General features: G+C 46.3%; 2 protein-coding genes across 4 annotated transcripts in view; both read right to left on the bottom strand.

Annotated features, from left to right (window-relative positions):
- Positions 1–108,850: 108,850 nt before the first annotated feature.
- On the bottom strand, positions 108,851–262,567 carry LOC141054166 (coiled-coil domain-containing protein 17-like). Of its 2 annotated transcripts, XM_073551361.1 has the most exons (13): positions 262,246–262,566; positions 224,446–224,571; positions 217,825–217,957; positions 213,375–213,528; positions 209,362–209,487; positions 208,078–208,217; positions 197,149–197,289; positions 163,094–163,275; positions 162,903–162,988; positions 123,470–123,679; positions 115,972–116,194; positions 115,675–115,785; positions 108,851–109,069 (listed from the first exon to the last, which is right to left on the bottom strand). In XM_073551361.1, exons 1-13 carry the CDS (start codon positions 262,378–262,380, stop codon positions 108,929–108,931), a joined length of 1,908 nt encoding a protein of 635 aa, XP_073407462.1. In that variant the 5' UTR covers positions 262,381–262,566; the 3' UTR covers positions 108,851–108,928. The 2 variants fall into 2 exon arrangements, with proteins under 2 accessions (XP_073407462.1, XP_073407463.1); XM_073551362.1 differs by lacking the exon at positions 197,149–197,289 and having other exon boundaries at positions 262,246–262,567.
- A 21,352-nt stretch (positions 262,568–283,919) lies between these two features.
- The window catches only part of THAP1 (THAP domain containing 1), a 20,097-nt gene continuing 15,658 nt past the window's right edge, over positions 283,920–288,358 (bottom strand). For both annotated transcript variants that reach the window (XM_073551359.1, XM_073551360.1), the window contains exon 4: positions 283,920–285,876. In XM_073551359.1, the coding sequence (XP_073407460.1) occupies positions 285,433–285,876 (444 nt within the window). In that variant the 3' untranslated portion in view covers positions 283,920–285,432. The remainder of the gene's footprint in view (positions 285,877–288,358) is intronic.

The following is a 288,358-nucleotide window of genomic DNA, read 5'->3' as shown; positions in this document are numbered from 1 at the left end:
GTGGCCCAACCCATGAATAATGTCTCTCTGTGTCGCCCCCATACATTCATAATATCCTCTAATGTGGCTTGGTCCTTATACATTAATATTATATTAATCATAGATAGATTGATGGAGCTGCTCCATGTTGAGTAGTTGCAGTTATCTGACCCATTGTGACATCACTGTGTTCTGCTCCTCGTGATGTCACAATGAGATCTCCATTGTGACATCACGGAATGTGTGGTTATACGGAGTGACGCTGCAGGAAGAGGCTTTGTCTGAAAAGACTCACTGAGTGTTACACATTCAGCGATATTTCTCCAAGCTAAAATGCTCTTTCGATTTCTTCTAATCGTGATTTTGCTATTAGCATCTGTGGAAGGCGCGCCTATCAACATCCAGCGCCATAATTCAGGGCCCAAGCATACGATCCGAGCCGGTAAGTACTTTTCCAAATATTCACATATTATGGGGTAACCCTCATTAGGCTGGGTGAAGGCTTACTTTTTGCTCCCTGAGTTGATATTCTTACTGATACCATTTTGGGGTAGATACTATGTTTTTTTTGATCGCCTCTTATTGCAATGTTGCGGCTGCCAAAAAATTTTATTCTGGCGATTTCGATTTTTTTTTCTCGTTATGCTGTTTACTGATCAGATAAATTTAGTTTAGATTTTGATAGATCGAACTTTTACAAATGCAGTGATTAGAAAGGTGTATTTTGAATTTTTTTTAAGTGTTTAATTTTTAATTTACTTTTTACACTTTTTACTGTATTTTTGCTGTACTCAATAGTCCTCTTTAGGGAGTTGAAGCTGCAATTATCTGGTTGATTGTGCTATACATAGCAGTGGATAAACTCAACGTTGAGTGGATAGGCTCAACGTGCGAATGGCATTAAAGACAAGGACACGACCTTTGACTTACATGTACGTCAAAGGTCATGAAGGATCTAATGCTAAATACACGGCCAGGGACTGATACAAGCATTTAGTCAATTAATATATAGATAAGATATAGAGGTGTAATACTGCGGGCTGGATACAACAACTTGTACATGTAACAGAAGGGAGGTAAAGGAAATATATGTCACCTCTCATTTTGTCAACAGAGATCATCTTTAATGTCTACTTTTATTTTCTAGGCAACACTGATCACCTGATCTTTGGTCCGTGCTCCAAAACATGCGGTAAGTAACTCACAATTAAGATATAACCTTCACATACAACATTTCACATCTGGCACCAGAACCTACTGACAATCACTAATAGGACCCAGCATAATATGATGGGTGTCAGACTCCGCTTCATTAGAGACACCGAATATTCGCACTTATATAGCTTTTATTGAGTGGCTGAGATTGTTAATAGGTCGCATGATACATTTCATGGAGGAGTCTTCATGAGTTACCCTCTCCCATCCTGTATTCCCTATTCTAGGCTCTCGCACTAATTGTAAGAGTAAATATAGATCTTCCTGTAAGGAATAATGGAGTCACTTGTGTCTGTGATCTTCAGTCGTGTGATTCCATCATTACCACTGGGGAAATTATACAGTTTTCTAACTAACGGGGACTAATTTGTACAACATGCTGGGCTTTCCTATAATTGTGATCTGTGCTGTCCTAGAGTTACTCATAAAAAATGGTCCTAGGTCTGGATAAGTAAATTAGGTGCAGTGAATAATGTACCGTATTTTTTGGACTATAAGACGCACCGGACCATAAGACGCACCCCAAATTTTGGGGTGGATAATAGGGGAAAATAATAATGTGTCAAATGGGGGACCGTCTTACAGTCTGAATTCAGTGGGGTGGCTGTGCTCTGTGTGGTGGCTGTGTCCGTGGGGTGGCTGTGTTCTGTGGGGTGGCTGTGTTCTGTGGGGTGGCTGTGTTCTGTGGGGTGGCTGTGTTCTGTGGGGTGGCTGTTTCCATGGGGTGGCTGTGTTCTGTGGGGTGGCTGTGTCTGTGGGGTGGCTGTGTTCTGTGGGGTGGCTGTGTCCATGGGGTGGCTGTGTTCTGTGGGGTGGCTGTGCTCTGGTTACAATATACTTACAAATCTTGTTGCGGCGGTCCCATGGCGGTGGTCCCAATGCAGCCTCCCTGAGCTCTGTGGTGCGGTGGTGCCAGGGCTCTGTAATGTGGCTGAGGCGGGGCTCTGTGCTGCGTGGGGGGCTCCGCCTGCATTTCGTTAAAGCCCGAAAGCCCACCGCAGCTCCGTTGCTGTGATGCGGAGGCCTTCGGACAGATGGCCGCCAGGGGCCTCTGGAAAGATGGCCGCTTCTCAGTTTCAGATCTCCGCAACGAGATCTTGTCCCGAGATCTCGGGAGACGAGATCTTGGGACGAGATCTCGTTGCTTTGATTTGAATTTGAGTATACGCCGCTCCCGGCAGCCATCTTCCTGGAGGCCACCGCGCTGCAGCAACGGAGTTGCGGGGGCTTTCGGACTTTAACAAAATGCCGGCGGAGCCCCCCACGCAGCACAGAGCCCCGCTGCAGCCACATTACAGAGCCCCGACCCCACCGCACCTCAGAGCACAGGGAGGCTGCATTGGGACCGCAGGTAAGGAACTGCAGCAACAGGATTTGTAAGTATATTGCGACCATAAGACGCATCCCCATTTTCCCCAAAAATTTTGGGGGAAAAAAGTGCGTCTTATGGTCCGAAAAAAACGATATATGTTAGTAGCTGTAGACATCTGATGTTCTCCTCCACTAGAAGACTACCGAGAATTACACTGATACATTGAGAAAAGTTCCTACAGTGTTTTCCTACAACTAATTGATGTCTCATTTTTTCAGGCATTGGTACCAGGGTGGTCTATAGCACCAGAGGCTGCCTAAACGGACAGGACAAATGTCTTCTCCGCACGGAACAGTGCGAAGGACCTAAGGATTGTGGATGTAAGTCACATAGTTACGTGGATAGGTTATCTGTTAGTATTAATCTGAAGTAAACCCTATATTCTGCAGCCAATGTTCCTTCCTAATAAATCCTGCAGTTAGAGTACACTCCCGGATCAATCCCTGTTCTCCAGTAATCTAGCGCAGAGATCTAGTAATATCATCTATTTATGGAAAAGCTTCCAGATGTCTTTTAAACTTTCTTCCTCTAGACACATAGGCCCTATTGATATATTTATGTGCCTGGATATAGAAGGATAGATGCAGGGGCACAACGATCGAGGTCACAGTGAGTGAGACCAGGCCCGGGTGGGACCTCCAGACACAAATATCCGCCGAGTGGGGCATGGGAGTGACGTCATGCGCTTCCCGTCGCTTACATGCTGCAGTCAACTGCCGGCTTCTGCTCCGGCTATGGAAGAAGATGTTGCAAGTAGTGGGAGTGGGGGAGTGTGAACAGAATCATTTCATTTTTTTTTTACTTATGTTAGAGAAGAACAGCAGAGCGGGGATATTATTACTAGAAAAATATACCGGGATGGGGGACATATATTACTGGAAGGAGCCCAGAATGGGAGGCATTATACCAGGATGGAGGACATATATTACTGCAAGTGGACCAGGATGGGGGACATTATACCAGGAAAGGGCCCAGGATGGAGGACATTATACCAGGAAGAGGCAAAGGATGGAGGACATTATATCAGGAAAGGGAGACATTATACCAGGAAAGGGCCCAGGATGGAGGACATTATATCTGTAAGAGGTCCAGGATGGAGGACATTATACCAGGAAAGGGCCCAAGATGGAGATGGAGGGCATTATACCTGGAAGAGGCAAAGGATGGAGGACATTATACCAGGAAAAGGAGATATTATACCAGGAAAGGGCCCAGGATGGAGGACATTATATCTGTAAGAGGTCCAGGATGGAGGACATTATACCAGGAAAGGGCCCAGGATGGAGATGGAGGGCATTATATCAGGAAGAGGCCCAGGATGGAGGACATTATACCAGGAAAAGGAGACATTATACCAGGAAAGGGACCAGGATGGAGGACATTATACCAGGAAGAGGTTCAGGATGGAGGTCATTATAACAGGAAAGATAAACATTATACCAGAAAGGGGTAAAGGATAAAGACTTTATATCAAGATGGTGGATATTTTTACTGAATTTTTTTACAGGAATGGGTTAGGATGGGGGACATTATTACAGGAAGGGGCCAGGACGGGTGATATTATTACATGAAGGGTCAGAAATGGGGACTTTATTACAGGATGGGGACATTTTACATGAGAGGGCAAACAAGTATGTCATCATAGGATCTGGAATGCTACAAAGGACCATACATTTGAAAAATATGCAGGTGGGGGCCCAGGTCAAAAATTTTTACCATAACACATCAGCCTCTACCTAAGCCACTACATAGATCTCTATATTGTCCATTATATCCATCATATATTAATATGACATCATCCCTGAGACATTATTTAGCAAAACTAAAGTCCCATATTTTTAATCGTCTTGTCGGGTTCTACAGTCCAATAGACTATAGAATAGTCACAGTTTTCTCTGCTACAGATTGAGCAGAGCTCAGTTTTTGAGCTGTGTATAACCCCGCCACAGCTTTGTGTTTACATTGCATATTGCTGGAGACCTGGCTGGACTAGGGGGCACAAGACCAGTTGTCCTGAAGTGATAATCAATTGCTGGTAAAACAGTGATTCTATTGAAACAGTCCAGTAATTGACACATCGCTATAGTAAAGGTCTATGCTTCTACATTATGGTTCTCTCCGATAAGATGGCAAAAGCCTGATGACAGATTCCCTTTATGGGACTGCTTCGATAATAATGGCATAGTGAATTACAGCCAAGTTATTGGATGTATACAGTATATAATATATATATATTATTTCTTCTTTTTCAGTTTTTTAGAAGATGGTATTGATACTTCAAAGATCCCTTCGAATAAAGTCATCATATGTTTTGTAGTTTTCACCATCACCATATTCCTCTTTGGAACATTCATTGGTGTCTTCTGTAACACCATACGTAGGTACGTATTGTAAAGGATGATTTATATTGTGCATGGGAGTCTGTAAAAAAAGACATCTTTATTACAGATGAGAGGCTCTGACAAAATTCTGCCAAATCATGCAGACTTTGCTTAGAGAGATTTAATTCACAGCAAAATTATTCTTCACATATTGATTGCTTCCTATTATGCTCTGGGGTCTCCCCAGTCCCAGATCACAATAACTGGAGGATGTAAGAAGAAAATAAAGTTCATATATCACCAAGCCCCTTTCCGGAAGCCCCCACTGATCTCTGCCCACAACTCTGGCCCAGTGTTGACTCTTGGTCGGGACTTGCATGGGCAGAGACCTTTCGGGGACTGCTTGTAGCCAAAGTTTCAGCCCAAAGGGAACACTTGGCCAGAGGTGCGGCATGATGGTAGTGTGGAAAACTGGCCATCGAGAATAAAGCAGCAGAAGTCGGTCAGAGAAGTGAGCTCAACTTTCTACCAGCCCTCTACTCTTCCGCAAGCTGGCGGCTGCAGCTAGCTTCCACTTTGCTTTATTCGCGTGGAGTGAATTACAAAAAAATCTTTGCTCTCCAACATTCTGAGTTTTGTATGAGCAGAATTCAATTCCACTCAAATAAATCCACTCCTGTCTGATCTTCATGTTACCTTACAATCCAGTACGATCCACACATATTGAAATTTCATGTACATGAAAAATTGTTGATAAATACCAAAATTTTACTTATTGCCAATGTTTCTACAAAATGTAAAAGACAAAATGAATGAAGAAACATATGAGTCTATATTTCATTCTGCAGAATAAAGATATGTTACTTTGTAATTCACAATATACCTTATATTTTACTATTTTAAAGACATCTGAAAAAGGATAAACGCAGGAGAAATTTTGAATCTCAACAATCTACTGATGGAGTTAGAGAGACTCGTGCTAAACTTTTTGGTGGTAAGTACAGCCAAACCAATCTGACACTAAAGCAGTTCTCCAGGATAAGAGAAACAGGGCTGCCATCTTCTTAAAAAAAAAATCTGTGCCATCAAAATCTTCAGCTTGTTCATGGTATTGCAGCTCTATACCATTCCCTTCACTGGAGCTGATCTGCAATTACAGGCACAACCTGTAGACAGGGGTGGTCTTGTTTTTCAAACAAACCAGTTACATTTTTCTAACCCTGGACAAGCCTATAAAATCTATATGCAAATACCGCATTTTTTGGATTATAAGACGCTCCGGATTATAAGACGCACCCCAAATTTTGAGCAGAAAAATAGGAAAAATTTTTTTTAATAAAATGGTGGTGCTTCTTATAATCCATGTGTCTTATTCCTTACTGGGAGTGGTGGCTGCGGTGAAGCGGGGTCCCAGGATCGCTGCAGGAGGAGACAGGAGTGGGGTGATGCTGCAGGCCACAGGATGGGATGAGGCGGGGATTCCGTGCTGCAGACGCTGTGGGGTGCTACATGCTGTGGGGGACAGCGTGCTGCGGGGTGCTCTGTGCTGTGGGGTGCTCCGTGCTGTGTGGGCCTCTGCCGACATTTTGTGAAAGGCCAGAGCCCCTGGCAGTTACATGGTTTCCTGTGTGGTGGACTCCAGGAAGATGGTTGACGATATCAGCACCAAGATCTCTGAAGATGAGATTTCAGGGCTGAGATCTCATCTCCCGAGATCTTTGTGCCGAGATCTCCATCTGCGCATGTGCCACCCACCCGGCAGCCATTTTCCCGGAGTACACCGCACAGGAAGCCATGGAATTGCCGGGGAATCTGGCCTTTTACAAAATGTCAGCAGAGGCCCCCGTAGCAACAGAGACCCTAGCAGCGGAATGGGAAATCCCTGCGCAGCACCGTCAGGCACCCGCAGCACTGCTGGGCACCTGCTCATGCCAGCCTGTGGCCAGCAGCGGTACCGGTAAGGTATATACGCATTATAAGACGCACCCCCATTTTCCCCCAAAATTTGGGGGAAAAAAGTGTATCTTATAATCCGTAAAATATGGTAGTTATATTTTTGCTTTTTTATAACTTGGTAATAGACTTACTCTGGGGATATTTGGTGTGTAAATACCATACATGAGTATAAGCCGACCCAAGTATAAGCCAAGGCACCTACATTTGCCATGGAAAACTGGGTAAGCTGCACCCCTCAAAGTGCTCAAAACCAAATTCAAAACGTTTATCAACCCTTCAGGTGCTTCATGGGAATGATAACACCTGTCAGAGCTATCGCTCTGCACTGGAATCGCAGTGCTTGCAGGACTCTGGGGGTCGTGAGCGCTGCAAGATCACCAACCATGTCATGACAAACGTCGGCGCTGCATAGAGCCCAGCAAGCGCCAACGTTTATCTACAGTGGGCAGTTACAAAGTAAAGGAGCAGTAGATGTAATAATCCATAAGAAATATGGAGAATATTTTATTTTAAAAAATTATGATTTCTTTGATCTCTTTAACAGGAAAAAATGAGGATGGACCAATGGTCAAAAAGACAGATGACCTTGAGAACACCAACATTTCTTCTCCAGGTGCAGATTATGTCGTCATCGATATTGAAACAGATAAGGATGTGGCCATCTCCTCTAATAGTAAGCCTGAGATGCTGCCACCAGCCAAGAGAGTGGCTACAGAAAACGTTACTGATCTACTTAGAGAAGTAACCCCAGAGATAGCGACCCCACAAGTGGAGATGCCCAATATCGGGAACCAAGGGAACAAACTGCCTCCAGAGATCTTAGCCATCCTTCAGAGCAAAGGGGAGGAAGGCTACCTGGTTGACGAGATCATCATCATGGCCCAGGACCTGCTGCAGAGTCAGTTTAAGGGTTTTGATGGCCTGCAGCCCCCCTGCGCTCTTATGGAACCAGGGTACAGCGTACTGAAGAATGCTGTACAAATCCACTATGATGCGGACAGGGAGCACTGGCTGACAACCTGCTATAAAAATGGCCAAATCTTTGTAGCCGACAGCGTCAGAGAAAAGAATCCGTCTCCATCCATCAGTCAGCAGATTGCCAACATGTACAGTGAAGTGGTCGACAATCCCCTGAAATATCTGAGGTTTATCGATGTGGATCAGCAGAACAACGACTATGACTGTGGCTTATATGCTATAGCGTTTGCCTACGAGCTTATGGCAGATGACGGTGAACCTACAGCTAATTTCCAGCATCAGAAGATGAGGACTCATCTAATATCCTGCCTGCAGAACAACAGAGTCAGCGGATTTCCCAAAAAGGTCAGGAAGTGACTCCATGTCTATAAACGGCATGTAGAGTCTATGACGGTCCAAGAGATCGCTCCGACCTTCAACCTGACACGACCCGGGGCCACAGACCAGTTTACACCAGTAAGTAACCATGGACTTTCCATAATATCCTCAATATAGTGAATGTGTAAATATGATGGGGGGGTGCTGCTGCTGGCTCAGGACTCGGCACCTAAGATATTCACCTGTCCCCGTTCCCAGGCTGCTCGCCGCTGTCCGCCATGTCATCTGTCAGTGACGTTCAGGCAGCAGAGGGCATGAAGCACATTAACTGCGTCACCCCGCCCTCTGCTGCCTGAACGACACTGACAGAGGACGCCGCAGGCAGCGGCGAGCAGCATGGGAACGGGGACAGGTGAATATTGCATATACTTACCCCTTCTGGCGCGGTCTCTGCAGCCCCGTTCATGTGCATATTCATGTCTTTAATGAACGGTACCACATGACCGCTAAAGGCAGGCGTCTGAGACCGTGGGACAAGCAGGGGGCTGCAGAGACTCGCCAAGGGGAGTCAGTATGATGTGACACACCCGCTCCCTCTCCCCCACCGACTTCCTGGCATATATGACTCGCGTATAAGCCGAAAGGGGGACTTTCAGCCCCAAGAAATGGGCTGAAAATCTCGGCTTATATGTGAGTATATACGGTATTTGATACAATGCCAATTTTGCAACTTTTACCACCTTCAAAGAATGGAGAGCGCTGTAATTTTTATTGTAGGTACACTTCACCTTACACTGTGGTTTTCTGGATTTATTTTATGATTTTAACATAAATGATTTGCATTTTATTGCATGAAATAAGTGGTTGATCACCTACTAACCAGAAAGAATTCTGGCTCTCGCAGACCTGTTAGCTTTTCTTTAAGAAGCCCTCCTACTCTACGCTCATTACTTGTGCTAACTGCTCCTGTTTGAACTCGTTACCTGTATAAAAGACACCTATCCACACACTCAATCAGTCACACTCCAACCTCTCCACCATGGCCAAGACCAAAATGAAGTCTAAAGGACATCAGGGACAAAATTGTAGACCTGTACAAGGCTGGGATGGGCTACAGCACAATAGGCAATTGGTGAGAAGGCAACAGCTGTTGGCACAATTATTAGAAAATGGAGGATTAGGCTAGTTTCACACTTGCTTTTTTTTGCAGCGCGTTTTTCCCGCAAAAAAACGCATTGAAAAAACGCATACATAAGCATACAACTGCTGCGTTTTTTTCAAGCATTTTTATGAGCATGCATGAAAAAAACGCAGCGTTTTTATGCGTTTGTATGCGTTTTTAGCGCGTTTTTACCGCGTTTGCGTTTTTTTCCAACATTTTTAGGTGGCCCCTCACACTACCCAAACCATGACTTTACTAACCCTAACCCTGACCCTAACCCTAACCCTAACCCTGACCCTAACCCTTAACCAAATCATACTTAACCCTAACCCAAACCCTAAACCCTAACTAACCCTAACCCTAACCCTGACCCTAACCCTAACCCTGACCCTAACCCTGACCCTAACCCTAACCCTAACCCTAACCCTGACCCTAACCCTAACCCTAACCCTGACCCTAACCCTTAACAAAACCATACTTAACCCTAACCCTGACCCTGACCCTAACCCTAACCCTAACCCTAACCCTAACCCTAACCCTGACCCTAACCCTAACCCTAACCCTAACCCTAACCCTGACCCTAACCCTTAACAAAACCATACTTAACCCTAATCCTGACCCTAACCCTGACCCTAATCCTTAACAAAACCATACTTAACCCTAACCCTGACCCTAACCCTAACCCTGACCCTAACCCTAACCCTAACCCTGACCCTAACCCTAACCCTAACCCTAACCCTGACCCTAACCCTTAACAAAACCATACTTAACCCTAATCCTGACCCTAACCCTGACCCTAATCCTTAACAAAACCATACTTAACCCTAACCCTGACCCTAACCCTAACCCTGACCCTAACCCTAACCCTAACCCTGACCCTAACCCTAACCCTAACCCTAACCCTGACCCTAACCCTTAACAAAACCATACTTAACCCTAATCCTGACCCTAACCCTGACCCTAACCCTTAACCAAACCATACTAAACCCTAACCCTGACCCAAAACCCAACCCTAACCCTAAACCCCCTTAACTAACCCTAACTCTAACTCAAACCCCTAAATTCCATGGTTAAAAAAAAAAAACGCATATGCAAAAAAACGCTTACATGAGCATGCCAGTGCGCACATATGCGCATCCATAGGCTATAATGGCCCTTTTTAGCGCAAAACGTGCGCATATGTGCGCATGCGCTTTTTTGCAGGGCCAAAAAATGCAACATGATGCGTCTGGAAAATCCAATCGCACACCCCAAAAAAACGCAGCGCATGAAAATCGCATACATGCGCTTACAAGCGCGCAAGTATGCGCACCCATGTTAAAGATAGGGGAAAAAACGCATGCGCAGGTTAGCGTTTTTTTCCAGCGCTAAAAAACGCAAATGTGAAACCAGCCTAAGCAAGATGACTGTCATCTTCCTCGGTCTGGGGCTCTGTACGTGATCTTGCCTCATGTGGTAAGGATGATTCTGAGAAAGTTCAGGAATCAGCTCACATATGAAGACCCCATTATATAAAATAGAAACCTTTATTAACCATTTATAAAAGGACTAACAACATACAAGACACACGCTTAAAATGCTGAAATGCGACAAATTGAAGAGATAAATAGATAATCCTGGATAGCCCCTGTTTAATACCCTTTCCTGTATACCTGCCTAACAGCGGAGCTTGGCAGCCTTGTGATACGACAATAGCTGAAACTCAATGTTGCACAGCGACAGCCCCGAAAACTGACAGATCTGTATGGAGGAGGGAGAAACAATCCTTGCTGCGGTGTGTAGAAACTTGGGAAAGAACTACTACATATGACCTCTGTAATTGCAAACAAAGTTTTCTGTACCAAATATTAAGTTCTGTTTTTCAATTGTATCAAATACTTATTTCATGCAAAAAAATGCAAATTAGTTATGTAAAAATCATACAATATGATTTTCTGGATTTTTTTTAAGATTCTGTCTTTCATAGTTGAAGTGTGCCTACATTAAAAATTACAGACCTCTCCATTCTTTGTAGGTGGGTAAACTTGCAAAATTGGCAGTGTCAAATCCTTATTTTCCCCACTGTATGTAGCACCATAAATTCCACAACTTTACTTCCATTGATATCACTGTCCCCATTGGGGCTTACAATCAAAATTCCCCATCAGTATGTCTTTGGAGTGTGGGAGGAATCCGTAGGTAACCCACACAAACTCCTTGCAAATGTCTTTGGTGGGATTTTAGCCTAATTTCAATATTCTACATTACAGGAAAGCATGAGGACAAAACTGTGACTGATGTCACTCCGTCCTCACGCACCCATGGTGGAAAAGAGAGATATCCTCAAAAGCACCATGATCCCTATACCTGATGCTGGTGATGAAGTAATCAATTTGGGCCCAGATGAGGACGCAGTAACTGTGTGTACAAAGAAGTCTTTTATTAAGATTTTTAACAATTGTAAAAGCCCAAAACTTTTGCACACAAAAGCGGGACTAACTCCTAGCCGCGGTCTACGGACCAAACATTGGGCATGGGCAGGGCCTTGGGGGCAGTTCCCAAGTGCGCTCAACCATGTAAAATAGCTTACGCTCAGGAACATTGGGGGATAACGCTATCGGATAGCTCTACCTGATCATTTCCTTTAGGAATAGTTCTATGGGATAGCTCTACCCGTGCATTTTCTTCATGGATAGCGCTATAGAATAGCTCTACCCAAACAATATTAACAGAGCTTTTTCATACACAAGGTAGGAGTGGCAAGAGAGGTACACCAGGTATTTATGTTTGCTGTTAGTCTGCACATACGCCAGTCTGGTGTGTGGTTACACCCCATTGCGAGGTCAGTCTGTTGCATGGTTACATGGTTAGATGGTTGCATGGTTACATCCCATTGCGTGGTTCGTAATCCCAGTGCGCGGCCGAAGGGCTCGCAATCACTCGTGTTCACAAAATACTAGAACTGACCTGCTGTTATGACTCTACAGCTCATTACGAGTTCTCATACACCAAACATGTCTAGGTTCTTTTTTTATTTATGGTATGGTGTAGTGACGACTGTGTCTGCTAGGGGGGGCTGTGTGGGTGTCCCAGGATGGACGATAGCCATGTCCAGAGTGGTAACAGGAGCAGGGTGCTAAAGGATTGTTATGTATCCCAAGGTGGGTGGCCTTGGGATGAAGGCTTGATTATGTGCTGATCAGCAGAGCTGATCTTTCGTGCCAGTGTATTAGGGAGAAGCCTTCAGGTGATTGGTGAGACGAGTGGGATCCAGAGGTCGCGCTACATATTTTTCAGAGGAGTAAAAATACTCCTCCCAATATTTTTGAGGAGTATTTTTCACCACGGAGGAGTACGCAATTTGTATGAATTAAAATTGGCCATACAGGGGTATACATTGCCGTGCTATTAAAAAAAACATTAGGAAACGTTATTAGAACGTATACTGCACCCCCATCTCCATAATAGTGCTGACCACTGTACGAGTGACGCCCACGTCACATGCCGCCAATAACGCACAGCCAGCAAGCCCTGCCCCCGGCTGCCATTGGCCGCGGAGAGGCCGACTGATGCTACACACGCTGAGATCAGGGTCGGACTGGGGTGTCTAGGGCCCACCAAGGGAATTAATTTTAGGGGCCCACCTACAGTAATGTACAACTCAACATTTAGGCTTTGAGACCGCGGAATTACACCATGGGTTCTTTTGCCATATATCCCACGCCAAATCTGCATCATTTCAGCATCCTAATTCTACTAAAAGCTGCACCGTTGTTCATATGCTGCAGATCTTTCCGCACTACGATTCATTTAATCCATTAGGGCCGCAGGCCTGTTTTCACCTTAATGCCCAGGCCATTTTTTGCAAATCTGACCTGTGTTACTTTGAAGTTAAAAAGTGACCCCATTTTGGAATCTACACCCCCAAGGATTGACGTAGGGGGTATAGTGATCACTTTGTCCCAACAAGCGTTCCATGGTAGATGCTACACAGCCCAGCCAATTGAAGCGTTCATATCTGCAGGGGGGGGCTAAAATTTGCCCGGACCAGCCAGGCAGCGTTGCTGCCTGCCGGTCTTAGCGGCGAAAGCCTCCCGATACCCGTGTGATTAGCTGCAGGGACCGACGGAACCCCTCGCCGTACATTAGTACAATAGTGGACATTTTAATTTAGAGACTTGGAGAAAAGATGTCTGAACACAAGGATGTCAGCGCCATCACCGCACATACAAGAACCAAACAGAAGAATCCAGAAGAGGGATCATTAATGGCAATGGCAGGCCTGGCATAGCATACAGTACACCACATATCCCTACATACAGTATTATGGGCACCACATAGTCCTCCATACAGAATTATGGGCACCGCATAGTCCTTCATACAGAATAATGGGGCACCATGTAGTCCTCCATACAGAATTATGGGCACCGCATAGTCCTCCATACAGTATTACGGGTACCACATAGTCTTCCATACAGTATTATAGGCACCACATAGGCCTCCATACAGAATTATAACATTTCATTACTGAAACTGAGCTACCTGCTGTATTACATTCCAGAGCTGTAGTTCACATCCGTCTCTCCCTTGTGGGATGATAGAATGTACAGCTGCAGGAGCAGTGCTCCCGGTGACATAGGAGTATTACAGCTGTGTAACCTGTGCATTCACCCTCCCACCCCCTGTAATTACTCAGCGCTCCCTCCTGTGCTCCTCCGGTTGGTGCGCGGCTTGTAGGAATGATTGTATAATCCTGGGACCTTATAAGATGAGAATTTCACAACCCGACTAGCGCTCAGAAAACGCCCAGCGGAGATTCAGGCAGCGAAACCTTCATGCAGGATTATCCAGCCAACCAGACATGGATTTGCAGTCAGTTCACCAGCCTCATCAGGTCCGCTAATGCAGGCAGATTGGAATGTGAATTCTGCAGATAGATTTCCTTGAAGTTATACTGACACTGACGGCCATTTCTTGTGTACAGCGCAAAACATATTGTGGCCTGTACAAAACTCAGGTGCATGCAGAGCGTAGCGGCACAGAGAAGAGAGCGTTGGCACAGGCACAGAAAGAGAAGAGAGCATTGGCACAGGCAGAGAAAGAGAAGAGAGCAGCGGCACAGGCAGAGGAAGGGTATGAGCACACGTTGCAGATTTGGCTGCGAATCTGCAGCAGTTTTCCATGCGGTGTACAGTACCATGTTATCCCATGGAAAACCAAATCAGCTGTGCACATGCTACGGAAAATTCTACGCAGATTTGCTGCAGTTTATTTTCTGCAGCATGTCACTTCTTTGTACGGAATCCGCAGCGTTTTTACACCCATTCCATTATAGGAATACGCAGGTGTAAAAACGCAGGCGAAATCCGCACAAAATCTGCACAAAATCTGCAGGTAAAGCACAGGTCATTTTACCTGCGGATTCAGCCAAATCCGCAGCACAATCCACAACGTGTGCACATACCCAAAGAGAAGAGAGCAGCGGCAGGGAAAGGGCATAGCGCAGCTGAGGGGACAGGGCAGAGCGCAGGGACAGGGCAGAGCGCAGTGATAGGGCAGAGCGCAGCTGAGGGGACAGGGCAGAGCGCAGTGACAGGGCAGAGCGCAGCTGAGGGGTCAGGGCATAGTGCAGGGACAGGGCAGAGCGCAGTGACAGGGCAGAGTGCAGCTGAGGGGACAGGGCAGAGCGCAGGGACAGGGCAGAGCGCAGCTGAGGGGACAGGGCAGAGCGCAGGGACAGGGCGCAGCTGAGGGGACAGGGCAGAGCGCAGTGACAGGGCAGAGTGCAGCTGAGGGGACATGGCAGAGCACAGGGACAGGGCAGAGCGCAGCTGAGGGGACAGGGCAGAGCGCAGGGACAGGGCAGAGCGCAGCTGAGGGGACAGGGCAGAGCGCAGTGATAGAGCAGAGCGCAGCTGAGGGGACAGGGCAGAGCGCAGTGACAGGGCAGAGCGCAGCTGAGGGGACAGGGCAGAGTGCAGGGACAGGGCAGAGCGCAGTGACAGGGCAGAGTGCAGCTGAGGGGACAGGGCAGAGCACAGGGACAGGGCAGAGCGCAGCTGAGGGAACAGGGCAGAGCGCAGGGACAGGGCAGAGCGCAGGGACAGGGCAGAGTGCAAGGACAGGGCAGAGTGCAGGGACAGGGCAGAGTGCAGCTGAGGGGACAGGGCAGAGTGCAGCTGAGGGGACAGGGCAGAGCGCAGGGACAGGACAGGGCAGAGCGCAGGGACAGGACAGAGGCACTCACCACCTGTCCTAGCATGTCTCTTGCAGCCCCAGGCCCCAGGGCGGGTAGGCATAAGGCTGGTGCCCCAGGGCAGGCTAGGCATAAGACTGGTGCCCCAGGGCGGGCTAGGCATAAGGCTGGTGCCCCAGGGCGGGCTAGGCATAAGGCTGGTGCCCCAGGGCGGGCTAGGCATAAGGCTGGTGCCCCAGGGCGGGCTAGGCATATGGCTGGTGCCCCAGGGCGGGCTAGGCATAAGGCTGGTGCCCCAGGGCGGGCTAGGCATAAGGCTGGTGCCCCAGGGCGGGCTAGGCATAAGGCTGGTGCCCCAGGGCGGGCTAGGCATAAGGCTGGTGCCCCAGGGCGGGCTAGGCATAAGGCTGGTGCCCCAGGGCGGGCTAGGCATAAGGCTGGTGCCCCAGGGCGGGCTAGGCATAAGGCTGGTGCCCCAGGGCGGGCTAGGCATAAGGCTGGTGCCCCAGGGCGGGCTAGGCATAAGGCTGGTGCCCCAGGGTTGGCTAGGCATAAGGCTGGTGCCCCAGGGTGGGCTAGGCATAAGGCTGGTGCCCCAGGGCGGACTAGCCCTCGGAGCAGCACTAATGCAAAAAAGGACAATGTATGAGGCAGTGACGCATGCTGAGCGGACTACAACCGGAGGTGGCTGCAGAACACACTACAGCGTGAGCTGCACTCACACACAGAGACCTCGCAGACAGCCGTGAACAGTGCTGCAAGGCTGCAGAAAAGCTCCTCTATCTACTCCTATATAGTGTTTTCAAGCAATCTAGCTGGATACGGATGGAACCACACTAATAGGAGAAATCTGGAAAAATGAGCAGCACTAATGCAAAAAAGGACAATGTATGAGGCAGTGACGCACGCTGAGCGGACTACAACCGGAGGTGGTGCAGAACACACTACAGCGTGAGCTGCACTCACACACAGAGACCTCGCAGACAGCCGTGAACAGCGCTGCAAGGCAAAAGAAAGCTTCTCACACAGCGGTTGCTAAAGTAGCCTGGATAAAGCACAATAAAGCAAATCGCTAGCTCAAACTGTCCCTCAGAGTCAGAACAGCAGCGTCCTGTCCCTAAGTAAATTCACAGCAAAGTGAACCCAAAATGGCGGCGGCGGCTTTTATAGTGCATCATGATATCATTTCAGCAGCCAATCACAGCCATGCCATTAGTTAACATGCCTAGCATGCATAACAGGATGTGCCCACACTTCTTAGGATTCCTCATTGGCTGAATAAAATCAAATTGGCTCATTGCATTATGGGAACTTCCGATTCCGGTATTCGATATTCTAAAAGTATTGGAACTCAGTATCGGAACTCCGATACCGCGAATATCGGCCGATACCCGATATTGCAGTATCGGAATGCTCAACACTAGTGAGGAAACTGCAGGCACGTAGGTTGCAGTAACGGACTGTACACAGACAAAGGATGAAAGGGGTTTATTATACAGTAGAAACTCCACGCAAGAAGAAAATGGAGCAATAATATTCCCTAATACAGCAAAAGGCTAATGGGGATAACTTAAGGAACAGGGACAAGTAAAGCCAACAATACAATAATATATAACTTATCACTCAGGCGCCAGTCACGGTTGAACTTCTGTCTGTGACTGGTGCTGCCTAGATTGCGTCGAAGTGGGGGTCTGTCAAAATCCTGAGGTAAATGATGTAGTACCTCTTGACATTGGTAGTGTCCTCCCGTGGTCCTGACGAAGGCTGCGAATCCTTGGGATACTGATGCGGGTCTTGGGTTCAGCGGATGAGGTGATGAAGAAGGATACATCCTTATCCTCAGCAGTGAGTGTCTCAACACTGCAGAGATTTGCAGCACTGCCCAAACACAGTTTACAATGGGCAGCCCGGTTTGCTGTGCCGAATCGACAGTCCCATTCACAGACCTTATCTCTCACTGTCAGTACTGTCAGCGGGGACGGCTGTGGCAGCTGTTATGATTGAGTCACCGAGGAGGAAAAACAAAAACAAGCTAAGCCACAGAAAACCAGAGAGGTTGGTAACTAAGCGGATTGCAGACCCCTGATCCTATCCACACAACTAGCAGTAGCCGTGGAGCGTACCTACGATGATCCTAGATGCCTCGTCACAGCCGGAGAACTAAATAAGCCTAAAGCAAGAAAAGGGGAAATCTAAACTGCCCCAGAGCAGACCCCAAAGCAATAGACAGCCCCCAAACAAGTATTGTCGGTGAGACAAGATGAAAACACAAACACAGATAGAAAAATAGGCTGAGAAAACGATGGGGCCCACACTAACTAAAAAGGACAGGAAAGGAAAGATGCTGTCTGCAATCACGCACAAAACCCTGCCAAAAAAAGTCCAACACTTTCTGATAACAAAAACCCTGAAGTCGCTAGACTTCAATTCCCTATATCAGCACTCTGGTATATTCTGAAGACAGAGCAAAAAGAGACCAATCTGATCTGGGACAAAAAGCAAACTGGCATAAACAGAGACATAAAAATGGAAATTCAGCACAGCCCCAGCAGGGGCTGGCTGACCACAAAAACTGAGTAAACCAGACCAAATCTCATGTGAAAAAATAGCAGAGCACACTTAGCTTGAGAAGGCAGGAACAGAACTGGAAACCAGAATCTCAGGGCAGGAAAAAATCACCAGCACAAAATTAGGGAGTCGGCTGACTTAAATCCAGTCAGAGACTCCTGATGTCAACTCACAGTCCTCCTCCTCAGGTGGCAGGTCTCTGCCATTTAGATCAGCTTCATTACCTACTGTCACCACTAGAGGGAGCCCAGATGGAGAACTCACGACTCCTCTGTCAACACAGCCAGCTGTCAAAGCGCTCTGCCATCCCAGGCTCTGCTCTGATATTCCCAGATGTGTTATGATTAGGTAACCGAGGAGGATAGCAGGGGAATAGACTAGGCAACCAGATGACCAGAGAGGTTGGTAACTTGCTATTGCTATTGATAGGATTGTGCCTCCAGTAAGAGGGAGGGACTGGAATAAGATGATCCTTCAGAAAGAAAGTAAATGGATCTTCCAATTGAGAACAATGCATCCACATGGCTTAAATGAACAACTGTCCTATTGTTGTTTTTTACAAGGACACCCATGTTGTTCGTGGTGTTATTCCTTGATCGACAAGGAATTGTGATCAACAATTTTTGGAGCCGCTCTCTTTGATCTTGCCATGCGATTAGGTTTTTCTGGGCTTGCCCCCAACACTCCCTGTATAGGGGGTGGTCATCACGTGGTTAGCTCGCCCAATCTTTCCATCCCACGGCTCTAGAGATCCACTCCTTACATCACATGAATTTCCCCCCTACAACTGCTATTTTTTTTTTTTTTTTTATATTTTATTTTTATCTATTTTTATTCTTATTTTTGTATTTTCCTCTACCTCAGTTACCTTTTCCAAAAAAATCTTGTTTTATTTTGGGCACAGATTGCCTTAGGTCGAATTTCAGACTTACCACACTCTTGGACTTTGTTCACATGGTTGTTGTCATACTGTGTGGTGAGGTATTTTGTATCATGCCGTTTGGGATTTTCTTGTTCCCCAGTACCTAGCAAAAGTGCATATTGGGTTTTGTGAACATATAAGCTTAGTTTGAATACAGTTTATTATGTTATTATCATTGTAGTCTAATTGGTCCTTTGTGGCGATTTTTAAGAACAAAAGGGTTAATTAAGATGGACGGTGCAATGTTAATGGTTGCGATAATACAATGGGCTTTACTGAGGGAGGTTTTTTCTTCAGCTCCAGACATTACTATAGTAATAGAAGCGCTCCACAGCCCTTGCTGCTGTGATGTCAGTCACAGCGCCGTCCCATTTGCAGTGCGTCACACGCCGGGGGCATGGCTTACAAAGGACGCGGCCTCCAGCTCAAACTATATGAAACACAAAAGTGGGGGATGATGGTAAGGCAGCGGTATTTTTTGCTATAACTCCCCTGATGAGTGTACTGTAACGAAACGCGTCGGGAGACGCAATCCTCTAGGCAGGCAGTGCCTGGTATCGCCCGTCATGGTTCTACGGTCATTCTAAAGGGTATTGGAAGGAATGGACTCCTCATTTTTTGGGTGAGATCTCACAATATTAAAGCCGCAGTAATATGTGATAAATGCGGCATTGCTGTGTTCGAACTTTCATGGTCACCTTGAATGCACACTGATTCAGTGAGGTGTTATGGTTCTTTTAGTGTGACCAGTTTCAAACTCTCTTCCTTCATTCCTGCCTTTATATTTTATGCTGCATATATATTGGCCTCATGTCATTTATGGAATGTCTATGGTATATTTTGAGGAATTGTGACTATATGCAATTATATGCCCATGTGTTACGGATATTGGTATAAAGGGGACTATCGTTCGTTGCTTTATATAAAACATTTATGGATAAGTTCCCTATTATATTTCCTTAATTGCAGTGGCTAATAATTGTGATGATGGAAATGTGATTATTTGACCACAGTGCAAGTACATTATATTGAATACTGTGGTTCCTCTAGACAACTACACTAAGAATATTCACTAATTACTAGAGGCCTCATACTCATTTGTAGGCAGATAAATATCTGCGATTATTTTTATCTGTATCTTCGTGTCTTTTGTGGTTTTTTTGCTTTGAGTTTTTTTCACAAGGGTGCTGTTTGTCATATTTTAATTAGACCCTGATTAAAAGTTAAATTTTATCCATTGCTATTCACAATCAGTTTTTTGGATATACAATCCCGCTAATATTATAGGTTGGTAACTTAGCGGATTGCAGACCCCTAAACAGACGACACAACTAGAATTAGCCGTGTGATGTACCTACGATGCCCTAGACGCCTCGGCACAGCCAAAGAATTAACTAAGCCTAAAGAGAGAAAAGGGAAAGCTAAACTGCCCCGGTGTAGAACCTGTTGTGAAATCTCTTGCTCGGAGTTCTGAGCCGAAGCTCCCTCTGGTGGTTGCTGAGAGTAGTGGAGCTGGCCAGGTGGATGAAAGTTCCCCATCTGATGATGATAATTGGAAACCTGGGATTACTGGCTGGGAGCATATAATTGAGCTGACTGCTCTGGGAGGTTGCTGGTGATTTCCTCAGTGTGCATTTGGAGCTCTTTCGTCCCCTGCCTGATCTGCATGGTTCAGCTAAGTGATTCTTTTGCTAATCCTTTGCATCTAATCTGGTTGTGTCTTTTTTTTGCTTTCTGTTTTGCTGCTAGGGTTCAGCGTACTCCCTGCTGGGGGCAGTGCTGGGCCCTGCTTCATATGTTGCAGCTTGTTCAGTCCCCTGTTATGTTAGTATCTTTTTGCTTTGCTGCCAGTTTATACCAGAGTGCTGATTTAGCGGGGGTGAGATCGTGTGAGCTCAGGATTTTTGTATATCAGTAGTGTTGGACTTTTTCAGGGTTTTGTGTCTGATTGCAGACAGTATCATTTCTGTCCTGTCCTGTCTAGACAGCTTGGGCCCCACTGTTTGCTCACTCTGTTCTCTGCCTGTGTTTGTGTCGCATCATCTTGTCTCACCGACAATATGTTTGGGGGCTGTCTATTCCTTTGGGGATCTGCTCCGGGGCAGTTTAGATTTCATCTTTCTGTCTTTAGGCTTAGTTAGTTCTCCGGCTGTGACGAAGCGTCTAGGGCAGTGTTTCTCAACTCCAGTCCTCAAGACCCACCAACAGGTCATGTTTTCAGGATTTCCTTAGTACTGCACAGGTGATGGAATTAATGCTTGAGCAGGTGTTGAAATCACCTGTGCAATGCTAAGGATATCCTGAAAACTTGACCTGTTGGTGGGTTTTGAGGACTGGAGTTGAGAAACACTGGTCTAGGGCATCGTAGGAACGATCCACGGCTACTGCTAGTTGTGTGGATAGGATCAGGGGTCTGCAATCCGCTTAGTTACCATCCTCTCTGGTCTTCTGGTGGCTTAGCTTGTTCCTGCCATCCTCCTCCGTGACCCATTCCTAACACGAACCCCAAAGAAATATATAGCCCCACATATATTGCCGGTGAGACAAGATGAGGCACAAAACACAGGCAGAAAATAGAGTAAGCAAATGATGGGGCCCAAACTGTCTATATAGAACAGGACAGGAAAGGATACTGTCTGCAATCACGCAAAAAACCCTTAGAAAAAATCCAACACGTCTGATATGCAAAAATGCTTAGGCCACACGACCTCTCCCCCATTAAATCAGAACTCTGGTGTGAACTGACACTGATATAACAGGGGATTAGAAATACTGAAAAGACTGACATGAGCTGTGGCATATGGAACAGAGTCCAGCACAGGTCCCAGCAGGAGACCAGGCTGAACTCACACCACCAAAGCAGAAATCAGAGGAAAGCAAAAAATGGATCAAATGGAAAAAGATTCAAGCAGACAAATAACTTATCTGAAAGATTCAGGACAAAGCAGGAGGTAAGCAGACTTCCAGAACACTCAGGAAGAAAACCAAATCACCGTCAACAACTGAGGGAAGGTTGCTCACTTAAATCTCTCCAGTTTGTAACACCTGACCTCCAATCATCCTCCTCAGGTGACTAACTTCTGTCAGCCTGGCCAGCTCCATTACCAGCAGCAACCACCAGAGGGAGCCCAAACTCAGAAGCCAGGTCAAAAGTGTTCACAACACAGATGCCTCAGCTGATTTTACATCACAGGAGTCCCGTGCGCTCGAAGTTCCCGACCAAACTGTCTGGTCACTCGTGTGCTGCAGCTCTGTCAACTCAGCCACGTCCCCTTTTCTCAAACACAGAGTTCGGTCTGGAGTCTCAAGCTTTCTACCCTGCAATATAAGTGACAGCCCCCATGGTTCCGGACCCTTCACGGAGGAGACATGCCTAGTTAGTTCCTTTCCCTTACATTTACAAGGTCACAGATACCAAACAAATATAGATTCTTTTTTAAGTGGAAAAAACCCCAAAGTTTATAAAAAAAATGGTGCCATTTTCTGGGATCTGGGGCTGTGAGAGGGTTTTAGCTTTTGCATGCAGAGATCATGTTTTTTTTTTATACTATTTTGGGGTAGATATGATGCCTTGATCGCTTGTTATTGCATTATATTGCAATGTTGTGACGACCAAAAACATGTAATTCTGGGGTTTTGATTTTTTGTCATTATGCCATTTACCAATTGCATTAATTCTTTTTATATCTTGATAGATCGGGCTCTTCTGAACACGGCGGCACCAAATATGTGTATTTTTTTAATTGTTTTATTTCGAATGTGTCTACAATTTGAGTGATTTGAGCTTTTATATTTTTAACATTTTTTCAAAATATTTTTTAAAACCTTTTTTTGCACTTTTTATTTGCTTCAGTAGTCTCCTTAGTAGACCTGAAGCTGCGATTTTCTGGTCGCTTGTGCTACATGTGGTCTCTATGTAGGCTTCTTGCACAGCCTGTGGAGTGTCCAAGGAACTCATTGAAGATGGATATAAGCAGAGACGGAATGTCAGGTGCAGAAACAGATTCTGGGAGCCTTTAAACTTGGAGATTGTTGCACCTGTTCCTATTCTCCAGTTCATCAATATTTTGTTGGAGAGAGAATAGTTGAACTGAATGTGTCCGCACAATGTCTGGCAATTAGTGTTGAGCTTTCCGATACCGCAAGTATCGGGTATCGGCCGATATTAGCTGTATCGGAATTCCGATACTGACTTCCGATACTTTTTTCATATCGGATACCGGAATCGGAAGTTCCCATAATGCTATCAGCCCGCTCGCTTTGATTCAGCCAATGGGAATCTTCAGAAGTGTGGGCACATCCTGTTAGGCATGTAGGCATGTTAACTATTGGCATGGCTGTGATTGGCTGCTGAAATGAGGTCGTGATGCACTATAAAAGCCACCGCCGCCGCCATTTCTGGTCACTCTGCTGTGAATTCAGTTAGGGACAGGCTGCTGTTGAAAACTGTGAGGGACAGTTAGAAATAGCGATTCTCAAAACAATATTGTGCTTTACCCAGGCTACATAAACCACCACTGTAGCTTTCTTTTCCCTAGCAGCAGTGTTCACAGCAGTCTGCAAGGGCTGTGTGAGTCCAGCTCACGCTGTGGAGTGGGTCCTTCAGCCACGTCTGGTTGTAGGCTGCCCAGCGTGCCTCACTGCTGCCTCATACATATTTTTCTTTTTGAGCTGCTTATTTTTCAAAATTTATATCTAGTGTGCTTCCATCCATATACGTTGGTTGCAAGCACTAGTAATAGACAGCGGAGCCTTTCTGCAGCCTTTCAGTGCTAGTGCCCACTTAGCTGCACTGTTCACGGCTGTCTGAGAGGTCTCTAACTGTGTGTGAGTGCAGCTCACGCTGAGTAGTGTGTCCTGCAGCTACGTCTGGTTGTAGGCCGCTCAGCGTGTCATTGCCTCACACATTTTTCTTTTATTGCAGCTCATTTTTTCTCCTATTAGTGTGCATCCATCCGTATCCATATACGGTGGTTGCAAACACTCTAGGAGTACACAGCGGAACCTTTCTGCAGCCTGTCAGTGCTAGTGCCCACTTTGCTGCACTGTTCACGGCTGTCTGAGAGGTCTCTGACTGTGTGTGAGTGCAGCTCACGCTGAGTAGTGTGTCCTGCAGCTACGTCTGGTTGTAGGCCGCTCAGCGTGCGTCACTGCCTCACACATATTTTTCTTTAATTGCAGCTAATTTTTTCTTCTCATATTAGTGTGCATCCATCCATATCCATCTACATTGGTTGGTTGCAAACACTATATAGGAGTAAATAGAGGAGCCTATTTTCTGGCTTGTGCCCTTCAGCTGCAGCCAGATTAGTATTACCCAATTTTTTTGAAGCCTCATCTTCTGCATTGTAGGTTACCTGCCTGCATTGTAATAGCTCCAGAAAGTTGGTGATACTCTGACTTTCAAATCTTTGGTCACATCCTTTTAGTTTTTTTTCCCCCCAAAAAAAACAACAAAGTTCACCAAACACTACATTTGAAAGTTGTGTAGGCCACATTAGCTCCCATTAAAGTGTAGTCGACACACACACTTCATAAAATTAGTGTTTCTTATACCTGTAACCAGCTGTTCAGGAATAAGCACACTAAGGCCCCCCTTTGTGCTTTTCTGCCTATCTTTCTCAGTCTAGAAAGATGAAGAAGGCAGGGAGTAAGGCACGTGGCTGTGGGCGAGGAGTTTCAGCAGGGAGAGGATGTGGGGATTCTGCAGGGAGAGGACGTGGGGATTCTGTGCCTGCTGTTGGCACCAGTGAGTCAGCATCCCCCAGTTTTAGCAGGCAACAGTCCTTTATGCGCAGCTTTGTAGGACCTCACCGTACCCCACTGCTGCGGGAGGAACAAATTGAAGCCGTTGTCGGATGGATGGCAGCTAACGCATTGACTTCAATGACTTCCACGACCTCTCAGGGCCAGAGCACTGAAGAGCAACCATCTGTCTCTTCACCACCTGCCAAAGTGCCCAGACAGTCAGAGAGCCCTGGACAGGAGCCATCACAGTCTCTACTTCTGTTCTCGGAATCTGTTGGTTTGGAAAGAGAGGGCCAGCCAAGCAGCATTCCAGAATGTGAAGAAGAGGGAGTATGCAGTGATGCGTAACTTCTTTGTCCCTCTGAATCTGAAGAGGCGGGTGGGCCAGTGCCTATGGTCAGCACACCTCAGTACGCATCAGATGATGACGAGACTCAGTTACCACTTTCTGGTGCGTACTGTGCTGGCGAGACAACCAAGGAGAAGCAGGTGTTTGTAGATGATGAGGTCCTTGACCCATCATGGCGTGAGGAACAGGAAAGTGGTGGGAGCAGCTCTGAGGAAGAGATTCCCCGAACGGCCAAAACCGGAGGGAGAGGGAGGGGGCAGACTTGGTTGCCTGTAGCCTCCACTTCGGCACCCGTTAGGAGCATTCCACTTTCAAAAGGCAAAATGGGCGCTCCCAAGACTTGCAGTGCGTGGTCCTTTTTTGACACAGTTGCAGATGACATTTGCTTTGTCAAATGCAAGCTGTGTCATCAGAGAGTAAAAAGAGGGAAAAATGTCAGCAACCTCAATACCACTAATATGTGGAAACATGTGCGGACCAAGCACGAGGTGGAGTTACACAGACACACTGAAGACGTAGGCCAACGTACAGCACCACCTACCACCTCTTCAGCTCGTGTTTGGGGCCTCTTCCTCCAGCTCACACACAGCTGGTTCGGCTTCCTCACAGGATCGCCAAGGGAGAACCTCAGGCACTGTTGTCCGGAGACCCTGTGACATTCCACCCACAGCACCACGTTCCAAATCATCCTCACACTCCCAGGTCATTCGGCAGCCATCGGTAGCACAGGCATGGGGGAAAAGGCAGTCATACTCGGCAAACCATCCCCGAGCACAGGCTCTGAATGCTGGCATTGCCAAACTACTGGCCCTTGAAATGCTGTCATTCAGGCTGGTGGAGACTGACACCTTCCGGGACTTCATGGCATTGGCAGTCCCACAATACACCGTGCCCAGCCGCTTTTATTTCAGCAGGAGAGTCGTCCCTGCCCCGCAGAAACATGCGGAGGCAAACATAAAACATGCGCTACTAAACGCCGTCAGTAGCAAGGTCCACCTGACCACTGATGCGTGGACCAGTAACCATGGACAGGGACGATACCTTTCCCTCACTGCCCATTGGGTCAATGTTGTGGAGCCGGGTACAGATCTGGAGAGTGGCACTCTACATGTTCTGCCAACTCCACGGATTGCAGGAATCCAGTCTGTACATATTGACTCCTCCTCCTACTCAAGTTCCTCTGAAACAGCGCAGCAGGAGCCTGTTACGATCGATATGAGCACAGCCGTGGCCAAACGTCAACAGGCCGTACTGAAATTAATTTCATTGGGGAATCGAAGCCACACAGCGCAGGAGCTCTGGAATGCCATCAAGCAGGAGAGCGACGTGTGGTTTGTGCCAGCGAATCTCCAGCCGGGCTTGGTAGTGTGTGACAATGGCCGAAATCTGGTGGCAGCTCTTGGCCTAGGCAACCTCACTCACATCCCATGTCTGGCACATGTGCTCAACTTGATCGTGCAGAGCTTTCTGAGGGACTATCCGGATCTTGATGCACTGCTGCACAAGGTCCGCATAGAGTGCGCTCACTTGCGCCGTTCCAGCACGGCAAGATCGCGCCTTGCTGCTCTGCAGCGCCGATTACGCCTTCCGGAACATCGCATCATATGTGACTTACCCACCAGGTGAAATTCAACGTTACATATGTTAGAGCGGTTGTGTGAGCAGCAGGCAGCGGTCATGGAGTACCAGCTGCATCAGGCGCAAACAAGTCACAATGTGCACCGGTCACACTTCAGCACCACTGAGTGGGCCTCTAAGAAGGACATCTGCTTTGTTTTGCGTGCCTTCGATGATTCCACGCGGATGGCGGGTGCAGATGATGCACTTGTCAGCATGACTGTCCCCCTTATCTGCATGCTTCAAAAAACACTGCAAGCACTAAAGGGCATGTCACACTAAGAGATATCGCTAGCAATATCGCTATAACTAGTGACGTTATAGCGATATTGCTAGCGATATCGCTGTGTCTGATACTTACCTCCGACCGCTCCCCCGCTGGTTATCGCTGATCGTGCGAGAACGTTCAGGACTGTTTCTCGTCGTCAGCTTCCTGCGGCGCTTCCTGCTGTGAGGACGAGCGACGCGTGGAGCCAGGCGGGAGGATGCAGGATCGCCTGGTGTGACAGGTAAGTAGCGACCCCCGTCCCCAGCGATGTCGCTGGTGAGATCTGCCTATGTGGCAGCTCACTAGCGACCACTTAGCGATGTACCAGCGATCCTGACCGCGTCATATCGCTGGTCGGGATCGCTGGTACATCGCTAAGTGTGACAGTACCTTAAGGGATGAGGTTTTGGAAGAGGTGGAGGATGAGGAGTCCCAAATGCCATCTGCTTCTGGACAGTCTGCGCTACGTGCTTCCTCACAAAGGCCTAGACAGGGGACACTTTGTGAGGAGGATGAGGAGGAGTCGATGGAGGAGGAAGACATCTCTCCACAGGAGGGAGGTACACAAAGCTCTAGTCAGTTTGTACAGCGAGGGTGGGGTGATGCAGAGCAGGCAGAGATCACGCCTCAAGCAGGGGACAGTGGTTCTTTGGCAGTTGGGAGTCTGCAGCACATGGTTGACTTCATGCTGCAGTGCCTGAGAAACGACCGCCGCATCGCCCACATTCTCTACACAGCTGATTATTGGGTGTACACCCTCCTAGATCCTCGCTACCGGGACAACTTGCAAACCCTCATACCAACGTTGAACCGGGAGCGTAAACTGCGGGAGTACCAAGACACACTGGTGCAGTCCATCATGTTTTCCATTCCACCCGACAGCAGTGGTGCTAGTGCTTTACAAAGCACCTCTGTGCGTTGAGCCAGTGGAGGAAACTCGGCACAAAGAGGGAGCAGAGGCAGCGCCTCAGCACAAGGCAAGACCACTATGGCCCAAATGTGGCAAAGTTTTGTGTGTCCGCCACAATTATCTACACCATCACTGATGGCTCCAGTCAGCAGGAGGCAACGTTTCCGTCAGATGGTGACAGACTACATGTCTTGCCCTGTGAGTGTACTCCCAGATGGCTTTTCCCCCTTCAAGTTTTTGGTCTCTAAGCTGGATACATGGCCAGAGCTTAGCCAGTATGCATTGGAGGTGCTGGCTTGCCCTGCTGCCAGTGTATTATCGGAACGCGTCTTTAGTGCTGCAGGTGGTGTACTAACAGACCGTCTCAATACTAGAGACAGTGGAGCCGGAGGCCATAGTGGAGAACGGTTACAATCAGTTGTAGCCTACTACCTCTATAAAACGTGCTGCAAGTTGGCCTCAGCCAGCTCCATGCCTCATCCTGGGCTCCAACAACGTCAGTTGGTGTTCAGAAATGCCGTCTTCGCAGAGAAACACACACTAGCTACTGTGTTAGTGGGGTTCAGTTTTGCCAGCTGTTTCCCTGCTGTGTAGACAGCAAAGTCTAGTGCTGCCTCCACATGCCAACACCATCAGGCCTCAGCCTGCTCTATGCCTCATCCTGGGCTCCAACAACGCCAGTTGGTGTTCAGAAGTGCCGTCTTCACAGAGAACACTCGCTACTGTGTCTGTGGGGTTCAGTAATGTCAGCTGTTCCCCTGCTGTGTAGACGGCAATGTCTCCTGCTCCATCCACATGCAAACTACTACAGATTTGTAACTTTGCTCAACTTAGGCCTCTGGCTCCACTGTCTCTAGTATTTCCCCTGGCCAACAACCCCGCCAGTTACAGCTCTGAAGTGGCATCTGCACAATCCACACTTTTTCCTGAGTTACTGTGGCTCAGTCCCATCAGTTGATCCCTTGATGTGTGTCCGGCAATGTCTCCTGCTCTGTCCACATTCACATTACTAGTAGTGTGAATGAGGACTGAGCAGGAGAGCTTGCCAGACACACATCAGGGGATCAACAGATGGGACTGAGCCACAGTTACACAGGAACAAGTGTGGATTGTGCAGACGCCACTTCAGAGCTGTAACTGGCGGGGTTGTTGGCCAGGGGAAATACTAGAGACAGTGGAGCCGGAGGCCATAGTGGAGCACGGTGACAATCAGTAGTAGTCTACAACCTCTATAAAACCAGCTGCAAGTTGTCCTCCGCCTGCTGCATGCTTCATCCTGGGCTACAACACAGCCAGTTGTAGCCTGGAAGTGCCGTCCGCACAGATATAAACACTCGCTCCTGTGTTAGTGGGGTTCAGTAACGCCAGCTGTTCCCCTGCTGTGTGGATGGCAAAGTTTCCTGCTGCCTCCAAACTCACACTACAATGCTTTTTCTCCTCGCTCCAAGTAGGCCTCAGCCTGCTCAGAGCATTGATCCTGAGCTACAACACAGCCAGTTGTAGCCTGGAAGTGCCGTCCGCACAGATTGAAACACTCGCTCCTGTGTTAGTGGGGTTCAGTAACGCCAGCTGTTCCTCTGCTGTATGGATGGCAAAGTGTCCTGCTGCCTCCAAACACACTACAACGCTTTTTCTCCTCGCTCCAAGTAGGCCTCAGCCTGCTCGGAGCATTGATCCTGGGCTACAACACAGCCAGTTGTAGTCTGGAAGTGCTGTCCGCACAGATTGAAACATTCGCTCCTGTGTTAGTGGGGTTCAGAAACGCCAGCTGTTCCCCTGCTGTGTGGACGGCAAAGTCTCCTACTGCCTCCAAACTCACACTACAACGCTTTTTCTCCTCGCTCCAAGTAGGCCTCAGCCTGCTCGGAGCATTGATCCTGGGCTACAACACAGCCAGTTGTAGCCTGGAAGTGCCGTCCGCACAGACTGAAACACTCGCTCCTGTGTTAGTGGGGTTCAGTAATGCCAGCTGCTCCCCTGCTTTGTGGACGGCAAAGTCTCCTGCTCCATCCACATTCAAACTACTACTGATTTTTAACCCTGCTCCACTTAGGCCTCTGGCTCCACTGTCTCTAGTATTTCCCCTGGCCTCCAACCCCGCCAGTGACAGCTCTGAAGTGGCGTCTGCACAATCCACACTTGTTCCAGTGTTACTTGGCATCAGTCACGTCAGTTGATCCCCTGATGTGTGTCCGTCAAGGTCTCCTGCTCTGTCAACATTCCCACATTCCCATTACTAGTAGTGTGAATGAGGACAGAGCAGGAGAGCTTGCCGGACACACATCAGGGGATCAACTGACGGGACTGAGGCCAAGTAACACAGGAACAAGTGTGGATTGTGCTGACGCCACTTCAGAGCTTTCACTGGCGGGGTTGGAGGGCAGGGGAAATACTAGAGACAGTGGAGCCAGAGGCCTAAGTGGAGCACGGTTACAATCAGTAGTAGTCTACAACCTCTATAAAAGGTGCTGCAAGTTGGCCTCAGCCAACTCCATGCCTCATCCTGGGCTCCAACAACGCCAGTTGGTGTTCAGAAGTGCCGTCTTCACAGAGAAAAACACACTAGCTCCTGTGTCAGTGGGGTTCAGTAATTCCAGCTGTTCCCCTGCTGTGTAGATGGCAAAGTCTCCTGCTGCCTCCACATGCCAACCCTGTCAGGCCTCAGCATGCTCCATGCCTCATCCTGGGCTCCAACAATGCCAGTTGGTGTTCAGAAGTGCCGTCTTCACAGAGAAACACACACTAGCTCCTGTGTTAGTGGGGTTCAGTAATGCCAGCTGTTCCCCTGCTGTGCGGATGGCAAAATCTCCTGCTGCCTCCAACATCACACTACATGTTATTTTCCACTTGCTCCAAGTAGGCCTCAGCCTGCTCAGAGCATTGATCCTGGGCTTCAACACAGCCAGTTGTAGCTTGGAAGTGCCGTCCGCACAGATAGAATCATTCGCTCCTGTGTTAGTGGGATTCAGTAACGCCAGCTGTTCCCCTGCTGTGCGGATGGCAAAGTCTACAGCTACCTCCAACATCACACTGCTACTGACTTTTAACCGTGGTCCACTTAGGCCTCTGGCTGTACTGTCTCTAGTATTTCCCCTGGCCTCCAACCCCGCCAGTCGCTGCTCTGATGTGCCGTCTGCACAATCCACACTTGTTCCTGTGTTACTGGGGCTCAGTCACGTCAGTTGATCCCCTGATGTGTGTCCAGCAATGTCTCCTGCTCTGTCCCCATTCCCATTAATAGTTGTGGGAATGTGGACAGAGCAGGACACCTTGCCGGACACACATCAGGGGATCAACTGACGTGTCTGAGCCCCAGTAACTCAGGAACAAGTGTGGATTGTGCAGACAACTCTGCAGAGCAGCAACTGGCGTGGTTGGAGGCCAGGGGAAATACTAGAGACAGTAGAGCCAGAGGCCAAAGTGGAGCACGGTTACAATCAGTAGTTGTGTACAAACAATATAAAACTCGCTCCAAGTTGGCATCAGACTGCAGCATGATTGACCCCTGGGCTTCAACATCACATGTTGCTGCTCAGAAGTGTGTTTGCCACGGGTACTCCCTCCTGCCCAGCCGGGTTCCAGCACCGTCAGCTGTTTCTCGGCAGAGCCTTTGGCCTAGGTGCCTCCTTCTTGGTATCCGAGTTCCAGCAACGTCTGCTGGTCCTTGGTAGTGCTTTTTAGCACAGGTAACTCCTGCTTAGAAACCGTGTTCCAGCACCGTCAGCTGGTCCACGGTTGTGCCATTGGCTCTTGTTCCTTTTGCTGCCCCTCCGGGTTCCAGCACCGTCAGCTGGTTCTCGGCAGTGTCTTTGGCACGGGTACTCCCTCCTGCCCAGCCTGGTTACAGCACACCTGCTGTTTCTGGGTAGTGTCAACGTCACTTTGCCACTGATACGTTGTCCTGTCGTGTTGCGGTCGGGTTAGCCGAGTCTATGGTGCCTGCAGTTTCAGTGCTTCCTATGTAGGCTGCGGGTTCTGGTAACAAAGGCTGGTTCCATAGTGCCAATAGGAAAAGCACCCCCTGTAGGACTGTGGGTTTCGGTAACTGTGGCCGGCTCGCGGCCTAGCAACTTTGCTTTTCATGGGTACCTTCTGCTACCCATCCGGGTTCCAGCACCGTCAGCTGGTTCTCGGCAGTGCCTTTGGCTGAGATGCCTCCTTGTTGGTATTCGAGTTCAAGCAACGTCTGCTGTTCCTTGGTAGTGCTTTTTAGCACAGGTAACTCCTGCTTAGAAACCGTTTTCCAGCACCGTCAACTGGTCCACAGTTGTGCCATTGGCTCTTGTTCCTTCTGCTGCCACTCTGGGTTCCACCACCGTCAGCTGGTTCTCGGCAGTGTCTTTGGCACAGGTACTCCCTCCTGCCCAGCCTGGTTACAGCACGCCTGCTGTTTCCGGGTAGTGTCAACATCACTTTGCCACTGATACGTTGCCCTGTCCTGTTGCGGTCGGGTTAGCAGAGTCTATGGTGCCTGCAGTTTCAGTGCTTCCTATGTGGACTGCGGGTTCTGGTAACAAAGGCTGGTTCCATAGTGCCAATAGGAAAAGCACCCGCTGTAGGACTGTGGGTTTCGGTAACTGCGGCCTGCTCGCGGACGCGACACTTTGTTAATCATGGGTACCTTCTGCTACCCATCCGGGTTCCAGCAACATCAGCTGGTTCCCGGCAGAGCCTTTGGCCTAGGTGCCTCCTTGTCAGTATCCGAGTTCCACCAACGTCTACTGGTCCTTGGTAGTGCTTTGGAGCACAGGTACCTCCTGCTTAGTAACCGTGTTCCAGCACCGTCAGCTGGTCCACGGTTGTGCCATTGGCTCTTGTTCATTCTGCTGCCACTCCAGGTTCCATTACCATCAGCTGGTTCTCATCAGTTCCTCAGCCTTCTTGTAACTTCTGCTACTTTTCAAAGTTCAAGCTTGTGGAAATGGTTTTTGATTCTCACTCTGGATCTCCCTGACAATGACCCTGAAGACGATGACACTGAAGACCACACAGAAGAATACCTAAAAGATGACCCTGAAGAAGATGACCAAGAGGACAAAGAACAGGAAGACAACCACCAAGATGCAGAACAACAAGAGACAGAAGACCAAGAAGCATAAAAACCAAAAGCAGAAGAACATTAAGCATAAGACTAAAAATCTGAGCAAATTAGATTATCAAATTTATAAGCAGAAGAAGACTAAGCAGTGTATGATGGTGAGTCTGTTCCTCCTCGTGGTGCCCCTGGAAAAGGCCTGCTGCTGCAGGCCAAACTGAACGCGGACAAATCCTGTTGTAAATCTTTTGTGACAGGCTGAACGGAAGGTGTAATCTTCAAACTTTTATAGATAACAACAACAGGAATGCCTGACACAAATAAGAATATGATGAAGAAGAATAGGAAGAAGATGAAGAAGTAGAATATGAAGAAGAATAAAAGAAGAAGAATAAAAGAAGAAGAATAAAAGAAGAAGAAGAAGAAGAAGAAGAAGAAGAAGATACTGCTGCTGCTGCTGAAGATGATGAAGGAGAAAGTGTGGGAGAAGTAAAAAAGAAGGTGAAGAGTATGGAAGTAGTGAAACATACATATCTGAGAAAAAATTAAAGACTTTAACATAGTCAATATCTTTGTAACTACGAACATCTTTAAAAAAAAAAAATCCTGCTATGCCATTTGATTGGGCTAAAACTCTATGGCTTTAATATCTCCTACACCACCCACAATACATTCTACCTTATTATTAGAGTTGAGCGACTTTTGGTTTTTTAGGGTCGCGTTTCGTTTCGCGAAACCCGACTTTTCCAAAAGTCGGGTCGAACAAGATCGTCCGATTATAGGGAAAAGTCGGGGTCGTCCCGAAACACGAAACCCAATGTAAGTCAATGGGGAGTAAAAGTCGGCAGTGAGAGGAGGACAGGAAACACACCAACAGTGCCCATTTGAATGCCAAAAGCATCAATTCTTCTTACTTAAGCTTGTCAACCTTAATTAACTTCATAATACAAGTTACGCACTGAAAAATGGGGGTTATTTGGCTACAGTTGTGGGGGGGAGGGCTGGCTCCAGGTTTTTATGTGCCCTGGGCGAAAGAGCGCCCCTTTAACACATACCACAACTCATCATGCTCCGATACGGCAGAGAAATAGCGGTATAGTACAATGAAAAATACTTCACTTTTTACAGCTCATGACAAGGCCCATCTTTTTCTCCATACAGAATCATTGGTCCCATATAATGTTTGAAACAGTATATGATGAGCTCCACATAATGCTACAGTATATGTTGGTCCCCATGGATGAAGCTCCACTGTCTTATGGGCCCAAATAATGCTCCAAACATAATGGGCCCCATTTCTAATGCTCTAGTGTATAATGGGCCCTGTAAATGCTGCTCCAGTGTCTGATGTCCACCTTTGGAATGTTCCAGTGTATGGTGGGCCCCATCTATCATTCTCCAGAGTATAGTGCTCCCCAAAAATTGCTGTCCCAACATTGAAAACAATCAAATAAGTCTCCTCGCTAGGGAATCCCTGTACTAGTCTGGACTCCTCGTCATTCCCATCTTCCATCTCACTGCACAGTATTTCAACCTTGCAAGTGCTGTGATCCTGAGCAAGCAGGGGGGGCCCACTCATTGGCGACGGCACTGGCACAGGGCCCCTGATAGTACGGTGGTGTGTCTGATGGCGGGTGGGCCGAACCTGCACTTTCATCTGCAGCTTCCTCTTTGTCACCGTGTAAGATGGAACTGTATATGGGAAGGGTAACCTGAGTTTCATCAGGGTCAGATTCAGGCCGTGTAGCGTGCGAGGGGAATGTAGTGGTCTGGGTCAATGTACCAGCAGATTCATCGACCAGTGGCTGGGCATCAGTGCACTTGTGTCGCCCCCAGGAGTACGGTCGCCACAGTGGCATTACCTTCCTCCTAGGGAGTGTGATGTCATGCTTGGGAGCAACGAAGGATCTCTCTAGCAGGTTAACTGATTGGGCGGCGTTATTCCCATGAGTCATGACCCTCCAAACAGCATTCATGAAGGAAAAGTGTTTGTTTTACGTGGGCAGTATGGTTGCAAAGCTGAACCTTAAAGGAATGTCCAGAAGGGCACCACCAGGAGTGGAGCCTACGGTTTAATTCGACTCCACCTGGGAAACCTCAACCATGCAAGCTACAGAACAGATGCACACATTGCAAGCTTAATTCCGTTAATGAACGAGACTCCGTCATGCCCCACGGTCCGAGTCCGGCTTACTAGAGGGACACGTGAGGCTCTGGCACATGAGATTGGCCAATAACTGGTGTGTCATGCCCTTACATGTCCGTGGCTGCATGTGCGCTACACTGAAAAGGCCAGCGTTTGTCGCTTACAGGTGCAGATAACCCGCTGAACAACGTTAGTGATGGGGATCTGTGATTAAAATTATTACCCGCGAACGATGATTTCCCAGTAAGTGCAGGTGAACCGCAGTTCCGGAATTAGGCCTAACAGTCATTCCTGAAAAAATGAAAAACTTACGTGTGCAAACCACAGGTGCTGTAGCTTGCTTAACAGCTCGCCAGCCGTTCTCAGGCCCAGTGTGGATTACACGTGATTGCACAAAGGTGAGAAAGGGTACCGTATCCCCAGATAACATGTATGGATAGCGTACACATTCAAAATATATGTCTATACATCAGGAGGCAGGCTCAGACGGTGTTAGGCCCAGTATGGATTGCACGTGATTGCACAAAGGTGAGAAAGGGTTCCGTATCCCCAGATAACATGTATGGATAGCGTACACATTCAAAATATATGTCTATACATCAGGAGGCAGGCTCAGACGGTGTTAGGCCCAGTATGGATTGCACGTGATTGCACAAAGGTGAGAAAGGGTTCCGTATCCCCAGATAACATGTATGGATAGCGTACACATTCAAAATATATGTCTATACATCAGGAGGCAGGCTCAGATGGTGTTAGGCCCAGTATGGATTGCACGTGATTGCACAAAGGTGAGAAAGGGTTCCGTATCCCCAGATTACATGTATGGATAGCGTACACATTCAAAATATATGTCTATACATCAGGAGGCAGGCTCAGACGGTGTCAGGCCCAGTATGGATTGCACGTGATTGCACAAAGGTGAGAAAGGGTTCCGTATCCCCAGATAACATGTATGGATAGCGTACACATTCAAAATATATGTCTATACATCAGGAGGCAGGCTCAGACGGTGTTAGGCCCAGTATGGATTGCACGTGATTGCACAAAGGTGAGAAAGGGTACCGTATCCCCAGATAACATGTATGGATAGCGTACACATTCAAAATATATGTCTATACATCAGGAGGCAGGCTCAGACAGTGTTAGGCCCAGTATGGATTGCACGTGATTGCACAAAGGTGAGAAAGGGTACCGTATCCCCAGATAACATGTATGGATAGCGTACACATTCAAAATATATGTCTATACATCAGGAGGCAGGCTCAGACGGTGTTAGGCCCAGTATGGATTGCACGTGATTGCACAAAGGTGAGAAAGGGTACCGTATCCCCAGATAACATGTATGGATAGCGTACACATTCAAAATATATGTCTATACATCAGGAGGCAGGCTCAGACAGTATTAGGCCCAGTATGGATTGCACGTGATTGCACAAAGGTGAGAAAGGGTACCGTATCCCCAGATAACATGTATGGATAGCGTACACATTCAAAATATATGTCTATACATCAGGAGGCAGGCTCAGACGGTGTTAGGCCCAGTATGGATTGCACGTGATTGCGCAAAGGTGAGAAAGGGTACCGTATCCCCAGATAACATGTATGGATAGCGTACACATTCAAAATATATGTCTATACATCAGGAGGCAGGCTCAGACGGTGTTAGGCCCAGTATGGATTTGACGGCCCAGACTACACAGCGGAGGAGCATGGAGAGGTAAAGATTGCAAATGCTGGGGCCCTGCCCAAGCAAGAAGGGCCCACTCGTGGGCGTCGGTACTGGCACTGGGCCCCTCATAGTACGGCGGTGTGTCTGACGGCGGGTGTGCACCACCACCGTCAGAGACACTTGATTGCACTATGAGGGACCCTGTGCCAGTGCCCCCCCCCAAGAGTCGGCCTACCCACCTGTCCAGGGCAACGGCACTCGCACGGTGTCGTGCTCTAGGTGGTGACCCCGGCCATGGGGGGGAGGCAGCACAGTTAGGGAGTTTTAGAAAGTGGCATATGTTGATGTTGGACATTCAGCTGATGCAAAAGGTGAAATAGGTCAAGTCCCAGGAAGAGGTGGACCAAAGCAAGCCATTTTTCTGTCACCCTATGTGTCATCAGGGGAAGGTGGGACAAAATCCTTGGAAACCCATGCGTGGTTCATTTTAATGAAGGTTAGATCATCCACATTTTGGGTTGTGTGAGCGGTACTTGAAAAATCAGTCCACAACATTGTCATGAAACCCCTGTCTCCAACGCCACTTCTGCTGTGTGCACCACGAACACCTCTGCCAAGCTGACCCCGGCCCGTACGGCTCGTGTGAGAACCATCACTGCTGCTGTGTGCTGGGAATGCCTCAAGCAACCGATTTACCAGAGTTGCTTGTTTATTAGCCAATATTAGGTCAAGGTCTCCTGTGGCATGATGTTTTGTAATTTGCCTTTATAGCGTGGATCCAGGATGCTGGCCAACCAGTAGTCGTCATCGTTCATCATTTTGGCAATGCGGGGGTCCCTTTTAGGATCTGCAAGGCATAATCTGACATGTGGGCCAATGTTCCCGGTGTCAATGATGCACTGCGAGTGCTGGATGGAGGAGCACTTTCTGGCAAATCCACATCCCTCCAGTCACGCACAAACCCTGTACCAGACCTTGCCACGCCAACATTTTCACTTGCCCCATGAGATGCATCCTCCTCCCCTAAGTAATCATCCCCATCCTCCTCCTCCTCCTCCTCTTCTTCCTCCACCTCGTCCAGGAGAGGTCCCTGAGCAGACAATGGCTGAATGTCATCAAGGATTCCCTCCTCCTCTTCCTCCTCATCAACATTGGCTGCAGAAGCCTGCTCCTTAAGGTGCGTCAAAGTTGCATGAGCAGACGCATAAGTGGGATGCTCATGCTTAGGATGGCGTCGTCTGCACTTACCAGCCGTGTGCATTCCTCAAAACACTGAAGGACGTTACAGAGGTCTTTCAGCTTCGACCACTGCACACCGGTCAACTCCATGTCTGCTCTCAAAGTGCCTGGCCGTGTATCCTCCCACAAATGCATTATGGCCTGCCTCTGCTCGCACAGCCGCTCCACCATGTGCAGGGTGGAGTTCCACCTTGTTGCAATGTCAATAATGAGGCGGTGGTTGGGAAGGTGGAGCAATCGCTGCAGCTTCTGCATACGAACAGAGTGTACAGGCGACCGGCGGATGTGCGCGCACAGTCTTCGCACCTTCTGGAGCAGGGCTGTTAACTCCGGATAATTTTTGAGGAAGCACTGCACCACCAGGTTCAAGGTGTGAGCCAAGCAAGGTATGTGGCTGAGTTTTGAAAGGGCTATGGCTGCCACAAAATTACGCCCGTTATCACTAACTACCTTGCCTGCCTCAAGATGTACACTGCCCAGCCATGACTCAGTTTGTCGCTGAAAGTACTCGGCCAGCACCTCGGCGGTGTGTCTGTCGCCCAAACACATCATCTGCAACACAGCCTGCTGACGCTTTCCACTAGCTGCTCGATAGGGGGACACCTCGTGTGCAACAGTGGCAGCTGCAGATGGAGTGCTCGTACGACTGCGCTCTGTGGACGAGCTTTCGCTTCTGGAGGAGGAGGAGGCGTCGAACGCCTACAGCCAACTGTTTCCTATACCGTGGGCTAGGCAGCACTGTCCCACCACCGCTGTCCCCTGTGGACCCTGCATCCACCACATTAACCCAGTGCGCAGTGATGGACACGTAACGGCCCTGGCCATGCCGACTGGACCATGCATCAGTTGTGAGGTGCACCTTTCCGCTCACTGACTGCTTGAGTGCATGGACTATGCGGTCTTTCACATGATGGTGGAGGGCTGGGATGGCTTTGCGAGAGAAGAAGTGGCGACTGGGTAGGTCATAGCGTGGTACTGCATAGGCCATGAGTTCGCGGAAAGCTGCGCTTTCCACCAACCGAAAGGGCATCATCTCAAACGAGATTAGTTTGGCAATGTGGGCGTTCAAACCCAGTGTACGCGTATGAGAGACTGAGTACTTTCTTGACCTACTCATAGTGTCTGGGAGGGTAAGCTGGACTTGAAAGCTGCATATGGTGGAAGTAGCGGTGGACAGGGCGGACTGAGAGAGGGTTGATGATGGTGATGGAGTTGGTGTTCTTTCTGATGGCCTAGAATCAGTCTTTCGTTGATATAACAGTGGGATTCCCTGACTGCTGTGGCCTTGCAACGACACCTCAACATTTGCTGCTGTGCTAACCGGTGGGCTTACAGTAGGGGAAACAATGTAGCGTTGCTGACTACCTTCGTTGTGATCAGTTGCACATGAGGTTTGGTGTTGTGTCCACGCTTGCAAGTGCATGGTGGTTAAATGTCTAAGCATGCAACTGGTATTCAAATTTTTCAGATTTTTCCCTCGGCTAAAGGTCTTTGCGCACTTCTTACAGATAACCTTGGCCTGATCATGAGGATTTTGTTCAAAAAAGTGCCACACTGCACTCTTCCTACTTTGGCAGACATTTTGCGGCCTAGCACGCTGTGATCTTTTGACCCTCTGGACAAGCTGTCCAGCAACTCTTTTGATTTTTGGAACCTGTCTTTGGAGTGCTCCAGGCCTGCCAGATAACAGCTGTTGCGATGTCGATGTCTGCTGTGGATGCTCCTCATCTGAGCTATTGTAAGCAGCACCCTCTTCCCCCAATGGATGCCAATCTGGGTCAACAACTGTGTCATCCATCACCTCCTCTTCAATGTCATGTGCACCTTCCTCTGTGTTACCGTGTATGGTGGTATAGTGTGCGGGAAGGGGCACCTGAGTCTCATCAGGGTCAGAATCTGGCTCTGTACACTGCGAGGACAATGTAGTGCTCTGAGTGAATGTACCAGCAGAATCATCCATCAGCGGCTGTGCATCAGTGCACTCCATGTCAGAATCATCTTGGCCTGGGTAATTCACCATTTCACTTGATAATCCAGGCATGGTATGTGAAAACAGCTCCATGGAGTAATCAGTAGTATGGCCTGCGTCATCCTTCAATCTTGGTTGGGGTGAAGGACACAAGGAAAGGTGTGGTTCATGAACATGAGCCTCCAATGACGACTCAGTGATTTTACTTTTTACAACTGAAGAAGAGGAGGCGATAGAGCTGGAGGCTGAGTCAGCAATGTAAGACAAAACTTTTTCCTGATGCTCTGGCTTTAAAAGCGGTTTGCCAACTCCTAGAAAACTAAGCCTTCGAAGCCTTATGGAGCCAGACGATGACGCAGGCTCAACACCTCCTGCATTCGGTCCTATTTTGCTCTTGCCACTACCATCAGATCCACCACCAACACCATCATTACCAGCTGCCAACCCCCGCCCAATTCCACGGCCTCTTCCACCAGACTTCCTCATTTTTTGTAGAAATGTAGACAAAATCCAACAAACTATATAGTAATGTAAAACAAGGTACAAGGTGTATATAGGACAGGGGAGATTTTGAATTTCTGCTCACACTAGTGGACACTGGACACTTTTGGATTGTGTGAGGCCCAATGAATATCTGAGCGCTATGTCACAGGCTCGATGGCACAGCTGTGACCAAAGTGACTAGAGGATAAGTGAGATTTTGAATTTCAGCAGACACTTGTGGACACTGGACACTTTTGGATTGTGTGAGGCCCAATGAATATCTGAGCGCTATGTCACAGGCTCGATGGCACAGCTGTGACCAAAGTGACTAGAGGATAAGTGAGATTTTGAATTTCAGCAGACACTTGTGGACACTGGACACTTTTGGATTGTGTGAGGCCCAATGAATATCTGAGCGCTATGTCACAGGCTTGATGGCACAGCTGTGACAAAAGTGACGAGAGGATAAGTGAGATTTTGAATTTCAGCAGACACTTGTGGACACTGGACACTTTTGGATTGTGTGAGGCCCAATGAATATCTGAGCGCTATGTCACAGGCTCGATGGCACAGCTGTGACCAAAGTGACTAGAGGATAAGTGAGATTTTGAATTTCAGCAGACACTTGTGGACACTGGACACTTTTGGATTGTGTGAGGCCCAATGAATATCTGAGCGCTATGTCACAGGCTCGATGGCACAGCTGTGACCAAAGTGACTAGAGGATAAGTGAGATTTTGAATTTCAGCAGACACTTGTGGACACTGGACACTTTTGGATTGTGTGAGGCCCAATGAATATCTGAGCGCTATGTGACAGGCTCGATGGCACAGCTGTGACCAAAGTGACTAGAGGATAAGTGAGATTTTGAATTTCAGCAGACACTTGTGGACACTGGACACTTTTGGATTGTGTGAGGCCCACTGATATCTGAGCGCTATGTGACAGGCTCGATGGCACAGCTGTGACCAAAGTGACTAGAGGATAAGTGAGATTTTGAATTTCAGCAGACACTTGTGGACACTGGACACTTTTGGATTGTGTGAGGCCCAATGAATATCTGAGCGCTATGTGACAGGCTCGATGGCACAGCTGTGACCAAAGTGACTAGAGGATAAGTGAGATTTTGAATTTCAGCAGACACTTGTGGACACTGGACACTTTTGGATTGTGTGAGGCCCAATGAATATCTGAGCGCTATGTCACAGGCTTGATGGCACAGCTGTGACAAAAGTGACGAGAGGATAAGTGAGATTTTGAATTTCAGCAGACACTTGTGGACACTGGACACTTTTGGATTGTGTGAGGCCCAATGAATATCTGAGCGCTATGTGACAGGCTCGATGGCACAGCTGTGACCAAAGTGACTAGAGGATAAGTGAGATTTTGAATTTCAGCAGACACTTGTGGACACTGGACACTTTTGGATTGTGTGAGGCCCAATGAATATCTGAGCGCTATGTCACAGGCTCGATGGCACAGCTGTGACCAAAGTGACTAGAGGCTAAGTGAGATTTTGAATTTCAGCAGACACTTGTGGACACTGGACACTTTTGGATTGTGTGAGGCCCAATGAATATCTGAGCGCTATGTGACAGGCTCGATGGCACAGCTGTGACCAAAGTGACTAGAGGATAAGTGAGATTTTGAATTTCAGCAGACACTTGTGGACACTGGACACTTTTGGATTGTGTGAGGCCCAATGAATATCTGAGCGCTATTGTCACGGCACCGCCAGACTCAGGGCCTGCTGTCCCGGCCTCGGCCAGTAGGAGGCGCCGGACTATCACATCACCGTCAGACTCAGGGCCTGCTGTCCCAGCCTCGGCCAGTAGGAGGCGCCGGACTATCACATCACTGTCAGACTCAGAGCCTGCTGTCCCAGCCTCGACCACTAGGAGGCCCCGGACTGTCCTATCACCGTCTGACCCGTGGCCTGCAGTCTCGGCCTTGGTCTCTGGGAGGCATTGTGCTTCAACCCCGAGTGATGGCAGCGATAGTCATGAGGCTCCTGCGCAGGCGTCCGCTGAACGCAGGCTTCGCTCCTCGGTCAGTCACGAAGGGGCTGGTGCATCACCATCCAGCCTGGTCCTGGGGGCGGTCCGGATGACATCATCAGTCCAGCAGCCTGTGAGGGCTGATCTGATCCCTCAAATACCTTGGGACTGCTCTTGCAGGCCGCTGGATATATTCTTGGTTCCCCTGCGTGTTACTGTGTGAATTGCTGTTTGACTGACTCTGACTTTTGCCTGGACTTCTGACTCTGCTTCTGCCTAACGATTCTGTACCTCTGCTACCCTCCTGGTTTATGACTCTTACTTTGGCCTGGATTCTGACTCTGCTTCTGCCTAATGATTCTGTACCTCTGCTGCCCTCCTGGTTTATGACTCTTACTTTGGCCTGGATTCTGACTCTGCTTCTGCCTAACGACTTTGTACCTCTGCTGCCCTCCTGGTTTATGACTCTGGCTTCGGCCTGGAAATCTGACTCTGCTACTGTCTACTGTTTTTTACCATTTCTGCCTGACTGGTTTAGTCTCGGATATCATTGCCTCTGTGTCCTGTATTGGAACACCTTTCTGGCGACCGTCCTGCTCTGGTCATTGCTCCTATTCAGACAGCGCCTCCTGGGCTCTGCTATAAATCCAGATCCCTGTATAGGGGTAAAGGGTATCAGTGTTTCTCGGGGTGCTGTCTGGCTGCAGTCCAGACTGCAGGCAGACGTCACAGCTATGTGACAGGTTCGATGGCACAGCTGTGACCAAAGTGACTAGAGGATAAGTGAGATTTTGAATTTCAGCAGACACTTGTGGACACTGGACACTTTTGGATTGTGTGAGGCCCAATGAATATCTGAGCGCTATGTCACAGGCTCGATGGCACAGCTGTGACCAAAGTGACTAGAGGATAAGTGAGATTTTGAATTTCAGCAGACACTTGTGGACACTGGACACTTTTGGATTGTGTGAGGCCCAATGAATATCTGAGCGCTATGTCACAGGCTCGATGGCACAGCTGTGACCAAAGTGACTAGAGGATAAGTGAGATTTTGAATTTCAGCAGACACTTGTGGACACTGGACACTTTTGGATTGTGTGAGGCCCAATGAATATCTGAGCGCTATGTCACAGGCTCGATGGCACAGCTGTGACCAAAGTGACTAGAGGATAAGTGAGATTTTGAATTTCAGCAGACACTTGTGGACACTGGACACTTTTGGATTGTGTGAGGCCCAATGAATATCTGAGCGCTATGTCACAGGCTCGATGGCACAGCTGTGACCAAAGTGACTAGAGGATAAGTGAGATTTTGAATTTCAGCAGACACTTGTGGACACTGGACACTTTTGGATTGTGTGAGGCCCAATGAATATCTGAGCACTATGTGACAGGCTCGAGGGCACAGCTGTGACCAAAGTGACTAGAGGATAAGTGAGATTTTGAATTTCAGCAGACACTTGTGGACACTGGACACTTTTGGATTGTGTGAGGCCCACTGATATCTGAGCGCTATGTCACAGGCTCGATGGCACAGCTGTGACCAAAGTGACTAGAGGATAAGTGAGATTTTGAATTTCAGCAGACACTTGTGGACACTGGACACTTTTGGATTGTGTGAGGCCCAATGAATATCTGAGCGCTATGTCACAGGCTCGATGGCACAGCTGTGACCAAAGTGACTAGAGGATAAGTGAGATTTTGAATTTCAGCAGACACTTGTGGACACTGGACACTTTTGGATTGTGTGAGGCCCAATGAATATCTGAGCGCTATGTCACAGGCTCGATGGCACAGCTGTGACCAAAGTGACTAGAGGATAAGTGAGATTTTGAATTTCAGCAGACACTTGTGGACACTGGACACTTTTGGATTGTGTGAGGCCCAATGAATATCTGAGCGCTATGTCACAGGCTCGATGGCACAGCTGTGACCAAAGTGACTAGAGGATAAGTGAGATTTTGAATTTCAGCAGACACTTGTGGACACTGGACACTTTTGGATTGTGTGAGGCCCAATGAATATCTGAGCGCTATGTCACAGGCTCGATGGCACAGCTGTGACCAAAGTGACTAGAGGATAAGTTAGATTTTGAATTTCAGCAGACACTTGTGGACACTGGACACTTTTGGATTGTGTGAGGCCCAATGAATATCTGAGCGCTATGTCACAGGCTCGATGGCACAGCTGTGACCAAAGTGACTAGAGGATAAGTGAGATTTTGAATTTCAGCAGACACTTGTGGACACTGGACACTTTTGGATTGTGTGAGGCCCACTGATATCTGAGCGCTATGTCACAGGCTCGATGGCACAGCTGTGACCAAAGTGACTAGAGGATAAGTGAGATTTTGAATTTCAGCAGACACTTGTGGACACTGGACACTTTTGGATTGTGTGAGGCCCAATGAATATCTGTCATGGAATGCCTAGGTTACCCCGGGACCCCTGTGATGTCCCTCAGAGTAGGGGAACCCTGTCTGTCCCTCTACCCAGGGTTTACACTGAAGGTGTGCCTGCCTGAGCCTCCACCCTGTCCCTGTCTCCTGTCCAGCCCTAAGCTGAACCCACCTCCCTCCACCCAGTGAGGGGACCAGACACCAGACCCCACAAATACGTATGGACAGGGGTAAAAGAAAACACCACACAGTAAATACACAAGGGAATACAATAATGTGCAAGGGCAACCAAATATATATATAACAGATTGGAGAAAGAACCACTGAGGGATATACTGCACCAGATATCAGACGCTCCAACACCACCACTGCTGACCGGTGTTGCTAGCACTAGGCTAAAGCTATAGTCGGCGACGCCCATAGTCAGGACGAACTATTTAAAGACCTAGGGCGTGGCCCAGCCCTCAGCCAGCATGACAACCTGGTTAACCCTATCCCGACTGGAACGGAATACCCAACAGGGTATTACCGCTGTCTGCCGGACACCCTGGTGTGAACAGTGTCCAACATGACAGTACCCCGCCTTCTACGAGGGACCTCCGGAACCTCACCATGTCGAGGACCTGGCTTGTCCGGATGGCGACGATGGAACATAGTAACCAGTCGATCAGCATGAATGTCAGAGGCCGGCACCCATGTCCTCTCCTCAGGACCATAGCCACGCCAGTGGACCAGGTACTGTAGAGTGCGACGCACAACCCTACAGTCCACCACTTTGGACACCTCAAATTCCAACGCGCCATCCACCAAGACGGGAGGTGGTGGCCCGGGGGAACCATCCACCAAACCCACGACCTTCTTTAGCAATGCTTTGTGAAATACATTATGAATCTTATACACAGCCGGCAACTCCAAACGAAATGCCACGGGGTTGATCACTGCGGAGATTCTAAATGGGCCAATGAACCTGGGACCCAACTTAAGTGACGGTATCTTGAGCTTAATGTTCCTAGTAGATAACCACACCCAATCACCCACACACAGGTCCGGACCTGGCACACGTCTGCAGTCAGCCACTCGTTTGTACCTGGAACCCACCTTCAACAAGCGCTGCTTGACTCTCCTCCAAACAGACGACAATTGAGCTCCCAACTGGTCCTCATCAGGGACGCCAACTGAGCACCCCTGACGCAAGGTGCAAAATTGAGGATGTTGACCATACACACAAAAAAAGGAGATTCTCCAGACAATTCCTGGCAATGGTTGTTTATTGCGAATTCTGCCAGAGGAAGAAACGCTGACCACTCTTCCTGATTGTCGGAAATAAAGCAGCGCAAGTATTGCTCCAGGTTTTGGTTCATCCGCTCAGTCTGTCCATTTGACTGAGGGTGGAAAGCCGATGAATGAGATAATTTGATTCCAAGGCGAGAACAAAAAGCTCTCCAAAACTTTGCCACAAACTGCGTACCTCGTTCAGACACAATGTCAGACGGGACACCATGAAGTCTGACCACCTCGCGAATAAATATCTGAGCAAGAGTCTTAGCATTGGGCAAAGACGGTAAAGCAACGAAATGTGACATTTTGGAGAACCTATCAACAATTACCAAAATGACCGAGTTCCCTGCCGAGGCGGGCAAGTCAGTAATAAAATCCATGGAAATCTCAGTCCATGGCTTACTGGGCACCCCGAGAGGCTGCAAGCTACCAGCGGGACGGGAACGAGGAGTCTTGGCCCGTGCGCACGTGTTACAGGCAGCCACATATGAGGCCACATCCTGCCGGATTTTAGGCCACCAAAAACGACGCGATACCAGTTCCAGAGTGCTCTTAACCCCTGGATGACCTGCCAGTACCGTGTCGTGATGTTCGCCCAACACTCTAGAGCGTAGATGTAGCGGCACAAAAGATTTATTAGCAGGCAACCCCGGCGGTACCACCTCCTGAGCCTCCGCAATCTCTGCCTCAATCTCTGTCGTGATGGCAGATACCACCACACCCTTTTGGAGAATAGGCACCGGCTCTTCACATAACTCTCCACCAGGAAAACACCTGGATAAAGCGTCTGCCTTAACATTCTTCGACCCAGGGCGATAGGTAACAATGAAGTTGAACCGGGTGAAGAATAATGCCCAGCGAGCCTGTCTGGAGGACAGGTGCTTAGCAGATTCTAAATAAAGCAAATTCTTATGGTCGGTTATCACAGTAATCTGATGAACAGCCCCCTCCAAGAAGTGTCGCCACTCCTCAAATGCCAATTTGATGGCCAATAGTTCCCTGTTGCCAATATCATAATTACGCTCCGCAGGCGACAGCTTCTTGGAGAAGAAGGCACACGGATGCAACTTGGCCCAAGAAGGGCCCTGAGACAGTACAGCCCCCACTCCAACCTCCGACGCATCCACCTCCACGACAAACGGTAAGGAGACATCGGGCTGCACCAGAATGGGCACTGAGGCAAAACTATTCTTGAGGAATTCAAACGCCTGTACCGCAGGCTCAGACCAGTCAGAAAAGTCGGTACCCTTCTTAGTCATGTCAGTCAGTGGTTTGGCAATCATAGAGAAGTTCTTAATAAATTTCCTATAGTAATTGGAGAAGCCAAGAAATCGCTGAAGCGCCTTAAGATTATCAGGCTGATCCCAATGTAGTACCGCCTGCACCTTTGCGGTGTCCATCTTAAAACCTGAGGCGGAGATTATATAACCCAAGAACGGTAGCTCCTGTACGAAAAACACACATTTTTCAAGCTTGACATAGAGCCTGTTCTCTCTGAGCAACTGCAGAACCTGTCTAACATGCTCTATATGTGTATCATGGTCGCGAGAGAAAATGAGGATGTCGTCAAGATAAATTATAACGAACCTCCCCAACAACTGAGAGAAGACATCATTAATGAAGTGTTGAAAGACCGCCGGTGCCATAGTCAACCCAAACGGCATTACCAAACTCTCAAAGTGACCCTCAGGGGTATTGAACGCTGTCTTCCACTCATCCCCCTGACGGACTCTTATAAGATTGTACGCCCCCCTGAGGTCCAGTTTGGAGAACCACCTGGCACTAACCACTTGGTTGAATAAATCGGGTATAAGTGGCATAGGGTAAGGATCACGGACCGTAATCTGGTTGAGTTCTCTGAAATCCAGACACGGGCGTAAACCGCCATCCTTCTTTTTAACAAAGAAGAAGCCAGCAGCCAGAGGAGAAGAGGAAGGTCTAATATGACCCTTGCTCAGGCTATCCGCAATGTATTCCTTGAGAGCTAGCCTCTCGGGACCTGAGATATTAACCCCTTCCTGACATGAGACGTACTATCCCGTCCACGGTACCCGGGCCCGTATGACCGGGGACGGGATAGTCCGTCTACCGCGATCAGCGGCGCCCACGTGGTGAGCGCCGCTGATCGCGGCCGGGTGTCAGCTGATTATCACAGCTGACACCCGGCACTACGTGTCAGGGGCGGTCACGGACCGCCCCCGACACGTTAACCCCTTGCACACCGCGATCAAACATGATCGCGGTGTACCGGGGGTTAAAGGGAAGCATCGGCAGGGAGGGGGCTCCCTCCGTGCTTCCCTGAGCCCCCCACGGCAGCGCAATGTGCAGTGCTGCTGCGGGGGGCTCCTTTACTCCAGGCCCCCGAATCCAAGATGGCGACGGGGGCCTTCGGGGGCCTGGGGAAGCTGGCTTCCTCAGTGCCTGCAAAGCGCAGGCATGAGGAAGCCTTGTGCACTGCCTGTGACAGATTGCTGATCTGTCACAGTGATCTGTGATGTGACAGATCAGCGATCTGTCACAGGACAGTGATGTCCCACCTGGGACTATGTAATAAAGTAAAAAAAAAATTAAAAAAAAGTGTAAAAATAAATTTAAAAAAATCGCCAAATAAATTAGTAAAAAAAAAAAAAAATAGTCCCCAATAAATTCATTTTTTGAAAATAATAAAAAAAAAAAACAATAAAAGTACACATATTAGGTATCGCCGCGTCCGTAACGACCTGCCCTATAAAACTGTCCCATTAGTTAACCCCTTTAGCGAACCCCTTAAAAAATAAAAATAAAAAACGAAGCAAAAAATAATGATTTATTATCATACCGCCAAACAAAAAGTGCAATAACGCGCGATCAAAAAGACGCATATAAATATCCATGGTACCGCTGAAAACGTCATCTTGTCCCGCAAAAAACAAGCCACCACACAGCATCATCAGCGAAAAAATAAAAAAGTTATAACTCGCAGAATAAAGCGATGCAAAAATAATTATTTTTTATATAAAATAGTTTTCATTGCATAAAACCGACAAAAACATAAAAAAACGACCTAAATGAGGTATCGCTGTAACCGTACTGACCCGAAGAATAAAACCGCTTTATCAATTTTACCGCACACGGAACGGTGTAAACGCACCCCCCCCAAAAGAAATTCATGAAACGCTGGTTTTTGTTCATTCTGCGTCCCAAAAATCGGAATAAAAAGCGATCAAAAAATTTCACGTGCCCGAAAATGGTACCAATAAAAACGTCAACTCGTCCCGCAAAAAATAAGACCTCACATGACTCGGTGGGTCAAAATAAGGAAAAATTATAGCTCTCAATATGTGGTGATGCAAAAACTATTTTTACAATAAAAAGCGTCTTTTAGCGTGCGACAGCCGCCAAACATAAAAACCGCCATAAATAGTAAATCAAACCCCCCGTTATCACCCCCTTAGTTAGGGAAAAATAATAAAATAAAAAAAATTTATTTATTTCCATTTTTCCATTAGGGTTAGGGCTAGGGTTAGGGCTAGGGGTGTGTTGGGGTAGGGTTGGGGTAGGGTTAGGGCTAGGGTTAGGGCTAGGGTTAGGGCTAGGGTTAGGGCTAGGGTTAGGGGCGTGTTGGGGTTCGGGTTGGAGTTAGAATTGGGGGTTTCCACTGTTTGGGCACATCAGGGGCTCTCCAAATGCAACATGGCGTCTGATCTCAATTCCAGCCAATTCTGAGTTGAAAAAGTCAAATGGTGCTCCTTCCCTTCCAAGCTCTGCTATGCGCCCAAACAGTGTTTTACCCCCACATGTAGGGTAGCAGCCTACTCAGGACAAATTGCAAAACAATTTTTGGGGTCCAATTTCTCCTGTTACCTTTAGGAAAATAAAAAATTGGGGGCAAAAATATCATTTTTGTGGAAAAAAATGATTTTTTTATTTTCACATCCGAGTGTTATAAACTTCTGTGAAGCACTTGGGGGTTCAAAGTGCTCACCACACATCTAGATAAGTTCCGTGGGGGGTCTAGTGTCCAAAATGGGGTCACTTGTGGGGAGTTTCAATAGTTTAGGTACATCAGGGGCTCTCCAAACGCACATGACACCCGCAGACCATTCCATCAAAGTCTGCATTCCAAAACGTCACTGCTTCCCTTCCGAGCCCCGACGTGTGTCCATACAGTAGTTTTCTCCCACATATGGGGTGTCAGCGTACTCAGGACAAATTGGACAACAACTTTTGGGGTCCAATTTCTCCTGGTACCCTTGGGAAAATAAAAAAATGGTGACTAAAAGATCATGTTTGTGGAAAAAATACGAATTTTTTATTTTCACGCCCGGGCGTTGTAAACTTCTGTGAAGCACTGGGGGGGTCAAAGTGCTCACCACACATCTAGATAAGTTCCTTGGGGGGTCTAGTTTACAAAATGGTGTCATTTGTGGGGGGTTTCCACTGTTTAGGTACATTAGGGGCTCTCCAAAGGCAACATGACACCCGCAGACCATTCCATCAAAGTCTGCATTCCAAAACGTCACTACTTCCCTTCCGAGCCCCGACGTGTGCCCATACAGTAGTTTTCTCCCACATATGGGGTAGCAGCGTACTCAGGACAAATTGGACAACAACTTTTGGGGTCCAATTTCTCCTGGTACCCTTGGGAAAATAAAAAAATGGTGACTAAAAGATCATGTTTGTGGAAAAAATACGAATTTTTTATTTTCACGCCCGGGCGTTGTAAACTTCTGTGAAGCACTGGGGGGTCAAAGTGCTCACCACACATCTAGATAAGTTCCTTGGGGGGTCTAGTTTACAAAATGGTGTCATTTGTGGGGGGTTTCCACTGTTTAGGTACATTAGGGGCTCTCCAAAGGCAACATGACACCCGCAGACCATTCCATCAAAGTCTGCATTCCAAAACGTCACTGCTTCCCTTCCGAGCCCCGACGTGTGCCCATACAGTAGTTTTCTCCCACATATGGGGTAGCAGCGTACTCAGGACAAATTGGACAACAACTTTTGGGGTCCAATTTCTCCTGGTACCCTTGGGAAAATAAAAAAATGGTGACTAAAAGATCATGTTTGTGGAAAAAATACGAATTTTTTATTTTCACGCCCGGGCGTTGTAAACTTCTGTGAAGCACTGGGGGGGTCAAAGTGCTCACCACACATCTAGATAAGTTCCTTGGGGGGTCTAGTTTACAAAATGGTGTCATTTGTGGGGGGTTTCCACTGTTTAGGTACATTAGGGGCTCTCCAAAGGCAACATGACACCCGCAGACCATTCCATCAAAGTCTGCATTCCAAAACGTCACTACTTCCCTTCCGAGCCCCGACGTGTGCCCATACAGTAGTTTTCTCCCACATATGGGGTATCAGCATACTCAGGACAAATTGGACAACAACTTTTGGGGTCCAATTTCTCCTGGTACCCTTGGGAAAATAAAAAAATGGTGACTAAAAGATCATATTTGTGGAAAAAATACGAATTTTTTATTTTCACGCCCGGGCGTTGTAAACTTCTGTGAAGCACTGGGGGGGTCAAAGTGCTCACCACACATCTAGATAAGTTCCTTAGGGGGTCTAGTTTCCAAAATGGTGTCATTTGTGGGGGGGTTCCACTGTTTTGGTACATCAGGAGTTTTCCAAACGCGACATGGTGTCCGATCTCAATTCCAGCCAAAAACGTCAAATGTCGCTGCTTCCCTTCCGAGCTCTGCCATGCGCCCAAATAGTGGTTTACCCCCACATGTGGGGTATCAGCGTACTCAGGACAAATTGCATAATAACTTTTAGGGTCCTGTTACCCTTGGAAAAATAAGAATTGAGGGTGAAAAGATCATTTTTGTGGAAAAAATATGATTTTTTAATTGTATGGCTTTATGTTATAAACTTCTGTGAAGCCCATGGGGGTTCAAAGTTCTCACCACACATCTAGATAAGTTCCTTAGGGGGTCTAGTTTCCAAAATGGTGTCATTTGTGGGGGGTTTCCACTGTTTTGGTACATCAGGGGTTTTCCAAACGCGACATGGTGTCCGATCTCAATTCCAGCCAAAAACGTCAAATGGCGCTGCTTCCCTTCCGAGCTCTGCCATGCGCCCAAATAGTGGTTTACCCCCACATGTGGGGTATCAGCGTACTCAGGACAAATTGCACAATAACTTTTAGGGTCCTGTTACCCTTGGAAAAATAAGAATTGAGGGTGAAAAGATCATTTTTGTTGAAAAAATATGATTTTTTAATTGTATGGCTTTATGTTATAAACTTCTGTGAAGCCCATGGGGGTTCAAAGTTCTCACCACACATCTAGATGAGTTCCTTAGGGGGTCTATTTTCCAAAATGGTGTCATTTGTGGGGGGTTTCCACTGTTTTGGTACATCAGGGGTTTTCCAAACGCGACATGGTGTCCGATCTCAATTCCAGCCAAAAACGTCAAATGGCGCTGCTTCCCTTCCGAGCTCTGCCATGCGCCCAAATAGTGGTTTACCCCCACATGTGGGGTATCAGCGTACTCAGGACAAATTGCACAATAACTTTTAGGGTCCTGCTACCCTTGGGAAAATAAAAATTGGGGTGAAAAGATCATTTTTGTGGAAAAAATATGATTTTTTAATTGTACCGCTGTACGTTATAAACTTCTGTAAAGCCCTTGTGGGTTCAAAGTTCTCACCACATATCTAGATAAGTTCCTTGGGGGGTCTAGTTTCCAAAATGGGGTCACTTGTAGGGGGTTTCCACTGTTTAGGTACATCAGGGACTCTCCAAACGTGACATGGTGTCCAATCTGAATTCCAGCCAATTTTGCATTGAAAAAGTCAAACGGCGCTCCTTCCATTCTGAGCTCTGCCATGCGCCGAAACAGTCGTTCCCCCCCACATATCAGGTATCTGCGTACTCAGGACAAATTGCACAATAACTTTTGCAGTTCAATTTCTCCTGTTACCCTTGGTAAAATAAAAAAAATTGAACCTGAAGTATTTTTTTTATGAAAAAAAGTTAGATGTTCATTTTTTTTTAAATATTCAAAAAAATTCCTGTGACGCACCTAAAGGGTTAATAAACTTCTTGAATGTGGTTTTGAGCACCTTAAGGGGTGCAGTTTTTAGAATGGTGTCACTTTTGGGTATTTTCTATCATATAGACCCCTCAAAGTGGCTTCAAATGTGATGTGGTCCTAAAAATAAAATGGTGTTGTAAAAATGAGAAATCGCTGGTCAACTTTTAACCCTTATAACTTCCTAACAAAAAAAAATTTTGGTTCCAAAATTGTGCTGATGTAAAGTAAACATGTGGGAAATGTTAGTTATCAAGTTTTTTGTGTGCCGTATCTCTGTGATTTAAGGGCATAAAAATTCAAAGTTGGAAAATTGCGAAATTTTCAAAATTTTCGCCAAATTTCCGTTTTTCTCACAAATAAACGCAAGTTATTTGAACGAAATGTTACCACAAACATGAAGTACAATATGTCATGAGAAAACAATGTCAGAATCCCCGGTATCCATGGAAGCGTTCGAGAGTTATGACCTCATAAAGGTACAGTGGTCAGAATTGTAAAAATTGGCCCGGTCATGAACGTGCAAACCACCCTTGGGGGTGAAGGGGTTAAACATTCTAGCTTTAGGTAACTTGGCCCCTGGTTTCAACCTAATAGCTCAGTCATAGGGGTGATGCGGTGGTAGTTCCGAACAACCCTTCTCAGAAAATACATCCGCATAATCCAGCAACGGCTCCGGGATACTGGGGGTCAAAGCGGAAATACATGTAGCCAGGCACCTCTCCTGACACTCCCTGCTCCACTGAATTATGTCCTGGGTCTTCCAATCAATAACAGGATTATGCATTGACAACCATGGAAAGCCCAGAACCATCTGAGCCGGTAAGTTACTAAGCACCTTACAAGTTACCCGCTCTGAGTGTAATACTCCGATGTGGAGTCGTATATCCAACACACACTCTGTGATCTCCCCTTGAGACAACGGGGAAGCATTGATGGTAACCACCCGGATGGGGTTCGGCAATTTCTCCACCGGAAATCCCGCTGTATGCGCGAACCTCTCATCAATGAGATTGGCAGCTGAGCCACTATCAATAAATACTGTAATAGAGAGCATTTGCCCCCCAAGTACCACCCTAGCAGGGAGCATACACTGGGAAACCATGACGGAGGATACACAAAGGCTCAGACTAGACTCCTCCAAACCCTCTGAGCCTATCAGTTTTCCGCCGGCGCGCCCTTCTTAGGTACCAGGGGGCAAGCGTTAATAAAATGTCCTCCTTTGCCACAAAAAAAACAGAGCCCCTGCCTTCTGTGCCAAGGACGTTTAGGCTTGTTACTCGGTGACTGTGCTATACCAGCGATCTGCATGGGTTCCACGGATTCACCCGCGGCAACCTCACCGACCACTCCCCCACCTCCCGGAGGCAACGAAACCAGCGCCCCCTGACGGAGACGTCGGTCTATGCGTACTACAAGTGCCATCGCAGCCTCCAGAGAGGCGGGAGTCTCGTACATTAGGAGAGTCTGTTTAACCCTTCCAGAAACCCCATGCAAAAATTGACTTCTAAGCGCAGGGTCATTCCACTGCGTGTCCACCGCCCAGCGCCGGAATTCCGTGCAGTAATCCTCAGCTGGTCGATCACCCTATAGCAGTGAGCGTATCTTAGACTCTGCTAAGTTTAATCTATCTGGATCGTCATAGATCAAACCCAGAGCAGAGAAAAAAAAATCTACAGATTCAAATGCCGGTGAGTCTGAAGGGAGTGAAAAGGCCCAGGCCTGTGGGTCACCACTCAGCAAAGAAATCACCAAGCCCACGCGTTGAGCATCATTACCTGAGGAATGTGGACGCATACGGAAATACAATTTGCATGATTCACGAAACACCGTGAACTTACCACGATCACCAGCAAATCGTTCAGGAAGGGGAAACTTGGGCTCAGCTGCCCTGGCTGCAGCCTCAGCAGGTACTGCAGGAGCTGACAGGCCTTGTTGCTGGACCGCCCCCCTGAGTTCAGTGACCTGTATGGATAGAGCCTCCAGCTGCTTGGTTAGGGAAAGTATAGGATCCATAGTAAGTAACCCCTATATTCCTTTTTTTTTTTTTTTTCTTTCACTTTATTATTTGGGCCGACTATAATGTCATGGAATGCCTAGGTTACTTTAGGCAAAAACCCCGGGACCCCTGTGATGTCCCTCAGAGTAGGGGAACCCTGTCTGTCCCTCTACCCAGGGTTTACACTGAAGGTGTGCCTGCCTGAGCCTCCACCCTGTCCCTGTCTCCTGTCCAGCCCTAAGCTGAACCCACCTCCCTCCACCCAGTGAGGGGACCAGACACCAGACCCCACAGATACATATGGACAGGGGTAAAAGAAAACACCACACAGTAAATACACAAGGGAATACAATAATGTGCAAGGGCAACCAAATATATATATAACAGATTGGAGAAAGAACCACTGAGGGATATATTGCACCAGATATCAGACGCTCCAACACCACCACTGCTGACCGGTATTGCTAGCACTAGGCTAAAGCTAAAGTCGGCGACGCCCATAGTCAGGAGGAACTATTTAAAGACCTAGGGCGTGGCCCAGCCCTCAGCCAGCATGACAACCTGGTTAACCCTATCCCGACTGGAACAGAATACCCAACAGGGTATTACCGCTGTCTGCCGGACACCCTGGTGTGAACAGTGTCCAACATGACAATATCTGAGCGCTATGTCACAGGCTCGATGGCACAGCTGTGACCAAAGTGACTAGAGGATAAGTGAGATTTTGAATTTCAGCAGACACTTGTGGACACTGGACACTTTTGGATTGTGTGAGGCCCAATGAATATCTGAGCGCTATGTCACAGGCTCGATGGCACAGCTGTGACCAAAGTGACTAGAGGATAAGTGAGATTTTGAATTTCAGCAGACACTTGTGGACACTGGACACTTTTGGATTGTGTGAGGCCCAATGAATATCTGAGCGCTATGTCACAGGCTCGATGGCACAGCTGTGACCAAAGTGACTAGAGGATAAGTGAGATTTTGAATTTCAGCAGACACTTGTGGACACTGGACACTTTTGGATTGTGTGAGGCCCAATGAATATCTGAGCGCTATGTGACAGGCTCGATGGCACAGCTGTGACCAAAGTGACTAGAGGATAAGTGAGATTTTGAATTTCAGCAGACACTTGTGGACACTGGACACTTTTGGATTGTGTGAGGCCCAATGAATATCTGAGCGCTATGTCACAGGCTCGATGGCACAGCTGTGACCAAAGTGACTAGAGGATAAGTGAGATTTTGAATTTCAGCAGACACTTGTGGACACTGGACACTTTTGGATTGTGTGAGGCCCAATGAATATCTGAGCGCTATGTCACAGGCTCGATGGCACAGCTGTGACCAAAGTGACTAGAGGATAAGTGAGATTTTGAATTTCAGCAGACACTTGTGGACACTGGACACTTTTGGATTGTGTGAGGCCCAATGAATATCTGAGCGCTATGTGACAGGCTCGATGGCACAGCTGTGACCAAAGTGACTAGAGGATAAGTGAGATTTTGAATTTCAGCAGACACTTGTGGACACTGGACACTTTTGGATTGTGTGAGGCCCAATGAATATCTGAGCACTATGTGACAGGCTCGAGGGCACAGCTGTGACCAAAGTGACTAGAGGATAAGTGAGATTTTGAATTTCAGCAGACACTTGTGGACACTGGACACTTTTGGATTGTGTGAGGTCCACTGATATCTGAGCGCTATGTCACAGGCTCGATGGCACAGCTGTGACCAAAGTGACTAGAGGATAAGTGAGATTTTGAATTTCAGCAGACACTTGTGGACACTGGACACTTTTGGATTGTGTGAGGCCCAATGAATATCTGAGCGCTATGTCACAGGCTCGATGGCACAGCTGTGACCAAAGTGACTAGAGGATAAGTGAGATTTTGAATTTCAGCAGACACTTGTGGACACTGGACACTTTTGGATTGTGTGAGGCCCAATGAATATCTGAGCGCTATGTGACAGGCTCGATGGCACAGCTGTGACCAAAGTGACTAGAGGATAAGTGAGATTTTGAATTTCAGCAGACACTTGTGGACACTGGACACTTTTGGATTGTGTGAGGCCCAATGAATATCTGAGCGCTATGTGACAGGCTCGATGGCACAGCTGTGACCAAAGTGACTAGAGGATAAGTGAGATTTTGAATTTCTGCAGACACTTGTGGACACTGGACACTTTTGGATTGTGTGAGGCCCACTGATATCTGAGCGCTATGTCACAGGCTCGATGGCACAGCTGTGACAAAAGTGACGAGAGGATAAGGGAGATTTTGAATTTCTGCAGACACTTGTGGACACTGGACACTTTTGGATTGTGTGAGGCCCACTGATATCTGAGCGCTATGTCACAGGCTCGATGGCACAGCTGTGACAAAAGTGACTAGAGGATAAGGGAGAATGGATTGCTTTTAAAAAAGCAGTTTGCAGAGCAGTGGGTAAACAGCAATGCCAGCCTGTCAGGAAGCCTTAAAAGGCAGCCCAACAACCAACACCACTGATACACCACAATATAGCCTCCCCTTGCACTGCACAAACAGTGACTGTTGTGTTGTGCAGGCCAAATCGCTAGCAGCAGAAGCAGTTTTTTTGTCTTCTTCCCTGCCTAACGCTCTCCCTACAGAATCAGCAGCAACCTCTCCCTATACTGAGATCGGCAGAAGTAAGATGGCGGTCAGCGTGCACGCCCTTTTATACCCCCTGTGACGCCCACCAAAGCAAGCCAATCACTTGCATGCCCTTCTGAAAGATGGTGGTGACCCGTGCCTATGTCATCACGTTGCCCACAGTGTCCGTGGATCCTGATTGGCTGAAAGAGCGCAAAACAAACTTTTGAAACGCGACTTTGGCGCGTAAGTCGCCGACCTCGTGGCCGACCTCATCCTAGGGTCGGGTTTCGTTTCATGAAACCCGACTTTGCCAAAAGTCGGCGACTTTTGAAATTTTTCGACCCGTTTCGCTCATCCCTAATTATTATTAGTTGTTTTTCTCCATGTAGAATTAACCGACAGGGAAAGAAAGGGTTTTTTTTAATTCCGATATTTCTGTTCCATTGACTTGAATGGGACTTCCAGGATCGGAATCGTCGATACCAGATACTTTTTTTTAGATCGGCCTATCCATTCCGATACGATATTTTTCAGTATCGGGTGGTATCGCTCAACACTACTTGCAATGCATGTATGGCAGAGGAGTCTGCACTTTGGACCTGGGATAGGGTATCAATCCTGGCAGTGATTGAAAAAAAGTTCGGCATGAACTCCTGTCTGCATTCAGCGACCACTTGATTTGAGAGTGCAGAAACATCACTACTTTTAGGTATGGATTGGAGGAGCAAACAAATATCAGCCAGTGATGCTGGTCTATTATTGTTAGGCTGTGTGCACACGCTGCGGAAAAGGTGCGGATTCATCCGCGCGGATTTTGTACAATCCGCAGGTGAAACCGCAGGTCAAAAGACCTGCGGTTTTACCTGCGGATTGCTCTGCGGTTTTGCCCTGCGGTTTTTCATCTCCTCAATGGAGGAGATGGCAAACCGCAGGAGAATCCGCAGAAAGAATTGACATGTCAATTCTTTCTGCGGATTGAAAACCGCAGATAATCCGCGCGGAAAATTCCGCACCGTCTGCACTGCGGTTTTTGATTCCCATAGGGAATCATTGTACTGTACACCGCAGCAAAAACTGCTGCGGGTCCGCAGCGGCCAAAACCGCTGCGGAACCGCAGCGTGTGCACACAGCCTTAAGCGTCAGATTTTTGTAACTGCACAGCAAGAATCCCAAGCCTTACTTCCAGTGGTCTCCCATTCCTCTCCAGCCGCAGAGGAGGTTGCTCAGCAAACTCATCGTTCCAGGCACTGTGCCCAGACCAGCTCCGTTGGTTTGCTTGCTGCTGCCACCTCTGGCACAGCTATGACAATACATGCTGCTCAGCAGCGAGATTTTCCAGGGACTAAGTCCCCATATTGGGCCACTGAGCATGCCCGTGGAGTGAACTCCCATTGGAGATCGAAGGTCACGTGCTCAGGTCCTGCTCCTGTTTGGATTGGCCCATCCGAGAAGCCAGGCAGGTCTCGGATGCTCGCGGCTATAAAAGGTTCGCATGGCCGCTCAGCCATGCGCTAGGATAAGACTGTATTTACAGACTATGTGGAGTGAGTGATGTATGCACATATGATTGTCTCTGGTGAATGACTCATTAAGAAACCCCTACCCTTGGTACGCATGTGTTGTGCAGTCTAGCCTGCTAGCGCCCATTCTTAGGCGTAGGTAGGCAAGAGGTTGAGTCAGGCATCTGTCCTCACCAGGGACTCAGCACGCCTCAGTGCACGTGCTCCATAGCCAGCGTCTATAGCGGCGTTCACGGCAGCGATGCCGCGCGCTCAGTGGGCCTAGAAGGACCCTAACCTCGTGTCCTTGGGGTAGAGTTCTGTGGCCTTACACTGTGCGCTCTTTTGGCCGGGCTCTGTGAGCTTAACAGGCTCCGGCATCTACGTTCAGCGGTTGTGCGGCTCTGTGCATTAACAGAATTCGCCCCTTTTCACATTGGGTGACATAACCCACATGTGACTGGTTTCAGACTGCTAGATTCTCCCGCCATTATTTAGCAGCAGTGTACCACCTCTGCATGGTGGACCCCGGGGTGCGAACGCACCTACTATGATTTTATAATCTGGTGCGTTCCGCCAGCCCTAACAATTATCATCAATAAAGGTTGACTGTCCTGGGGCATTAGGGTATGTGCACACGCTGCGGATTCTGCTGCGTTTCCGCAGTGTTTTTGGCTCTGCAGAAACGCAGCAGATTTTGCTGCGTTGTACAGTACCTTTATTTCCTATGGAAATAAAAAAAAGCTGTGCACATGCTGCGTTTTTTTCCGCGCGGTTTTGCTGCGGTTTACAATCCGCAGCATGTCAATTGTTTGGTGCAGAAACGCTGCGGTTTTACACCTCATCCATTATGAGGTGTAAAACCGCAGGGCAAAACCGCAGAAAAAACGCAGATAATCCGCAGAAAAACCGCAGCACTTTGTCCTGCGGATTTCCTGCGGTTTTCTCTACAAAATCCGCAGAGACTAAAAACTACGTGGGAACATACCCTCAGGGATTGAGCTTGCGAGTAGCTGTTGATTTTGATAGGAAGTGCCATGTAATATTTGATGTCTGCACATTAATGTGTTACCATTGCCACCACCAATGGGTACAATAAGATCCAGGTTGGAAGTATCCATGGGACCGGGCTTGGATGTGTTTTTCAAATTCCCATTAATAACCGGTATTAGGGGGTCAGGCATCAGGGAACTCCCTGAGTATGTGCAAGTGGGGGGAGACACACCAGGAGGAGTAAGTGGACCAGTGGACCATTCTGTGGATGCAGAAACTGGTGCAGGGGAGACCTGAGGCAGATGGGTATGAGAAACTGTACATGATAAACCCACAGGATTAGCAAAGTGGAGGTACCCCTCTGATGGAGTTGGGGATCCTGAGGGGTAGCAAAGCTGGGGTCCCAGCAGTATCCCATGGATTTGTGTCTATCAGTGCTGGCAACAAGAGGTACATTATCTTGGCTTCCCTTAACCGACAGGGGGACTGAGTCCTGGACAACATAGAAGTCCTTTTGGGGAGAGCGATCCAAGCCTGGGCCAGGCAAATGGAGTAGAGAAAACCATGAAGAAACTGCTCCTACTTCATCCAGCAGTGGAGTAAGGCTGGAGGACCCATCGGGGTCTGGAGGGAGAGGAATCAGATGCAATTTGGAAGTGATGCTACTGCAGCTGTGTTTGATCTGAATTGAGGCGGCAGCCATCTTTTGACCATTGCCATGCTCTGAAACATAGTTTCTCCTAGATCTGGCAGTTCCTTGAGGAGATCAGGGTAAGAGTGAGTGACCTCCACCTAAGGGTTTGTCGTAAGGGACTGCAAGGAAACTCGAGTGCAGTGGCACCACAGATATTCTGGATGGTGAGTTACCGCTGTACTGAGGATTCCTGACCCAGGAAAGCTTTGATGTCCCCATGGCGAGATGTGGACTTCACAGAGGAACAGGCTCTTGTACTTTTGGTGATTTTGCCCATGATAGGGAAGAGAAAGCCAATGTTAGGCCTCTTTCACACATCAGGTTTTCGCCGTCAGGCGCGATCCGGCGCTTTTGACAGAAACCGGATCCGGCGAAATGCAATGCCGGATCCGGTTTCCCCCCCATTGACTTGCATTTGCGCCGGATCGCGCCGGATGGCCATGCGTTTCATCCGGTTTTCGCCGGATCCGGCAATGTGTCGCGATCCGGCGTCTGTAAAAAACGTCTACTGTAACGTTTTTTGTCTCCGGCGAAAAAGCCGGACACGCCGGATCCGGCGCGTCCGGCTTTTTCACACAATGAAAGCCTATGAGCGCCGCAATGCGCCGGATCCGGTTTTTTTGTCTGAGCATGCTCAGTAGCTCTGCCCACAGGAGATATATAAAAGCAAGACAATGGGACCCTCAGCCACACCCAACATGCCACCCAAGCCAAGAACCAGGAGCAGGAGAAGGCAGCAGACATCTGCAGCAGCAGCACCATCAGCACCACCCCAAATGGAGCAGCAAATGGAACATGCTGAGGAGGGGAGTCCAGCAGCAGATGAGAGACGGTAATTATCAAATCCCCCATTCCTCCAAACTAGGGCCATGGAATATCAAGATATTCATTGGCCCTTTGTTTCTCTTTATTCAACAGCCGCCAAAGAGATGCAGCAGCAGCAGAAATGGCATCACTGGCAGCAGCAACAGCAGCAGCAATACCCACAGCCATGGAGTCTGGCCATCAACAGGACAGCACATCTTCTTCTGGGAGCCCTCCCTCGCATCGTCAGCGTTTGACGGTAAGTTTTTATTTCCAAAATCCATCATCTCTGTAATATATGTCTATTCATTGCCTTTTATTTCAAAACAGGAATCACAAGATGAAGAGGAGCTCCCAGAAGAAGAAGGAAGGGGTGGACAGACACCTGGAGTGGGCTCACAATTGGTAAGTTTTTTGCATCAAACGCAGAAACACAACATCACACTACACACAACACATAGAAAACAATGTTCTGCAGACCACACACAGCAAACAAATGCCTACATCCAAAGACATAACATTTTTTGTTTTCTTCTCTAGTCTTCCCAATCTGGTGCTCGGCCAAGAGGTCCTCGCAGTGCCTCCCAGGGTCGTCGGCGACAGCAACGCGGCGGTCACCAGCGTGTAAGTATAAATATTTTTGCTTTGTTTTTTTGCACTTTTTATTTCATTTCTTTTTTGGAGGCTAATTATGTTATTTTTGTCTTTTTCTTTAACAGCCTTCACAGCGTGCTCCCGACTCTGACGGTGAGGATGGAGGGATTGATGTGGACCGCCTCATCGATCTCGTCAGAGAAAGGGAGCCGCTCTGGAATATGGCTGACCGCCGCCACGCTGACCTGATCGTTACCCGACGACTCTGGGAGGAAATCTGTTCTCTCCTTGTGGGCCGCTGGGAGGACCTCGAAACTCGGGCCCAGATTAAAGAGCGTAAGTATATACAGTACCGGTTGCTTGATGTAAACCAGTGTTTCCCGAACTCCAGTCCTCGTGGTCCCCACGGATCATGTGTTCAGGATTTCTATTTACTATGGAAATCCTGAAAACATGACCCCTGGGGACCATGAGGACTGGAGTTTGTGAAACACTGATGTTGTATACTAACCACTCCTTTCTCGTTTCAGGGAACAGAATTGTGAATCGGTGGCGGTCTGTGAGGGATCGTTTCAAGAAGGAGTTCAATAAAGAGATGCGGGCCCCGAGTGGATCTGGAGGACGCAGGAGCAAGTACAAGTACGCACAAGCCCTGTCGTTCCTCCGGGAAACAATGCTCACCAGAAGGTAAATATTACACACCACATGTGAAAAAAATGTTAGATGTAACTTTTTTTTTTCAGCCAGGGCCATACCATGTCAGTATTTTAATTGTTTTTTTTTCTCTTTATTACACAGCACGGTGAGCAGCACTCGGGAGCCTGCACGATTGGACCCTTCTGAGGCGATCCCTGAGGAGACCGGCACCGAGGGACACTTCGACCGCCCCGGTACATCTGCACCTTCCCAGCCTTCCCACACATTCGACCCATCTGTCCCATCCACCAGCACAGGAGCATCGTGGCCGCCTACATTACATGAAGCTGCTAGTGAGGAGATCGCTTTCCCTTTACCCCACCCTTCTGCCCCTGCCACCTCTAGTACACCTGCGGGTACTGGGCGGCAGCGGCAGAGGGGTCAGGAAAAGAGTTATGCGCAAGAGTTCTTGCATCTGAATGCATCTTTCCAGAACTGTCTCAAAGTCTTGTCAGAGCAAATCTCCGCAGGCTTTCAGCAGATCAACTCCAGCATTCTGGAGGTGAAGACACTTCTGCAAACCATGCATTCAGAAGCAAGATCTTCGCCAAACCACACCTTTTTCAGGTCTGTTGTGGAGCGCATGGCAACACTATCTCCTACCCAGCAGATGCATGTAATGCATTCGTGCCACGGTGCTCTACAGCAGGTTACCTCCCAACCTCCACCTCCCACCACTGTAGTTCCTCCACCTGCACCCCCTCCAGCCACTTTCCATCCTCCCCCTCCTATTACATCTGCACCCCCTCCAGCCACTTTCCATCCTCCCCCTCCTATTACATCTGCACCCCCTCCAGCCACTTTCCATCCTCCCCCTCCTATTACATACCAGCAACCTCACCAGTACCAGCAACCTCCCCAGTACCAGACATCTCCCCACTTCCAGCAACCTGCCCCGTACCAAACTCCTTCCCCGTACCAAACTCCTTCCCCGTACCAAACTCCTTCCCCATACAACTTTCCATCAACATCATCTGCTCCTACAGTCCCTGCCCAACCCTCCACTCCACCGCCCACCACCTCTTCTGCCTCCCACATGTCCACCCATTCTGTAGCTTTTTCCACACCTTCACCTCTAACTGTTCCTTCCCCACCACGATCCCAGTCCTCTCTCCACACACCCAGTGTCGAAGTGTCCCGCAGCCCCTCCAGCAGTATTTCCACCCCACAGTACACAGATTTGTAATGTGTGTTTTTTGTAATAAAAATGCCCATTGGGTTTAAAACCTTTATTAAAAAAGTTTTTTGCACTTTAAAAACATTTTACAAAAAAAAAAAAAAAATTTAAATAAAAGTTAAATTATCGTTTCACAATGGTTGTCTGTCATTTCTTTCTGCGGCGAACTATGTTTTAAAAAAAGGTTAAATACAGGGTATTTCAAAGGTAAAAAGGTATTCAAAACCAGGTATATAACTGTGGGTAAATTTTAGCTTTTTGCCACAGTTGTGTTCCTGGTTGTGTTTGAAGCAAAGTATTTCACCTAAAAAGTTGTGTTTATTGTTGGTGATTTCCTACCAATGTACACAACTTTTGTTAAAAGGTGAAATACTTTGCATAAAACACAACCAGGTACACACCTGTGGCCTAAAGGTAAAAATAGTAAGACCATGACAAGATAGCCAACTTTGGTTGGCAAAGGTATATACTGTTGGTCCAGAAGGTACACAAGTTTAGGGCACAAATCTTTCACACTCTGTCATCCCAGTGTACTCTGCCTTGAGGTGACATAAAGTATAGTGGAAAATTGTCCCTGAAACCGTCACAGAACTTCTAGTGGTAATATTTCCAATGACAACATCCATCTTCGCCAGTAACTTGCTCTTCTCTCCAACCTGCACTTTCTTCTCTACAACCTGTCAAAGAAGGGCTGTAGGAACACGCTATATCTAGTTTTCCAGTAGCCAATCCCGTTCGGAAGGCCACAAGGGTCAATTTTAAAAACCGGATCCGGCGTAATCCGTCGAAAAACGGATAGAAAAACGGATGAACCGGATGAGACGGATCCGGTTTTGTCTGTCAAGAACAAGACGGATCCGGCAGAAAACCGGATCCGGCACTTCAGGTTTTACAAAACATTTGCCGGATCCGGCATTCCGGCACGATGCCGGATCGCGCCTGACGCCGAAAACCTGATGTGTGAAAGTAGCCTTAGTCTTTGTAACAACAAAGGAGTTCAGGATCGTGTTTCTTTACTCCAGCATGGCTATCCATGCCCCTCTGGTTGTTTATTTTTTCACTCCATTGAATTATGAAGAAACTGCAAGCGTTTTTTTAAGGGTTTTTAAACTGAAACAAAGCAAACTATTCCAAAATACATTGCAGCATCTTCCAGGTGTCTTTTGAGATTCCCCATTGACTTGCATTGCAAAGTACATAACTGCTTCCAAAAAGAAAAGAAGAACGCCAGTAGAATGGATGTGTTATTTATTTTAACTGCTTGGCTTTATTAGAAACCTGATGTTAAAAGACATTTAAAAGACTGAACATACGAATATCAAGTCATTTTTACATAGAATTGCCTATGTTCACTCTTTTGATCGTTTTCCACCTAAAAAAAGCCATTGAGTGTACATACCTTAAGGTTGAATTCAGATGTGTGTGAAATATAGTCCATGTATGGACTGGCTGTGGGTCTCTCAAGCTGAATTAAAACATTTCATATATGTCTATGTAAGGAGGTGGCAGGGAACCTCAAGTACTTCGTCTCTTCTGGGCGCTGTTCACACATTGCTCTGTGCCACCTCATGGCTTATTAATATATGTGTGGTTCACTAATGTTATTAATGCAATATTTAATGTTTACGTATTGTAATGTAATGTACTGTTTATAGGCTTAGGGATAGAATAGGATCTTTTATAGTATAGAACCATAGTGGGGTAGAATAGGGGGGCATTATAGAGTCAAGGACTAGAGATAGAGAGTATCATAGAATAGGTTAGGAAATAGGCAGCAAAGGGGTTAACTAGATGGGAGGGCAGCACAGAGCAGGGGAGTTTAGTGAGGATACTTCCTGGTTGTGTGAGATGCCTGGGCAGCCTGCCCAAAGGTAGGACGTGTGAGTAGTTAGAGAGCAGAGGACTATAGGCCGTGGGGATTAAACTGTTGTAGCAGTAAGGGCAGCCAGGCTAAGAATAGTGTCGATGAGCACCAGCTGGACAAGATCATCCCTAAGTCTAAGACCAGGGCAGGAGTAGCTGAGATGGCGTTCTTGGCACCTTTCCCAGATGGAACCGGACATGGGGCTGACAAGGAGCTGGTGACAGGAAAGAACAGGAGGGACATGGACTGTCCAAAAGATATGGCTGAGATTGCCAGGCAGAGGAAACTGCTAGAAAGAACAGGGTATGTCCGGATGAAAGAGAAAGAAAGGAAGAAGACTGTGTATGTGATGTGTGCTGTCAGAGGAAAGACTGCTTTATTGTTAAGTAAAGTTAGACTGTTGAGCAATAACATGGAGTACAGAGTGATTTATGGGACTCATTCATCAGAGACTGAAGAAACAGGGATCACAGAGACTCCAGCAGCTAAAGTGAGTACAGTATGGCGTGCAGAGCTGACAGGACTTGTTGTTTCATCTGTGAGGCACCAAGGTATGGGAGCAGTACAGCCAGTTTCCACGACTACCACCCTGGCTGCCTTACACCTATGATACTGTCGAGTTCAGGAGACCAGCATCTAGTCCAGAGGTCTCAAATTGCATTCCTCAAGGGCTGCAAACAGGTCATGTTTTCAGGATTTCCTTGTCTTGCACCAGGTGCTGGATTCATTATCTGTGCAGGTGATGAAATTATCACCTGTGCAATACAAGGAAATCCTGAAAACATGATCTGTTTGCGGCCCTTGAGGAAAGTAATTTGAGACCTCTGATCTAGTCTATGTTTCATGATGTCTAAATTCAGCCTAAATCTAAGGATATAAAACTGTATTTTATTGCTGCCTATTATTTGTGCTATAGAGGATCATAGAGGCTTTTTATCTCCTACTATCATCATTAATTAGATAGAACAAGAAACATTTCTAATATGTACTGCATAAACCCATTGTATTTATGTTTTATATTTGCATCTATGCATGCAAGACATGTCAGGGCTCATATTGTATTCTTAACCCCTTTCTGACATTTGACGTACTATCCCATTCAGGTGACCCAGGCCCATAGGACTGTGGACAGGATAGTACGTCAACGCGATCAGCTGTGCTCACGGGAGCAGCACAGCTAATCAAGGACGGGTGTCAGCTGATTATCACAGCTGACACCTGGCACTATGTTCCAGGAGCGGTCACGGACCGCTCCCTGCCCTTTAACCCCCGGCACAATGTGATCAAACATGATCGCAGTGTGCCAGTGGCATAGGGAAGCATCAGGCAGGGAGGGGGCTCCCTGCGTGCTTCCCTGAGACCCTCAGAACAGTGCGATGTGATTGCGTTGTTCCGAGGGCCTCCTTCCTGCGGGACCCTGGATCCAAGATGGCCGCGGGGTCTTTCCGGGTCCTGCAGGGAGATGGCTTCTCAGTGCCTGCTGAGAGCAGGCGCTGAGAAGGCTCCTGCACTGCCTGTCAGATCGCTGATCTGACGGAGTGCACTGCAAAGTGTCAGATCAGCGATCTGACACTATATAGTGATGTCCCACCCTGGGACAGTGTAAAAAAGTGAAAAATAAAAAAGTGTAAAAGTATTTTTTTTTAAATCCTAAATAAAAAAAAATATTCACCAATAAATACATTTCTTTATGAAAAAAAACAATAAAAGTGCACATATTTAGTATCGCTGAATCTGTAATGACCCGCCCTATAAAACTGCCCCACTAATTAAACCCTTTAGTGAACTCCTTAAAAAAAGGCAAAAAAACAATGCTTTATCATCATACTGCCAAACAAAAAGTGGAATAAAGCTACTTTCACACATCAAGTTTTTTCTGACAGGCTGGATTTGGCGTCATTCGGTGGGTTTTTTGGAAAACCAGATGAAACGGATCCGGTTTTTTCGCCGGATCGGGTAGACTGATCCAGCGAAAAAACGGATCCGTTTAATCCGGTTTTCCATCAGTTTCTTCCATTTTTTTTTATCCGTTTTATGACAGATACGATTTTTAAAAAAGCCCATGGGAGGCTCCCAAATGTGATTGGCTACTGAAAACCTATATACACAGTGCTCCGACAGACCATATTTGACAGGTTGGAGAGGAGCAAGTGCATGTTGGAGAGGAGAGCAAGTATCTGGAGAAGATGGAAGCCGTGATAGTAAACATTCTGAAGATTAACGTCGATTTTACTGTTGAGGCGAATCGTTTGAAAGTGATTGTTCTGGAGAAGGAGCAAGAGAGACAGCAGTGCCTCAAGCATCTGCGGCAACGACGTTTGTGGATCCACCCCATCACAGCCAAGAGAATGACACGTGGGCTGAATTCTACACCATACATGGACCTTCGAGGAAATCCGGAGAAATTTTTTCATATGTTCGTATGCAAATGGAGAACTTTGATTTTTTTGATGGAACGAATTGGACACCTCATCAAAAGAAGTGACACATACTGCCGCTTCTCAATTTCACCACCGGAGCGTCTGATGGTGACACTTCAGTAAGGCATTTTTATTGTATCTCCTCCTTGTAAAGCACACTTATACTGTAATCTTGCTGCTGTTATTTTTGAAGAATTGTTTTTATTGTTTCTCCATCCGTTAAGCTGACTTATAATTGTAATGTTATTTTTTATTATGTACTAATTTTTCCCTTTTTTGTCACAGATTCCTTGCAACTGGTGAATCCCTTTCATCACTCCATTTCCAGTTCAGACTTGGGATTTCCACCATCTCCCGAATTGTGAAGCACACATGACGTGCATTGTGGGATTCTTTACATGACGAGTTTATACCACATCCCACATTAGAGAGTTGGCTTGAAATTGCAGATAAATTCCAACAAATCTGTCAGTTTCCCAATTGCTTGGGTGCAGTGGATGGGAAATATATCCACATTGTCAAACCTGCTGGATCTGGATTCAAATATTTTAACTATAAAAATATTTCTCCATTGTGCTCATGGCCATCACTGATGCGGAATACAAGTTTATAGTGGTTGATATTGGGGCCTATTGCCACTCCAATGATTTCCAAGTTTCCAAATTTTCTGCAATGGGGCGTCATCTCTATGGAAACACCTTCCCATTTCCACCCCCAAGACCGCTGCCTGAAACAACTGGCCCACCAATGCCATTTGTTTGTGTTGGGGATGAAGCCTTCCAACTATTGGAACACCTGCTGAAACCATACTCCAGTAGTGGATTGACGCGAACTAAAAGAATTTTTAATTACAGCCTCACACGAGCATGAAAAATGGTGGAGTGCACTTTTGGGATTCTGACAGCCAAATGTCGAGTTCTATTGACCACTATCAACCTGAAGACTGAAACTGTGGGCGAGGTGGTGAAAGCTTGTGTGGTTCTGCACAATTTTGTTATGTGCAAGGAACATATTTCCATTGATGACCACACTGAAGAAACCACCTTGCATGATCATTACAACATTACGTACAGACGTTCTGTATCAGTTTCAAGAATAAGGGACAAATTTGCTGAATACTTTATTTCACCTCAAGGAAGAGTAGACTGGCAGGATGAGAGAGTTTAAAATAATTCTCTTGTACCTTGTAACCAAAAGTCATTTATCTTCTTTTCCCAAGTTGTGTACCTTGTTGTGCTTTAACCAAAGTATTTTACCTTCTTTACCCAAGTTGTGTACCTGGTTGTGTTTTACCCAAAGTATTTTACCTTCTTTACCCAAGTTGTCTACCTGGTTGTGCTTTAACCAATTTATTTTAACTTCTTTAACCACAGTATTTAACCTTGCTTTAAAAACCTTTTTTTAACCTTATAACGAAATAAAAGGCCAAATTTTGAAACAAAATGTTTTTTTATTAAGAAATTATTAAATAGAAAACATTACAAATCTACATAATGGGGGTTGGAAATAATGCTTGAGGGGCTGTCAGATTGGGACACTTCGACATTGGGAGTGTGGAGAGGAAAGTGATGCTGGTGGTGAAGGATCAATAGGAACAGGTGGAGAAAGAAATGGAACGGGTAAACATAAAACTGGGAGTTGTATTGGGAATTTGGAATGTTTGAAGGGTGGAGTCGAAGGATTGGGAGACAGAAGAGGTGGAGGGTGGAGAGGAGGGTTGTGTTTGGGGCATGATGGATGTTGAAGTAGAATGGTAGTAGTGGGCAGGGAGTGGAGGCGCTGGTGATATGTTTGGTAAATGGTACAGGGCGGTATGTTAGTACGGGGCAGGCTGCTTGTACGGGGGAAGACTGCTGGTACGGGGCAGGCTGCTGGTACCGCGAAGGCTGCTGGTATGGCGAAGGCTGCTGGTATTGCATAGGAGGGGGAGGAGGGACAGTGGCTGGAGGGAGGGCATGTGTGGCAGGATGTACCAGGGTGGGTGGGGGGGAGCTAACTTGTGCTAGAGCAGACTGGCACGATTGCATTACATGCATCTGCTGGTCAGGAGATAGCTTATCCATGCGCTCAAGCACCGACTGGAAAAATGTGTGGTTCGGAGCTTTACTTGCATCTGACTGCATCCTAACCAGAAGTGTGCACAACTCAAGAATACTGTTGTTGAGCAAATTAAATCCTGCTGTCATTTGCTCAGACAACAGTTTCAGACAGTTCTGGAAGGATGCATTCAGATGTAAGAACTCTGGGGCATAGCTCTTTTCCTGACCCCTCTGGCGCTGCCACCCAGAACCCACAGGTGTACTAGAGGTGGCATCAGCAGAGAGGTGGGTTAAAGGAAAAGCTATATCCTCACCAGCAGATTCATGCAATGCAGATGGCCACGATGCTCCAGTGCAAGGGGGTGTTACCGTAGGATCGGATGTGAGGGAAGGCTGGGAAGGTGCAGATGGTCCAGGACTGTCGAAGTGTCCCTCGGTGGCGGACTCTTCAGGGATCGCCCTAGAAGTGAAGGCTCCCGAGTGCTGCAGATGGGGCTGTGGAATAAAGAGAAAAAAAGATAATTAATATATTGATATTGCATGGCCCTGGCTGAAAGCAAAAAAAAATTAAATGGGGTGGGCAATATTTACCTTCTGCTCACTATCGTCTCCCGGAGGAATGACAGGGCTCTTGAGTATTTGTATTTGCTCCTGCATCCTCCAGAGCCACTCAGGGCCCGCATCTCGTTGTTTAACTCCTTCTTGAAGCGATCCCTGATTGACCGCCACCACTTGACAATTCTCTCGCCTGAAAAGTGAAAGCACAAATTGGTTAGTATACAACAAGTTACTGACAGACTTGCTCCCAGAGCCGACGGGTCACTAGGAGATCGGCATGGCTGCGGTCCCCCATACTCCACAGTGGCTCCCTTTCTCGGATCAGATCGATGAGGAGGTCAATATCTAGGCCCGCCTCTGAGTCAGGAGCCGACTGTGAAGCCTGTGAAAAAAGACCAAAAAGAAATAGATTAGACTCCAAACAACATAATTAGGTAAAAAAAAAAAATTTGAAAAAAAACAAAGGTGCTTACCCCATGTTGACCGCCCGTCCGCTCACGCCGACTCTGGGAGCCGCTTCGAGGACCTCTTGATCGGACACCAGAAACTGAAGACTGTAACATAAAAACAAAGAAAAATTATGTGCTTGGATGTAGGCTTGTGCTGTGTGTAGTGTGATGCCTGTACTAATCAATTTTTTATGTGTTTTATGTAGTGTGATGATGTTTTTCTGCGATGCATGCAAGAAGCTTACCGATTGCGTGCCCACTCCAGGTATTTCTCCAACCCTTCGGTCTTCTTCTGGAAGCACCTCTTCAGCTGCTGCAGCTTCCTGTTATACAAAAATGATCGATTAATATATTTAGAAATATATATCTATATAAACATACATAAACAGTGGGGCATTTAAGCTTTATTGCTATAAGAGCACTTCTGTGACCATCAAAAGAATAAACAGGGCATCATTACTTTCTAGGGGTAAAATGTGGTCACCCTTTTTTCTATGGAACTTACACAGGGCATTATCATTTTCTAGGGTGCAATTTTAACATCTAGAGGGCACAAATATGGGGGACAAAAAATTGATCACTGGTATTGTGCTAAACAGCGGGTGCAGTAAAAGGGACGATGTGCTCTGAGATGGCATATCAGAGCTGGAGTGTGATATACATAAAGGCAGAAATAAAAACAAAACCCAAGGACTCACAGAAAAAGACAACATATCTGACTGGCTGGCATGGCTCTGTGGCTGCTGGCTGCTCTGCGGCTGGTGGCTGGCCTGGCTCTGCGGCTGCTGGCTACTCTGTGCCTGCTGGCTGGCCTGGCTCTGTGGCGGCTGGTTGGCCTGGCTCTGCTTCTGCTGGATGGCCTGGCTCTGCGGCTGCTGGCTGGCATGGCTCTGCGGCTGCTGGACATGCTCTGTTGCTGGCCCTGCTCTGTGGCTGGCTTCTCTGTGGCCGGCTCCTCTGGCTGGCTGCATGGTAATGGATGGATGAGTGCCTCACTGGCATTGTTTATATATGTTATCTGGGGGCTGGGCAATGGGATCTGAGCATGCTCAGACGTAAAAACCGGATTCGGTGGCCGGATCCGGCTTTTTCCAGATCCAGCTTTTTCCAGCGCCCATAGACCACCATTGTAACAATAAGCAGGAAGCGACGGATCCGACGCTTCTGGCTTTCTCGCCACAGACAAAAAATGTTGCAAGAAACGGTTTTTCCAGATGCCGGAATGAAACATTTAGCCGGATCTGGCGAAAACCAGAAGAACTGGAAGGCCATGCGGCGCAATCCTGCGCTAATACAATTCAATGAGACAAAAAGAACTGGATCCAGCCTGTCAGAAAAAGCCTGATGTGTGAAAGTAGCCTAACACGCGATCAAAAAGACGGATATAAATAAACATAGTGCCGCTGAAAACGTTATCTTGTCCTGCAAAAAATGAGCCGTGATACAGCAGCATGAGTGAAAAATTTTATATAAAATTGTTTTTATTGCATAAAAGCGCCAAAACATAAAAAAAATATAAATAAGGTATCGCTGTAATCATACTGACCCAAAGAATAAAACTGCCTTATCTATTTTACCACACGCGTAACGGTATAAACCCCCCCCGTAAAAGAAATTCATGAACTGCTTGTTTTTGTTCATTCTGCCTCCCAAAAATTGTGATAAAAAGTGATCAAAAAATGTAACTTGCCTGAAAATGGTACCAATAAAAATTTCAACTCATCCTGCAAATAATAAGACCTGACATGACTGTTTTTTAGCGTGTGACAGCTGCCAAACATAAAAACCAGCTATAAATAATAAATCAAACCCCCCTTTATCACTCCCTTAGTTAGGGAAAAATAAAAAAAAAAATAAAAATGTATTTATTTCCATTTTCCCATTAGGGTTAGGGCTAAGGTTAGGGTTGGGATTAGAATGCTGTCACTCTGGGGTATTTTCTAAAAAAAAATGGTGTCGTAAAAATGAGAAATCGATGGTCAACTTTTACCTTTATAACTTCCTAACAAAAAAATTTGGTTCCAAAATTGTGCAGATGTAAAGTAAACATGTGGGAAATATTACTTATTAAGTATTTTGTGTGACATATCACAATTTTCGCCAAATTTCCATTTTTTTCACAAATAAACGCAAGTTATATCAAAGAAATTTTACCCCTATCATGAATTAAGTACAATATGTCACGAGAAAACAATGTCAGAATCACCGGGATCCATGAAAGCGTTCCAGAGTTATTACCTCATAAAGGAACAGTGGTCAGAATTGTAAAAATTGGCCCAGTCATTAACATGCAAACCACCCTTTGGGTAAAGAGGTTAATCAATGGTTCTGTATCTAATGTCCTATTATAAATATTATTTCTGCACATCCAATTTATTTGAGGAAACTTCACGCATGAGTCTTAATATAGTGTGATATACTGTTAGGGTATGTGCACACGCTGCGGATTCCGCAGCGTTTCTGCAGCGGTTTTGGCCGCTGCGGACTCGCAGCAGTTTTAGCTGCGGTGTACAGTACCATTCAAATGAATGGTAAAAAAAGCGCTGTGTAGACGTTGCGGAAAAATCCGCGCGGATTTGCTGCGGTTTTGAAACCGCAGAAAGAAGTGACATGTCAATTCTTTCTGCGGAATCCGCAGCGGGTTCCTATCTCCACCATTGTGGAGATGGTGAATCCGCAGGACCAAACCGCAGGCAAAACCGCAGATAATCCGCAGGTCTTTTGACCTGCGGTTTATCTGCGGTTTTTGCAAAATCCGTGCGGATTAATCTGCAGCGGATTCCGCAGCGTCTGCACACACCCTTAGGCTGGCTTTAGATAGCGTGTGACCGGTTTCACACTTTTAAATGACTTTAACTGACATTTCTTTAATAGCCAAGGGTCTCTAAGCTTCATAAGCACACATGACTTCAGATCAGCAGACTTGCAGCCGGTCTGCACATCTCAGTGCATACTCAGACAGTGAATATTAGAAGTCTTCTTCAGGCCGCTTGCACACGAGTATTTGGTGAGTTTTTTACCTCAGTGTTTGTAAGCTAAAACCAGGAGTGTAACAATCAGAGGAAAAGTATAAGGCTGGAGTCACACTAACCTGCGCAAAATACGGTCAGTATTTTACATGCGTAATACGGATGACAGACCCCTAAATAGTGCTCCGTATGTCATCCGTAATCAAGGTGTGGTCGCGTATTTTGCGCATGTAAGCATCCGTATGGCATCCGTATGGCGAGATTTTCTTGCAGGCTTGCAAAATGGACATATAATGGAGCCCTATGACAGTTTTAATTAAGAAATGAAAGAATAGATATAGACACGTAGAATGCATATATATATACACTCACTGGCCACTTTATTAGGTACACCATGCTAGTAATGGGTTGGACCCCCTTTTGCCTTCAGAACTGCCTCAATTCTTCGTGGCAGAGATTCAACAAGGTGCTGGAAGCATTCCTCAGAGATTTTGGACCATATTGACATGATGGCATCACACAGTTGGCGCAGATTTGTCGGCTGCACATCCCTGATGCGAATCTCCCGTTCCACCACATCCCAAAGATGCTCTATTGGATTGAGATCTGGTGACTGAGGAGGCCATTTGAGTACAGTAAACTCATTGTCATGTTCAAGAAACCAATCTGAGATGATTCGAGCTTTATGACATGGCGCATTATCCTGCTGAAAGTAGCCATCAGATGTTGGGTACATTGTGGTCATAAAGGGTTGGACATGGTCAGCAACAATACTCAGGTAGGCTGTGGCGTTGCAACGATGCTCAATTGGTACCAAGGGGCCCAAAGAGTGCCCAGAAAAAATTCCCCACACCATGACACCACCACCACCAGCCTGAACCGTTGATACAAGGCAGGATGGATCCATGCTTTCATGTTGTTTACGCCAAATTCTGACCCTACCATCCGAATGTCGCAGCAGAAATCGAGACTCATCCGACCAGGCAACGTTTTTCAAATCTTCTACTGTCCAATTTCGATGAGCTTGTGCAAATTGTAGCCTCAGTTTCCTGTTCTTAGCTGAGAGGAGTGGTACCCAGTGTGGTCTTCTGCTGCTGTAGCCCATCTGCCTCAAAGTTCGACGCACTGTGCGTTCAGAGATGCTCTTCTGCCTACCTTGGTTGTAACGGGTGGCAATTTGAGTCACTGTTGCCTTTCTATCAGCTCGAACCAGTCTGCCCATTCTCCTCTGACCTCTGGCATCAACATGGCATTTCCGGCCACAGAACTGCCGCTCACTGGATTTTTTTTCTTTTTCGGACCATTCTCTGTAAACCCTAGAGATGGTTGTGCGTGAAAATCCCAGTAGATCAGCAGTTTCTGAAATACTCAGACCAGCCCTTCTGGCACCAACAATCATGCCACGTTCAAAGGCACTCAAATCACCTTTCTTCCCCATACTGATGCTCGGTTTGAACTGCAGGAGATTGTCTTGACCATGTCTACATGCCTAAATGCACTGAGTTGCCGCCATGTGATTGGCTGATTAGAAATTAAGTCTTAACACACAGTTGGACAGGTGTACCTAATAAAGTGGCCAGTGAGTGTGTATATATATATATGTATTCTATGTGTCTATATCTATTCTTTCATTTCTTTATTAAACCTGTCAGTGTGAGTTTACTGTATAGCGCGCTGAATTGCCGGCTTTGCTAAAAGACACCTGGTGCGTATTTCTCGCAAGTCACACGTGTGGTCCGTGTGTAATCCGTATTTTTTGCGCACCCATAGACTTGCATTGGTGTACTACGGGCGTAGTACGCTGACAATCGCAGCATGCTGCTATTGGCACGGACCGTAGAATACGGATGAGAAATATACGCCTGGTGCGAGGGACCCCATAGAAAATCATTGGTCCGTGTCTAATGCGTGCTTTTTGCGCCTCTCACTCTCCCGTATTCCTCGCCAGTGTGACCCCGGCCTAACAGAAACACTTCACCATTTCTGTATTTATCACCCAATCCTGGTTTTGGCTTACCAATACTGAGGTAAAAAACTCAACAAAAACTCAGCGTGTGCACGTGACCTAATAAGTGTTCTTTCTAATTCTGAAAAGTTACTTGAAAGTATGTTTACCCTGTGACAGGGTCACTCTCACCGTATGTGAGGGGAGATATGTGTCGCGAAGGTTGTTATCCTATGTGATGTGAAACCCATAAGTTTCCCTCCACCATGATGTGTGTTGAGAGTAAACATAGTAACATAGTATCATAGTAACATAGTTTGCAAGGCTGAAAAAAGACACTTGTCCATCCAGTTCAGCCTATATTCTGTCAGAATAAATTCCCAAATCTACATCATTCTATAGAACTTAATAACTGTAAGATACAATATTGTTACACTCCAGGAAGACATCCAGGCCTCTCTTGAACCCCTCGACTGAGTTGACCACCACCTCCTCAGGCAGGGAATTCCAGATTCTCACTGCCCTAACAGTAAAGAATCGTCTTCTATGTTGGTGGAAAACCTTTGCTCCTCCAGACGCAGAGAATGCCCCCTCGTGACTTGGTATAAATAGATCGTCGGAGTTATATTGGTATTGTCCCCTTATATACTTATACATGATTATTTGATCGCCCCTCAGTCATCTTTTTTCTAGACAAAATAATCCTAATTTTGCTAATCTCTCTAGGTATTGTAGTTCCCCCATCCCCTTTATTAATTTTGTCTCCCTCCTTTGTACTCGCTCTAGTTCCATTATATCCTTCCTGAGCACCATTGCCCAAAACTGTACACAGTACTCCATGTGCGGTCTAACCAGAGATTTGTACAGAGGCAGTATAATGCTCTCATCGTGTGTATCCAGACCTCTTTTAATGCACCCCATGATCCTGTTTGCCTTGGCAGCTGCTGCCTGGCACTGGCTGCTCCAGGTAAATTTATCATTAAAAAAAAAAATGGTGGGATGGCTTTCATGCTACTTTTGATCAAAAACAGTATTACTAAAAACTCTGTATTATTTAGATGCACTTTTGCTTTTACTTATTTAGTTACAGCAGGGTTTTTGCTCACTTTGTCTTTTGCAGGTTTTATGTTTTATGGCCAATGTCAACATGCATTTATACGCTGCATGTGTATCATCTCAAACCAAGCTCAATTTTTGTGTTTTTTCTTTGTATTTTTTGCATTCTGTGCAAGCTGGGGTGTGGCCTCCCTCTTCTGGGCTGGAAATTGTATAGGCTTCCCCAGACTGGTGTCTACTGTTTGGGACCCAGTCCTTTTGTCTGCCCTTGTTCACACATTGAGGTCAACGTTGACACAAAGCAAGGTTTTTAATATTAGACAGTGTAGGACTATCCCGAACAGAGTTACCTTGTCGTGGTGGGATGGCTTTCATGCTACTTTTGATCAAAAACAGTATTACTAAAAACTCTGTATTATTTAGATGCACTTTTGCTTTTACTTATTTAGTTACAGCAGGGTTTTTGCTCACTTTGTCTTTTGCAGGTTTTAAAATTTATCATTAACTAGGATCCCCAAGTCCTTCTCCATGTCAGATTTACCCAGTGGTTTCCCATTCAGTGTGTCATGGTGATATTGATTCCTTCTTCCCATGTGTATAACCTTACTTTTATCATTGTTAAACTGCATCTGCCACCTTTCGGCCCAAGTTCCCAACTTATCCAGATCCATCTGTAGCAGAATACTATCTTCTCTTGTATTGACTGCTTTACATAGTTTTGTATCATCTGCAAATATCGATATTTTACTGTGCAAACCTTCTACCAGATCGTTAATAAATATCTTGAAGAGAATAGGTCCCAACACCGACCCCTGCGGTACCCCACTGGTCACAGCGACCCAGTTAGAGAATATACCATTTATAACCACCCTCTGCTTTCTATCACTAAGCCAATTACTTACCCTTTTACACGCATTTTTCCCCTGACCCAGCATTCTCATTTTGTGTACCAACCTCTTGTGTGGCACGGTATCAAACACTTTGGAAAAATCAAGATATACCACATCAATGACTCACCTTGGTCCAGTCTATAGCTTATCTCTTCATAAAACTGATTAGATTGGTTTGACAGGAGCGATTCCTCATAAACCCATGCTGATATGAAGTTAAACAGTTATTCTCATTGAGATAATCCAGAAAAACATCCCTCAGAAACCCTTCAAATATTTTACCAACAATAGAGGTTAGTCTTACAGGTCTATAATTTCCAGGTTCACTTTTAGAGCCTTTTATGAATATTGGTACTACATTTGCTATGCGCCAGTCCTGTGGAACAGACGCCCTCGCTATAGAGTCTCTAAATATAAGAAATAATGGTTTGTCTATTACATTACTTATTTCTCTTAGTACTCATGGGTGTATGCCATCCGGACCCGGAGATTTATCTATTTTAATCTTATTTAGTAGGTTTTGCACCTCTTCTTGGGTTCGATTGGTGACCCTTATGTAGAGGAACACACTCGGACCTGTTCCTCCCACGTCACCACCGTGACGTAAGTACACAGGCACAGCTCTCCGGCTCCCCCTTTGTCTCTCAGGTCAGTAAGGGAACTGCACCTAGAGCAAATGGTCGCCGGGGAGGAGGTCCTGTTACCCGCTGGGAGTTCTAAGATTCGTGATCAGAGTAAAAGCATCAGCCCAAGATTAAGTTTATAGTTTAATTGCCTTAAGGGCGCACTAGATAATTACAGAAATATACAGTAAATTTGCAGTCAGAGAAAAGATATAACAATAAGGGTACAAGACTTAAGATATTAAGCTGGAGGTCAATTTACCAGATTGTAGGGTCATGTGGGTGCTGGGGAGCTCTGCAGTCCACAGGTACAAGAATCTTAGTTGCCGGACCAACCCCCAAAGCATGGGCCGCTGCTCCCCTCGGCAGGTCTGTCCCCAGGTCCTTCTTAGATCGTCATCGTCTGGATCTTCTGTGTGAAAGACTGAATATCTGCCAGGGGCTGCTAGTCCTTAAACACGCTAGGTTCCTCCCCCTGTGTCAGAGGGCGGGCTAATAATCCATGCTCCTAGGATGGAGCCAAAGTGTCTGGGACACACAAAGGACGTATATTCCTGCATCTGCTAGCAGGTACATTCTAATTGAAGCCCTAGGCTTTTTTCCGGCCCCCTGCTGGCACGGCTTCGTACCTGAGCTTTGAAGCTCTGTTTTGGGCCTATCCTCATTATCACACCAATGGCCCTGGCTATTTAGCATTGGAACACTAAATCCTGCTTGTATTTACTAAGTACACAGCACCTGGGGGTATAGAAGCCGTTAGCTGCCTGTAATTCCTGAACTTAGACCAAAATGGATGCCAAGCTCCGACATGTGGCCCCATATCTAAGATGGCGGCTGCTCCTTCATCACACCTCCCTGTTTTAGAGGGCGCTAGGGGGTATCACATTCCTGTGATCCCCCATGCGCCCTTCCACACCCTCTCCTTGCCGGGACAGCCCATCAGCGTTACCATGGTCCCTGCCTCTTTTGTGGCGAATGGTGAAGTGATACTGTTGGAGAGAGAGGCTCCAGCGTAGCAACCTCCCATTCGTCCCAGAGACCGTGTGTAACCAGCTGAGGGGGTTGTGGTCTGTTTCCACGGTGAATTGGCATCCGTACAAGTATGGCTGCAGACGCTGCAGGGCCCACACAATTGCCAGACATTCCTTCTCCTTCGTAGAATAGGCCACTTCCCGCGGCAGGAGCTTCCGGTTCAGGTACAGAACGGGGTGTTCATGGCCCGTAGTGTTGACCTGGCTGAGCACAGCACCGAGGCCGAAGTCGCTGGCGTCGGTCTGCACTACGAACAGCCGCGTGAAGTCAGCTGCCTGTAGTACAGGAGAACTAGAAAGGGCGGTCTTGAGCACCTGGAAAGCTGTCTCGCAGGCGACAGTCCAGTCGACTTCGACGGGCAGCCTCTTCTTGGTGAGGTCCATCAGGGGCTTGGCCAGGGCACTATAGTGTGGAACAAACCTCCTATAATACCCGGCTGTCCCCCAGAAGGACATCACCTGCTTCTTGGTCCTGGGGGTTGGCCAGGATGCGATGGCATTCACCTTCCCGGGCTCTGGCTTCAGAGCTCCCCCACCTACCCAGTGCCCCAGGTAGTGGACCTCACTCATACCCAGCTGGCACTTTTCGGGCTTAATGGTCAAGCCTGCTCGCTGGATCCGCCCGAGCACCTGCGCCAGGTGCTCTAGGTGATCTTCCCAGGTGGGACTGAAGATGGTGATGTCGTCTAGGTACGCGGTCGCATACCCTTCCAGTCCCTCGAGCAGCGTGTTGACCATCCTCTGAAAAGTGGCAGGGGCATTCTTCATGCCGAATGGCATCACCGTGGACTCGTACAGTCCGAATGGGGTGATAAAGGCAGAGCGTTCCCGTGCCCCAGGGGTCAGGGGAATCTGCCAATACCCCCTGCTCAGATCCATGATGGTCAGGAACTTGGCCCCGGCCAGCCGATCGAGCAGGTTATCGATGCGCGGCATTGGGTACGCATCGGTGACCGTCACAGCGTTGAGCCCACGGTAGTCCACGCAGAACCGCATAGTTCGGTCCTTTTTAGGGACGAGGACTACAGGCGAAGCCCACGCACTATTGGACACTTGGATCACCCCCAGCTTCAGCATCTCGTCTATCTCTTGGCGCATGTGCTGCTGCACCTCAAGAGAGACCCCATATGCTGAATGCCGGATCGGGGGGGTGATTGCCGGTGTCCACATCATGGACGGCTGTCTCAGTCCTTCTGGGCAGGCTGCTGAACAGCTCCCTAAAGGGGTGTAGGGTGACCCTCAGCTGGGAACGTTGTTCCTCCGAGAGTTGGTGGCCAACCCCCACATCCTCAATGCATCCACCCGCCTTGGCTTGGGTGAGCAGATCCAGGAGGGTTTTTACCTCTCCTTCCTCGGGAAGGTTGCACACTGGATGGAAACAAGCCTCCCGCTCATGATGGGCCTTCATCATGTTCACGTGGAAGGCCTTCCTCCTTCCACGGGCGTAGTCCAGGGTGACCAGATAGGTGACAGCGTTGAGCCGCTGGTGCACGAGGTATGGACCCTCCCAGGCCGCCTGAAGCTTGTTTTGAGGTACCAGTACCCACACCTTTTGACCCATCTCGTAGGTCCGCTCACAAGCATTCTGGTCGTACCACCGCTTCTGGTCAGCCTGGGCTTGGGCCATATTGTCATGCACCAGCCGTGTCAAGGCCGTCATTCTGTCCCAGAAGCGCATGACATACTCAATGACCGACACTCCAGGGGTAGCCAAATCCCCTTCCCATGCTTCCTTCACCAGAGCAAGGGGCCCCCGTACACGTCGCCCGTACAGGAGCTCAAAGGGGGAGAACCCTGTTGAGGCCTGTGGGACCTCTCGGTAGGCAAACAGCAGGTGTGGGAGATACTGCTCCCAGTCTCTCCCATGGGAGTCGACCAACATCTTCAGCATCTGCTTTAAGGTGCCATTGAACCGCTCACACAGGCCATTGGTCTGTGGGTGGTACGGGCTGGCTACCAGATGTTGCACCTGTACCTGCTTACAGAGAGACTCCATCAGCTGCGACATGAACTGTGTCCCTCGGTCGGTGAGCATTTCCTGGGGAAACCCCACTCTGGAGAAAATCTCCAGTAAGGCAGTGGCCACTTTGTTGGCCCGAATGGACGACAAAGCTACCGCCTCCGGGTACCGGGTGGCATAGTCCACTACCGTTAGTATGAAGCATTTCCCGGAGCGGCTGGGAGTGGACAGAGGTCCAATGAGATCCACAGCCACCCTCGAGAAAGGCACTTTGATGATGGGCAGAGTTATCAGTGGGGCTTTGGGGTGCTGCCCCGCCTTCCCCACCCTCTGACAGGTGTCACACGAATGGCAGTAGGCAATCACCTCGGTCCTCATTCCTGGCCAGTAGAAATGCTGAGCTAGCCTGGCCCTGGTTTTAGCGATCCCTAGGTGTCCGGCCATTGGAATCTCGTGTGCGATCCGCAACAATTCTGCCCTGAACGGATAGGGTACCACTAACTGTCGGTCCCTGGGCCACGCCTCCGGTGAACCCTGCTGGACCGTTTCCCAGTACAGCCGTCCCTGGTCCCAGACCACTCGCTCGCGGTCGGACTCCAGGGGAGGCTGTGCCGCCTGCTCCTTGAGAGCTTTCAGGCTAGCGTCAGCTTCCAACGCTGCCTGAAATCCCTGACTCGATGTGGCAAGAATTGACGAAACTGCCACCTCCTCTGTCAGTTCCCTGGGATCTATCTCCTGGCCGCTGTCTGACTCGGCAGCCACCTGGTCGGAGAGAGGGGAACCGTCGGACCTCCGCGAGGCTCCTTGGGCTCCGGCGCTCCTACTCCTGGTAACAGCGGCCACGACCGCTGAGACCACAGGTAGCGCCTGCTTTCCCTTGGCCCCCGACCAAGTCGCCGGGTCAGGCAGACTTCCCTGGCCTCCTGACATCCTGGATGTGGGGAACTCCTGCCCTGGGGTCTTACCTGGTGGCTCCTCTCCCGGGACGCCCCCTCCCCCCATGGCCTGTTCCTCTTTCTGCAGAGGCCCTCGACTCAGCAGACTGGATTCACTAAGGGGCCCTACACTGCCCATAGCAGCCCCTCCCTCCACCTCTGAGCTCTCCCCAGCAGGCTTCTCACCTGTCCTCACTGTGAGCCCTGTGTGTGTAGTGTCAGTGCATGGCTTACCATCAGGTTTCACTCCCTCCTCCACTGTTGGAGGCACATTCAACACATTAACATTAGCATTTACAGTAGAGTCATGACATTCTTGGGGAGCCGGACTTGGGGGTTCAGTGGTCACCCACTGAGTCACTAGCCGCCTCAAATCGGTCCCAAGCAAAACATTGGCAGGAAAATTTGGCATTACTCCCACCTCCATTGTTGGAGGCACATTCAATACATTAGCATTGGCAGTCACAGTAGGGTCATGACATTCTTGGGGAGCCGGACTTGGGGGTTCAGTGGCCACATACTGAGACACTAGCCACCCCAAATCGGTCCCAAGCAACACATTGGCAGGAATATTTGGCGTTACTCCCATCTCCCGCATTCCCCTCCTGGCGCCCCTTGTTATGAATGAGTCACCGTAGGAGGCAAAAACAGAAATACTAGCTAAGTCCAGAAAACCAGAGAAATTGGCAGCTATCGGATTGCAGACTCCTGAACCTATCAACAACAACTAGCAGTAGCCGTGGGGGGTTCCTACGGTGCCCTAGACCCCTCGAGCACAGCCGGTGAACTAAATAGCCTAAAGACAGAAAGGGAAATCTAAACTGCCCCAGAGCAGACCCCAAAGCAATAGGCAGCTCCCAACATATAATGACGATGAAGCAAGATGAAAAAACACTCACACAGATAGAAAGATACGCTGAGCAAATGATGGGGCCCAAGCTAACTAAATAGGACAGGATAGAAAAGCTGCTGTCTGCAATCCGCCAAAACAAGAGCCAACAGGCTGATAGGCAAAAAAGCCCTGAAGACGCTAGGCTTCAAAAAGACTATATCAGTACTCAGGTATTTTCTGAAGATAGAGCAAAAAGGAATTCAGCTCACCCCAGCAGGGAATGGCAGAAATCCAGAAAAACAAGGCAAAACAAAACCAAAACACAAATGCAAAAAGCAGAGCAGAAAAGTTAGCTTTTGAGGAGCAGGAATCAGACTGGTCTCCTAGAATCCCTCAGAGAGATCACCAGCAAGGCAGAAGGGCGTAGGCTGCCTTATATCCAGTCAGCAATTCCCGTCACCCAGTCATCATCATCCAGCTCAGGTGCTTGGTAATCAGCCTCACTACCTTCCTTCATCAGAAGAGGGAGTTCATCAGACCTCAATGGTGAAGGGGAAAATGAACTCACAACAGCCCCTGTCCAAAAACACCTTGGCGACGGGCAGCGCCGGTTCAACACCTCCAATTCCGGAGATGGAAAGGGTTTTCCCAGGCACCAAGTCTTGAGGGGACACCACCTCAGGATGTACCAGGGTTCATTCAGCGCCTGTGTCCCGTGCCATGACCGCTGAGCGGCCGATGGTGACGGGTTGGTAATTGTCCAGGGACCTCCCACCACCCCCTCCCACACACAAAACAGTGGACGGTTTCTGGGACAGGGATGGGGCCTTATGGCGCTGGGGACACGCAGCCTTAAAGTGTCCCGGCTGGTTGCAATGATGACAACATCTGGGTTCTGCTCCTGGCCTGGAGAGGGCAGCAGGGGGGTACACCCCTTGCTGTTATGATTGAGTCACCATAGGAGGCAAAAACAGAAAACTTAGCTTTAGGAGAGCAGGAATCAGACTGGTGTCCACGAGTCCACAGAGAAATCACCCGCAGGGCAGAAAGGGCGTAGGCTGCCTTAAATCCAGTCAGTGACTCCACTCAGCCAATCGTCTTCATTAGTCCCAGGTGTCTGATAATCAGGCTCACTACCTTCCTTCACTAGAATAGGGAGTTCACCAGGCCTCAGTGACGGAGGGGAAAATGAACTCACAACACCTTGCACTCTGGGGGCTGGGGGGACAGGGGCAGGACTGGGCTTACCCCCTCAACAGGTGCTGCTGGCAGGCTTCTTCGGCTCAGAGGCCCTGTTGATGGCATACTCGTCTGCCTGGGCGGCTGTAGCAGAAGCCCCCTTTGGTTTCCGGTCACGGAGGAACTGCTGGAGGTCCTCTGGGCAGTTCCACAAGAACTGCTTCGTGACAAACAGTTCTGGACCTCCTGGCGGGTGGGTGAGCTCTAGACCCGAGGTCCAGTGCTCCGCAGCTCTCAGCAGTGCCCGCATGTGGTCGGTCCAGGTGTCCTTTGAGCCCCGCTGCAGGCTCCGAAACTTCCCGCAGTACGACTCCGGGGTGAGGTTGTAGTGCTGGATCAGGGCCCACGTGATGCTGTTGTAGTCCTGCTCCTCCCCGGCAGGTAAGTCCCCCAAAACTTCCAGGGACTTACCCCTCAAACGGGGGGTCAGGTACCTTGCCCACTGATCCAGGGCCAGATGATGTTGGAGGCAGGTTCTTTCAAAAGGCCAGCAGAAAGGAATTCAGGTCTCCATCCTTTTCAAGCAGGGGGAAGTCCTCCGCCCGGATCTTGGAAGCCTTGGTCCCTGGTGGGGCTGGAGCATCCAGCGGGAGCCCGTGCTGAGCCATCTCCAGTCGGTGCCGGCGCTCCGCAGCTTCACGGCGTTCAGTATGCTCACACTCCGCTGCTCTCTCGGCCTCCGCTTGCTCACGCTCCGCTGCTTTCTCTGCTGCCGCTAGGAGTCTGTCATGGGCGGCATCGTTACCAGCCTCGAGTTGTGCCATAGCCGCTTGGAAAAGGGCCTCCGATCTGGACAGGCTGGGGTGGGCAGGTGGTGGGCAGTCCACTGCGGGACTGAGCACGGGGGTCCGGCTCCTTGGGGAGCCCTGGCTGAGCTCCCCCTCGCCTTCATTGGTATTGTCCTCCACCACCTCCTCATAGACCATAGCATTGGCCTCCCCTTTGTCCTATTCCTGGTGCCTTCCGCCATCTTGGGAACCTCTGGTTACTGACACAGCTGCAACCCTGGCCTCGCACACAACTTATTATAGTGGTTTGAAAAAACCACTATATTGTAATACGAACGCTGCTAACTTATTCTTCTTCTTATTATAGTGGTTTGAAAAAACCACTATATTGTAATCCGAACGCTGCTAACTTATTATAGTGGTTTGAAAAAACCACTATATTGTAATCCGAACGCTGCTAACTTATTCTTCTTCTTCTTATTATTATTATTATTAAGTTGATTTCCGCAATTAATACAGCCCGAACCGCTACACGCACAGACTCCGTTGAGGTGTCGTTTCGAAGCCAGCGTCCATGAGAGGTGTGCTAAGTATTTTTCGTGTCGATCGGATTTGTAGTTTTTGCGCAATTTGCGTTTGAAAATTTTTTTTCCCGTCATTGGAATGCACTGTCTCAATGCATTTGAATGGGGAAATGTTGCTATAGACAAAACATGCCCTGAGGCGATTGAAATGGCAGTTGAGCTCATTGATATGCGCAGGCAGACCCAGTTACTATGCCAACGCCTACGAACGTCACATGACCTCTCCAAGACAGAGCTTCTGCCATATAATATCAGCTCTTAAAGCAAAACCCACAGAACAAATGCAAATCTAGCTTCATCACATGATGTATGCCCCTGAGAGAGAATGTGCGCCAAAGTGTATTTAGAAGCCCAGTGAGTCACCCTGGCTCTTAAAAGGCCGACGCGCCAAAGTGATTCTTAAAGAGCCGGCGCACTAAAATGAGTCTTAAAGGGCCGGCGCGCCAAATCGAAAGCTGAGTGACCCGAGGCTCCAAATCGGAGGCTGATAGACCCTGGCCTACAAAAAGGAGGCTGAGCCACCCTGGCATCCAAATTGGACCCAGGGTGGCCCCGCCCACCAAATAGGACCCAGAGTGGCCCAGCCCACCAAATCAGACCCAGAGTGGCCCCACCCACCAAATTGGACCCTGAGGGGCCGCACCCACAAAATCGGACCCTGAGGGGCCCCGGCCACAAAATCGGACCCTGAGGGGCCCCACCCACAAAATCGGACCCTGAGGGGATCCGGCCACAAAATCAGACCCTGAGGGGCCCCGGCCACAACATCGGACCCTGAGGGGCCCCACCCACAAAATCGGACCCTGAGGGGCCCCGCCCACCAAATTAGACCCTGAGGGGCCCCACCCTCAAAATCAGACCCTGAGGGGCCACAGCCACAAAATCAGACCCTGAGGGTCCCCAGCCACAAAATCGGACCCTGAGGGGCCCCACCCACAAAATCGGACCCTAAGGGGCCCCACCCACAAATCCAGACCCTGAGGGGCCCCAGCCACAAAATCGGACACTGAGAGACCCCGGCCACAAAATCGGACCCTGAGGGGCCCCAACCACAAAATCGAACCCTGAGGGGCCCCACCCACAAAATCAGACCCTGAGGGACCCCAGCCACAAAATCAGACCCTGAGGGGCCCCAGCCACAAAATCGGACCCTGAGGGGCCCCACCCACAAAATCGGACCCTGAGGGGCCCCGCCCACCAAATTAGACCCTGAGGGGCCCCGCCCTCAAAATCGGTCCCTGAGGGGCCCCGGCCACAAAATCGGACCCTGAGGGGCCCCGGCCAAAAAATCGGACCCTGAGGGGCCCCAACCACAAAATCGGACCCTGAGGGGCCCCAACCACAAAATCGGACCCTGAGAGACCCCGGCCACAAAATCGAACCCAGAAGGGCCCCACCCACAAAATTGGACCCTGAGGGGCCCCGCCCACAAAATCGGACCCTGAGGGGCCCCGCCCACAAAATCGGACCCTGAGGGGCCCCGCCCACAAAATCGGACCCTGAGAGGCCCCGCCCACCAAATCGGACCCTCAGGGGCCCCGCCCTCAAAATCGGACCCTGAGGGGCCCCGCCCTCAAAATCGGACCCTGAGGGGCCCCGCCTACCAAATCGGACCCTGAGGGGCCCCGCCAACCAAATCGGACTCTGAGGGGCCCCACCCACAAAATCGGACCCTGAGGGGCCCCACCCTCAAAATCGGACCCTGAGGTGCCCCGCCCTCAAAATCGGACCCTGAGGGGCCCCGCCTACCAAATCGGACCCTGAGGGGCCCCGCCAACCAAATCGGACTCTGAGGGGCCCCACCCACAAAATCGGACCCTGAGGGGCCCCACCCTCAAAATCGGACCCTGAGGTGCCCCGCCCTCAAAATCGGACCCTGAGGGGCCCCGCCTACCAAATCGGACCCTGAGGGGCCCCGCCAACCAAATCGGACTCTGAGGGGCCCCACCCTCAAAATCGGACCCTAAGGGGCCCAACCAACAAAATCGGACCCTGAGCGGCCCCAGCCACAAAATCGGGCCCTGAGGGGCCCCGGCCACAAAATCGGACCCTGAGGGGCCCCGGCCAAAAAATCGGACCCTGAGGGGCCCCAACCACAAAATCGGACCCTGAGGGGCCCCAACCACAAAATCGGACCCTGAGAGACCCCGGCCACAAAATCGAACCCAGAAGGGCCCCACCCACAAAATTGGACCCTGAGGGGCCCCGCCCACAAAATCGGACCCTGAGGGGCCCCGCCCACAAAATCGGACCCTGAGGGGCCCCGCCCACAAAATCGGACCCTGAGAGGCCCCGCCCACCAAATCGGACCCTCAGGGGCCCCGCCCTCAAAATCGGACCCTGAGGGGCCCCGCCCTCAAAATCGGACCCTGAGGGGCCCCGCCTACCAAATCGGACCCTGAGGGGCCCCGCCAACCAAATCGGACTCTGAGGGGCCCCACCCACAAAATCGGACCCTGAGGGGCCCCACCCTCAAAATCGGACCCTGAGGTGCCCCGCCCTCAAAATCGGACCCTGAGGGGCCCCGCCTACCAAATCGGACCCTGAGGGGCCCCGCCAACCAAATCGGACTCTGAGGGGCCCCACCCACAAAATCGGACCCTGAGGGGCCCCACCCTCAAAATCGGACCCTGAGGTGCCCCGCCCTCAAAATCGGACCCTGAGGGGCCCCGCCTACCAAATCGGACCCTGAGGGGCCCCGCCAACCAAATCGGACTCTGAGGGGCCCCACCCTCAAAATCGGACCCTAAGGGGCCCAACCAACAAAATCGGACCCTGAGCGGCCCCAGCCACAAAATCGGGCCCTGAGGGGCCCCGGCCACAAAATCGGACCCTGATGGGCCCCGGCCACAAAATCGGACCCAGAGGGGCCCAGACCACAAAATCGGACCCTTAGGGGTCCCGGCCACAAAATCGGACCCTGAGGGGTGCCACCCACAAAATCAGACCCTGAGGGGCCCCGGCCATAAAATCAGACCCTGAGGGGCCCCGGCCATAAAATTGGACCCTGAGGGGCCCCACCCACAAAATCGTACCCTGAGGGGCCCCACCCACAAAATCAGCCATGAGGGGCCCCACCCACAAAATCTGACCCTGAGGAGCCCCACCCACAAAATCGGACCCTGAGGGGACCCACCCACAAAATCGGACCCTGAGGCGCCCCACCCACAAAATTGGACCCTGAGGAATCCCGGCCACTAATTCAAATCCTTATTAGCCCAGGCCACCGAATCGGATCCTGAGGGGCCCCACCCACCAAATCAGACCCTGAGGCCAAAGTGGCCCCTGAGAGGCACCCACATTTAAAACAGATCCTGAGTTGAAAGTCTTGCAGGGGCAGCAGGCAAGTCTCTCTTAAAGGGGCAGCCCAGGCACCATTTCAAACCACTATCTGTACTTCCTTCAGGAAATACACATCTAGTTCTTCTTCTTATTATTATTATTATTAAGTTGATTTCCGCAATTAATACAGCCCGAACCGCTACACGCACAGACTCCGTTGAGGTGTCGTTTCGAAGCCAGCGTCCATGAGAGGTGTGCTAAGTATTTTTCGTGTCGATCGGATTTGTAGTTTTTGCGCAATTTGCGTTTGAAAATTTTTTTTCCCGTCATTGGAATGCACTGTCTCAATGCATTTGAATGGGGAAATGTTGCTATAGACAAAACATGCCCTGAGGCGATTGAAATGGCAGTTGAGCTCATTGATATGCGCAGGCAGACCCAGTTACTATGCCAACGCCTACGAACGTCACATGACCTCTCCAAGACAGAGCTTCTGCCATATAATATCAGCTCTTAAAGCAAAACCCACAGAACAAATGCAAATCTAGCTTCATCACATGACGTATGCCCCTGAGAGAGAATGTGCGCCAAAGTGTATTTAGAAGCCCAGTGAGTCACCCTGGCTCTTAAAAGGCCGACGCGCCAAAGTGATTCTTAAAGAGCCGGCGCACTAAAATGAGTCTTAAAGGGCCGGCGCGCCAAATCGAAAGCTGAGTGACCCAAGGCTCCAAATCGGAGGCTGATAGACCCTGGCCTACAAAAAGGAGGCTGAGCCACCCTGGCATCCAAATTGGACCCAGGGTGGCCCCGCCCACCAAATCGGACCCAGAGTGGCCCAGCCCACCAAATCAGACCCAGAGTGGCCCCACCCACCAAATTGGACCCTGAGGGGCCGCACCCACAAAATCGGACCCTGAGGGGCCCCGGCCACAAAATTGGACCCTGAGGGGCCCCACCCACAAAATCGGACCCTGAGGGGATCCGGCCACAAAATCAGACCCTGAGGGGCCCCGGCCACAACATCGGACCCTGAGGGGCCCCACTCACAAAATCGGACCCTGAGGGGCCCCACCCACAAAATCGGACCCTGAGGGGCCCCGCCCACCAAATTAGACCCTGAGGGGCCCCACCCTCAAAATCAGACCCTGAGGGGCCACAGCCACAAAATCAGACCCTGAGGGTCCCCAGCCACAAAATCGGACCCTGAGGGGCCCCACCCACAAATCCAGACCCTGAGGGGCCCCAGCCACAAAATCGGACACTGAGAGACCCCGGCCACAAAATCGGACCCTGAGGGGCCCCAACCACAAAATCGAACCCTGAGGGGCCCCACCCACAAAATCAGACCCTGAGGGACCCCAGCCACAAAATCAGACCCTGAGGGGCCCCAGCCACAAAATCGGACCCTGAGGGGCCCCACCCACAAAATCGGACCCTGAGGGGCCCCGCCCACCAAATTAGACCCTGAGGGGCCCCACCCTCAAAATCGGTCCCTGAGGGGCCCCGGCCACAAAATCGGACCCTGAGGGGCCCCGGCCAAAAAATCGGACCCTGAGGGGCCCCAACCACAAAATCGGACCCTGAGGGGCCCCAACCACAAAATCGGACCCTGAGAGACCCCGGCCACAAAATCGAACCCAGAAGGGCCCCACCCACAAAATTGGACCCTGAGGGGCCCCGCCCACAAAATCGGACCCTGAGGGGCCCCGCCCACAAAATCGGACCCTGAGGGGCCCCGCCCTCAAAATCGGACCCTGAGAGGCCCCGCCAACCAAATCGGACTTGGAGGGGCCCCACCCACAAAATTGGACCCTGAGGGCCCCCAACCACAAAATCGGACCCTAAGAGGCCCCGGCCACAAAATCGGACCCTGAGAGACCCCGGCCACAAAATCGAACCCAGAGGGGCCCCACCCACAAAATCGGACCCTCAGGGGCCCCGCCCTCAAAATCGGACCCTGAGGGGCCCCGCCCTCAAAATCGGACCCTGAGGGGCCCCGCCTACCAAATCGGACCCTGAGGGGCCCGCCAACCAAATCGGACCCTGAGGGGCCCCACCCACAAAATCGGACCCTGAGGGGCCCCACCCTCAAAATCGGACCCTGAGGTGCCCCGCCCTCAAAATCGGACCCTGAGGGGCCCCGCCTACCAAATCGGACCCTGAGGGGCCCCGCCAACCAAATCGGACTCTGAGGGGCCCCACCCTCAAAATCGGACCCTGAGGGGCCCAACCAACAAAATCGGACCCTGAGCGGCCCCAGCCACAAAATCGGGCCCTGAGGGGCCCCGGCCACAAAATCGGACCCTGAGGGCCCCGGCCACAAAATCGGACCCTGAGGGGCCCCACCCACAAAATCGGACCCTGAGGGGCCCCACCCACAAAATCGGACCCTGAGGGGCCCCACCCACCAAATTAGACCCTGAGGGGCCCCACCCTCAAAATCGGTCCCTGAGGGGCCCCGGCCTCAAAATCGGTCCCTGAGGGGCCCCGGCCACAAAATCAGACCCTGAGGGGCCCCGGCCACAAAATCGGACCCTGAGGGGCTCCGGCCACAAAATCGGACCCTGAGGGGCCCCACCCGCAAAATCGGACCTGAGGGGCCCCACCCGCAAAATCGGACCCTGAGGGGCCCCACCCGCAAAATCGGACCCTGAGGGGCCCCGGCCGCAAAATCGGACCCTGAGGGGCCCCGGCCGCAAAATCGGACCCTGAGGGGCCCCGGCCACAAAATCGGACCCTGAGGGGCCCCGGTCACAAAATCGGACCCTGAGGGGCCCCGGCCACAAAATCGGACCATAAGGGGCCCCACCCACAAAATCGGACCCTGAGGGGCCCCACCCACAAAATCAGACCATGAGGGGCCCCACCCACAAAACTGGACCCTGAGGCATCCCGGCTACCAATACAAGCCCTGAGGAGCCCAGGCCACCAAATCAGACCCTGAGGCCAAAGTGGCCCCTGAGAGGCACCCACACTTAAAACGGATCCTGAGTTGAAAGTCTTGCAGGGGCAGCAGGCAAGTCTCTCTTAAAGGGGCAGCCCGGGCACCATTTCAAACCACTAACTGTACTTCCTTCAGGAAATACACATCTAGTATTATTATTACTATTCAGTTGATTTCCGCAATTAATGCGGCCCGATCCGCTACACGCACAGACTCCGTTGAGGTGTCGTTTCGAAGCCAGCGTCCACGAGAGGTGTGCTAAGTATTTTTCGTGTCGATCGGATTTGTAGTTTTTGCGCAATTTGCGTTTGAAAAAACATTTTCTTGTCATTGGAATGCATTGTCTCATTGCATTTTAATGGGAAAATGTTGCCATAGGGAAAACATGGGGCAGTCGTGAGGTGACGGTTATGCTCATTGATATGCGTAGGCCAGGGCCGGCGTCAGCACCCGGGCAAGTGCCGGGGCCCTGGCGAGATGGGAGGACCCACTCACGCTGTCTGGGATACCCGCCGGCCGCCGCCACGCCCCCCATGTACTGACCCCATCCTGCGCCCTCCACGAGGGACCCACGCAGTGACGCAGCCCCTTAGGCTGAGTGCACACGACTTTTTAGCCCTGCGGATTTTTCCACTCAGAATGGAAGAAATCCGCAGGTTAAATGACCTGCATTTTTCCTGCGGATTTCTTCCATTTTTCCTGCGGTTTTCTGTGGTTTTCCTCCTGCGGATTTGGTGACAGGGGAGATGGAAAACCGCACAAAAGTAGTAACATGCTGCGGATTTTGTACCGCAGGAAAACTGCGCAGAAAAATCCGCAGCGTCTGCTGTACTTTTTTTTTTTCATTGATGTTAAGGCTACTGTACATCACAATGCGGATATGCAATGTTTCTGCGCGGTAAAATCCGCTGCGGATCCACTGGATATCCGCATCGTGTGCACACAGCCTTACTGCCAGCAATGGTCCTCGCTTCCTTCGGCTGTAATCTTGTGTGCGGTGTTGTCACAGGACCTGTGATGAGGTCACAGGAGGGGAGGAGTCAGGGGTCACATGATCAGGGTGGCTGCAGGACTCTGCTGTGCTGGTCGCTTGTCATTACGGTGCTGGTCTGGATGGATGAGGTAACGTTTATGTGTGGGACAGTGGGGTCAGGGAGGTGTTTTACAAGGTGGATGTAGCAGAGCCGTGTGTGTACTTGTGTGGGGTCAGGAGGTGTTTTACAAGGTGGATGTAGCAGGGTCGTGTGTGTACTTGTGTGGGGTCAGGAGGGGTTTACAAGGTGGATGTAGCAGAGCCGTGTGTGTACTTGTGTGGGGTCAGGAGGAGGGGTTTACAAGGTGGATGTAGCAGAGCCGTGTGTGTACTTGTGTGGGGTCAGGAGGGGTTTTACAAGGTGGATGTAGCAGAGCCGTGTGTGTACTTGTGTGGGGTCAGGAGGGGTTTTTCAAGGTGGATGTAGCAGAGCCGTGTGTGTACTTGTGTGGGGTCTGGAGGGGTTTTACATGGTGGATGTAGCAGAGCCATGTGTGTACTTGTGTGGGTCAGGAGGTGTTTTACAAGGTGGATGTAGCAGAGCTGTGTGTGTACTTGTGTGGGTCAGGAGGTGTTTTACAAGGTGGATGTAGCAGAGCCGTGTGTGTACTTGTGTGGGGTCAGGAGGGATTTTACAAGGTGGATGTAGCAGAGCCGTGTGTGTACTTGTGTGGGGTCAGGAGGTGTTTTACAAGGTGGATGTAGCAGAGCCGTGTGTGTACTTGTGTGGGGTCAGGGAGGTGTTTTACAAGGTGGATGTAGCAGAGCCGTGTGTGTACTTGTGTGGGGTCAGGAGGGTTTTACAAGGTGGATGTAGCAGGGCCGCGTGTGTACTTGTGTGGGGTCAGGAGGGGTTTTACAAGGTGGATGTAGCAAAGCTGTGTGTGTACTTGTGTGGGGTCAGGAGGGATTTTACAAGGTGGATGTAGCAGAGCCGTGTGTGTACTTGTGTGGGGTCAGGAGGTGTTTTACAAGGTGGATGTAGCAGAGCCGTGTGTGTACTTGTGTGGGGTCAGGAGGGTTTTACAAGGTGGATGTAGCAGGGCCGCGTGTGTACTTGTGTGGGGTCAGGAGGGGTTTTACAAGGTGTATGTAGCAGAGCCGCGTGTGTACTTGTGTGGGGTCAGGAGGGGTTTACAAGGTGGATGTAGCAGAGCCGTGTGTGTACTTGTGTGGGGTCAGGAGGGGTTTACAAGGTGGATGTAGTAGAGCCGTGTGTGTACTTGTGTGGGGTCAGGAGGGGTTTTACAAGGTGTATGGAGCAGAGCCGTGTGTCTACGAGGTGTACGGAGCAGAGCCGTGTGTGTACGAGGTGTACGGAGCGGAGCCGTGTGTGTACGAGGTGTACGGAGCAGAGCCGTGTGTGTACGAGGGGTACGGAGGGGAGCTGAGTGTTTATGAAGCAGAGCCGTGTGTTTATGGAGCGGAGCAGAGCCGGGGGTGTACGAGGTGTATGGTGGGGAGCATTTATACCTCCCAACTGTCCTGGATCCAGCGAGACAGTCCCGATTTTGAGAGAGAGACTGCCCCAGCCGGGAGCATACTTTCCCCGCGAGACACAGGAGTACACAGCGGAGCCCCAAGGAGCAATTTAAAACTTGCACGTAACTTTCTACCGGAAGTGACGTGCTGGAAGCTGACCAGAAATGAGGTAATTTCGGGAGGAGATTGTGACGGAACCATGGAGGCACTTCAGGGAATGCTTCAGATCCATTACCGTGTCCTCCTCTGATAGCGCGGACAGTGGATCGCCTTGGAATCGGGGATGTCGGCCATGTGAGCGGATCATGATATGTCCTGCACCAGGAGGCTCAGGTAGGCATTACAATGGGAGCTGGGCTGCTATAGTATCTTTATAGAATTTTTCTTTCTCTGTTTCTCTCTCTCTGTTCTCTTTCTTTCTTTCTCTCTCTGGCCCCGCCCACCAAATCAGCCCCCGAGTGGCCCCCACAGTTAAAAGGGATCCTGAGTTGAAAGTCTTGCAGGAGCAGCAGGCAAGTTTCTATTAAAGGGGCAGCCCAGGCACCATTTCAAACCACTATCTGTACTTCCTTCAGGAAATACACATCTAGTATTACAATTATAATGCGCCAATCACAAGTTATTCAGTTGATTTCCGCAATTAATACAGCCCGAACCGCTACACGCACAGACTCCGTTGAGGTGTCGTTTCGAAGCCAGCGTCCACGAGAGTATTTTTCGTGTCGATCGGATTTGTAGTTTCTGTGCAATTTGCGTTTGAATGGCCTCCATCCACCAAATTGGACCCTGAGGGGCCCCGCCCACCAAATCAGACCCTGAGGGGGCCCGGCCACCAAATCGGACCCTGAGGGGCCCCACCCACAAAATCGGACCCTGAGGGGACCCGCCACAAAATCGGACCCTGAGGGGCCCCACCCACCAAATCGGACCCTGAGGGGTCCCGGCCACAAAATTGGACCCTGAGGGGCCCCACCCACAAAATCGGACCCTGAGGGTTCCGCCCACAAAATCGGACCCTGAGGGGCCCCAACCACCAAATCGGACCCTGAGGGGCCCCGGTCACAAAATCGGACCCTAAGGGGTCCCGACCACCAAATCGGACCCTGAGGGGCTCCGGCCACCAAATCGGACCCTGAGGGGCCCCACCCACCAAATCAAACCCTGAGGGGCCCCACCCACCAAATCAGACCGTGAGGGGCCCCAGCCACCAAATCAGACCCTGAGGGGCCACACCCAGAAAATCGGACCCTGAGGGGCCCGACCCACAAAATCGGACCCTGAGGGGCCCCGGCCACAAGATTGGACCCTGAGGGGCCCCGGCCACAAGATTGGACCCTGAGGGGCCCCAACCACCAAATCAGACCCTGAGGGGCCCCGGCCACAAAAATGGACCCAGGGGGCTCCACCCACAAAATCAGACCCTAAGGGGCCCCACCCACAAAATCGGACCCTGAGGGGCCCCACCCACAAAATCGGACCCTGAGGGGCCCCGGCCACAAGATTGGACCCTGAGGGGCCCCACCCACAAAATTGGACCCTGAGGGGCCCCGGCCACAAGATTGGACCCTGAGGGGCCCCGGCCACAAGATTGGACCCTGAGGGGCCCCAACCACCAAATCAGACCATGAGGGGCCCCGGCCACAAAATCAGACCCTGAGGGGCCCCACCCACAAAATCGGGCCCTGAGGCCAAAGTGGCCCCTGAGAGGCACCCACAGTTAAAACGGATCCTGAGTTGAAAGTCTTGCAGGTGCAGCAGGCAAGTCTCTCTTTAAGGGGCAGCCCGGGCAGCATTTCAAACCACTATCTGTACTTCCTTCAGGAAATACACATCTAGTTATTATTATTATTAAGTTGATTTCCGCAATTAATACAGCCCGAACCGCTACACGCGCAGACTCCGTTGAGGTGTCGTTTCGAAGCCAGCGCCCATGAGAGGTGTGCTAAGTATTTTTCGTGTCGATCAGATTTGTAGTTTTTGCGCAATTTGCGTTCGAAAATTTTTTTTCCCGTCATTGGAATGCACTGTCTCCAATGCATTTGAATGGGGAAATGGCAATACGTGCCCTGAGGCGATTGAAATGGCAGTTGAGCTCATTGATATGCGCAGGCAGAACCAGTTACTATGCCAACGCCTACGAACGTCACATGACATCTCCAGAACAGAGCTTCTGCCACATAATATCAGCTCTTAAAGCGAAACCCACAGCACAAATGCAAATCTATCTTCAACACATGACGCATGCCCCTGAGAGAGAATGTGCGCCAAAGTGTATTTAGAAGCCCAGTGAGCCAAACTGGCTCTTAAAGGGCCGAAGTGCAAAAGTGACTGTTAAAGGGCCGGCGCACCGAAATGAGTCTTAAAGGGCCAACACGCCAAATCGAAAGCTGAGTGACCACAGGCTCCAAATGGGAGGCTGATCGACGCCCCGGCCTCCAAATCGGAGGCTGAGCCACCCCGGCCTCCAAATCGGAGGGTGATTGACCCCGGCCTTCAAATCGGAGGCTGAGCCACCCCGGCCTCCAAATCGGAGGCTGAGCCACCCCGGCCTTCAAATCGGATGCTGAGCGACCCCGGCCTCCAAATCGGAGGCTGAGCCACCCCGGCCTCCAAATGGGAGGCTGAGCCACCCCGGCCTCCAAATGGGAGGCTGAGCCACCCCGGCCTCCAAATGGGAGGCTGAGCCACCCCGGCCTCCAAATCGGAGGCTGATCGACGCCGGCCTCCAAATCGGAGGCTGATCGACCCCGGCCTCCAAATCGGAGGCTGATCGACCCCGGACTCCAAATCGGAGGCTGAGCCACCCCGGCCTCCAAATCGGAGGCTGAGCCACCCCGGCCTCCAAATCGGAGGCTGAGCCACCCCGGCCTTCAAATCGGATGCTGAGCGACCCCGGCCTCCAAATCGGAGGCTGATCCACCCCGGCCTCCAAATCGGAGGCTGATCCACCCCGGCCTCCAAATCGGAGGCTGAGCCACCCCGGCCTCCAAATGGGAGGCTGAGCCACCCCGGCCTCCAAATGGGAGGCTGATCGACCCCGGCCTCCAAATGGGAGGCTGATCGACCCCGGCCTCCAAATGGAAGGCTGATCGACCCCGGCCTCCAAATGGGAGGCTGATCGACCCCGGCCTCCAAATGGGAGGCTGATCCACCCCGGCCTCCAAATGGGAGGCTGAGCCACCCCGGCCTCCAAATGGGAGGCTGAGCCACCCCGGCCTCCAAATGGGAGGCTGAGCCACCCCGGCCTCCAAATGGGAGGCTGAGCCACCCCGGCCTCCAAATGGGAGGCTGAGCCACCCCGGCCTCCAAATGGGAGGCTGAGCCACCCCGGCCTCCAAATGGGAGGCTGAGCCACCCCGGCCTCCAAATGGGAGGCTGAGCCACCCCGGCCTCCAAATCGGAGGCTGAGCCACCCCGGCCTCCAAATCGGAGGCTGAGCCACCCCGGCCTCCAAATCGGAGGCTGAGCCACCCCGGCCTCCAAATCGGAGGCTCTTTGACCTCGGCCTCCAAATCGGAAGCTCATCGACCCCGGCCTCCAAATCTTACCCAGAGTGGCCCCGCCCACCAAATCTTACCGAGTGGCCCCGCCCACCAAATCGGACCCAGAGAGGCCCCGCCCACCAAACCGGACCCTGAGGGGCCCCGCCCACCAAATCGGACCCTGTGGGGCCCCGCCCACTAAATCGGACCCAGAGTGGTCCCGCCAACCAAATCGGCCCCAGAGTGGCCCCGCCGACCAAATCGGACCCAGAGGGTCTCCGCCCACAAAATCAGACCCTAAGGGGCCCAACCCACCAAATCTGACCCTGAGGGGCCCCAACCACAAAATCGGACCCTGATTGGTCCCAACCACAAAATCAGACCCTGAGGGGCCCCGGCCACAAAATCGGACCCTGAGGGGCCCCGGCCACAAAATCGGACCCTGAGGGGCCCTGGCCACAAAATCGGACCCTGAGGGGCCCAACCCACATAATCGGACCCTGAGGGGCCACGGCCAGAAAATCGGACCCTGAGGGGATCCGGCCACAAAATCAGACCCTGAGGGGCCCCGGCCACAAAATCGGACCCTGAGGGGCCCCACTCACAAAATCGGAACCTGAGGGGCCCCACCCACAAAATCGGACCCTGAGGGGCCACACCCACAAAATTGGAGCCTGAGAGATCCCCGCCAACTATTCAAGCCCTGAGGAGCCCAGGCCAAGGAATCGGATCCTGAGGGGCCCCACCCACCAAATCAGACCCTGAGGCCAAAGTGGCCTCTGAGAGGCACTCACAGTTAAAACGGATCCTGAGTTGAAAGTCTTGCAGGGGCAGCAGGCAAGTCTCTCTTAAAGGGGCAGCCCGGGCACCATTTCAAACCACTATCTGTACTTCCTTCAGGAAATACACATCTAGTATTACAATTATAATGGGCCAATCACAAGTTATTCAGTTGATTTTCGCAATTAATACGGCCCGAACCGCTGCACGCACAGACTCAGTTGAGGTGTCGTTTCGAAGCCAGCGTCCACGAGAGGTGTGCTAAGTATTTTTCATGTCGATCGGATTTGTAGTTTCTGTGCAATTTGCGTTTGAAAATTTTTTTCCCCGTCATTGGAATGCACTGTCTCAATGCTTTTCAATGGGGAACTTAAAACGTGCCCTGAGGTGATTGAAATGGCAGTAAAGCTCATTGATATGCGCAGGAACACCCTGTTACTATGCCAACGCCTACGAACGTCACATGACTCCCCCAGGACAGAGCTTCTGCCACATAATATCAGCTCTTAAAGTGAAACCCACAGCACAAATGAAAATCTAGCTTCATCACATGAAGCATGCCCCTGAGAGAGAATATGCGCCAAAGTGCGCCCCCGCCCACCAAATCGTACCCTGAGGGGCCCCGCCCACCAAATCGGACCCTGAGGGGCCCCGCCCACCAAATCGGACCCTGAGGGGCCCCACCCACCAAGTCGGACTCTGAGGGACCCCGCCCACCAAATCGGACCCTGAAGGGCCCCGCCCACCAAATTGGACCCTGATGGGCCCCGCCCACCAAATTGGACCTTGAGGGGCCCCACCCGCCAAATCGGACCCTTAGGGGCCCCGCCCACCAAATTGGACCCTGAGGGGTCCCCGCTCACTAAATCGAATCCTGAGGGGCGCCACTCACCAATTCGGACACTGAGGGGCCCTTCCCACCAAATCGGACCCTGACGGGCCCCGCCTACCAAATCGGACCCAGAATGGCCCCTGCCCACCAAATCGGACCCTGAAGGGCCCCACCCACCAAATCAGACCCTGAGGAGCCCCGCCCACCAAATCGGACCCTGAGGGGCCCCACTGACCAAATCGGACCCTGAGGGCCCCGCTCACCAAATTGAACTCTGAGGGGGCCCCGCCCACCAAATCGGATTCTGAGTGGCCCCGCCCACCAAATCGGACCCTGAGTGGCCCTGCCCACCAAATCGGACCATGAGGGGCCCCACTGACCAAATCGGACCCTGAGGGCCCCGCTCACCAAATTGAACTCTGAGGGGGCCCCGCCCACCAAATCGGATTCTGAGTGGCCCCGCCCACCAAATCGGACCCTGAGTGGCCCTGCCCACCAAATCGGACCCTGAGGGGCCCCGCCCACCAAATCGGATTCTGAAGGGCCCCAACCGGACCCAGAGGGGCCCCGGACACAAAATCGGACCCTGAGGGGCCCCACCCACAAAATCAGACCCTGAGGGGCCCCAACCACAAAGTCGGACCCTGAGGAGCCCCACCCACCAAATCGGACCCTGAGGGGCCCCGGCCACAAAATCAGACCCTGAGGGGCCCCGGCCACAAAATCGGACCCTGTGGGGCCCCACCCTCAAAATCGGACCCTGAGGGGCCCCAATCACCACATCAGACCCTGAGGGGCCCCAATCACCAAATCGGACCCTGAGGGGCCCCGGCCACAAAATCGGACCCTGAGGGGCCCCACCCACCAAATCAAACCCTGAGGGGCCCCACCCACAAAATCGTACACTGAGGCCAAAGTGGCCCCTGAGAGGCACCCACAGTTAAAACGGATCCTAAGTTGAAAGTCTTGCAGGGGCAGCAGGCAAGCCTCTTTTAAAGGGGCAGCCCGGGCACCATTTCAAACCACTATCTGTACTTCCTTCAGGAAATACATATCTAGTTTATTTTGTTTTTATTGTTTTTAACTCTTCACCTCTTTAATTTTTGTGTGATTATAGGATCCTTCCCTTCCTTTTTGAGATATATTCAGAATTCTCATACTTGAAATGGCTGCAGAAATTTGGAAAAATACCAAACTGATGGACATACTGTGATGATTTCTTCCCTATTTGCTCTGCAGCTTGACTTATTCATCTATATATTTCTTGTATTGAATCTTATATCACTTTGTACTATATGCTCATTGTTATAGTGGTTTGAAAAAACCACTATATTGTAATCCGAACGCTGCTAACTTATTATAGTGGTTTGAAAAAACCACTATATTGTAATCCGAACGCTGCTAACTTATTCTTCTTATTATTATTATTATTCAGTTGATTTCCGCAATTAATACAGCCCGAACCGCTACACGCACAGACTCCGTTGAGGTGTCGTTTCGAAGCCAACGTCAACGAGAGGTGTGCTAAGTATTTTTCGTGTCGATCGGATTTGTAGTTTTTGCGCAATTTGCATTTGAAAATTTTTTTTCCCGTCATTGGAATTCACTGTCTCCAATGCTTTTCAATGGGAAATGGCAAAAGGTGCCCTGAGGCGATTGAAATGGCAGTTGAGCTCATTGATATGCGCAGGCAGAACCAGTTACTATGCCAACGCCTACGAACGTCACATGACGCCCCCAAGACAGAGCTTCTGCCACATAATATCAGCTCTTGAAGCGAAACCTACAGCACAAATGCAAATCTAGCTTCATCACATGACACATGCCCCTGAGAGAGAATGTCTGCCAAAGTGGATTTAGAAGAAGCCCAGTGAGCCAAACTAGCTCTTAAAGTGCTGACGCGCCAAAGTGATTGTTAAAGTGCCGGCGCACCGAAATGAGGCTTAAAGGGCCGACACGCCAAATCGAAAGCTGAGTGATCCCAGGCTCCAAATAGGGGGGTGAGTCACCCTGGGCTCCAAATCGGACGATGAGCCACCCCGGGCTCCAAATCGGACGATGAGCCGCCCCGGGCTCCAAATCGGAGGCTGAGCCGCCCCGGGCTCCAAATCGGAGGCTGAGCCGCCCCGGGCTCCAAATCGGAGGCTGAGCCGCCCCGGGCTCCAAATCGGAGGCTGAGCCGCCCCGGCCTCCAAATCGGAGGCTGAGCCGCCCCGGCCTCCAAATCGGAGGCTGAGCCGCCCCGGCCTCCAAATCGGAGGCTGAGCCGCCCCGGCCTCCAAATCGGAGGCGGAGCCGCCCCGGCCTCCAAATCGGAGGCTGAGCCGCCCCGGCCTCCAAATCGGAGGCTGAGCCTCCCCGGCCACCAAATCGGACCCTGAGGGGCCCCGACCACCAAATCGGACCCTGAGGGGCCCCGACCACCAAATCGGACCCTGAGGGGCCCCGACCACAAAATCGGACCCTGAGGGGCCCCGACCACAAAATCGGACCCTGAGGGACCCCGAACAAAAAATCGGACCCTGAGGGGCCCCACCCACAAAATCGGACCCTGAGGGGCCCCAACCAAAAATTCGGACCCTGAGGAGCCCCACCCACCAAATCGGACCCTGAGGGGCCCCAGCCACCAAATCGGACCCTGAGGGGCCCCAGCCACCAAATTGGACCCTGAGGGGCCCCACCCACCAAATCGGACCCTGAGGGGCCCCGGCCACAAAATCGGACCCTGAGGCCAAAGTGGCCCCTGAGAGGCACCCACAGTTAAAACGATCCTGAGTTGTAAGTCTTGCAGGGGCAGCAGGCAAGTCTCTCTTAAAGGGGCAGCCCGGGCACCATTTCAAACCACTATCTGTACTTCCTTCAGGAAATACACATCTAGTTATATTTGCACTCTGACCGTCTAGTGCTGGGCTGACCTTAAGACCCCAGCAGTGAAAGTTACCACTGGTTGTCTCTAGTGTCTGGGAGTAGGGGTCCCACGCACACTATTACTCTGATCCCACCGCTTGCCACCAAGTGTGGAGGAACACACTCGGACCCGTTCCTCCCGCGTCACCACCGTGACGTAACTACACAGGCACAACTCTCCGGCGCCCCCTTTGTCTCTCAGGTCAGTAAGGGAACTGCACCTAGAGCAAATGGTCGCCGGAGAGGAGGTCCTGTTACCCGCTAGGGGTTCTAAGATTCGTGATCAGAGTAAAAGCATCAGTCCAAGATTAAGTTTATAGTTTAATTGCCTTACGGGCGCACTAGATAATTACAGAAATATACAGTAAATTTGCAGTCAGAGAAAAGATATAACAATAAGGGTACAAGACTTAAGATATTAAGCTGGAGGTCAATTTACCAGATTGTAGGGTCATGTGGGTGCTGGGGAGCTCTGCAGTCCATAGGTACAAGAATCTTAGTTGCCGGACCGACCCCCAAAGCATGGGCCGCTGCTCCCCTCGGCAGGTCTGTCCCCAGGTCCTTCTTAGATCGCCATCGTCTGGATCTTCTGTGTGAAAGACTGAATATCTGCCAGGGGCTGCTAGTCCTTAAACAAGCTAGGTTCCTCCCCCTGTTTCAGAGGGTGAGCTAATAATCTATGCTCCTAGGATGGAGCCAAAGTGTCTGGGACACACAAAGGACGTATATTCCTGCGTCTGGTAGCAGGTACATTCTAATTGAAGCCCTAGGCTTTTTTCCGGCCCCCTGCTGGCACGGCTCCGTACCTGAGCTTTGAAGCTCTGTTTTGGGCCTATCCTCATTATCACACCAATGGCCCTGGCTATTTAGCATTGGAACACTAAATCCTGCTTGTATTTACTAAGTACACAGCACCTGGGGGTATAGAAGCCGTTAGCTGCCTGTAATTCCTGAACTTAGACCAAAATGGATGCCAAGCTCAGACATGTGGCCCCATATATAAGATGGCGCCTGCTCCTTCATCACACCTTAATATAGGGTTTTCTTTGTCTCTCCGCATTTCACCTAGTATTTCATTTTCCACAGTGAATACCGTGGAGAAGGTGTTTAATATATTAGCTTTTTCCTCGGAATCTACAACCATTCATTCCTCACAATTTTTTAAGGGGCCTACTCTTTCACTAATGATTCTTTTACTATCGATATAGTTGAAGAACAGTTTGGGACTAGTTTTACTCTCCTTAGCAATTAGCTTCTCTGTTTCCTTTTTGGCAGCTTTAATTAGTTTTTTTAGATAGTGTTTTTCGCCCTACAGTTTTTTTAAGAACTTCAATGGTGCCATCTTGCTTTAGTAGTTTAAATGCTTTCTTTTTACTGTTAATTGCACCTCTTAGGCTAGTTTCACACTAGTGTATAGCAGAGCTGTGGAGGGATGCAGACTTCCTCTGTGAAACTGCGCCCACTGCCGCGCCTCCTCCATTCAGCTCCGCCTACATCGGCATGTGACCTGCGTACCCTATCTTTAGCATTGGGTACACAGGCCATGCTGATGCATGCGGATGCCTCCGCATGCGTCATTTTGACGATGCGGTGACTGCAACAAAATCCAACACGTTGTGTTTGGAGCAGGTCGCCGCACCAGCAAAACGACACATGCAGAAGCATCCTATCAGGATCCTGACAGCGCCGGCGTACAGTCTCCACTGAGCAGGGACTCATCCGCACTGTAGGGACCCCTGGGGACCAGAATAGCAAGAAAGTATAGGTGCACAGGACCTTAGTGATTTAGTTTATCAAGCCGGCACGGGACCTACGGTCATGTGACTGCAAGGGGCGGGGCTTAGCATCCTGCTTTCACAGAAGACAGCAAACTCAGAGTCAGGCAAAACGGAGGTCATTCACAGTACGGACAGGGAGGTACAGACGGGGTAAACAGACGGGAGGTCAGACAAAGCCAAAGGTCATACACAAGAGGGCGACGCGGTACCAAGGGGACGAGCAGAGAGAAGTCCGGTCACAAGCAGAGAGTCATACACGAGAGGTAGCGCAGTACAAGAGGGACAGGCAGAACTCGTAAGAGGGACAGAGCCGAATCAAAACCAAACAAGCAAGCAAGATATCAGGCACAAGGCACACTAACTCAGCCGAGGGCAGGAGTATAACTGACACCGGATCTAGGTCCAGTGAGCATTAAATAGCCGCCCTCTGCCAGGGAGAGGTGGAATAATTAACCCCCAATCAGACCAGGACGGGCCAAAGCAAAACCCCGTCCTGGATCATGACACATCCGCATACATCGGCATGGCCTGCGTACCCAATGCTAAACATAGGGTACGCAGGCCACATGCCGACGTAGGAGGAGCTGAACGGAGGTAACACGTCAGTGGGCGGAGTTTCACGGAGGAAGTCTGCATCCCTCCGCAGCTCTGCCATACGCTAGTGTGAAACTAGCCTTACTTACTTGCTTAGCCACATTGGATTTTTCCTATTTCTTGTCCTTTTTTTCCCAGAAGGTATAAACCACTTACAGTGCCTATTTAGGATGTTCTTAAACATTTCCCATTTATTTTCTGTATTCTTATTTCTGAGGGCATTGTCCCAGTCAACTAGATTAAGGGCATCTCTAAGCTGGTCAAACTTTGCCTTCCTAAAGTTCAGTATTTTTGTGACTCCATGACATGTCCCCCTATCGAAAGACAAGTGAAACTGTACAATATTGTGGTCGCTGTTTCCTAGATGCCCGACGACCAGCAGATTTGTTATTCTGTCAGGTCTATTAGATAGTATTAGGTCTAAAAGTGCTGCTCTTCTGGTTGGATTCTGCACCAATTGTGAAGGATAATTTTTCTTGGCTATTAGCAGAAACCTGTTGCCTTTATGGGTTTCGCAGGTCTCTATTTCCCAGTTAATATCAGGGTAGTTAGTCCCCCATAACAAGGACCTCATTAAGAGTTGGAGCTTCATCTATCTACCTTAGTAGTAGACTTTCCATGATTTCTGTTATATTTGGGGCAATGAGAATTTTGTTACTATTTTTCCCTCCATGTATTCCGTCCCATATGGACTCAACATCCTCATTCCCTTCACTAATATCCTCTCTTAAAGTGGACTTTAGACAAGACTTTACATATAGACAAACCCCTCCTCCTCTCCGATTTTTACAATCCTTTCTAAACAGACTGTAAGTTAACTGCCCAGTTATAGCTTTCATCTAACCATGTCTCGGTTATTCCCACTATGTCATAGTTACCTGTAGATATTTCTGCTTCTAGTTCTTCCATCTTGTTTGTCACCCTTCTGGCATTTGCGAGCATGCAGTTTAGAGGATTTTGTTTTGTTCCAATCTCCCCCTGTGGATTGTTTTAGAAATTTTCTTACCTCCCTTCTGAGTATGTTGCATCGGGTTTTCTATGCCGCACCTCATATCCTGCATCAGTATATTTTCTGGCTTCATGTTCAAGTCTAATGTCTTTCTTCCCGTCCCTTCTTGTTCTAGTTTAATGCCCTCCTGATGAGTATAGCGAGTCTTCTAGCAAATGTGTGTTTCCCAGGTTTGTTGAGGTGTAGTCCGTCTCTGGCGAGGAGTCCATCCTACAGGTAATTCACACCTTGGTCCAGGAATCCGAATCCTTGTTGACTGCACCATCGTCTTAGCCAGTTGTTCGCATCAAAGATCCTGTTCCATCTCCTGATGCCATGCCTGTCTACTGGAAGGATAGAAGAAAAAACTACCTGTGCATCTAGTTCCTTTACTTTCTTCCCCAACTCTTCAAACTCCTTGCAGATGGTCGGTAGGTCCTTCCTTGCCGTGTCATTGGTGCCAACATGTATCAGAAGAAATGTGTGGACATCTTTGGAACTGATGAGCTTGGGTATCTTATCGGTCACATCCTTGATCTTCACACATGGGAGGCAGCATACTTCGCTTGCGGTTATGTCTGGTCTGCAGATGGCTGCTTCTGGGCCTCTCAGCGGTGAGTATCCCACCACTACCATTCTTCTTCGCTTCTTGGCTGTACTTTTTGTTGTCACTTCTGGGTGCTGCTTTGTGCCCTTTTTTCTTTGCTTGCTGGTAGTGTCTTATCCTTAGCTGTGCCATCTTCGTCCTCCACAAGGCATTGGTATCGGTTTCTCAGTTGTGTGGTGGGTAATGTCTCCATGGTCTTCTTGCTTTTTTTGGTCACATGCTTCCAATCGTCTGCTTTTGGAGGTTCTCTGACACTTTCTTCACATTATGTGACTGTGACCAGTAGAGATGCTTCTGTCCTGTCTAGGAAATTCATTTTCTTTGAGTTTCAAAGTTGCAATATTTTCTTACAGACCCTGCACCTTTTCTTCTAAAAGGGCCAGTAGTCTACACTTCTGGCAGTTAACGTTGGGTTTTTCTTCTGGTCAATCTGTGAACATGTAGCACATGTTGCAGCTCACCATGTAGGTTGTCACATCTGCCATGTTGCTCCTAGATCCTGCTGACTTGCTGTGTGTCTTCCTTCTTGTGTAATCTGCTGTGTGTTTTCCTTCTTGTGTAATCTACTCAATCAGCCAAGCTTTCTTGCAATAATGTCCTAGAGGCAAAAATATGCAAATTGTCTTCTTTAAGCTTCAATCCCTGGCTTGACGATGCTTTCCAAGCAGCTGGTCCTGGCTGTACCCAACGATCTTTTTACTGAGGGAGACTCTTTGCTTTTCCCAGAAGGCACCTGGAATATGCAAATTGTCTTCTTCAAACCAGTCATTACCAGGATCCTAGTTTCATTGTGAGTAGGAGTAAGGCCCCTTTCTCACGTCCATGTCTCCAGTATGTGTGGTGACAGTTTTCACACGTACCAGAGACACGTACACACGTAGACTCATTCAAATGAATAGGTCTATGCACATGTCAGTGTGTTTCCACGGACCGTGTGTCCTTGGGCAAAACACGCTGACATTTCCGTTTTTTGCCGTCATCACAGACTGCAAAATGTCCTGCACACATGCACACAGAGAACACACACTGATGTCCTCCGTATGACACAGACAGCCACCGGGGAAGAAGTGCTACCAACGGCGGCTGGTGCTGAAGCTGTCATGTTGCGTTCCCGTGGGGGCAGCTGACACCTAAAAATGCTGCATACGGACGCATCCGCGTGTCCCTGCATATCCAATGTTAATGATAGGTACGCAGGACAATGCAGGATGCATGCGGAAGTAGGCGGAGCATAGGCGGAGCGCAGGCAGAGCTTAAGGGAGGACGTACGCAGCCATCCGCAGACCTGCCATACCCAAGTGGGAACTTAGCCATAGTGTGCCATTTTACTGTCTTTTTTCATCAGTAGACCTCACTTTACCAAAATCTGTCAGTGTCTGTTACAATATTTATAAGCTCTTTTTGGATATTAAGAAAGAAAATGCATGGAGTCATTACAACTCAAAGCATAAAGCTGTTATATGCATTTTCCTCAGACTATATTCACATGTTAAGGATTTACCTATATCATTCAATGAGACTTAGCTCTTTCTTTTCCATGCAGAATCATGACAAATTAGGAATATGCTGTTAATTTTGAGACATTTTTCCTGCTGTTTAACAATGGCGTATAAAATACCCATTTACATGCATCAGCTGCAGAATATTGGTGTATTATCTTTTGGAATTCATATTGTTAAAAAATTCTGAATCTGTGAACATGGCTTTAAAGTTGTGGCGCTGAAGCCAAAGTCATACAGTTAGTGCTAAAGGAGTTTGGAGCAGTACTTCATTGCTCATTGCAGTAAGAAAATTGCAGCAAATCATAAGGAGAGCAAAAATGTCAACTTGATCGATGTGACTCTTCACATAATATAAAAAAGATACATTTTATTATGAATTAAATCATTCTCAGAAGTTATTGATTATCATAAATTTAGATTTCAGCATCAGTCACTGTGTCATTAGATCTTGTCTTGAAGGTGGAGAATCCATATTTTCTCCATATATAGGCTGCACATTTGGGAAGAGGTACGAGGGTGAATAGTAGGGGGATGGAAGGACAAGCTCCTCTGGATGGATATATGCTGCTGTCTGTGGAATAAAAAGACATTCATGAAGTCAACATTAAAAACCATAATTTTTCTGCATATCAAAGCGGTGTCAAAGGAATTAAAACTATAAATACCTAAAGAAAATATCATGAATTCCTAAATACTTTAATTAGCAAATCAATATTATTTTCTCTAGGGAAATAATCACTACAATATATCTACCATATGCATATAGCTCTTTTCAGGGCTGGCGTCAGCACGCGGCAGACGTGGACAAGTGCTGGGGCCCTGAGCAGGCGGGGGGTCCAGTCATCGTCGGGGACAGCGGCGCACTATGGGGGCACGGTGCCTGTTCCAGTGCTCACAAATGGGCCCCCCCACCTGCTAGGAGCCCCATCACTTGCAATACTTACCTCTCCCTGCTCCAATGCAACAGCGTCCTCTGATGGTGACATTCCAGTCAGAGGACGCAATGATGTCAGGTCTGTGCGCCCTCTGCCTGAACAGTCACAGTGCAGAGAGCTGGAAGATGGTGACACTGAGGAGTCCAGAGCTGAGCAGTAGCCAGCGAGTAGGGGTGAGTATTTCATTTTTTTAATGATTGGAGCATCTTATGGAGCCAATTACATATGGAGCAGTATATGGGGCTCATTAAATATGGAGCATCTTATGGCGGCAATTAAGTATGGAGCATCTTATGGGACCAATTACATATGGAGTATCTTATGGGACCAATTATCTGTGGGGCCAATAACATATGGAACTTCTTATGAGGCCACTTATATATGGAGCATCTTATGGGGCCAATTGCATATGGAGCATCTTATGGTGCCAATTACTTATGGAGCATCTTATGGGGCCAATTATATATGGAGCATCTCATGAGGCAATTACATATGGCGCATCTTTTGTGGCCCATTACATATGGCACATCTTATGGGGCCAATTACATATGGAGCAGTATATGGGGCTCATTTTATATGAAGCATCTTATGGGGCCAATTTTACATGGAGCATTATATAGGACCCATTCTGTTTGGAGCAATATATGGGGCCCATCATACAGTGGGGAAAAAAAGTATTTAGTCAGTCAGCAATAGTGCAAGTTCCACCACTTAAAAAGATGAGAGGCGTCTGTAATTTACATCATAGGTAGACCTCAACTATGGGAGACAAACTGAGAAAAAAAAATCCAGAAAATCACATTGTCTGTTTTTTTTTCATTTTATTTGCATATTATGGTGGAAAATAAGTATTTGGTCAGAAACAAGCAATCAAGATTTCTGGCTCTCACAGACCTGTAACTTCTTCTTTAAGAGTCTCCTCTTTCCTCCACTCATTACCTGTAGTAATTTTTTCCCCACTGTATACTGGAGCATTATGTGGTGCCGATCATTATATGGGGCTCATTATACTATATGGATCAATATATGAGGCTCATTATTTTGTATGGAGCATTATACAGGGTCCATTATTCTGTATGGATCACTATATGGGGCTCATTATACTGTATGGAGCTATATATAGGGCTCATTATTCTGTATGGAGCACTATGTGGTGCCCATTCTGTATGGAGCATTATATGGGTCTCATTATACTGTATGGAGCAATATATACGATACACTTTACACTTTATTGATCCTGAGGGAAATTATGGTATTACATCAGCGTTACAAACAGCATTCCAAACATTACAACATTGCAAACAGCATTACATAAAGTAATTCCTAGACACAGATCTTTCACATGACTAACCACATTATGTAACAAACAAATTTGGGTAAGCGCAGGTACTTAAATCTTAAATCTATGATCATTGCTATTAGTGCACCAGCCATAGGTCATTGTCATCTTTCACCCGTAGGAAGTTGTTATATATCCCCATAGGAGTAGGCACATATTTCCTGAATTTCTCTTTCTTGCACTTAAGTAGGATTAGACGGTTAGAATGTGCTCTTCTGCTTCAAGAACAGCTCGTATAGTGGGTGTGTATTATTGTTCATTATAGCCCTACACTTCTTCTGAATCCTATCTTCCACTACCTACTCAAAAGAGTCAAGATGGAGACCAACAGCCACGCTTGCCTTCTTGATAAGTTTGTTGAGCTTATTAGTGTCAGCTACACGCACACTACTGCCCCAGCAAATGATAGAAAAATAGATGGTGCTTGCCACAACAGACTGGTAAAACATTTTGAGCATTTTACTACACACATTGAAAGACCTGAGCTTCCATAGAAAGTACAATCTACTCATTCCCTTTTTGTAAACCTTCTCCGTATGACACCTCCAATTGAGTTTACTGTCAAGGTGGACCTCCAAATATTTGTAGCTCTCAACCATCTCCACCTTCTGGCCAGCAATAGTGATCAGTATCCTTCTATAACTCACCACCATCTCCTTGGTTTTCTTCACATTTAGTTCTAGACAGTCTGACACCAATCCACAAAATCAGAAACCACCCTTCTATATTCCTGTTTCCCCCGGTCCCCCACAATGCCCCCTACAATCACTGAGTCATCTGAGAATTTTTGGAGGTGACAGAGATCTGATTTATACTGAAAGTCAGCTGTATACAATGTGAAGAGGAAGGGTGACAGCACTGTGCCCTGAAGGGCTCCAACATTGCTCCGTACACTGCCAGATACCACTTCCCCCACCCTTACAAACTGCGGCCTGTCCGTCAGGTAGTCGCTTATCCAGTTCACCATCTCCTCATCTACCGCCATATCAGTCAACTTATTTCGTAGGTTGGGCGGCTGTAAGGTATTGAAAGCATTTGAAAAGTCAAAGAACATGGCGCGCACTATAGTTCCCTCATTATCCAAGAATGACTGTACTGAATATAGCAGAGACACTACCGCATCATCCACCCCCAATCTCTGCTGGTACACAAACTGTAGGGGGTCAGTGTAGGCCCTCACCTCGGGCACAAGTAGGCAAATACTATTCTTTCCAACAACTTCATTGCATGCGATGTTAAGGCCACTGGATGATAGTCATGTATGGAAGTCGGAAAAGTGATCTTGGGAACCGGTACCAGGCAGGTGGTCTTCCATAGCATTGGTACTCTCTGTAACTGTAAGCTCCTGTTAAACAGGAGTTGGAAGACAGCACACAGTTGGTTTCGCATGCTCTGAGGACACGTGGACTGAGGCCATCAGGCCCAGCTGCTTTGCCAATGACTAGTTTACTAAACTGTTTCCTCACATCGCTTGGGGAGACCGAGAAAGCAAACAGTTTATCTCCCAATATCAGTGCTGCCGATCGTTCCCCTGCTCCATCCCCCATTCCTGATGACGCTGCGCATGTGTCGGTGAATCTGTTGAAAAACTCGTTCATTTCATTAGCCATGGACAGATCCACTTCTCCACGCTCCGGCTTTGCCGTAAACCCAGTTAACTGCTTCATGCCCGACCACGCTTCCATGGAATTGTTGTGTGGCAATTTATTTTCTAGTTTAATTCGGAATTCCTCACGGGCATTCTTAATTTTCCCTTTTAAGTCCCTGTGTATCAATTTCAGTTTCTTTGTATCTTTCATTTTAAATGCCGTTTTTTCTCTTCTTTTGAAAGTACTTCAATTCTTTTGTAATCTAAGGCTTGTTATTTGCATAACATCGAATCCTTTTAACTGGTACTACAGTGTCAGTACAAAAATTTATATAATCAGCTACTCTCCTGACAATATCATTTACATCATCATGCTCTCCCCTGTCACATATCATCTCCCAGTCTGTGAGGTCAAAGCAGCCTTGCAGGGCCTCCTCAGCTGCTGGGGACCACCTCCTGATTAGTTTTATAGTCGCTGGTTGTTCGCTGACAACTATTTGATAAGATGGAGACAATAGTATGAGGTTGTGGTCAGATTTCCGCAGGGGGGGTAGTGCAGATGATGAATAGGCATCTTTAACATTTGCATAGAGGAGATCCAATATACTGTTGTCCCTTGTTGCACATTTAACTTATTGATAGAACTTTGGAAGGGCTCATTATTCTGTTTGGAGCATTATAATGGGTCCATTGTTTTGTATGGAGCATTATATGGGGCTCATTATTCTCTATGGAGCACTATGTGGTGCCCAATCTATATGGAGCAATATATGGGGTCCATGATATACTGTATGGAGCATTATATGGGGCTCATTATACTGCATGGGGTCTATTATTCTATATGGAGCAATATATGAAGCTCATTATTCTGTATGGATGTCATACACAGTGTAGGACAGACGAAGTGCAACACAAAGAGATAAGGGAAGGGGGACCCAACACTCGGAAGTGGGGAGCGGAGACCCCTAGACAAATCTAACGTCTCCCTGTCTGTCCTATCATCCCTATATAGGTTCTGCACCTATTGCCAAGCAGGATACCTAATTCCTGCCTGACACTGGTGTTAAGCCCTGCAGCAGGGAGGAGAGAATGAGCGCTCAACAATCCTCACTACCACTAAAGACAACTGGGATAGACAAATTACACAAGGGAACACTTAGCTTGAGAAGACTCAGAGAGAAACACCAATGTCCTCCAAGCTCCAAAAAGGACGATAGCCGACTGCTACTGCTCCAGGCCTCAACAGGGAAATGCAAATAGAAAATATCACCCACACTTGCCAGCAGCAAGCAGGAAGTATATCAACACACATGTCCAGTTGTGACCATTAGCAAAGCCACTCATCTGCAAAGCAAACTACTGAGACCTTCTGCAGACAGATGCAGTGCGATGGTCTGCAATTTCTGACACATCCGTGACAATGGAGCACTATTTGGTGCCCATAATACTGTAAGGAGGACTACAATTTCCAGTTTCTGAGCTAGTGTAGAAGTTACAATAGATATGTGATGTAAGAAGTAAGTCAGTAGTGGAACTTTCAGAGAAAAATATAATAGAAAGATGTGCACCGCTTCTGTATTTTTCATCCACCCCTGGTTTTGGCTTACAAAAACTGATGTAATATTCTGACCAAGTACTGAACGTGTGAACATGACCTGATAGAAACCTCACTGATAGAACACTGATAGAAACCTCTCCTAGAAAATTAGGACAGGTGCCTATGATCATGTGCAGTAAAAGCATCTCCCTCTTCATGTTTAGGAATATGTGCTACCATTGGATATTCTAATGTGATACTTGAGACCCCGGGAGTGCTGAGGTAAGAAGAGGCTACTCAAACTGCTGTCCGCCTTGTCTATCTTATTTAGTACTGGAGATACTAAGGGTGCTGAGCTAAGAAGAGGTTGTTCACACTGCTGTCCACCACATCATTCTGATGTGATATTGGAGATACCAGGGGTTCTGAGGTAACAAGAGGCTCCTCACACTGCTGTCTGTCACATCTTTCTGATGTTATACTGGAGATACAAGGGGTGCTGAGGTAAGAAGAGACTGCTCACACTGCTGTCCACGCTGTCTGTCTGATCTAATAATGGAGATACCAGGAGTGCTAAGATAAGAAGAGGCTGCTCTCATTTCTGTCCAACCTGTCTATCTGATCTAATATTGGAGATACCAGAAGTGTTAATGTAAGAAAAAGCTGCTCAAACTGCAGTCCACTATGTCAATATGATCTAATACTGGAGATAACAGGTGAAATGAGATAAGGAGATTCTGCTCAGACTACTGTCCACTCTATCTATATATGTAAAGCTGAGTCTATGTATGCGTGTAAGTATCAAGCCACACCCACTCCACATAGCCCTGCCCACTGGTGGTTGGAGAGTGGGGTTGCAGAGGGAAAATGCGGGATGCAGGTGGAGAGCAAAGCTGCGAGGGAGAGTGCAGGACAAAGATGGAGAGGGGGACTGTGGAGGGATAGAGTGGGATGGCACATGGAGAGCGGGTCTGTGGAGGGAGAGAGTGGGGCTGTGGAGGGAGAGAGTGGGGCTGTGGAGGGAGAGAGCGGAGCTGTGGAGGGAGAGCGAGACACAAATGGAGAGGGGGCTGCGGAGAGATAGAGCGGGACGGCGCAAAGACAGCGAGGCTGTGGAGGGAGAGAACAGGGCTGTGGAGGGAAAGCTGGACACGGAAGGAGAGCAGGGCTGCGGAGGGATAGAACAAGACAGTGCATGGAGAGCAGGGTTTCAGAGGGAGAGAGCGGGACGGTGGGTGGAGAGCAGGGCTGTTAAGGAGGAGAGCAGGACCCACAGTTAGTTACTATGCCCGTGCAACACCACGATCTTCAGCTAGTTTGATCTAATACTGGAAATACCATAAGCTCTAAGACAAGAGGCCGCTCACAGTGCAGCCCATCCTGTCTTCCTGATCTAACACTGGAAATAGCACGAATGTTGATATGAGAAAAAGTTGTTCACACTCCAATCCACTATGTCAATTTGATATAATACTGGAGCTACCAGGGGTCCTGAGCTAAGAAGAAGCTACTCATACTGCTGCCTACCCTGACTTTCTGATTTGATACTGGGGCTATGAGGTGTGCAAGTACATACATACAGTAGCTACTGTGAGTATGTTTTTATTATTTAAATATATATCTCATCTGTATGGCTATAAATGAGGTAACAAGTGTCTCAATTTAAAAGACTTCAATAAAAAAGTAATACTAAAGAAAAGCTTTTAGAGAATTTCTCCATTAGATACAAAATAAAGCAGAATACAATATGCAAACAACCCAAGTATATAGGACTTACCAAAGGAGGATATTTATAGTATATTGAGTTACTGATATTAATGGGGTAGGTGCTCTGAATATCTGCATCCCTCGCATTCACAAGTCGAATGAACAGTTCTGCATTTTCTAACTAGACAAGAAAATGAAAATAATCAATTAATGAATTTGCAATAATTCACTGTCTTTCATTTGTAGATATAATCTATATTATCAATATAGTATCTGTAGTCTTATGTCCCAGCTATATTTCAGATTATTTTACACAATGACAATATATACATTATAGTTGTATAATATCTTGGACACATGGTTGTACCTGTGGCACTCCATTTAAAGCTCCTGTTGTCAGTGACGGCTTAACAGGAAGAATTCGAACTGGTATTTTCCACTGTCCACTTATGACTCGGTTCTGATAATCAAAAATGTCCACCTTCACCCATCCTCGAGGAATCAAGCGACTGACTTCCTGCCCATAAGGATCATATCCACCAGATGCTTGAAATTGAATTATTAGAGATATGTTAGGAGAAGGTCGTACCCTTAAAAAAAAAAAAAAAAAAAAAACTTAATTTGATTTACCATTATTTATGCTGGATCTATATTCTGAAAGTTTTAAATATTTTTACAACAGAGTACAATAACTGAAAAGTGAGTTGGTCAAGGTTTGCCATGTTCTGGCGATTATTACTGTATGTTATCTGAAACAACACTTTCATGACATTAATTCTATTATTAAACAAAGTCCATCTTGTATAAGATCCCATAGATGTCTCAGAGGAAGCTATGACATTTATAGAATTTTGCAGTTAAACAGGCAAGAAGCATCCTGTGAACATGGCACTTGTGTCCTTAAGGTCGAGTTCAGATGAGTATATGAAAAATTGCCCTATTTTCAGCTGTCACTTTTATCCATTTTGTCATCCACGTGTCTGAATTTTACGTCCACGTGACATCGTTGTTGCATCCATTTTTACAGAGCCACTGAGGAGCCAAAGCAAAAATTGGCCACAAATTACTCCATTTTGGAAACTACCCAACTCAAGGAGTTTATCTAGGGGTGTGGTATACTTTTTAAACCCACTTGTGCTTCACTGGAATCTCTATATATAACACTGTACTGTATGTATGTGTGTGTGTGGGTATCATCAACCAATCACAAAGCATCTTTCATTTCACCAGAGCTGGTTAAAAGAAGCTGAGCTGTGATTGGTTGCTATGAGCAAGTTTTACCACTTGACAACACCTCAGCAGACACTGACATGGTGGGAGAAATCCAGCATCCCTGGGAACATAAGCTCCCAGCCATTGTCTGCCCCCCCAGACAGGAGCAGAGAGCACATGACAGAAATGAACCCCCCCCTTCCCATGCCCATATATACATCCTCCATCCCATAGGCACATCTTCCCTCTTAAAGGGATCTCCGGTATGGAAGTCAGAGCGAATCCATCCAGCGCATTGGTTTCGACCTCAGGCCTCTCTTAAAGGGATCCCTGGTATGGAAGTTAGGACCATTCCACTCAGCTCTGTGGTTCTGACCCCAGGGTCTCTTAAAGGGATCGTTGGTATGCAAGTTAGGGCAAATCCACTCAGTGTTTTGGTACTGACCCCAGGCCTTTCTTAAAGGGATCTCTGGTATGGAAGGCAGGGCAAAACCATCCAGTGCTTTGGTTCTGACCCCATGCCTCTCTTAAAGGGATCCTTGGTATGGAAGTCAGGGCAATTGCCTTCAAATGCTCTGCTACTGACCCCAGGCTCTCTTAACGGGATCTCCTGTACTGAAGTTAGGGCAAATCCCTCAGTGCTGATCCTGACCCCAGGCTTCTATTAAAGGGATCTTTGGTATGATAGTCAGGGCAAATCCACTCAGCTCTCTGGTTCTGATCCGAGGCTTTCTTAAAGGGATCTCCGATATGGAAATTAGGGTAAATCCCTCAGCGCTCTGATTCTCACCCCAGGCTTCTATTAAAGGGATCATTGGTATGGAAGTCAGGACAAATCCACTCAGCGCTCTGGTTCTGACAACAGGCCTCTCTTAAAGGGATCCCCGGTATGGCAGTTAGGACCATTTCACTCAGTGCTCTGGTTTTGACCCAAGGCCCCTCTTAAAGGGATCCCCGGTATGGAAGTGAGGGCAAATCCACTCTGCACTTTGGTACTGACCTCATGCCTCTCTTAAAGGGATCCTCGGTATGGAAGTCAGGGCAATTGCCTTCAAATGCTCTGGTACTGACCCCAGGCTCTCTTAAAGGGATCGATGCGGCAGCTCTGGTTCTGACCCCAGGCTGATGGGATGATGTGGGATATTAGGGGCAGTAGTCCGGTGTCTCTGGCAGATGGGATGATGTGCGATTATTAGGGGTAGTAGTCCGGTGGCTCTGGCTGACGGGATGATGTGGGGTATTAGGGGTAGTAGTCAGGTGGCTTTTACGGGATGATGTGAGATATTATGGGTAGTAGTCCGGTGGCTCTGGGTGATGGGACGATGTGGGATATTAGGAGAAATAGAGGAAAAAATATTCAGCCTACCGTACATCAGTGTCCATATAGTCCATAAGCGGTCTGATGCCAGGAGATGTCCAGTGCAGTTCAACTGGCGCTATAAATCCAATTCCAAAGAAAAAAAGAGGGGGTCTCCAGCACCAAAATTAGTGAAAAAAGATAAAACTCACATTTATTAGGAAGGTTTTAAAATCATATTAATAAGCCACCATGACAGGCAAGGCTACCTTACGCATTTCAGACAGATATTACATGTCCTTAGTCATAGGTATATCTTATCAAAACTAGGAAGCTTAAATAAATGAATACATGAGGAGACTGCAAAGTGAACACCCAGTTTCAGGTAATTAATTAGCTCCACCCTATTCAGACCAAAGCAAGTAATGTTACTAAACAAAGCTAACATATAAATAAGAAATATATGTTTGCAGACATACAGTAAATGAATACATGCAAAAACAGCAATAAACCATAAATCACAATAGATGAGTATTAAAAAAAAACCAAAAAAACATATTACATTATATATTGCAAATCTGATCTATAATTTAAACCTTTCGGTGCACGAGCATCAAGAAGCAGGATCCATTTAGCCTCAGCTGATAATAGTGCAGCAAACCAATCACCACCTCGCTCTGCTCTGTTAATTCTCTCTATGCCCCTCACGGACAACGTAGATAAATCACCTCCATGCACTTCTGAGAAGTGTTTTGATAAACCAGAGCTAGGTCTTTTATTGCTATAGCGATCCGTAGTCTCCACAGGGGAAGAAGCAGAAATATGTTCAGCTAATCGTTTCTTTAATTTACGTGATGTACAACCCAACATAATATTTGCTGCATGCTTCACAGCTAGCTAAATACACTACATAAGTTGTTGAACAGTTTATAAATGTTTTTATCTTATACATTTTACCATTATTAGCTGAAAACTCTTTACAATTAGCCATATATCTGCACAGATTATATCTGGAGGTACCACACCTAAATGAACCCACTGTGCTGAGCCACATATTACTGCTTCTAGGGGTAATATACAGACTTGGTGATAGCAAATTGCCCAAATTTGTGGATTTTCTAGCTACAACGTTCACACCATTTGACAGAATTTCCTTCAGAATTGGATCCTGTTCCAACATATGTATATATTTAAGAAGAGCTTTTTTATGTTAATAAAATCCAGACTATATGGGGTAGAAAATGTAAGCTGATTTTTATAATCTGATCCTGGTTCCTTATCTATCAACAAATCTGATCTTGATTTTTTAGTAGCAATAAATAAAGCCCCCTTAAGAGATTTATTAGAGTACCCTCTCTGTTTCAATCTATCAAATATAACTCCACATTCTGAATGGAAGGAAATTTCAGTCGAACACAATCTACGTGCCCTCACAAATTCTCCAATAGGTAAATTGCGGATGGTATTAGCCGTGTGTGAACTAGTAGCATGTAATGTAGAATTAACGCTTGTAGGTGTTCTATATAAAGCAGTGGTGATCAAACCGGTCTTATCTCCATGTAGAAAAACATCCAAAAAAGGAGCAGAATTTTTATGAATATCCACCTTGAATTTCAAATTTAGGGGTTATCATTCAGATATCTTTGAAAATCCACACAAGACATCTGTACATCATGTTGTGTGCTAGTACGCCAGATAATCACCAAATCATCTAAAATTCTGCTCCTTTTTTCGATGTTTTTCTACATGGAGATGATAAGACCGGTTTGATCACCACTGCTTTATATAGAAAACCTACAAGCGGTAATTCTACATTACATGCTACTAGTTCACACACGGCTAATACCATCCGCAATTTACCTATTGGAGAATTTGTGAGGGCACGTAGATTGTGTTCGACTGAAATTTCCTTTCATTCAGAATGTGGAGTTATATTTGATAGATTGAAACAGAGAGGCTACTCTAATAAATTTCTTAAGGGGGCTTTATTTATTGCTACTAAAAAATCAAGATCAGATTTGTTGAGGGATAATGAACCAGGATCAGATGATAAAAATCAGCTTACATTTTCTACCCCATATAGTCTGGATTTTATTAACATAAAAAGGCTTTTCTTAAATATATACCTATGTTGGAACAGGATCCAATTCTGAAGGAAATTCTGTCAAATGGTGTTAACGTTGTAGCTAGAAAATCCACAAATTTGGGCAATTTGCTATCACCAAGTCTGTATATTACCCCTAGAAGCAGTAATATGTGGCTCAGCACAGTGGGTTCATTTAGGTGTGGTACCTCCAGATGTAATCTGTGCAGATATATGGCTAATTGTAAAGAGTTTTCAGCTAATAATGGTAAAATTTATAAGATAAAAACATTTATAAACTGTTCAACAACTTATGTAGTGTATTTAGCTAGCTGTGAAGCATGCAGCAAATATTATGTTGGTTGTACATCACGTAAGTTAAAGAAACGATTAGCTGAACATATTTCTGCTTCTGCCCCTGTGGAGACTACTGATCGCTATAGCAATAAAAGACCTAGCTCTGGTTTATCAAAACACTTCTCAGAAGTGCATGGAGGTGATTTATCTACGTTGTCCGTGAGGGGCATAGAGAGAATTAACAGAGCAGAGCAAGGTGGTGATTGGTTTGCTGCACTATTATCAACTGAGGCTAAATGGATCCTGCTTCTTGATGCTCGTGCACCGAAAGGTTTAAATTATAGATCAGATTTGCAATATATAATGTAATAAGGTTTTTTGTTTTTTTTTGCAATACTCATCTATTGTGATTTATGGTTTATTGCTGTTTTTGCATGTATTCATTTATGTCTGCAAACATATATTTCTTATTTATATGTTAGCTTTGTTTAGTAACATTACTTGCTTTGGTCTGAATAGGGTGGAGCTAATTAATTACCTGAAACTGGGTGTTCACTCTGCAGTCTCCTCATGTATTCATTTATTTAAGCTTCCTAGTTTTGATAAGATATACCTATGACTAAGGACATGTAATATCTGGCTGAAATGCGTAAGGTAGCCTTGCCTGTCATGGTGGCTAATTAATATGATTTTAAAACCTTCCTAATAAATGTGAGTTTTATCTTTTTTCACTAATTTTGGTGCTGGAGACCCCCTCTTTTTTTCTTTGGAGTGGGATATTAGGGGTTGTTGTCCGGTAGCTCTGGCTGACGGGATGATGTGGGATATTATAGTGAAGGTGACTATGCGGTGTGGGCGGGGCTCTACACTCAGCTTTATATTTATATAGATATAATCATTATAATTTGTTATAACTAACCGTAGTTAGTTACTGTGCCCGGGCAGTGCCGAGCTCTTCAGCTAGTTTATAATATTGGGCCCTGAAAATGAAATATTATATTTTTATTCCTCAAAAATGTTGATTTACCCCCAAATTTCTCATTTTCAGAAGGTTAACAGGAGAAATTGTACTAGAAATTGTTTGGTCTAATTTCTCCTGATTAAATAGATACCCCACTTGGGGTTTAATAGGAGAAAATAGATCACATAATTTGTTTTTCCATTTCTCCTGAGTTCGCACCATTTTTGAGTGCAGATTTTGATAGAATGGTTAGCAAGCACCATGTCACTTTGGCAGAGCCCCTGAGATGCCAGAACAGCAGAACATCCCATAAGTGACCCCATTTTACAAATTGCAACCCTCAATCAATTCATACAGTGATGCAGTGGTCATATTATCACAACAGAAGTGTCATAGAATTTTAAACCTTTGGGCGGTGAATAAAAATTGATCAAATTTTTACCATTAAATTGTTGCTTACAATTTTACATTTCCACAAGTGGGAATAAGTGAATGTCACAAAGTGTCTTCTGAACATAGCAGTTCCCCATATGTGGCTCTACAATATTGCTTGGCCACATGGCAGGGCTTAGGAGATAAGAATCACTTTTTGACTTGGAGAGCAGATTTTCCCAGCATAGATTTCTAACTCCATTTGTAGATCCTATAAGTTCCAGAATAGCAGAAATCCATTCATATGACCCTATTTTAGAAACTGCACCCCTCTGGGAATTCATCTGTAGGTGCAGTGACTATTTTGAACCCATCGGTGTTTTCCAAAATCAAGCACAGTGGATGTTTGAAAGTGAAAATTGCAAATATGCCATAGTTGTAGCCAATACATTTTGTCCAGCTTGTGATTTGCTACAGTAATGCCAAAATGTGGACACTAACTGTAATCTACTCACATTCTGGGGCTTAGAAGGGAGGGAGGCATTTGGATTTGAAAATGCACATTTTGCTGAATTTCTTTTTTGGGGAGCCATGTCTCTCTTCCAGAGTTGGGGACGGAACTGAGTGGGAGCTTGTTTTTGTGGGTTGAGGTGGTATTTTGGAGTACATAACATTTTGGCTCACTTTTAAGACTCGGTTCACCTTTATCCTGTGGTCTACGCTGAGTAATTACATTGTAAATCTCCAAAATACGTGATTCAGAAAGAACCTCCAATGGATCCATTTACTATACTGAGGCAGGCACAGTTACTCTAGACTCATTCTGGTCTACATTCAGCGATGTCCATCTTTTCAGTGGTCAACTGATTTTTTTTTTTTGTGCACGCCTAAAATGATGGACACTAACTGATCATAGGCCAGAAAGAGTGCAAAGCGCCTCCAGCTGCCTCATTAAAGTGAATCTTCCGTTGGAGCTTTCATCTGAATCATGTAGTTGACTTTTTTTGTTTTACAGTGTTCACTGTTTTTCTTGGATGCTAAGTGCTCTTTTCCAACTACTATATTATACAGCACACTGACTAATGTTACTCAAAAGGATTGCTCAGATGATAGTTTTTTCAAGCGTGCCAAAAAAATTGCAACATGCACTATTTTCTGTATATCGAATGATTGTCGCCCATTTAGGTATGTAGATGTATGTTGCATCCAATTATTACATTGCCATTATCAACCTAGGAAACTGTATTTAATCATGAATGGTTTAAAATATTGATGTATAAAATCCAATGGCACATGGATATCAAATGGGCGTAAAATATTGTCACACGCATGATAATATGGACAAAAAACATCAAAGTTTTCTGTTTTAAAATCAAATAATTTTCATACAGTTGTTTAACCCCCAATCTAACACTCAAATGAATGTAGTGTAAAGGAATATCAGCCACGACCAAGTAACTCACATGCAGTGCATCCAAAAGGAGGTTCAGGGAGCTCCTTAGCAGTTCCAATAGCACCCACTGAGACACTTTATTACATAAAATTCTTTACCTTTACATAGCGCTGAGTACTGTACATGAAAATAATATATAACTGCATAATGGTGACTAAAAAAAGTACTGTAATTATAACAAGTAAAGTACCTGGGCACAGCCTGCTTCGTAGACAGAATTGCTATATTCTGTTTCTTGCTTTCGTACAACTTGGATAGTGAAGCATCACAATACACAGGTGGAAGAGTAGAAGGATTTCCCATTTCCTGCCCTCCACTACACAAACTAACCACTAGTCTGCATACTCGATAAGATGGGTCAAGTCCAAGAAGATAGTCATAAAATACTACAAAGCCAGAACTGCAAGTCAAAAGCAAAAAAGTTAGCACAAAAAAATGAATCCAACAAGTAAAAAACAAAAAAAAAAATTTAGTAGAAGATTTCCATATTTGTTTTTCTAGCAGATTCTGTATTTGGTAATATACATCGAAAAATATTTATCAAAGCAATCTAGAAATCTATACATAAATGAATAAATAGCATAGCTGTCGACTTAGGCTGAGTGCAGACGGAGTTTTGAGCCCTGCGGATTTTTCCGTGCAGAATGTAAGAAAACCGCAGGTCAAATGACCTGCATTTTTCCTGCGGATTTCTTCCATTTTTCACGCGGTTTTCATGCGGTTTTCCATCGCGGTTTTCCCCCTGTGGATTTGGTAACAGGGGAGATAGAAAACCGCACAAAAGAAGTAACATGCTGCGGATTTTGTACCGCAGGAAAACCGCGCGGAAAAATCCGCAGCGTCTGCACAGCGTTTTTTTTTTTTCATTCATTTTAAAGGTACTGTACATCACAATGCGGATATGCAACGTTTCTGCGCGGTAAAATCCGCTGCGGAAACGCTGCAAATCAGCATCATGTGCACATGGCCTCAATCATCCACAACTGAGGCTCCTGTTTGCAAAAAAAAATATGTTGAAAACCTAGAGAAGATTTGTATAGTTATTTACTATATTGGTGAAAAAAATATATAAAAGCCCTCTAAGACTGAAAATTAACCCGTGGGGTAAGATTTATCATTTGCATTATTTTTTTTATCAAAATCTCATACAGTAATTGATAAAGTTGTTGGATCTTTAACTAGTGAGAAAGTGAAAAACATTTCAAATAAGTCGTATAAATATGTCTAAATTCTGACCAAGCAGCAAGCCGTGCCTGCTCTACATTCATGTTTGGTGCAAATGGTTAGGCAACTTTTTTGTCTAAATAATATCAAGTTTATTAATATAAACAAGAAGAATCTACAAAATAAGATCCAATTATAGAATAAAGAGATAAAATGGTAATATATCAGTCGTAAGCTAGTTTCACATGTCCGTGAAATACTAACACTGAGATCGCAATAGCTAGTATCCTGAACTGAAATAACTGCTTCACAGACATATGGCTGGGTGTTGCGAGATTATGGACAGGTATTGAAGGAAATAACCATATGGCACAGTTACATCTTACAAGAAAATAAAGGATTTAATTAAATGTCAGCATTATAAATTCTACAAAGAGTGGTATGAGAAATTGCATTTAACGACTTCATGACATGCGGCGTACTTGTACAGCTCAAATCAGAAGTGGGTGTATGGAGCAGGCTCATGGGGTGAGCCCGCCTCATACCCGCCTCTCAGATTTGCAGGTGGAACAGAGTTGACAGTGGCATTTAACATATGCTGACATAGGGGTGCGTCATTCCATGCGCCTATCGGTGCACCTCTGACTGCAGAAGACCCACGTGCTAGTCAATACGGAGCTCCTTTGCAACCCTACCTGTGGCAAGGCTTCAAAAGGAGACCATGATTTTTGCTATATACAGAAATGCTGTGGCATCGCTGTATATAGCACAAGCAATCAGATGATTGCAGCTTCAAGTCACCTAAGTAGACTACTGTATTAGGAACAGTTAAAAGCAAAAAAAATAACAAAAATAAAAAAACATAAAAGTTCAAATCACCCCTTTTATCCCATTAAAAATAAAGATATTAAAGAAAATGAAAAAATGCACATTTGTGGTACCGTCGGGTTCAGAAAAGTCTGATAAATCAAAATATTAAAAAAATTAACCAGATGTGTTAATTAATGTATTTTTCTACTATGAATTATCTCACTGATTTTTCAGGTATTACATTGGCTACCATTTTTTCCTTAAACTGTCACAAAACGAAAGACATATATTTCTCATCTACACACGTGGTCAAAATTGTTGGTACCCCTCATTTAATGACAGAAAAATCCAAAATGGTCACAGAAATAACTTGAATCTGACAAAAGTAATAATAAATCAAAAATCTATGAAAATAAACAAATGAAAGTCAGACATTGCTTTTCAACCATGTTTCCACAGAATAAGAAAAAAATAAAACTCATGAAATAGGCCTGGACAGAAATGATGGTACCCCGGAAAATAATGTGACAAAAGGGACATGTTAAATCAAGGTGTGTCCACTAATCAGCATCACAGGTGTCTACAATCTTGGAATCAGTGAGTGGGCCTGTATAGAGGGCTACAGATACTCACTGTGCTGTTTGGTGACATGGTGTGTTTCACACCCAATATGGGCCAGAGGAAGCGAAGGAAAGAGTTGTCTCAGCAGATTAGAAAGAAAATTATAGACAAACATGTTAAAGGTAAAGGTTATAAGACCATCTCCAAGCAGCTTGATGTTCCTGTAACTACAGTTGCACAAATTATTCAGAAATTTAAGCTCCATGGGACTGTAGCCAACCTCTTTAGACGTGGCCACGGGAGGAAAATTGATGACAAATCAAAGAGACGGATAATACGAATGGTAACAAAAGAGCCCAGAAAAACTTCTAAACAGATTAAAGGTGAACTTCAAGCTAACGGAACTCCAGTGTCAGATTGCACCCTCCGTCATTGTATGAGCCAAAGTGGACTTCAAGGAGGATATCATTGTTGAAAAAAAAAACATAAAAAAGCCTGACTGGAATTTGTCAAACTACATGTTGTCAAGCCACAAAGCTTCTTGGAGAATGTCCTATCAGCAGCTCATCAGCTCTATGTTCACAGATGGAAAAATGAAGCATATCAAGAAAAAAACACTATCCCTACTGTGAAACATGGAGGAGGCTCTGTTATGATCGGGCAGTCAAAGGAGCGCTAGGAGATATCGCAGAAAATATTTCTTTATTCCACAATGTGTTTCGACGGCCAAATGCCGTTTTTAGCAGGTTTCACCTGATGAAGACGGTGTTTGGCCGTTGATACGCGTTGTGGAATAAAGAAATATTTTCTGCAATATCTCCTAGCGCTCCTGTGACCACATTCGTTTGCACCCTGTAAGTTCCATCCCTCTTTGAGGGCCCACGGCTGGAGCTGCCATGGACAGATTGCTTCTTCAATCAACTCACCCCCTGTGGCTCTGTTCTCAGTGCTCCCCAGAGACCGCTTACTTCATTCTTCCTGTTATGCTCGGGGGCTGCTTTGCTGCATCTGGCACAAAGTGTCTAGAATCTGTGCAGGGTACAATGAAATCACAAGACTATGAAGGGATTCTAGAGAGAAATGTATTGCCCAGTGTCAGAAAGCTTGGTCTCAGTCGCAGGTCATGGGTCTTGCAACAGGATAATGACCCAAAACATACAGCTAAAAACACCCAAGTATGGCCAGGAGGAAAACATTAGACTATTCTGAAGTGGCCTTCTATGCATCCTGACTAGAGTTGAGCGATACCGTCCGATACTTCAAAGTATCAGATCGGAATGGATCGGCCGATCTTAAAAAAAAGTATCGGTATCGCCGATTCCGATACCGGAAGTCCCATTCAAGTCAATGGGACTTCCGGTATCGGAATAAGAAAAACCCTGTTTTTGCCTTGTACAGCCTCTCTGGGGTCTGTACGGGCCTTTCGGGGGGCTGTGCCGGCCTGCCAGGGGGTCTGTGCAGGCTCCGGTGGTCTGTGCCGGCCTGCCGGGGGGCTGTGCCGGCCTGCCGGTGGTCTGTGCAGGCTCCGGTGGGCTGTGCCGGCCTGCCGGGGGGCTGTGCAGGCTCCGGGGGGGCTGTGCCGGCCTGCCGGTGGTCTGTGCAGGCTCCGGGGGGCTGTGCCGGCCTGCCGGTGGTCTGTGCAGGCTTCGGGGGTCTGTGCAGGCATCGTCCGATGGGACTACAAGTCCCATCGGGCGATGTCTGCTACCATGACAGTGATTGACACATTAGCCAATGATGGGACAGTAGTAGTCCCATCATCCGGCTAATGTGTTGAATGTAAAAAAAAAAAAAAAAATTACATGCTACATACATACAACATGCATACTACATATAACATACATACTACATATATAACATGCAACATGCATACTACATACATGCTACATTCATACTACATATATACTACATGCAACATACATACTACATATATACTACATGCATGCAACATGCATACTACATATATACTACATGCTACATACATACTACATATATACTACATGCATGCTACATACATACTACATATATACTACATGCATGCTACATAAATACTACATATATACTACATGCATGCTACATACATACTGCATGCTACATACATACTACATGCTACATACATACCACATATATACTACATACATACTACATGCATGCTACATGCTACATACATACCACATACATACTACATACATACTACATGCATGCTACATGCATGCTACATGCTACATACATAACACATATATACTACATGCATGCTACATACATACATGCTACATACATACCACATATATACTACATACATACTACATACATACTACATGCATGCTACATACATACTACATGCTACATACATACCACATATATACTACATGCATGCTACATACATACTACATGCTACATACATACTACATATATACTACATGCATGCTACATACATAATACATGCTACATACATACTACATATATACTACATGCATGCTACATACATACTGCATGCTACATACATACTACATGCTACATACATACCACATATATACTACATACATACTACATGCATGCTACATGCTACATACATACCACATACATACTACATGCATGCTACATGCTACATACATAACACATATATACTACATGCATGCTACATACATACTACATGCTACATACATACCACATACATACTACATACATACTACATGCATGCTACATACATGCTACATACATACTACATATATACTACATGCATGCTACATACATACTGCATGCTACATACATACTACATACATACTGCATGCTACATACATACTACATACATACTACATACATACTACATACATACTACATGCTACATACATACTACATATATACTACATGCATGCTACATACATACTGCATGCTACATGCATGCTACATACATACTACATACATACTACATGCTACATACATACCACATATATACTACATACATACTACATACATGCTACATACAATACATTCATACAATACATACATAGACATACAGTACATATAACATAGAGTAACATACTTACCAATACTTGTCACATTGTTCCCCGAAGCCATTGTCTTTTACGGAATAAATATTAACATAACAAACCACAAAAATACTCACCCACGATCCGAAGCAGTCCACGAGTGTGTCCCACGACGATCTTGGGTAGAGAACTGCAGCATCAGCTGATGCTGCCGTTCTCTACGGGCTGCAGGAATCCAATGACGGAAGGTAGGTATCCTTCCGCACTGTATTCCTCTGCCATTTAAAAAAAAAAAAGTCCCTAGTCTCACTTTATGCCATTGCTGTGTGGGAATTTCCCACGCAGCAATGGCATAAAGTGAGACTAGGGACTTTTTTTTTTAAGTGGCGGAGTAATACAGTGCGGAAGGATACCTACCTTCCGTCATTGGATTCCTGCAGCCCGTAGAGAACGGCAGCATCAGCTGATGCTGCAGTTCTCTACCCAAGATCGTCGTGGGACACACTCGTGGACTGCTTCGGATCGTGGGTGAGTATTTTTGTGGTTTGTTATGTTAATATTTATTCCGTAAAAGACAATGGCTTCGGGGAACAATGTGACAAGTATTGGTAAGTATGTTACTCTATGTTATATGTACTGTATGTCTATGTATGTATTGTATGAATGTATTGTATGTAGCATGTATGTAGTATGTATGTAGTATATATGTGGTATGTATGTAGCATGTAGTATGTATGTAGTATGTATGTAGCATGCATGTAGCATGCAGTATGTATGTAGCATGCATGTAGTATATATGTAGTATGTATGTAGCATGTAGTATGTAGTATGTATGTAGTATGTATGTAGCATGTAGTATGTATGTAGTATGTATGTAGTATGTATGTAGCATGCAGTATGTATGTAGCATGCATGTAGTATATATGTAGTATGTATGTAGCATGTAGTATGTATGTAGCATGCATGTAGTATGTATGTAGTATGTATGTAGCATGTAGTATGTATGTAGCATGCATGTAGTATATGTGTTATGTATGTAGCATGTAGCATGCATGTAGTATGTATGTAGTATGTATGTGGTATGTATGTGGTATGTATGTAGCATGTAGCATGCATGTAGTATGTATGTAGTATATATGTGGTATGTATGTAGCATGTAGTATGTATGTAGCATGCAGTATGTATGTAGCATGCATGTAGTATATATGTAGTATGTATGTAGCATGTAGTATGTATGTAGCATGCATGTAGTATATATGTAGTATGTATGTAGCATGTAGTATGTATGTAGCATGCATGTAGTATATATGTGGTATGTATGTAGCATGTAGTATGTATGTAGCATGCATGTAGTATGTATGTAGTATGTATGTAGTATTATTTTTTATTTTTTTTTTTTTAACATTTAACACATTAGCCGGATGATGGGACTACTACTGTCCCATCATTGGCTAATGTGTCAATCACTGTCATGGTAGCAGGCATCGCCAGATGGGACTTTTAGTCCCATCGGACGATGCTTGCACAGACCCCCGGACATCAGCACAGCCCCCCGGCAGGCCGGCACAGCCCCCCGGCAGGCCGGTACAGACCCCCACAGGGTGCACAGACCACCGGCAGACCGGCACAGCCCCCCGGCAGGCCGGTACAGACCCCCACAGGGTGCACAGACCACCGGCAGGCCGGCACAGCCCCCCGGCAGGCCGGTACAGACCCCGGGCAGTCCACACAGCCCCCCGCCAGGCCGGCACAGCCCCCCGGCAGGCCGGTACAGACCCCGGGCAGTCCACACAGCCCCCCGGCAGGCCGGCAGAGACCCCCGGAAGGCCCAAAATGACGGCGCATCATGATGCGCACACACTGCGCATCATGATGACGTCATTTCGGCTGTCAATCAACTTTGAACTTCCGATTCCGATGCCGACTTCCAATATTGAAAAAATATCGGAAGTCGGTATCGGAATTCCGATACAGCAAGTATCGGCCGATACCCGATACTTGCGGTATCGGAATGCTCAACACTAATCCTGACCTAAATCCTATTGAGCATCTTTGGAAAGAGCTAAAGCATGCCATCTGTGAAAGACAATTTTCAAATACGAGACAACTGGAGCAGTTTGCTCTTGAGGAGTGGGCCAAAATACCTGTTGAGAGGTGCAGAAGTCTCATTGACAGTTACAGGAATCGTTTGATTGCAGTGATTGCCTCAAAAGGTTGTGCAACAAAATATTAAGTTAAGGGTACCATCATTTCTGTCCAGGCCCATTTCATGAGTTTTAGTTTTTAATTCTGAGGAAGCATGGTTGAAAAACGACGTCTGACTTTCATTTGTTCATTTTCATAGATTTTTTATTTATTATTTTTTATAGTTTTTCTGTCCTTAAACGAGGGGTACCAACAATTTTGACCACGTGTGTATGTAATTGAATTTTCTATCATGCGTTTTCATTGTTTTTCCATGTCGTTAATACTCCCCATTTATTTGTTGTTTTTTTTTCAGTTATTCAACAATGATTATTCATGTTTATACATTTTCTTTAAGAGTCATTTTTCATTATTGGATTAGTTCTATATATGACTACCTATTACTCTTAATGCCTATTTGGCGTTCTATACCAAAATGGAATCAATGTAAACTTTGTCTCACCTCACAAAAAATAAATCATCACACAGTTCCATTGACAGAAAATGGGTCTAGCAAAATGATGACAAAACCCCCACAAAAAAAATTTCACCAGTAAAATAATAAACAAAATCTTGACATGTCTTGGTATTGCTGTAATTGTACTGATGAGCAGAATCATATTGTAAGGTCATTTCTACCACAAACCGTACAACTTAAAAACAATTCCCAAAAAACATCAAAATCGCTTGTCTTTCACAATTTCTCCCCATTTGGAGTTTTTTTTTCCATTTTCCAGTACTCTATGTGGTAAAATGAATGATGTCATTCAAAAGTACAACTCGCAAAAAAACAAGCCTTCATATGTGGATGAAAAAATAAAACTTATGACTCTGGGAACAAGGGGAGGAAAAAATGAAATGAAATTGGCCATGTCGTGAAGGGGTTCATACTCTTATTCAAAGATCAAGAAATCTTGGCCAAAGAGAAATGTAATACAATATATCATGGCAACTGGATGATATTCATGGAAAACATGATTTATTAAAAATTAAACAATCCTTGAATAATAGGGATTGTAAAGACTGTCAAAATATAATTATAGTGTTGTACAAAAATGCATAGTAAAAATGGCAGTGGCAATGGATAGTATGTGTAAAATTAAAAAAAACCTGATACCAAGGTTAAGAATGTGGGAGCCACTAGCAATAGCAGAAACACCACTACCACCATAGTCACCTGCCATCTGGGCACTAGTACTACCAAACGCTGCTCACAATTGGCCTCCTTTACCTGTGCAAAGCATATTGGTGGGCATGGAATGAGGGTGTTATAAAATATATGACACATCACATGTCTCAGTCACAGGATGAGAGTACCTCTGACAGTGACACTGTCAGTTTGAGTCCGTGTTCTGAGCAGAACGTTCTTCCTGATCACAAATTATAAAGAGGAATCATTTTGGACCATTTTTTTATTTAAACAACAAACAAATTTGAATAGTCTGTGAAGCTATGTTCACAAGTAGCATTTTTTTGCATTTTTGCAGCGTTTTTTTACACGCGAAAGCGCAAAAAAATGCATCCCATGCAATCCTATGGGATTCCGCAATGCTGTGCTAATGCTGAGGATTTTTCCACTGCGGAATCGCAAAGGATTGCATTGAAACACTCATTTTTCGCATGTGGCTATGCCCACCATGCGTGAAGTGAGCGCTTCATGTGTGGATGGTACCCAGGGTCTGGAGGAGAGGAGACTCTCCTTCAGGCCCTAGGTACCATAATCCTGTAAAAAATAGAATCAAAATAAAAAATATTGTTATTCTCACCTTCCGACGGCCACCAGATTCCTTCCCACCTCTCACCACGCTCCCGGCATCTTCTCGCGAGCGTGACGTCATCGCTGGTCCTTCGCACAAAGCATTACTGGGACCAGAAGATGCCGGGAGCGCCGCAGAGTGGATCGGGGGCCGTGGGAAGGTGAGAATAACATTATTTTTTTTTTTAATTATTTTTAACATCCTATCTTTTACTATTGATGCTGCATAGGCAGCATCAATAGTAAAAAGTTGGTCACACTTGTCAAGCACTATGCTTGACAAGTGTGACCAACCTGTCAATCAGTTTTCCAAGCGATACTAGAGATCGTTTGGAAAACGCCAGCAATCTGCAAGCTAATTACGCTTGCAAAATGCTAGTTTTACGTGGGAATTCCACATGCCAATTTCCTGTGGCAGGGAGTTGCAGAATTGCCGTGGAAATTTCCGTGGCAATTCCGCAAGTGTGCACATAGCCCAAGTGCCTTGTGTTATTAAATAAGCTATTGGTTACTACTGGGGTAAGCATACATTTTATGGCAAGGTCACTTTGACATTGCTAAAGCTGTGTTTGTATTAAAAAGCTTTAAAGGGCTTGTATATAGTCACAGGATATCTCAGAGTGTTACATGTCTTTTCAGAGTAATTGGAGGCTTTGCTGTATTGTGATTTGCTGTAAATCAAATTTTTGGGAAAAATTTGTTGAACCTAGTGAATTTGAATTTAAAAAGATTCAATCATCTCTAGTATGTTTGGATATGCAGGGTCGCCATCAGAGCATTATTGCCCTGACTGACGTATGGGGCCCGATGATCATAGGGGGCCCGCATTTGCCCCTGTCTCTTCTGGTCATCGGGCCTCAGTGGCAGGCTTCTGCCAATGCAAAATCTTAACCTGCATCCGAGTCGCAGGTTCAGTTAAACGCTATTGCTGTGTGAGCCCGCATGGCAATAGTTAAAAGCCGCCAGCCAATCAGAGGCTGGCAGCTGACCTCAGCATGCGCGTCGCTGGCGTATGACGTTATTGTCATTCGCCGGCGAGTCCGCACTGAAATGTCTGGGGTGGACGTCGGCGCTGGACCACGACCAGGTAAGGAGAAAGTGTAAGTGGTAAGCCCGAGGCAGAAGGAAACACGAGGGTCAGGATGGGAGACACAGGTGCAGGATGGGAGACACGGGGGCAGGATGTAAACATATGGGGCAGAATGGAGACATGGGGAAGAATGGAGACATGGGGGCAGGATGGGAGACACAGAGGTAGGATGGGAGACACGGAGGCAGGATGTAAACACATGGGCAGAATGGAGACATGGGGCTGAATAGAGACGTGGGGGCCATACGGGAGCCACGGGGAAGGATGGGAGACATGTGGGCAGGATGGCAGACACGGGGGCAGGATGTAAACACATGGGGCAGAATGGAGACCTGGGGCAGAATGGAGACATGGGGCAGAATGGAGACATGGGGGCAGGATGGGAGACACAGAGACAGGATGTAAACACATGGGCAGAATGGAGACATGGGGCAGAATAAGACATGGGGCAGAATGGAGACACATGGTAGGATGGGAGAAAAGGGCGCAGAATTTAAACACATGGGACAGAATGGAGACATGGGACAGAATGGAGACATGGGGGCAGGATAGGAGACATGGGGGCAGGATGGGAGACACATGGGGCAGAATGGAGACATGGGGCAGAATGGAGACATGGAGCCAGATGGGACACACGGGGCAGGATGGGAGACACGCGGCAAGATGGGAGACACGAGGGCAGGATGGGAGACATGGGGGCAGGATGTAAACACATGGTGCAGAAAGCAGACACAGGGGCAGGATGGGACACACGGGGCCAGAATGTAAACACATGGTGCAGAATGCAGACACGAGGCAGGATGGGACACACGGGGGCAGGATGGAGACACGGGGCAGGATGGGAGACATGGGGGCAGGATGTAAACACATGGTGGAGTATGGAGACACGGGGGCAGGATGAGAGACACAGGGCAGGATGGGAGACATGGGGTCAGGATGGAGACACAGGGAGAATGTAGATAAGGGGGCAGGATGTAAACACATGGGCAGAATGGAGACATGGGGCTGAGTAGAGACGTGGGGGCCATACGGGAGCCACGGGGAAGGATGGGAGACACGGGGACAGGATGGCACACATGGGGGCAGGATGTAAACACATGGGGCAGAATGGAGACCTGTGGCAGAATGGAGACATGGGGGCAGGATGGGATATACAGAGACAGGATGTAAACACATGGGCAGAATGGAGACATGGGGCAGAATGAGACATGGGGCAGAATGGAGACACATGGTAGGATGGGAGAAAAAGGGGCATAATTTAAACACATGGGGCAGAATGGAGACATGGGGGCAGAATGGAGACATGGGGGCAGGATGGGAGACACAGGGGCAGGATGTAAACACATGGGGCAGAATGGAGACATGGTGCAGAATGGAGACATGGAGCCAGATGGGACACACGGGGCAGGATGGGAGACACGTGGCAAGATGGGAGACACGAGGGCAGGATGGGAGACATGGGGGCAGGATGTAAGCACATGGTGCAGAAAGCAGACACAGGGGCAGGATGGGACACATGGGGCCAGGAGGTAAACACATGGTGCAGAATGCAGACACAGGGCAGGATGGAACACACATGGGGGCAGGATGTGAGACATGAGGGCAGGATGTAAACACTTGGTAGAGTATGGAGACACGGGGGCAGGATGAGAGACACAGCGCAGGATGGGAGACACGGGGGCAGAATGGAGATATGGGCAGAATGGAGACACTGGGGCAGGATGGAGACACGCGGGCAGAATGGAGACAAATAGGGCAGGAATATGGGGCAGGATGGAGACAGATGGGGCAGGGTTATGGGGCAGGATGGAGACAGATGGCGCAGGATCATGGTGCAGGATGGAGACACATGGTGCAGGATCATGGGGCAGGATGGATACGATGGAGACAGGTGGGTCACGATCATGGGACAGATGGGGCAGGATGAGGAGATCATATGGGGGCAGAATGGATACTCATGAGGGCAGGATGGGAGAACATATGGCTGGAGCCAGGAATGAGATACACGGGGCCAGGTTGGGGGATATTATTACCATAGGGGCTAATTAAGGGATATCATTACAGCACTGATGTATTTCTTTTATTTTTTTGAGGATACTGTTTTAAATGGGGGCATTCCTGTTACTGTGCAGAGCAATACTATGTCACCTTTTTTTTTCTTCATCTGGTGTAGTGTAGAACAGGGTTACCCAACTCCAGTCCTCAAGGCCCACTAACAGATCATGTTTTCAGGATTTCCTTTGTATTGCACAGGTGAAGCAATTATCACCTGAGCAATACTAAGGAAATCCTGAAAACATGATCTGTTGGTGGGCCTTGAGGACTGGAGTTGGGGAACCCTGGTGTAGAACATAGTAACATAGTTATTAAGGTAGAAGGAAGACTTTAAGTCCATCTAGTTCAACCCATATCCTACATGCCCTAACATGTTGATCCAGAGGAAGGCAAAAAAACATGTGGCAAACAGTATATGCTCCACATTGGGGGAAAAATATTCCTTCCCGACTCCACATACGGCAATTAGACTAGTTCCCTGGATCAATGCAAAATCAAGGAAAATATTATTATTATACATTTACACTCACTGGCCACTTTATTAGGTACACCATGCTAGTAAGGGGTTGGACCCCCTTTTGCCTTCAGAACTGCCTCAATTCTTCGTGGCAGAGATTCAACAAGGTGCTGGAAGCATTCCTCAGAGATTTTGGACCATATTGACATGATGGCATCACACAGTTGGCGCAGATTTGTCGGCTGCACATCCCTGATGCGAATCTCCCGTTCCACCACATCCCAAAGATGCTCTATTGGATTGAGATCTGGTGACTGAGGAGGCCATTTGAGTACAGTAAACTCATTGTCATGTTCAAGAAACCAATCTGAGATGATTCGAGCTTTATGACATGGCGCATTATCCTGCTGAAAGTAGCCATCAGATGTTGGGTACATTGTGGTCATAAAGGGATGGACATGGTCAGCAACAATACTCAGGTAGGCTGTGGCGTTGCAACGATGCTCAATTGGTACCAAGGGGCCCAAAGAGTGCCCAGAAAAAATTCCCCACACCATGACACCACCACCACCAGCCTGAACCGTTGATACAAGGCAGGATGGATCCATGCTTTCATGTTGTTTACGCCAAATTCTGACCCTACCATCCGAATGTCGCAGCAGAAATCGAGACTCATCAGACCAGGCAACGTTTTTCCAATCTTCTACTGTCCAATTTCGATGAGCTTGTGCAAATTGTAGCCTCAGTTTCCTGTTCTTAGCTGAGAGGAGTGGTACCCAGTGTGGTCTTCTGCTGCTGTAGCCCATCTGCCTCAAAGTTCGACGCACTGTGCGTTCAGAGATGCTCTTCTGCCTACCTTGGTTGTAACGGGTGGCAATTTGAGTCACTGTTGCCTTTCTATCAGCTCGAACCAGTCTGCCCATTCTCCTCTGACCTCTGGCATCAACATGGCATTTCCGGCCACAGAACTGCCGCTCACTGGATTTTTTTTCTTTTTCGGACCATTCTCTGTAAACCCTAGAGATGGTTGTGCGTGAAAATCCCAGTAGATCAGCAGTTTCTGAAATTCTCAGACCAGCCCTTCTGGCACCAACAATCATGCCACGTTCAAAGGCACTCAAATCACCTTTCTTCCCCATACTGATGCTCGGTTTGAACTGCAGGAGATTGTCTTGACCATGTCTACATGCCTAAATGCACTGAGTTGCCGCCATGTGATTGGCTGATTAGAAATTAAGTCTTAACACACAGTTGGACAGGTGTACCTAATAAAGTGGCCAGTGAGTGTATATAGCGCCATTTATTCCATGGCGCTTTACATGGGAAAAGGGGAAATACAGACAAGTATAATAAACATGTGCAAGACAAGGGACACATTGTATATAACCTGTAACATATTTTTCAAGAAAGGCTTCCAGTCCCCTCTTAAATTTTTGTAGGGAATCAATCATTACAACATCATACGGCAGAAAGTTCCATAGTCTCACTGTTCTTACAGTAAAGAATCCGCGTCTGTGATTATGCTTAAACCTTCTTTCCTCCAGACGGAGAGGATGCCTCCTTGACCCTGTCTCAGGTCTATGAGTAAAAAGGTCATTAGAAAGGTCTTTGTACTGTCCCCTCATATATTTATACTTGTACATTAAAATAAGATCACCCCTAAGCCTTTATTTTTCCAAACTAAATAACCCCAAGTGTAATAACCTGTCTTGGTATTGCAGACCCCCAAGTTCCCTAATAACCTTGGTCGCTCTTCTCTGCACCCGCTCCAGTTCAGCTATGTCTTTCTTATACATCGGAGAACAGAACTGTACACAGTATTCTAAGTGTGGTCGCACTAGTGACGTGTATAGAGGTAAAATTATGTTCTCCTCATGAGCATCTATGCCTCTTTGAATGCATCCCATTATTTTATTTGCCTTTGTAGCAGCTGCCTGACACTGGCCACTAAATGTGAGTTTGTCGTCCACCCATACACCCAGGTCTTTTTCATTGACTGTGTTTTACAAATAAGCACATAATTATACATCTTGTTTGTTCTACCCAAGTGCAAGACCTTACATTAATCCCCATTAAAGCTCATTTGCATTTATCAGCCCAAGCTTCTAGTTTACATAAATCCTCCTGTAATATAAAATTGTCCTCCTCTGTATTGATTACCCTGCAGAGTTTAGTGTCATCTGCAAATATTGAAATTCTACTCTCTATGCCCCCTACAAGGTCATTAATAAATATGTTAAAAAGAAATGGGCTCAATACTGACCCCTGTGGTACCCCACTGCTAGCTGTGACCCAGTCTGAGTGTGCTCCATTAATAACCACCCTTTGTTTCCTATCCCTGAGCCAGCGCTTAACCCACTTACACAGTAATTTACTATTTTTCCCCCTCCCCTTATCTCCATCCACAGGGACTCTACATTTTCATTAGAATCACATATATTATCACACAGGATGGGTTTTAAGGATGATTTTACATATAAACACACGCCTCCCCTTCGCTTATTTGTACGGTCATTTCTGAACAGACTATAGCCCTGTAAATTAACCGCCACAGTCATGGCTCTCGTCCAGCCATGTCTCAAGATATCCCCACCATGTCATAATTATATTCCAACAAAATTATTTCTAATTCCTCCATTTTGTTGACAAGGCTTCTGGCATTAGTATACATGCACTTTATGTATCTCTCTGTACCTATATTCTTTCTGAAATTATTAACTATTCTAACCTCACCCCCATGGCACCCCCACCCCCAATTTCATTATTTCTGCCCAGGTCTCTATCTGCACTATCTTTCCCTCCTATAAAATGAATACCTTCCCCCCAATCCCTAGTTTAAACACTCCTCCAACCTTCTAGCCATTGTCTCCCCCAGCACAGCTGCACCTTCCCCATTGGGAAGTTTGGAAAAAATTAAATAATGTGTTCTACAAGCAGAACTCTAGATAACTGTGTTATTTACTGCAGAGAAGAGCCCAGGCTGGAAGACGTGATGGCGGTCTGTGCTGGATGAAGATGAAAAGCGAAGATGAAAGATTTCACCTAGTGACGTCACCAATGAGTCAGTGTGTTACCTGTACACTGACACTATATGCTATATACAGAGTTCCTGTGTACAATGTCACCAGTGATCACTGTATTACCTGTACACTGGCACTATTTACAGAGGTCCTGTGTATAATGTCACCGGTGATCACTGTATTACCTGTACACAGACACTGCATGCTAAGTACAGATCTCCTGTGTATAATGGCACGTATGGTGATAGTATTGTGTTTTTTTTTTTTATTAATGATCAGTATTGTAGTATTTAGTCACCATGTCATGGTAATATGTGGTCTGGTCATGGTGTGGTAGTATTTGTCCCTTGTATATGATATTATTTGGAGACTATGATGGTAATATGTGGTCTGGACATGGTGTGGCTGTATTTGTTCCTTGTATGTGGTATTATAGGTCATTATGTGGTGCTAATATTGTGTCTGGTCATGGTGCGGTGGTATTTGTCCCTTTGGATGTGGTATTTTTGGTCATTTTAAAAATTGAAAAAAAAATATATATGTATACCTAAATTGTATTGGATATTTTAACAATTTTTAATAGGTTAGAGTAGAGTAGGGCTCAGCCAGAGGAGTCTACTTTGTCGTGGTGGCAGATTAAAAAATCTTTTGGCCAAAACAAGAGCTGTTGGCTATATGTGTGATCTGGTGATGGGAGCTGTTAATCTATGATTAGTGACAAGTTGAGTTTTTCCAAGAGAGAGCGGTAGGACTGTGGACGGTTCGAGGGGTGGCGGTGGGACTGGGGTGGAGCCTGGGCAGAGTCTCAAGGAGGCCCCCCAAATTTTGCCAGTATGGGGCCCCGAAATTCCAAGTGGCAGCCCTGTGGGTATGTAACAAGTCATTTTGGAATTGACAGAATTGCTTAGAATTCAACCAAATTTTCTCTTTCCTTCAAAGGTGTTCAGAACTGGAAAATGAAAGTTGAAATACAAATGAGCTTCCTATTAACTGAACAATTTTAAGGGGATTGTCAAGGTTTGGCGTGAAAATCTGCAGTCACTGTATGTGACTGCAGACTTGTTGAGTCTCACATCATGCATAGCATGTGCTGTCAGGATTCTTTGGTGCTGGCAGCGAGACTGGGCCATTGTATGACCACAAGAAAGCGATTTGCATACTTCTGCCCACATTTCGACTAGATGTGCTCTGGTGCGCTCAATTCACATGTATTGAGCAAGAACGCACACATCTAGTCAGAATGTGGACAGAAGTATTCAAATCGCACAGTTGCGGTCATATGACTGCCCACATGACTGCCCATTTTGGCCATGGAGAATCCCGGCAGCGCATTCTATGTGCAATGTGAGGTTTTACAAGTTTGCAGTGACAGAGTGACAAACCTGGGCAACCCATTTAATGCTTTAAATACTATTTTCTTACCACAAGGCAAAAGCTCTTACCAAAACTCCTGGACAAAACGAGATTAGAAATTACTTTGAAGTAAAAGATGCCAAAAAAAGGTGCAATACATTGATAAATGTTGCCTAAGATACCTAATATTGCAATTATATTTTATTTTCTAATGTAATCTGCTACTCTACCAGCTTCGTCATATTAGAACATATTGATAGTAGTGTGGCGCCCCTGAGGGTTCAGTCGCCACAGAGATACTGCACCTCCTCCTGAGGTGTGGTATCCCACCATCCAGGTAAGGTGGAGACACCTGACCACACTCCAACACCTGCACCCCACACCACAAAGTAGTGTAGCAAAGCACCTTCGGCGGCTCCCTGCTTGGAGTGTAGCATAGCACCCCTTGGTGGCTCCCTGTTTGGAACATGAAACGTACTGGGAGGTGGGTGGTTTAGTTTACACAAAAGAGCGGGAAGAGTTGAGTCAGTCTTTCATTCAGTCAATGAGTGAGGATGTTGAAGGACAGAGTGTGAGAGAGAGAAGATCCCCGGGAGAGGGATGGAAGAAGGAAGTGCTGCAGCAGGCCACAGTGATCTGGATCTGCTGGCACAGGAGACAGAGAAAGGAAGCTTGATTCTCCATTGGGAAGAAGGATTAGCATGGAACGTGAGGAGAATAAGAACAAGGACCAGGGTTAGAGGAGAACCCTTTTCAAGTTCTAAGCGCAAGGCCAGAGTTCAGTCCCCGAGGTTGTATGGATACTAAGGGTCCTGCAGCAGACACCGGAGGAATAGAAGTAGTGACCACTTTATTCCGACACAAGACTTGGGGGCACAACAGCAACATATTAGTGAGCTGGGACTTGGAAGCAAGGAGCCCCCGAAGCAGGCTACAGCTGTCTGCCGTACAAGTCCAGTTCATAGGAACATCTGACAGGAGGAACTCCAGTGTAACTCAGTACTAGGAGTACTTCATTCAAAGGCGCTATAAGAGGAGACGTTCAGAAAAGGCACATACAGTGGGGAAAAAAAGTATTTAGTCAGTCAGCAATAGTGCAAGTTCCACCACTTAAAAAGATGAGAGGCGTCTGTAATTTACATCATAGGTAGACCTCAACTATGGGAGACAAACTGAGAAAAAAAAAATCCAGAAAATCACATTGTCTGTTTTTTTTTTTCATTTTATTTGCATATTATGGTGGAAAATAAGTATTTGGTAGTAATGGCACCTGTTTAAACTTGTTATCAGTATAAAAAGACACCTGTGCACACCCTCAAACAGTCTGACTCCAAACTCCACTATGGTGAAGACCAAAGAGCTGTCAAAGGACACCAGAAACAAAATTGTAGCCCTGCACCAGGCTGGGAAGACTGAATCTGCAATAGCCAACCAGCTTGGAGTGAAGAAATCAACTGTGGGAGCAATAATTAGAAAATGGAAGACATACAAGACCACTGATAATCTCCCTCGATCTGGTGCTCCACGCAAAATCCCACCCCGTGGGGTCAGAATGATCACAAGAACGGTGAGCAAAAATCCCAGAACCACGCGGGGGGACCTAGTGAATGAACTGCAGAGAGCTGGGACCAATGTAACAAGGCCTACCATAAGTAACACACTACGCCACCATGGACTCAGATCCTGCAGTGCCAGACGTGTCCCACTGCTTAAGCCTGTACATGTCCGGGCCCGTCTGAAGTTTGCTAGAGAGCATTTGGATGATCCAGAGGAGTTTTGGGAGAATGTCCTAAGGTCTGATGAAACCAAACTGGAACTGTTTGGTAGAAACACAACTTGTCGTGTTTGGAGGAAAAAGAATACTGAGTTGCATCCATCAAACACCATACCTACTGTAAAGCATGGTGGTGAAAACATCATGCTTTGGGGCTGTTTCTCTGCAAAGGGGCCAGGACGACTGATCCGGGTACATGAAAGAATGAATGGGGCCATGTATCGTGAGATTTTGAGTGCAAACCTCCTTCCATCAGCAAGGGCATTGAAGATGAAACGTGGCTGGGTCTTTCAACATGACAATGATCCAAAGCACACCGCCAGGGCAACGAAGGAGTGGCTTCGTAAGAAGCATTTCAAGGTCCTGGAGTGGCCTAGCCAGTCTCCAGATCTCAACCCTATAGAAAACCTTTGGAGGGAGTTGAAAGTCTGTGTTGCCAAGCGAAAAGCCAAAAACATCACTGCTCTAGAGGAGATCTGCATGGAGGAATGGGCCAACATACCAACAACAGTGTGTGGCAACCTTGTGAAGACTTACAGAAAACGTTTGACCTCTGTCATTGCCAACAAAGGATATATCACAAAGTATTGAGATGAAATTTTGTTTCTGACCAAATACTTATTTTCCACCATAATATGCAAATATAATGAAAAAAAAACAGACAATGTGATTTTCTGGATTTTTTTTTCTCAGTTTGTCGCCCATAGTTGAGGTCTACCTATGATGTAAATTACAGACGCCTCTCATCTTTTTAAGTGGTGGAACTTGCACTATTGCTGACTGACTAAATACTTTTTTTCCCCACTGTATGTTGGCGGAGTGTTGGAAAGGAGTACTTCATCTTGCCTGGAAGTTGGCTGAGCTCCAGACCCGGAGGACACGGCACGGATGCGGGCACCTGTACCTGCAACAGAGTGTGAGTAAAGCTTTGGAACTACATGCCCTGGTGTCCTCCACTTATTCCTGCGCCAATCTGCCCAGCACTGCTACATCCCTTGCGCCTGACACTACACCATCTATGTGTCACTTCACCTACACTGCCCTGGGACTACAGCCCTCCCTGTGGAGGGCTATAACATCACTGCTGCACCACACCATCTGTCACAGAGGATCTGCCTGCAGCGTCGGCTTACATCTTCATTGCCGAACACCACAGGTGGAGTCACAAATCACTTATAAACGTTGACCACCATAAGCACACTGAAACAACCCCTTTTATAATGGAGCCCCAGGGCCACGGACCGGATCACTGCTGCCGTGACAACCCCCGTTGAGAAGATCAACCGGCCCGGTACCGAGTACCCCACGGCCCTGGCGAGTGAGGGAACTCCAACTTGGCGTCACGAACAAGATGACGAAACCCGGTGCCACCGGGTTCTGTGTGCCTACGATTTGTTGGACTTAAAAGTTTGTGGAAATGTGCAAAAGACCCAATTTGATAGACTGTAAAATGAATGCTAAAAATGGCCACCAGCGAGGTGAAGAAGGGCGTGATAATATGGGTGGTCCTAAGAAAAGAGCGCGAACTGTCCTGGGCCTCCCCTGTCTGAACTTCTATGCGACAGCAACATGGCCCACCCCCCGAGGGGTTCGTATACTGGCCTGGTATGGAGAAGTAGGAAGAAGACGCCACCTCCAGAAGGAGGAGCGGGGGCGAGTGGCGGGAAAAGAGTCGCGACAGGAAGAAGAAGGAGAAGACACCATGATGGAAGGAGAGAGGAGGCCTGAAGAGCGAGGGGAGGTTAAGCTGAATCTCCCCGGCGCAATGACTGAAGGCTCCGATCTGGCTTCCGGCATGAACCGCCAGCAGCTGGAGGAGGAAATAGCCCAGCTGACTACCCGTCTGCGACTGAGGCAGGAGGCGTTGTGCAGGTTGGGCTGGCAGCACGCCCCGGAGGGGCCTACGCCATCGGCACCTCTAGTCCTGGTACCTTCCCCCGTGGTACCTGCTGCCACCGCTGCTGTACTGGTGTCTTCACCGGCGGTACCCACCACCGCCGCAACGGACTTCTCTCAGGCAGCGCCCGTTTACATCTCCACGCTGTCCGTACAGTTGGTCGCGACCTGTCCGGAAGAGCCACCGGAGGGCCTGGGAGCTGAGGCAGTGCTCCCGCCTGGACCTGACGTGGCCGCACAGGTCCCACCGAAGACTCCTGCTGACCCGGAGCCGCCATCTGCTCCACCACCGCTGACATCAGGACAGACTGCCCCTGTGGACATCCCTGCAGCTGCCCACCGCCTCAAGCCTGCACCGGAGCTGGAACACTGCCAGGAGGCCCCAGGTATGTCTGCTGTCCCTGCACCTGGGAAGGCCCTGGGGTGTACGCCCGTGGCGGCGTCAGGACAGGTCGTGCTGGACCTTGTCTGGGACCAGGACTCTGATCCCTGGGGGGAATGCCTGAACCCCTAGCGGTGGTACCCTTATCCATAGTGGGTAAAAGCAGGCCCCGGGAAGAGGAAGATGAGACATGGGCTCGTTGCCAGGAAACCATCTGCAAGATGGCAGCGGAACAGAGGGAGAGAGAACAGAGGACACTGGCTGTGCTATGCTCTGATCTGGACCGGAAGGAGAACGTCCGTGCTGGTCACTACGGTCCCCGGGACTCAGCTGGATGGGGACAGGTCCTCAATGTAAATCAGGAGAGAGGATTCGGGTTCATTGCAAACCCCAAGAGGATCAGTGACTTGTTCTTCAACAGGAGGGATGTCGAGTCACACCTGAGGAAGGGACATCCTGCTAGAGATCTGCAACCGGGGGAGTATGTGACCTTCGCCTGGCATGAGGGGTTAAGAGTAGAGTTGAGCGACTTTTGGTTTTTTAGGGTCGCGTTTCGTTTCGTGAAACCCGACTTTTCCAAAAGTCGGGTCGAGCAAGATCGTCCGATTATATGGAAAAGTTGGGGTCGTCCCGAAACACGAAACCCAATGTAAGTCAATGGGGAATAAAAGTCGGCAGTGAGAGGAGGACAGGAAACACACCTACAGTGCCCATTTGAATGCCAAAAGCATCAATTCTTCTTTCTTAAGCTTGTCAACCTTAATTAACTTCATATTACAAGTTACGCAGTGAAAAATGGGGGTTATTTGGCTACAAACTGTGGGGGGGGAGGGCTGGCTCCAGGTTTTCATGTGCCCTGGGCGAAAGAGCGCCCCTTTAACACATACCACAACTCATCATGCTCCGATACGGCAGAGAAATAGCGGTATAGTACAATGAAAAATACCTCACTTTTTACATCTCATGACGAGGCCCATCTATTTCTCCATACAGAATCATTGGTCCCATATAATGTTTGAAACAGTATATGATGAGCTCCACATAATGCTACAGTATATGTTGGTCCCCATGGATGAAGCCCCACTGTCTTATGGGCCCAAATAATGCTCCAAACATAATGGGCCCCATTTCTAATGCTCTAGTGTATAATGGGCCCTGTAAATGCTGCTCCAGTGTCTGATGTCCACCTTTGGAATGTTCCAGTGTATGGTGGGCCCCATCTATCATTCTCCAGAGTATAGTGCTCCCCAAAAATTGCTGTCCCAACATTGAAAACAATCAAATAAGTCTCCTCACTAGGGAATCCCTGTACTTGTCTGGACAGGTGCTGTAGCTTGCTTAACAGCTCGCCAGCCGTTCTCACGCCCAGTATGGATTGCACGTGATTGCACAAAGGTTAGAAAGGGTACCGTATCCCTGGATAACATGTATGGATAGCGTACACATTCAAAATATATGTCTCAGGAGGCAGGCTCAGACGGTGTCAGGCCCAGTATGGATTGCACGTGATTGCACAAAGGTTAGAAAGGGTACCGTATCCCTGGATAACATGTATGGATAGCGTACACATTCAAAATATATGTCTCAGGAGGCAGGCTCAGACGGTGTCAGGCACAGTATGGATTGCACATGATTGCACAAAGGTTAGAAAGGGTACCGTATCCCCGGATAACATGTATGGATAGCGTACACATTCAAAATATATGTCTATACAGCATGAGGCAGGCTCAGACGGTGTTAGGCCCAGTATGGATTGCACGTCATTGCACAAAGGTTAGAAAGGGTACCGTATCCCCGGATAACATGCATGGATAGCGTACACATTCAAAATATATGTCTATACAGCATGAGGCAGGCTCAGACGGTGTTAGGCCCAGTATGGATTGCACGTCATTGCACAAAGGTTAGAAAGGGTACCGTATCCCCGGATAACATGTATGGATAGCGTACACATTCAAAATATATGTCTATACAGCATGAGGCAGGCTCAGACGGTGTTAGGCCCAGTATGGATTGCACGTCATTGCACAAAGGTTAGAAAGGGTACCGTATCCCTGGATAACATGTATGGATAGCGTACACATTCAAAATATATGTCTCAGGAGGCAGGCTCAGATGGTGTCAGGCACAGTATGGATTGCACATGATTGCACAAAGGTTAGAAAGGGTACCGTATCCCCGGATAACATGTATGGATAGCGTACACATTCAAAATATATGTCTATACAGCATGAGGCAGGCTCAGACGGTGTTAGGCCCAGTATGGATTGCACGTCATTGCACAAAGGTTAGAAAGGGTACCGTATCCCCGGATAACATGTATGGATAGCGTACACATTCAAAATATATGTCTATACAGCATGAGGCAGGCTCAGACGGTGTTAGGCCCAGTATGGATTGCACGTCATTGCACAAAGGTTAGAAAGGGTACCGTATCCCTGGATAACATGTATGGATAGCGTACACATTCAAAATATATGTCTCAGGAGGCAGGCTCAGACGGTGTCAGGCACAGTATGGATTGCACATGATTGCACAAAGGTTAGAAAGGGTACCGTATCCCCGGATAACATGTATGGATAGCGTACACATTCAAAATATATGTCTATACAGCATGAGGCAGGCTCAGACGGTGTTAGGCCCAGTATGGATTGCACGTCATTGCACAAAGGTTAGAAAGGGTACCGTATCCCCGGATAACATGTATGGATAGCGTACACATTCAAAATATATGTCTCAGGAGGCAGGCTCAGACGGTGTCAGGCACAGTATGGATTTGACGGCCCAGATTACACAGAGGAGGAGCAGGGAGAGGTAAAGATTGCAAATGCTGGGGCCCTGCCCAAGCAAGGGGGGCCCACTCGTGGACGTCGGTACTGGCACTGGGCCCCTCATAGTACAGCGGTGTGTCTGACGGCGGGTGTGCACCACCGCCGTCAGAGACACTTGATTGCACTATGAGGGACCCTGTGCCAGTGCCCGCGCCCAAGAGTCAGCCTACCCACCTGTCCAGGTCAACGGCACCCGCACGGTGTCGTGCGGTAGGTGGTGACCCCGGCCATGGGGGGGGGGAGGCAGCACAGTTAGGGAGTTTTAGAAAGTGGCATATGTTGATGTTGGACATTCAGCTGATGCAAAAGGCGAAATAGGTGAAGTACCAGGAAGAGGTGGACCAAAGCAAGCCATTTTTCTGTCACCCTATGTGTCATCAGGGGAAGGTGGGACAAAATCCTTGGAAACCCATGCGTGGTTCATTTTAATGAAGGTTAGATCATCCACATTTTGGGTTGACAGACGGGTACTTTTTTCTGTCAGGATTGATCCAGCTGCACTGAAGACTCTTTCCGATAGCACACTTGAAGCTGGGCAAGCGAGCTCCTGTAAGGCATATTGGGCCAATTCAGGCCAGGTGTCCAGTTTAGCGGCCCAATAGTCAAAGGGGAATGACCTGTGTGGGAGAACATCGATATGGGAGGAAAAGTAGTTTGTAACCATAGTTGACAACTGCTGTCTCCTGTCACTTTCCATCGATGCAGTATTACCAGTTGTGTGAGCGGTATTTGAAAAATCAGTCCACAACATTGTCATGAAACCCCTGTCTCCAACGCCACTTCTGCTGTGTGCACCACGAACACCTCTGCCAAGTTGCCCCCGGCCCGTACGGCTCATGTGAGAACCATCACCGCTGCTGTGTGCTGGGAATGCCTCAAGCAACCGATTTACCAGAGTTGCTTGTTTATTAGCCAATATTAGGTCAAGGTTCTCCTGTGGCATGATGTTTTGTAATTTGCCTTTATAGCGTTGATCCAGGATGCTGGCCAACCAGTAGTCGTCATCGTTCATCATTTTGGCAATGCGGGGGTCCCTTTTTAGGATCCGCAAGGCATAATCTGACATGTGGGCCAATGTTCCCGGTGTCAATGATGCACTGCGAGTGCTGGGTGGAGGAGCACTTTCTGGCAAATCCACATCCCTCCAGTCACGCACAAACCCTGTACCAGACCTTGCCACGCCAACATTTTCACTTGCCCCACGAGATGCATCCTCCTCCCCTAAGTAATCATCACCATCATCCTCCTCCTCCTCCTCCTCTTCTTCCTCCACTTCGTCCAGGAGAGGTCCCTGAGCAGACAATGGCTGAATGTCATCAAGGATTCCCTCCTCCTCTTCCTCCTCATCAACATTGGCTGCAGACGCCTGCTCCTTAAGGTGCGTCAAAGTTTGCATGAGCAGACGCATAAGTGGGATGCTCATGCTTAGGATGGCGTCGTCTGCGCTTACCAGCCGTGTGCATTCCTCAAAACACTGAAGGACTTTACAAAGGTCTTTCAGCTTCGACCACTGCACGCCTGTCAACTCCATGTCTGCTCTCAAAGTGTCTGGCCGTGTATCCTCCCACAAATGCATTATGGCCTGCCTCTGCTCGCACAGCCACTCCACCATGTGCAGGGTGGAGTTCCACCTTGTTGCAATGTCGATAATGAGGCGGTGGTTGGGAAGGTGGAGCAATCGCTGCAGCTTCTGCATACGAACAGAGTGTACAGGCGACCGGCGGATGTGCACGCACAGTCTTCGCACCTTCTGGAGCAGGGCTGTTAACTCCGGATAATTTTTGAGGAAGCACTGCACCACCAGGTTCAAGGTGTGAGCCAAGCAAGGTATGTGGCTGAGTTTTGAAAGGGCTATGGCTGCCACAAAATTACGGCCGTTATCACTAACTACCTTGCCTGCCTCAAGATGTACACTGCCCAGCCATGACTCAGTTTGTCGCTTCAAGTACTCGGCCAGCACCTCGGCGGTGTGTCTGTCGCCCAAAGACATCATCTGCAACACAGCCTGCTGACGCTTTCCACTAGCTGCTCGATAGGGGGACACATCATGTGCAACAGTGGCAGCTGCAGATGGAGTGCTCGTACGACTGCGCTCTGTGGACGAGCTGTCGCTTCTGGAGGAGGAGGAGGAGGAGGAGGGTCGAACGCCTACAGCCAACTGTTTCCTAGACCGTGGGCTAGGCAGCACTGTCCCACCACCGCTGTCCCCTGTGGACCCTGCATCCACCACATTAACCCAGTGCGCAGTGATGGACACGTAACGGCCCTGGCCATGCCGACTGGACCATGCATCAGTTGTGAGGTGCACCTTTCCGCTCACTGACTGCTTGAGTGCATGGACAATGCGGTCTTTCACATGATGGTGGAGGGCTGAGATGGCTTTGCGAGAGAAGAAGTGGCGACTGGGTAGGTCATAGCGTGGTACTGCATAGGCCATGAGTTCGCGGAAAGCTGTGCTTTCCACCAACCGAAAGGGCATCATCTCAAACGAGATTAGTTTGGCAATGTGGGCGTTCAAACCCAGTGTACGCGTATGAGAGACTGAGTACTTTCTTGACCTACTCATAGTGTCTGGGAGGGTGAGCTGGACTTGAGAGCTGCATATGGTGGAAGTAGCGGTGGACAGGGCGGACTGAGAGAGGGTTGATGATGGTGATGGAGTTGGTGTTCTTTCTGATGGCCTAGAATCAGTCTTTCGTTGATATAACAGTGGGATTCCCTGACTGCTGTGGCCTTGCAACGACACTTCAACATTTGCTGCTGTGCTAACCGGTGGGCTTACAGTGGGGGAAACAATGTAGCATTGCTGACTACCTTCGTTGTGATCAGTTGCACATGTGGCACTTGAGGTTTGGTGTTGTGTCCACGCTTGCAAGTGCATGCTGGTTAAATGTCTAAGCATGCAACTGGTATTCAAATTTTTCAGATTTTTCCCTCGGCTAAAGGTCTTTGCGCACTTCTTACAGATAACCTTGGCCTGATCATGAGGATTTTGTTCAAAAAACTGCCACACTGCACTCTTCCTACTTTGGCAGACATTTTGCGGCCTAGCACGCTGTGATCTTTTGACCCTCTGGACAAGCTGTCCAGCAACTCTTTTGATGTTTGGAACCTGTCTTTGGAGTGCTCCGGGCCTGCCAGATAACAGCTGTTGCGATGTCGATGTCTGCTGTGGATGCTCCTCATCTGAGCTATTGGAAGCAGCACCCTCTTCCCCCAATGGATGCCAATCTGGGTCAACAACTGGGTCATCCATCACCTCCTCTTCTATGTCATGTGCACCTTCCTCTGTGTCACCGTGTATAGTGGTATAGTGTGCGGGAAGGGGCACCTGTGTCTCATCAGGGTCAAAATCTGGCTCTGTACACTGCGAGGACAATGTAGTGCTCTGAGTGAATGTACCAGCAGAATCATCCATCAGCGGCTGTGCATCAGTGCACTCCATGTCAGATTCATCTTGGCCTGGGTAATTCACCATTTGACTTGATAATCCAGGCATGGTATGTGAAAACAGCTCCATGGAGTAATCAGTAGGATGGCCTGCGTCATCCTTCAATCTTGGTTGGGGTGAAGGACACAAGGAAAGGTGTGGTTCATGAACATGAGCCTCCAATGACGACTCAGTGCTTTTACTTTTTACAACTGAAGAAGAGGAGGCGATAGAGCTGGAGGCTGAGTCAGCAATGTAAGACAAAACTTTTTCCTGATGCTCTGCCTTTAAAAGCGGTTTGCCAACTCCTAGAAAACTAAGCGTTCGAGGCCTTATGTAGCCAGACGATGACGCAGGGTCAGCACCTCCTGCATTCGGTCCTATTTTGCTCTTGCCACTACCATCAGATCCACCACCAACACCATCATTACCAGCTGCCAACCCCCGCCCAATTCCACGGCCTCTTCCACAAGCCTTCCTCATTTTTGGTAGAAATGTAGACAAAATCCAACAAACCATATAGTAATGTAAAACAAGGTAAAAGGTGTCTATAGGACAGGGGAGATTTAGAATTTCTGCACACACTTGTGTACAGTGGACACTTTTGGATTGTGTGAGGCCCACTGATATCTGAGCGCTATGTGACACGCTCGATGGCACAGCTGCCTGTGACCAAAGTGACGAGAGGATAATGGAGATTTTGATTCTCTGCGTACACTTTTGGACACTGGACACTTGTAGATTGTGTGAGGCCTACTGATTTCTGAGCGCTATGTGACACGCTCGATGGCACAGCTGCCTGTGACCAAAGTGACGAGAGGAAATGGAGATTTTGAATCTCTGCGTACACTTTTGGACACTGGACACTTGTAGATTGTGTGAGGCCTACTGATATCTGAGCGCTATGTGACACGCTCGATGGCACAGCTGCCTGTGACCAAAGTGACGAGAGGATAATGGAGATTTTGAATCTCTGTGTACACTTTTGGACACTGGACACTTGTAGATTGTGTGAGGCCCACTGATATCTGAGCGCTATGTGACACGCTCGATGGCACAGCTGCCTGTGACCAAAGTGACGAGAGGATAATGGAGATTTTGAATCTCTGCGTACACTTTTGGACACTGGACACTTGTAGATTGTGTGAGGCCCACTGATATCTGAGCGCTATGTGACACGCTCGATGGCACAGCTGCCTGTGACCAAAGTGACGAGAGGATAATGGAGATTTTGAATCTCTGCGTACACTTTTGGACACTGGACACTTGTAGATTGTGTGAGGCCTACTGATATCTGAGCGCTATGTGACACGCTCGATGGCACAGCTGCCTGTGACCAAAGTGACGAGAGGATAATGGAGATTTTGAATCTCTGCGTACACTTTTGGACACTGGACACTTGTAGATTGTGTGAGGCCTACTGATATCTGAGCGCTATGTGACACGCTCGATGGCACAGCTGCCTGTGACCAAAGTGACGAGAGGATAATGGAGATTTTGAATCTCTGCGTACACTTTTGGACACTGGACACTTGTAGATTGTGTGAGGCCTACTGATATCTGAGCGCTATGTGACACGCTCGATGGCACAGCTGCCTGTGACCAAAGTGACGAGAGGATAATGGAGATTTTGAATCTCTGCGTACACTTTTGGACACTGGACACTTGTAGATTATGTGAGGCCCACTGATATCTGAGCGCTATGTGACACGCTCGATGGCACAGCTGCCTGTGACCAAAGTGACGAGAGGATAATGGAGATTTTGAATCTCTGCGTACACTTTTGGACACTAGACACTTGTAGATTGTGTGAGGCCTACTGATATCTGAGCGCTATGTGACACGCTCGATGGCACAGCTGCCTGTGACCAAAGTGACGAGAGGATAATGGAGATTTTGAATCTCTGCGTACACTTTTGGACACTGGACACTTGTAGATTGTGTGAGGCCCACTGATATCTGAGCGCTATGTGACACGCTCGATGGCACAGCTGCCTGTGACCAAAGTGACGAGAGGATAATGGAGATTTTGAATCTCTGCGTACACTTTTGGACACTGGACACTTGTAGATTGTGTGAGGCCCACTGATATCTGAGCGCTATGTGACACGCTCGATGGCACAGCTGCCTGTGACCAAAGTGACGAGAGGATAATGGAGATTTTGAATCTCTGCGTACACTTTTGGACACTGGACACTTGTAGATTGTGTGAGGCCTACTGATATCTGAGCGCTATGTGACACGCTCGATGGCACAGCTGCCTGTGACCAAAGTGACGAGAGGATAATGGAGATTTTGAATCTCTGCGTACACTTTTGGACACTGGACACTTGTAGATTGTGTGAGGCCTACTGATATCTGAGCGTTATGTGACACGCTCGATGGCACAGCTGCCTGTGACCAAAGTGACGAGAGGAAAATGGAGATTTTGAATCTCTGCGTACACTTTTGGACACTGGACACTTGTAGATTGTGTGAGGCCTACTGATATCTGAGCGCTATGTGACACGCTCGATGGCACAGCTGCCTGTGACCAAAGTGACGAGAGGATAATGGAGATTTTGAATCTCTGCGTACACTTTTGGACACTGGACACTTGTAGATTGTGTGAGGCCCACTGATATCTGAGCGCTATGTGACACGCTCGATGGCACAGCTGCCTGTGACCAAAGTGACGAGAGGATAATGGAGATTTTGAATCTCTGCGTACACTTTTGGACACTGGACACTTGTAGATTGTGTGAGGCCCACTGATATCTGAGCGCTATGTGACACGCTCGATGGCACAGCTGCCTGTGACCAAAGTGACGAGAGGATAATGGAGATTTTGAATCTCTGCGTACACTTTTGGACACTGGACACTTGTAGATTGTGTGAGGCCTACTGATATCTGAGCGCTATGTGACACGCTCGATGGCACAGCTGCCTGTGACCAAAGTGACGAGAGGATAATGGAGATTTTGAATCTCTGCGTACACTTTTGGACACTGGACACTTGTAGATTGTGTGAGGCCCACTGATATCTGAGCGCTATGTGACACGCTCGATGGCACAGCTGCCTGTGACCAAAGTGACGAGAGGATAATGGAGATTTTGAATCTCTGCGTACACTTTTGGACACTGGACACTTGTAGATTGTGTGAGGCCCACTGATATCTGAGCGCTATGTGACACGCTCGATGGCACAGCTGTGACAAAAGTGACTAGAGGATAAGGGAGATTGGATTGCTTTTAAAAAAAGCAGTTTGCGGAGCAGTGGGTAAACAGCAATGCCAGCGTGTCAGGAAGCCTTAGAAGGCAGCCCAACAACCAACACCACTGATACACCACAATATAGCCTCCCCTTGCACTGCACACACAGTGACTTGTGTGTTGTGCAGGCCAATCGCTAGCAGCAGAAGCAGTTCTTTTGTCTTCTTCCCTGCCTAACGCTCTCCCTACAGAATCAGCAGCAACCTCTCCCTATACTAAGATCGGCAGAAGTAAGATGGCGGTCGGCGTGCACGCCCTTTTATACCCCCTGTGACGCCCACCAAAGCAAGCCAATCACTTGCATGCCCTTCTGAAAGATGGTGGTGACCCGTGCCTATGTCATCACGTTGCCCACAGTGTCCGTGGATCCTGATTGGCTGAAAAAGAGTGCAAAACAAACTTTTGAAACGCGACTTTGGCGCGTAAGTCACCGACCTCGTGGCCGACCTCATCCTAGGGTCGGGTTTCGTTTCATGAAACCCGACTTTGCCAAAAGTCGGCGACTTTTGAATTTTTTAGACCCGTTTCGCTCAACTCTAGTTAAGAGGATGGTACACCATGAAAATCCGCCACATTTATAGGAATTTATTGCGGTCTACAAAAAGGAGAAGGCGTATGTACCCCCAGCAGGACTACCCCCTACAGTGGTGATCACCCCTGCCAAAGAACCACAAGCAGCAATCCACCCAGCTGTCACCACCTCGTCCTATGTGAATCCATTTGCAGGAAGAGGATGTCGAGAAATTCTTCCATGGAAGCAGCAGCCAAGAAAACCAGCTTCCAGTACCCCAGGAGGGGACCCCCAATAAAGAAACATTCCCTTAACTTTGTTACCCAGGAGGGTATTTGCACCATTGTGCCTTCTTTGTTATCATGTTTACTTTGGTTTTACAAGTTTTTGCCTAGTTGCGTTGGCAGCATATTTTTCATTGAACTGTGGAGATCATGAGCACTGAGTGATCCGGAACTGTAATGTATATAGCTGCACCTTCTTAGGTGCCCTTTCTTGGTTTTACATACGTCTTTTATTGATAAGAACTGATAGGAGTCAGGTTTCAGCGGTCGCTATGCAGGAATCCAGACCCTCACATTCTGCAGTCTCCTGCTGTTTATCTACTGCAGAGGAGATTTCCTTGCAGCAAATCTCTCCAGAGGCTAAGTCCTTCCATCCATCTTCTGAGCATGCTCATGAGACGATCTCCCATTGGAGATCAGGAGTCATGTGCTCAGGTCCCGCTCCAGATCTCATTGGTCCATCTCAGAGATCTGGAAGCTTCCAGAAGGTACCGGCTGCTATAAAAAGCACGCATGGTTGTTCCGCCATGCGCTAGTATAGATTATACTTACTGCTATGTGAATGACGATGAATGCATGATTCTGGTGAATGACTCATTTGAAACCCCTATCCTTTGATATTATGCTTGTGTGAGGGATTGAGTTTAGTACCAGTGCCAGCGCGCCTCTGCTTCATTGTCCACAGCTGCTAGCGTCCGACATTGCGCTTGCGTCTAGCATTGTTGCATAGTGGCAGTGTCCTACGCCGCGCTGCAGTAGCAGTCCACTTAAGCGTTCGCGGCTGCGACGCTACACACACGGTAGGTCTAGAAGGACTTAGTACCGCCATCTTTGGCTATTTCTGTGACCTTATACCGTGTGTGTAACTACTCTGAGTACTTGTGACCTTAACAGGCTCAGCTCTTTTGTTTATGTTCATAGGCATCTGTGTGATTTAACAGAGATTGCTCTGTGCACTTGGGTGACAGTTAACCCTGTGCACAATACCGCCATATTGCTTCTGCCACCACTGTAGCAGCGGTTATTTCACCTACTGCACGGTGGACCCTGAGCGGCAAACGCACTTTATTTATATTTTTTATTTAGTGCGTTCCGCCGTTCCTAACAAGAACTACCTCATTGTGGAGCATGGCTCCTATCTAAAGGACACTGCAAGAGATCCCGGCTGGGAGCGGTGTCCAGCAATTACAAGAATTATTGATGTGAAGTATTTTATAATGTGCCTTATGACAGTATTAATAGAGAATAGCTTTTATAAAGAATCTAGTTCATAGAATGTTTTAATAAAGAGAGGTGAATAAAGATGAAGATTTGAAAAATAAAGGTGGCGAACCTGGCATTAACGGTTGTCACATAGGGTTAATAAAAGAAAGTAGAAAATGTAAAAGAAGAAGTGATGAAGAAATGTGTTGATGATAATGCTTGAAATAGCACTCTAAATTAGGTAGCATAACTTTAAACATAGATAGGTAAAATTGTTCTGCAACGTTCAAGAGACAGTGCCTCTCATATTGAGAAGATTAGATAAGAACTGTTTATTAGCATTATAAAAATTTTGTATGTTCTTGTTTTTGTCAACTTTTGTTTTCTTGTAGCCCGTGGACGTGCTGTGTTTAACGGGGGGTAAGTGGCGCCCCTGAGGGTTCAGTCGCCACAGAGGTACTGCACCTCCTCCTGAGGTGTGGTACCCCACCATCCAGGTAAGGTGGAGACACCTGACCACACTCCAACACCTGCACCCCACACCACAAAGTAGTGTAGCAAAGCACCTTAGGCGGCTCCCTGCTTGGAATGTAGCATAGCACCCCTTGGTGGCTCCCTGCTTGGAACATGAAACGTGCTGGGAGGTGGGTGGAGTTTAGTTCATACAAAAGAGCGGGAAGAGTTGAGTCAATCAGTCAGTCTTTCATTCAGTCAATGAGTGAGGATGTAGAAGGATAGAGTGTGAGAGAGAGAAGATCCCCGGGAGAGGGATGGAAGAAGGAAGTGCTGCAGCAGGCCACAGTGATCTGGGTCTGCTGGCACAGGAAAGAGACAGAGAAAGGAAGCTTGATTCTCCATTGGGAAGGATTAGCATGGAACGTGAGGAGAATAAGAGAACAAGGACCAGGGTTAGAGGAGAACCCTTTTCAAGTTCTAAGCGCAAGGCCAGAGTTCAGTCCCTGAGGTTGTATGGATACTAATGGTCCTGCAGCAGACACCAGAGGAATAGAAGTAGTGACCACTTTATTCCCACACAAGACTTGGCGGCACAACAGCAACATATTAGTGAGCCGGGACTTGGAAGCAAGGAGCCCCCGAAGCAGGCTACAGCTGTCTGCCGTACAAGTCCAGTTCATAGGAACATCTGACAGGAGGAACTCCAGTGTAACTCAGTACTAGGAGTACTTCATTCAAAGGCGCTATAAGAGGAGACGTTCAGAAAAGGCACATATGTTGGCGGAGTGTTGGAAAGGAATACTTCATCTTGCCTGGAAGTTGGCTGAGCTCCTGACCCGGAGGACACGGCACGGATGCGGGCTCCTGTACCTGCAACAGACTGTGAGTAAAGCTTTGGAACTACATGCCCTGGTGTCCTCCACTAATTCCTGCGCCAATCTGCCCAGCACTGCTACATCCCTTGCGCCTGACACTACACCATCTATGTGTCCCTTCACCTACACTGCCCTGGGACTACAGCCCTCCCTGTGGAGGGCTATAACATCACTGCTGCACCACACCATCTGTCCCAGAGGATCTGTCTGCAGCGTCGGCTTACATCTTCATTGCCGAACACCACAGGCGGCGTCACGAATCACTTATAAACTTTCACCACCATAAGCACACTGAAACAACCCCTTTTATAATGGAGCCCCAGGGCCACGGACCGGGTCACTGCTGCCGTGACAACCCCCGTTGAGAAGATCAACCGACCCGGTACCGAGTACCCCACGGCCCTGGCGAGTGAGGGAGCTCCAACTTGGCGTCACGAACAAGATGACGAAACCCGGTGCCACTGGGTTCTGTGTGCCTACGATTTGTTGGACTTAAAAGTTTGTGGAAATGTGCAAAAGACCCAATTTGATAGACTGTAAAATGATTGCTAAAAATGGCCGCCAGCGAGGTGAAGAAGGGCGTGATAATATGAGTGGTCCTAAGAAAAGAGCGCGAACTGTCCTGGGCCTCCCCTGTCTGAACTTCTATGTGACAGCAACATGGCCCACCCCCCGAGGGGTTCGTGTACTAGCCTGGTAAGGAGGAGTAGGAAGAAGACACCAACCCCAGAAGGAGGAGCAGGGGCCAGTGGCGGGAAAAGAGTCGCGACAGGAAGAAGAAGGAGAAGACACCATGATGGAAGGAGAGAGGAGGCCTGAAGAGCGAGGGGAGGTTAAGCTGAATCTCCCCGGCGCAATGGCTGAAGGCTCCGATCTGGCTTCTGGCATGAACCGCCAGCAGCTGGAGGAGGAAATAGCCCAGCTGACTACCCGTCTGCGACTGAGGCAGGAGGCGTTGTGTAGGTTGGGCTGGCAGCACGCCCCGGAGGGGCCTACGCCATCGGCACCTCTAGTCCTGGTACCTTCCCCCGTGGTACCCGCTGCCGTCGCTGCTGTACTGGTGTCTTCACCGGCGGTACCCACCACCGCCGCACCGGACTTCTCTCAGGCAGCGCCCGTTTACATCTCCACGCTGTCCGTACAGTTGGTCGCGACCTGTCCGGAAGAGCCACCGGAGGGCCTGGGAGCTGATGCAGTGCTCCCGCCTGGACCTGATGTGGCCGCACAGGTCCCACCGAAGACTCTTGCTGACCCGGAGCCGCCATCTGCTCCACCACCGCTGACATCCAGACAGACTGCCCCTGTGGACATCCCTGCAGCTGCACACCGCCTCAAGCCTGCACCGGAGCTGGAACACTGCCAGGAGACCCCAGGTATGTCTGCTGTCCCTGCACCTGGGAAGGCCCTGGGGTGTACGCCCGTGGCGGCGTCAGGACAGGTCGTGCTGGACCTTGTCTGGGACCAGGACTCTGATCCCTGGGGGGAATGCCTGAACCCCTAGTGGTGGTACCCTTATCCATAGTGGGTAAAAGCAGGCCCCGGGAAGAGGAAGATGAGACATGGGCTCGTTGCCAGGAAACCATCTGCAAGATTGCAGCGGAACAGAGGGAGAGAGAACAGAGGAGACTGGCTGTGTTAGGCCCTGATCTGGACCGGAAGGAGAAGGTCTGTGCTGGTCACTACTGTCCTCGGGACTCAGCTGGATGGGGACAGGTCCTCAATGTAAATCAGGAGAGAGGATTCGGGTTTATTGCAAACCCCAAGAGGATCAGTGACTTGTTCTTCAACAGGAGGGATGTCGAGTCACACCTGAGGAAGGGACACCCTGCTAGAGATCTGCAACCGGTGGAGTATGTGACCTTCGCCTGGTATGAGCGGTTAAGAGGATGGTACACCATGAACATCCGCCACATTTATAGGTATTGCGGTCTACAAAAAGGAGAAGGCGTATGTACCCCCAGCAGGACTACCCCCTACAGTGGTGATCACCCCTGCCAAAGAACCACAAGCAGCAATCCACCCAGCTGTCACCACCTCGTCCTATGTGAATCCATTTGCAGGAAGAGGATGTCGAGAAATTCTTCCATGGAAGCAGCAGCCAAGAAAACCAGCTTCCAGTACCCCAGGAGGGGACCCCCAATAAAGAAACATTCCCTTAACTTTGTTACCCAGGAGGGTATTTGCACCATTGTGCCTTCTTTGTTATCATGTTTACTTTGGTTTTACAAGTTTTTGCCTAGTTGCGTTGGCAGCATATTTTTCATTGAACTGTGGAGATCATGAACACTGAGTGATCCGGAACTGTAATGTATATAGTTGCACCTTCTTAGGTGCCCTTTCTTGGTTTTACATAGGGCTTTTATAGATAAGAACTGATAGGAGTCAGGTTTCAGCGGTCGCTATGCAGGAATCCAGACCCTCACATTCTGCAGTCTCCTGCTGTTTATCTACTGCAGAGGAGGTTGCCTTGCAGCAAATCTCTCCAGAGGCTAAGTCCTTCCATCCACCTTCTGAGCATGCTCATGAGACGATCTCCCATTGGAGATCGGGAGTCATGTGCTCAGGTCCCGCTCCAGATCTCATTGGTCCATCTCAGAGATCTGGAAGCTTCCAGAAGGTCCCGGCTGCTATAAAAAGCACGCATGGCTATTCCGCCATGCGCTAGTATAGATTATACTTACTGCTGTGTGAATGACGATGAATGCATGATTCTGGTGAATGACTCATTTGAAACCCCTATCCTTTGATATTATGCTTGTGTGAAGGATTGAGTTTAGTACCAGTGCCAGCGCGCCTCTGCTTCATTGTCCACAGCTGCTAGCGTCCGACATTGCGCTTGCGTCTAGCATTGTTGCATAGTGGCAGTGTCCTACGCCGCGCTGCAGTAGCAGTCCACTTAAGCGTTCGCGGCTGCGACGCTACACACACGGTAGGTCTAGAAGGACTTAGTACCGCCATCTTTGGCTATTCCTGTGACCTTATACCGTGTGTGTAACTACTCTGAGTACTTGTGACCTTAACAGGCTCAGCTCTTTTGTTTATGTTCATAGGCATCTGTGTGATTTAGCAGAGATTGCTTTGTGCACTTGGGTGATGGTTAACCCTGTGCACAATACTGCCATATTGCTTCTGCCACAACTGTAGCAGCGGTTATTTCACGTACTGCACGGTGGACCCTGAGCGGCAAACGCACTTTATATTTTTATTTAGTGCGTTCCGCCGTTCCTAACAAGAACTACCTCATTGTGGAGCATGGCTCCTATCTAAAGGACACTGCAAGAGATCCCGGCTGGGAGCGGTGTCCAGCACTTACAAGAATTATTGATGTAAAGTATTTTAGAATGTGCCTTATGACAGTATTAATAGAGAATAGCTTTTATAAAGAATCTAGTTCATAGAATGTTTTAATAAAGAGAGGTGAATAAAGATGAAGATTTGAAAAATACAGGTGGCGAACCTGGCATTAATGGTTATCACATAGGGTTAATAAAAGAAAGTAGAAAATGTAAAAGAAGAAGTGATGAAGAAATGTGTTGATGATAATGCTTGAAATAGCACTTTAAATTAGGTAGCATAACTTTAAACCTAGATAGTTAAAATTGTTCTGCAACGTTCAAGAGACAGTGCCTCTCATATTGAGAAGATTAGATAAGAACTGTTTATTAGCATTATAAAAAATTTTGTATGTTCTTGTTTTTGTCAACTTTTGTTTTCTTGTAGCCCGTGGACATGCTGTGTATAACAGGGGGTATGTGGCGCCCCTGAGGGTTCAGTCGCCACAGAGGTACTGCACCTCCTCCTGAGGTGTGGTACCCCACCATCCAGGTAAGGTGGAGACACCTGACCACACTCCAACACCTGCACCCCACACCACAAAGTAGTGTAGCAAAGCACCTTAGGCGGCTCCCTGCTTGGAATGTAGCATAGCACCCCTTGGTGGCTCCCTGCTTGGAACATGAAATGTGCTGGGAGGTGGGTGGAGTTTAGTTCATACAAAAGAGCGGGAAGAGTTGAGTCAGTCAGTCAGTCTTTCATTCAGTCAATGAGTGAGGATGTAGAAGGACAGAGTGTGAGAGAGAGAAGATCCCCAGGAGAGGGATGGAAGAAGGAAGTGCTGCAGTAGGCCAAGTGATCTGGGTCTGCTGGCACAGGAAAGAGACAGAGAAAGGAAGCTTGATTCTCCATTGGGAAGGATTAGCATGGAACGTGAGGAGAATAAGAGAACAAGGACCAGGGTTAGAGGAGAACCCTTTTCAAATTCTAAGCGCAAGGCCGGAGTCCGGTCCCCAAGGTTGTATGGATACTAATGGTCCTGCAGCAGACACCGGAGGAATAGAAGTAGTGACCATTTTATTCCCACACAAGACTTGGGGGCACAACAGCAACATATTAGTGAGCCGGGACTTGGAAGCAAGGAGCCCCCGAAGCAGGCTACAGCTGTCTGCTGTACATGTAGAGTTCATAGGAACATCTGACAGGAGGAACTCCAGTGTAACTCAGTACTAGGAGTACTTCATTCAAAGGCGCTATAAGAGGAGACGTTCAGAAAAGGCACATATGTTGGCGGAGTGTTGGAAAGGAGTACTTCATCTTGCCTGGAAGTTGGCTGAGCTCCTGACCCGGAGGACACGGCACAGATGCGGGCACCTGTACCTGCAACAGACTGTGAGTAAAGCTTTGGAACTACATGCCCTGGTGTCCTCCACTTGTAGGTGAAGTGTAGTGTAGGTGAAGTGACACGTAGATGGTGTAGTGTCAGGTGCAAGGGATGTAGCAGTGCTGGGCAGGTTGGCGCAGGAATCTGCGCCAACCTGCCCAGCACTGCTACATCCCTTGCGCCTGACACTACACCATCTACGTGTCACTTCACCTACACTGCCCTGGGACTACAGCCCTGCCTGTGGAGGGCTATAACATCACTGCTGCACCACACCATCTATCCCAGAGGATCTGTCTGCAGCGTCGGCTTACATCTTCCATCTTCATTGCCGAACACCACAGGTGGCGTCACGAATCACTTATAAACTTTCACCACCATAAGCACACTGAAACAACCCCTTTTATAATGGAGCCCCAGGGCCATGGACCGGGTCACTGCTGCCATGACAACCCCCGTTGAGAAGATCAACCGGCCCGGTACCGAGTACTCCACGGCCCTGGCGAGTGAGGGCGCTCCAGTAGTTCCTGGTATTAAGTAGAAAGGTTCAGTTAGGTTTGTCACCATAAGAACTTGATGTAATCTTATTCGCCCTCGGATGGTAAGTGCACATAATTCCTTGCAATACTCACATTGGATCATATGGAGCAGGCTCTAGTCCGTGACTGAGATTTGAAAAATGTCTGCCAAGATTTTGAGTGTTGGGTTTATTCATTTCCTGTGGATCAGTTATAATAAATTACTGATTTTTGACTAGTGTCTGTTTACAGTTCGCTAATTAAACAATTTATCACCACATTTTGAACAAAACATTTAATATTACCATTGAATGAAGTATCTCCAGCTGGGGTTTGGCTCGCTGAGTAACAGATGTCTGAATGCGACGTTTTAGCTTCTGAATTTCCAATTCCTGTTTTAACACCTCTAATTCTGCATTTAGAGTCTTCACATTTTGTTGGCTTTGAGCCTTCACAAACCTGGGAAATTGAAGGTTCCTCTCAATTTCTGTTAATGAAACATATGGTACACCAACAAGTAAATGGTTAAAGGAAATAACTAAAATAATAATATGCTTTCTACTTGGGGATGATAAACTCATGTATTTACTGTCCCAATTTATTTTAATCTTTGTTTTTGTTTTTTATTTTCATTCATACAGAGGTTAATTGACAACGTAAAGAAGCTAGGGTTTAAATGATCTATCAATGCAGATCCTGCTACCATCACCAATCAGCAGAAAATCTGTATCTGATACTGTACCTTAGACCCATTTAAGAAAGGACTCTCCTGAATATTTCCCTCCTACGCCTGTGTATGAGTGCATGTTTTGATGTTAGGCCACAGTCACACTACCATAGAATACAGTCCAGTGCTATGCGAGAAAACACTGCATAGTACTCGGTCCAGTGTTACACTATGGGGCAGCTCACATCAGCATTTTTTTTCTCAGGCATATTCAGCGAGCATGTAAAATCACAGCGGGCTGTGATTGACACATAGACTTGGCCGATGCAAGCCTATGGGTGCGAAAAAAAAAATCACACAGTACTCGGACCATGTGAGTGCTATCTGATTTTTATGTACCGTACCAATCTCCCTTGAAAAGCCGACAATTCATCTGCCGTGTACAGTAAAATCACAGAGTGACAGGTTGCAAAAGAATAGATAGAATAGATATATACACGTAGAATACATAGATATATAGATGTCAGGGACATATACAATTAGTACAGAGCTTGTGCAGCTTACTTTACATGTATTTAATTATCAAAATATTTTTTGGAAAAAAATGCTGTGGCCTCCACATAATTTTCTTAACCAGCAGAGGGAAAGCCGATGGCTGGGGGCTGATGTTTATAGCCTTGGAAGGGGGTAATACCCATGGAGCTTCCCTGGCTATTGGTATCAGCTAACATCTGTATACTTAGCTTTTATTAGCTATTAAAATGGGGGACTCTCCCCAAAAAATGAAGTAGGGCCTGTCTATAATTAATAACCAGCAAAGGCTAGGCAGACAGCTGCAGGCTAACATTAATAGCCAAGGAAGGGGTCATGGATACTTGCCCTGCAAGCTAAAAACATCAGCTCCCAGTTGCTTTAAAAAAATACGCATCTATAAGATGCGCCAATTCTAGCACTTAGCATCGGTCTTACTACTTGCCCTGTAGCGTTGGCAAGTGAGGTAATAGTTGGGGGGGTTGTTATGCTGGAGCCCACACCATTCTTTTAGGAAAAATTATCTTTTAATAAGTAAATACATGTACAGTAAGCTGCACACACACTGTACTAATTGTATATGTCACTGACATCTACATATCTATGTATTCTATGTGTATATACTTTATGTAATCCATCTATACTATCCTGTCGGCTCCTGCTGTGATTTTACACTATGCAGCTGCATTTTATCTATATCTATCTATATAATATATACATGTCTGTGTTTTAAAGAATATTTCCTTTGAAAACTATGTGTAAATGACAGAGAATTGCGCTATGTAAAATCTCATGTTAAAATCGCAGTCGGATAGCAATTGCACTGCATTCGGATGTAAATTGGAGGCTAGGTGTGAAAAATCCTATTGTACTCGCATGACACTCGTATTACACTTGTACGACTCTTGGCAGTGATAATCAGACTGATTTTTTATACATTTAGTGTGACTCCAGCCTAAGGGCTCATGCACACATCCAGTATTTGGTCAGTATTTTAACCCAGTATTTGTAAGCCAAAACCAGGAGTTGACCAGTCATAGAAAAAGCATAATAGAAACATTTGCACCACTTCTGCATTTTTCACCCACTCCTGGTTTTGGCTTACAAATACTGGGTTAAAAAAATCCCCAAATACTTAACGTGTGCATGAGCCCTAAGTGTGTAAATACACTCATTGATCACTATCTTATTTGGTACCAGGCCCCATTCTGCTTCTCTTCTGAGTGACGTCACCGATCTTCAGACAATTCAGGTCATGCTGCATTCTGGGATATTCGGAAGTGGGAAATACAATTCAAATCTATGGAGGCTTACATTATACAAGAGACTTCAGGCTTACACATAGAGCATCAAATGAGTCGGAGAGTCTGAATTGCCTTCACGTCCATCAGTAGAGGAACTGACGGCACTGGATATTGGAGAAGATGGCGATAGGTGAGTATATTACCACTACATTACAAACCCATATATACAGGTTTAAGGGGGAAAAACGATCACCAGTGTTAAATACTGGAAAGATCCTTAAGCAATAGGATCCTTCATTTTGTGGAGGCTGTAAAAGTCAAGTGCCTTTATACATTTCTTTAGACAGTAAATGTGGAAAAACCAATGTAATCTCCTTCAATCTGTGTAATATTTTACTTGGCTTACAAAATGTATCTGTTGCACCTTTGTTTTTTGTTCTTTTCTAGTCACGTAGGACAACTTAGAGCTTGCGATCAACACATAGCTCATTATCTATTGTAACTAGGAGATGCCTCACCCATGTTTATGTACACTATAACAGTCATTGCACTTACTACACCACTCTTACCTAAATCATTAAAGGGCATTAACCTCCATTAGTCACTGTGGGCAAATATACTGTGGTAGAGACACTAGACCTATAATCTCTTTTTCATTCATACTCCAAATATATTGACAGTCACAACTAATAGACAGCCAAAAGACAATCACAAGGAAATTAATTTGAGAAATACAACTTTCTTTTAGCATATTTTGTTACATTACAACCTGTGTTTAAATATTGTTGTAATTTGATTTCTGTGTGATGGATCAGCACTAAATAGTCTGAGTTGGTGAAGTGAGAAAAATATAGGCATAAATTTTATTTATGGGATCAAATAAATAAAAATTGTCATGTGCATATGTATTCATCCCTTTTGCTATGAAGCCCCTAAAAAAATTTCTGGTGCAAGCAATTACCTTCATAAGTCACATGATTAGTGAAAGGAAGTTCGCCTGTCAGGATCCTGTCAGCGTCGGCAACTGCCACGGCTGAGCAGGGTGACTTACCCACACTGCGGGAGAGCACGGGGCCCAATACAGTAGTGAAGGTTTAAGCAGACAGGACCTGAGGCACTTAAAATAGTAAGGAATACCAGGACCTACGATCATGTGACTGCAGGGCTTAGCGTCCTACTACTGCAGATGATGTAATGCAGGAATACTGTAGTAGAGGAGAGGAAAACGCAGGTCAGACAAGCAGAGGTCATACACAAGAGGGCGGTGTGGTACAAAAGGGATGAGCAGAGAATAGTCAAGTCACAAGCAGAGAGTCATACACGAGAGGGCAGTGCGGTAAAAGAGGGACAGGCAGAACTCGTAACAGGGACAGAACCGGATCAAAACCAAACAAGCAACAAGTTATCAGGCACAAGGCACACGTACACAAGAGGTCAACTAACTCAGCCGAGGGCAGGAGTATAACTGACACCGGACCTAGGTCTAGTGAGCATTAAATAGCCACCCTCTGCTAGAGAGAGGCAGAAACAATTAACCTCCTGTCTGACCAGGACTGGCCAAAGCGAAACCCCATCCTGGATCATGACAGTACCCTCCTCTCAATGGGGGGGCCACTGGATCCCCAGGTCTCTCAGGATACTTGTCATGAAAGGCCCGGACCAACCGATCCGCATGAACCGATCGAGCAGGAACCCATGACCGTTCTTCAGGACCGTAGCCTTTCCAATGTACCAGATATTGAAGGGCACGACAGACCAACCTAGAGTCGACAATTCGTTCCACCTCGTACTCAGACTGCCCGTCTACCAATAACGGTGGTGGGGAAGCTGATGATCCCTCCCCACCGGACCTCACAGGTTTCAAAAGGGCCCTATGGAAAACACTGGAGATCCGTAGAGATGGCGGGAGACGCAACCGAAAAGCCACCGGGTTAACCGCTTCGGTAATTTCATAGGGACCTATAAACTTAGGTCCAAGCTTCGCAGAGGGGACCTTGAGCCTTATATTCTTGGTAGATAACCATACCTTATCCCCAATCTGAAACACCGGTCCCGTGGATCATTTTTTGTCTGCAAAAAATTTAAATTTATCCTGGGCCTTCGTAATGTTACTCTGGACCTCCCGCCATACCTCCCCCAACCGCTGGATAGTCTCATCCGCCCCAGGACACCCAGAGTTCAAACGGGAAAATTCTCCAAAATGAGGATGAAACCCATAGTTGCAGAAAAAGGGAGATGTACCCGTAGACTGGTTAATGCGGTTGTTAAACGCAAACTCGGCCAACGGTAACACAGAACACCAATCATCCTGTCGGGCTGAGGTCAAGCAACACAGAATTTGCTCCAGAAACTGATTGGTCCGCTCGGTCTGCCCATTAGTCTCTGGATGGTAAGCGGATGAAAAGGACAGACCAATACCCAAACTCTTACAAAAAGCCCTCCAAAATCTGGAAACAAACTGCACTCCTCTATCAGACACCACTAGAGTTGAGCGACTTTTGGTTTTTAGGGTCGCGTTTCGTTTCGTGAAACCCGACTTTTCCAAAAGTCGGGTCGAGCAAGATCGTCCGATTATAGGGAAAAGTCGGGGTCGTCCCGAAACACGAAACCCAATGTAAGTCAATGGGGAATAAAAGTCGGCAGTGAGAGGAGGACAGGAAACACACCTACAGTGCCCATTTGAATGCCAAAAGCATCAATTCTTCTTACTTAAGCTTGTCAACCTTAATTAACTTCATAATACAAGTTACGCACTGAAAAATGGGGGTTATTTGGCTACAGTTGTGGGGGGGGAGGTCTGGCTCCAGGTTTTCATGTGCCCTGGGCGAAAGAGTGCCCCTTTAACACATACCACAACTCATCATGCTCCGATACGGCAGAGAAATAGCGGTATAGTACAATGAAAAACACTTCACTTTTTACATCTCATGACGAGGCCCATCTATTTCTCCATACAGAATCATTGGTCCCATATAATGTTTGAAACAGTATATGATGAGCTCCACATAATGCTACAGTATATGTTGGTCCCCATGGATGAAGCTCCACTGTCTTATGGGCCCAAATAATGCTCCAAACATAATGGGCCCCATTTCTAATGCTCTAGTGTATAATGGGCCCTGTAAATGCTGCTCCAGTGTCTGATGTCCACCTTTGGAATGTTCCAGTGTATGGTGGGCCCCATCTATCATTCTCCAGAGTATAGTGCTCCCCAAAAATTGCTGTCCCAACATTGAAAACAATCAAACAAGTCTCCTCGCTAGGGAATCCCTGTACTTGTCTGGACTCCTCGTCGTCCCCATCTTCCATCTCACTGCACAGTATTTCAACTTTGCAAGTGCTGTGATCCTGAGCAAGCAGGGGGGGCCCACTCGTTGGCGACGGCACTGGCACAGGGCCCCTGATAGTACGGTGGTGTGTCTGATGGCGGGTGGGCCGAACCTGCACTTTCATCTGCAGCTTCCTCTTTGTCACCGTGTAAGATGGAACCGTATATGGGAAGGGTAACCGGAGTTTCATCAGGGTCAGATTCAGGCCGTGTAGCGTGCGAGGGGAATGTAGTGGTCTGGGTCAATGTACCAGCAGATTCATCGAGCAGTGGCTGGGCATCAGTGCACTTGTGTCGCCCCCAGGAGTACGGTCGCCACAGTGGCATTACCTTCCTCCTAGGGAGTGTGATGTCATGCTTGGGAGCAACGAACGATCTCTCTAGCAGGTAAACTGATTGGGCGGCGTTATTCCCACGAGTCATGACCCTCCAAACAGCGTTCATGAAGGCAAAGTGTTTGTTTTACGTGGGCAGTATGGTTGCAAAGCTGAACCTTAAAGGAATGTCCAGAAGGGCACCACCTGGAGTGGAGCCTACGGTTAAATTCGACTCCACCTGGGAAACCTCAACCATGCCAGCTACAGAACAGATGCACATATTGCAAGCTTAATTCCGTTAACGAATGAGACTCCGTCATGCCCCGCGGTCCGAGTCCGGCTTACTAGAGGGACACGTGAGGCTCTGGCACATGAGATTGGCCAATAACTGGTGTGTCATGCCCTTACATGTCCGTGGCTGCATGTGCGCTACACTGAAAAGGCAAGCGTTTGTCGCTTACAGGTGCAGATAACCCGCTGAACAACGTTAGTGATGGGGATCACTGATTACAATTATTACCCGCGAACGATGATTTCCCAGTAAGTGCAGGTCAACCGCAGTTCCGGAATTAGGCCTAACCGTCATTCCTAAAAAAATGAAAAACTTACGTGTGCAAACCACAGGTGCTGTAGCTTGCATAACAGCTCGCCAGCAGTTCTCACGCCCAGTATGGATTACACGTGATTGCACAAAGGTGAGAAAGGGTACCGTATCCCCAGATAACATGTATGGATAGCGTACACATTCAAAATATATGTCTATACATCAGGAGGCAGGCTCAGATGGTGTTAGGCCCAGTATGGATTGCACGTGATTGCACAAAGGTTAGAAAGGGTACCGTATCCCCGGATAACATGTATGGATAGCGTACACATTCAAAATATATGTCTATACATCAGGAGGCAGGCTCAGACTGTGTTAGGCCCAGTATGGATTGCACATGATTGCACAAAGGTTAGAAAGGGTACCGTATCCCCGGATAACATGTATGGATAGCGTACACATTCAAAATATATGTCTATACATCAGGAGGCAGGCTCAAACGGTGTCAGGCACAGTATGGATTTAACGGCCCAGACTACACAGCGGAGGAGCAGGGAGAGGTAAAGATTGCAAATGCTGGGGCCCTGCCCAAGCAAGGGGGGCCCATTCATGGGCGTCGGTACTGGCACTGGGCCCCTCATAGTACGGCGGTGTGCCTGACGGCGGGTGTGCACCACCACCGTCAGAGACACTTGATTGCACTATGAGGGACCCTGTGCCAGTGCCCCCCCCAAGAGTCGGCCTACCCACCTGTCCAGGGCAACGGCACTTGCACGGTGTCGTGCGCTAGGTGGTGACCCCGGCCATGGGGGGGGAGGCAGCACAGTTAGGGAGTTTTAGAAAGTGGCATATGTTGATGTTGGACATTCAGCTGGTGCAAAAGGTGAAATAGGTCAAGTCCCAGGAAGAGGTGGACCAAAGCAAGCCATTTTTCTGTCACCCTATGTGTCATCAGGGGAAGGTGGGACAAAATCCTTGGAAACCCATGCGTGGTTCATTTTAATGAAGGTTAGATCATCCACATTTTGGGTTGACAGACGGGTCCTTTTTTCTGTCAGGATTGATCCAGCTGCACTGAAGACTCTTTCCGATAGCACACTTGCAGCTGGGCAAGCGAGCTCCTGTAAGGCATATTGTGCCAATTCAGGCCAGGTGTCCAGTTTAGCGGCCCAATAGTCAAAGGGGAATGACCTGTGTGGGAGAACATCGATATGGGAGGAAAAGTAGTTTGTAACCATAGTTGACAACTGCTGTCTCCTGTCACTTTCCATCGATGCAGTATTACCAGTTGTGTGAGCGGTACCTGAAAAATCAGTCCACAACATTGTCATGAAACCCCTGTCTCCAACGCCACTTCTCCTGTGTGCACCACGAACACCTCTGGCAAGCTGCCCCCGGCCCGTACGGCTCGTGTGAGAACCATCACCGCTGCTGTGTGCTGGGAATGCCTCAAGCAACCGATTTACCAGAGTTGCTTGTTTATTAGCCAATATTAGGTCAAGGTTCTCCTGTGGCATGATGTTTTGTAATTTGCCTTCATAGCGTGGATCCAGGATGCTGGCCAACCAGTAGTCGTCATCGTTCATCATTTTGGCAATGCGGGGGTCCCTTTTTAGGATCAGCAAGGCATAATCTGACATGTGGGCCAATGTTCCCGGTGTCAATGATGCACTGCGAGTGCTGGTTGGAGGAGCACTTTCTGGCAAATCCACATCCCTCCAGTCACGCACAAACCCTGTACCAGACCTTGCCACGCCAACATTTTCACTTGCCCCACGAGATGCATCCTCCTCCCCTAAGTAATCATCCCCATCATCATCCTCCTCCTCCTCTTCTTCCTCCACCTCGTCCAGGAGAGGTACCTGAGCAGACAATGGCTGAATGTCATCAAGGATTCCCTCCTCCTCTTCCTCCTCATCAACATTGGCTGCAGAAGCCTGCTCCTTAAGGTGCGTCAAAGTTTGCATGAGCAGACGCATAAGTGGGATGCTCATGCTTAGGATGGCGTCGTCTGCGCTTACCAGCCGTGTGCATTCCTCAAAACACTGAAGGACTTTACAGAGGTCTTTCAGCTTCGACCACTGCACACCTGTCAACTCCATGTCTGCTCTCAAAGTGCCTGGCCGTGTATCCTCCCACAAATGCATTATGGCCTGCCTCTGCTCGCACAGCCACTCCACCATGTGCAGGGTGGAGTTCCACCTTGTTGCAATGTCGATAATGAGGCAGTGGTTGGGAATGTGGAGCAATCGCTGCAGCTTCTGCATACGAACGGAGTGTACAGGCGACCGGCGGATGTGCGCGCACAGTCTTCGCACCTTCTGGAGCAGGGCTGTTAACTCCGGATAATTTTTGAGGAAGCACTGCAACACCAGGTTCAAGGTGTGAGCCAAGCAAGGTATGTGGCTGAGTTTTGAAAGGGCTATGGCTGCCACAAAATTACGGCCGTTATCACTAACTACCTTGCCTGCCTCAAGATGTACACTGCCCAGCCATGACTCAGTTTGTCGCTTCAAGTAATCGGCCAGCACCTCGGCGGTGTGTCTGTCGCCCAAACACATCATCTGCAACACAGCCTGCTGACGCTTTCCACTAGCTGCTCGATAGGGGGACACCTTGTGTGCAACAGTGGCAGCTGCAGATGGAGTGCTCGTACGACTGCGCTCTGTGGACGAGCTTTCGCTTCTGGAGGAGGAGGAGGAGGGTCGAACGCCTACAGCCAACTGTTTCCTATACCGTGGGCTAGGCAGCACTGTCCCACCACCGCTGTCCCCTGTGGACCCTGTATCCACCACATTAACCCAGTGCGCAGTGATGGACACGTAACGGCCCTGGCCATGCCAACTGGACCATGCATCAGTTGTGAGGTGCACCTTTCCGCTCACTGACTGCTTGAGTGCATGGACAATGCGGTCTTTCACATGATGGTGGAGGGCTGGGATGGCTTTGCGAGAGAAGAAGTGGCGACTGGGTAGGTCATAGAGTGGTACTGCATAGGCCATGAGTTCGCGGAAAGCTGCGCTTTCCACCAACCGAAAGGGCATCATCTCAAACGAGATTAGTTTGGCAATGTGGGCGTTCAAACCCAGTGTACGCGGATGAGAGACTGAGTACTTTCTTGACCTACTCATAGTGTCTGGGAGGGTGAGCTGGACTTGAGAGCTGCCTATGGTGGAAGTAGCGGTGGACAGGGCGGACTGAGAGAGGGTTGATGATGGTGATGGAGTTGGTGTTCTTTCTGGTGGCCTAGAATCAGTCTTTCGTTGATATAACAGTGGGATTCCCTGACTGCTGTGGCCTTGCAACGACACCTCAACATTTGCTGCTGTGCTAACCGGTGGGCTTACAGTGGGGGAAACAATGTAGCGTTGCTGACTACCTTCGTTGTGATCAGTTGCACATGTGGCACTTGAGGTTTGGTGTTGTGTCCATGCTTGCAAGTGCATGGTGTTTAAATGTCTAAGCATGCAACTGGTATTCAAATTTTTCAGATTTTTCCCTCGGCTAAAGGTCTTTGCGCACTTCTTACAGATAACCTTGCCCTGATCATGAGGATTTTGTTCAAAAAAGTGCCACACTGCACTCTTCCTACTTTGGCAAACATTTTGCGGCCTAGCACGCTGTGATCTTTTGACCCTCTGGACAAGCTGTCCAGCAACTCTTTTGATTTTTGGAACCTGTCTTTGGAGTGCTCCGGGCCTGCCAGATAACAGCTGTTGCGATGTCGATGTCTGCTGTGGATGCTCCTCATCTGAGCTATTGTAAGAAGCACCCTCTTCCCCCAATGGATGCCAATCTGGGTCAACAACTGGGTCATCCATCACCTCCTCTTCAATGTCATGTGCACCTTCCTCTGTGTCACCGTGTATGGTGGTATAGTGTGCGGGAAGGGGCACCTGAGTCTCATCAGGGTCAGAATCTGGCTCTGTACACTGCGAGGACAATGTAGTGCTCTGAGTGAATGTACCAGCAGAATCATCCATCAGCGGCTGTGCATCAGTGCACTCCATGTCAGATTCATCTTGGCCTGGATAATTCACCATTTGACTTGATAATCCAGGCATGGTATGTGAAAACAGCTCCATGGAGTAATCCGTAGTATGGCCTGCGTCATCCTTCAATCTTGGTTGGGGTGAAGGACACAAGGAAAGGTGTGGTTCATGAACATGAGCCTCCAATGACGACTCAGTGCTTTTACTTTTTACAACTGAAGAAGAGGAGGCGATAGAGCTGGAGGCTGAGTCAGCAATGTAAGACAAAACTTTTTCCTGATGCTCTGGCTTTAAAAGCGGTTTGCCAACTCCTAGAAAACTAAGCCTTCGAAGCCTTATGGAGCCAGACGATGACGCAGGCTCAACACCTCCTGCATTCGGTCCTATTTTGCTCTTGCCACTACCATCAGATCCACCACCAACACCATCATTACCAGCTGCCAACCCCCACCCAATTCCACGGCCTCTTCCACCAGCCTTCCTCATTTTTGGTAGAAATGTAGACAAAATCCAACAAACTATATAGTAATGTAAAACAAGGTACAAGGTGTCTATAGGACAGGGGAGATTTTGAATTTCTGCTCACACTAGTGGACACTGGACACTTTTGGATTGTGTGAGGCCCACTGAATATCTGAGCGCTATGTCACAGGCTCGATGGCAGAGCTGTGACCAAAGTGACTAGAGGATAAGGGAGATTTTGAATTTCTGCAGACACTGGACACTTTTGGATTGTGTGAGGCCCACTGAATATCTGAGCGCTATGTCACAGGCTCGATGGCACAGCTGTGACCAAAGTGACTAGAGGATAAGTGAGATTTTGAATTTCTGCAGACACTGGACACTTTTGGATTGTGTGAGGCCCACTGAATATCTGAGCGCTATGTCACAGGCTCGATGGCAGAGCTGTGACCAAAGTGACTAGAGGATAAGGGAGATTTTGAATTTCTGCAGACACTGGACACTTTTGGATTGTGTGAGGCCCACTGAATATCTGAGCGCTATGTCACAGGCTCGATGGCACAGCTGTGACCAAAGTGACTAGAGGATAAGGGAGATTTTGAATTTCTGCAGACACTTGTGGACACTGGATACTTTTGGATTGTGTGAGGCCCACTGAATATCTGAGCGCTATGTCACAGGCTCGATGGCACAGCTGTGACCAAAGTGACTAGAGGATAAGTGAGATTTTGAATTTCTGCAGACACTGGACACTTTTGGATTGTGTGAGGCCCACTGAATATCTGAGCGCTATGTCACAGGCTCGATGGCACAGCTGTGACCAAAGTGACTAGAGGATAAGTGAGATTTTGAATTTCTGCAGACACTGGACACTTTTGGATTGTGTGAGGCCCACTGAATATCTGAGCGCTATGTCACAGGCTCGATGGCACAGCTGTGACCAAAGTGACTAGAGGATAAGGGAGATTTTGAATTTCTGCAGACACTTGTGGACACTGGACACTTTTGGATTGTGTGAGGCCCACTGAATATCTGAGCGCTATGTCACAGGCTCGATGGCACAGCTGTGACCAAAGTGACTAGAGGATAAGTGAGATTTTGAATTTCTGCAGACACTGGACACTTTTGGATTGTGTGAGGCCCACTGAATATCTGAGCGCTATGTCACAGGCTCGATGGCACAGCTGTGACCAAAGTGACTAGAGGATAAGGGAGATTTTGAATTTCTGCAGACACTTGTGGACACTGGACACTTTTGGATTGTGTGAGGCCCACTGAATATCACAGCGCTATGTCACAGGCAGAAATTGGCTAGTGTATCACAAACTACAAGGTGTATGTAGAATTGGGCAGAGTAGGAATCTCCCTAGAGTGCAGGTCTGTAAGAACGGAACATGTCCTCGACTTATTCTCACAGAGTGACACAGATAGCTTCACTGTGGCTGTGATAACAGCCGTTACACGGTACTGTGTGAGGAGCGTACACCGCTGTATGGTGTGAAAAAATGCACGCTCAGTACCTCAGCAGGACAAAAAAAAAAAATTGGGATTGCTTTTAAAAAAGCAGTTTGCAGCTCAGTACCTCAGCAGGACAAAAAAAAAATTGTTATTGCTTTTAAAAAAGCAGTTTGCAGAGCAGAGGGTAAACAGCAATGCAGCTGTCAGGAAGCCTTAGAAGGCAGCCCAACAACCAACACCACTGATACACCACAATATAGCCTCCCCTTGCACTGCACACACAGTGACTGGTGTGTTGTACAGGCACAATCGCTAGCAGCAGAAGCCGTTTTTTTTTCCTTCTTCCCTGCCTAACGCTCTCTCTACAGAATCAGCAGCAACCTCTCCCTATGCTAAGATCGGCAGAAGTAAGATGGCGGTCGGCGTGCACGCCCTTTTATACCCCTTGTGACGCCCACCAAAGCAAGCCAATCACTTGCATGCCCTTCTGAAAGATGGTGGTGACCCGTGCCTATGTCATCACGTTGCCCACAGTGTCCGTGGATCCTGATTGGCTGAAAAAGAGCGCAAAACAAACTTTTGAAACGTGACTTTGGCGCGTAAGTCGCCGACCTCGTGGCCGACCTCATCCTAGGGTCGGGTTTCGTTTCATGAAACCCGACTTTGCCAAAAGTCGGCGACTTTTGAAATTTTTCGACCCGTTTCGCTCAACTCTAGACACCACATTCAAGGGTACCCCATGCAACCGCACCACATGCTCAACAAGCAATCTGGACAATGTTTCCGCATTAAGTAGAGCTGCCAAAGGTACAAAATGTGCCTGCTTACTAAACTTGTCCACCACAACCCAAACGACGTTATTACCCTTGGAGGGGGGAAGGTTGGTGATGAAATCCATGGACAAATGAGTCCATGGTCTCTCAGGAATTGGCAGTGGTACCAATTCCCCGGCCAGCCGGTTATGGGGGGCTTTTGCACGGGCACAAACATCACATGCAGACACATATTCCCCAACATCAGAGGCTAAAGAAGACCACCAGAATACTCTAGCAATGGCCTTCCGGGTAGCCGAGATCCCTGGATGTCCACCCAGAACTGAGTCATGGAACTCCCTGAGGACCTTGAGACGAAACTGAGCTGGCACAAAAAGTTTATCCACCGGCTTAGCCGGAGGTGCAAGAGACTGGGCTTCCTGAATCTCCCGTTCCAACATATTAGAAACACCTGCCACCACCACTCCGGGCTGAAGAATGGAGGATGGAGGTTCGGGGGGGACACCGGATCTATACTGCGTGATAAGGCATCAGCTCTGACATTTTTGGATCCTGGCCGAAAAGTGATCGAGAAGTTGAATCGGGAAAAAAAAAGTGACCATCTAGCCTGTCTGGGAGTCAACCTTTTAGCTGACTCAATGTAAGCTAGGTTTTTGTGGTCCGTAATTACAGTTTTAGGATGGACAGCCCCCTCCAAAAAATGCCTCCATTCTTCAAAGGCCAACTTTACGGACAGAAGTTCTCGATTCCCAACATCAATTTCTCTCCACAGGGGAGAATTTCTTCGAGAAGAAGGTGCAAGGTCTCAAATTGGTCAAAGTGGCGGGTCCCTGGGACAATACTGCCCCCACCCCCACCTCTGAGGCATCCACCTCAACAATAAATGGTTCAGACGGGTCCGGATGAATAAGAACCGGAGCAGACAAGAAACATTTTTTTAAAAACTGAAACACCGCTATCGCTGCGGCTGACCAATTCTTGATATCGACCCCCTTTTGAGTCATGTCTGTGAGGGGTTTAACCACCTGTGAGAACCCCCTTATAAATTTACGATAATAATTGGCGAATCCTAGGAAACGTTGCACAGCCTTCAAATCACAATGTTGAACCCACTCGACACTGGCCTGCACCTTATTAGGATCCATGCGATACCCTTCAGCAGACACAATGAACCCCAGAAAAGACAGTTCCTGAACAAAAAATAAACATTTCTCTAGTTTAGCAAAGAGACAATTCTTCCGAAGCCTTTGGAGAACTGCCCGAATATGACCAATGTGAGCCTGTTTATCAGGAGAGTAGATCAATATGTCATCCAAACACACCACCATAAAACGTCCAATAAAATCAGAAAACACGTGATGTATGAAATTTTGGAAGACCGCTGGAGCATTGGTCAGATCGGAAGGCATGACCAAATTTTCAAACAACCCTTCAATAGTGAGAAAAGCAGTTTTCCACTCATCTTCTTCTCGGATTCGGATAAGGTTATACGCTCCCCGCAGATCTAATTTTGAAAACCACTTAGCTCCGGACAACTGGTTGTATAAATCAGGAATAAGTGGGAGGGGATACGTATTTCTCACAGTTATCTTATTTAACTCACGAAAATCGAGGCATGGGCATAAACCCCCGTCTTTTTTCTTTACGAAAAAGAACCCAGCCGCCACGGGAGAAACAGAAGGACGAATGTGTCCCTTACAGAGACTCTCGGAAATGTATTCCTTCATCGCAGCCCGTTCTGGACCTGAAAGGTTATACAAGCGGGCCTTGGGCAATTTAGCACCTGGAACCAGGTCAATGGCACAATCAAATGGGAGGTGTGGTGGTAAAACCTCAGCCTCTTTTTCGGAGAAAACGTCCGTATAGTCTTTTAGGTACTCCGGAATACCTTCCAGACCCACGGACGACACAGACACAGTAACAAGACATTTTTGAGAACAATAGGGACCCTATTTAACAATGTCCCGAGATTTCCAATTAACCACAGGATTATGTAATTGTAACCAGGGGAACCCCAACACCAGTCCCGCAGGCAGGTTGTCCATAACAAAACATGAAATATGTTACTGGTGCAAGGAACTCACTTTAAGGAGAAACTCTTCTGCACGAAATATGACATCATTCTTAGCCAGTGGTGTTTTGTCAATGGCAACAACGTGAATAGGAGTCTCCAATCTAACTGTCCCCAACTTACACCTGGACACCAAGTCAGAGTCAATAAAGTTCAACGACGATCCACAATCCACGAAAGCAGAAGTGGTTGTGGAGACACTCCCACAACAAAGTTCCACTTGTAACAACATTTTTAGAAAATGGAGAAAAGGGTACCTGAGAGCCTGGGTGACCTCCACGACAATCACCCGGGCTCAGTCGCTTGCAGGTTGGTGAAGGGCAATCCTTTTTCCAATGTCCAGAATCCCCACAGAAAAAACAGCACTTTCCCAAGCGCCGTTGTCTCTTTCCTTTCTCCTTGAAGTCGATAGTTCCCATCTCCATGGTTTCCAATGTAAGACTGGCTCCCCTTCCTTGAGAAAATAATGGGGTTTCAACCTGCATCACTCCCCTGGCCCATAGCCTGCGATCCATTCGGATGGCTTGTGTCATAGCCTCCTCCAGGGAATCAGGCGGAGGGTGGAGAGCCAAGGCATCTTTTAGATGTTCAGACAAGCCTCTACGGAACAAACCCTGGAGGGCGGCATCATTCCAGGAGACCTCAGCAGCCCAGCGTCTGAACTCTGAGCAGAACCGCTCGGCTGAGTGCTTCCCCTGACACACACTCATCACCCTGTCCTCAACCATATGCATCCGATCAGGCTTATCATAAATATGCCCCAAGGCCTCAAAAAGTGCATCCATAGTCATACGCTCAGGGGCAGTGGTAGGAAGGGAGAAAGCCCAAGCCTGGGGAGCTCCCCTTAACAGAGACATAATGACCCCTACTCTATGACTTTCATCCCCCGAAGAGTGTGGTCTCAATGAAAAAAAAAGCTTACAGCCCTCCTTGAACACTTTGAATTCCCTTCTGTCTCCAGAAAAAGTATCCGGTAACTTAACCGGAGATTCAGGGGAAATTACTGTAACCTCCCGAACCCCTGATGATAAAACCCCCTGCACAGTGTCAGCGATCAGCTGCTGAGACTGAGCCAGGGCTAGTTGTTCCCCTTGGAGTCTCTGAGACATCTGAGTCAGGTGCTTTACCTGCTCAGAAAGAGCGTGCATAGGATCCATCACACACACAGGAGAAGGGGAGCAGAGGAAAAAAATGGTAACGGTCAGTTATAATGTCAGGATCCTGTCAGCGTCGGCAACTGCCACGGCTGAGCAGGGTGACTTACCCACACTGCAGGAGAGCACGGGGCCCAATACGGTAGTGAAGGTTTATAAGCAGACAGGACCTGAGGCACGGAAAATAGTAAGGAGTACCAGGACCTACGATCATGTGACTGCAGGGGGCGGGGCTTAGCGTCCTACTACCGCAGATAATGTAATGTACCTACTGCAGGAATACTGTAGTAGAGGAGAGGAAAACGCAGGTCAGACAAGCAGAGGTCATACACAAGAGGGCGGTCCGATACAAAAGGGATGAGCAGAGAATAGTCAAGTCACAAGCAGAGAGTCATACATGAGAGGGCGGTGCGGTAAAAGTGGGACAGGCAGAACTCGTAACAGGGACAGAACTGGATCAAAACCAAACAAGCAACAAGTTATCAGGCACAAGGCACACGTACACAAGAGGTCAACTAACTCAGCCGAGAGCAGGTGTCATGCTCGCCATGTCTGTCATGTCCGCCATGTCTGTTTTGCCTCATGACCCCTGGAGCGGTGTGCACGCGCATCTCATGTCAGCTATCCTGCATGTTCCCTAGAGCGGTGTTCACACTCACCTCATGACTATTGAGCTGCAGGATGCCTGCGTTTCTGCTCTGCCTTTTGTGATCATCTCGTCATGTCTAGAATCCCTGATCATGTGTCCTTCCTATGTTCTAGCATAGGCTGGTTCTGCAATCATCCCTTCATGTCTGGAATCCTGATCATGTGACTGCGCTCTGTGATCCTAGAGGATCTGAACTGGAAGCTTTTCCCTCGTCCTGACCCGGAAGTGGTGGTGTTATGCCCTATATCAGACCTCCCCTTCCTATGCTCAGGGCCTGAGTACTGCGTTGCTTCTCTGCATGGCTGCTTGGTTTGTGGGGTTGCTCCCTCTATTCTGTGCCCTTGCACTCTGCTCTGTCGTGCGTCTCTACACACGCTCCGTGCTCGTATTCTATCTCTTGTCTTGTGCTTTGTCTCGTGTTGTCCTCTGTGCTCTGTTTGTCCTCGCTATGTCTTCTTGTTATGTCCGTTCTGTACTCTGTCCCTGGTGTGTCTTCCTACACGTGCAGGCCTCCGCTCTGTACCCTGTCTAGTCCCAAGGTTCTCCCTTGGCCCGGCTCTGGGCTTCGGCCTACGCTCTGCTACTAGACTCTGTCCCTGTCCCTGACGTGTCTGTCTACACGTGTAGGCCTCCGTTCTGTGCTCTGTCCCTGGCGTGCCCCTCAGTACGCGCAGGCCTCGCCTTGTACTTTGCCTTGGCATGTCCTTTGCATGTGCAGGGTCCTGTCTACTACTCTATGCCTTGTCTCTGATACTTTGTGCGCTCTTGCACTTTTCGTACTAGGCTTTGCCGTGCTGTCTGCACGCGTCTCTGTCCTGTATCTTTGCCTAACCCTGCCTTGTGGCTCCGTGCATGTGCCTGGTCGCCTGTGCTTGCCTGGTGTGCCTCAGCCGTGCCGCCTCTAGCTGTGCTCGCCTGTGTGCCTCAGCCGTGCCCGCTGTCCAGTGCTATAGTGGTCTCCGGCTGCGTGGCCGCAGCAGTGCCGCCTCTAGTCGTGCCCGCTTGCTTATGCCATCGTCTGTACCACTTGCCGGTGCTCCCAGCTGTGGTCTCCGTGCTCCCTTGCACGCACGCTGGTTCTCGCACTGTGCCTTTTGGTGCTACTCTTGCACAAAGCCTTTTGCCTCTTTTGCTCTGCTCTGAGCTGTAGTTTACCTGCCGAATTCCGTAACCTGCCGACCGCTGCCAGAGCTCCGGATCTAGATGACTGCAGCCTGATGTCCAGAGCTGATGTCCGTAGCCTGATTCCTGGACCCTGTCGGTTGATGCCAGCACCCCGGATTCCGATGCCATTGAACCCATCCTTGGCGTGCCCTCGCACGCACAGGCCACCGTCCTTGTGCTCCTCCCTGGCGTGCCCTCGCACGCACAGGCCTCGGGCCTTGTACCCGTCCCTGGCATGCCTCTCGGCATGCGCAGGTCTCCATTCTGCGAATTTGATCCTGTCGTGTCTCCTTGCAGGCACCCTGTTTTGTCTCCTAGTTTGTCTGCCGGATTCCTGAAGCCAGCTGACTACTGCTGGAGGTCTGGAGCCAGATGTCTACACTCTGATGCCTGGACCCTGTCAGCCCTTGCCAGCCTTCCGGAGTCCGATTCCTCACACCCTGCCTTAGACTTTGGCGTGCTCTGGCATGCACCTTGTTATATGGATTCTGTGTGTTCACGTTTTGCACCTGTATTACCTTGAAGAGTTCCTCATGCCTTGGACCTCGGCGTGCCCTTGCACGCATCTTGCTTTGTGTTCTTTGTGTGTTCACCTTTGCACCTGTTGTACCCTGAAGTGTTCCTGAATGAAGTTTACTTGAACTAATGCCTTGTCTTGTCTTGCTTCCTGAGCCGGCCGTCTGGTCCAGCAGCCGTGGTGGCTCACCCCCTTGGTCTTGCCCCTGACACTCCCTGTATAGGGGATGGTTCCTCACTAGGTCAGCTCGCCCTAGGTGGGTGGGTGCCACGGCCCAGAGGGTCCACTCTCTAAAAGAAAAAAACGACTCAGCGTAAGCAGACGCTCGTCACAGCAGGAGTATAACTGACACCGGACCTACGTCTAGTGAGCATTAAATAGCCACCCTCTGCCAGAGAGAGGCAGAAACAATTAACCCCCTGTCTGACCAGGATGGGCCAAAGTGAAACCCCGTCCTGGATCATGACACCGCCTGTGTGCAATCTAAGTGTCACATGGTCTGTCAGTATATACACACCTTTTCTGAAAGGCCATAGAGGCTGCAACACCAATTAAGGGGTATTTCCATCTCCAAAATCCTATCCTAATATGGAATAGGTATAATAATAATAATAATAATAATAATAATAATAATAGCAAACACCTCTAATCAGAAATGTAGTATAATTTTTCTGATTCGCTATGTCTCTTTCTTCGCATACAGGCATTGCAGGACCTTAGGCAACCATGGTTACGTCCACAAACAACTTGCTAACTATTACTATATCAGTGGTTGTAACCATGGATACCAAAGGTCCTGCAATGCTGGCAATGAAGAAAAAATAATTATGTTTTTACCACCCAAATTTTGTTTTAGCCCCATATTTTACATTTTTACATGAGAAAATGTGCAAAACTGGCACACAATTTCTACTGAATACCCCAAATGTGGCTGTACAGTACTGCTTAGCCATATGGCAATACTCAGGAGGGTCTCACCATATGGCTAAACAGTACTGCTATACAGGAGGCATCCTGTAGTGCAAAATTTTCTATAATAGTTTGCGGTCTCCCTAAGTGCTAAAAGAGCAGAATACCCCCTCAAGTGACCTCATTTTGGAAATTATACTCCATTGGGAATATATCTACAAGTGAAGTGATGATTTTGACTTTTCCAGAAACAAGCAGCACTGGATGTTGCTGAGTGAAAATTACAAACTGTCATTGTAGTGACCAATACGCTGTGGGGACCAGTACGTTGTGCCCAGCTCATACACATGTAAATTTCGGTGGGCTTTTTTTGTTAAAATTTTACATAACAATTTGGATCACATTTATCTGGCACTCTACGCTGAGCACTTATATCGGGGTTTCCCTTTAAATTTTCGAGTGACGTAATTCAGATGAAACCCAAGAGGGAGGTACTCACTATAATGTGGCAGCAGAGTTACTCTGGACTCCATCTGGCCATTGTTCATCTGTTCAGTAGTGCAGAAAACTGTGGCAGACGGCACTTTTATGCCCTCACAATGAAAAGTCGGACACTACCAGATCACAGGTCAGACAGTGTCCACAGTGACTCCATCTGCCTCATTATAGAGAACCTTCCACCGGGGGTTCCGTCTGAAGCATGTATTTCAGAGATTTACACAGAAATCCCAGTGTAAGCGCTCAGCACAGAGCACTGGATAAATGTGAGCCGAGCCTTACTGTGATCTCTAGGAGGCAGAATGAAAATATCAACAGCAGGCGAAGAATTGGTTTAATTCATTTTTTATGCTACACTGCTACTGATTGGTGCTATTACAGCGATACCAGATTTATATCAGGTTTTCATGTTTGGTTGCTGTCACGCACTAAAAGATGTTTGTTTTTTTTTCAAAAACTAGTTTTTGCATCACCATATTTTGAGAGCTATGATTTTTCCATATTTCTGCTGATAAAGCCAGTGAGGGCTTGTTTTTTTTACAGGACAAGTTGATGTTTTTATTGGTACAATTCTTGGGCTCATGAAATTTTTTAATCACTTTCTATTCCAATTATTCGGAGGCAGAATAAACAAAAACCAACAATGCAGGAATTGATTTTTGGGCTTTTTTATGCTGTTCTGCGTGTGGTAAAATTGATAAGGCAGCTTTATACTTCGGGTCAGTTCGATTACAGCGATACCACATTTATATTGTTTTTTTATATTTTGGCGCATTTACACAATTAAAACTACAGGTGCTTCTCACAAAGTTAGAAACTTAGAATATTATCAAAAAGTTATTTTATTTCAGTTCTTCAATGCTAAAAGTGAAACTCAAATATTATATAGAGTCATTACAGAGTGATCTATCTCATGTGTTTATTTCTGTTAATGTTGATGATTATGGCTTACAGCTAATGAAAACCCAAAAGTCATTATCTCAGTAAATGAGACTACTGTAGTGAAACCTCCACCAGGGGGAGCTGGTGAGGGAAGAGAGGTTACACACTAAGAGTAGCAAACACTGAGCAATAGCACAGGTGTGACAGGTAACGAGAAAGAATGGTCAGACGAACCGAGTCAGAAACTAGCAGGAGCAGATGTACCAGAAGGAGCAGCAATACACATAGTCAAAATACCAAGCCGAGGGACAGAAAGCCAAAACATGAGCACAGGGTCCAGAAACATGAGGCGAAATACGTGGTCGGGGTACAAGCCAGGAAGTCAAATGCCAGAGAGGAAACGTAGGAGCTGAGACGAATACCAAGAGACGGGGTCAGAGATCAGTCCGGGTCATACACGTGGATACTAGTCAGAGGCAAGAGGATCACCAAGGTACAAGGGTCAGAGGCTCTAAACTGGAAGCTTGAGCTATCACTAACACTGGTCAGCAGGCTGTGAGAGACTGAAATAGCCCAGCTAGCTCCAGAACAAGGCTGAGGAGCTTAACCCCCGCAAGACCAGTCCAGAGTGAAGACAGCAGAAAATAAACTCCGGACTGGACCATGACAAATACTTTATAACACCAGCTTGAAAAATGATGTTAAAATCCAAAATGTTGACCTATTGAAATGTATGTTCAGTAAATGCACTCAATACTTGGTTGGGGGTCCTTTTGCATCAATTACTGCATCAATACGGCTTGCCATGGAGGCAATCAACCTGTGGCACTGCTGAGGTGTTATGGAAGCCCAGGTTGCTTTGACAGCAGCCTTCAGCTCGTCTGCATTGTTAGGTCTGGTGTCTCTCATCTTCCTCTTGACAATACCTCATTGATTCTCTATGGAGTTAAAGTCAGGTGAGTTTGCTGGCCAATCAAGCACAGTGATGCTGTTGTTTTTAAACCAGATATTGGTACTTTTGGCAGTGTGGACAGGTGCCAAGTCATGCTGGAGAATGAAATTTCCATCTCCAAAAAGCTTGTCGGCAGAGGAAAGCATGACGTGCTCTAAGATTTCCTGGTAGATGGCGGCGCTGACTTTGGTTTTGATAAAACACAGTGAACCTACACCAGCAGAAGACATGGCTCCTCAAACCACCACTGATTGTGGAAACTTCACATTAGACCTCAAGTATCTTGGATTGTGTGCCTCTCCACTCTTCCTCCAGACTCTGGGACCTTGATTTCCAAATGAAATGAAAAACTTACTTTCATCTGGAAAAAACACCTTGGACCACTGAGCAACACTCAGGAAAGACGCCTCTGGTGTTGTCCATTGGGCATAGTGGGAAAAAAAAAATCAAAACGCCAGAATTACTTTTTTTGTTCGTCACGACATTGCATTAGAATGCAATATCGGGTGATCAAAAGTACGCATCTGCACCAAAATGGTATCATTAAAAACGTCAGCTCGGAGCGCAAAAAATAAGCCCTCACCCAATCCGGGATCATGAAAAATGGAGACACTACGGGTCTCGGAAAATGGTGCAATTTTTTTTTTTTTTTTTAAGCAAAGTTTGGAATTTTTTTCACCACTTAGATAACAAAGAACCTAAACAAGTTGGTGTCTATGAACTTGTAATGACCTGGTGAATCATAATGGCAGGTCAGTTTTAGCATTTAGACAAAAATAAAGAAACAAAGTAAATCCACACGACTGCACCCTCCAGGTACCTGTTCAAGTTTAGTGCTTTTTCGCTTCAAAAGGGGCGCAATGTGAGCAAAGAACGGACGACGGCTGTTTCGTACTACCGCTAGTGTTTCGCGCTATGGCCGTTTCGTGCTACTGGAAGTGCGGTAGCGCCCCAGCCCCGCAGTGTGAATACTTCATAACACACTGTGGGGCAGGATCTGGGGATGCAGAAACACGCAGGCACGATAGCCTGATGGCAGTTCCCAGGCTTCGTGCACTGCGCATGCCCGAGAACTGTTGTCACAGCGCAGGCGCCCAACAACATGTAACGGCAAATACAAAAGAAGGAGGCAGTGCAGGGATGCTATAGAGGGGGGTTGATGGACAGCTGGGAGGCTGCTTAAACAGAGGGACACTCCATACCTCTGTGACAGAATGCAGGTATGAGGAACTATTTATAAAAGTCTATATTTTGGCGTTAATGGGGGTCAGAAACAGAAGCGCCACCTTCACAGAATGCAGCCTTAGTGGTACTGAAGGTGGCTCTTTTAGTTAAAAATGCAATGGGGGGTGACAGGTTCCTTTCATGTGTGATTGGTGAGATGTGGAGTTTTTCCAAGAGAGAGCGGTGGGACTGTGGACAGTTCGAGGGGTGGAGGTGGGGCTAGGGTGGAGCCTGGGCAGAGTCTCAAGGGGGCCCTGAAAAATTTGCCAGTAAGAGGCTCCCAAATTCCTAGGGGCAGCCCTGTGCCGAAGTACATTCAGCATGAAAGAACATTCCTCAGACAACCATTAATAAGCTCATTGGTAGCAGTCAGGGCATGTAAGCACGTGTTTTTCTGCACGTGGCACTTATCCTCAATACTGAATGAATCGAGAAGATTCACTTTTTTTTCTTCATTTTTTCATAACTTGAATAGTAAATAGTATTAGCAAGTCTATATCTCTACATACGGCCTGGACAAAAATGATGGTACCCTTAACTTAATATTTTGTTGCACAACCTTTTGAGACAATCCCTGCAAACAAACAATTTCTGTAACTGTCAATGAGACTTCTGCACCTCTTTGACAGGTATTTTCGCCCACTCCTCATAAGCAAACTGCTCCAAATGTCTCAGGTTTGAAAGGTGCCTTCTCTAGACTGGATGTTTCAGCTCCTTCAGGAATTATTGAATAGAATTTAGATCAGGGTTTAGGTCAACCATTCTTGGATGTTTTTTGATCATTATTCGGTTTGAGGACCCATAACCTGTGACTCAGACCAAGCTTCCAGATGCAGCAAACCAGAGACAAAACATAACCAAACCTCTCCATTAGGGATGAGCGAGTATACTTGTTAGGATTCGGTACTCGGCGAGTAATGCGGTACTCGCGGTACTCGAATCCTGGTGAGTATTTCACTACTCACCTCGCAATATTCGGCACAGCCCGCACAGCCAAGCACAGTCTCCTCACAGTCCCCGCACAGCCTGGCACAGTCCCCATACAGCACCTTCACAGCTCAGCACAGTCCCGCACAGTAATGGCACAGCCCAGCACAATCCCACACAGCCCAGCATAGTCCCCGCCCAGCCCAGCACACACACACACAGCCCATTACTCGCATTTCCCATAGACTTACATTGGACGAGTACCCGAGTATTAGGAGCTACTCGCAACGAGTACAGCGAGTCCGAGTATTTCACTATTCGCTCATCCCTACTCTCCATGTTAGGTGACGGGGATTCTCCCGCTGCACGGGATGGATCTCAAGACTTGTCTGGTCCTGTGGTCTCCCATTCAGGCACGGCCACTGAGATAGCTGCTCAGCACAGACTTCGGTCCCAGTGCCTTGCCCAGGCTCGTGCTGCAGGTGTAGTTACTGCTGGCCCTCCAGCTAAGCCTACGGTGACTACTAGTTTACACGTGCAGCGCTGTGCTCTGGAGCCCAAGTCCAGATTTCATCCTATTGAGCATGTCCATATCATGCATTGGTGCTTGGATGTCAGGTGCTCTGGTGATGTGGCAGCTTCAAACTGGTCCACAGGCAAGGTCCTGTCTGGACTTGAGCAAGGTATAAAAAGCTCTCAATGGCACACACCTGTGCGCTAGTATCGTGTGTATGTTTGTTGGTGGCTACTGTACCACCCTCTGTGCACGTGTGCCGCTAATAGCACTGTGAGTGTTGGTCTAGACAGGCAGTGTAGGGTGGGAACTCCCGCTTGAACTTAGCATCTGCTCCGGGCGTTCTCAGGCGCACGTGCTAAAGCACACCGTGTGTCAGAGCAGAGTCAATGACCAGCTTAGTCTTCCCTGGGTGGTTAAGTTTTAGGGACCCCAATTAGTATTTTTCTATACTCCTGTGCAGACTATCAGGGTATAGTCCTTTGCTTTTCTTGCTTTTCTTCATAGTACTGCTCTGTGGTGTAACAGAGCTTGTTACTTTGTGCTCTGTGCACACTGCGTGACATTTAACTCAGTGTGCTCTCGCAGCCTTTCTCTGCCATTGCGCTAGCTGCGGTTTCTCCATCACCGCATGGTGGACCCCGGGTTGCGAACATACCTTATTATTATAATTTCTTATTTGGTGCATTCCGCCAATCCTAACACTCCATGCTTCACAGTAGGTACAATGATGATTCTTTGTATGCTTCATTCCTGTGTCTGTAAACAGATGTGATTTGCCAAAAAGCTCATTGCCTTGTCTCATCTGTCCTAAGGACATTCTCCAAGAAGCTTTGTGGATTTCTAATAGGTATTTTGGCACATTTCAGTCTCGCTTTTTTATGATTTGCATTCAACAGTGACTTAATTCTCGGTCATCCTCCATGAAGTCCACTTTGGCCAAGACAGCGAGGGATGTTGTAATCTGACACTAATGTACCTTGACTTTGGAGTTCACCCCTACTGTAATCTCTTTGGAAGTTATTCTAGTCTTTGGTTGCTGTTGGTATTATCCATCTCTTCAATTTATCATCAATTTTCCTCTTCCTGCCACATCCTGGGAGGTTGGCTACAGGAACATAGACCTCAAACTTCTTAATAATATGTGCAACTGTAGTAACAGGAACAGAAAACTGTTTGAATATGGTTTTATAGCATTTACCTTTACCATGTTTGTCTATAATTTTCTTTCTAATCTCCTGAGACAATGCTCTCCTTAGCTTCCTTTGGTCCAAGTTTAGTATGGTACACACCATGATACCAACAACAAAGTGACTAGTTTTCAACAATTGTCAAATAGGCAGACTAACTGATTACAAGTTTGTAGACACCTGTGATCCTAATTACAAGACACATCTTACTTTAACATGGCCCTTGGGTTAAATGATTTTCAATCTCTTCTACTGGTACTACCATTTTCGTCCATGCTATATTCATTTTTTTTGTGTTGAATCACAATTAAAAAGCAATGTCTTTCGTCTGTTATTTCAGTGACCATTGTGTTTTTTTCTTACTTTAAGAGACAGGTAGCAGCAATTTTGTCTGTGTCTTTATCCAAAATATATTATACTAGCTGAAGAGCCCGGCGTTGCCTGGGCGTAGTGACGAACTACGGTTAGTTATAACAAATTATAATGAATATATAATATATATATATATATAAATATATATATATATATATATATGTATATGTATATGTATATATATATATATATATATATATATATTAGTGTAGTAACCACTGTGTCCGCTAGGGGGCGCTGTGTGGAGGTCCCCTGAGAAAGGATGAATGGCAGAATATTGAATGGCCGTTAGGTATCTCAAAGTGGGTGGCTTATGTATGTGTGATCAGCAAGGTCTTTGCTGAGATGCTGATTTAATATGAGAGGGAGAAGTCTCCAGGTAACTAGAGAGTTGGGGGGCCTGGTTACCTACAAACCCACCCAGGGGGTGTGTTTAAAGCACGGTTGTAAAGAGTGTGAAAATGCCTGAAGGACCTGTGATGAGGTCAGACTCATGTGACCCAGTGGGCGTGACTATGAACGATATAATGTGGCCAGGGTGAGTTACAAGCTGTTGAATGCAGGGACCTGGTTGGTCCAGAGCGGAAGGTCCCGTGTGCAGGATTGTCTCCTGGCTAACAGCCTGTGTGTGGCTGTGTGTAATGGCTGCCTGATCCTGAAAGTTCCCTGGAGTGATATGGACGTCTGCAGCATGAGTGACGGAACCATGTGGAGACCCTGACGTGGGTGAGATAAATGAGGCTAAGAGAGCCTGTATGCTGGACATTGATCAATCTGTGTGAACACTGGGTTTACAGAGGGAAGCTATAACGGACGCTCTGCTGTTTATGTGAAGTTTTGTTGATTGCTTCTATCGGTTTATGCTGCATAATAAACCGCATGGACTGCTACGTTTGATGGAAAACCCATGCCGGATGTGTTTTGTTCGCTGCCAAGCGAGAAATCCCAAAGTAAATGACAGCGCTGCCTCACAACATATATATATATATATATATATATATATAAACAACGACAAAGCAAAGTCCAGCAATAACGTGAGCAATCCAGGATGCTGTTAAAAAATGTTTTCTTTTTATTCATAAATCCATTAAAATGCAATGGTCCAAGCAGTTCAAAACAGCAATAACGCAGGAAAGTTGTGCAGATAGGACTACGCGTTTCAGCGGTAGAACCCGCCTTCTTCACGGTCCAGAATATATATAATATATATATATATATATATATATATAAAGCTGAGTGTATAGCCCCACCCACTCCGCATAGCCACATTCACTATAATATCCCACATCGTCCCGTCATCCTGAGCTACCGGACTACTATCCCTAATATTCCACATCGTTCCATCAGCCAGAGCCACTGAATAACTACAACGAATATCCCAAATCATCCCGTCAACCAGAGCCACCGGACTATTACGCCTAATATCCCACATCATCCCTTCAGCCAGAGCCACCGGACAACTACCATTAATATCCTACATCATCCCATCACAACCGTCAGACTAGTACCACTAATATCCCACATCATCTTGTCAGAGCCACCAGACTACTACCCCTAATATCCCACATCATTCCATCAGTGCCACCGGACTACTACCCCTAATATCCCATATCATCCCATCAGCCAGAGCCACCAGACTATTACCCCTAATATCCCACATCATCCCGTCAACCAGAGCCACTGGACTACTACCCCTAATATCCCACATCATCCCTTCAGCCTGGGGTCAGAACCAGAGCGCTAAGTGGAACGGTCCTAGCTTCCATACCGGGGATCCCTTTAAGAGAGGCCTGGCGTCAGAACCAGAGCGCTGAGTGGATTTGCCCTGACTTCCAAACCAATGATCCCTTTACTAGGAGCCTGGGGTGAGAATCAGAGCGCTGAGGGATTTACCCTAACTTCCATACCGGAGATCCCTTTAAGAGAGGCCTGGGGTCAGTACCAAAGTGCAGAGTGGATTTGCCCTCACTTCCATACCTGGGATCCCTTTAAGAGGGGCCTGGGGTCAGAACCAGAGTGCTGAGTGGAATTGCCCTAACTTCCATACCGGAGATCCCTTTAAGAGAGCCTGGAATCAGAACCAGAGACGCTGAATGGATTTGCCCTGACTTGCATACCAATGATCCCTTTAATAGAATCCTGGGGTCAGAATCAGAGCGCTGAGGGACTTGCTCTAACTTCCATACAGGAGATCCCTTTAAGAGAGCGTGGGGTTAGTGCCAGAGCATTTGAATGCAGTTGCCCTGACTTCCATACCGGGGATCCCTTTAAGAGAGCTTGGGGTCAAAACCAGAACGCTGAGTGGAATTGCCCTAACTTCCACACGGGGGATCCATTTAAGAGAGGCATGGGGTCAGAATCAAAGCGCTGGATGGATTGGCCCCGACTTCCATACCAATAATCCCTTTAATAGAAGCCTGGGGTCAGAATCAGAGCGCTGAGGGGTTTGCCCTCTCTTCCGTATCGGGAATCCATTTAAGAGGGGCATGGGGTCAGAATCAGAGCGCTAAGTGGAATTGCCCTAACTTCCATATCGGAGATCCCTTTAAGAGACTCTGGGGTCAGAACCACAGAGCTGAGTGGAACGGTCCTAATCTCCATACCGGGGATCCCTTTATCCCCTTCATGACCATGCCTATTTTGACCTTAATGACCAGGCCATTTTTTGCAATTCTGACCAGTGTCCCTTTATGAGGTAATAACTCTGGAATGCTTCATCTGATCCTAGCGATTCTGAGAATGTTTTTTCGTGACATATTGGGCTTCATGATAGTGGTAAATTTAGATCGATAATTTTTGCATTTATTTGTGAAAAAATCAGAAATTTGGTGAAAATTTTGAAAATTTTGCAATTTTCAAATTTTGAATTTTTATTCTGTTAAACCAGAGAGTTATGTGACACAAAATAGTTACCAAATAACTTTTCCCATAGGTATACTTTGCAACAGCACAATTTTGGAAACAACATTTTTTTTTCGTTAGGAAGTTATAAGGGTTAAAAGTTGACCAGCGATTTCTCATTTTTACAACAAAATTTACAAAACCATTTTTTTAGGGACCACCTCACATTTGAAGTCACTTTGAGGGGTCTATATGGCAGAAAATACCCAAAAGTCACATCATTATAAAAACTGCACCCCTTAAGCTACTCAAAACGACATTAAATAAGATTATTAATCCTTCAGGTGCTTCACAGGACCTAAAGCAACGTGGAAGGAAAAAATGGACATTTTAATTTTTCCAAAAAAAAATTCTTTTAGCATCAATTTTTTCATTTTCACATGGGTAACAGGATAAAATGGATCCTAAAATTTGTTGGGCAATTTCTCCTGAGTACACCGATACCTCATATGTGGTCATAAACCACTGTTTGAGTGCACGGCAGGGCTCAGAAAGGAAGGAGCGCCATTTGACTTTTTAAATGGAAAATATGCTGGAATATTTAGCGGTTGCCATGTCGTGTTTGGAGAGCCCCTGTGTGCCTAAACATTGGAGTTCCCCCACAAGTGACCCCATTTTGGAAACTAGACCCCCAAGGAACTTATCTAGATGCATAGTGATCACTTTGAATCCCCAGGTTCTTCACAAATTGATCCGTAAAAAAGTACTTTTTTTTCACAAAAATTTTCTTTTAGCCTCAGTTTTTTCATTTTCACATGGCATACAGGATAAAATGGATCCTAAAATTTGTTGGGCAATTGCTCTTGAGTACACGGATACCTCATATGTGGTCATAAACCACTGTTTGAGTGCACGGCAGGGCTCAGAAAGGAAGGAGCGCCATTTGACTTTTTGAATGGAAAATATGCTGGAATATTTAGCGGTTGCCATGTCGTGTTTGGAGAGCCCCTGTGTGCCTAAACATTGGAGTTCCCCCACAAGTGACCCCATTTTGGAAACTAGACCCCCAAGGAACTTATCTAGATGCATAGTGATCACTTTGAATCCCCAGGTTCTTCACAAATTGATCCGTAAAAAAGTACTTTTTTTTCACAAAAATTTTCTTTTAGCCTCAGTTTTTTCATTTTCACATGGCATACAGGATAAAATGGATCCTAAAATTTGTTGGGCAATTGCTCTTGAGTACACGGATACCTCATATGTGGTCATAAACCATTGTTTGGGTGCACGGCAGGGTCCGGAAGGGAAGGAGCGCCATTTGACTTTTTGAATGGAAAATTAGCTCCAATTGTTATCGGACACCATGTCGCGTTTGGAGAGCCCCTGTGTGCCTAAACAGAGGAAAAAACCCACAAGTGACACCATTTTGGAAACTAGACCCCTTAAGGAACTTATCTAGATGTGTAGTGAGCACTTTGAACCCCCAAGTGCTTTACAAAAGTGTGTAACGCAGAGCAGTGAAAATAAAAAATCTTTTTTTCCTTAAAAATGATTTTTTAGCTAGCTATTTTTTATTTTCACATGGCTAACAAGAAAAATTGGACCACAGAAGTTGTTGTCCAGTTTGTCCTGAGTACGCTGGTTCTCCATATGTGGGGGGAGACCACTGTTTGGGCTCACGGCAGGGCTCAGAAGGGAAGGAGCGCCATTTGACTTTTTGAAATGAAAATTAGCTCCAATTGTTAGCGGACACCATGTTGTGTTTGGAGAGACCCTGTGTGCCTAAACTTTGGAGCTCCCCCACAAGTGAACCCATTTTGGAAACTAGACCCCCTAAGGAACTTATCTAGATGCATAGTGAGGACTCTGAACCCCCATGTGCTTCACAGAAGATTATAACGCAGAGCCGTGAAAATAAAAAATATTTTTTTTCCTCAAAAAAAATTATTTTTTAGTCCACAATTTTTTAATTTCACAAGGGTAACAGGATAAATTGGACCCCAAAAGTTGTTGTCCAGTTTGTCCAGAGTATGCTGGTACCCCATATGTGGGGGGACCACTGTTTGGGCACACGTCAGGGCTTGGAAGGGAAGTAGTGACTTTAGAAATGCCGACTTGATGGAATGGTCTGCGGACGTCATGTTTACATTTGCAGAGCCCCTGATGTACCTAAACAGTGGCAACCCCCCACAAGTGACCCCATTTTGTAAACTAAACTCCCCAAGGAACTTATCTAGATGTGTGGTGAGCACCTTGAACCCCCAAGTGCTTCACAGAAGTTTATAACGCAGAGCAGTGAAAATAAAAAATCATTTTTTTCCTCAAAAAAATGATTTTTAGCACACAATTTTTTTTCACAAGGGTAACAGGAGAAATTGGACCCCAAAAGTTGATGTCCAGTTTGTCCTGAGTACGCTGGTACCCCATATGTGGGGGGGCACTGTCTGAGCGCACGTCGGGGCTTGAAAGGGAAGTAGTGACGTTTTGAAATGCCGACTTGATGGAATGGTCTGCGGGAGTCATGTTACATTTGCAGAGCCCCTGATGTACCTAAACTGTGGAAACCCCCCACAAGTGACCCCATTTTGGAAACTAGACCCAAGAAACTTATCTAGATGTGTGGTGAGCACCTTGAACCCCCAAATGCTTCACAGAAGTTTATAATGCAAACCTGTGAAAATAAAAAATCATTTTTTTTCCTCAAAAAATTATTTTTTAGCTCGCAATTTTTTATTTTCACAAGGGTAACAGGAGAAATTGGACCCCAAAATTTGTTGTCCAGTTTGTCCTGAGTATGCTGGCACCCCATGTGTGGGGGGAACCATTGTTTGGGCACACGTCAGGGCTCGGAATAGAAGTAGTGACGTTTTGAAATGCAGACTTTGATGGAATGGTCTGCGGTCATTGTTACGTTTGCAGAGCCCCTGATGTGCCTAAACAGTAGAAACCCCCCACAAGTGACCCCATTTTGGAAACTAGACCTTCAAAGGAACATATCTAGATGTCTGGTGAGCACTTTGAACCCCAAAGTGCTTCACAGAAGTTTATAACGCAGAGACGTGAAAATAAAAAAAATCATTTTTTTCCACAAACATAATTTTTAGCCCCCAATTTTTTATTTTCCCAACAGGAGAAATTAGACCCCCAAAGTTGTTGTGCAATTTTTCCTGAGTAGACAGATACCTCATATGTTGGGGTAGACCACTGTTTGGGCACACGTCGGGGCTTGGAAGGGAGGGAGCACTGTTTGACTTTTGGAACGCAAAATTGGCTGGAATCAATGGTGGCACCATGTCGCGTTTGGAGACTCCCTGATGTGCGTAAAGAGTGGAAACCCCTCAATTCTAAGTCCAACCCTAACCCTAATCCCAATCTTAACCATAACCCTAACCCCAACACACCCCTAATCCCAACCCTAACCATCACCCTAACCACAAGCCTAATCCCAATCCTATCCCCAACAAACCCCTAACTCTAATCTTAACCCTAGTTGCAACCCTAACGCTAATTCCAACCCTAACCCTAATTCCAACCCTAACCCTAATTCCACCCTAACCCTAATTCCAACCCAAACTCTAACCCAACCCTAACCCTAACGGAAAAATAAAAATATTTTCTTTATTTTATTATTTGTGCCTATCTATGGGGGTGATAAAGGGGGGGGTTATTTATTTTTATTTTATTCACTGTGAGAGTTTATCACAGTAATCAAAATGAATGAATCGAATCTGAAGCCAGCAGATTCGAGCGGGTGCACTGCGCATGCACCTGCCATTTTCCAAGATGGCAGCGCCCATGATCCGGGACACCAGGAGCAACAGCGGCACTCAGAAGGTACCGAGGGGGTGATCAGAAGCTAGGGGGTGATCAGAAGCTGGGGGGAGCGGAGGGAAGGCGGGGAAGCATATGATGACAGCGGCGGCAGATCAACGCTGTCATTCAGTGGTGGAGGGGCAGATCGCCGCTGGGGTGGGTCGGATTGGTGTCTCCAGCCATGCCCGATGCTACTGCAGCCAATCAGATCGATCGTAGCCACGTGGGGGTGAAGCCACGCCACCTGTGGTGAAGTACAAAGGGTCCTATCACTGCAGGTCAGGTGACCTTTCAGTGACCCCGGTCACCCGACCCGCAGGAGGGCAATTAATTCATGACGCCACATAGGCATCACTGGTCAGATTGGCTCCGACTTTCATGACGCCTATGTGGCGTCATTGGTCGGGAAGGGGTTAAGAGGGGCCTGGGGTCAGAACCAGAGCGCTTAGTAGAATTGCTCTAACTTCCATACCGGAGATCCCTTTAAGAGAGGCCTGGGGTCAAAACCAAAGCGCTGGATGGATTTCCCCTGACTTCCATACCAATTATCCCTTTAAGAAAGGCCTGAGGTCAAAATTAGAGCACTGAGGGAGTGGCCCTAACTTTTATACCGGAGATGCCTTTAAGAGGGAAGATGTGCCTATGGGATGGAGGATGTGTGATGGGGTTATGGGCACGGGAGGGGGATTTATTTCTGGGGGCAGACAATGACTGGGAGCTTATGTTCCCGGGGATGCTGATTTCTCCCACCCGGTCAGTGTCTGCTGAGGTGTTGTGGAGTGGGAAAACTGTAGCTCATAGCAACCAATCACAGCTCAGCTTCTTTTAAACAGCTCTGGTGAAATGAAAGATGCTTTGGTGATATACACACAGAGTACATTCAATTTTATATATATATATAGATTTTTCATGTGACATTCAGATGAAAATCTGCTGTTTTTTGGCACAATGAAGGGGAGGCTGAGTTTTTATAAAGCTGGGAAATTTGCATCACATGGCCTTTCTCAATGATGATAGTGAACAAGCCATAACCTTAACAGACTAATTAAGGTCTGAAACCTTGGTCAAAGTTATCTGAGCACACCAGTCTCCAAGGGTGCACAATCTTTTGCATCAGTCCATTTTCCTTTTTGCAATTTTTAAAATGTAAAAAAATTACAATATTTTATTTTTTTGACTAAATTACAAAGGAAATATGTCATTTTTAACTTAAGCAAGTTGAAGATGAAATGATCTTTAAAAGGGCTAAACTCTTCACAATAACAGTAATTTTGATCAGGAGTGCCCAAACTTTTACATGCCACTGTATATAATTCCCCATTTAAGAATATGCCTCTCCATAGCTGTGGAAAGAATCCAGGCCATACCTCCATTTGTTGTTCTGGGAATTCTGGTATTTCTTTGCCTATGAAGCTGAAGTTTGAAGAGTTCATCTTCTAACTGCTGATTTTCAATTTCAAGAGTAATTAATTTCTCATTCAAGTCCCATTTTGTACTTGTGTATCCTTCTGCAGATGGCAAAAACGGACATGAAAGGCAAAAACAAATTGTATATTACATGTATTGTTTCAGTAACGTAAGGGTTTATCCATACTAGTGTTTTTTTGCCAGGGTCGGCGTTTGGCCCAGGCAGACCAGGCAGATGCCTGGGGCCCCCACCTACAAAGGGGGCCCCCTGCATCTGCAGTCCATTTATCAAAAGCCCAGAGGGTGTACAGCGTTGAATAATGCTGTGCATTGCTCTGAAGTCCTGGAGTGTCTCTCGCAAAGCCCCTTGAGCCCCCCTCTCTCTTTCTCCCTGCAGTCAGGTTAAAAGTTGAGAGTGTGGGGGAGGGGCCAATTACAGCACAGTGACAGCCAGGAAGATGCCTGAAACTCTGTATGTCTCCTCGTGAGTCCTGATCATGGCTGCTCCTAGCACTGTCCTGAGAATGGATGTGCATAAGTGAAGCCGCAGAACCTGGTAAGAGCAGCAATAACAGGTCAGAGTACAGTGATTTACTCACTGTGGTCCTAGAGCTCTGTGCTGATCGCTGCAGGATCAGGATTCACAGACACATACAGCAGCGATCAGCATCAGCTTTGACCGTAGTCACTAATCACTGCCTGTAATGTGACAGGGCGACCTCCTGTCACTACTGTCTGGATGACACAAGACAGGGATATTGTCTGCTGAATCAGGGGATTTATGCCATAGAAATAAATGATTTCCCATGTGAAATAATAAGGGTAAACCATACATATATATATACTGTATAGTACTAGTACAGGTGTGCATAGGAATCAGCGTTTTTGGTGCATTTTTTTTTTGCTGCCAAAGCCTGCTCTCTTGGCAGTAAAAACACTGCTTTCAAAACACCTATTTTTTAGGGTATGTGCAGACGATCCGGAAATGGCAGCACTTTGGACGCAGCGGACATGTGCTCCATCTAAAGTGCTGCCATCTTTTGAACGCAGGTGAGTCTGCATGTGCTCATTGAACTGTGCGGAATCACCGCGTCCAATACATTGTACGGGTGAGATTTCTCTTGCGGAGACTCGCATCTATGCAAGATAAATTGACATGCTGCAGTCTGGAGAGTCGTGCTGCATGTCTGTCTCTGCAGGTGAGGTGCGGGCGTATGTGGATGCATAGTGGACATGGAATTTCTACAAATCCCCTCCACTATGCTGTAACATCTGGCCGCTGCGGGTTGGATGCTGTGGATGTACGCATCATCCAGAGTTTACTGATAATGGACACTGATCCTTAGAGCTTTTGCTGTTTTTTTTTTTGTATAGTATTCATTTTGTCTACAGTATATGTGTAATAAAGTTAGTTTTATTCACTAAAACACAGCGAAAAGCAACGTTGCGACATTTGCAGCTTTTCTTAAACTTTTTCATTACTTTCTACGGGTGAAAAAAATTGCTGAAAGAAGTGACACGCTGCAGATTTAAAAAACGCTGCAGTTGTGAAATTCAGTCAGGAGAAAATAAAAGGGTGTGAGGAGATTTCTGAAAATCTCAGTCTTTGCTTGTGCTGTAAAATGCTGTAAACTTCTTATTTGCAATCGAAAAAGCTGCAAAAATTCTGCATATGAACGTGGCCAAGAGCGGCTTTTTAAAGCGCCAGCAAAACATATGAGATTTCCGGAATCTCCTGCATGCGCTTGGTTTTTTTTTGACTGAATTTCAGGACTGTAGCGCTTTTTAAATCTGCAGCGCGTCACTTCTTTCAATGTGTTTTCACCCGTAGAATGCAAGGAAAGAATATAAAAAAGAAAGCTGCAGATATTGCAACGGCATTTTTCGCTGCAATTTTTTAAGTGGTTTTGGTGAATTAAACTATTAAGTCTCGTTCACACGTTCAGTATTTGGTCAGTATTTCACATCAGTATTTGTAATGCAGAGACAGCAGTGGAACAATCAGAGGAAAAGTATAGTAGAAACACATCACCACGTCTGGATTTCTCACCCTCCTGGTTTTGACTTGCACATACTGATGTGAAATGCTGACTGAATACTCAATGTGTGAACGTGGCCTTAAACATACTGTAGACAAAGCAAACATCCTCACTTTAAAAAAAGCTGAAAAAAGTGTAAAGAACACCAGAAAACAAGCTGAAAAACAGGTATTTTGAACGCAACATTTTTACTGCCAATAGAACAGGTTTTGGCTACTGAAAAAAATGCATGTGAACATAGCCATAGCGTTTCAGAGTAAGACTATCTGTGGTGTTACATAGGACTGCAGGTGACATCTACTACATTATCTGTTCTCAGAGAGTTATTACTGCTCTCTATGGTGTTATATAGGATGAGGTCACAGTCATGTGACTGCTCATGTGAGCCGGGAGGGCTTCTGTTCTGGAGTGTGCTGTGCATAGAGGGAATTGTATGGCAATTGGTACACAGTCCCTTCTGAAATGACAGGTGGGCGTGGCGGCTGATTTGCAGTGCGGGGAAAGCTACAGTGTCAAAATCGGGACTGTCCCGCTGGATCCAGGACAGTTGGGACCCCTGCTGTGTTATCTGCAGTGTTAAATAAAATTAAGAGGGGATTGGGGGACAACTCTTTGTCTTGGGATTGGGAGACAACTCTTTGTCTTGGGGCTTGTGCCCCCTAATCTTTTCTGACCCTAGCAACGCTCCTGTGTAATGCTAATAGTGGCAGATCCGTTGGCTGATATAAGGCCCCTGAATATGGGGGCCACAGTGCCAGCACAGGCCCCTCTGCCACCTGTATCCACATCCTGCTCATGTAATGTAACCTAAATGTGTGATTTTACAATGTTAGCATTTGGGACCCCACTTTGAACTTTTGTCTAGGGTCCCACTTTGTCTAAAACCGGCCCTGTCTCTTGCATTATGTCTATTGATTACAACAAAGACATGCATTAATATACTTTGGTTGTAGTTTGTACCATATTGCAACTCAAATTGCAAATTAAAAAACTATTGAGGATGTGCCCTAAGTTAGATATCTAATTTAAAGGAAATAATCTCCCGAAAACTACCTATTGTTTAAATCAGGGTTTTATTTTAAATTTATTTTTTTTGTAATTTTATAATATCTTATCAAGTTTCCATACTAGTATCTATAGGTCTTATACTAAACTTGCACTTCATATTAAATATAGAAGATTAAAATGAAAGGTAACAGCTCTATATGTTTAGATCAGTATAACTATGATATTTTGGCTTTAATGATTAGTATTTATTACATGTCAAGGCTTGTTTACTAGTAGAAGACTTCTCTCCTGCTGCGTTAATTCCTTGGAATGCACTACCCAGGACAGTTTGATTAATTCCCCATACTCACAATTTTAAGCATGGCCTAAAAATGAATTTATTTAAACTGGCTTGTTACATCACTTCACTTATCTAACTATCTTTGTTTTGCCCATGCAAAATTTTCTAGGACTATGACTAAGGGTGATCGGACGCCAGAAACGCGTCATGTTTTTATATCCTTGGAATCCTTGTTTTTAAAGATTTTCCAATAAAGTTTTGATATATTTTATTCATTGTTGGATAGATGTGCAGATTTTTTTTTCCTCCTCACAATTTCATCTTTTTTTTTTTTAGCAGCGTAGTTAAAGAAAAAGTTATTCATGGGGGAGGGGGCTAGTTGTACTCTACATTGGGCAACACATTCTTGGTACATTAGCAGTTAATTTATATTTATTTTACATCTTACAATGCACTGATTATCTTTAATCATGTTATAAATGTATTGCACAGGTTGTCACAGTTCTACAATATGTTTTTTATTAATGATAACTTTTTTATCAATTCCATTATCATTTTTATGGTTTTTACAAAAGTATAAGGCACTCACAGAGGTCTCTGGTGTTAGAGTGTGGCTGCAACTATGTGTTGAATGAATGGGTATAGTGCCCCCATACATGAGGTGAATGCTTGTTATGATGTGGTTTTTGGCTGCTGCTCATGATACTCATACTCATCATGTGTTATTAAAAGGGTTGTCTGGGATTGTAGATCAAGTCTGTAGTCATTTTATGTGACTGTAGACTTGATAATCCTCACAGCGCGTACAGTGTGCATTGTCAGGATTCTCTAGTGTCGGGGCTGGGAGCATCCAGCAATTTGCATACTCCCAGCCACATTGTGGATAGACATGTCCAGTCTCATTCAATTAACTTGTATTGAGTGTGGAAGCGTAAATCTAATTGTCACGTGACCGCATGTTGCAAATTGCATACTTGAGGTCACATGGCTACCCACTCCTGGTGCCAGAGAATCCTGACAGTGCACAGTCCATGTTATGTAAGGACGCACCAGTCTGCAGTCACATAGAGTGACTGCAGACTTGAGCCCCAAGCCTGGACAAACCCTGTAAGCAGTAAAGAAAATATTTTGACTGTAGACATTAATCCCCAGTTAATTCATTAATTCATAGCTAATTAGCACAGGGGAGTAAGCAGTGGCTCATCAGACCTTTCCCTTGCACGGTGACCTTCATGAATGAATAGCCATCCATGAAGTGCCAGCTCTCTGCTCTGATTTATAGAGGGGTTTTAAAGAGAACCTGTCACCAGGAATAACTCTGTTAACCTGCAGATATGTAGCCGAATGCAGTGGGGAGAAAATTATCTTTATTCTCCTCGCCAACATTTGGTATTCAGTCATAGGGGTGGGGCGGCACCGATTCAGTCACCGCTCTGAGAATACCATGCCCCCGGACCTGACTGACACTGGCTCTACATAGAGGCCTGCTGTCAGTCAGGGCCGGGGGCGCAGTTACAGTGGCCACTCTGTAAAGTCAGCGTGTCTGAACTAGCGCAACCCCCATGACTGAAACCGAATGTTGGTGGGGAGAATAAAGATCATTTTCTCCCACTGCATTTGGCTATGCACAGGCACCAGACAGCATCCTAAAGCTTTTAACCTGGAGATTAACCGCATACCTGCAGGTTAACAGCGTTATCTATGGTGACGCATTCCCTTTAAGCAGGAAACTAATTTTTATGACATTTTCAGTATTTTTTTAACCCCTTACCTACAATTGATGTAATATTCCGTCCATGTGACCATGGACCTAATTACCATGGACGGAATATTACGTCATCGCGATCAGCGGCGCCCACGTGGTGAGCGCCACTGATCGCGGCCGAGTGTCAGCTAATTATCATAGCTGACACCCGGCACAATGTGTCAGGGGCGGTCACGGACCGCCCCGACACGTTAACCCCTTGCACACCGCGATCAAACACGATCGCGGTGTACCGGGGGTTAAAGGGAAGCATCGGCAGGGAGGGGGCTCCCTCCGTGCTTCCCTGAGCCCCCCACGGCAGCGCAATGTGCAGCGCTGCTGCGGAGGGCTCCTTTCCTGCAGGTCCCCGGATCCAATATGGCGACGGGGACCTCCGGGGGCCTGCAGGAAGCTGGCTTCCTCAGTGCCTGCAAAGCGCAGGCATGAGGAAGCCTGTGCAGTGCCTGTGACAGATCGCTGATCTGTCACAGTGATCTGTGATGTGACAGATCAGCGATCTGTCACAGGACAGTTATGTCCCCCCTGGGACATTGTAATAAAGTAAAAAAATAAATAAAAAAAGTGTAAAAATAATTACAAAAAAAAAAAAAAAAATCGCTAAATAAATTCAAAAAAAAAAAAAAAATATTCCCCAATAAATTCATTTTTTGGAAATAAAAAAAAAAATAATAAAAGTACACATATTTGGTATCGCCGCGTCCGTAACAACCCGCCCTATAAAACTGTCCCAATAGTTAACCCCTTAAGCGAACCCCTTTAAAAATAAAAATAAAAACCGAAGCAAAAAACAATGATTTATTATCATACCGCCGAACAAAAAGTGCAATAACGCGCGATCAAAAAGACGCATATAAATATCCATGGTACCGCTGAAAACGTCATCTTGTCCCGCAAAAAACGAGCTGCCATACAGCATCATCAGCGAAAAAATAAAAAAGTTATAGCTCGCAGAATAAAGCGATGCAAAAATTATTATTTTTTATATAAAATTGTTTTCATTGCATAAAAGCGACAAAACATAAAAAAAGACCTAAATGAGGTATCGCTGTAACTGTACTGACCCGAAGAATAAAACCGCCTTATAAATTTTACCGCAGCCAGAACGGCGTAAACGCACCACCCAAAAGAAATTCATGAAACGCTGGTTTTTGTTCATTCTGCGTCCCAAAAAACTAAATAAAAAGCGATCAAAAAATGTCACATGCCCGAACATGATACTAATAAAAGCGTCAACTCGTCCTGCAAAAAATAAGACCTCACATGACTCGGTGGGTCAAAATATGGAAAAATTATAGCTCTCAATATGTGGTGATGCAAAAACTATTTTTACAATAAAAAGCGTCTTTTAGCGTGCGACAGCTGCCAAACATAAAAACCGCCATAAATAGTAAATCAAACCCCCCGTTATCACCCCCTTAGTTAGGAAAAAATAATAAAATTAAAAAAATGTATTTATTTCCATTTTCCCATTAGGGTTAGGGCTAGGGCTAGGGTTAGGGCTAGGGTTAGGGTTACGGTTAGGGTTAGGGTTAGAATTGGGGGTTTCCACTATTTGCGCACATCAGGTGCTCTCCAAACGCAACATGGCGTATGATCTCAATTCCAGCCAATTATGCGTTGAAAAAGTCAAATGGTGCTCCTTCCCTTCCAAGCTCTGCCATGTACCCAAACAGTGTTTTACCCCCACATATGGGGTATCAGCCTACTCAGGACAATTTGCAAAACAACTTTTGGGGTCCTATTTCTCCTGTTGACCTTAGGAAAATAAAAATTTTGGGGCAAAAATATCATTTTTGTGGAAAAAATTTTTTTTGTTATTTTCACGCCTGGGCGTTATAAACTTCTGTGAAGCACTTGGGGGTTCAAAGTTCTCACCACACATCTAGATAAGTTCCTTGGGGGGTCTAGTTTCCAAAATGGGGTCATTTGTGGGGGGTTTCCACTGTTTTGGTACATCAGGGGCTTTCCAAACGCGACATGGTGTCCGATCTCAATTCCAGCCAAAAAAGTCAAATGGCGCTGCTTGCCTTCCGAGCTCTGCCATGTGCCCAAATAGTCATTTACACCCACATATGGGGTATCAGCGTACTCAGGACAAATTGCAAAATAACTTTTAGGGTCCTGTTACCCTTGGGGAAATAAAAATTGGGGGTGAAAAGATCATTTTGTGGAAAAAATATGATTTTTTAATTGTACCGCTGTACATTATAAACTTCTGTGAAGCCCTTGTGGGTTCAAAGTTCTCACCACATATCTAGATAAGTTCCTTAGGGGGTCTAGTTTCAAAAATGGGGTCACTTGTGGGGGGATTCCACTGTTTAGGTACATCAGGGGCTCTCCAAATGCGACATGGCGTCCGATCAGAATTCCAGCCAATTTTGCATTGAAAAAGTCAAACGGCGCTCCTTCCCTTCTGAGCTCTGCCATGCGCCGAAACAGTGGTTCCCCCCCACATATCAGGTATCAGCGTGCTCAGGACAAATTGCACAATAATTTTTGCAGTCCAATTTCTCCTGTTACACTTGGTAAAATAAAAAAAATTGAACCTGAAGTAATTTTTTTTGTGAAAAAAAAGTTAAATGTTAATTTTTTTTAAATATTCAAAAAATTCCTGTGACGCACCTGAAGGGTTAATAAACTCCTTGAATGTGGTTTTAAGCACCTTAAGGGGTGCAGTTTTTAGAATGGTGTCACTTTTGGGTATTTTCTATCATATAGACCCCTCAAAGTGGCTTCAAATGTGATGTGGTCCGTAAAAATAAAATGGTGTTGCAAAAATGAGAGATCGCTGGTCAACTTTTAACCCTTATAACTTACTAACAAATAAAAATTTTGGTTCCAAATTTGTGCTGATGTAAAGTAAACATGTGGCAAATGTTACTTATTAACTTTTTTGTGTGCCATATCTCTGTGATTTAAGGGCATAAAAATTCAAAGTTGGAAAATTGTGGAATGTTAAAAATTTTCACCAAATTTCCGTTTTTCTCACAAATAAACGCAAGTTATATGAAAGAAATTTTACCACTAACATGAAGTACAATATGTCATGAGAAAACAATGTCAGAATCACCGGGATCCATGGAAGCGTTTCAGAGTTATTACCTCATAAAGGGACAGTGGTCAGAATTGTAAAAATTGGCCCGGTAGTTAACGTGCAAACCACCCTTGGTAGTGAAGGGGTTAAATAGGAAACAAGCAGGAGATCATTGCCATTTGTATTTTGAAAAGCAATATTGATGGCAGGGATGGAGGTAATGGCGTTACATCCATCTCCAAAGCTGGTGAAATTCTGCATTATGATGAGCTATTGTACTGAAAAGGGCCCATATGTTCTTCTTTCACAGAGGTTATGTTCTGTCTGTGTCCACTACTAATTGATGGTGCACTTTAAGGATATTGATATTTTGGTATGGAGCGGACACCCAGGTCCACAACCATTCAGGAGAACAAACTGACAAGATAGTCATCAACTGGTCCATCCCCTGGTGAATGGGGGGCAGGAGAATATGCCATACATGTCCTTAAAATGAGAAAATTCCCTTTTACTTCTAAACATTAAGAATCTTTGAAGTGCATACAAATGTTTAGACTCAATTATACTAGAGTACATGAAACTACAAATCGGCCACCGACTAAAACAGAAACGAAGAAGGTAAACAGTCTTATTAAATACTAGCTGAAGAGCCCGGTGCTGCCCGGGCATAGTTACCAACTTCGGTTAGTTAAAACAAATTATGATTATATCTCTATATATAAAGCTGAATGTATAGTCCCACCCACTCCGCATACCACATTCACTATAATATCCCACATCATCCCGTCAGCCAGAGCCACCGGACCACTATCCCTAATATCCCACATCGTCCCGTCAGCCAGAGCCACCAGACTACTACCACTAATATCCCACATCATCCCGTCAGAGCCACCGGACTACTACTCCTAATATTCCACATCATCGCGTCAGCCAGAGCCTCCAGACTACTACCCCTAATATCCCACATCATTCCGGCAGCCAGAGCCACCGAATTACTACCCCTAATATCCAACATCATTCCGTCAGCCAGAGCCACTGGACTACTACCCCTAATATCCCACATCATCCCGTCAGCCAGAGCCACCAGACTACTACCCCTAATGTTATGAATGAGTCACCGTAGGAGGCAAAAACAGAAATGCTAGCTAAGTCCAGAAAACCAGAGAAGTTGGCAGCTATCGGATTGCAGACCCCTGAACCTATCAACACAACTAGCAGTAGCCGTGGGGGGTTCCTACGATGCCCTAGACCCCTCGATCACAGCCGGAGGACTATATAGCCTAAAGACAGAAAGGGAAATCTAAACTGCCCCAGAGCAGACCCCAAAGCAAAAGGCAGCCCCCAACATATAATGACGGTGAGGCAAGAAGAAAGAACACTAACACAGACAGAAAGATAGACTGAGCAAAGGCGGGGCCCAAGCTAACTAGATAGGAAAGGACAGGAAGGCTGCTGTCTGCAATCCGTGAAAAACCCTATGAAAATAAGAGCCAACAAACTGACAGTGAAAAAAGGCCCTGAAGACGCCAAGCTTCAAAAAGCTATGTCAGTACTCAGGAATATTCTGAAGACAGAGCAACAAGCAAAAGGAGATTCAGCTCACCCCAGCAGGGAATGGCAGAATCCAGAAAAGCAAGACAAACAAAAACAAAACACAAATGCTAACAGGCAAAGCAGAAAACTTAGCTTTAGAGGAGCAGGAATCAGACTGGTCTCAAAGAAGTCCACAGAGAAATCACCCGCAGGGCAGAAGGGCGTCGGCAGCCTTATATCCAGTCCGTGACTCCACTCAGCCAGTCATCATCATTAGGCTCAGGTGTCTGATAATCAGGCTCATTACCTTCCTTTACCAGAATAGGGAGTTCACCAGACCTCAGTGACGAAGGGGAAAATGAACTCACAACACCCTAATATCCCACCTCATCCCGTCGGAGTGGATTTGTCCTCACTTCCATACCGGCGATCCCTTTAAGAGGGACTTGGGGTCAGAATCAGAGCGCAGATTGGAATTGCCCTAACTTCCATACCGGGGATCCCTTTAAGAGGGAAGATGTGCCTATGGGATGGAGGATGTGTGATGGGTATATGGGCAGGGAGGGGGGGATTCATTTCTGTCATGTGCTCTCTGTTCCTTTCTGGGGGGCAGACAATGGCTGGGAGCTTATGTTCCCTGGGATGCTAGATTTCTCCCACCCGGTCAGTGTCTGTTGAGGTGTTTTTTGGAGTGGGAAAACTGTTGCTCATAGCAACCAATCACAGCTCAGCTTCTTTTAAACAGCTCTGGTGAAATGAAAGATGCTTAGTGATTGGCTGCAAGGAAAACTGTTGCTCATAGCAACCAATCACAGCTCAGATTCTTTTAAACAGCTCAGGTGAAATGAAAGATGCTTCGTGATTGGTTGGTGATACACAAATACATTCAATTTTATATATATAGATTATTATTTCCTTTTAATGGAATAATGAATGGCAAATATTCACAAAAGAGTTTGTATGAAATATAATAAATTAAAGCTATTATATGTCTAAATTGGCTAGGTATGAATTGTACATTAGATACAATGCAGACAAAGTGAAGGATTTACCACAAAGCTGTCTATCAGGTTATGGAAACTACATTGGGTGCTGATCTGACTGAAGGCATGAATAGTTAATCATCAAAACCTTATTCTCCGCAGAATAAGACTTAAGTTCAAACATAACACCTTATTTCAAAGATATTGTAAAAGCTGTCATGAATAAAAGATTAAGCATATAACCTACTTTTGTTTTTTTTCTTCCGAATGGAGCGGGGATGTTTCTCTCTTTGTTCTATGAGCTGTGCCTCAGTAAGAAGATCTTGTAAATTTGCCAAGATCATTTGATCATTTCCGCCATTCTGCAGATAGGTCATGCGTAATGCACTGTGTGAATGAGTAAACATTAAATCGGTGAAGACTTTTAATGTACATTTTTTAAATATTAATTACCTCTTTAAACCCTTCCCGCCACAGACAATTTTCATTTTGGAACTTTTGTCTTTTCCTGCCCTTGTTGAAGTTTTTAATGACACAATTCATCTTACTATAGTATATAATGTACTGGAGAACAGGAATAAAATTCTAAATGTGGTGAAACAACAACCTCCCCCCTTTCACCTCGGAAATTTGCCATTGCTTTTTATATTTTGTTCTTACAGCATTTATTGCGTGGTACTGCGTGAATTGGTTGTTTAGGTTAGTACTATTACGGCAGTACCAAATTTGTAAAAAAAAATTGATTTGCTGGTTAACAGTAGCAATTGGAGACTAGCTTTGATGCCGGGAATAATGCAGGATCAGCTCCTGAGCAGTTCCATACGTCAACATCGACATGCAGCATACATGCACTGTGAATATCAGGAAGAGTAAAAGTAAAAGTAAATTTGCAATAAAAATGTACACTCCACCTTTCTGTTGCTATTTTGATAGGGAATTCACACTTAAAGTTTTATGGCATATCTAATTCTTATACCATAAAGCAGACTGTTGGAACTTCAGTTTTGGCGCCTATATTGATCCTGGGAAAGAGTCTTTGTTCTGACAGGGAAACTGAGAGTTTAAAATCCATATAACAGATATAAAAGCAGCCATTTGAGAACATTTGGCTTAGAACTTTTGAGAACGTTTCATAATAACCCATTCATTTTTATTATTAATGACACCACTTAAGAGTCAGTGTGCCATGGTTCACAGATTTTAGGTATATTTGAACCCAAAATTGCACTGATCTTGCATCTAAATACATTGACCCTGACAAATGGGCTTTTCATCACCCCCCTGACACCCAGCAGGTTGCTCTTGGAACCCTACCTAGCTACACCCCAGCATGAACCTACATAATGTACACAATTAAAGTCTATGACAGTGACTGCCTGTTGGCCATGTGTCTTGAGAACAGAGCCATGATTTGTGACTCTGCTAGACTCTATTGGAATTTAATTTCTCGCTCCTTCATAAGTTTTGATTATAATAAGTTCATAAGTTATTATAATAATTATTAGTTTATACACTGAATAAAGGCTTTTACCTGATTTCAGATGTCAAGCCTCCACCTCCATAAATTGGAACAAATTGTTGTTGAAACCAAATTGGAACTCTTTCTATTTTTTGAGAGGCTGGGGATACACTGGGCCTTGTTGAAATACTTCTTTTTCTAGAATATAAAGACAAATAAGAAAAGTATCTAATTAGATTTAGCATTTCTTGACAAAAGTTATGGCATTTTGGACTTGACAAAAGGGCATGGACGTGTCACGTCGATGAGTTACATAGTTACATAATTTTGAATGCTGAAGGAAGACCTTATGTCCATCTAGTTCAGCCTATTTTTAGTGCAGCTGTTCTGCATTGTTGATCCTGGGGAAGGCAAAAAAACCCACAGAGTAGAAGCCAATTTTCTCCATAGGGAAGAAAGTTCCCTCCCCTAAGCTAGGTCAACAATCTACCTATAATATTATGTTATTCGTAACCTTCTATACTGTTACTCACAAGAAAAGCATCCATTCCTTTCTTAAATTCATTCAGTGAGTTGGCCATAATCACTTCCTCAGGAAGAGAATTCCAGAGCCTCCCTGCTCTTACCGTGAAGAACCCTCTTCTATGCTGGTGCAGAAATTGTCTTTCCTCCAAACGAAGAGAATGCCCCCTTGTTCTTGTCACAGTCCTTGGTACAAACAGTTCATTGGAGAGATCTCTGTATTGTCCTCTGATATACTTGTACATATATATTTAGTCTTGCCTAAGTCTTCTCTTTTCTAGAGTAAATAGACCTAATTTTGATAACCTTTCTGGGTATTGTAGTGAACCAACTCCATTTATCATTTTAGTAGCCCGCCTTTGAACCCTTTCAAGTTCAGTAATGTCTTTCTTGAGCACCGGTGTCCAAAATTGCACACAATACTCCAAGTGTGGTCTGACGAGTGATTTGTACAGAGGGAGAATTATGTTTTCATCTCGTGTCCCCAGACCTCTTCTAATGCATCCCATGACCCTATTTGCTTTGGTGGCAGCTGCCTGACACTGGGCACTCCAATTTAGCTTCTTATTGACTAAGAGGCCTAAGTCTTTTTCCATGTCTGATTTCCCCAGCAGTTTCCCATTTAGTAAGTAATTGTAGCATCTGTTTCTCCTTCCCATGTGCATAACCTTACACTTATCTGTGTTAAACCTTATTTGCCATTTTTCAGCCCAATTCTCCAATTTACTCAAATCTGTCTGTAGTTGCAAACTGTCCTCCTTTGTGTTAACTACCTTACATAGTTTTGTATCATCTGCAAATACTGATATTTTACTGTGTAAGCCATCCACTAGATCATTAATAAATATATTAAATAGTAGGGGGCCCAATACAGAACCCTGTGGTACCCCACTAGTAACCCTGGCCCAATCTGAGTATGCACCATTAATAACCACTCTTTGTTTTCTATCACTAAGCCAGCTACCTACCCATCTACACACATTTTCTCCTAGCCCAAGCTTTCTCATCTTACTTACCAATCTTTTATGTGGGACAGTGTCAAATGCTTTAGAGAAGTCGAGATAAATGACATCCAATGATTCTCCTTGGTCCATTTGAGAGCTTACATCCTCATAGAAGCTGATCAGGTTAGTTTGACAGGAGCGATCCTTCATAAATCCATGTTGATATGGAGTTAAACATTTATTAATATTGAGATATTCCATAATGGTATCCCTTAGAAACCCTTCAAAAATTTTACCCACAACAGATGTGGGTGAACAGAGTGAATGTAGCCTAAGAGTTGTCAGATGGCAGATGATCCTTTCATATGACAACTAAGTTCCATAAGTGGCTGCATAAATGGCAATTAGAAACATCTAGGAATATTTGTTATTTTCTGGAATACTGAAAAATGAGGAGATAAAAAAAATTGGATACCATATGGATCATCTGTACAGCATCTGATTTTTACTGTTACATTGTAATTATTAACATAGGGAACTGTACTTCGTTTTGAAAATTTCATTAATCACTGCTGTAAAACATGTTGTACAGATGACATTATACAGAAGAGAGAGAGAGGACTCTGCTGATCATAAGAACTTACAAGCTACAGAAAATAGATGACCTGGATGACCATACTGTAAGCGCTTACATTTTACAGAAGAACGTGAGGACTCTACTGACCATAAGATCTTACACTCTACAGTAGAGAGAGATGACATTGCTGACCATAAAAACTTACACACTACAGAAGAGAGATGACGTCGCTGACCATTAGCACTTACATTTTATAGACGAGAGAGAGGACCCTACAGATCATAAAAGCTTACACTTTACCGGAGAGAGATGATCATAAGTACTTACACTTTACAGAAGAGAAAAGATGACCTCGCTGACCATAAGAGCTTACACTCTATAGTAGAGAGAGATAACCTCACTGATCATAAGAGATAACCCACTACACAAGCGAGAGGACCCCACTGATTATAAGGGCTTTCACACTACAAAAGAGAGCTTACACTTTACAGAAGAGAGAGAGAAATTATCACGCTAGCTTTCAAAGAGCAGAGACAGTAGTGGCTTCAACTAAATGCACTAAGTAAGCATAGACTCCTATTACACCATGTGTAATGGTCCCCTGATGACTCCTTTTGGAAGAAACACGTCAGAAAACACTGGACGCATTTAGTAGCATATTACCTACATTAGGGTCAGCTGTGGACGGCCCTTGTTAGGGTGGGAGCTAGCAGAAAACTAGGATATTGTAGCCTTAATAGGGCCAGTATCCTGTCCCTTACCCTGGACATTTATGCAGGATGACCTGGGATACCCCAAAGCCAATCCACTGACAACCGACTCCAGAACCAATGATAGCTGTCCTATTTACATTATTAACCCACAGCTGTGGATCTGTACATTGCATTTGATTGCAAGAACATCTATAATATTTTTGGGGAACGCTGTGATCATTGAATTGGGTGTTTCATATATTTTTCCTTTATTTGTTATGCTTATTTTGGGATATCTTGCTCACACACAGACTTATATACCTTATACTTGATTTAACCCAGTCATATCTTTAAGGTATTGGGGGTGCTTAAAGATTCCCATTTGTGTCCAGTTAAACAGACCAATTCCACTGGGCAGCAGAAGAGGTAACTAGCACTGACCGGATTTTCAGATCTTACATCGAGAGGACTCACACCCCTCATTCTGATAACCCTGGTGACATATAATGTCATACACCAAGTTTTTTCAAAACCAGGAGTGGGTGATAAAAACAGAAGTGGTGATGTGTTTCTATTATACTTTTCTTCTGATTGTTCCTCTACTGGTTTTGGTTTACAAATACTGAGGTAAAAAACTGACCAAAAACTCTGGATAGTCCTGGGATACATTGATATGACTTTCTTTTCGGTCCGAGTGCTCTCAATGAAAAAACTGACAGCACTCAGACCGATGATATTCAACAGTGCTGTTCAGATGACCGTTTTTACATGGACCTAATGTATAAAATCGGAACTCATAAGTAGGATAACACAGATGAAAAACGTCTGATAAAAATCAAATGAATGTTTTATATGCACATGTGACCTAAGTGTGAGGACAACGAGGTCAATAATGCAGACAAAGGACCCTCGCATGTGTTGACAGTAGTGTGCCGGCTCTGCTCCTGCATATGGCCATGGTTTAGATGCCTGCATTCATAACCTTTACATGTTTCAGGTTTTGTTCAGATTTTTTGTCATACAGTTTTTAAAAGGTAAAAAATCAAGTGTGAATCAGAAATGAAGACAATATATAAAGTACAGATACTACATTTACTATAGTTACAATTATGATATTAACCAATAAAAAATTAGCTCCTTTTTTTTATCCACTGCTGCTTTTGACCCTAAAAACTGCATAAAAATAGAAGCAAAACCTGAAATGTATAACAGCCCTATTAAAGGTTTTCACAAGAAAAGCAATAGTGAGCTAATAATGACATAATGTAATCTTGTGTTTTAGCTTGAATTGCTTATGTAAAATACAATTAATATAAAACATAAATAACACTAATAATGTATTATTCTTACATGGCTTCATTCTGCAGCAGGTCAATCTGTTGCTTCATAGTAGTTAATAGTTGTTCATTCTTTTGCTCTTGAGCATTCAAATGCTTTATCATCCTTTCTAAGTAATCTGTATTCCTGCTTCGAGCTGCTATTTCATTCAGCCTTTGCACGATATCTGTATTTGTGTTAGATGAGGTTACATGCATAATTCAGCTGTACACGATCTATACTATGTAATTCAAGCAATCACAAATTAGAGAATGAAGATATATAAAAAATTGCTTTTGTTATATTAAAACAAATAAAAAACTTTATTTGAGAACACAGTCTACTGTTTTTCAGAGAAACCATTACCTGCAAGTTTCTTTTTATTGGGATATATTTGAGATTAAGTAATGAAAGTGAGCACATAAATATATTTACACTACTTAGCTTCAAAAACTCTTGATGGGAATTTAATCTGTGAACTTTCACTGAGCAAAAAAAAATGCAGCGTCTTACAGTTCCAGGATGGAAGCTGGGATGTACAGAAATCTCATGCCCACTGCAGAGCATCTTTAAAATCTGAAACATGTCAATTACTCTTGCAGTACACTGAGTTTTATGTGCAGATTTTCAACATTGACTTACAGTAGTCATTGAGTCAACTTCTCCCCTTTTTCTCTACTTTCTGCTGTGATTTTCACCTGTTTCTTGCCCAAACTTGTTATTTGCCACAGGTGAGTTTGAACGAGCAATACATGCTTAAAACAAAGTTGTTTATCAACAATTTTTTTCTGGCCCATTGTTGAAGTTTTGTGTGAAATTATGTTCAATTTGCCTTTTTTCCTCAGTTTCTTTTGTGCTGTTCCAATACACACAAAAGAAATAAACATGGGCATAACAAAACATTTTTAACTGCAATAATTTTCTGGGAGAAACACTTAATTTTCTCGAACAATTTCAAGGGTGCCCACATTTTTGGCCATTACTGTACCATTGAGCACTGTGAAGACAGTCATCAAGAATATGCTTATATTTGTCACAACAGTGACAAACTGAACTGGATGTACCTAAAAAGTTGATAAAAAGACAAAAAAGAAATTTCTTACAGGTGGCTGCCAAGATGCCTATAGCAACATTAAAGGAATTTCTGACAAGTACTTGTGTGCTATATGGGACAGCAATCTCCCATATTCTTCATATGTCTGGCCTGTGGGGTATGATGGCAAGATGGAAGCCTTTTCTTATAAAGAAAAACATTCAAGTCCAGTACTGTTTTACTAAATCCTACATCAAGTCTGTCAAAAGCATATGGGAAGATGAGTTACGGTCTGATGAGACAAAGGTGGACGTATTTGGCCCTAATCCCAAAAGGTATTGTGACAGACTCAGCTTCGGCTGAGCCCATTTTTTGAGTGGACCCTCTGGGTCATGGCACCCACCCACCGAGGGCGAGCTTACCTTGTGAGAATCCACCCCCTATACAGGGAGTGTCAGGGGCAAGACCAAGGGGGTGAGCCACCACGACTGCTGGGACCAGACGGCCGGCTCAAGGGGACACTATGTGAGTGTCTGACGACCAGGGAAGCAGCAAGCAAAACAATACAAGACATAAGTTCAAGGTATCTTCATTAAGACAACTTCAGGAGAACATTCAGTGCAAAAGGTGAGAACAAGCAAACACGGCAAGGTGCATGCGTGGGCACGCCAAGGTCCATAGCATGGTATGTACCAGGTGGCACTCCTGGGTACAGGCAAAGGCACAATGGCATCGGATTCTGGACAGCTGACAACGATCGACATGATCAGGGCATCAGGTTGCGGACATCAGCTTCGGACATCAGGCCGCAGTCTTCAGGCTTACGATCTCTGGCAGCGATCGACAGGTCCCGGGCATCCGGCAGGCAAACCAGGGTTCAGGCAAGGAGGCACGACAGATCTCCAGACATGGTGCATGTTAGGGAACACGCCGAGGTCCAAGGCAGGATTCCTGTCAGGGTGCGTGCTAGGGGCACACCAGGATCCAGGACAAGGTGCAAAGCAGGGTGCATGTGTAGGGGACACGCCAGGGTTCAAAGCAAGGTGCAAGGCAAGGTGCGTGTGTAGGGGACACGCCAGGGTTCAGAGTTCAACAAACAAGACAGGGTGCGTGTATAGAGACACGCCAAGGCACAAGGTAGAGTCCTGCGCATGCCAAGGGGCACGCCAGGGTTAGGTTCAACATACAAGACAGGGTCCTGCGCGTGCAGAGGTGCACGCCATGGTCAGGGTTCAAAGGCAGGGTGCATGCTAGGAGCCACGCCAGGGTTCGAGGCAGGGTGCGTGCTAGGAGCCACGCCAGGGTTCGAGGCAGGAGACACGCCTCACTGGCCAGTGCACACGGCTGAGACACAAGCACGCGGTACGACTAAGGCACAGAAGGCGGGCAAGGGGCAATCTGTCACGTATGCCTGTCCTGTGTGACATGACCCACAGGTCAGTACTGAAACAACAAGACGACAGGTGACACTGTCCTGTGTGACGCGACCAACAGGTCGGTACTGAAACAACAAGACAAGGGGAAGGGAAAACCAGACAGGGAAAGGAGAGGACAAAGCAAGGAGCGGAACCTAGGCAGAAGCACAGAGCAGGGTCAGAGCGAGAAAAGGGCTAGCAGCGGAGCATAGGCAGAAACCCAGAGCCGGGTCAACAGAGAACCTTGAGACTAACGTGGAAATGTGCAAGAGAGCGCAATAGGACAGAGTCTAGCAGCGGACCGTAGGCCAAAGCCCAGAGCCGGGTCAAGGCAGGACCTTGAGACTAGACATGGAAATGTGCAAGAGAGCACCATAGGGCAGAGTACGGAAAACCAGGCTGAGACAAGAAACATGAGACGTACTACAAAGCTCAGAATAGCAAAGACCAGACATGGCGAAACAGGCAAGGCAGAGCAAGGACACAACATGGCGAAAACAGGCTAAGGCAGAGAACAGCGAAAGTACTACAAGGCAAAGCAAGGCAAGGACAAACAAGGCAGGAGAGACAACACAAAACATGGCACGAGACAAGAGGCAGAGTACAAGCACAGAGCATGTGCAGAGATGCATGACAGGGCAGAGTGCAGGGGCACAGAATACAGGGAGCGACCGAGCAGACCAAACAGCCATGCATGGATGCAACACAATAATCAGGCCCTGACCATAGGGAGGGGCGGTCTCTTATAGCACCATAGCACCAGTACTTCCGGGTCAGGACCAGGGAGGGACTTTGAGCTCAAATCCTCCTGGATCACAGAGAGCATTGCTAGAACAGCCTGGGTAGAACCATAGAGAAGGTCACATGATCAAGGAGTTCCAGGAATACAGCGGATTGCAGAACCAGAGCAGGGCTGGAACATAGGAAAGATCACATAATCAGGGGTTTTCAGGAATACACCGGATTGCAGAATCAGAGCAGGACTGGAACATAGGAAGGGTCACTTGATCAGGGGTTTCCAGGAACACAGCGGATTGCAGAGTCAGACAGAGACGGATGATTACCCAGCAACAGCGTGCAGCCATGAGGTAAGGCGCGCGTGCACACTGCTCCAGGCATCTTGCAGCATGACAGACATGGCGGACATGACAGGTATGTTTTTCGCACAAAGCCAACCCAGCACATCATCAGAACACCATACCCACAGTAAAGTATGGTGAAGCAGCATTATGCTTTGAGGCTCTTTTTTAGCAGCTGTATCTGGGACTTTAGTCAAGATGAAGGGAAATATGAATAGTTCCAAATATCAATAAATATCAATAAATTTTGCAACAAAACATCCAGGCCTCTGTTAAAAAGCTAAAGAGGAAGAGAAATTTCACCTTTCAGCACAGCAACGCTAAGATTACTTCCAAATCAACAAACGAATGGCTTCGTCAGAAGATTATCACAGTTTTGGAATGGCCCAGCCAGAGCCCAGACCTGATTCCAATTAAAAATCTGTGGATTGACCTAAAGATGGCATTAGATGGCTGTACACTGAAGATGCTCTCACAATCTGATCGATTTGGAATGCTACTGCAAGGGAGAGAGGGCAAAGATTGCTAATTCTAGATGTGCCATTGTGATAAACTTCTACCCAAAAAGACTGAATATTGTCATAAATTCATAGGGTACTTCAACAAAGTATTTGTTTAAGCGTGTGCATATTTATACAACAATATTATTTCATATAATTATTTTTCACAAAAAGATTTTCTGCAATTGAATTGCACAGATTATGGATGATATCAAAGGTAGAAACAGTTGTGATTTGATTTTTCTTAGTATGATTATTTTTGCATGACAAAAACCTGGCATTCTAATAAGGGTGTGTAGCTTTTTTTTATATCCACTATACATATACAGCACATGAATTTTGCACTCCAAATTACACATTATACATAAATGTGTACTAAAATACTAACATAGAAGGAATTAAATAAACTTCTTAAACAAAATATATATCTAATTTTCGGCGAGTTTTGTAACATACCATCTCTCTGTTTTTCCAGCATCCTGTTCTGAGACATAATTTCACTGATTTGCTTGCTGTGAGCTTCAGCCAGATAGTGAAGCTGCGTATCATTAGTTATTGTACTGGGCCCTGGTTCACCAACTGCATTCATCTAAAATGAGAGCATTTTCATTTAAACATCATTAGCTAGCAAGCTGATAGCTTAACTAAAATGCAGTGCCTCAAATCAGAAATCCTTTTTTTTTTTTTTTTTACAAAAAACAGATGTCAATTTTGTCCTTTTGATAGGTTGAAGTCCCTTATCGCACTTGTGTGAACCATCTGCCAAGATGCAATTATTCTTTGTACTAGAAATGATCACATTTTTTAAATTTCGAGTTTACTAGCTTCTGCAAATTTTTCCAATATTTTTGCCAAATCACAGGTATTCAAGATGCCCAGAAAAGACAGATATAACAATCTAAGGTCTAGGGATGAGCGAGTAGTGAAATACTCGGACTCGCTGTACTCGTTGCGAGTAGCTCCTAATACTCGGGTACTTGTAGCGAGTAGCGAGTCCAATGTGAGTCTACAGGAAATGCGAGTAATGGGCTGTGTGTGTGTGGGGCTGTGCCGGACTGTGCTGGGCTGTGCAGGGACTGTGCTGGGCTGTGCGGGGACTGTGCCGGGCTGTGCGGAAACTGTGCCAGGCTGTGCGGGACTGTGCTGGGCTGTGCGGGGACTGTGCCAGGCTGTGCGGGACTGTGCTGGGCTGCGCGGGGACTGTGCCAGGCTGTGCGGGACTGTGCAGGGCTGTGCGGGGACTGTGCTGGGCTGTGCCGAATATTGCGAGGCGAGTAGTGAAATTTACTCGCCAGGATTCGAATACCGCGAGTACTGCATTACTCGCCGAGTACCGAATCCTAACAAGTATACTAGCTCATCCCTACTAAGGTCCCCTAAAACTTTATGGAAACCCTTTCAAGCTGTTCAGTATAAACACAACCTTAGTAATTTCAAAGCCTCAATATATTCAAATATGCATAGGTCAATTCATTGCTCTGCCCTTTCACAGGAGCAAAAAAGCAAAAATTATGGCAGTGTCTATGGCCGTCGCCCCTGCATGGTGTCCTGTTCCTGTTTTCTTCCTGTAGTATGCACCGCAGTTCTCAGTTGTGTGCTTAGTGCATGCATCTGCTCCATTGTTCTTAAAGGGGCAGTGTGCACCATCGGTAAATGCCCGCAGACTGTTGCTGAGAGGCATTTAGTGAAAAGATTTCATCCTGTATAAAAGACTCGGTCCCCCTTAGGGAGTTGCCAATGTGTTCATTCATTAGTTAGTGTAGTGTTCCACCAGTGCAGTTGTTAGATCCCCATGTGGCCATTGTCCAGAATCCGAATCCCTGGTGCCGCTGCAGTCAGTGTCCTAAACCTGAATCCTGGGTCACAGTGTGGCCAGTGTCCTGAGCCTCATCACATGGTCTGAGTGAAACCGGTGCCTGAACATTGTCCACTGGCCCAGTGTGGCCAGTGCCTGAACATTCTGTATAAAAATCAACACAATAAAAATTCACACAGTGTTAACCAGGCCAAATTTTCCAATTCTGACCAGTGTAATTTATGTGGTCACAACTCTGGAACACTTCAACGAATTCCACTAATTCTGATACTGTTTTTCGTTACATATTGTACTTCATGATAGTGGTAAAATTTGTTTGACATGACTTGAATTTTTTTTGTGAAAAAATTGGAAATTTGGCAAAAATGTAGAACATTTTGCAATTATCAAACTTTTAATTTTTATGCCTTTAAACCAAAGAACTATGTCACACAAAATGCTAATAAATAACATTTCCCATATAACTACTTTATATCAGCACAATTTTTGAAACAATTTTTTTTTGTTAGGAAGATAGAAGAGTTAAATGTCCAGCAATTTCTCATTTTTCCAATAACATTTACAAAACCACTTTTTAAGGACCACATCACATTTGAAGTGACTTTGAGGGCCTATATGACAGAAAATACCCAAAAGTGACACCATTCCAAAAACTTCACCTCAAATTGCTCAAACCCATATTCAAGAAGTTGCTTCACAGGAATCTTTGCAATGTGGAAGGAAAAAATTAACATTTAACTTTTTTTACAAAAAAATTGCTTTATTTTCCCAAGGAAAACAGGAGAAAATAGACCCCAAAATTGGATGGCAATTTCTTCTGAGCATGCCGATACACCATACGTTGGATATGGAAAAAAAATGAACATTTACTAACTTTTTTCACAAAAAATTTACTTCAGATCCAACTTTTTTTATTTTAACAAGAGTAACAGGAAAAAAAGGACCCCTGAGCATGCCGATATGAGGGAGAAAACTACTGTTTGGGTGCACAACAGAGCTAAATGTGGTTTAAGCACACTGGGGCTCAGAAGGAAGGGGGCTTTTGGAAGCGCAGAATTTTCGGAATTTATTTTTTTAGGGTGAGAAGCCATTTTGCTTTTCCAGAGCCCTTATGTTACTAGTAACATGGAAGCCCCTATATTTCCATTCACAGATGATGGACCTGAGTGGGTTTTTTTTGGGGTGGATTGATTTGATTTGAAGCTTTTGTTAGGAACATTTTGCAAAACATTTGGGATCATGTTTATCTTGCACTCTAAGGCTACCTTCACACTAGCGTTGTGTGACGTACGTCGCAATGCGCCGTTTTGGAGAAAAAACGCATCCTACAAAGTTGCCCGCAGGATGCGTTTTTTCTCCATAGACTTGCATTAGCGACGCATTGCGACGTATGGCCACACGTCGCATCCATTGTGCGATGGATGTGTTGTGTTTTGGCGGCCGTGACGCACAAAAAAAGTTACATGTAACTTTTTTGTGCATCGTGTCCGCCATTTTCGACCGCGCATGCGCGGCCAAAACTCCGCCCCCTCCTCCCTGGACTTTACAATGGGGCAGCAGATGCGTTGAAAAACTGCATCCGCTACCCCCGTTGTGCAAATCTTTCACAACGTGCGGCGGTACGTCGGCCCGACGCATTGCGACGGGCCCGTACCGACGCAAGTGTGAAAGTAGCCTAAGCTAAGCATTAACATCAGGATTTCTCCATCCAAATCTCCGAGTGATGTGATTCAGATGAAACCCCCAATGGATCTATTCACTATAATGGGGCAGCAGACTTACTTTGGACACAGTCTGGCCTCTACTCTGCAGTGTCTTTCTTTTCAGAAGTGCACAATACTGTGGCCGACCGCACTTTTATGTACACCTAAAAAGATGGACACCGCCAGATCACAAGTCAGAGTCAGACGGCCTCCACAGTGCCTCCATCTGCTTCACTGTAGGGAATCTGCTGCCAGTGGTTCTGTCTGAATCACGTATTTCAGAGGTTTACATGGAAACCCCGATGTAAGCACTCGGCACATGAAGCCCCAGTGTAAGCGCAGGATAAATTTGAGCCGAGCATTACTGCAATCTTTGGGAGGCAGAATGAGCAAATCAACAGCAGGTGAAGAATTGGTTTTATTTATTTTTTATGCCGTTCTTCATGAGGTATAAGTGAATAGACAACTTTATTCTTTGGGTCAATGCGACTACAGTGATACCAGATTTATATCGGGATTTTTGTTCGGCTGTCACACACTAAAAGATGCTTTTTTCAAAAACAAGTTTTTGCATTGCCATTTTTGAAAGCTATAATTTTTCCATATTCATGCCAATTTAATAATATGGGGGCTTGTTTTTTGCAGGACGAATTGACATTTTTATTGTTACCAAATTTGGGCACATGACATTTTTTGATCACTATCTATTCCAATTTTTGGGAGGCAAAATTAACAAAAACCACCAATTCAGAAATTGTTTTTTTGGGGGGTTTATGCTGTTTCGTTTGTGGTAAAATTGATAAGGCAGCTTTATTCTAAGGAAGTATGATTGCAGGGATAACATATTTATATCTTTTTTTATGTTCTTGCGCTTTTATTCAATAAAAACAATTTTATAGAAAAAATAATTGTTTTTGCATCACTTTATTCTGAGAGCTATAACGCTTTTATTTTTCCATTGATAGCGCTTTCTCATGGCTTGTTTTTTGCAGGACAAGGTGACGTTTTCAGATATACAATTTTTATTTACATTTGTCTTTTTGATTGCATTTTATTCCACTTTTTGTTTGGTGGTATGATGAATAATCATTTTTTGCCTCTTTTGTTTACGGCGTTCACTGAAGGGTTTAACGAGTGTGACATTTTGATTATGTGGGTTGTTCAGTATGCATCAATAATGAATATATTTACTTTTCTTGTGAATTTTTTATTTTTTCATAAAAATATTTATTTATGGGTACAATATATACTTACTTAGTCTCACTATGGGACTTTGACTTTCAGCATTATTATTGTAGTTATAAAGCATAGGAATGCATGAGCATTGCTATGCTTTGTAACTGTCAGTGCTGGACTGACACAAGTTAGATAGATCATGCACTGTGCATGATCTAACTACAGTTGTGTTTAAAAGTTTACATACCCAGGTAGAATTTTTGCTTTCTTGGGCTTTTTTCAGAGAATATGAATGATAATACCAAAACTTTTCTTTGCTCGTGGTTAGTGGTTGGGTGAAGCCATTTATTGTCAAACTACTTTGTTTTCTTTTATTAAATCATAATGACAACCCAAAACATATCCAAATGACCCTGATCAAAAGTTAACATACCCACACACAAATGGGTCTGACTGGCTACTAAAGGTAACATCCTTTACCAGTGACCACTTTGCTTGTAATCAGTGTGTGCATAAAAGCTGAGTGCGTTTCTAGGATCCAGACAGACTCTTGCATCTTTCATCTAGCCACTGACATTTCTAGATTGTGAGACATGGGGAAAGCAAAAGAATTGTACAAAAAGATATCCAGGGAATTGATAATGCCAGTCAGCAGCGTTCAAACTGTGATTAACAAATGGAAAATAAGGGGCTCTGTAAAAACAAAACCACGGTCAGGTAGACCAACAAAAATTTCATCCACAATAGCCTTGAAAATTGTTCGGGATGCAAAGAAAAACCCACAATAACATCAGCAGAAATATTGGACTCTCTAAAAACTAGAGGTGTGGCTGTTTCAAGATGCACAATAAGAAGTCACTTGAAGAAAAATGGGTTGCATGGTGGAGTCCCCAGAAGAGAGCCATTACTGTGCAAATGCCACAAAGTATCACGCCTACAATACGCAAAACAGCACACAGACAAGCCTCAAAACTTCTGGAACAACGTAATTTTGAGTGATGAGACCAAAATTTAACTTTTTAACCACAACCATAAATATTACATTTAGAGAGAAGTCAACAAGGCCTATGATGAAAAGAACACAATTCCTACTGTAAAGCAGAGGTGAATCGCTAATGTTTTGGGGATGTATAAGCTACAAAGGCACAGGAAATGTGGACAAAGTTGAAGAAAAGATGAATGCAGCACGTTATCAGCAAATACTGCTGTTCATGGGACATACTTGGACGTTCCAACATGACAACGATCCAAAACACAAGGCCAAGTCAACCTGTCATTGGCTACAGCAGAACAAAATGAAGGCTCTGGAGTGGCCAACTCAGTCTCCTGATCTCAATATCACTGAGCCACTCTGAGGAGATCTCAAGCGAGCAGTTCATGCTAGACAGCACAGGAATTTACAGGAACTGGAGGCTTTTTGCCAAGAAGAGAGGTCAGCTTTACTATCTGAGAAAAAAAAAGAACCTCATCCATAACTACCACAAAAGACTTTAAGCTGATGTTAGAGGGGGCAATACACAGTATCAAGAAATGGGGTATGTAAACTTTTGATCATGGTAATTTGGATGTTTTGGGTTGTCATTATGATTTCAAAAAAGAAAACACAGTAGTTTGACAATAAATGGCTTCACCCAACCACTAACCATGAGTAGAGAAAAAGTTTTGGTTATCATTCATATTCTCTGAAAAAAGGCAAAGAAAGCAAAAATTCTGTTGGAGTATGTAAACTTTTGAGCACAACTGTAACTTGCTAAAGCCTGGTGACCCGGATGTTGCCATGATGACATCGGGTCACCATGTCAATGATCTGGATGTTGCTGGGATGACGATTGAAAGGCAGAGGGGACTATTTCCCTCTGCCTGCCTTCTCAATTGCTGCACTCAATGTCAATTGCAGCATTTAGGGGGCTAAACTGCCGGAAGTGGTGCGGGCACCATTCCTGGCAATGAGTGCCGGGTGTCAGCTGTCAGAATTGCTGAACTTCCGGCGGCGATCGCACACGCACAGCTCCTGGACATATCTATATATCCAAGGTCGGTACTTACTGACCTGGATGTATGGATAAGTCCAAGGTTGTGAACCACAATGAGTTCTAACTGGGACAGTAACAGTCAGAAATCTTTTTTCTTAAACTTATAGAGTTTTTAGATATTATGTAGGAGGATTTGGCTTTCCTAAATAGTATGTAATGGAACTGGTAGAATGTAAAAAGTGCTCTGTTTTTCTAGAATGATAGAAACGGAGGCTACGTAAGAATATGCATCATCTTATTTAGCAAACTCATTAGGATATAAAGCACAAGAAAGCACAAATTCATGTGAAAAGAGTCCATTTGGATCATTAATCCGGCTTACATTTGATAATGAGTTAGCTGTACTTACCTTCAGTGAATCAGACTTCTCTTCGTTAAGGTCCAACATGTGATTATGATCATTTATCATTTTGGTTTGATGATGCCGTTGCAGTTGGTCAGTCTTTTTTCGTCTGGCGTTTTGGAGTTGGTTTACCTAATTTACAGGGGAGTTAAAAACAAATAGTTGCAGCAACCACAAAATATATGCAAATCCTATTTCCACTTATCACTCAACAGAAAATAAGGGTGAATTCACACGTTGAAAATGTGAGTTAAAGAGACATCGGATACATGCTGCCCAAACCACAGGCGGCATGTATCAGACATTGGCTGTATGATCTCAGCCAGGTATGTTTGGCTCTAAAACACTGCAGCCTCTCAGGGGAAAAGAATGTAAAAGCCACATTGGTGATTAGTCGAAAAGGCCTGATCCCAGCGACTTCCCACTGCCTGCTCCCCTTAACTAACAAGTCTCTTCCTGCATGCATGTATCGGGTGAGACCTGTCAGTGACTGGATAGCGGAGAGAAGCCACCGGGGACAAACCTTTTCTACTAGTCACCCATTTGGCTTGGTTTATGGCAGCTTTTTCTCTCAAACACTGTAGAGTTTCCGAGTCAGCCCAACATGGCTGAAATCATGCAGTCGGTGTCTGACTCAAAAAAGAGATGGGGTTTAACCTGCTTGATCCAAATGGGTTAAAATTAGCAATTTATTTCAAACATTCACAATCCAGTAATGAATACTGATTTTCAACAGGTTTCAAATGCTATATTCATTTTAATCGTAATGAAAAATGTAAAACACGTTAATAATCAGTTTTATCAATCAATCACCACCTTGCAACAGTTTCTGCTCTCCAGAATACAAAGTTGAAAACCTAGGTGAGTGGGTGATTTCATTTTTCACTTTTATATAGCCAGTGTCTGACAACTGATGCCTGTGGTTTGAACAGCATGTAAGCACTGTTAAGTTCCCTTTAACAATACTTTTTCTGTAGTATATATCTCCATAAATTTCACATGGCCATGACAAAAATCTGTATAAACATGGTATCTAACACAACATTTTATGAAGAAAAATAATGAAATATACAGGAACTGGAGGAAGAAAATGAATGGATCTTTGTCATGTAGCAGCAACTTTGGAGATTACACATGGGTAAGCATATATGATCCATGGTGTCCTGGTCTGAACAACAGTATGCTAAGGTGATTACAGTACCATTCTAACTTAAAGGGAATCTGTTACCAGATTTATGCTACCTCATCTGAGAGCAGCACAACGTAGGAAAACAGGCCCTGAATTCAACCATGTATGACTTAGTTACTGCATGCAGCAGTTGTGACGCAATCAGAGTGCTTAGGCCTCTTTCACACATCAGGTTTTCTGCTTCAGGCGCGTTCCGGCGCTTTTGACTAAAACCGGATCCGTCGAAATGCAATGCCGGATCCGGTTTCCCCCCCATTGACTTGCATTAGAGCCGGATTGAGCCGGATGGCCATGCGTTTCATCCGATTTTCGCCGGATCCGGCAATGTGACGCGATCCGGCGTCTGGAAAAAACGTTGACTGTAACGTTTTTTGTATCCGTCGAAAAAGGCGGACACGCCGGATCCGGCGTGTCCGGCTTTTTCATACAATGAAAGCCTATGAGCGCCACAATGCGCCGGATCCGGTTTCTTTGGACTGAGCATGCTCAGTAGCTCTGCCCACAGGACATATATAAAAGCAAGACAATGGGACCCTCAGCCACACCCAACATGCCACCCAAGCCAAGAACCAGGAGCAGGAGAAGGCAGCAGACATCTGCAGCAGCAGCACCATCAGCACCACCCCAAATGGAGCAGCATGCTGAACAGCGGGAGGGGAGTCCAGCAGCAGATGAGAGACGGTAATTATCAAATCCCCCATTCCTCCAAACTAGGGCTATGGAATATCAAGATATTCATTGGCCCTTTGTTTCTCTTTATTCAACAGCCGCCCAATAGATGCAGCAGCAGCAGCAGCAATGGCAGCAGCAGAAACACCACCCACAGCCATGGAGTCTGGCCATGAGGAAGACAGCACATCTTCAGGGAGCCCTCCCTCGCATCGTCAGCGTTTGACGGTAAGTTTTTATTTCCAAAATCCATCATCTCTGTAATATATGTGTATTCATTGCCTTTTATTTCAAAACAGGAATCACAAGATGAAGAGGAGCTCCCAGAAGAAGAAGGAAGGGGTGGACAGACACTTGGAGTGGGCTCACAATTGGTAAGTTTTTTGCATCAAACGCAGAAACACAACATCACACTACACACAACACATAGAAAACAATGTTCTGCAGACCACACACAGCAAACAAATGCCTACATCCAAAGACATAACATTTTTTGTTTTCTTCTCTAGTCTTCCCAATCTGGTGCTCGGCCAAGAGGTCCTCGCAGTGCCTCCCAGGGTCGTCGGCGACAGCAACGCGGCGGTCACCAGCGTGTAAGTATAAATATTTTTGCTTTGTTTTTTTTGCACTTTTTATTTCATTTCTTTTGTGGAGGCTAATTATGTTATTTTTGTCTTTTTCTTTAACAGCCTTCACAGCGTGCTCCCGACTGACGGTGAGGATGGAGGGATTGATGTGGACCGCCTCATCGATCTCGTCAGAGAAAGGGAGCCGCTCTGGAATATGGCTGACCGACGCCACGCTGACCTGATCGTTACCCGACGACTCTGGGAGGAAATCTGTTCGCTCCTTGTGGACCGCTGGGAGGACCTCGAAGCTCGGGCCCAGATTAAAGAGCGTAAGTATATACAGTACCGGTTGCTTGATTTAAACCAGTGTTTCCCGAACTCCAGTCCTCGTGGTCCCCACGGATCATGTGTTCAGGATTTCTATTTACTTTGTAAATCCTGAAAACATGACCCCTGGGGACCATGAGGACTGGAGTTTGGGAAACACTGATGTTGTATACTAACCACTTTGTCCTTTCTCGTTTCAGGGGAGAGAATTGTGAAGCGGTGGCGGTCTGTGAGGGATCGTTTCAAGAAGGAGTTCAATAAAGAGATGCGGGCCCCGAGTGGATCTGGAGGACGCAGGAGCAAGTACAAGTACGCACGAGCCCTGTCGTTCCTCCGGGAGACAATGCTCACCAGAAGGTAAATATTACACACCACATGTGACAAAAAAATGTTTAGATGTAACTTTTTTTTTTCAGCCAGGGCCATACCATGTCACTATTTTAATTGTTTTTTTTTTCTCTTTATTCCACAGCACGGTGAGCAGCACTCGGGAGCCTGCACGATTGGACCCTTCTGAGGCGATCCCTGAGGAGACCGGCACCGAGGGACACTTCGACCGCCCCGGTACATCTGCACCTTCCCAGCCTTCCCACACATTCGACCCATCTGTCCCATCCACCAGCACAGGAGCATCATGGCCGCCTACATTACATGAAGCTGCTGGTGAGGAGATCGCTTTCCCTTTACCCCACCCTTCTGCCCCTGCCACCTCTAGTACACCTGCGGGTACTGGGCGGCAGCGGCAGAGGGGTCAGGAAAAGACTTATGCGCCAGAGTTCTTGCATCTGAATGCATCTTTCCAGAACTGTCTAAAAGTCTTGTCAGAGCAAATCTCCGCAGGCTATCAGCAGATCAACTCCAGCATTCTGGAGGTGAAGACACTTCTGCAAACCATGCATTCAGAAGCAAGATCTTCGCCAAACCACACCTTTTTCAGGTCTGTTGTGGAGCGCATGGAAACGCTCTCTCCTGCCCAGCAGATGCATGTAATGCATTCATGCCACGCTGCTCTCCAGCAAGTTACCTCCCAACCTCCTCCTCCCACCACAGTAGTTCCTCCACCTGCACCCCCTCCAGCCACTTTCCATCCTCCCCCTCCTATTACATCTACACCCCCTCCAGCCACTTTCCATCCTCCCCCTCCTATTACATCTACACCCCCTCCAGCCACTTTCCATCCTCCCCCTCCTATTACATACCATCCACCTCCCCAGCACCATCCACCTCCCCAGCACCATCCACCTCCCCAGCACCATCCACCTCCCCAGCACCAGCAACCTCCCCAGCACCAGCAACCTCCCCAGTACCAGCAACCTCCCCAGTACCAGCAACCTCCCCAGTACCAGCAACCTCCCCAGTACCTGCAACCTCCCCAGTACCTGCAACCTCCCCAGTACCTGCAAACTCCCCAGTACCAGCAACCTCCCCAGTACCAGACATCTCCCCACTTCCAGCAACCTGCCCCGTACCAGACATCTCCCCACTTCCAGCAACCTGCCCCGTACCAGACATCTCCCCACTTCCAGCAACCTGCCCCGTACCAGACATCTCCCCACTTCCAGCAACCTGCCCCGTACCAAACTCCTTCCCCATACAACTTGCCATCAACATCATCTGCTCCTACAGTCCCTGCCCAACCCTCCACTCCACCACCCACCACCTCTTCTGCTTCCCACATGTCCACCCATTCTGTAGTTTTTTCCACACCTTCACCTCTAACTGTTCCTTCCCCACCACGATCCCAGTCCTCTCTCCACACTCTCAGTGTCGAAGTGTCCCGCAGCCCCTACAGCAGTATTTCCACCACACACTACACAGATTTATAATGTGTGTATTTAAATAAAAATGACCAGTTTTATGGTTTCAAAGCTTTATTAAACAAGTTTATTAAAATTTTAAAAAAGTTTACTAAAAAAAACATTTTTCAATAAAAGTTAAATTATTTTACACTGGTTGTCTGTCATTTCTTTCTGCGGCGAAAAAGGTTAAATACAGGGTATTTAAAAGGTGAAATGGTATTCAAAACTAGGTATATAACTGTGGGTAAATTTTAGCTTTTTGCCACAGTTGTGTTCCTGGTTGTGTTTGAAGCAAAGTATTTCACCTAAAAAGTTGTGTTTATTGTTGGTGATTTCATAACAATGTACACAACTTTTGTTAAAAGGTGAAATACTTTGCATAAAACACAACCAGGTACACACCTGTGGCCTAAAGCTAAAAATAGAGACCATGACAAGATAGCCAACTTTGGTTGGCAAAGGTATATACTGTTGGTACAGAAGGTACACAAGTTTGGTTGGGCACAAATCTTTCACACTCTGTCATCCTGCCAGTGTACTCTGCCTTGAGGTGACATAAAGTATAGTGCAAAATTGTCCCTCATTACTGAAACCATCACAGAACTTCTAGTGGCAATGTCATGGTAATCTTGCAAGGTGGTTTCTTCAGAGGTGTCCTCAATGGAAATGGGTTCCTTGCAGATAACAAAATTGTGGAGTACCACGCACGCTTTGATCACCTCGTCCACAGTTTCTGTCTTGAGGTTGATCGCAGTCAATAGGACCCGCCATTTGGCTGTCAGAATACCAAAGGTACATTCAACCATTCTTCTTGCTCTTGTGAGGCGGTAATTAAAAATGCGTTTTGGTCTTGTCAATCCTCTGCTAGAGTACGGTTTCAAAAGGTGTTCTGACAGCTGGAAGGCTTCATCCCCTACACAGACAAATGGCATAGGTGGACCAGATGTTTGCGGCAGCGGTCTAGGTGTTGGGAACTGGAAGGTGTTTCCATACAGTTTACGCCCCATGGCAGACAGTTTGAAAATTTGAGAGTCATTGGAGCGGCCATAGGCCCCAATATCAACCGCAATAAATTTGTATTCCGCGTCAGCGATGGCCATGAGGACAATTGAAAAATATTTCTTGTAATTGAAATATTCCGATCCCGATCCAGCTGGCTTTACAATGCGGATATGTTTCCCGTCCACAGCGCCCAAGCAGTTGGGAAACTGACATATCTGTTGAAACTTGTCAGCAATTTCAATCCACCTCTCTGTTGTGGGCTCTGGTAAAAACTCTTCAGCTAAGGAGTCCCACAGTGCACGGCATGTGTACTTCACTATTCCAGATATGGTGGAAATCCCGAGTCTGTACTGGAAATGCAGTGACGAAAGGGATTCTCCAGTTGCAAGAAATCTGTGGGGAATTAAAAAACAATAAATTAGTTTTAAATCTCAGCATTACATACCAAAACTGAGCTATAACACTTGGAGATACAAACTACCACCAACAAGATTGCAGTGAAAGTGTGCTCTGATGCGATCACATCCAATAAATGTGGCTTACCTTAAAGTCACCATCAGACGCTCTGTGGGTGAAACAGAGAAGCGGCAATAGGTGTCCGCTTTTCTTATGAGGTGTGCAATGCGCTCCACCAAGTAATCAAAATTCTCCATTTTCATCCTAACATATCCAAAAAATTTATCCGGGTTTCGTCGAAGGTCCATGCAGAGTGTAGAATAGACCCCACGCGTCATTCTCTTGGCTGTGATGGGGTGGATCCACAAACGTCGTCTACGATGCCTGATGCGCTGCTGTCTCGCTCTCTCCTTCTCCAGAACAATCACCCTCAAACGATTCGCCTCCGCTATAAAATCCGCCAAATTCTTCAAAATATTTCCAATGACAACATCCATCTTCGCCAGTAACTTGCTCTTCTCTCCAACCTGCACTTTCTCCTCTACAATCTGTCAAAGAAGGGCTGTAGGAACATGCTATATATTGTTTTCCAGTAGCCAATCCCGTTCGGAAGGCCACAAGGGTCAATTTTAAAAACCGGATCCGGCGTAATCCGTCGAAAAACGGATAGAAAAACGGATGGACCGGATGAGACGGATCCGGTTTTGTCTGTCAAGAACAAGACGGATCCGGCAGAAAACCGGATCCGTCACATCCGGTTTTACTAAACATTTGCCGGATCCGGCGTTCCGGCATGACGCCGGATCGCGCCTGACGCCGAAAACCTGAAGTGTGAAAGTAGCCTTAGATGTTAAATGCAGCAGAGCTGAGGAAGCTAACCCCACCCACCCCTGGCTCTATGTGAACACAGACTATTGACAGTGAGCTGCTTATCACAGGTGGGGGGCAGAGTCGGACAACTGCTCATGAGCCTGCTAGTCACAGCAATGATAATGTCCTAGTGTTAAAACCTTCTTTTTATGAAAACAACAGCAAACAGCTTGATAAGTGACACATCACTGAATTCAGTATTTTAGCCCCTACCTCATGCTGTCCTCAGATTACATAGCAAAAACCTTCTGACAGATTCTCTTCAAATAGTAATTATGCTTCAAATGTCTTTTCCATAAATATATAGTGCAAGAAAAAAAAAGTGTTCAGCTCACCCTTTGTACTTCCATGCTGCTTTCAAGCACGGGCCACAGCTCTGTCAGGCAGTAGACAAAATATGGAAAAGACGGTCCAGCTCAAAAGGGTAAAATCCAAAACATTTTATTTAGATATCCATAAAATAGGTATACAAAATACAAAAAATGCATATAGCCGACCGGAAAACCGGAGGGAAGGTTGAGGAGACACTGTACGCGTTTCGAAGAAAAGTTCTAAGGCTATGTGCACATGTAGCAGAAAATGTCTGCTTAAAAACCGGACTCCCTTCCCAGAAACCGTGCGTTTTTTTTCTGCACATTTTTTGCGCAAAAATGCGCGGTTTTTATGCGTTTTTTTCCACGCGGTTCCAGACCCATTGAAATAGCCAGAAATGCGGAAAAATCCGCGAAATTAGTGAGCATGCTGCGATTTTTACCGCAAAGCGTTTTTTTTGCAGTAAAAAACGCATCAATATGAACAAAAATTGAAAAATGCATAGAAATGAATGGGAAGTGTTGTGAGTTCATTTTCCCCTTCACTACTGAGGCCCGAGGAACTCCCTCTTCTGGTGAGGAAAGGTGGTGAGCCTGATTGTCAAACACCTGGGGCTGATGATGATGACTGGCTGAGTGGAGTTAATGACTGGATATAAGGCTGCCGACGCCCTTCTGGCCTGCGGGTGATTTCTCTGTGGACTTCTAGGAGACCAGTCTGATTCCTGCTCATCTAAAGCTAAGATTTCTGCTTTGCTTTTTTGCATTAGTGTTTTGTTTTCCTTGCTTTTCTGGATTCTGCCATTCCCTGCTGGGGTGAGCTGAATCTCCTTTTGCCTGTTGCTCTGTCTTCAGAATATTCCTGAGTACTGACATAGCTTTTTGAAGCCTAGCGTCTTCAGGGCATTTTTTACTGTCAGTTGTGGGCTCTTGTTTTCATAGGGTTTTTCACGGATTGCAGACAGCAGCCTTCCTGTCCTTTCCTATCTAAAGCTAGCGTGGGCCCCATATTTGCTCAGTCTTTCTGTCTGTGTTTTGTTCTTTCTTCTTGCTTCACCGTCATTGTATGTTGGGGGCTGCCTTTTGCTTTGGGGTCTGCTCTGGGGCAGTTTAGATTTCCCTTTCTGTCTTTAGGCTATGTAGTCCTCCGGCTGTGATCGAGGGGCCTAGGGCATCGTAGGAGCCCCCCACGGCTACTGCTAGTTGTGTTGATAGGTTCAGGGGTCTGCAATCCGATAGCTGCCAACTTCTCTGGTTTTCTGGACTTAGCTAGCATTTCTATTTTTGCCTCCTACGGTGACTCAATCATAACAGGGAAGCTTATTTTTAGTATTTTTATAGCAGATTTATTGGCAAATCCGCTTAAAAAAATGCTAAAAAAAATGTTGCGTGCACACAGCCTTAAACTCAGTGTAGCTCCAAGGGAAGGGGTGTGAGAATATAACTAGTACACACAGGTGGCACCAATTAACATGTGATGCACATTTAAAACCATCAAATAAAACTAACACAATCAATAATGCAACATGAGTTCTTTCCGTAAATTCAATCCAGTGGGAACACATGCATCTCGAAGAAGAATCCATAAGGCTTCTTTGTCCTGTAGTTGTTTTTCTCTATTTCCTCCACGAATGTGTCTCTTTACCTGTTCAATAGCATTGACTATGCAAATAATCAAATTTATGAATGGGGCAGATAGGAAAGATCTGGTTCTTTCCCTAAATCTATTTTGAAAAAACGAACCTGCACTTTTTTTTTTTTTCTCAGAAAAATCAAGTCACTTTTTCCTCCCCTGACCCGGATTCATCTGATGTATCTACAGATAATTTACAAGATGTGTCTGTGGGAATACTGGTACGCAGGCCCTTTTTTCAACGTTAAAGGACATTAACAAATTTGTAAGAGAACTTACGGTTCGTAAACATTTTTTTGAATGCGAGGATTCTTTTTGTTCCAATGTTTCAACAGAAAATTTTTTTTTCTCAAATAAAAAATTTCAGGAACAATGCAGCTTGTTACATCTCACCGACTTGGATTCTTCTATGGACACCACTGAACCCATTAATTCGTCATTTCCTTTATGTATCAAAAATTCTTCGTTTTATCCAGTGAATACTCACACTGAAGCTATGGACCGCTTCCAAGAAAATATTGAAAGGGACATTAAAAAACTAGCAGAACATTCTGTCCCTTTTAAATCCAATTTGTCTACATCAGAAAAAGAAGCACTTGAAATTCTCAAAAGGAATTCGGACATAACCATCAAAATGTCCGATAAGGGGGAATCAGTGGTTTTGATGAATACTGCTGATGTAACTGCCATTGATAATATGTTGATGCAAGATGATATTTATTCTAAGCTGGATTTTGTTCCCACTTCGCGTTTTTTGCAGGACTGCAAAGCGATCATTGATACCAGTGTTTATAAAGGCTTTTTTTCCTCTAAACAAGCCGATTTTCTTTTTGTAACTAAACCTATTATTATTCCTATCTTACATGCCCTGCCAAAGACACACAAACAAATGTTTCCTCCTCCCATGCGCCCCATTGTCTCAGGTATCGGCTCTTTGGCCGGGATCACACACAGCGAGATACGGCCGAGTCTCGCAGGTTAAAACCAAGCTCTGGCGCCGGCACTCCGGAGCGGAGCGTGCAGCCGCACAGCAATACATGGAGCTGCACGTTGCGCTCTGGAGTGCCGGTGCCAGAGCTTGGTTTTAACCTGCGAGACTCGGCCGTATCTCGCTGTAGTGTGACTCCGGCCTTTGGGTGAACACCTGGGACAATGGTTAGACTCTCTTCTCCAACCTTTGGTTCGATGCACACCGGTTTTTTAAAAGACTCCAGTGATGTCCTAAAATTATTTCACAACATCATCTGGGATAAAACTTGGTCCTGGCTTAGTTGCGATGTAATGGCATTGTACACTAGTATACCTCATCATGTGGCTCTAACAGCTGTTACATTTCATTTACAGAAATATGGTCATTTTACCAGTGATTTCTCTGATTTTATTTTGCAGGTTTCGAGTTTTCTTCTTACAATTATTTTTCTTTCAATAACAAATTTTTTTACAGAATTCAGGTGTTTCCATGGGGGCGAAATTCTCCCCTTCTGTTGCAAACCTTGTCATGTCGTGGTGGGAGGAGCTGTACATTTATAATACTAGCAATCCTTTTACAGATTTTATTCAATATTATTCTAGATTTATAGATGACCTTCTGTTAATCTGGAAGGGAGCCGTGAATCACATACATTTTTTCATGGATTATTTAAATTCTAATCCCTACAATTTAAAATTTATGTTTTCGTCTGACAGCAAAACTATGTGTTTTTTGGATCTGTGTTTAGTAGGAATACCTTCTTGTACTATTGTCAGTTCTACTTATCGAAAAAAAACTGCAGGAAACACCATTCTGCATGCAGACAGTTTCCACCGAGTGCACACTATTAAATCAATACCTGTTGGTGAGCTTATTCTAGCAAAACACAATTGCAGTAACTCTCTCTCCTATGAACAGGAAAGTGTCTGCATTCAGAACAGACTGAGGAATCGCAACTATCCCAAATGGTCTCTTCATAGAGCGCATAAAATTGTGGGAAAAAAACGCGTGATTCCCTTTTAATTGTTGAACCAAGTTCACATGATGCATCTTTGTCTAATGAAGGAAACAGATCTGACTCTGGATCTAACTCTATGTCTAAGAATAACAGTCCCACTCTAGTGCTTACCTACAGCACTTTTTTTAAATCCATTTCAGATATAGTATCTCGCAATCTAAATTTACTCAGAAGTGATGACACTATGGACAAAATTCTAGCAAATGGGATTCAAATTGTTTCCAGAAGGGCTTCCACACTCGGTAATTTTCTGTCACCTCGTCTTCTTAGATCCAATAAGCGCACTAAAACGAATTGGCTGACAACCAAGGGCTTTTTCAGATGCAGTCATTTTCCATGTAAAACCCTGTCTTTTTCTAACTGTTTAACTAATAAAGTTTTTTTTATTAATGATTATTTGAATTGTAACACAGATCATGTAGTGTATATTATGGAATGCAAACAGTGCAATTTAAAATATGTAGGTTCCACCATCAGAAAATTAAAGGAACGTATCCGAGAACACATCTAGGATGTTATTAACCCTATCTAATGCTTCCAAACACTTATTATGTCACACAATAGAGATTTGTCATTTTTCAATGTTTTTGCTATTAAACAGGTAAGGCCTCTTTCACACTTCAGTTTTTTGAATCAGTCAAAATCCGCCAAAAGGATGGATGCTGGATCCATTTTAGAACTGATGACAACGGATGCCACCCATCCGTTTTTTTGACGGATCCGCAAAATGAAGAATTTTAAAGGAATCGCAGCATGGAAAAGGAGAGAGAGAGAGAATGAGAGAGAATTTTTTTTTTTTGGTCCGGCACCCAGAAAGAATTTCGGGTTAAATGAGTGTCTGGAGGATCCGCCAGAAAAAAAAACGTTGCAAGCTCCGTTTTGAAATCTTTGAGGATGGTGACGGACAGCAACTTTTGGCGGATCCTCAAAAAAAACGGATGCAACGGACGGCAATCCGTCACAATCCGCCATTAATGAAAGTCAATGGAGAAAAAAAACGGATCCTCAAAAGAAAATTGAGGATCCGTTTTTTTCAAAACCTGGCGGATTGTGACTGATTGTAAAAAACTGAAGTGTGAAAGAGGCCTAAAGAGACACATTCGTGGAGGAAATAGAGAAAAACAACTACAGGACAAAGAAGCCTAATGGATTCTTCTTCGAGATGCATGTGTTCCCACTGGATTGAATTTACAGAAAGAACTCATGTTGCATTATTGATTGTGTTAGTTTTATTTGATGGTTTTAAATGTGCATCACATGTTAATTGGTGCCACCTGTGTGTACTAGTTATATTCTCACACCCCTTCCCTTGGAGCTATACTGAGTTTAAGGCTGTGTGCACACAGCGTTTTTTAGCATTTTTTTTAAGCGGATTTGCCAATAAATCCACTATAAAAACAATAAAAATAAGCTTCCCATTCATTACTATGCATTTTTCAATTTTTGTTCAAATTGATGCGTTTTTTACTGCAAAAAAATGCTTTGCAATAAAAAAACGCAGCATGCTCATTAATTTCGCTGATTTTTCCGCATTTCTGGCTATTTCAATGGGTCTGGAACCGCGTGGAAAAAAACCGCATAAAAACCGCGCGTTTTTGTGCAAAAAACGCGCAGAAAAAAACGCACGGTTTCTGGGAAGGGAGTCCGGTTTTTAAGCAGAAATTTTCTGCTACACGTGCACATAGCCTTAGAACTTTTCGTTCGAAACGCGTAGAGTGTCTCCTCAACCTTCCCTCCAGTTTTCCAGTCGGGTATATGCATTTTTTGTATTTTGTATACCTATTTTATGGATATCGAAATAAAATGTTTTGGATTTTACCCTTTTGAGCTGGACCGTCTTTTCCATATAAATATATAGTGCAAAGAAAATAAAGTTTTTAATATATCTTTTTCAGAGAACTATGCTTCTTTTGTCACTTAACATTCACTTTTTCTTTAGGCTATGTGCCCACATAGTGTTTTTTAAACACTCAGGAAACGGGTTCTCCTTCTCAGAAAACGCGCTTTTTTTGCGCAAAAAACGTGCGTTTTTGATGCGTCTTTTTCTGCGCGTCTTTTGGACTATAGGAAATAGCCAAAAACGCGGACCTAAGTGGAAATTAATGAATATGCTGCGTCTTTTACCGCTAAGCGTTTCCTTAGCGGTAAAAAACGCATCCATTGGCACAAAAAGGCCAAAATGCATTTAAATGATGGGATGCTTCTTTTAAGCGTTTTTTATGCGGTTTGACCCCGAAAAACGCATCAAAAATGCTTAAAAAAACGCTACGTGGGCACACAGCCTGAGTGCACAGATCTTTCGCTCTCAAAAACTGCTGAAATGGGTATCCTGGCTTTGTTCACCTCTGCTCTGGAAGGTGATTGGGGCTAGTGATTACAGCGCCTGCCTAGAAGTCTATGGAGAGGGAAGAGCTGGAGGGAGAAAAAGGCAGTACACAGGAAAAGGAAACTGCTGATGGAAAAACTGCTAAAAATGCATGGATTAAATAATATATTGGCAAGAAATAGTAAATGTCAGTACATATAAAAGTGAGTACACCCCTCACATTTTTGTAAATATTTTCTTATATCTTTTCATTTGACAACACTGAAGATATGACACTTTGATACAATGTAAGGTAGTCAGTGAATAAAGCGATACAAAAATAATTATTTTTTCTATAAAATAGTTTTTATTGTATAAAAACGCTAAAACAATCGCTGTAATCATACTGACCCGAAGAATAAAACTGTCTTACCATTTTTACCACATGCGAAACAGTGTAAACGCACCCCAAAAGAAATTCGTTTGTGCTCATTCTGTCTCCCAAAAATCGGAATAAAAAGCGATCAAAAAATGTCACATGCCCGAAAATTATATCAATAAAAATGTCAGCTTGTCCCACAAAAAACAAGACCTCACATGACTCTCTGGGCCAAAATATGAAAAAAATGATATAGCTCTCAAAATGTGGTGATGCAAAAACTATTTTTGCAATAAAAAGCGTCTTTTAGCTTGTCAAACATAAAAACCCGTTATAACGCCTCTTTCACATGTCCATGATATTTCCGGTACCGGAGATGTCAATGTCTGTGTAATAATTGCAGCACACGTGTGGCATGTGTGTGCCACATCAGTACCACATGGATGGACGCCAGGGAAGAAGCGTTGCAGTAAGTGATGATCCCCGGCGCCGGGTGCTGAACACGGCTCTCATCATTCTCCCCTGCTCTGCCGGCAATGGACGTTACATTTAACCCCTTAACAAAAGCTGATACACCTTTTAACGGCTGTAGTTAAGGGTACTTAAACCACAGCATTGCTTTTTAACGGCGCTGAGGTTTATGGTTATAGCACCCCCCAGCGTCAGAATTTATCCAGGGTCTCAGTTGCTGGGGGTAGCCAAAACCCCAGAGAATATGATTTGTTAACATTATTAGGCTGGAGTCACACAGAACGAATAAAAAATCGGTCCCATTTTAACAGTCCGAAATCGCACAAAAGTATCTTAACCAGTGATCCGTTTTTGATGCGATTTTACCGCAACTCACACATCGGGTCCATTTGCAATCCAATTTTTTCTCGCCCCCATTGACTTGCATTGTCGAATCCGATCCGAAAATCGGTGACAATCGCAGCATGCTGCGATTGTCTCGGTCCGATGATCGGATCCGATCAAAAATCGCATGATGTGAGCTGCCCCATAGAATAACATTGGGACAAATGCAATGCGATTTTTTATCGCATTGCATTCGTCCGATTTAATCGCCAGTGTGACCCCGGCCTTAATGGTATAACGGCGACCGCAAAAAAAAGTCCAATTTTACATTTAATTTCTCTCTCCTCTGATGTGATCGCACATCAGAGGAGAAAGATCGCACATCAGAGAAGAGAGAAATAGGGTCCCCAGTCCCCCGATCACCCCCCGGCACCTCCGTTGTGTCTGCAGGCACCCCTGAAGTCTCCCGGGCTGCCGGCTTCTTCTTCCAGGAGAAAATGGCTTGCACATGTGCAGTGCGCCCACTGAGATCTGCCGGCCAGCACCCAGCAACAATAGATTTTTTCCAATTGGTTCATTTTGATCACTGTGATAGACCCTATCACAGTGATCAAAATAAAAAAAATAGTAAATCAAACCCCCCTTTATCACCCCATTAGATAGGGAAAAATAATACAAATAAAAAATGTATTTATTTCCATTTTTCCATTAGGGTTAGAGTAGGGCTAAAGTTAGGGTTAGGGTTGGGGCTAAAGTTAGGGTTATGGTTGGGGCTAAAGTTAGGGTTAGAGTTGGGGCTAAAGTTAGGGTTATGGTTGAGGCTAGAGTTGGGGTTAGGGTTGGGATTAGGGTTAGGGTTGTGTGGCGCCCCTGAGGCTCAGTCGCCACAGATGTACTGCACCTTCTCCTAAGGTGTAGTGCCCCACCATCCTGGTAAGTTGGGAGCTCCTTTCCACACTCCAACACCTACACCCGCACACAGGATAGTTCAGCAAAGGGACCAGATTGCAGCTCCATGCTTAGAGGGTAGCAGAGCACCTTTCGTGGGTCCTTGCTTCGTAACACGAGATGTGCTGGGAGGTGGGTGGAGTTTAGATTCATATAAAAGGTTGGGAAGGTTTAGAATTACAGGTCTGTCCCTTAGAGGGCAGTCTGACAGAAGGTCAGTCTGGGGTGAGTCCCATAGGAGAGAAGGACAGTCAGTCAGGAGAATCTGAGGACGGGTCCGAGGAGAAGGAGAGAGACGTAGAGCTGTAACCTAAGCATCCATACGAAGGCGAGACAAGTACGGAACGAAGGAGTAAAGAGAACAGAGAGGAGGAGTGGGTTGGATAGGAACCCTGCCTATAGGTTCTCAGCGCAAGGCAGGGGCCTGGTCCCCAAGGTTGTATGGACACTTATGGTTCTGCAGCAGACACCGGTGGAGTAGTTAGCTGTAAATGCACTACTCCCATCCAAGACTTGGGACACAACAGCAACACGGATAGAGAGCCAGGATCCAGGAGCATCCCCGAGCAGGCTACAGCTGTCTGTCATATAAGTAGAGATCTAGGAACATCTAGACCGGAGGTATTCCAGGGTAACTAAGTACTGCTTCACACCACTAGGCGCATTGGAGGAGTCGTTCAGGAAAGGAACATGTTGGTGGAGTGTTGGAGAGGAGAGCCCTGGACTTGCCCGGGAGGTTGATTGAGTCTTTACCCCAGAGGACACAGCACGGAGGCAGGCACCAGTGTGTACCACGAACTGTGAGTAAAGCTTTGAAACTGCAAGCTCTGGTGGCCTCCATTCCTTCGTCGCTAACACCTTCAGCACCGCTACATCTGGGTACCAGCATCCACACCATCCTGCACTACTCCAGATCCATTGCACCTACACTGCCCTGGGACTACAGCTCCACCTGTGGGGAGCTACACCATCTTTGCTGCATGACACCATCAGTGCGGGCGGATCTGCACGCAGCGTTGGCTTAAATTCTTACTTGCCAAACACCACAGGTGGCGTCACGAACTATTCCATTAACCATAAAAACCATCACATTGATATTGGGGGCCCAGGGCCACGGACCGGGTCACCGCCACCGCTGTGACACATCCCACCTGACACCGGCCCGGTACCGAGTACCCCACAGCCCTGGGAGGGCGACCCAGTTGTGATTAGGGTTAGGGGTGTGTTGGGGTTAGGGATGGAGTTAGAATTGGGGGGTTTCCATTATTTAGGGCCATCAGGGGCTCTCCAAGCGCGACATGGCGCCCTATCTCAATTCCAACCAATTCTACATTGAAAAAGTCAAACGGTGCTCCTTCCCTTCCGAGCTCTGCTGTTCACCCAAACAGTGATTTACCCCCACATGGGTATCAGCGTACTCAGGACACACTGGACAACAACTTTTGGGTCCAATTTCTAATGATACCCTTGTGAAAATAAAAAATTGGGGGCGAAAAGATTATTTTTATAAAAAAAATATGATTTTTTATTTTTACGGTTCAACGTTATAAACTTCTGTGAAGCACTTGGGGGTTCAAAGTGCTCACGAAACATCTAGATAAGTTCTTTAGGGGTTCTAGTTTCCAAAATGGTGTCACTTGTGGGGGGTTTCCAGTGTTTAGGCACATCAGAGGCTCTCCAAACACGGCATGGAGTCCAATCTCAATTCCAACCAATTTTGTATTGAAAAGTCAAACGGCACTCCTTCCCTTCCGAGCGCTGCCATGCGCCTCAACAGTGGTTTACCCCCACATATGGGGTATCAGCGTACTCAGGACAAATTGTACAACAACTTTTGGGGTCTAATTTCTCCTTTTACCCTTGGTAAAATAAAAAAATTGGATCTGAAGTAAAAAAAAATTTAAAAAAAGTTAAAAGTTCATTTTTTTTAAACATTCTAAAAATTCCTGTGAAGCACCTGAAAGGTTATTAAACTTCTTGAATATGGTTTTGAACACCTTCAGTGGTGCAGTTTTTAGAATGGTGTCACTTTTGGGTGTTTTCTATCATATAGACCCCTCAAAGTGACTTCAAATGTGATGTAGTCCCAAAAAAAAATGGTGTTGTAAAAATGAGAAATCACGGTTTAACTTTTAATCCTTATAGCTTCCTAACGAAAAAAAATTTTGGTTCCCAAATTGTGCTAATGTAGAGTAAACATGTGGGAAATGTTAATTATTAAGTATTTTATTTGACATATCTCTGTGATTTAAAGGCATGAAAATTCAAAGTTGGAAAATTGCAAAATTTTCAAAATTTTTGCCAAATTTCCATTTTTTCACAAATAAACGCAAATCATATCAAAAAAAATTTAAAAACTATCATGAAGTACAATATGTCACAAGAAAACATTGTCAGAATCACCGAGATCCATGGAAGCGTTCCAGACTTATTACCTCATAAAGAAACAGTGGTCAGAATTGTAAAAATTGGCCCGGTCATTAACATGCAAACCATCCTTGGGGGTAAAGGGGTTAATGTCTGAACAGCTGGCAACAAAAGTGAAAATGGCCAAATTGTGCCCAATTAGCCATTTTCCTTCCCCTATTTCACGTGACTCACTGTTACAAATTCTCAGGTGTGAATGGGTAGCAGGTGCGTTAATCCCTTAGTGATCGGGCTAATTTTATTAAAATCTGACGTGTCAGTTTATCTCTATATATAAAAATGAATGTGTGTGTGTGTGTGTGTGTATCACCAACCAATCACGAAGCATCTTTCATTTCACCAGAGCTGTTCAAAAGAAGCTGAGCTGTGATTGGTTGCTATGACGAACAGTTTTCCCACTTGACAAACACCTCAGCAGACACTGACATGATGGGAGAAATATAGCATCTTCGGGAACATAAGCTCCCAGCCATTGTCTGCCCCCTGAAAGGAGCAGAGAGCACATGGCAGAAATGAATCCCCCCTCCTGTGCCCATATACCATCACACATCCTCCATCCCATAGGCACATCTTCCCTCTTAAAGGGATCATTGGTATGGAAGTCAGAGCAAATCCATCCAGCACTTTGGTTTTGACCCCAGGCCTCTCTTAAAGGGATCCCTGGTATGGAAGTTAGGACTATTCCACTCAGCTTTGTGGTTCTGACCCCAGGGTCTCTTAAATGGATCATTGATATGGAATTTAGGGCAAATCCACTCTGCGCTTTGGTACTGGCCCCAGGCCCTTCTTAAAAGGATCTCCAGTATGGAAGTCAGGGCAAATCCATACAGCGCTTTAATTCTGACCCCAGGCCTCTCTTAAAGGGATCCCCAGTATGGAAGTCAGGGCAATTGCTTTCAAATGCTCTGGTACTGACCCCAGGCTCTCTTAAAAGGATCTCCTGCATGGAAGTTAGGGCAAATCCCTCAGCGCTCGGATCCTGACCCCACGGTTCTATTAAAGGGATCATTAGTATGCAAGTCAGGGCAAATCCACTCAGCGCTCTGGTTCTGATCCCAGGCTCTCTTAAAGGTTTCCCCAGTATGGAAGTTAGGGCAAATCCACTCAGAGCTCTGGTTCTGACCCAAGTCCCCTCTTAAAGGGATCCTCGGTATGGAAGTGAGGGAAAATCCACTCTGTGCTTTGGTACTGACCCCAGGCCTCTCTTAAAGGGATCTCCGGTATGGAAGTTAGGGTAAATCCCTCAGCGCTCTGATTCTCACCCCAGGCTTCTATTAAAGGGATCATTGGTATGGAAGTCAGGGCAAATCCACTCAGCACTCTGGTTCTGATGCCAGGCCCCTCTTAAAGGGATCCCCGGTATGGAGGTTAGGACCGTTCCACTCAGCTCTCTGGTTCTGACTCCAGGCTGAGGGGATGATGTGGGATATTAGTGGTAGTTGTCCGGTGGCTCTGGCTGATGGGATGATGTGGGATATTAGAAGTAGTAGTCCAGTGGCTCTGGCTGACGGGATGATGTGGGATATTATGAGTAGTAGTCCGGTAGCTCTGGCTGACGGGATGATGTGGGATGTTAGTGGTAGTTGTCTGGTGGCTCTGGCTGATGGGACGATGTGGGATATTAGAAGTAGTAGTCCAGTGGCTCTGGCTGATGGGATGATGTGGGATATTATGAGTAGTAGTCCGGTAGCTCTGGCTGACGGGATGAGGTGGGATATTATGAGTAGTAGTCCGGTAGCTCTGGCTGACGGGATGATGTGGGATATTATGAGTAGTAGTCCGGTAGCTCTGGCTGACGGGATGATGTGGGATGTTAGTGGTAGTTGTCTGGTGGCTCTGGCTGATGGGATGATGTGGGATATTAGGGGTAGTAGTCCGGTGGCTCTGGCTGATGGGATGACGTGGGATATTAGAAGTAGTAGTCCAGTGGCTCTGGCTGACGGGATGATGTGGGATATTATGAGTAGTAGTCCGGTAGCTCTGGCTGACGGGATGAGGTGGGATATTAGTGGTAGTTGTCTGGTGGCTCTGGCTGATGGGACGATGTGGGATATTAGGGGTAGTAGTCCAGTGGCTCTTGCTGATGGGATGATGCGGGATATTAGGGGTAGTAGTCCAGTAGCTCTGGCTGACGGGATGATATGGGATATTATAGTGAATGTGGCTATGTGGAGTGGGCGGGGCTCAACACTCAGCTTTATATATGTAGATAAAATCATTATAATCTATAATAATAATTGCACTAAGCAGCTGCCGGTTGTAACAACTTCCGTCCAGTTGTAACCGGTGACGTCACCGCACACCTCTTTCCATGTTAACCCTCAACACACACACTCCTCTCACCTTTCACCATCTCCACTCACGTCCACTCACTCTTTCACTCCACATACGACCCTTTCTCTCACTCCGTCTCTCATACTCACGCCGTCATCGCCGCTGATCCACGATCCCCGACATCTTCTTCCGCCGGCGCCATCCTGGATCCAGACATCCTCCACGCCGGCGACATGTTCTTGTCAGAATGTATACAGTAATATGTATATGTTTATTATAATTCCAGACAGTTACAATGGTTCCTTATTCATAAGATATTCCAACTGAACAAAATAAGGTTTCTTTGACGAACATGAACGTCTTATCTGGTTTTCTCCAAGACTATGAAATAAATACTGATGAATAGAGTTGAGCGACTTTTGGTTTTTTAGGGTCGCGTTTCGTTTCGTGAAACCCGACTTTTCCAAAAGTCGGGTCGAGCAAGATCGTCCGATTATAGGGAAAAGTCGGGGTCGTCCCGAAACACGAAACCCAATGTAAGTCAATGGGGAATAAAAGTCGCCAGTGAGAGGACAGGAAACACACCTACAGTGCCCATTTGAATGCCAAAAGCATCAATTCTTCTTACTTAAGCTTGTCAACCTTAATTAACTTCATAATACAAGTTACGCACTGAAAAATGGGGGTTATTTGGCTACAGTTGTGGGGGGGGAGGGCTGGCTCCAGGTTTTCATGTGCCCTGGGCGAAAGAGCGCCCCTTTAACACATACCACAACTCATCATGCTCCGATACGGCAGAGAAATAGCGGTATAGTACAATGAAAAATACTTCACTTTTTACATCTCATGATGAGGCCCATCTATTTCTCCATACAGAATCATTGGTCCCATATAATGTTTGAAACAGTATATGATGAGCTCCACATAATGCTACAGTATATGTTGGTCCCCATGGATGAAGCTCCACTGTCTTATGGGCCCAAATAATGCTCCAAACATAATGGGCCCCATTTCTAATGCTCTAGTGTATAATGGGCCCTGTAAATGCTGCTCCAGTGTCTGATGTCCACCTTTATAATAAAACTAGGAAACAAAAGAGCGCAATAGGGTCTTATCTGGTGATAAATGAAATAGATGTGAAAAAAGTCTACTCACCCTTTCCAGGAGAGGTATAAGCATATAGACTCGCCGTCAGCTTGCTGCACGCCCGAAGGTCCACTTCGTGACCTCCAATGCAAATCCTTAAGGATAAAGTTATTCTCGGGCTTACTGTGCGCTGCTTGACCGGAATAAAATCACCACAATATGAACTATTTGTCCATTTATTTCCCTACGCGTTTCAAAGTGTGAACCACTTCGTCTTCAGGGGTTGACGGGTGGGCAGAACCTGCACTTTCATCTGCAGCTTCCTCTTTGTCACCGTGTAAGATGGAACTGTATATGGGAAGGGTAACCTGAGTTTCATCAGGGTCAGATTCAGGCCGTGTAGCGTGCGAGGGGAATGTAGTGGTCTGGGTCAATGTACCAGCAGATTCATCGAGCAGTGGCTGGGCATCAGTGCACTTGTGTCGCCCCCAGGAGTACGGTCGCCACAGTGGCATTACCTTCCTCCTAGGGAGTGTGATGTCATGCTTGGGAGCAATGAAGGATCTCTCTAGCAGGTTAACTGATTGGGTGGCGTTATTCCCACGAGTCATGACCCTCCAAACAGCGTTCATGAAGGCAAAGTGTTTGTTTTACGTGGGCAGTATGGTTGTAAAGCTGAACCGTAAAGGAATGTCCAGAAGGGCACCACCAGGAGTGGAGCCTATGGTTAAATTCGACTCCACCTGGGAAACCTCAAACATGCCAGCTACAGAACAGACGCACACATTGCAAGCTTAATTCCGTTAACGAACGAGACTCCGTCATGCCCCGCGGTCCGAGTCCGGCTTACTAGAGGGACACGTGAGGCTCTGGCACATGAGATTGGCCAATAATACTGGTGTGTCATGCCCTTACATGTCCGTGGCTGCATGTGCGCTACACTGAAAAGGCCAGCGTTTGTCGCTTACAGGTGCAGATAACCCGCTGAACAACGTTAGTGATGGGGATCACTGATTACAATTATTACCCGCGAACAATGATTTCCCAGTAAGTGCAGGTCAACCGCAGTTCCGGAATTAGGCCTAACCGTCATTCCTGAAAAAATGAAAAACTTACGTATGCAAACCACAGGTGCTGTAGCTTGCTTAACAGCTCGCCAGCCGTTCTCACGCCCAGTATGGATTACACGTGATTGCACAAAGGTGAGAAAGGGTACCGTATCCCCAGATAACATGTATGGATAGCGTACACATTCAAAATATATGTCTATACATCAGGAGGCAGGCTCAGACGGTGTTAGGCCCAGTATGGATTGCACGTGATTGCACAAAGGTTAGAAAGGGTACTGTATCCCCGGATAACATGTATGGATAGCGTACACATTCAAAATATATGTCTATACATCAGGAGGCAGGCTCAGACGGTGTTAGGCCCAGTATGGATTGCACAAAGGTTAGAAAGGGTACCGTATCCCCAGATAACATGTATGGATAGCGTACACATTCAAAATATATGTCTATACATCAGGAGGCAGGCTCAGACGGTGTTAGGCCCAGTATGGATTGCACGTGATTGCACAAAGGTTAGAAAGGGTACCGTATCCCCGGATAACATGTATGGATAGCGTACACATTCAAAATATATGTCTATACATCAGGAGGCAGGCTCAGACGGTGTTAGGCCCAGTATGGATTGCACATGATTGCACAAAGGTTAGAAAGGGTACCATATCCCCAGATAACATGTATGGATAGCGTACACATTCAAAATATATGTCTATACATCAGGAGGCAGGCTCAGACGGTGTTAGGCCCAGTATGGATTGCACAAAGGTTAGAAAGGGTACCGTATCCCCGGATAACATGTATGGATAGCGTACACATTCAAAATATATGTCTATACATCAGGAGGCAGGCTCAGACGGTGTTAGGCCCAGTATGGATTGCACGTGATTGCACAAAGGTTAGAAAGGGTACCGTATCCCCGGATAACATGTATGGATAGCGTACACATTCAAAATATATGTCTATACATCAGGAGGCAGGCTCAGACGGTGTTAGGCCCAGTATGGATTGCACAAAGGTTAGAAAGGGTACCGTATCCCCAGATAACATGTATGGATAGCGTACACATTCAAAATATATGTCTATACATCAGGAGGCAGGCTCAGACGGTGTTAGGCCCAGTATGGATTGCACGTGATTGCACAAAGGTTAGAAAGGGTACCGTATCCCCGGATAACATGTATGGATAGCGTACACATTCAAAATATATGTCTATACATCAGGAGGCAGGCTCAGACGGTGTTAGGCCCAGTATGGATTGCACAAAGGTTAGAAAGGGTACCGTATCCCCAGATAACATGTATGGATAGCGTACACATTCAAAATATATGTCTATACATCAGGAGGCAGGCTCAGACGGTGTTAGGCCCAGTATGGATTGCACGTGATTGCACAAAGGTTAGAAAGGGTACCGTATCCCCGGATAACATGTATGGATAGCGTACACATTCAAAATATATGTCTATACATCAGGAGGCAGGCTCAGACGGTGTTAGGCCCAGTATGGATTGCACATGATTGCACAAAGGATAGAAAGGGTACCGTATCCCCAGATAACATGTATGGATAGCGTACACATTCAAAATATATGTCTATACATCAGGAGGCAGGCTCAGACAGTGTTAGGCCCAGTATGGATTGCACGTGATTGCACAAAGGTTAGAAAGGGTACCGTATCCCCGGATAACATGTATGGATAGCATAGCGTACACATTCAAAATATATGTCTATACATCAGGAGGCAGGCTCAGACGGTGTTAGGCCCAGTATGGATTGCATGTGATTGCACAAAGGTTAGAAAGGGTACCGTATCCCCGGATAACATGTATGGATAGCGTACACATTCAAAATATATGTCTATACATCAGGAGGCAGGCTCAGATGGTGTTAGGCCCAGTATGGATTGCACATGATTGCACAAAGGTTAGAAAGGGTACCGTATCCCCAGATAACATGTATGGATAGCGTACACATTCAAAATATATGTCTATACATCAGGAGGCAGGCTCAAACGGTGTCAGGCACAGTATGGATTTAACGGCCCAGACTACACAGCGGAGGAGCAGGGAGAGGTAAAGATTGCAAATGCTGGGGCCCTGCCCAAGCAAGGGGGGCCCACTCGTGGGCACCGGTACTGGCACTGGGCCCCTCATAGTACGGCGGTGTGTCTGACGGCGGGTGTGCACCACCACCGTCAGAGACACTTGATTGCACTATGAGGGACCCTGTGCCAGTGCCCGCGCCCAAGAGTCGGCCTACCCACCTGTCCAGGGCAACGGCACTCGCTCGGTGTCGTGCGCTAGGTGGTGACCCCGGCCATGGTGGGGGGGAGGCAGCACAGTTAGGGAGTTTTAGAAAGTGGCATATGTTGATGTTGGACATTCAGCTGATGCAAAAGGTGAAATAGGTCAAGTCCCAGGAAGAGGTGGACAAAAGCAAGCCATTTTTCTGTCACCCTATGTGTCATCAGGGGAAGGTGGGACAAAATCCTTGGAAACCCATGCGTGGTTCATTTTAATGAAGGTTAGATCATCCACATTTTGGGTTGACAGACGGGTCCTTTTTTCTGTCAGGATTGATCCAGCTGCACTGAAGACTCTTTCCGATAGCACACTTGCAGCTGGGCAAGCAAGCTTCTGTAAGGCATATTGTGCCAATTCAGGCCAGGTGTCCAGTTTAGCGGCCCAATAGTCAAAGGGGAATGACCTGTGTGGGAGAACATCGATATGGGAGGAAAAGTAGTTTGTAACCATAGTTGACAACTGCTGTCTCCTGTCACTTTCCATCGATGCAGTATTACCAGTTGTGTGAGCGGTATTTGAAAAATCAGTCCACAACATTGTCATGAAACCCCTGTCTCCAATGCCACTTCTGCTGTGTGCACCACGAACACCTCTGCCAAGCTGACCCCGGCCCGTACGGCTCGTGTGAGAACCATCACCACTGCTGTGTGATGGGAATGCCTCAAGCAACCGATTTACCAGAGTTGCTTGTTTATTAGCCAATATTAGGTCAAGGTTCTCCTGTGGCATGATGTTTTGTAATTTGCCTTTATAGCGTGGATCCAGGATGCTGGCCAACCAGTAGTCATCATCGTTCATCATTTTGGCAATGCGGGGGTCCCTTTTTAGGATCTGCAAGGCATAATCTGACATGTGGGCCAATGATCCCGGTGTCAATGATGCACTGCGAGTGCTGGTTGGAGGAGCACTTTCTGGCAAATCCACATCCCTCCAGTCACGCACAAACCCTGTACCAGACCTTGCCACGCCAACATTTTCACTTGCCCCACGAGATGCATCCTCCTCCCCTAAGTAATCATCCCCATCATCATCCTCCTCCTCCTCTTCTTCCTCCACCTCGTCCAGGAGAGGTCCCTGAGCAGACAATGGCTGAAAGTCATCAAGGATTCCCTCCTCCTCTTCCTCCTCATCAACATTGGCTGCAGAAGCCTGCTCCTTAAGGTGCGTCAAAGTTTGCATGAGCAGACGCATAAGTGGGATGCTCATGCTTAGGATGGCGTCGTCTGCGCTTACCAGCCGTGTGCATTCCTCAAAACACTGAAGGACTTTACAGAGGTCTTTCAGCTTCGACCACTGCACACCTGTCAACTCCATGTCTGCTCTCAAAGTGCCTGGCCGTGTATCCTCCCACAAATGCATTATGGCCTGCCTCTGCTCGCACAGCCGCTCCACCATGTGCAGGGTGGAGTTCCACCTTGTTGCAATGTCGATAATGAGGCGGTGGTTGGGAAGGTGGAGCAATCGCTGCAGCTTCTGCATACGAACGGAGTGTACAGGCGACCGGCGGATGTGCGCGCACAGTCTTCGCACCTTCTGGAGCAGGGCTGTTAACTCCGGATAATTTTTGAGGAAGCACTGCACCACCAGGTTCAAGGTGTGAGCCAAGCAAGGTATGTGGCTGAGTTTTGAAAGGGCTATGGCTGCCACAAAATTACGGCCGTTATCACTAACTACCTTGCCTGCCTCAAGATGTACACTGCCCAGCCATGACTCAGTTTGTCGCTGAAAGTACTCGGCCAGCACCTCGGTGGTGTGTCTGTCGCCCAAACACATCATCTGCAACACAGCCTGCTGACGCTTTCCACTAGCTGCTCGATAGGGGGACACCTCGTGTGCAACAGTGGCAGCTGCAGATGGCGTGCTCGTACGACTGCGCTCTGTGGACGAGCTTTCGCTTCTGGAGGAGGAGGAGGAGGAGGGTCGAACGCCTACAGCCAACTGTTTCCTATACCGTGGGCTAGGCAGCACTGTCCCACCACCGCTGTCCCCTGTGGACCCTGCATCCACCACATTAACCCAGTGCGCAGTGATGGACACGTAACGGCCCTGGCCATGCCGACTGGACCATGCATCAGTTGTGAGGTGCACCTTTCCGCTCACTGACTGCTTGAGTGCATGGACAATGCGGTCTTTCACATGATGGTGGAGGGCTGGGATGGCTTTGCGAGAGAAGAAGTGGCAACTGGGTAGGTCATAGCGTGGTACTGCATAGGTCATGAGTTTGCGGAAAGCTGCGCTTTCCACCAACCGAAAGGGCATCATCTCAAACGAGATTAGTTTGGCAATGTGGGCGTTCAAACCCAGTGTATGCGGATGAGAGACTGAGTACTTTCTTGACCTACTCATAGTGTCTGGGAGGGTGAGCTGGACTTGAGAGCTGCATATGGTGGAAGTAGCGGTGGACAGGGCGGACTGAGAAAGGGTTGATGATGGTGATGGAGTTGGTGTTCTTTCTGATGGCCTAGAATCAGTCTTTCGTTGATATAACAGTGGGATTCCCTGACTGCTGTGGCCTTGCAACGACACCTCAACATTTGCTGCTGTGCTAACCGGTGGGCTTACAGTGGGGGAAACAATGTAGCGTTGCTGACTACCTTCGTTGTGATCAGTTGCACATGTGGCACTTGAGGTTTGGTGTTGTGTCCACGCTTGCAAGTGCATGGTGTTTAAATGTCTAAGCATGCAACTGGTATTCAAATTTTTCAGATTTTTCCCTCGGCTAAAGGTCTTTGCGCACTTCTTACAGATAACCTTGGCCTGATCATGAGGATTTTGTTCAAAAAAGTGCCACACTGCACTCTTCCTACTTTGGCAGACATTTTGCGGCCTAGCACGCTGTGATGTTTTGACCCTCTGGACAAGCTGTCCAGCAACTCTTTTGATTTTTGGAACCTGTCTTTGAAGTGCTCCGGGCCTGCCAGATAACAGCTGTTGCGATGTCGATGTCTGCTGTGGATGCTCCTCATCTGAGCTATTGTAAGCAGCACCCTCTTCCCCCAATGGATGCCAATCTGGGTCAACAACTGGGTCATCCATCACCTCCTCTTCAATGTCATGTGCACCTTCCTCTGTGTCACCGTGTATGGTGGTATAGTGTGCGGGAAGGGGCACCTGAGTCTCATCAGGGTCAGAATCTGGCTCTGTACACTGCGAGGACAATGTAGTGCTCTGAGTGAATGTACCAGCAGAATCATCCATCAGCGGCTGTGCATCAGTGCACTCCATGTCAGATTCATCTTGGCCTAGGTAATTAACCATTTCACTTGATAATCCAGGCATGGTATGTGAAAACAGCTCCATGGAGTAATCAGTAGTATGGCCTGCGTCATCCTTCAATCTTGGTTGGGGTGAAGGACACAAGGAAAGGTGTGGTTCATGAACATGAGCCTCCAATGACGACTCAGTGCTTTTACTTTTTACAACTGAAGAAGAGGAGGCGAAAGAGCTGGAGGCTGAGTCAGCAATGTAAGACAAAACTTTTTCCTGATGCTCTGGCTTTAAAAGCGGTTTGCCAACTCCTAGAAAACTAAGCCTTCGAAGCCTTATGGAGCCAGACGATGACGCAGGCTCAACACCTCCTGCATTCGGTCCTATTTTGCTCTTGCCACTACCATCAGATCCACCACGAACACCATCATTACCAGCTGCCAACCCCCGCCCAATTCCACGGCCTCTTCCACCAGCCTTCCTCATTTTTGGTAGAAATGTAGATAAAATCCAACAAACTATATAGTAATGTAAAACAAGGTACAAGGTGTCTATAGGACAGGGGAGATTTTGAATTTCTGCTCACACTAGTGGACACTGGACACTTTTGGATTGTGTGAGGCCCACTGAATATCTGAGCGCTATGTCACAGGCTCGATGGCACAGCTGTGACCAAAGTGACTAGAGGATAAGGGAGATTTTGAATTTCTGCAGACACTTGTGGACACTGGACACTTTTGGATTGTGTGAGGCCCACTGAATATCTGAGCGCTATGTCACAGGCTCGATGGCACAGCTGTGACCAAAGTGACTAGAGGATAAGGGAGATTTTGAATTTCTGCAGACACTTGTGGACACTGGACACTTTTGGATTGTGTGAGGCCCACTGAATATCTGAGCGCTATGTCACAGGCTCGATGGCACAGCTGTGACCAAAGTGACTAGAGGATAAGGGAGATTTTGAATTTCTGCAGACACTGGACACTTTTGGATTGTGTGAGGCCCACTGAATATCTGAGCGCTATGTCACAGGCTCGATGGCACAGCTGTGACCAAAGTGACTAGAGGATAAGGGAGATTTTGAATTTCTGCAGACACTTGTGGACACTGGACACTTTTGGATTGTGTGAGGCCCACTGAATATCTGAGCGCTATGTCACAGGCTCGATGGCACAGCTGTGACCAAAGTGACTAGAGGATAAGGGAGATTTTGAATTTCTGCAGACACTGGACACTTTTGGATTGTGTGAGGCCCACTGAATATCTGAGCGCTATGTCACAGGCTCGATGCCACAGCTGTGACCAAAGTGACTAGAGGATAAGTGAGATTTTGAATTTCTGCAGACACTGGACACTTTTGGATTGTGTGAGGCCCACTGAATATCTGAGCGCTATGTCACAGGCTCGATGGCACAGCTGTGACCAAAGTGACTAGAGGATAAGTGAGATTTTGAATTTCTGCAGACACTGGACACTTTTGGATTGTGTGAGGCCCACTGAATATCTGAGCGCTATGTCACAGGCTCGATGGCACAGCTGTGACCAAAGTGACTAGAGGATAAGTGAGATTTTGAATTTCTGCAGACACTGGACACTTTTGGATTGTGTGAGGCCCACTGAATATCTGAGCGCTATGTCACAGGCTCGATGGCACAGCTGTGACCAAAGTGACTAGAGGATAAGGGAGATTTTGAATTTCTGCAGACACTGGACACTTTTGGATTGTGTGAGGCCCACTGAATATCTGAGCGCTATGTCACAGGCTCGATGGCACAGCTGTGACCAAAGTGACTGTTACACCGCTCCGCCATACTCACCCGGCCTCCGCTCCCATGCCGCAGTCGCCCTCCGCTCCCACGCCGCAGCCTCTCTCCACCCGACGGCCGCGGCGGTCACCTGAGACAGGCCCGCGACCGATGCCTTCCCTGCATGCTATGCGCATGCGCCATAGGCCGCGGCCGCGCCTCCTTCCTGCTTCTTATGCTCCGGCTGTGCCCTGACCCGGAAGCACCTTTGGACCAATGGCTGACCAGACGGGGCCATATCAGGCCGCTTCCCCCTGAGGGAGGCGCCTGATCGTTGTGTTTCCTGACACTCTGGCCTCGCTCCATCGTGCACACTCTGCTCCTGCAGTTCCTGTCTCGGCTGCTCCTCACAGCAGCTTCTCAGTCCTGCTACCCGTGTTCCTGGTTACCTACTCCAGTCCTGCCTTCAGTGTTCCTGTCGTCCTACTCCAGTCCTGCCTTGTGTTCCTGCCGTCCTACTCCAGTCCTGCCTTCAGTGTTCCTGCCGTCCTACTCCAGTCCTGCCTTGTGTTCCTGCCGTCCTACTCCAGTCCTGCCTTCAGTGTTCCTGCCGTCCTACTCCAGTCCTGTCTTCAGTGCTCCTGCCGTCCTACTCCAGTCTCAGTCTTACTCCAGTCCATCCTGAGCCGCCCCTCTCGGTACCGGCTACCGTGGTACTCGAACCCCTGGGCCTGCTCCTAACGGTCCCTGTATAGGGGTCGGTTCCACCTGGCAGCTCGCCCGGGGTCCCTCGGTGCCACGGTCCAGAGGGTCCACTCTCGGAGCTCCCGCTCCTGACCACCCACGCTAACAGTACGATCAGGCCATGGACTCCGCCGGTACTACGGCTGCTACCCAGAAAGAGTTGCTATTCCTACGGGAGAATCAGGGGCGCATTATGTCAATCTTGAAGTCGATGGACACCCGTTTGTCGGCCTTACAGGTGGCCGATCCTGGAAATGCCACTCAGCTGGCCAGACTCCAACAGGAGCTGGGTCAGCAGCAAGATACTCAAACCCACATTTTGTCCTACATGGCCTCCTTTGATAGTCGCTTGTCGGCCCTCCAGGCTGCCGCTGCAGTGCCGACTCCTCCCCCTGCGTCTGCTGCTCCTCCGACGCCCCGCCTCGCCAAGCCGCCTCGTTTCTCTGGGGATCCCAAGCTCTGTAGGGGGTTCTTAAATCAGTGTAGTCTCCACTTTGAATGGCTGCCGCAGCAATATCCCTCGGACCGGGCCAAAGTGGCCTTCATCATGTCCCATCTGGAGGGAGAGGCCCTTTCTTGGGTAAACCCGCTCTGGGAACGTGACGACCCGGTCGTTTCGAGTCTTCCGGTTTTCCTGGATACTTTTCGTAAGGTTTTCGATGAGCCGGGCCGGTTAGCCTCTCTCACTGAGTCACTCTTTAACTTACACCAGGGCTCTCTCATGGTCGGACAGTACGCTATTCGCTTTCGCACTATTTCCTCTGAGCTCGGCTGGAATAACGCAGCTTTGGTGGGGGCATTCTGGCGCGGTCTTTCTAGTAAAATAAAGGATGAACTCGCTGGTCGAGATACCCCGTCCACCTTAGAGGACCTTATCTCGCTGGCTACCCGCATTGACCTGCGCTTCCTGGAGCGCGCTCGGGAGTCAGTGAGAGACAGGTGCTCCTCCAGGTCAGTTTCTCCTTTCACTCAGTCGGCCAGCTCACGTTCAGTCGGATCTTCTTCCCTCTCTTCGGGTGAGCCCATGCAGATAGATCATCTCAGGTTGGCCGAGTTACGTCAGAGAGAGAGACGGGCACAAGGTCTGTGCCTCTATTGCGGTCATTCGTCACACTATATCCGCACCTGTCCTAAGAGACAGGGAAACGACTCCACCTAGGTCAGGTAAGAGAGGCCTTCCAAGGTGATGATGATGATTCCTCTCAACCCCTTACGATTTCTGTGCTTTTGGTTTCAGGAGGGAGGCGTGGTTCCGAGGTGGCCTACGTGGATTCGGGCTCAGCAGGTAACTTCATTCGGCCGGAAGAGGTAGACAAATACCAAATTCCCGTAGTCACTCTATCTAACCCAATTCAGATTGCCACCGTGGATGGCAAACCGCTACAGGTGACCGTCACCTTGGTCACTGAAGAGGTGGAATTGCAAATCGGAGCCTTACATCGAGAGAAGATAGCCTTTTACGTTTTACCTAAGCTCTCTCACGCCATTCTACTCGGTCTTCCATGGTTAAGAACTCATCAGCCTGTTCTCGACTGGTCTTCTGGGGAGATACTCCGCTGGGGGCACCCGTGCCAAGCTCGCTGTCTGACTCCTGTCCGCCTGGCGGCCGCTCCACGGTCACCTCCAGACCTCCCGGGTCTTCCTCCAGCTTACAGCTCCTACGCCGATGTTTTTGATAAGAAGGAAGCGGAGGTCCTCCCTCCACACCGGCCGTTTGACTGCCCAATTGAACTTGTTTCTGGTTCAACCCCCCCAAGGGGCAGAATCTACCCTCTGTCTCCCGCGGAGACCACCGCCATGTCCGAGTACGTCCGAGAGAACCTCGCCAAAGGCTTTATATGGAAATCCTCTTCGCCCGCGGGAGCCGGGTTCTTCTTCGTCAAAAAGAAGGACGGGACTCTACGACCATGCATTGACTATAGGGGCTTGAATGAGATTACCATCAAGAACAGGTACCCTCTTCCACTCATTCCGGAACTGTTTGACCGTCTCAGAGGGGCTCGGGTCTTTACCAAGCTGGACCTCAGAGGAGCCTACAATCTGGTCCGTATCCGTGCAGGTGACGAGTGGAAGACCGCTTTCAACACTCGAGATGGCCATTACGAGTACCTGGTCATGCCCTTCGGTCTTTGCAATGCTCCTGCAGTCTTTCAAGAGTTCGTCAACGAGATCTTCCGGGATCTCTTGTACTCATGTGTGGTCGTGTACTTAGACGACATCCTCGTCTTCTCGCCGGACCTCTCGTCCCACAGAAAGAGTGTCCGCCTGGTGCTTCAGCGTCTTCGGGAGAACCGTCTGTATGCAAAGATCGAGAAATGTCTCTTCGAACAGACCTCTCTGCCATTTCTGGGATACATTATCTCCGACGCTGGTCTAAGGATGGATCCCGAGAAGTTGTCTGCCATCCTCAAATGGCCTCGCCCCGTCGGATTAAAGGCGATACAACGATTCCTCGGGTTCGCCAACTATTACCGGCAATTTGTCTCCCACTTCTCCGCGATCACAAGACCCATTTCTGTGCTCACCCGTAAAGGGTCTACTTCCAAGGATTGGTCTCCTGAGGCAGAGGAGGCCTTTCTGTCCCTAAAACGGGCTTTCTCCACGGCTCCGGTCCTGCATCGCCCTGAGAGCGATCGACCTTTTGTACTCGAGGTGGACGCTTCCTCGACTGGTGCCGGGGCGGTGCTGTCCCAGAGAACCGCCTCCGGTCACCTGCACCCTTGTGGCTTCTTCTCGAAGGCCTTTTCTCCATCCAAGTGTAACTACTCGATCGGTGACCGGGAACTTTTGGCCATCAAGTTGGCCTTGGAGGAATGGTGCCACCTCCTGGAAGGAGCTGTCCATCCTTTTGTCATCTTCTCGGACCACAAGAATCTGGCCTATCTCCAGTCTGCCCAGAGACTAAACCCTCGCCAGGCCAGATGGTCTTTATTTTTTGCCCGATTTGATTTCGAGCTCCGATTCCGTCCCGGCAACAAGAATTCCAAAGCCGACGCCCTGTCCAGGGTCTTCCAACCACACGAATCCACGGAGGAACCGTCACATATCATTGATCCCACTAGGATCATCACCGTGGCTCCAGTGAACTGGCTTACTCCTCCGCCTGGCAAGATGCTTGTGCCAGAGAATCTCAAGCAAAAGGTTCTTCTATGGGGGCACTCCTCCAAACTGGCCGGCCATGCCGGAACTAAGAAGACCCTTGACCTTATCAAACGTCACTACTGGTGGCCCTCACTTCGCCAAGATGTACTCGACTTTGTGGCTTCTTGTCCATCCTGTGCAAAGAACAAGGTGCCGCGGAGATCTCCGTCTGGCTTGTTGCTTCCGTTGCCTGTCCCTACGGTTCCTTGGGAGAACATCGCCATGGATTTCATCACCGACCTACCCTGCTCTGCGAGCTGCTCAGTCATTCTGGTGGTGGTGGATCGTTTTTCCAAGATGGCTCACTTCATCCCTCTGCCAGGTCTTCCCTCAGCGCCAGAGCTGGCCGAAATCTTCATTCATCAAGTCTTCAGGCTTCATGGACTACCTCGACGCATTGTGTCTGACCGAGGGGTTCAGTTTACCTCCAAGTTCTGGCGTTCGCTTTGTAAGCTTATGAACGTTTCCCTCGACTTCTCCTCGGCCTACCATCCACAGTCCAACGGACAAGTAGAGCGTACCAACCAGACGCTTACGGGATACTTACGCCACTTCTCTAACGCCCACCAGAACGATTGGGTCAACTTACTCCCCTGGGCAGAGTTCGCTTATAACAACCATGCTGGTGAGTCTTCGGCCAAGTCTCCGTTTTTCATTGTTTTTGGCAGACATCCTGGTGTCCCTCTTCCGATAACCCCTGCCTCTGAGGTACCCGCGGCCAATGCCTTGTCCTCGGAATTTTCTAAGATTTGGGCTGAGACCAACACATCACTCAAGAGATCCGCTGATCAGATGAAGAACTATGCAGACAAAAAGAGGTTGGATTCTCCTCCGTATCGTGTTGGCGACAAGGTCTGGCTCTCCTCCAAATTCGTCCGACTAAAACTGCCCTCCTACAAGTTGGGTCCACGCTACAACGGTCCGTTTGAAATTCTGGGACGTATTAACGAAGTTGCCTACAAATTGAGGTTGCCTGCTTCGCTCCGGATCCCGAACACCTTTCACGTCTCTCTCCTGAAGCCTGTGGTGCTGAATCGTTTCCATTCCTCCCTTGATCTTGGTCCTCAGCCGGTGGGTGCCGACAACGTTTTTGAAGTGCAGGACATCCTCGCTGTGAAAAGGGTTAGAGGTAGGACTTTCTTTCTCGTTGATTGGAAGGGCTTTGGTCCTGAGGAGAGATCCTGGGAGCCTCGGGAGAATATTAATGCTCCCCCGTATCCTCAAGAGGTTTCTTGTTAATCTCCGGGGGGGGCGGCTTAGGGGAGGGGGTACTGTTACACCGCTCCGCTATACTCACCCGGCCTCCGCTCCCACGCCGCAGTCGCCCTCCGCTCCCACGCCGCAGCCTCTCTCCACCCGACGGCCGCGGCGGTCACCTGAGACAGGCCCGCGACCGATGCCTTCCCTGCATGCTATGCGCATGCGCCATAGGCCGCGGCTGCGCCTCCTTCCTGCTTCTTATGCTCCGGCTGTGCCCTGACCCGGAAGCACCTTTGGACCAATGGCTGACCAGACGGGGCCATATCAGGCCGCTTCCCCCTGAGGGAGGCGCCTGATCGTTGTGTTTCCTGACACTCTGGCCTCGCTCCATCGTGCACACTCTGCTCCTGCAGTTCCTGTCTCGGCTGCTCCTCACAGCAGCTTCTCAGTCCTGCTACCCGTGTTCCTGGTTACCTACTCCAGTCCTGCCTTCAGTGTTCCTGTCGTCCTACTCCAGTCCTGCCTTGTGTTCCTGCCGTCCTACTCCAGTCCTGCCTTCAGTGTTCCTGCCGTCCTACTCCAGTCCTGCCTTGTGTTCCTGCCGTCCTACTCCAGTCCTGCCTTCAGTGTTCCTGCCGTCCTACTCCAGTCCTGTCTTCAGTGCTCCTGCTGTCCTACTCCAGTCTCAGTCTTACTCCAGTCCATCCTGAGCCGCCCCTCTTGGTACCGGCTACCGTGGTACTCGAACCCCTGGGCCTGCTCCTAACGGTCCCTGTATAGGGGTCGGTTCCACCTGGCAGCTCGCCCGGGGTCCCTCGGTGCCACGGTCCAGAGGGTCCACTCTCGGAGCTCCCACTCCTGACCACCCACGCTAACAGTGACTAGAGGATAAGTGAGATTTTGAATTTCTGCAGACACTGGACACTTTTGGATTGTGTGAGGCCCACTGAATATCTGAGCGCTATGTCACAGGCTCGATGGCACAGCTGTGACCAAAGTGACTAGAGGATAAGGGAGATTTTGAATTTCTGCAGACACTTGTGGACACTGGACACTTTTGGATTGTGTGAGGCCCACTGAATATCTGAGCGCTATGTCACAGGCTCGATGGCACAGCTGTGACCAAAGTGACTAGAGGATAAGGGAGATTTTGAATTTCTGCAGACACTGGACACTTTTGGATTGTGTGAGGCCCACTGAATATCTGAGCGCTATGTCACAGGCTCGATGGCACAGCTGTGACTAGAGGATAAGGGAGATTTTGAATTTCTGCAGACACTTGTGGACACTGGACACTTTTGGATTGTGTGAGGCCCACTGAATATCTGAGCGCTATGTCACAGGCTCGATGGCACAGCTGTGACCAAAGTGACTAGAGGATAAGTGAGATTTTGAATTTCTGCAGACACTGGACACTTTTGGATTGTGTGAGGCCCACTGAATATCTGAGCGCTATGTCACAGGCTCGATGGCACAGCTGTGACCAAAGTGACTAGAGGATAAGGGAGATTTTGAATTTCTGCAGACACTGGACACTTTTGGATTGTGTGAGGCCCACTGAATATCTGAGCGCTATGTCACAGGCTCGATGGCACAGCTGTGACCAAAGTGACTAGAGGATAAGGGAGATTTTGAATTTCTGCAGACACTTGTGGACACTGGACACTTTTGGATTGTGTGAGGCCCACTGAATATCTGAGCGCTATGTCACAGGCTCGATGGCACAGCTGTGACCAAAGTGACTAGAGGATAAGTGAGATTTTGAATTTCTGCAGACACTGGACACTTTTGGATTGTGTGAGGCCCACTGAATATCTGAGCGCTATGTCACAGGCTCGATGGCACAGCTGTGACCAAAGTGACTAGAGGATAAGGGAGATTTTGAATTTCTGCAGACACTTGTGGACACTGGACACTTTTGGATTGTGTGAGGCCCACTGAATATCTGAGCGCTATGTCACAGGCTCGATGGCACAGCTGTGACCAAAGTGACTAGAGGATAAGTGAGATTTTGAATTTCTGCAGACACTGGACACTTTTGGATTGTGTGAGGCCCACTGAATATCTGAGCGCTATGTCACAGGCTCGATGGCACAGCTGTGACCAAAGTGACTAGAGGATAAGTGAGATTTTGAATTTCTGCAGACACTGGACACTTTTGGATTGTGTGAGGCCCACTGAATATCTGAGCGCTATGTCACAGGCTCGATGGCACAGCTGTGACCAAAGTGACTAGAGGATAAGGGAGATTTTGAATTTCTGCAGACACTTGTGGACACTGGACACTTTTGGATTGTGTGAGGCCCACTGAATATCACAGCGCTATGTCACAGGCAGAAATTGGCTAGTGTATCACAAACTACAAGGTGTATGTAGAATTGGGCAGAGTAGGAATCTCCCTAGAGTGCAGGTCTGTAAGAACGGAACATGTCCTCGACTTATTCTCACAGAGTGACACAGATAGCTTCACTGTGGCTGTGATAACAGCCATTACACGGTACTGTGTGAGGAGCGTACACCGCTGTATGGTGTGAAATAATGCACGCTCAGTACCTCAGCAGGACAAAAAAAAAATTGGGATTGCTTTTAAAAAAGCAGTTTGCAGCTCAGTACCTCAGCAGGACAAAAAAAAAAAATTGGGATTGCTTTTAAAAAAGCAGTTTGCAGAGCAGTGGGTAAACAGCAATGCAGCTGTCAGGAAGCCTTAGAAGGCAGCCCAACAACCAACACCACTGATACACCACAATATAGCCTCCCCTTGCACTGCACACACAGTGACTGGTGTGTTGTACAGGCACAATCGCTAGCAGCAGAAGCAGTTTTTTTTTCTTCTTCCCTGCCTAACGCTCTCCCTACAGAATCAGCAGCAACCTCTCCCTATGCTAAGATCGGCAGAAGTAAGATGGCGGTCGGCGTGCACGCCCTTTTATAACCCCTGTGACGCCCACCAAAGCAAGCCAATCACTTGCATGCCCTTCTGAAAGATGGTGGTGACCCGTGCCTATGTCATCACGTTGCCCACAGTGTCCGTGGATCCTGATTGGCTGAAAAAGAGCGCAAAACAAACTTTTGAAACGCGACTTTGGCGCGTAAGTCGCCGACCTCGTGGCCGACCTCATCCTAGGGTCGGGTTTCGTTTCATGAAACCCGACTTTGCCAAAAGTCGGCGACTTTTGAAATTTTTCGACCCGTTTCGCTCAACTCTACTGATGAATTTAGATAGTGAGTCCCAATGGGGACAGTGAGTTACAACAATGACTGTTCTGCACTTGGGAATATGTTGGTTCTATATAAAGAGGCAAAATAGAATACAGTACAAAATACATGACTACATTTTTAGGATCCACTATATATTCTATAGATATTTAAAAAACAAACACAAAACATATTATTAATAGGAAGACTAATAAAAGAAACTACCACGTAAAAACTTACCATGTCCTGAGGCGTCTGTGTTTCTCTTGCTCTGCCAATGTCTCCACCAATACAGAATTTGTCTCTGTGTTTTTGCAGTAATAATGAAGACTTGAAAGTCATATTGCAACTTGGGCAGCGTAATATGTCTGTCATCCTGACAATTCTGTTAGAGATTACTGTTAAAAGTTAAATATTTAATTCATTAATTTTCTCTTTTCCGTTTGGTCTCAGATGTTAAAATGTTGCACGTTTATATATTAAATAATAAACATGCAAAACACTTGAAATATATCCCTACAGGTTTTTCTTCAGTACTTAATCAGATCATATCCTTTGCTTGCTGTAGTTTCCCAGCTCCTGAGCTTAGCTGACCCCTCCCCAGTGTTATAACAAAGAGCTGGATGGCAACCTGTGTTTGTGTATAACTTCTCCTAACTTATCACAAAACCACAACTACAGATTTGGAAGGCTTCACAGCAGCATCTACAGGCAAGACTGGAAACTGCAGAGTGTACACCTTGTGAGGAGAAATGTCAGCGCCCACATCAATATTTACTTAATCTATATCCTTTTTATTCATTTATTTGCACCAGAAATCATTGTCGAATATTTCATGAGCTGGGCTAAGCCTTTCTGGGTCCCTGTGTGCTGTCATTGTGCAAAGTGCTCTGTGATTGTGCACATCGCACAATGACAGTGCGCAGGGACTAGACCCGCCCCTGAAACAAGCATCACAAGGTTTTTGTAGAGACTGTAGAAAGGGAAATATTCAAACAGTTCTCATGGCAGTAATCTCCCCACTCAATTATTTCCCCGGCTTGCCAATCCATCAACGGATTAGGTTTCACCAACCAGGGAAGACACAATACAATTGGGGTGGGAAGACCGTCCTGGACATTGCAAGGAATTATTTCAGAATGAACCAACCCCACCCTCAGTTTTATATTCTGTACAATTTGAGTGAGAGCTTTCTGTGCAAGTGGTGTTGAGTCGATGGTGAAGATGGGAATGAGCTTAGATAAAGCACAGCAAACTAGCCCGTGAGTTCTGGCAAACCTAGCATCAGCCATGCTGACTCCAGCTCCACTGTCAACAAACACATAAATCTCCTCAGTCTTGCTCTCCAGCACCACCTCTGCTGTCAGGACAAACAGGGAACTGCAGGTTGACGTAAAATGCACACTTTTCTTATTCCACACCAGACTACCAAGGGTTAAACGAGCCTCCTTTTGTTTAGGCATTAAAGGGCAGGCCTCAATAAAATGTCCCTTTTTTCCACAAAAAAAACACACAACTTATTTTTGCAAACATCCTGGGAAATGGATGATGCAGAGGCACCCCTTAACTGCATGTGTTCCACCACCTTCTCCTATTCGGATTCACCTCTTGACGGCTCCCCTGGCAAAGGGGCAGTACCCTGAAAAAGAGGCTCCAGAGAAAGTGGTCGTAACCACCTATATCGAAGACATCTGTCAACACGTATAGCCAATGACATAGCAGCCTCCAAGGACTCAGGGTTTTCATATACCCCCAAGGCATCTGAAAACTTTCAGTGAGACCCTGAAGAAATTGGCATCTGAGAGCCGGCTCATTCAACTTAGTATCAGTTGCCCACCTGCGAAATTCGGAGTTATACTTCTCCACTGACCGATTCCCTTGCTGAAGGTAACACAACCAGGACTCAGCCAAGGCGACTTGGTCAGGATCATCATAGATAAGGGCTAGAGCCTGAAAAATTGCCTCCACAGACTCTAGTCTGTGTCAGGACAAACTGAATCCTGCGGCAAAGTGAAAGCCCAGGACTGAGGATCTCCCTGTAGTAGAGAGATCACAATACCAACTTATTGCTTTTCATTTTTGGAGGAGTGAGGACGAAATGTAAAATAAAGTTTGCAAGCTTCCTTAAACTTAAAAAACTTGTCTCTTCCTCCAGAAAACCTGTCTGGGAGGGCAACCTTGGGTTCAGGTTGGACCGGCCTACCTGAAGACCCCAACATCAGTGACCTGCAGCCACCACATATCGGAGGTCATTCACCTCCAGAGACAGACAGCATGGCTGCTCTGTCAGCCCTGCGACCTGATCCTTACCAAGGGAGAAAAGAAAAAAAACAAAACACACCTGAAAAAACACACACACAAACAAAAAACACATGTCTGTTTTTATTTCCAGAAATATGCTCAGCCAGTGATAATGTCACACACATTGTAGGAAAGACTAAATGCAACACAAAGGGATGAGGGGAAGGGAGCTCAACACTAAGGAAGGGGGGAGTGGAGACCCCTAGGCCGATCTACAGTCGCCCTGTCTGCCCTAAACATCCCTATATTGGTTCTGCAACTATTGCCTAGCAGAAACCTAATCCCTGCCTTACCCTGGCAATAAGCCCTGAACACTAGTTAATCCCCACTACCACTAAAGATAGCTTGGGCAGACAAACAGGGGGAACAGTTAGCTTGAGAAGACTCAGAGATGCAACACAGACATCCTCCAGAAACACTAAAGAGGAAGACAGCCGACTGCTATAGCTCCAAGTCTCAACTGGGGGAAATAGAAATATCACTGTCAACTTCCAGCAGCAGACTGGGAGTCTATAAACACTCCAGTCCAGATGTGTCAATTAGAGCCGGAGAAAGGTTGCCACTGGGTCAAAGAGTCAGAAGGGGTAAGAAGGTGTCTGAAAAGCCAAACACAGAGACCTTCTGCAGTCTGCAGCCTCTGACATTCCTGTGACACCTGGTAGGTGGTAATTATACAAGAACAATGCCCAGGATGGGGGACATGATGGGGAACATTATACCATGAAGGGGGACAATATACCAGGAAAGAGTCCAGGATGAGGGACATTATAACAGGAAGGACATGACAAAGAGTAAGGACTGTGTCTGAAACGATTTTTTGTATGGTGGATTTTAAAATCTCACCTTTTTTCATCAGACTCTAGTTACGCTATTGGGTATTTATGGCCGTTGGAGAGTACTGAAATGGCCAATTAGGAGTCTGGATCTAAATCCCATTAAACACCTGTGTTGAGACAATAAAATTTCTGTTAGGAGAAGGCACCCTTCAAATATGAGAGGTGTAAGAAGCTTGTTTATGGTTATAGGAAGAAGTTGATTGCAATTATTTATTGCAAAGGGTGTGCAACCAAATATTAGCATGAAGGTGCCAACAATTTTGTTTGGCTAATTTTTGGGGTTCTGTGTGAAATTATTCGAATATGTTCAATCTGCCTTTTTTTTTCCTAATTTTTTTTGTGTTGTTCCAATATCCATAAAGAAAATAAACATGTATAATTGCAATAATTTTCTAGGAAAAATACTTAATTTTGTGGAAGAATTTCAAAGGTGTCAACACTTTCAACCATGACTGTATATAAATGCATACCAGCATCAAGCAATGAATAAATTGAACACAAAAGTAAATTTTAGCATGAAGAAACTGTACACATAAGTATATACTAGCATAAATAAACCAGCATGAATAAACCATACATACAAATATAGGTTAGCAAGACTGTAGGGAATAAACGACAAATGTAATCACAGTAAACATTGCAGTAATCATGCATCATCTTCCACATGAATTCAAATTAAAGTAAGTATTGCAGCAATCATCCATACCCCCTAAATGTAAAATGCTCGTTCATTGGGCGAAATCATGTTTAGGCTAGTTTAAAATTCATAGTTCTCGGTGCCACATGGTCCTTTGATCTTAAAGGGAACCTGTCATCAGGTTTGACCTTTATGAAATACAGCCACCACCTTTCAGGGCTGATATACAGAATTCTAGAATGCTGTATATCTGCCCCCAACCTTAACCTGTAAGGAAAGAAAAATACCTTTTATTATACTCACCTGGGGGCAGGGTCGGACTGAAATTTCTCCCTAGGATTTGAAAGCACACAGGCCCATGATGTCCCCGATCCTTAACTCCTTTACCACCCAAGCCTGTTTGCACCTTCATGACCAGGCCAAATTTTACAATTCTGTCCAGTTCTCACTTTTTGAGGTAATAACTCTGGAATGCTTCAACGGATCCCACTGATTCTGGGACTGTTTTCTCATGACATATTGTACTTAATGATAGTGGTAACATTTATTTGATATGACTTGTGTTTACTTGGGAAAAAAACAGAAAGTTGGCAAAAATGTTGAAAATGTTGCCATTTTCAAACTTTTAACTTGCATGCCCTTAAATCAGAGTTATGTGGCACAAAATAGTTAATAAATAACATTTCGCAAATGTCTAGTTTACATCAGCACAATTTTTGAAACATTTTTTTTGTTAGGAACTTAAAAAGGGTTATAAGTTGATCAGCGATTTCTTATTTTTTCAACAAAATTTACAAAACCACTTTTTTGGGACCACATTACATTTGAAGTGACCTTGATGGGTCTATATGACAGAAAATACTCAAAAGTGACACCATTCTAAAAACTGCGCTTCTCAAGTTTATTACCCCTTCAGCTCATTCCCAAGAATTTTTGTAATGTGGGAGGGAAAAATGAACATTTACCTTTTTCACAAAATTATTATTTTAGACCCAAATGTTTTTATTTTCAGAAGGGTAACATGAAAAATTGGACCCCAAAATTTGTTGCGCACTTTCTTCTGAGCATGTTGATACCCCATAAGTGAGGGAAAACCTATGGCTGGGCTTGAAAGGAGTGCCATTTGACTTTTTCAAGGCAAAATTTGCTGGAATTGAGATCGGATGCCCTTTCGCATTTGGAGAGCCCCTGATGTGCCTAAAAAGTGGAAAATGCTCACAAATGACACCATTTTGAAAACTAGACTGCTCAATAAACTTATCTAGATGTGTGAACCTCCAGGTGCTTCACAAAAGTTTACAACATTGAGCCGAGAAAAAATAAATCAATAAAATAAATAAAAATTTTCACCAAAAAAAGTATTAATTTTTATTTTCACAAGGGTAACAGGAGACATTGCACAATACAAATTGTTTTGCAATTCCTTTTATGTACACTGATAACCCATATGCGGGGAAAACTACTGTTTGGGTGCACAGAAGGCCTCAACAAAGGAAGGACTATCGTTTTGGAACGCAGACTTTGATGGAATTGTGTGCAGGTATCATGCCGTATTTAGAGAGCCCCTGCTGTGCCTAAATGGTGAAATAAAAACCACAAGTGACCCAATTATGGAAACTAAACCCCTCTAGGAATTTATGTAGATGTGTGGTAGCACCTTGAACCCTCAGGTGCTTTTCAGAATTTTACAACGTTGATCTGTGAAAATATTTAAAAAAAATCACATAAAACTGTTGTTTTAGCCCCAATTTTTTTAAATTTTTACAAAGATAGCAGGAGAAAACAGACCCCAAAATTTTTTGTGCAATTTCTCCTGAGTACAACGATACCCCATATATCATCTAAAACTACTTTTGAGGCACAGTGCAAAGTTCAGAAGGGAAGAAGTGCCATAATGGAGTTCAGATTTTGCTGCAATTGTTGGAAGTTGCCATGTCACATTGGCAGAGACCCTGAGGTGCAAGAGCAGCAACCCCCCCCCATATATGACCTCATTTTACAAACCACACTCCTCAATGAATTCATCCAGGGGTGCAGTGATCATATGGACACCACACAGATTTTATTCTATTATTATTTTAATTACATTTTTGCAACTAAAATGTTGTTTTAGCCCCAAGTTTTTAGTTTTAGCTAACAGCAAAAAATGGACCTGTTTGTTGTAGAAATTGCTTCTGAGTGCGCCAATACCCTACATGTAAACAGGAAATACTTTTTCATTCACAGGGCAAAGCTTAGAAGGGAAGGATCACCATATTGTAGTGCAGGAAGCCCCCTATATTTCCATTGACAGATGATGGACCTGAGATGTGACTTGCTTTTTTGTAGATTGAGCTGCTTTTATTGGGAACATTTTACATAATGTTTGGGTTCACATTTATCTGGCGCCCTACTATAATGAGGCAGCAGAGTTACTCTGGACTCTGTTCAGTGCTTTCCTTCTTTTCAGAAGTGCACAAAACTGTGTCAGACTGTGCTTTTATGCACGCCTAAAAAGATGGACACTACCAGACCACAGGTGGCCAAATTCACAATGCCTTCATCTGCATCATCATAGGGAATCTTGCGCCAAGTCTCTGCAGTGTTGGGTTTATGGGAATTAGGCTGCATACTTTAAGTACACTTATATTTTGGTATATTGTTCACCACTTTAACCCTGTCATTTGTTGATCTGTACAAAATATTGTGGATGTGGGGTCATTGCAGGGGCCTAACCCTCATGGGTTATGGTATAAATATGATTGCATTTTTGCAGTTGTAATTGTTTTTAATGTTTTTTTGTGTGTGTTCGGGTGTTCCAATAAAGAATTATTTGTTAATATTTCTTCGGTGATCCCTCCTATGTACATGCCTCTTTTTCTCTACATGGTTTCATGGCTTTTTAGCATGTAAGGCTGAGTTCACACGTACTGGAATTCTCGCGGAAATTACCGCGAGAGTTCCGGAATTCCATTCCGCGGGAAAATCGCATTTTAAATTCCCGCGATTTTCCCGCGGAAAGACTAGCATTTTGCAAGCGTAATTAGCTTGCAAAATGCTAGCGTTTTCCAAGCGATCTGTAGCATCGCTTGGAGAACTGATTGACAGGTTGGTCACACTCGTCAAACATAGTGTTTGACGAGTGTGACAAACTTTTTACTACTGAGGCTGCCTATGCAGCCTCAGTAGTAAAAGATAAAATGTAAAAAAAAAAATAAAAAATGGTGTTATTCTTACCTTCCAACGTCCCGCGCAGCCGTTCCCAGTAATCCTTTGCGAAAATGCCCGCGATGACGTCCGTTCTCGCGGGATCGCGATTTCTCGCGGTAATTCGCGATGACGTCGCGTGAATGACCGCGAGACTTCACGATCCCGCGAGAATGGACGTCATCGCGGGCATTTTCGCAAAGGATTACTGGGAACGAGAGCGTGGAGAGAGGCGGGAAGGCTGCACGGGACGCCGGAAGGTAAGAATAACAATATTTTTTATTTTAAATTCTATTTTTTACAGGGATATGGTACCCAAAGCCTGGAGGACAGTCTCCTCTCCTCCGGACCGTGGGTACCATCTGCAATTGTTCTGCTTACTTTCCGCATGGTGTGCACAGCCACATGCGGGAAGTAAGCGGAACAATGCATTCCTATGGGTGCGGGATCGCCGCGATTCCGCAAAATTAATGAGCATGCTGCGGTTTTTACCGCAAACCGATTCCGCCGCGGTAAAAACCGCAGCATTTGCACAGCATTGCGGAATCCCATAGGAATGCATGGGATATTTATTTTTCGCGTTTTCGCGGCAAAATCGAGCGGTTAAAACCGCCGCGGAAACGCGAACAAAACGCCACGTGTGAACTCAGCCTAACAGGTGATCCTTAGAGCAATGAGGGTAATATTCTAATGTTTAATGATTGAATAATAATAGAGATCCACAGCCCCTCCAAAAACATGGATGGCAGACCATCCGGTGAAAGAACCTAATACCACAGAGTATGGTGGAAGAAAATGCCGACAGGGTGTCAGATGGAAATGATATAAGCAGCAACACGTGAAAATAGATAAAAACACCTTTATTAAAATATATAAATGGGTGTACACTAGAATGAATAAAAAGGCATCCCAAATAAATGCGTAGTGTTGAATTTTAATGGACTTCAACAAGGGGTTAAATAAATACCCATGTAAAACAGGCTCAATGCTAAACAGGAAAAAAATGGCTATACACTTCTTAAAGCCCCTCGACGAAGGAAGATCTATTCCGAAACGCGCGTCGGGGCGCGTTCTCAGGCATTCCCAGGCACTTATTACCGGCTCATTAGGTATTTCCTTGCTCACTCCTAGCTCCCATTTTCTTTTTTCACATTTGGTGGCACTGTAGCAGTGTCATCCTTTATTTGTGCACTTCACATTATCTACTCACTATTCATTTTTTATTGCACAATTCTGTTCTATTGCACTCTGTATGCACAGCAGTGGTTATTATTTGTGCACTGTACATATATATATATATTTTGTTATTTATTTTTATTATTTTATTGTTTATTATTGTATTCTTTATTGCACAATCTGGTGTTATTACACATTGTATACACAATTGTCTTGGGGCTACAGGATGACCCTGTAGTACCTACCTTCTACCTCTTTCCAAAGGTACATAAATCTTTGGAAAATCCACCAGGTAGGCCTATAGTCTCCTGCATGGGGGGTTGTTTGAAAAACCTTGCACCTACCTCGATTTCTTCTTACAACCGCTGGCTACTGCTCTTAAATCTTATATACGAGACTCGACGCACCTCATCCAAATACTTAGCGACCTCTGTATACCACCACATACTTTGTTGGTCACGCTTGACGTCGAGTCTTTGTATACAAGTATTAGCCATGATCTTGGTTAGGAGGCCGTTTCATTCTATCTCAAACGGAATCCCCTGGGTGATAGGGACCATGATCGGTTTCTCCTTGATTTGTTGTTTTTTGTTCTTGATAAAAAAACGTTGTCTTTGACAGAAATTTTTATAGACAAATCACAGGCACCGCCATGGGAGCATGATGTGCTCCCTCTTATGACAACATATTTCTGGGGTGGTGGGAGGAGCTTGTTGTGTATCAACACAAGGACTTCAACTCATGTTGTTTTCAATGGCTACGATATATTGATGACATGGTGCTGTTTTGGACAGGCTCCGAAGAAAGCTGCGGGGAATTCATCATGGAGTTGAACACCAATCCATTCAACATTAGACTGACTTCTAACATCTCTTGTACTACGGCTGAATTCCTGGACCTCAGGCTCACCTTGGAAGGTTCGCACATTTCCACCAATTTATACCGTAAGCCAACAGCTACTAACAGCTTATTACATTACACCAGCTTCCATCCCAAACACTTCAATATGGTATCCCTACAGGTCAATTTCTCCAACTCAAGCAGAACTGTATCAACGCACCCGACTTCTTATCGGAAGCAAAATCATTAACAGACCGTTTTAGATGTCGTGGTTACCCCAAGAAGGTTATTTCCTCTTTGTACCAAAGAGCAAGAACAAGCATACGTTCTGATCTACTCCAGAGAAAGACATGTGAGTCACCTAGACCATTAGGCATTGTTACCACCTTCAATAACCAGTGGCGGGATATTCGAAAAATCCTAGACCATAGTTCGGTTTTCTTACTTAGTGAACCCAAACTGTCCCCGCATATTTCTGACTCCCCTAATCTGGTAGCGCGACAAGCTTGCAGCCTGAAAGTTTGGCTATGTCATAGCCACTATATTCGTCCTGCTGTAATATTAAACAGAGGCTTTAGGGTAATTGGCACCTATCCTTGCGGGAATTGCAATATCTGTCAACATATGATCACTCAAGACAGTTTTTCACTCTCTATCTTCCCCTTCCAGATTAAACCTAGAAGAACCTTCTTCAATAGTAAGACGCGGAATCTGGTCTATGCCCTTATTTGCAATTGCCCGAAGGTTTATGTAGGACAGACTACACAAGAACTTCGAAGGAAGTTACAGCAACATCTTTCTAACATTTCAACGGCAAGGAAGGATCGCGAGAAAGGTAAAAACATCTCAGTGGCAGCATATTTCTTGGATGTGCATCAGGGACGAATAACAGGATTGAAGATGATGGGTCTAGAGGAAGTGTCAACTAACATCCGAGGGGGTAACATTCTCCAAGAACTTCTTAGATGTGAATCCAAATGGATTCACTATCTTGGTAGCCTTACACCTAAAGGGCTTAACGAAGAATTACTCTTCACCGGATTCTATAAACAACTTTGATTCCTTCTACATACACAAAAAATTCCCCCTTTGCCTTTGCTTGCTGTTGACTTTGGGGCCTCAAAATATTGATTTTGATTCTTTTGATGATTTTTTATGACTTTTTTTTCTCTCAGATTCTAGTTATTGAGGACCTTATACCTCGTTCCTGGCATATGAAGAGAGTTGACTTAACGGTTTTGGACAATATGTACACATGTACTTTGGAAGCTCGTTCTATTTTGCCAAATCAGCCGGAATATTCTATATCTTGGTCATGGAACCTCCCTTTCCAACTATTCCTCTTGGAAGCCCTCCACCTGAGATTTTATATATTGCAACCATCTCCTTGGGTTTTTCATGGATCTGCACCATATCTGGAAACATTCCTCCTGGCTGTTTGTCATTGGACAACATTGACCCAAGATGTGTTAGGTGTTTTTCACATCTGACCAGACCAGCCGGGACACCCTTTATCCCGGGCATGTACATTTTCTTCATACAACCTTCTTGGTAGCTCTCATTTTATGTCACAATACATTGAGATCGCTCGCTTGGCCGTTGGGACCATATGGACTTGCACCGTTTCCTGAAACCCTCATATATAATACTTTGTATTGTGATTTTCTATTGCTACTTTATTGTATTGTATCTTGTATTATTAAATCGAGTATTTCTTTACAGCTTGTCGGACAGTCCCTATTTGATTCACGGTCCCTCTGTGATAATTTTCCCTGTCCCCCCCCCTTTATAGTTTGTACATTTATTACTTTCCCACATTTGGTCTTTTCTTTATTTATTTGCCTATTTTCCCATCCTCCTCCCCTTTTTTTTTGTTTACACTTTTCCTTATATATTTTTATTATCTTTCATCTATTTTCTTCATTAAATTTTTTATAATTTTTCTCTCTTTTTTTTCCATTATCTCATTTATTTTTATTTTTGTTTTCTAACTTGGCATCCTGTTTTTGGCCTCTCCTTTGGCAACTCAGCCAGTGGGCTCCATTAGTGGCTATATTAGTTCTGGGTCTCCTCCATTTCAGAACTGGGTATACTAACAAGATTTATTACAAAATGATTTCTTTCTAAATGATCCATTTCTGTTGATATGCAGATGAACTTGGTTCTATCTGCTTAAAAAAACATGTTTTTTTAACTAATAATATACACTTTCTTGTCTTATTTTGTTGGGGCGCTTTATTATTAATATTTTGGTTAAGGTCTGCCCTGTTTCGGCATATATCTCTCTCCTACCAAGCACGCGCTGATTAGCACACGTGCAGTAGTCTTTCTATAGCCAGTTTGCTATTTTGGACTCCGCTCATTGTTTTTGCATTGCTGCTCTGCTGAGCGCGCTGACCGGCGCATGCGCTGTATGTTATCCAGCGGCCATGTTGGTACACCACCTTCAATACTTCATTTTGTCATTCTGCGATTGTGCAGACTTTGTTTCCAACTTTGCTAAAGGCTGGTCATGGTCTTTCCTCATTTTGTCATTCTGCGATTGTGCAGACTTTGTTTCCAACTTTGCTAAACACCGGTCATGGTCTTTCTTCCCTTACACGCCGATGGCTCCCAGCTGTTCTCTGTCCCTCATAATTGAACCCAGGCATCTATATTCCACCCGCTCACACTCTGTCTATTGCTCCTGATGAAGCCAGCTTGACTGGCGTAACGCGTCGGGCATTTCTCCTGAGCCCCTGCCTTCTCTCCCCATACCTCTCCACTCACACTGCATGAGTGACCTTGGTTTTTAATCATCCATGCAGGCATTTGCCTCTGTGATACAGGTTGTATGCGGTGTCTTGCCCCCCTCCATTCTAGGGTAATCTCTTATTTCATTTCAACAGCAGAGTAGCACCTGCTGCATTCATTATTCAGTCTCTGCAGTGTTGGGTTTATGGGATTTAGGCTGCATACTTTAAGTACACTTATATTGTGGTATATTGTTCACCACTTTAACCCTGTCATTTGTTGATCTGTACAAAATATTGTGGATGTGGGGTCATTGCAGGGGCCTAACCCTCATGGGTTATGGTATAGATATCATTGCATTTTTGCAGTTTTAATTATTTTTAATGTTTTTTTTTTGTGTGTTCGGTGCTCCAATAAAGAATTATTTGTTATTATTTCTTTGGTGATCCCTGCTATGTACATGCCTCTTTTTCTCTACATGGTTTCATGTTTTTTTTAGCAGGTAACAGGTGATCCTGTGCAGTGGTGCCCTCTCCTGTTTGTTCATTCAAGGGTTCCATCTGAATCACATATTTCAGAGATTTACACGGAAGCCTCAGTGTAAGCGCTCAGTGTAGAGCGCAGGATAAATGTGTGCCGAACCTTACTGCGATCTTTGGGAGGCAGAATGAACAAATCAATAGTAGGTGAATAATTATTAAAAAAAAAAAAAACGCATTAAAACCGCATAAAAACCGCAGTACAACCACACTGCGGTTTCTGGCAGGAGATGCAGTTTTTGTGCAGAAAATGCTGCACACAAATCTGCAACATGTGCACACAGCCTTAGCGTATGACAGCTGCCATAACATAAAAACCTGCTATAAATAATAAATCAAACCCACTTTATCACCCCCCCTAGTTAGGGATAAAATAACAAAATTTTTTTAAAAAAGTATTTATTTCCATTTTCCCATTAGGGCTAGGGTTAGGCTTAAGGTTGAGATTAGGGTTATGGGTGTGTTTGGGTTAGGGTTGGAGTTAGAATTGGGGGGTTTTCACTGTTCAGGCACATCAGGTGCTCTTCAAACGCGACATGGCGTCTGATCTCAATACCAGCCAATTCTGCGTTGAAAAAGTGTGCTCCTTCCCTTCCAAGCTCTGCCATGCTCCCAAACAGTGGTTTACCCCCACATACGGGGTATCAGCATACTCAGGACAAATTGCACAACAACATTTGGGGTCCAACTTCTCCTGTTACCCTTGGGAAAATAAAATATATCATTTTTGCCAAAAAGAATATGATTTTTTTATTTTTATGGCTCTACATTATAAACTTCTGTGAAGCACTTGGGGGTTCAAAGTGCTCACCACACATCTAGATAAGTCCCTTGGGGGTCTAGTTTCCAAAATGGGGTCATTTGCGGGGGGTTTCCACTGTTTTGGCACATTAGGGGCTCTCCAAACGCGACATGACACCTGCAGACCATTCCATTAAAGTCTGGATACAGTAGTTTTCTCCCAGACATGGGGTATCAGTGTACTCAGGACAAATTGGACAACAACTTTTGGGGTCCAATTTCTCCAGTTACCCTTGGGAAACTAAAAGATCATGTTTGTGGAAAAAATATGATTTTTTTATTTTCACGCCCGGGCGCTATAAACTTGTTAAGCACTTGGAGGTTCAAAGTGCTCACCACTCATCTAGATAAGTTCCTTGGGGAGTCTAGTTTCGAAAATGGGGTTACTTGTGGGGGGTTTCCACTGTGTAGGCACATCAGAGGCTCTCCAAATGCGACATGGCACCCGATCTTAATTCCAGCCAATTTTGCGCTGAAAAAGTCAAACGCCACTCCTTCCCTTCAGAGTTCTGCCATGCACCCAAACAGTGGTTTACCCCCACATATGGGCTATCAGCGTACTCAGGACAAATTGCACAATAACTTTTGGGGTCCTTTCCCTTGGGAAAACAACAATTGGGGGTGAAAAGATCATTTTTTGGAAAAAATATGATTTTTTAATTTTAATGCTGTATGTTATAAACCTATTTGAAGCCCTTGGGGGTTAAAAGTTCTCACCACACATCTAGATAAGTTCCTTGGGCGTATAGTTTCCAAAATGGGGTCACTTGTGAGGGATTTCCACTGTTTAGGCACATCAGGGGCTCTCCAAACACGACATAGCGTCCGATCTGAATTCCAGCCAATTTTGCGCTGAAAAAGTCAAACGGCGCTCCTTCCCTTCCGAGCTCTGCCATGTGCCGAAACAGTGGTTCCCTCCCACATATCAGGTATCAGCGTACTCAGGACAAATTGCACATTAACTTTTGCAGTCTAATTTCTCCTGTTACCCTTGGTAAAATTAAAAAAATTGGACCTGAAGTAATTTTTTTGTGAAAAAAAAGTTAAATGTTCATTTTTTTTAAACATTCCAAAAATTCCTGTGAAGCACCTGATGGGTTAATACATTTCTTGAATGTGGTTTTGAGCACCTTGAGGGGTGCAGTTTTAGAAAGGAAGTCACTTTGAGGGGTCAATATAATAGAAAATACCCAAAAGTGACACCAAACAAAAAAAAAAAATTTGGTTCCAAAATTGTGCTGATGTAAAGCAGACATGTGGGAAATGTTATTTATTAAGTATTTTTTGTGACATCTCTCTCTGATTTAAGAGCATAAAAATGAAAAGTTTGAAAATTGCTAAATTTTTCACCATATTTGTTTTTGTTTATACATGAACGCAAGTCATATCGAAGAAATTTTACCACTAACATGAAGTAAAACATGTCACGAAAAAACATTCTCCGAATCATCGGGATCAGTTAAAGCGTTAGAGCTACAACCTTATAAAGTGAAAATGATCAGAATGGTAAAAATTGGACTGGTCATTAACACCTTTACTCCCAAGGGTGGCTTTCATGTTCATGACCGGGCCAATTTTTACTTTACATCAGCACATTTTTTTTTTTTTTTTTAGGAAGTTATAATGATTAACAGTTGACCAGCGATTTCTCATTTTTACAACACCATTTTCTTTTAGGGACCACATCACATTTGAAATCACTTTGAGGGGTCTATATAATAGAAAATACCCAAAAGTGACACCATTCTAAAAACTGCACCCCTTAAGGTGCTCAAAACCACATTCAATAAGTTGATTAACCCTTCGGGTGCTTCACAGGAATTTTTGGAATGTTTAAAAAAAAAAATGAACATTTAACTTTTTCACAAAAAAATTACTTCAGGTCCAATTTTTTTATTTTACCAAGGGTAACAGGAGAAATTGGACTACAAAAGTTATTTTGCAATATGTCCTGAGTACGCTGATACCTGATATGTGGGGGAACCACTGTTTCGGTGCATGGCAGAGCTCAGAAGGGAAGAAGCGCCGTTTGACTTTTTCAATGCAAAATTGGCTGGAATTCAGATCAGACGCCATGTCACGTTTGGAGAGCCCCTGATGTGGCCAAACAGTGGAAACCCCCCCACAAATGAAACCATTTTGGAAACAAGACCCCCCCAAGGAACTTATCTAGATGGGTGGTGAGCACTTTGAACCCCCAAGTGCTTCACAGCCGTACAATTAAAAAATAATTTTTTCCACAAAAATGATCTTTTCACCCTGAATTTTTATTTTCCCAAGGGTAACAGGACCCAAAAGTTATTGTGCAATTTGTCCTGAGTATGCTGATACCCCATATGTGCCATTTTACTTTTTTGGCTGGAATTCAGATCGGACGCCATGCAGCTTTTGAAAAGGCCCTGATGTGCCTAAACAGTGGAAACCCCCCACAAATGACACCATTTTGGAAACTAGACCTTCCAAGGAACTTATCTAGATGTGTGGTGAGCACTTTGTACCCCCAAGTGCGTCACAGAAGTTTATAACGTAGAGCCAAAAAAATTAAAAAAAAAATCTTTTTTTCCCGCAAAAATGATTTTTGCCAATTTTTTATTTTCCCAAGGGTAGCAGGAGAAACTGGACCTCAAAAGTTATTGTGTAATTTGTCCTGAGTAGACTGATACCCCATATGTGGGGGTAAACCACTGTTTGGGCGCATGGCAGAGCTCGGAAGGGAAGGAGCACCGTTTGACTTTTTCAACGCAGAATAGGCTGGATTGAGATCAGATGCCATGTTGCCATGAGAGCCCCTGATGGGCCTAAACACTGGAAACCCCCCTATTCTAACTTCACCCCTAACCCCAACACACCCCTAACCCTCATCTCAGCCCTAACCCTAACGGGAAAATGGAAATAAATACATTTTTTTAATTTTACTATTTTTCCCTAACTTAGGGGGTGATAAAGGGGGTTTGATTTACTATTTATGGCGGGTTTTTATGTTTAGCAGCTGTCGCACGCTAAAAGACGCTTTTTATTGTAAAAATAGTTTTTGCATCACCACATTTTGAGAGCTATAATTTTTCCATATTTTGACCCACTGTATACTACGAGTTATTTTTATGTGGTTTCAATCAGTTTAATATAATATACACTGAGATGAGGTAAGCAAAAGGTCACTGAAACTTCCTTAAGATAAAGGAATGTAAATTGCTGGTCATTTGTTTATCCATCAGCAAAGGACAATTGATATTCAAGGCAACTACCCTAATTAGCTTGGGTGTGTTAACTTTCCCAAGGATGTTATTCTTGTGCTCCGAAGCCCCTCCTCCAGCTTGCTGAATTTCTGCCATGTGGCACACATGAGGCCCCTTCCTCTAGCTTCCTGTATTATATACTGGTTAAAACAGGTATTGAGGGGATGTGTTTATAGCCAATGCACAACAGACTTGTGACATCATTCCCCACATGGTGGGGCTGGACACACCTTTTAGCTGGACATTTAAAAGAACTAGGACACATGTGCTCACTCTCTTTTTGGCTCCTCGAGGATGACTGGTCGACGTCTATCTGAATAATGTAACGTATGAATAATGCTCGTTTCTGATTAATGCATATGTATTTATAGTTTTATACTGATTATTTGATCTTATCATTTATTAAGTAAATCAATTTAGTAAATTCAATTCTTGTGTGAGCATTTTCTTATTCATCACAATCCATTGGAACCCTTACAAAACACCCACCGAGTCATGTGAGATCTTATTTTTTGCGGGACGAGTTGACGTTTTTATTGGTACCATTTTCAGGCACGTGACATTTTTTGATCACTTTTTTTTCCGATTTTTGGGACGCAGAATGAACAAAAACCAGCGTTTCATGAATTTCTTTTGGGGGGGTGCATTTACACCGTTCCGTGTGCGGTAAAATTGATAAAGCGGTTTTATTCTTCGGGTCAGTACGATTACAGCGATACCTCATTTGTCTTTTTTTTTATGTTTTAGAGCTTTTATGCAAAAAAAAATTATTTTTGCATAGCTTTATTCTACGAGCTATAACTATTTTTTTGCTGATAACACGGTATGGCGGTTCGTTTTTTGGCAGGACAAGATGACGTTTTCAGCGATACCATGTTTATTTATATACTTTTTTTAATCGCGCTTTATTGCACTTTTTGATCAGCGGTACGATAAAGCATTTTTTTACTTTGCTTTTTATTTTTAAGGGGTTCACTAAAGAGGTTAACTAGTGGGACAGTTTTATAGGGCGGGTCGTTAGGACGCAGCGATACCAAATGTGTACTATTATTGGTTTTTTTTTTATTTCCAAAAAATGAAAAAAAAATTTTTTTTTATTTAGGGATTTTTTTTTATAGATTTTTACACTTTTTTTAAAATTTTTTTACTTTATTATTTTGTCCCATTATGGGGCATCACTGTGAAGTGTCAGATCGCTTATCTTTGTAGTGCAGTGTCAGATCAACGATCTGACATAGGCATTGCAGCAGGTTCTCTCGGTGCCTACTCTCTTGCAGGCACTGAAGAAGCCGCCTCCCTGCAGGCCCCTGCGGCCATCTTGGCTCTGGGGGTCTGCAGGGAAGGATGCCCTCGGAGGAGCGCAGCACATCGCGCTGCTTTGGGGGTCTCAGGGAAGCGCGCAGGGAGCCCCCCTCCCTGAGCAATTCTTCCCTAATCCCCCGGTAACCCCAGGGGTTAATGTGCCGGGGCGGTCCGTGACCGCCCCTGACAGTGCCGGGTGTCAGCTGTGATAATCAGCTGACACCCGACTGCGATCAGTGGTGCTCCCCCCTGGGGGCACTGCTGATCGCTTAAACGTACTATCCCGTTCCTGGTCATATGGGCCCGGGTACCGTGGATGGGATAGTACATCTGAGGACCCCGTCACACATAGCGACGCATCAGCGATCCCGACAACGATATGACCTTGTCAGGATCGCTGGTGAGCTGCCAAACAGGCAGCTTCACCAGCGATACAGCGGGTTACCCACTGTGTACCTTAGTTACCAGCGTGCTGGTGCAGGGAGCTGGTAACCAAGGTACACATCTGGTTTCTAAGCGTTGCGCGCCGCTTAGAAACCCGGTGTGTACCTTAGTTACCAGCGCCAGCTCGCTGATCTCCTGCCTGCCACGCGCAGCGATGCGTGCTGGCCAGCGGGAGACCAGCGATCAAAAAAATGTCCTCGCCATTTCAGCGCGATCAGCGATACCCGGCAGGGGGGCCGGTCGCTGATAGGCGTCACATACAGCGATCTCGCTAATGAGATCGCTGTTGCGTCACAAAACTGTGACTCAGCAGCGATCTCGCTAGGGAGATCGCTGTGTGTGACGGGGGCTTGATGTCAGAAAGGGGTTTAGCTGCAAATTGGCTGTCACTAAGGGGTTAATTGTTTTTTATTGATAGATCAGGTGATTATGAACACGGCGATAGCGAATGTGTATGTTTGGTTTTATTTTGAAGGTGGCGATTTGAACTTTTTTATATTTTTAAACACTTTTCTTTTTTTTTTACTTTTGGCATGCTTCATTAATATCCCACAACAGACTAGCTGCTGTCACAACCCGATCGGCTCTGCTACATAGAGGCGATGATCAGATCTCCTCTATATAGCAAATTTACTCTGTTGCTATAAGCACCGACCACTGAGTGGCACTCATTGCAAACTGGCACTGTAACTATAGAGGTCTCCAGGAGACCTCTGGTTGTTATGCTGACACACTGGTGACCTGCGATCACGTGACGCGGGTCACCGGTGCATATTTCCAGCGCGATTGCCAGAAGCGATTGTTTAAATCCGCAGTCAGAGTTTGACAACATTTAACTGGTTAATAGCTGTCCCTTTATGAGGTAATAACTCTGAAACGCTTCCATGGATCCTGGTGATTCTAACAGTTTTCTCGTGACATATTGTAGTTCATATTAGTGGTAAAATTTCATTCAAATAACTTGCGTTTGTGAGAAAAACGGAAATTTGGCGAAAATTTCGCAATTTTCCAACTTTGAATTTTTATGCCCTTAAATCACAGAGATACGGCACACAAAAAACTTAAGTAACATTTCCCACGTTTACTTTACATCAGCACAATTTTGGAACCAAAATTTCTTTTTGTTAGGAAGTTATAAGGGTTAAAAGTTGACCAGCGATTTCTTATTTTTGCAACACCATCTTATTTTTACGGACCACATCATATTTGAAGTCACTTTGAGGGGTCTATATGATAGAAACTACCCAAAATTCACATTCTAAAAACTGCACCCCTCAAGGTGCTCAAAACCACATTCAAGAAGTTTATTAACCCTTCAGGTGCTTCACAGGAATTTTTTGAATGTAGAAAAAAAAAAAAAAAAATTAACATTTAACTTTTTTCACAAAAAAAATATTTCCGGTCCAATTTTTTTTATTTTACCAAGGGTAACAGGAGAAATTAGACTGCAAAAGTTATTGTGCAATTTGTCCTGAGTACGCTGATACCTGATATGTGGGGGGGAACCACTGTTTCGGCGCATGGCAGAGCTCAGAATGGAAGGAGCGCCGTTTGACTTTTTCAATGCAAAATTGGCTGGAATTCAGATCGGACGCCATGTCACGTTTGGAAAGTCCCTGATGTACCAGTGGAAACCCCCCACAAATGACACCATTTTGGAAACTAGACCTCCTAAGGAACGTATCTAGATGTGTGGTGAGAACTTTGAACCCCCAAGTGCTTCACAGAAGTTTATAACGTCCGGGCGTGAAAATAAAGAAATCACACTTTTTTCCTCAAAAATGATTTTTTTTGCCAATTTTTTATTTTCCTAAGGGTAACAGGAGAAATTGGACCCCAAAAGTTGCTGATACCCCATATGTGGGGCTAAACCACTGATGTGTGATGAGCACGCTGAAACCCCAAGTGCTTCACAGAAGTTTATAACGTAGAGCCATAAAAATAAAAAAAAATCATATTTTTTTTCCACAAAAATGATATTTTTGCCCCCAATTTTTTATTTTCCCAAAGGTAACAGGAAACATTGGACCCAAAAGTTGTTTTGCAATTTGTCCTGAGTAGGCTGATACCCCATATGTGGGGGTAAACTACTGTTTGGGTGCATGGCAGAGGTTGGAAGGGAAGGAGCACCATTTGACTTTTTCAACTCAGAATTGGCTGGAATTGAGATCAGACGCCATGTTGAGTTTGGAGAGCACCTGATATGCCCAAACAGTGGAAACCCCCCAATTCTAACTCCAACCCTAACCCCAACACACCCCTAGCCCTAACCCTAACGGGAAAATGGAAATAAACACATTTTTTATTGATTTTATTATTTTTCCCTAACTAAGGGGTTGATAATGGGGGGGGGGGGGGTTTGATTTACTATTTATGGCGGATTTTTATTTTTGGCAGCTGTCGCACGCTAAAGGATGCTTTTTATTGTAAAAATAATTTTTGCATCACATTTTGAGACCTATAATTTTTCCATATTTTGACCCAGAGTCATGTGAGGTCTTATTTTTTGCGGGACCAGTTGACGTTTTTATTGGTACCATTTTCGGGCGCGCTACATTTTTTGATCACTTTTTATTCCAATTTTTGGGACGCAGAATGAACAAAAAACAGCATTTCAAGAATCTCTTTTGGGGGGTGCATTTACACCGCTCCGCGTGCGGTAAAATTGATAAGGCGGTTTTATTCTTCGGGTCAGTACGGTTACAGCGATACCTCATTTATGTTGTTTTTTTATGTTTTGGTGCTTTTATGCACTAAAAACAATTTTATATAAAAAATAATTATTTTTGCATCGCTTTATTCTGCGAGCTGTAACTTTTTTATTTTTTCACTGACGACACTGTGTGGCGGCTCGTTTTTTTGTGGGACAAGATGACGTTTTCAGCGGACCATGGATATTTATATGCGTCTTTTTGATCGCGCGTTATTGCATTTTTTGTTCGGCGGTATGATAAATCATTTTTTGCTTCGTTTTTTATTTTTTTTAGGGGATCGCTAAAGGGTTTAACTAATGGGACAGTTTTATAGGGTGGGTCGTTACGGACGCAGCGATACCAAATACGTGCACTTTTATTGTTTTTTTTTTTATTTCCAAAAAATGAATTCGGGAATATATATATATATTTTTTTTAATTTAACAATTTTTTATTTTTACATTTTTTTGTAACTTTATTACATTGTCCCAGGGGGGACATATCTGTCATATCACAGATCACTGTGACAGATCAGCGATCTGTCACAGGCATAGAATTAGACTTCCTCATGCCTGCGCTTTGCAGGCACTGAGGAAGCCAGCTCCCTGCAGGCCCCCGAAGGTTCCCGTCGCCATCTTGGATCCGGGGACCTGCAGGGAAGGAGCCCCCCACAGCAGTGCTGCACATTGCGCTGCTGTGGGGGGCTCAGGGAAGCACGGAGGGAGCCCCCTCCCTACCGATGCTTCCCTTTAACCCCCGGTACACCGCGATCGTGTTTGATCGCGGTGTGCAAGGGGTTAACGTGTCGGGGGCGGTCTGTGACCGCCCCTGACACATAGTGCCGGGTTTCAGCTGTGATAATCAGCTGACACCCGGCCGCGATCAGCTGCGATCCCTCCGTGAGCGCAGCTGATCGCGCTAGACGTACTATCCCGTCCATGGGCATAGGGGCCCGGGTCCCATGGACGGGATAGTACATCTGATGTCAGAAAGGGGTTAATAGGTTTTTACTTGTTAAATCTGTGTGGAAGAAAAACTGTTACAAAACTCAATTCACAGTAAAACTGAATAGATTTTATGCAGTTTCTACTATGAAGTTAAAAAAAATTTAATTATGAAAACCCCTTTATGTACCACGATTCTCACGAAAAACTCATCATAAAAAGATACAAATGGAAATACAATGAATGTTAGTTTTGAAAAAGTTATTTTTTTAATATTTGTTTCAATATACAAAAACAATCGTTTCATGGCTTGTATATTTATTTACGGATTTACATTAGACAGCTAGTAAAATATTTCAACAGCAGAAAGGAAAAATATTATGTAAAAGACCCATGCAAGCCATGTTCTTGTGGTCATTAACTTACCAATATCCTAAATAAATGCAGGAAACTGTTTGCATTTAATTACTTATGTCACTTTAATGAGACTGGTACAAAAACAGGAAATTCACCTGGGTCAAAAAGATAAAGTCTTCAACCTTGATACAGATATCAGAAAGACAACTTGAAAAAGGTTAAATTTAAAAAAAAAAATTGAGATAAAATGAAATTGTGAGGCTTCCCAAAATATTACACTTTTACATAGTTTTAAACAGATAAATTCCCAGTATATCTTAAGATTTTTTTTTTTTTTGAAAGTGCAACCAAATTGATACTTTAAAAATAACCTGTAAACTTCATTGCAGTTTATGCTATATAAACTAATCCCTCCATACCATACATATACAGATGCCTCATGACAAACTGAAAACTTTTAATCTTAAGTATATTAATAATGTAGGCACTTAATGGGGTATTCCCGCCTAGCCATTTATGACCAAGATTGGACTACCTTTATTTAGTGACCAGAGGTGGACGGATTTACCTAAATAACAGACAAGTGGGTTGTATTACACCATTAGCAGAACTCCCAAATTAGGGAATGGGAGTTTTGGACACAGGGCAGCACATAATGCCACCCACCTCTGACTGTCGCATACAGACAAGTGTTCCCATCTCAATCATAAATTACCAATGGCAATATAACCCTTTTACATGAAATTTAAACAAAAAACAATTTGGATATGAAGCTGTGGAAACAAAATACAGAACTAATGTTCAGCAACCATAATAGGATTACTATGTTTATTATTGTGACATCTTTCGAAATCTGTTACAGTGAAATATTTTATAGAGTAGTAATAGGTTTTATTGAACTGGAGTAGTAGATGATTAAGGGTCTGTCACACTAAGCGATATCGCTAGCAATATCGCTATAACTAGTGACGTTATAGCGATATTGCTAGCGATATCGCTGTGTGTGATACTTACCTACAACCCGCTCCCCCGCTGGTTATCGCTGATCGCGCGAGAACAGGCTGGACTGTTTCTCGTCGTCAGCTTCCTGTGGAGAGACGAGCGTGGACGCGGGCGGGAGGACGCAGGATCGCCTGGTGTGACAGGTAAGTAGCGATCCCCGTCCCCAGCGATGTCGCTGGTGAGATCTGCCTGTGTGGCAGCTCACTAGCGACCACTTAGCGATGCACCAGCGATCCTGACCGAGTCATATTGCTGGTCGGGATCGCTGGTACATCGCTAAGTGTGACAGTACCTTTAGTCTCATGTGATCCTTCAGATCTTCAAAATCTGCTGCAGCATGTTAGAGTCCACAAAACAGGAGATGCCAGAAGTCCTGCTATCAAAACGTAATGGAACAATATTAAGCAATGGTTATACGATTATGGGTCTGCACATGACAGTGATCACCTGCACTTCCTCCAGGACTAGATATTAATAATTGCGGGGTCTCAGTTCTTTCACTCTCGTTGTACACTTCAAAATAATTGCTTGGTAAAATCACATAGCCAGCACCGTTTTTATAATCAAACACTTCTTTCTCCAGTTTTTCCAGATTTCGCTCTTGCCTTCTGCACCTCTGGTTTGCAATTCTAAGCTTTTTCCTCAGTTTATCAACTTGTTCTTCCAGCTGTTGTATTCTCCTCCTCTGATGGACTGTATCTTCCACTGTATAATTGTGGTCACATATCACTGCTATGTGACTAGGGGTGTATGGAGGAGGCAAAAGCAAACCAATAGCAGGATCTATTTCTGGGATTGTAGGGACCGGTGGATTTTGGTCTTCCTTTTTTATAGTCTTTGTGGTCTAAAGTAAATGACAGAAATGTAGGTTAAATACTTACAGAACATATGTGATTTATAGCTATCTGGAGAGAATTTTTATTTTCCAGTTTAATATGGTAAAATGAAAGTCCTCTATTAGACTGAAGTCAGAAAAGTCCCATTTGGGGCTTTTTTTTTTTTTTACTGAAATAAAAGTGGTGCCCAAGCGATTAAATATACAGTTGGGAGAATAAGTATTTGACACACTGCCTATTTCGAGTTTTCCCACCTACAAAGAATGGAGTGTTCTGTAATTTTTATTGTAAGTACATTTTAACTGTGCGAGACAGAATCTAAAAATAAAAAACAGAAAATTCACATTGTATGATTTTTACATAATTAATTTGCATTTTATTGCATGAAATAAATATTTGATACAATAGAAAAACAGAACTAATTTTTTTTTTTTTTATAGAAAGCTTTGTCTGCAATTACAGAGATCAGACATTTCATGTAGTTCTTGACCAAGTTTGCACAGTCTGCAGCAGGAATTTTGGCTCACTCCTCCAAACAGATCTTCTCCAGATATTTCAGGTTTCAGGGTTGTCACTGGGCAACACTGAGTTTCAGCTCCCTCCAAAGATTTTCTATTGGTTTCAGATCTGGAGACTGGATAGGCCACTCTGGGACCTTGAAATGCTTCTTATGGAGCCACTCCTTAGCTGCCCTGGTTCTGTGTTTCGGGTCATTGCTTGCTGGAAGACTCAGCCACGACCCGTCTTCAATGCTCTTATTGAGGGAAGGAGGGTGTTGGCCAAAATCTTGCGATACATGACACCATCCATCCTCCCTTCAATACAGTGCAGTCATCCTCTCCCCTTTGCAGAATAAATCACCCTCAAAGTATGCTTCACCACCGTGGGTCACAATTGGGATGATGTTCTTGGGGGTTTTACTTCTTCCTCCAAACACAGCGAGTGGAGTTGATTCCAAAAAGTTGTATTTTGGTCTCATCTGACCACATGACCTTCTCTCATGCTTCCTCTGGATCATCCAGATGGTCAATGGCAAACTTCAAACAGGCCTGGACATTTGCTCTCATGAGCAGGGTGACCTTGCATGCCATGCCGGATGTTAATCCGTGATAGCATACGGTGCTTCTAATGGTAATGTTTGAGACTGGGCTCAGCTCTCTTCAGGTCATTGACCAGGTCCTCCTGTGTAGTTCTGGGCTGATTCCTGTCCTTTCTCAGAATCATCCTTACTCCACGAGGTAAGAGCTTGCATGGAGCCCCTGACCGAGAAAGACTGACAAGTCATCTTGTGTTTCTTCCATTTTCTAATAATTGTGACAACAGTTGTTGCCTTCTCACCAAGCTGCTTGCCTATTGTCCTGTAGCCCATCTCATCCTTCTGCAGTTCTACAATTTTGTCCCTGGTGGAGAGGTTGGCGTGTCATTGACTGGGTGTGTCTTTTATACAGGTAACAAGTTCAATTAATAAAGAAAATGAGTGCAGAGTAGGAGGGCTTCTTAAAGAAAAACCTAACAGGTTTGTGAGAGCCAGAATTCTTGCTGGTTGGTAGGTGATCAGATACTTATTCCATGCAATAAAATGCAATTAAATTATGTAAAAATCATACAATGTGATTTTCTGGATTCTTTTTTAAGATTGTCTCTTAGTTGAAGTGTACCTACAATAAAAATTACAGAAAACACACACTGAAAGTAGAAAATACTATACATCAGCTAAAAAAAAATTTACCTTAGATAGACTCCAATGTGGGATGAGTGATTTATATTTGCTGGATGCATGAATGGTGGACCCTGACGCAAGACACATTCCAAAACGCCTGTCGGGGTGTGCACCACACTTGCGACATGGTCCACCCAGATACGCCAATATTGACTGCTTTGTTATCTCTAAACTATCTCCATGAGTTATATTTACTCGCCGAATTTTGGCTGTCAGCTAGGTGTATGTGACCACCACTTATTTCAGAGGGACCATCTCAATTTTGGTTGTCTCCTCATTCATTGATTGCTAACATAACCATCATTCTCACCTTACCCCTATGGTCTTTTGGCCATCTTCTGACATCTTTTTAACCACACTTGAACATTCCCCCTTTTTACACCCTATTATTCATGGTTTACCCTTTCATCTTTTTACACTTATTTGTGCTTCAGGCTATATACATGTACAACCGTCTATCTTGGTCTATCACAACCACTCTTTTTTGTCAATTACCTACGTCGATTAGAAAAATACTTAGATTAAATATTTCATCTTCATCTAGTGGTCCGTGTTTTGTTTTTTGGTTAATCAACCACATATTTATGTATATCTTTTAACCCTTTGTATATGACTTAATGTTTTATCCAAGGTTGGGCCCTCCTTTGCACGTAGTGCATCCATTCCTGTCAGCAGGCAGGATTTTGGTCAGTAACCTAGAGATAATGTCAGGTTGGCGCAGTTATACTGATTAAAATGATACCTGGGTTGATAAAATCCATCTTGTGGTT

Source organism: Dendrobates tinctorius, unplaced genomic scaffold (assembly GCF_039654945.1).
Source record: "Dendrobates tinctorius isolate UK_male_01 unplaced genomic scaffold, ASM3965494v1 ptg000175l, whole genome shotgun sequence".
In the NCBI taxonomy this organism is placed as follows: domain Eukaryota; kingdom Metazoa; phylum Chordata; class Amphibia; order Anura; family Dendrobatidae; genus Dendrobates; species Dendrobates tinctorius.
The sequence above is the reverse complement of the archived record's forward strand: the minus strand, read 5'-3'. Positions and strand labels throughout refer to the sequence as shown.

What these genes read in the sequence shown, in the direction of transcription:
- LOC141054166 (XM_073551361.1), bottom strand. Translation starts at nt 262,380, where the DNA reads ATGACAGACATATTACGCTGCCCAAGTTGCAATATGACTTTCAAGTCT. An exon ending in GCTGGAAAAACAGAGAGATG is followed by an intron (nt 213,529 to 217,824) that starts GTATGTTACAAA and finishes ACACAAATACAG; the next exon opens with ATATCGTGCAAAGGCTGAAT. An exon ending in TGGAGATACTTCATTCAATG is followed by an intron (nt 162,989 to 163,093) that starts GTAATATTAAAT and finishes ACTGATCCACAG; the next exon opens with GAAATGAATAAACCCAACAC.